The sequence below is a fragment of the Maylandia zebra genome, linkage group LG22 (assembly GCF_041146795.1).
Source record: "Maylandia zebra isolate NMK-2024a linkage group LG22, Mzebra_GT3a, whole genome shotgun sequence".
Taxonomy (NCBI): Eukaryota; Metazoa; Chordata; class Actinopteri; order Cichliformes; family Cichlidae; genus Maylandia; species Maylandia zebra.
This window is the reverse complement of record NC_135187.1, coordinates 4992536-5263699: the sequence shown is the minus strand read 5'-3', so window position 1 is coordinate 5263699 and position 271164 is coordinate 4992536. Positions and strand designations below refer to the sequence as shown.

The following is a 271164-nucleotide window of genomic DNA, read 5'->3' as shown; positions in this document are numbered from 1 at the left end:
TCCTAAACAACCAAATGTCATGTTGCCATATAATTTTTTGATTGGTTGACATGGTGCATTCCTCCACCAACACAAACGGGCTGTTTTTTGTTTGGTCATAAGCAGAGAGTCTTTGCTAGCGTTGTCCTTAGACGGTAAACGTGACGAAACTATTCAGAAAAAAACACAGGAATATATTGTTTATCATGACTCTGGTTTCACGTGGCCTATCAACACAATTTAAAAACTGGTATATATCACCTTGTTGCTTTGTCATCTTAAAGTAGTCATGTGATTGGATTACCACTTTATTCTTCCTCAGTGAAACAACAGCACTCATGTGATTGTTTTGCCACCTAGCTCCAGGTGTTGTGCCAAAAAGTGATGTCTACCAGAGGGTAATTGCCGCCCACGGGAGCATGCACAGCTGCTTAAAGCTGTAGCGCCCAGGTTACTTACAGCTACTTCTGTGCAACTGATATAAGATGCGGCAAGCTGAAGACAGCTTCAACCGTCTGTTTGTTGAAAAATAGTAATGCCACCGCACTGCGTTTTCTTGTTAGTAACGGTAACGGCGTTGTAACGATAGGAATTGTAATTAGTTAGATTACTCGTTACTGAAAAAAGTAACGCTGTTATTCTCATCACTGCTGGCTACTGGCTGTAGCTCAGGCGGTAGAGCAGGTCATCTACTGATCGGAAGGTTGGTGGTTCGATTCCTAGCTTCCCCCAGTCTGCATGCCAAATATCCTTGGGCAAGATATTAACCCCAAATTGCTCTCCGATGCATCCATCGGAGTGTGAATGTTACTTAGAAAGCACCTAGAACAATGTGCTTGTGCGAATGGGTGTGAATGGGTGAATGCACAAGTTGTGTAAAGCGCTTTGAGTGCTCAGAAGAGTAGAAAAGCGCTATATAAGAACCAGTCCATTTATCATTTACCATTTCTAGGAATATGGACAAATTTATTAAACCCCCCAAAATATGACTATCCAGAGTTGGGACCAGGAAGCACAGTTGCAGTCTTACACACCTCTCTGCAGCTTCTCTCCTACTGGAAGCAGATCAAGGATTATTGGTTAATGATTAACCAATAATCCTTGATCTGCTTTCTCTATTAGTTTTTTTTTTTTTTTTTTTTTTTTTGTGCCTGTCGCGTTTGGATCTTTAGCCGTCAGAATTGTTGTCTGAAGGCCAAGAAAGATGCCAAGCGGATTTACTTTACCAAGTGGATCATCATGGCCTTGCCATATTGGTCCATTTGATTGACCTTTATTATAATTATGTATTTATTTTATTTTATTTTCGGTTGTTACAGATGGGACAGATATGACTGGGGGATAGGACAGGGAGAAAGAATGAAAGAAAGAGAGGGAGAGAAAGAAAAATAGAGGGGAGATGAGAAAAAAAGAAAACACACAAAACACCTGGATCAACTGTATGGAGATAAAAAAAAAAAAAACAGAAGAGAAAACAAACAGGAAAGAGCAACATAACAAATACAACACCATCACAATAAACTAGCTAACAGTAGATGCTAAATATTACATGTTATTGTGCAGCACACAAGATCGGCAGCGCCCAATGTGCTTTGAGATAGCAGCCAAGAAATGTGTAGTTTGTGTCTGTGAACACCGGTGTGTACACCTGTGTGTACACCTGTGTGGATCAGCATGCTTGTATTCAAAAGGTTTCTCCATGTAACAATCTGCTAGGGAGTGTGGGGAGCCATAGCCCCGTCCCCCAGGGCATAAAGCAGGTATGGAGGAGATCCAGGCCCCAGACATTCAGAGGCCCCAGAGTACGAGGAGCCAAGGAGGACCACCACAGGGGCAACCATGCCACCCTCCTGGGAAGAGCTGAGGAAAGCCCCAAACGAGAGGTCACCCAGCAGCCACGGAGCAGAGGCCAGAGGGGGTTGCAGTGACGTGCCCTCGGGCTCTGCCGGCCTGAGGCCTGAGGGCACCCCACCCCCCAGAAGGGGCCCGGTCGGGCCACAGGTGCCAGGCCCTGCTAATCGGCCACCAGGAGTGAGCTGGTGAGCGCCCAGCCCCAGACACCAAGAACCACCAACATACCAACGTCTGAGGGCATCAGCCACCGGCAGGGAGTGTGGTGAGGGGAGATAGGCCTCCATACCTCGGAGAGCCTGAAATGTTCCCAGAGAACTATTAGGTTTAAACCACGAATAATTCTTAACTCTAGGATTCATACTTCTCCAAATGTCTGTAAAATTATTATCACTAGCAAAGTTCTCAATAATATTATTTTGGTTGCCTCCTTCCTAAGCGAGGAGGCCATCTGTCCATCCATTCATCTGCTGTCATGTTCCAACCTCCCCCTATGTAATCTATGGGGTACATAACTTTAAACTCTAAAATAACATTTGTTAAATTTTCCAATAGACTTTTATTTTGAAGCTCATTATTATGTCTATAAAGATTTGTGACAATTAGAAATATACCTTCACTCTTCAAAACTACAGTTTACCAGTGGGCCCCTCTGTCAGCTTTGTAAGTTATAATCTCCCCTGGGAATTTATTAAAACAAATCACCACACCTCCAGATCTGTTAGAACCATGGCTGAATCTGGTCTCCCCACTGATTAGCCCAAAAGGTCAGCATCCACCGTGTGAGTTTCTTGTAGAAACAGACAGTGACATTTTTTCCCCTTGCAAAATAAAAAAAAAGTGCCTTTCTCTTAACAATTTCCTTCAAACCCCAAACGTTTAATGAACCAAATTAAATTTTTGAGTGAACCATAACAAGTAAGAGAGCATACTATAAGAATAAATAAATAAATAATAATAAAAAGTATGAGTTTAAATCATAACACTTGTCACCCACTCAATGAGTAATAACCTGTAACTTTCAGTAGAGCTCTGTTGCCCCATTAATAATATTACACTGTATATAGTCTTACATGAAGTCTTTCATTCCATCCTTCGTCTATCCATGAGGACCCTGGAAAAAGGCCCGTTTTCCAGCCCATCTTGCTTGTTCAATTTGGGGCCACAGCCGCCTCCTCTTCTCACTGCTCCCGTGGCAGTACCTCAGCGAAGTGGAAACCGCCGTCCTTACAGACCGCCAAACCTTTGCTTTGACGCTCTTCCTTTACGTCTCAGAGCAAGCAATGATGACATTTCTGACCTTGTTCTCAATCTTCTTCTCAACTCTATGCACCATATCTACAGATTCCTCAACCTTTGATATCATATCAGGTGCGATCTTGCCAAGGATTCCAATAACCAATAATAATAATAATAATAATGTGACATCTTCATCTTTTAACTTTCTTTTTTGCAGGCTTCTTTTAGGTGTAGGAACCAAGTCGTTGCCATGTTCCCTTTTGTTCACCACTGCTACGTCCATTGCTGCGTAGTCATGTTCCATTCCCTGTTTGCCATCTTTCTTTTCACCACATGGCGATGTTGGTTTCTTGTTTTTTGAGGTCGACTTTGAGTTTAGCAGGTTTAACTATACTTGGGGCATTCTTTTCACTATTCTCGAGTGGAAACAATTAAGAACACAATCTAAATTCTGGGATAAATTTATCAAGCTCCTAATTCGTGCGACTGCTCAACTTGCCATCGTGCACCACCCCCAAAAGTCTCAATAAATGCACACGTTTTGGTGGGTATAGCGGCTTCCACGAGTGTGATGCTTATTTTGAGCAACAAAAGATAATAAAATATAATTTTATTTCTATATTTCAAGATCACAATAATCTTCCAATTTAGAACTACAAGTTAAAGAAAAAAAAACTAACACAAATAAAAATAAACTTCAGTTAAATACTTATAATTTTTCCCAAGCCACGCGGAGCTGTTATGAATTGTGTGTTAAAATTGAAATGGTTAAGATCCTTAAGAACAAACATTCCTTTTGATATGTTAATCTCAATGTGATGATTGATAAAATGGGTGGAAGAGAATTTTAAGTTGTGACTTTGATTGCAGTTCATTACCTGTTAAAAATCAGTGTACATGGATGACTGAAGATCCAGAGGGATTTGGGCTGTAGCTGATTTTATGGATGAGAAAGGGGTCTTATTAAAACAGACGTTCTGTGAGATGCACTGCTAAGAGTTATAAAACACTAACAAAAGCCATCCCAGTCCCTTTGAGATCAATGATTAAATTTCTCCTAGATTGGGACAGCTCTGCATAGCTGGAGACCTTGACTTGTGACAGCAGGTTTACAAACAAAGCGATCAGAAATATTTTGATAAACGAAATCTGTCCCAACCCAGTTAAAAGAAATTATACTCTAAAAGAATTTGAGGCCATTGAGGTTAAGATTTAGCCAACTAATGAATTCCTAAGACTTGTTTTTTCTTTCATTCTTTTGTTATTCCTCTTGCTTTTTTAAATCTCTCTTTTTCTGTTGTTGTAATGCTCAGCCGTATACATTTATATGCATGGATAACTAATATGGTCTCATATTTTTATATTATTGTTGACAAATAAAGTTAATTTAAAAAGAAAAAATGTGCTAACAAGGAGGAGGCAGAGTTTATGACCTATACTGCAGCCAGACACCAGGGGGCGTCAGAGACGTTTTGGCTTCATTTTTGGGGAGCTGTCAGGTCGTCCATGTTTTCTGCAGTCGTTGGTTGTAACAGGACGTGATACTATACTGCAGAGAGAGCCAACACCAAGTGAGAGCACCCAAGAGCACCTGGCTGCAGCCACCCAAAGGAGGAACTGATGCAAATATCCACAAGGTATATACAAACTCACCATCTTTGTTTGTTTATTCATTCAGTACATATTTGATATCCAGTAATTAAGTTGTAGGCAAAGACATTTTCATAATTATTTGATGCAAACAACTACAGCAGTTTCCTGATGAAAATTATTATAAAGGGTTCATTTCTATATGAAAATTGTCTCTAGATGACACCATGGAAAATAATGTATCTATGTTCACAGTATGTTGTTATTTATTGGATCGTCGTCAACCACATCTAGTGGTTGGCAGAATTAGATCTCAGATTTTATCGTCCTACTGATATAAATATAATGCTATAGAAAGAAAAAAAAAAACCCTCCTCAACAGAGTAAAACCTGCTATTTCCTGTCAGGCTGCTGATCATTAGCTTGTTTGCTTTTAATAAAACATATTTACAGCCTCGTATTTAAAAAAACGTTGTGTTTACTTAAGCCATTTTTAATGATCATAATAACTGCAAAAAAAGTGGATTTGTTTCCCCTGTAACTCACTCATCTAAACTACACTGACACTTACATTTAGGGGTGTGCCAAATGACAGGCAGATGCTGACATGTTGTGACCACTGAGTCATTTTTCTCAGTTATCTGGATTTCTAAACCATGTTTATGATTTTGTTACTTTTTGACATTAACCTGTCCAGTTAGATTTGATATGTCAGTCCATGGGTAGTTTGGCCAAGAGTATCATGACATACGCTTTTCAAAACATTTAAAGGAACACTTTCAAAACATCTCAACGGTATCAACTCTTATATTCTTCGGGAACTCCCTGCATACTCTCGCACGATGAGGGGCCTTGTTCACTGGGAGGAATCCAGGACCTACTGCATCTGTGTAGGGTCTGCCAGGGTCCATGGATTTCAGCCCGATACCTAATGACAGTCAGGGTGTTGCTGCCTACCCTGTGGAGTGCTGTGCATTCCTCTATGGATATGCCTCCCCAAACCATCATTGACCCACCACCAAACCAATCATACTGAATGTTCTCCATAGCTTCTCCAACCCTTTCATGTCTGTTGTATCTGCTCAGGGTAAACCTGCTTTCATCCATGAAAAGGACAGGGAGCCAGTTGGTGAACCCATCAATTCTGGTATCAACCCCAGGTCTACCATTAGTGACACAGACACTAGCTAAGTGAAAACTAGTAAAAAACTGTCAGAAAAAGATTAAGAAGTGAAAAGTGTCAGTGGCCCCCACCTGCAAAATCATTCCAGTTTTGGAAGTTGTCTAATTGATGCCACTGTAGTGCACCTGCTGTTAATTTTATTATCACTAAAGCAGCTGGAACTGATTAACAATCACTTCTGCTACTTAACTGAACAGATCAATATCCCTAAACTGACCCGATGCTAGCTATGATTAAAGTTTTCCTTTAATTTTTGAGTAGTGAAGACTGCATATACTATGTACTATATATAATATATCATGATGAAATACATCTTGATTTACTGTAGGGATGTCAGAATTTATTAATGTCACCCTTGGCTAACTAAAAGCACAGATGAGGAAGGTTAGGTGGAACCTCACATGCCTGTTTTGTTGAGCTTGAATAAATACTATCAAATACTAGCGTCACGATCACTGGCAGAAACCACACCCACTCTCTCTTTTTTGCCCCCACAACATTAATGTGTTCCAACTTACAACTTAAATCCTAAGAGTGATCAGTGGACTGAGTAGTCTGGCCTTCCATTTCATCTGCCAAAGCTCTTCTATAAACTCTTGTCACACTCTGTTTAAATCCCTCATTCATTTTTAGACCCATGCAAAAATACAACAGTGGGTTCATACAGCTGTTAAAGTAGGCAACACCCTTTGCTACAGGGTACCAGATTTTCACCACTGCTTTTTCATTGTCCACCATCTTCACCAGTAAGAGGCAGTGGTATGGCGCCCAGCACAGGAAAAAGGCAATGACCAAACATGCTATGATACGCAAGGGGCGGGACTTCCCTGACAGGCGGGTGCGTCGGATGCCTACTCCAGCCAGGATGTAACAGACGAGAATCACTATGAAGGGTAATATGAAGCCGCACAGGAAGTGGATGGAGTAGAGAGCTACTTTGGTGCTATTGTACCCCTCTGGATTCTCTATTGGGTCCACAGAACACCAACTCAAGTTTTTTTTGTCCATGTACATTTGACAATTAATGACATAGGGAATGCTGAAAAGAATCGCCACGATCCAGACGCAGACTGCCACTACCCTCGCTGCCCACATGGTGCGTCGCCGCTTTGTGAAGACGGGCTGCCAGATGCAGAGCACTCGATCCAGACTGATCACAGCCAGCAGGAAGACAGAGCAGAACTTGTTGGTGTATTTGAAGAAGCCATAGAACTTGCAGACGAAGAGGCCAAAAGGCCAGTGGTCAAAGAAGAGCATCTGAGCGAGGGAGAAAACCCATGTGCAGCAGAAGATCAGGTCTGCTATCGCCAGGTTCACCAGCCACACGTTGGTGACTGTCAGCTAAGCAGGACGAAAATAAAACAAGATGGATAAAAAAGAGGAAGAAAGTGAAAGACATTAATTAGGTGGTAAATTTCATTGTAAGCAAACCTGTTATATTGTCAAATATATACAAAATACGAATTGTGATTGAGCGTTATTGAAATGCTACTCTAAAGAGAAAATTAAGTTCAGTTATGGCCGTTGAATAAAAAAAATAAAAAAATAATAAGGATTTGAAGGTCTTTAAAGTCCTATAATGACTTCCAGGTGACGATACAGAGAACAGATGATGAATGTGATGGGTAATCTTGCTGCAGGCCCTGCTGTTAAGTAATCCAATGATTTCTTTTTTTTTTTTTTTTTGCAGCTTTTTTGTTTTTCTCTTTGAAGGCTGTTTTGTCTGCTGTTGTATAGTTTCCATATCAAGATCTTATCCAGTATAATCGAATGTTTGCTACTGAGGAGTGCTTAAAAGTCTTAGTTTTGGAAAAGGGCAGACTTTTCTTAGTGATCTGAGAAAGTAAAGTCTCAGTTGAATCTTTTTTTACTAGTGCCACTCAGTTAACAGTCTATTTAAGATCATCACTGACACATTTCGGAACCTAAAGCTATAAACTCCCATCACTTCCTCTCCTGCTACTTTTAGTGTCTGGGGCTTCCTCTGATGATGTCTGAAATCTATGATAAGCTTTTTGTCTTCTTGATATTTAGTGTTAGATGAAGTCAGTTGTGCACTTTATCCCTATAGGCAGTCTTGTTATCTGCTGATTTAACTATACTTGTGAGGTAATCAGAAGTACATGAATAAGTCTGGAGGTAGTATAATATTGTATATTTAACACAGACTTTAAGCAATCATGGCCATTCAATTGGCTGATAACATTCTATCAGTTTCCATTCATCAATCTTGTAACTAATTAATTTACTTTCCCAAAGCTATTATCAAATCTATCTATACCATCCAAGAAGTCTGTCAAGAGTTGGATTTCCTTGTCTGCTGAAAAGTTTAGAATTTTTTTTTTTTATTTTAAGCTCAGTGACATTTGATAAACATTCAAGCCTTACAAGTTATGTACCCATTGATTTTAGATTTTTTAACCGATTGCGGCTTTCCTGGGTAGATGTTGTGAAAGTATAGTTCCTGTTCAAAGAAGCTGCCTTTTAGGGTGTTATAAAATATTGTACAGAAACATTTCAAACTCAGAAGGTATTTGAAACTGATTATGCAATATATCTACCTTAAGTTTGAATCCAGCCACCCAGATCACCACAGAGTTCCCCGTGATGCCGAGTACAACGGTCAGTGTGTACAGGATGCTGCTGAATTTTTTCATCATGGCATCAATATCCACCACAGTTGCCTGGGCCTCCTCAGAAGGCTTGAGTCCCAGGGTGAGCAGAGAGGCATTGGGAAACATTTTTTGTCTGGGAAAGAGAGAACAGAAGAATTTTACGCTATCATGTAACTCCTAACCTAACAGACGGTGATTAAGAAAATGTAAGATTATATCACATGTTGCTCTACGTTATCATACTCCCTAACACTATTTTAAAATGAAATTGTCTAAAACCTAAAAGAAGGGGAAAACTGCAGGTAAACAAAGCAGAAGATTCTTTTTACAGAGATCATTTTAGGGAATCCCAAATACAATTTGTGCAATCAGAAGTTGTTATGAATTTATGTTGTTAAAGTCAGAATAGGATTTTTGCCTCACATCAGCTGCCTTCATGTTGTGCATTTGGGTCCTCCTCACAAAGTTCAGCATAAAACATGGATAAGTGTGAAATGTTTCTTCTTCACCCATTTTTTGTTCAGTCAGTGTGTTTATGCACCACTTTGCATTTAATTATTTATTATTTTTCATCTCTGTCTCTCTCATAGTGTTTTTTTTTTGTCCTACAATCCTTCCCTCAATCCCAGTTTGTCAGAACTGACTCCCGTCCATGAGCTTGGTGGTGCTGAGGTTTCTCCCTGTTAAAAGGGAGTTTTTTTCTTTCCATTTTTTTTCTCTGTATTATTGTAGGTTCATCACCTTACATATTAGGTCCCTTGTTGACAGTTGTTGTCATTTGGCAGTAATCAACTTAGGACTTAGCAGCTCACTGTGCACCTGGATATTGGACTTCCCGAGCAACAGACCCAGAACGTCAGGATGGGAGAGCACACTTCTTCCACCTTCTTTCTGAACATCCCACAGGGGTGTGTCCTCAGCCCTTTTTCATGCTCACTTTTCACCCATGACTGTTGTGTAATCCGCACTAGTAACACTATTATAATGTTTGCTGACAACACCACCATCATAGGGCTGATCGACAACATGAATGATTCAGCCTACAGAGAGGAGATTCAGCATCTGAAGCAATGGTGTGAAGACAACAACCTGCAACTGAACACAGCCAAGACCAAGGAGATGGTAAATGACATCAGGAGAACAAAGCAATGGGAGCACTCCACTCTCTACATCGATGGAGAGGAAGTAGAAAGCGTAGAAAGCTTTAGTTCCTTGGCCTTCACATCTCGACCAGCCTTACCTGGTCCACAAACATTTCTCACAAGGTAGGAAAAGCACAATAAAGGATGTACTCCCTCAGGAAGCTGCATCAAGCCCAATTACCCCAGAAACTGCTAATTAACTTCTACGGCTCCATCATTGAGAGCCTTCTAGCCTACTGGTGCAATTGGCATTTCACCAACACCCCTCAGAGACATCTATACTGGCAGACTTCAGCAGGAAGCCAGTATTATCATCAAAGACCCCTCAATTAGCTTTTTTACAACTATTTTTTCAAGAATTCTTTTAGATAAAAGGAAGGTTGGAGATTGGTTTATAAAGACAGATGGGCCAACTAATGGCTTTTTACATATCGGTTTAATTACTGATACATTGAATGCCTTTGGTGCATAGCTCATTAATAGAGATAGATTTCTCATATCTATGATCAAAACATTAATGGTAGGACTTTCTTGAACAGTCTTTTAGAAATGGGGTCTTATAGACACATTGATGGCTTGGAGGAAATAAATATTGAACTTAACTAAACTCTGATTTTTCAGAGTGAGCATGTAAATAGTATTGAAAATAGCTGTACAAAATGATATGTCTGTGAGATGGTTAAACTATATATAATTTTTTCTCCAGTGAGTGTTTTGTGATGGGAATCATGAAGTTATTAATAGTTACAGTTGAGCTCTGATGGCTCAGCAGAGCTTTGACTCTGTGTCAGCCTGGCTAGAGTGTTGAAAAGAAACCTAAGGTTGTTCTTATTTCCTTTAATTGATGATGAGTAATACAGTATATCCTGTTAGAGAGGGCTTTTTAAATAGTCTTTTTCCAGGTTAAATTACATTCTTCTAAATTAGTGACACATCATTTCCTTTCCAGCTTATCTGTTTATCTGAGACTGTCCTTTTTTAGAGGAGACACACTATCCAGGATAGTGATGACACGAGTCAACATTATTAATAAGATAATAGACCTTTGTGGGTAAGCTTAGGTACCTGTGCTATATTATAGGGGAATATGTCATTGAAGAGTTTTTATTTTATTGTTAAATGTTCAGTTTCTATGCCATACATTAGAACAAGATCCCAAGTGTGATTATAGGGGTGCGGACTTATTTATATTTACATATTTATTTTCTTGTCTGGAAATGTCAAACAAATCATATAAATATGCACTTATATGCTAATAACCCATTGCATTTGCTCATTATCAATGTGGGTGTAAGTTCTTTCAAAGAAGGCTCGCTGAAATTCTCCCTTCTTTCCTTCTAGCACAGAAAGCTACAACTAAGAAATCCCTTCTAATAATCTTTTAGATACTGACCTCTCTCTGCACCAGTGCAGTGTGGATTCAAATGACTACGCTGCTAAGCATTAGTAGTGTGCGGACTGATAGTAAAATATCGACTTCTCCAATGCCAGATGTTTTATGAATCAATTCACATTTCAAATATATCTATATTTTAGTAATTTGGGTCCAAAAAGGTTGATTCTGTTCATCTGGACGCAGAGTTTTCAGTGGGAGAAACTTTTCGTCACTCATCGAAGTGACTTCTTCAGTCTCAGATGACTGCAGGTTTCCTCAACCTTATAAACAGTACATTTGCACAATAATTGAAACCAGCCCACTATATGAACAATGGGCTGTGAGATCAGTTCCTTGATCATTAATCCTTGGGGTGGACCAATTTTTGGCAGAGCGTGTTTTGGGGTTTAAAAGCCACACAGACACAGTTTTAGGAAAAAATTGGTCCACCCCACAAATCGGGTCCCCCGACACTAACAGAATCATATAGTGTACGCTGTTAAGTGCCCGGAGGATGGCCATGGTTTATATATCGACAAAACCAAACAACCTGTGGCAAAGCGTATGGCACAACACAGAAGAGCTAATTCATCAGGCCAGGACTCCGCAGTCTACTTACACCTACTACACCTTGTTATGTTATAGTTTTAACAAGCGCACGAGAATTCGAGCAAACAGTTTTTACTTAGTCATTAGATGGTATTGTGTGTAAAATTTTGAGGTGCATTTTTTTTTAATTCAATCTATTTTGGAATAAGGCTGAAAAATGACAAAATGTGGAACAAATGAAGTGCCATCAATACTTACCGGATGCATGGTACTAGTCTACATTTCTACAGAGTAATCAAATTGCTGCTATGCAGATGATATTCATTATACATGTCTAACACTTGAAAAGTGATAATAATGTCAAGCCGTTGACCAGAAATGTTATAGCTCTGATCCTAATCCATTTGTTCCTGTTGATGTAGAAATCAATTCAGGATTATTTTTCAAACACTTACTTACATAAAAATTTAATTAACCATTCATGGCGAGGTATTGAGATTAGTTTTTTGGTTTTATTACTATTATTAATTTTAAGATGTACACACCTTGTCTCAATATGAAAATGATAACATTCTTCGTGTTACTCCCCATATAATATAACATATAACATGATATGATTTTAAGCACCACACACACATACTTGGAAGTGATTTCGAGATAAAAAAGCTCTGGCTGTGATATTTTAAAGGAGTAAATAATTGTTTAACGATTTTTTTGCTAATTACGAAAAAAGAGTCTATAATGAAAATTAAAAGGTCATTACTTGATGATCACATCAAAATGAACTGTGGTGGTAGAAACCTTCACAAAGCTAAAGAAGTTAGAAGTTAGTTAGTGTTCAGGGCGGTATTATGTCATAAATTGAAAACTGAAGTCTTACCAGTAGAAAGAAATACAGTAGCACTTCAAAAGAAAAGATCCCCAATGACTGAGAAAAAAGGTTTTTTCTGCTGTTGAGAGACGTAAGGCTACTGGAGTCAAATTGCAAATAAACGTGGGAGTGCAGGGACAGTACAGTTTCTTTAGCCACACACAGTAAAAAGAAGAAAACCCCACCAGCTTGTGGTTGCATGTCCAACCACTCAAAATAAAGTTTACATCTATGTCCATACAGACATCACTAATATATATTTAAATATTTACTTTGAAGGAAAAAGGCCCCCAAAAAAGTCTTCCTCTCCGAAGCTGTTAATACAGTTTCTTCCTCCATCTCCATCACCGTGTGACTCATGGATGCATGTTTGTCAGAGATATCTGAGGAAATGGCAAACAACATTAAATTTGTAACCTCCATCCCATGGTGAGCATGTATGAAATGTCCCGAGTGCCAAAATGAGTTAATTAAATAATTAATTAAATGTGTCGTTAATTAAATAAAATTGTAATTAATTAATAATCAAATATATCTATCATTATTTAAATGTCAATTCATTTCATTTAAAACATTTTAGAAGTTATTTCTATTTCCAGTTTTAATTAGTTGACACATTTAACTAATTACTTAATTAAATCTGTGTTTTGTTTTTATTTTAAAATTTACTGCTACTGTCACAAACACACTCACACACACAGGCATACAAACTACCATTTAGGGTTTTTTTTAGTAGTCAGTGTGTCTGATGATTTTTGGACTAGATATGACAGATCAAAGCTCAAGTATGTTTGGTAAGTATAGATATGGTAGTGATGGCCTTGAAGCTTTCCATCCAACTGGTTAAAAACAGGTTCATTTCCAAAAGCTTCATGTGTACACAGACCCCCCCTGCTGGTCAAAATCTTTCAACTACTTCTTACAGCTTCTTGGTTTTCTTACAACAGTGTCATCATGGGAATAATCATGATGATGTTTGTGTTTGTGGGAGTATTGCAATTTCAATTTCCTGTGTATGACTAGTCTTTGACAACAAAGCTGGTGTTGACTTTGACCAAAACTACAGTAACATGTTTCATTATTTACAGGAATATTACGTATAATAGCTCAAAGTGTTGCCACACAGGAGGAAATGCTTCTCCTTTCAGCAGGCTCCATGAAAACAACCTCCTCATGTCACTGGGAAAACTCCAACATGAACACTAACATGCAGTTTTGGGGGGTAATCCATGGTGCTTATGAATATTCGTGAATCACATCAACACTCAAACCACATTCTGAAACAGCGAGGCTTCACACATCACGACCGATGTCACTCATCCTTAAAGAACCTAGCTATGATATGTACTTGATAAAGGATTTCCTGGATTAAATCCTGGCACAGTGCATCACATCACTAGTGAATAGTCTTTTTCTTTAGAATTTACTATTGTTCTTTTTGCAACAATTTTAGAATGTTCTCATGTCTGATTTGAAAGTTTGCATTTACATTGGCTGTTCTTGTTTGTCCTCCTTCACCCCGTGCAAAGTATAAATGGTTCATTTTCCTTCTACCAACTTTTTCCTTGTTACTGGCTATTTTATAAAAATCAATCAATCAATCAATTAATCAATCATTCAAAGACAATACCAAAGTGCTGTACATAGTACTTTCGAAAATACTTCGTCTTGTCTCCTGAAATGTTGAGTCCTGATCTTCAGTGTTCCAAGAATCGGCCTGTCTGTGTAACGTTTTACACATTTGAATACTACTTATGTACTCTTTAAAATAAATAGATAAATAAATAGACCAATCAGGTTTAACATTATGTATGATACTGCATGATGCTGTGTTGGTGCCAGTTCTGATGTTCATTCCCATTGTTGGTGCTTTCAGTTGCATGGGCATCTTGACAGGTCTGTGGCTATGCACTGCCCCATTCACAACAAACTGCGGAGTCTTTGCTCCCCATGTACATGACCCTTGGCCACCCATGACCCTATCATCACTGTCCCTTCTGTTTCTTCCACGTTTGATAGATACTGAACATTGCAGACCAGAACATCCCACAAGAGCTGTGCTTTTGAAGATGTTCTGACCTCGCTGTCTGTCCATCACATTTTGGCCCTTGTTATACACGGGTGCCATGATGAAGAGATAATCATGGTGTGGTGATATTAACCAGAGCCTGCTATGTGCTGTGGCCTGAAGACAGAGCTGTCTTTCTGATGTTCGGTGGGTCCAGCCTTACAGAGTGTCCAGGAGGATAATTGCCAAAACAGATCTCAATGGAAGTTATCTGCTTACTATAAGGGGTAGATAATGTGTGTCACTGCTCGGCCTGGCGTCAGACTGTGTGTTCTGTCTGCTTTGAAAGACTGTGAAGGTTTAAAAAATAATAATATTCAAATAGATGGAGCACCAGAAAAACAAAAGTAATGGAAATTAATTTAAAATCATTTATTTAAAAATACATTTGTATTATAGTTGTAATACAAATAATCTAGTTTAAATTGAATTGATTGCACTGCTATAAGCTGCATTTCATTATGTACAGAACAGTAATCCAGCGGCCCCAAACTCCCGGGCCACGGACGGGTATCGGTCCATGAGTCGTTTGGTACCAGGCCGTGAGAGTTGAGGCTCGGCTGTGAAATTTATGGTTTTCAGAGTTTTTATTGGTTTTTGACATTATTTTTTCTTTTAAACGGTTTTAGCGTTAACTCTGTGTCCCTGGGTCTTATCCCATGTGTTATAAATAAATCTACTTTTTTTGGTACTGGTTTTATTTTGTTGTATTTATCTGCGACACCTCAAATGCCGGTCCGTAAAAATATTGTTGGACATAATGACAGACATGTCTGTGGTGCAAAAAAGGGTTGGGGACCGCTGATATAATCTATATTTAATGTACCCAAATGAAATATCACCCATTAAAAGTCCAAAATTTTTGTAAGTAGTTAATGAGTTTACACATTCAGTTCTAATGTGATGTGTATCTTTGCAAAAAAACAACAAAAAACTTGTATATTTAAGAGACATTCACCATTAAAATGATATTTCCACATATAAAATAACTAGATTTAGCTTTTCTCTTTTTTTCAAATCATTGAGAAAATCATTATTTCAGTTACAGTACATTATAGTGTATATAAAATCAAGTACAAACTGGTGATTTAATCTATTTCACATAAAATAATTGTATTTAATAGGTATAAGTGTTAAATGTTGTTATTTACTAAACCATTAACATTACTTTAAAAACAATATCACTCCTTTAATGCAATACTACTGTATTACATTTGAATTAAAAATATTTGCCTATAAAAACACTTTGAATTTTAAAATTTTACTAAATACACACACACACACACACACGCACACACACACACACACACACACACACACACACACAGACAGACAGACAGACAGACAGACAGACAGACAGATAGATAGAAGTAAGTTATAGAATGATGAGATTTAGCTTGGCACTGTTCAGTGAAAGTGCTCTGATGCTAAATGGCTTTTAAAGAGTCACAGAAACAAAATAAAATGACAATTAAAAGCCTCTAGCTTTTAAAACAAGAGAAACCTGGAGCAATCCCCCTGGAGCTGCAGACACTCTAGAAGAAGGGTCACAAAACAGTGTTTCACTCCAGTGTGCCAAATATATATTTTCTTCACTGAGCACAGAATGAAGGAAAACACCTTTTCACAGTCATACCTACTAATTCTTGCTTCACATAAACTGCAATGAAAAGCTACAGATTACAAATTACATTAAAATAACGACTTTGCTATTGCCATTTCACTGCTATACTAATGGTTTATATAAAGATATGCATTTTTCTTAGCTTTAGGATCATTGGGGGAAAACTTAAACTTTAGCTACACCCACTTATTCCTGCCACTAAAACAGTGTCGTGTTTCAAACCAGAGCTTTAATCCAAAGAGCGATCAGTGGACTGAGTCATCTGACCATCCATTTCATCTGTCAGAGCTCTTTTATAAACTCTCATTACACTCTGCCTGAAACCCTCTCTCGCTTTTAGACCTAAGCAGAAGTACAATAGCGGGTTCACACAGCTGTTAAAGTAAGCAACACCTTTTGCTACAGGGTACCAGATTTTCACTACTGCATTTTCATTGTCCACCATCTTCACCAGTAAGAGGCAGTGGTAAGGTGCCCAGCACAGGAAAAAGGCAATCACCAAACAGGCTAGTATACGCAGAGGGCGGGACTTTCCTGAGAGGCGGGTGCGTCGGATTCCCACCCCAGCCAAGGTGTAGCAGATCAGAATGATTGTGAAGGGAAACATGAAGCCACACAGGAAGCGGATGGAGTAGAGAGCTACTTTGGTGCTGTTGTAGCCCTCTGCCTTCTCTTTCGGGTCCACAGAACATTTAGTCAGGTTGTTGTTGTCCATGTACATTTGGCGATGAATGAAGTAGGGAATGCTGAAGAGGATCGCTGGGATCCAGATGCAGACTGCCACCACCCTCGCTGCCCACAGGGTGCGACGACGCTTTGTGAGGACGGGCTGCCAGATGCAGAGCACTCGATCCAGACTAATCACAGCCAGCAGGAAGACAGAGCAGAACATGTTGGTGTATTTGAAGAAGCCGTTGAACTTGCAGAGAAAGAGGCCAAAAGGCCAGTGGTCGAAGAAGAGCATCTGAATGAGGGAGGAGACTCGTGTGAAGCAGAAGATCAGGTCTGCTATCGCCAGATTCACCAGCCACACGTTGGTGACACTCAGCTTTAAGGAGGAGAAAATAAAACGAGATGGAAAAGAGAAGAATGGAAGAAAAAAAATGTATTTATATGAAGCAAGTCACCAGATTGTGATATTATCAGCGATATTAGCAATTTTAAAATATTGGCCTTCATCTTAATCTTGTATCAAACTCAGTAGGTTGTTATTATCAGTAGCATCAATAAACATCTAGTGTTTATGTGAAAAAATACATTAGAAGAAATTGTATCACAAGGCAATTGCTAAGTGAATTAGCAATTCACTTAGCAATTCAGCTAAGTGAAATAAACCTCTGCCCAGCCTCCAAGTGGGGATTTGTGTTCCTATTTTAACTTGCAAACACACCATCCATTACTACCTCTGAGAGGGTGACCAGCTCTCAGTAGGAGGAAGAGGTGAGACAGATATTGACTGATAATGATCACTCATTGGGCTGATAAGGCCAAAGGCTGATGAGGATGTACTTATTAAATTTAGCCACACTGTGCACATTGAGACCCAACACACTGTGTTTCAACTTGCACAGTCATAATCAGTGCTTTAACTTATTAAGTCTTAATTGGTCAAAAATAAGTTTAATCACACCAAATCAATGGATATAAGAAGTTTATTAACAGCTGGATTTCCTTATATGCTGATATGACTAGAAACGATGACAGAAGGGGTTCATTAACAAAAGAGAAGAAAAAAGAGGGTTATTTGGAGTTATTTAAGCCCAGGGTTAGTGGGTTTATTTATCAAGAAATCACTCAAGGACATTCACAGAGTGGTATCGAAGCCACTCCTTAGTTATCTTGGCTGTATGTTTAGGGTCTTGTTCTCTTGGAAGATGACCTTTCACTCGTGTCTGAGGTCCAGTCGCTGTTGAGCAGGTTATTAGCAAGCATGTCTCTGTACATCATGATGAGCAGTGCCCGGTTTATTACAAACATGAGGCTTGGCATTCAGCCCAGTGAGTTCAATCTTTCTTTTCAGAGAACCTGATCATTTTGTGTTTCATGGTCTGAGACTCCTTCAGATACTTTGGGGGAAACTTCAGGTCGGGTATAATTCCCTGGACTTCCTGTCTTGGTTTGTGCTCTGACATGCACTGTCAGTCTGGGGCTTAAATCTGACAGCTGATCAGTGGAAACAGGATGCACCTGACCTCAAAGGCTGTAAATATTTATGCACATGTTATATGTTTGCTTCTTATCTTTAATAAAGTATTAAGATTTTCAGACAAACTCAAATATCTGTACTTCTACTTAAGTGATGAATGTATGTTCTTTTGCCACCTCTGCATTTTGGCACGCACTAAGAGGTGAATGATAAATCTGCCATTGAGTATTTTGTAATCAGTATACTGGTTGCATTCATGCACTGATATGTAACATTTAAAAAAAACCAAAAAACACATTTACTGAAGCTGTCTCAAAAACTCTTGCCTATAAAATATTGTACAAACTAAATATGAGAATTTCACAGAGATACTTAAAACCTCAGAAGGTATTTGAAATACATGTTTCACTTTATATCTACCTTAAGTTTGAATCCAGCCACCCAGATCACTATAGAGTTCCCTGTGATGCCGAGCACAACGGTCAGTGCATATAAGATAATGGTGACATATTCCGTTATGGCATTGATGCCCATCATAGTTGTCTGGTTCTCCTTTGAAAACTTGAGCATCTGATTGGGCAGAGAGACATTGGAAAACATTGTGTGGCTGTAAAAGAGAGAACAGAAAAAGAACAAAATATTACTCATCATGTAACTCCTGATCTTCCAGACAGTGAATAGGAAGTCATAAGATTACCTCACACGCCGCTGTATATTATCATACTCACTGACTCCCTAGATGATTTTTCTTTGGCCAGCTAAGGCATTTGCTTTGATTCACATTGGCTGCTATCTTCATCTATTTAGGTCTTTGTCACGCTGCTCACAATGAGATATATATTACTTTTACAGCCATTGTAAAGAAAATTATGTTGCTTTATATATCAAGTTACAATAGAAATAACCAGTGGGTCTTCAAATGGGTGAACAGCTCAAATGAACAAAAAAAATGACATCATTATTTATCTAACAAAAACCAAGATGCAGAAGCAGTGAGTCAGAGACTGAGTGTTAGTCTTACTGCTTCCATAGGAGGACATACACAGCAGTGATCTCAGAGAAGCAATTGTTGCTGCCGATTAGTCTGTGAAATGGTTACAAGGCAATTTTAAAACAACTTGACTTGTTTTGGCTGTGTATGGTTCTTCCACATGCTACTAAGGCTGCTGTTTCTTAAATGAATAAGCTGTTACATTTCCACTATGTTTTATTTCATTAGACTTCAATAATCCAATCCAACAAACACGACTCAATGACAGAATAAGCTGTTTGGCAAAAAAGATTTGACAAGTTTTTTATGGTCGCAGCCGACACACTCAGCTCTACTGCTCAACCCATAAATGCATTATCCTTACAAATGTGCAAATGTGGCACCACTTATGGGGGTAATAAACAGGTTTTGCAGTGGTAAGAAATATTCATCCAAACATACAAACTATAGTATATATGAGTGTGTATAAATTATATATGCATATATGTATGCATAGGGGTGTAATTCTTGACCAACTGTTGGCTGAAGGTTTTGTTGTATTTTAAAGTGTGTGTGAAATGGTTAAACTTATCGAAACAGGAAGTATGTTATGAAAATGGATCAGGTCTGAAAAAAGATTATGACATTAAGCAAATTTCATCATCTGATAAAGCTCATGTTACAGAGTCAAAAGCTTAAAAACAAGTAACAAGTGGTATTTGTGATGAGATCATTTCCTTAGACCTTAATCTTTGAATACATGTGACTCTGGCAACAATTCACTAAGGTCTAACAGCTTAAATATACTAGTTTATATAACTTAACAATAATCTAATTTCTGCTATGCAGAAGATATTAGATTAAAAGCTGCTAATAACATATTAAACTGTCACCCTGATCTGTAAAGAGGCCTGATCTTGTTCTTGTTCATTAATCAGTGCAGATACATAATAGAATCCTGTCATGATCCTGGGTCGTTTGACCTAATGTTTTGGAGTTTTGGTTTATTCTGATGTTTATGGTATGTTTAACTTATTTAGGTTATCTAAGTTCATTTGCTTATTAGTTTCCCTTTGTGTTTTCAACCCCCGTTAAGTCTCCCTTGCCCTTCATGTGTTTCATGTCTGTGTGTCTTATGTTGTCAAGTTCATGTTCTCATGTCTCCGTCTCATTATTTTTCCTGTTTTATTTTGAAAGGGGTCCTGTGTTCCTATGTTCAGTGTTTTTAGTTTTACTCTCCCCTTGTGACATCGTTATGTTCATGTGTGTCAGCTGTTTTCCCCATGTGTTCCCACTTCCCTCATTAGCCTTCTGTGTGTATTTAGTCCGTGTGTTTTCAGTCATTCCTTCTCAGGTCTGCCTCAGCCAGACTGTGACAAATCTAGCCTGTACTCACACTTGTAACACAAGCTATCCCCTGCTTTTAGGAAAAAAATTGATTTTTCAATTCCTCCACAGGTTAGTGGCAACTACTTTCACTCTGTTGAGGCGTCAGGACATATGGTGACATATGGTTTTCTTTATCACTATATTTTTGCCTGTTGCCAAAAAATGTATCAGGCTATAACTTAATGTGCTGTTTTGGGTATTTTGACCCTGAAGTTTTAACCCATAATGTAGTTGAACATGAAAGATTTGAGCGAGATGAACAAATTTTGAACACTAACTACAAAGAAATTCATTATATATGGAAAACTGTCTGGGTTTTAGTATTTGTTAGTTTGGTAAAAAGTTGTTATTACAGTTGGCCCCATCATGCTTTGATGCACATGTTTATTTACACTTTAGATGCCTACAAGACCACAGGTCAGCTGCTTTAGAAGAAATTCTAGTTTCATTTCTTTATCCATGTTAAGGTTCCTAAAACTTTCCTTTGGAAAGGCAAATTAAATTCTCACAAAGACATCCTGTTTGTTTAGGTTAATAACTTTCATTTCCATCAAATAATGTAGCATTCATTTGAATGAATGTGTTCATTCCTAACACATTACCTAGTCGATATCAGTATAGATATTGAGTTGGATTTTCTCCCATTGTGGGAGATCTGATGTGGTTTCTAAATATTTCTTGATTTCGTTTTTTTAAAAAACTGCATGTAAACAATTTAATTCATCATAAGCTCTTTTCCAATCAACTATACATAACCAAAGCTCTCTATTAAGCAGAAAAACCTAATATTACATTTAAACAGGCAGGAAAAACAAAAATGCAAAAACACGAATTAAAAAAATAAGAATTTAAGTATCATCTGAGAGATCTAACCAAGAAAGAAAAATTGAATTTCTTACCTAAAATATTGAGCTAAAGTGAGCAGCTTCACTCTTAGTAGTCAGAGGCAGAAGTGAGGATGTATTTGTTTGTCTGTCCTGTAGTTACTTCAAGTTTGGCTGTTACATAGTTTGTGTCATGGCTCTCACACATGTGAATACACACTCCCAGACACAGTAACACACCCTCCATTTCCTCTTTTTTCACGTCATGTGTCTGGCTTTATCTTCCATTCTGAATATAGTTGTTTTTTTTTCCCTCACACAACCATACCCACATTTCCCTCCCATTTTTTCTCAGACATAGATTCACACACCAATTGAGCATAAGTCCAGAAGTGTGAATAAGTTATTTAAATCCAATTGCAGAATTGTTTTCTGTTATAAACTGTTCACAGCTGTTTCCAAGAAACAAGGCCTTAACCCTTTAAGACCTACCATAGAACCAAGTCCGCCAGAGCTTATATTATATTTTTACATGCTGTGGAGCCATTTTTGGGAGCATTTCAAGTTGCTATACATCAATACAACCATTATAGCCCAGATTTTAATAATATGTATTCATTAAGTGCATAGTAATTACATAAATTGCAAAAAAGTGCAATAAACTACAAAAAAATTGAAAATCGTTTTTGATTTTTTAACATATATTTGTAGTTAGAGAAATTTAAGAGTCTTATCCCTCAAAACTGTAAATACAAAAAAGTTGCACAAAATAGTTTCCTACCACAGGAAATTTATTTTGAGTGTCTTCATAGTTTTATTTTTGAAATACACCAATTTTTATACACTGCAGGAAAAACGAAAATAAATATTATACTGCAAATTTGCAAAAAAGCAGCATATGCATCAAAATAAACTATTTCCAGCAGTGCAATATGAGTCCTAAGCATCCCAGAAACGACACAGAAAGTCATAAAGTCAAAGATAACTTTTAAAAAGAGCAGTATAGGCCCTGAGGCCCTGATCGCAAAAAAGACTACATTTCCGCGAAAATGACGTCACTTCCGGTTTCGGGCAGGTAATGGCGGAAATGCAAAAGTTCGCGCTGACGTCTATTCCAACGTAGGAAGTGTTTTGAACAGCTGATCAGATCGGTAAAGCGTGTTTCTGGAATATTATGTTTTTGTTCCTGCAAGCGCTTTTTATGCAGTTTTTGCAAAGCTTTATGTGGAAGGAAACCGTGACCTAGGACAAGCTGATGGCATCAGATGTAAGTACAACTCCTCCGGTTTCATATGCAAAAAAAAATTTTGCGCTAGCTTACGTGGTTGCAGTGCTACTGGGATTTAAAAATAGTTACGCATAACAGAGCGTTCCCATCGGCTCTAAAGGGTTAATTGGCATCCAGCAATGGAAAGTTGATTCATCCATCCATCCATCCGCCCATTTTCATCCGCTCTGTTGAAGAGTGAGATTTTTGTAGGTAAAATCTCAGGACTGAGTGGCCTACTTACAGATGGAAAGGATGGAAGGGGTTCTGTTTAGGCAGAAGGCTCAATAGGGAATGTCATCAGTATGTGCATAGAAAATAATCATATTTTAAGCAGAAACTAAAGTCCTGGGAGGTGACTGACTCCAGCAATGCCTTCAGCAACTAGACTATGCTGAAGGCACTAGAAACTTCTGCAAACATCTGCCTTCTTTCTGTTAGCTAAATAAAACTCTAAAACCATTTTTGCATATAGTCTTTCTTATAGTCTTGCTTAATATATCAAAACAAGGAAAACCAAAATGAGAGTAGAAAAATGTTCTTACCCATTTAAACCCATGCCTTAATAGTTGTTAATAACCTCTGGCTCTCTTCCACAGCATGTCTTTTGTCCCATTTTCCACACCTTATCTCTAACTGGTCGTGGCAGATGGCCGCCTCTCCCTGAGTCTGGTTCTGCCAGAAGTTTCTTCCTGTTAAAAGAGAGTTTTATTCCTGCCCACTGTCACAAAATGCTTGCTCATAGTGGGGTTTATCTGATTATTGGGACTTTCTCTGTATCAGTGTAGGGTAACTGCCTAATAATATAAAGCACCTTAAGGCAGCTGGAGTTGGCACTATACTCACCATACACACACAGCAGAACATCCAGTTAAATTGGGGTGAAATGAGTCCAATGTTTTGTTGTTGTTGTTTCTTTCTGTCTGATTGCCATGGTGAATTGTGTGTGTGTGTGTGTGTGTGTGTGTGTGTGTGTGTGTGTGTGTGTGTGTGTGTGAGCTTCACTGATGATGTCATTTTTTCTCTACTCATGCATGTGCTTCACCCAGGGTGAACAGGACGGAACAAACTCTGATCAGTTCTGGAGCTGATAATTCAGAGTTACTTATTTTGGAGTTGAAGTACGTTGATTATGCTTCCTGGAACAGACTCCTGTCCCAGGTGTGCATGCAGAGGATAATAATGGGGAATCCTACAAAAAGGAAGTATAGTTTCCCTATTGTTAATGCCTCAAGCACCAAAATGCATACAATATATCCAGTCTAACCCTGACTTTCACTGTCAGGTAAAGCTGTTAAAATGTATTTTCAGGCACTCAAGGGAGAGTTAAGCATTGATCCAGGAGAGTTGTATCCGTTAACAGTCTAAATATATTTTATTTTATTCTTTACTCTATTTAATTTGTAAAATATGTGTACACACACACACACACACACACACACACACACACGTAGAAAAACATTTAGTATATACATCCAGAAATGCATATCCAGAAATGCATATACTATTATATATTGTACATATATTTATTAGTTTCAGATGTAGCCATTCTTTTATTTTGCTTGTTTACATTATTGTATTTTGCACAACTCTGTTGCTTGTGAAGCTCGCACACAAGAATTTCACTCACATGTACTGTACCAATGTACCTGCACATGTGATGTGACAATAAAAGTGATTTGATTTGATTTAATGGTGTAGACTGTTATTAATTTGTGTTATTAATATTTAGACAAAGAATTTGTATGCACTCATTGCATTTATAAATTGTAGTCCCTACTTCATACACAGGCAGTATGTGCATTCGACAAAAAACAAAGTAACGTCACACACACACACATATATATAAAAATCAGTTTTTTGTTACAGTAACTATATATAAGATCAAGTATATTAATCTTAGTGTAAAGCATTTTCATTTTAATTGCATTACAATGGTTTGCGTTGAGAAATCACAACAGATTGATCAAAACATGGAAATTTATTCTTCTGAGCTTTAGGATAAATCAGAGAAACACAAAGATTAGCTACACCCACTGCTGTCAGACTCTTTTTTTGGCACAGCAACAGTGCTGTGTTTCAACCCAGAGCTTCAGTCCAAAGAATGTTCAGTGCACTGAGTAATTTGGACATCCATATCATCTGACAGAGCCCTTCTATAAATTTTCATTAGACCTTGTCTAAATCCCTCACTCATTTTTAGACCCATGCAAAAGTACAGCAGCGGGTTTACACAGCTGTTAAAGTAGGCAATGCCCATTGCTACAGGGTACAAGATTTTCAACAGTGCAATATTATTGTCCACCATCTTCACCATTAAGAGGCAGTGATAAGGTGCCCAGCACAGGAAGAAGGCAATGACCAAACATGCTATTACACGCAGAGGGCGGGACTTCCCTGACAGACGGGTGCGTCGGATTCCCACCCCAGCCAAGGTATAACAGATTAGAATGACCATAAAAGGAAATATGAAGCCACACAGGAAGCGGATGGAGTAGAGAGCAACTTTGGTGCTGTTGTACCCCTCTGCCTTCTCAATCGAGTCCACAGAACATTTAGTCAGGTTGTTGTTGTCTATGTAAGTTTGTCGATGGATGAAGTAGGGAATGCTGAAAAGGATGGCTGCAATCCAGACGCAGACTGCCACCACCCTCGCTGCCGACAGGGTGCGTCGGCGCCTTGTGAAGACTGGCCACCAGATGCAGACCATTCGATCCAGACTGATCACAGCCAGCAGGAACACAGAGCAGAACATGTTGGTGTATTTGAAGAAGCCGGTGAACTTACAGAGGAAGAGGCCAAAAGGCCAGTGGTCTGACAAGAACAGCCGAGTGAGAGAGAAGATTCGTGTGAAGCAGAAGATCAGGTCTGCTATCGCCAGATTCACCAACCACACATTGGTGACCGTCAGCTGTTGAGGAAGAAGAAAAAAAATACTATGGAAAAGAGACAAGAGGAAGACAAACAGAAGCTCACATTTGCTAGATGCAAGTAACCAGACTGGGATGTTATCTGTGGAGATTTCTTTATGTTAAAAGCCATTGAAAACATTAAAAACACATAAACACACAATCTTTAAGTTCTCCAGAGGCCTGGTAATGAACTAATCATTTGATTCAGGTGTTTTGAAACAGGGTGACATCTAAAAGCTGCAGGACAGTGGCCCTCGAGGCCTGGAGTTTCTCACTGCTTTAAACTCTGGCTCTCTCTCATGCTATCCTATCTCCTTCCTCCCTTCACTTCTCTTTCCCCTCATCCCCAATTATAGTCTTTGTGTCCAGACATCTGATTGTCAGGGTTTTCTCTCTATTATTGTACGGTCTTTACCGTACAATTTATCAGGGGTCGGCAACCTTTCTGATGATGAGTGCCAACTAAAATTTCCTCAGAAGTTAATGTGCCATATGATTGCATTAGCAATAAATGTAATAATGGTCTATATTAACAGTTAAACACTATATAGAACAACTTTAAATAATAATATTTGTTCGCAGATGTTGGCAGCTATAAGCAAATAGTTATCAGCTATTTGGAAACAAAAAAACAAAACTTTTTATCCATAACAAGAACTGTACAACAGAACATGCAAATGCAAATTTAAGGTCTCCTCATACCAATGAAAAATACAGTCAATAAGGCATCCGCAATGTTCTGAAGACAGTTAAACTTGTCAGGTAGTGATGTCCAGCAGGTGAAAATGCAGCTCCATGAACACGCACAGCTATGGATTCCAGCTGCGTTCATAGTTCTGCAAACTTTGACCCTCACAGAGTCAAGCTTTTCAGTTCAATCAGCTGCATTTTGATATCCTCTGTGTGCAGCCAGTTAATGCCAGACAAATCCAGCTGCTCATTAAACCTTTCTGGTTTGATCAGAAAAGAAAACATTGGTCCATAGACCTGAAAGTCCTGAAAGTGCATTGTGAATTCTGTCTCGAGTCTATGGATGTAGGCATGTACTTCCGCGGTGCTGAGCGCACAGTTCCTGAATATATTTTTTATTGCACCCTCTCAGATTAATTCACTGCATGCCGTGCCAAGGGTTGGACTGGGACAGAAAATCGGCCCAGGCATTTTGACTAGAGACCAGCCCACCAGGTATTATAGGAAAAACCAGAAAGCCTTTGAATGAAAATGAACGCTGTTGTGACAGTCACGTACACTGTCTTGTTGGTATATGTATGATTTCTATACATTTTACATCAGATAAAAACGTTGGTCGTAAGATTCAGATAATTATCTATTAAAAACTAGACATTTTAAATGAGAATAAGAAAGAAAAGTATTTCTTTGTGCCCCCCTCTCCCAGTTAATGCCCAACCTGGCCCCCTGGCAAAACTTTGCTAGACCCACCCCTGCACAGTTACCAGCTGTCAGCTACTTAGAAAAGGGTCCTGGGGTTATTTGTCTCTCAGAAACAGTTCATAACTTCCCTTCAACTCATTCATGTGACCTAAAAGGTAAACCTGTTTCTCCATCACCTGTTCAGCTCTGATGATTCAGTAAGGACATCTCCTGGTTTCATCTTCATGTTTCCCTCTCACCAGATATCCAAACCGACATCATGACCAGCAGCTTTACAGCTGTGGCTCCAGCAAACATCAGCTGATACTAGAAATTAATATTAAATAAATTCTAACAACAGTTGATCAAGCTTAAACGTGCTGCTGTTGTTTGGCGCGACATCCGCCGGTTTCCTGTTTCTGACGCAAAGTGGGCGATAAACAAACAAGAGAGAAAAGCCGATCAGCTGATCATTGATCAGTTTCATGATTGAAGTAGAAACAGGAGAGGGAGGGGGAGAGAATGAGAGAAGAAGAGGCAGCTGTGCACCGTAAAGACAGGATGACTCCAGCTTTGTGTCTTTTTTCCATTGTAGCTTAAGTACAAACTGTGTTTCTTTTCTGCTCAATACAAAACGTTTAATATTTTCTCTGAATACGAGACGATTCTGTTTTTTACATGACGGTTGGCAACTCTACTAATGAACCTTATGAATAAAATAAAGTTCACTATCAGTAACATCATAGCGCCCACCCAGCTGTATAGAAACTCCGTCATGCTAGCTTCACAGTACGAGTTATTGTAACTGACTGTAAAAAGTCAGCACAACAAAAATAAACTCCACCTAAACTTGGTTTAAATCTGACCCAGATAGACTGCAGGTCATAACTTCTTACCTGAAGTTCAGTTCACCTGACACTAGGACCGGCGGCCGCCTCGGGTCTCTCCTCCTCCTGCCTCCCCTTTCCCTCATCCACCTGCTGGCCCCTGTGGAAGCTCCGCCGTAGCCACCACCAAACAACTGAGTTATTTTAATACAGTTACAGCCCCCCCAAACAAAACAAACAAACATACAAAACAAAAACCATAGGCCCGTAAAAATTAAAAATCACCATTGGCCCATGCCTGATGGCACTACCAGTCCAGCTATGGTCGTGCCATCGGTTAACCCTTTGTGTGCCAGCTGTGGCACATGTGCCGTGGGTTGCCAACCCCAGCCCTATATTACAAAGCAGTGTTCCCCAACCACTGTGATGTGACACATAGGTGTGCCCTGAGAAATGATCAGGTCTGCCATCTGGTTCCACCTGATTAGTACTCTAAGCATTTGGTGTGAGTAATGGGCAGAACAATTACATTATTTTCCACTAGAGGGCAGTAAAAGTATATACTCTAATTAAACGGGCTGCCAACTGCCAGTAAAACAGAAGATGACAAAGAAGGAATTACATGATGGTCATGCTGTGAAACGACCAGCGCATAGTAGCAATAGATAAATATTTGAAAAGAAAAGCAGTCAATCTATCCTGGCTCCTGGAGAAAATTCCAATCCAGATGAAGGCCCTAGCATGAGTAGTGAACAAGAAAGCAAAAAAGGTATATTGGGGACAAACTGAGCCAATTCTGCTATTCATGGTACACAGGGAAATATTATCAATATGCTTTTCGTGACGTTTTTGTTTGGTGGTGTGCCGTGTGATGTTTCCAATGTGAAATATGTGCGTGGCTCAAAAAGGTTGGGAAATATTGATATAAAGTATCCTGGTTACAGTTTTTCTGCACATGTTTTGCACAGGTAACAAAAATCGTGGCTGTCACCTTTACTTGACTGAAGGTCACAGTTTGCTATTGCAGAGTGGTATATTTACTGTCTTTGCTGAAGCTGCTTTGTGGGGAGTTGTAAAATGGGGTGCAGAATAAATCTGATTTTTTTTCAGTGAGCATTTGTTAAACAGATTACTGACGATCTCAGAAGGTATTTCAAACATATTCTGCACTTTATATCTACCTTAAGCTTGAATCCAGCAACCCAGATCACTATGGAGTTTCCTGTGATGCCAAGCACAACAGTGAGCGTGTACAGGATGATGCTGACATTGACCAAGCCAGAACTCACCACCTTAGTTGCCTGGTCATCCTTAGAAAAGGTGAGTATGTGCGTGGGAAGAGAGGCATTGGGAAACATTGTGTGGCTGAAAACGACAGAACAGAAAAAAAAACAGTTACTCAGCATGTCTCTCATGACTTAACAGGAAGCACCCAGCAGTTTTTGTGACTTTTTGCATTTTAAAGATAGGTTAAGTTCCAATTTTACAGTCAGAAACATAGAACCAACTTAACTGGAGGCAAAGTTTTCTTGTATGCCTAGTTTATGTTTTATTGTGTTAATTTCCCCTTCTTTCTCTATCATCCCTGTGTTTCCTGTGAGAGTCTGTCTTGTCCTTTGTTTATGTGTCCTCAGTCATGTTTGTGCCTTACTTCACATCTCTTGCCCCCTCCCTCTGTATCTCGTTTCCCTTTTCTGTTCCCATCCTTGTGTTTCACACCATGGTAAATTGACTGATTCTCATATAGCACTTTTCTACTCTCCCGGAGTACTCAAAGCGCTGTATACAACATGCCTCATTCACACCCACTCATACGAGCACTTCTAAACTCAAGTGCAAACTAATCTACATTCACACACATTCACACTCTGATGAATGCATCAGAGGGCAACTTGGGGTTAGTATCTTGCCCAAGGATATTTGGCATGCAGACTGGGGAAGCCAAGGATCAAACCACCAACCTTCCAATCAGTAGCTGATCTGCTCTACCATCTGAGCCACAGCCACCCACTACCATGTCTCTCCTGTCTGTCATGTGCATCCATGTGTTTTCTCCCCAGCCCACCTTGTTCTCTCACCCTCTCCATCTTCTCAGTCTGTTTGTCCTCATGTTTGTTCTCCCCCAGGTCCCAGTGTCAAACCTGTGTGTTTTAGTCTTCCTCCCAGTATATTACCTGTTTTATTTTGACAGTCTTTCATCCCGTGTTCAGTGTGTTCTGTGTTACTTTGCGATGTCATTATGTCTACTGTCCCAGCTGCGCTCCCATGTGTTCCCTCGTCACCCTCAAGTTTATATATTGTGCGAGTTTCCCTGTGTTTGTCCGGCACAGTTTTCTATGTGTCTCCATGCCTCCAAGTATTTCAGGTTCCATGCATTTAGTTCTTCCCGGTTTAAGTTTTTATGTTAGTTCTCATCTAGCTGGTTTCCTCATTTCATTTATGTTTCTCATCAGCCACAATAAAGGCTCACTTTTTGCTAAGTTCAGTCCCACCTTCGTTGTCCGCATTCATCCACACCTCACACCAGCCAGCTGGCTGTGACCGGCTTCTACTTTGCTTCATATGAGGGGACTTCTTGCCCTACATATGGGTGCTCCTTACACTGCTCACAATTGCACATCGATTACTTGTAAGCATTGTAAAAAAAAAAGTACAGCCTCTTTCAAGGTTCAACCCTGACTGATGGATTATTTGTAGTTGAAAACATTCTTCTCCAGTCTTCATAGGAGTTGGAAATTAAATATCAGTCCTTTCAGCTAGAGTTTCCAAAGATTTAGGAATTCTTTTTTCATGACACTTTCTACATGTTTGGAGGTTAATGCAAGATTTTTTTTTTTAAAAACTCTTGCTGTGAGAGCTTAAAGGAGTAAATAATGTTCTACAGTAGTCCTAAATGACATAAAATTCCCCCAAAGAGCCAAAAAGATAAGATAAAGATGTTAACAACACTGTTGTTGGTAAAAACAAGATTTGTTCAGAAAGTTAATAAACAGTAGCAGCTCAAAGGAAAAGAGCTGTTAAGTTAAAATGTGGTTTCTGCAATCAAAGAGGGAATCCTTTGTAAGTTCTGTGAAAATATTTTGTTATTCGCATTCCGGTGTAGTGGACAAAACCATGAATGGCACAAAAATCAAATCCCATCACCTGACCACAGTCCAAATATCAAACAACAATCTGATAAGAGAAATCTAACCCAGAATTATTTTCTTACCTGAAATATTAAACTGCTCTCACAGAGCTGTGGTGAGCTGCTTCAGTCTTAGTGATAAGAGGAAGAAGTGAAAAGGCAATCTAACGATGTCTGTCATGGGAACTATAGCTTTATTACCGTTAGTTTCTGTTATGTCACTCACACGCACACAGCTTCCTTTTTTCACTGTTTCTGACTTTGTCCTGGTTTTTGCATAGCGTTGTGTCACTTTAGTTTACACAGAAACACACTTATATCACTTGCCCGTTTGTCACTCACACACATAGATGGCTGTTAGATCCTGCAGGATTAGCTCAAGTCACAAGAATAATATAAAGATGAAAATGTTGAACACAGACAGTGGGGACGTGGCACATTTGAACATAAATCTCTTTACCAGAGATTTTACCAGTGGAGGCAAAAACAGTAGCATTTCAAAAGAAAAGAGCTGTTGAGTAAAAATGTGGTTTCTGAAATCAAACAGGAAATGATGTCCTCAGTCACATAAATCCGTCATTTCTGAGAAAATATATTGGGCATTGGGTACATCATTCACCATCTTACAATGCTGTGATTGTAGCGATTCCCCAACTCTGTGTGAATGGTGCTCATGGCCATTGATCAGTGATGACTATCCAGCACATCCACACTTGTAGCTGCAACAGGTTGCTGCCCCATAGCTGTTGGATTCAACAGAGTTCTGATGGTATCTGCTGAGGCTTAGGCCTTAGCACTTATCTGCATTTTGAAATATGCTAGTTTGTCTTTGGTCACTGTCCTGTTCACCTGAAACGCCTTGGTTTTCAGTAGTGTGTGTGGAAACGTTTCAGTAGTAACGGCCCCAAATAACATAAAAACTGTATGTCAGGCGTCAGATGGTTATGAGACGAACTTTGAAACCACACACACAGAGACACGAATATATACATATACATAATTTATTTGATTTTTAGATATTGTTTGAGTAAATTGTTCCAACAGTCATAGAGATTACAAGTTGCATTGATGGACAATAGATATCAAAGAATAATACTCTTTCATAAATTTGAAGGCATTTAAAAAATGGTCTACTATGTTAAAGAAAAAAATCAAGATCTATAACATATTATATACATATGTACATTTTTTGAGCAACATTTACGATCTTGGTGCCTTCTTCACAATACAATGAAAGTAATAAAAATAATAATAATTTGATTTCCTGTGTAGTAACAGACAGATCAAAGTGTCTGCACTCCAGTTTACATTTGTTAAAAACTAAAAAATGGACACGTAATCTTCCGAGCATCACAATTACTCAAAAAAAACTTTGCACCCACTGCTGTCAAACTCCTTTCTGCTTTTACAAGATTGTTGTAAACACAGAGCTTCAATCCAAAGACTGATCAGTGCACGGAGTAATTTGGCCACCTGTATAATCTGTCAGAGCCCTTGTATAAACTCCCATCAGACTGTTTTTAAACCTATCCCTCAATTTTAGCCCCATGCAAAAGTACAGCAGTGGGTTCACACAGCTGTTAAAATAGGCAATGCTCTGTGCTACAGTAAACCAGATTTTCATCACATCATTATCACCATTGATCATTCTCACAAGTTGGAGGCAGTGATAAGGTGCCCAGCACAGGAAGAAGGCAATGACCAAACATGCTATTACACGCAGAGGGCGGGACTTCCCTGACAGACGGGTGCGTCGGATTCCCACCCCAGCCAAGGTATAACAGATTAGAATGACCATAAAAGGAAATATGAAGCCACACAGGAAGCGGATGGAGTAGAGAGCAACTTTGGTGCTGTTGTACCCCTCTGCCTTCTCTTTCGGGTTCACAGAACATTTAGTCAGGTTGTTGTTGTCCATGTACATTTGGCGATGGATGAAGTAGGGAATGCTGAAGAGGATCGCTGCAATCCAGACGCAGACTGCCACCACCCTCGCTGCCGACAGGGTGCGTCGGCGCTTTGTGAAGACTGGCCACCAGATGCAGACCATTCGATCCAGACTGATCACAGCCAGCAGGAACACAGAGCAGAACATGTTGGTGTATTTGAAGAAGCCGGTGAACTTACAGAGGAAGAGGCCAAAAGGCCAGTGGTCTGACAAGAACAGCTTAGTGAGAGAGAAGATTCGTGTGAAGCAGAAGATCAGGTCTGCTATCGCCAAATTCACCAGCCACACATTGGTGACCGTCAGCTGTTGAGGCAGAAGAAAATAAAAGATGGAAAAGAGATAAGAGGAAGAAAAAAAATAGAAAAAATGGAAGAAGCAAGTAACCTGACTGGGATGTTATCTATGCCAATTTATTTATGTCAAAAGCAGTGTGTTAAAAAAGATATAACCACAAGCAGATAAGATAATTTTACAGGTTTAGGTATTATTACCACATATGAAGTTACATTTGGTGTGTGTCAGTTCAAATATCTGCGCGTTTAGAACTCAACCACAAAGAAGCCATTGCACACCAGAGCGTCACTTTGCGAAGGCTACAGCAGATTCATGCTCTGCGAACACGATTCCACTCAGAGGGATGAGAGGGGTTTTCATCCACCCCACACATGCATCCATGTAGTTCTCCAAAATCCTGACTACATGTCACTGAAAGTGGATGACGTAAGCAAGCACATGAGGACAGTGGGATGGAAAAACTCCCGTTTAACAGGAAGAAATCTCTGACAGAAGTAAGCTAAGGGAGGTGCGGCCATTTGCCAAGACCAGTTGCAGGTGATGTGAGGAAGATAGGACAGCCAGACTAAGCGTGGAGGCTTCCTGTGAAGCAAAGGAGGATCCAGAGTAACCTGATCAAGTTCTGATATAAGCCAATCTCGAAAATAGAGATTATACAAGATTTGATGATTATTCAAGATCTTGTATTCAAGAAGAAGGATTTTATACCAGGTTCTTGATTTAACAAGATATTAACCTCAAGTTGTTGTTGTTGTTGTTTTCACAGAGCTTTTGTTAAAAAGATAAATGGCAAGCTCAGAAGGTATTTGAAACATATTATATACTTTATATCCACCTTAAGTTTGAAGCCAGCCACCCAGATCACCATGGAGTTCCCTGTGATTCCGAGCACAACGGTGAGCATTAAGAGGACGATGGTGATATTGTGCACTATGGAATTGATGCCCACCGTAGTTGCCTGGTCATCCTCAGGTTTGAGAGTGTCGGTGAGCAGCGAGGCATTGGGACACATTGTGTGCCTGAGAAGGAAAAAAACAGAAACAGAACAGAAAAAATTAAAAATGGCACCTTTAAGACAGACACAAAAAAAACTATGCACAAAAGAAACATGCAACTTTGCTGCGTTGCTTGAGTGCCTCTCTCTGCATTGATCATATCTTTAAACCACAGTGAAGAAAACCTCTAACAGCCTTTCCTGTGCCTAACAGGAAGACAGATGTGTGCAGCTCTTTTAGGTTAGCCAATAGGCTGGATCCTATGGGCTAAGAGAGATAGAGAAACATCCTCAAACCCCCATCCCAGGGCTTGAGCCTGGGGTGGGACAGGGTTAACTGCCCAGAACCAGTTAACCCAAGTGACCAGTTAAGCAGAGTAAACTGTTGCAGTGATGTCTCTGATGTCATAGGGTTTGTGTTTTTTAAGTTGTTTTTTTTTTCAGTGACTCTTTGTCTGACCCCTCATCCATGACTAATTTGCCTTGGGAGACCCTATAGCAGGGGTTTCCAAACTACGGCCCATATTTAATAGGCCCACAAGAAATTTTATAAAATAGAATATGGCCCCCACTTCAGCTTTTGCTTGAGTGTATTGCATTTCCTAGTTTTAACACCAGGGGGAGCTACTGTTGATCAAGGCAGTTGCTCCATCAAAAAGGACAATCACAGAAGAAATTTACCTCAAGTTACTAAACATGGCAGAACCAAAGAAGCGAAAGGTAGAAAGTGAGTGCAGAAAATTTCAGACATGGTAGGAGAGTGAATATTTCTTCAAAGAATTCAAGGGGAAGTGTGTCTGTTTGATCTGCACTGAAACTGTGGCGGTTATGAAAAGTGTATAATGTACGACGTCATTATGAAATCAAACATCAGGCCTATGCATCCTACACTGGTGCTGAGCAAGAGCAGAAAGTAAAGCAAATGGTAGCTATCCTGCAGGGTCAGCAACAGTTTTTTTTTTCGTGCTCAAAGGTCCAGGAAAAGGCTACAATAGCCAGCATTGAAGTCGCCCAACTCATCGCAAGACATGGCAAGCCTTTTTGAGATGGAGACCTCATAAAATACTGCCACATTAAAGCTGCCTAAATAATGTGTCCGGAAAAAGTGCAGGATTTTTACTCCATTGCATGTGATGAGAGCACTGATGCCACAGACATCGGACAGCTGCTAATTTTTTTGTGGGGAGTGGATGAGAACTTTGGAGTTTCAGAGGAGCTGCTCGATCTTAAGAGTCTAAAAGGCACAACAACGGGTATGGATATTTTTGAAGCTGTCAGACTCAATTCACAAAGTGGGACTTAAATGATGCCACTCAAAAAAAAAAAATATCAGTCTATTTGGCTCAACATACATATGTGAGCAAAGAACCAAAATGAGCGATCTCCAAGAGGTCCTTCGCATCTCAACCACTAAGTTTACTCCAGACCTACCAGCCATCCTTCGGTCCACAGTGCAGCATCAGTGCTCCAACTGAGTGCAATGCCGTTCCCACTTTAGGTGAGTAAAAAATATATTCCACAGTACCTGTGGGTTAATAAGCATGCATGTGCAGGTACACATGCTTTAAATATCAATCACGCGCATCAATTCTGTCACTACCCTGCTTTTTGTGCACCACTTTCTTATATGCGTTTTTTTGTTAACACACAGACTACACACCGCTGTGCACAGCGCACACACAAAGTCAGTTGATGTCATCTGATGCAGATTTGCTCTTTGATCAAGTGACATTCTTCCTATTTGTGGCACAAACAGGAAGCTCCAACCCAGAGGGCGGTGCACTGTTGGACGGACCAATCGGAGTCTGCGCTGCGGGACTGTTTTGATCACGCGGACTGGGAAATGTTTCACGTGGCCGCCAGAGACATTGATGAATACACAGACTCAGTCTGTGGATTTATCAGGAAATGCGTGGAAGATGTCGTCCCATCTAGAACAGTCAAATCCTTCCCAAATCAAAAACCCTGGATTAACGGAGATGTTCGCGCGGCACGGAACACCGCCTTTGCCTCCGCGAACACATCGGACTACAAACACGCACATTACCAACTCCGGAAGACGATCAAAGCAGCCAAACGTGAGTACAGGGACAGGGTGGAACAACAGTTTGACAACCCTCGGAGTATGTGGCAGGGACTAAACACGATCACAGACTTTAGAGGGAAAACCAGCACACCGCAGACCACGGCCTCTCTGTGTGAGGATCTAAACGTATTCTACGCTAGATTCGACACAGCGAACACCATGAGACCGGACAGTGTGCGCACCGCGGATGACGTCAGTGCGCACACTGTGTCTGAGGAGGATGTGCGGAAGTGCTTCAGGAAGGTGAACGCACGCAAAGCTACTGGTCCGGACGGGATTCCCGGCCGCGTCCTCAGGTCATGCGCGGCTCAGCTGGCTGGAGTGTTCACGCACATCTTCAACCTTTCCCTCTCTCTGTCTGTAGTCCCAGCCTGCTTCAGCCACCATCGTCCCTGTACCCAAATCCTCCACCATCTCCTCATTGAACGACTGGCGACCTGTAGCCCTGACCCCCATCGTAAGCAAATGCTTCGAGAAGCTGGTCAGGGACTTCATCTGCTCTGCACTACCCGACTCACTGGACCCTCTACAGTTTGCATACCGCCACAACAGGTCCACTGATGATGCCATAGCCCTGACACTACACACTGCCCTGTCACACCTGGAGAAGAGAGACACGTATGTGAGGATGCTGTTTGTAGATTACAGCTCAGCATTCAATACCATCGTTCCCTCGAAGCTGGACAGGAAACTGCAGGATCTAGGACTGAGCAGCTCCCTCTGCAGCTGGATCCTTAGCTTCCTGTCTGACAGACGCCAGGTGGTCAGACTGGGCAGCATCACCTCATCCCCCATCACACTGAACACTGGTGCTCCACAGGGGTGTGTACTGAGCCCTCTCCTGTACTCACTCTACACCTACGACTGCACAGACACTAACAGCTCCAACATCATTGTGAAGTTTGCGGACGACACTACAGTGGTGGGTCTTATCACCAACGGTGATGAGACGGCTTACAGGGAGGAGGTCAGCGCCCTGACCCACTGGTGTCAAGACAACCATCTCACCCTCAACGTCGCAAAGACAAAGGAGTTGATAGTGGACTTCCGGAGGTGCAGAGAAGTACACACCCCCATCACCATCAACGGCGCTGCTGTGGAGAGAGTGAGCAGCTTCCGGTTCCTTGGCGTACACCTGGCTGAGGATCTTACGTGGTCAGTACACACAAACAAAACAGTGAAGAAGGCGCAGCAGCGCCTCTTCTTTCTCAGGAGACTGAAAAGATTCGGCATGAGCCCCCGCATCCTCAGGACCTTCTATCGCTGTGCCATTGAGAGCATCCTCACTGGATGCATCACCACCTGGTATGGCAACAGCACCGCCTACAACTGCAAAGCTCTCCAGCGAGTAGTGCGGTGCTCTGAACGGATAATTGGAGGTGAGCTTCCCTCCCTCCAAGACATCTACAGGAAGCGGTGCCTGAGGAAAGCGGGGAGGATCATCAAGGACTCCAGTCACCCCAGCCATAAACTGTTCAGACTGCTTCCATCAGGAAGGAGGTTCTGCAGCATCCGGTCCCGTACCAGCAGACTGAGAGACAGCTTTTTCCACCAGGCCATCAGACTGCTGAACACGTCATAGACACCTCAGCTTCACTACTGGAACTTCAACATTATGCACTCCACACTGTATATAAATGCCACTTGTTTTGCACATATTCAACTCTGTATATTTTATATATTTTATTATTATTATTATTATTATTATTATTATTATTATTTTATTTTTTTACTATTTAATTTGTAAAAATGTGTATACACACACACACACACACACACACACACACACACACACACACACACACACGTAGGAAAATATTTAGTATACACATCCAGAAATGCATACACTATTATATATTGTACATATATTTATTAGTTTCAGGTTGGCCATTCTTGTATTTTGCTCGTTTGTGTTGTTGTGTTTGCACATCTCTGTTGCTTGTGGGGCTCGCACACAAGAATTTCACTCGCATGTGCTGTGCCAGTGTGCCTGCACATGTGATGTGACAATAAAAAGTGATTTGATTTGATTTGAAGTGGCATCGGATCAGCACCGCAGCTGGATGCCCCGATTTACATACCCAGTGCAGATGACACTCACCAGAATAATTTACTAAAATTATATGCACTCCTGTTATTAAGTCCAGTTCAGTCTGTTAATGTTGATAACTGTTTCAAATGAACGTTAATAGGTGTGTTGCTAAGCCTAATAACTTAAATATTGTTGAATATATTTAAAGTTTTGTCTTTAATTATATTCAACAATATAACATATTTGACCACTTTTAATTGATTTTTCTAACTTTAATACACTAAAGTTTAGACTATATACCTAATTTCTAGTAAGTGGCCCAGCCCCTCCTATATTTTTATGTATGTGGCCCTCGGTGAAAAAAGTTTGGACACCCCTGCCCTAAAGGGACCCAACTGGGCCTGAGAACATAGCTCCTGGATCCTTATGATACACAAACCCCTCTACCACACTTTGCCAAAAATATTAGTTCAATCTTATAAAGTCCAGTAACGCGCTTCTCGTGTTCTTTGGCAAACTGATGACATTTTCTCAGTTGTCATTTTCCATGGATTTTGTTACAGTTTTGAGGAAGGAAAGATGTAGTGTCCACAAATATTTTTCAGTGAATAAATTATTTTTGGACATCTATCCTCAATGTAACAACATATTAGTGACTGAGCGAATGTACCGACAAAGTGTTTTTTTTTCTTCCCTCAAAATCTTCTAGCAGAGACTTGTGGTCTCCGTTAAACTACAGTGAAAATTTTCATATCTTTCTATTTTTTCTTTTTAACTTACTGTCAATTAAATGTGTACCGGACTTCAATCAAAGAAACAAAACACAATGCCTTCTTTGGTTAGTTTAGGCTCACGGTGAGCATCATTGTTCTGATATACCATAGAGAGGAAGATTATTTTGAACAGGTGAACAAGGCAGGAAAACTCACTGTTTATAAACCCTACAGTAACGGTAGCAAGTATTTGTCTTAATGGAGGAATAAAAATTGAGAAATCTGAGCAAGACAAAGTTTTGTACCTGAAATGTTGAACTGATGTTAGAGCTGAGGCGTTGGTTAAGTCTTAGTGAACAGAGGCAGAAGTGGAGATGCACACTAATGTTCATCTGTGCTGTGGTTACATCAAGTTTGGCTGTTATCTACTTTCTGTCAAATTTGTGTACTATACACACGAACACCACTTCCTCTTTTTCTTCTCATCATGTGTTTTTCTTTATCGTCCTTTAAAGACATGAACACATAAAAGACCTTTCTTTCTGCATGCATAGCATTTTTGTTTTATTTTATTGTTTCCTGTTTACAACCACATTCATGCCACCTCCCTGATTGTCAGACACACAGCTGCCCAAGCATAGATAATGTCAGAGGTTGCAGAATTAAGACCCAAATGCAGAAAAATAATAATTGAGGGGTATTGAGTAATTGAGGGGTCATTTCCGCGATGCACGTATCGAGGCTTGCTTCTGTAACCCATGTGAAATACAGGGCTGCAAAATCCCTTTTTGTAATCTAAGGCTATAGCCTGTTATTGTCACAAGGGGGCGCTGTGATGCAGTCTTGTGTTCTGACGACCTTGCGTCTAGTGCGCAGGAAGTATTACCTCTCTCTTCCTGTGAGATCTTCCCTCTGATGGCGGTCAAGTACGTGTCGGAGCGCATGGAAAAAGTATCTTGGTATGCAATACTGCAACCCGGTTAATGAGACCAGATTGTTTTACGTATAAATGCTAATAAGGTACTCTTTTATTAGGCCCCGAACTCTGACCACAAAGGGAATAACGTCTGTCAAGTTATTTGTGTCTGAAAATCCCGGTGAGTCACGTGCTTTCGTTAGCTACCTGTTAAGTTAGATAATGTATTTCACTAGCCGATTCAGCTCAGAAACCTTTGAACAAAAACCAATCGGGAGCTATGAGAATCTGGCGTGTTGTTTCACTTCTCCTGTTGTTCTTTACAGTGTGTTATAAGTGTTGAATGCTTTGAGCTAAACGATGCCGATGCTAGATGCGATGCGATGCTAGCTGCTAATAGCTGTTAGCCACCCCACCCCGCTGAAGCCATATTCCGATCGGGGAGGTATTCAAGTAGAAGCAATAGCTCTGTTTATATTAGAATGGTTATGTCTTAATAGATATGAGCATATTTCAAGTTTAATAGTATTTGCACTGAATTAAGTTACATTTTCTTGTAAGCCTTAAGGATGAATGTCACTTTCATTGCTATGACTGTTTACATTACTGTTTAAGCTGCTGATGTTCTTTGTTGTGATATAATTTTGATAAAATTGTTGATACTGGTACAAACAAGTTACTGTAACTCTTGTAACTTGGTAAAGCTAAAGGGAATGCCATTTGTGATTAATACATTTGGAAAAGAAGTTAATGAGCTCATGTTAAGAACACAAAATGGGAAAAGAAATTGATTGTTCTGCACTGTTTGTGTAGATTGGTTTTTTTGAACTACTAGAAGGATTCTGGAGAACCACTGACGGCGAGAACAGCCCAAATGAGATCCTGGATGATCGTGAAATGGTGTGGCCAGCCATGCGATCGGATTGTGGGATTTGCCTGAGAAACTGATTCAAGCAACCCTGGATTACAGATAAGCCCTATGCACTACTTTTCCTACCCGGATAATAGGGTTTGCACACTGACAATTCCCCTACAGTACACCTGTTTGGGTTTTCAACGACTTTAAAGGACAATTCAGACTGGACAATTCAAACTTCACAACAGGAACACTTTAATCTGTTTCATTCATTCCCAAGAGCTCTGATACTGTTCAGTATAAATCTTCCATTTAAATGTCTTTATTTTGTTTTGTTTTACATGTATTCACCTTTAAAATGCACTATTAGTGTGCAATTTGGGTTATTGTGTTGTATATGTATATAAATGGTACTGAGGCAATAAAGGTCCCAGTTATTCACTTCCAAGCCAACTCCTTTTGTGAGTCCCCAAAACAAAACCTCCTCCTGAACCTAGAAAGATGTCTAGGGTCTCTATTTGACGTGAGAGTGTACTGGTCCTGAGTAGAGGCGCTACACAAAACGTGGCGAGCCAGCCAGGAGGTTTAATTCCTTTTATTTTGGAAGTTGAGCAACTGGTGCTTTCATGCCTTTTGGGTCAAATCATTACAATTGTCCATGACATTCTGGGTTGGAGCAATAAGACAACATGGATGTAATCCAAAGTGAAGGTGTCAAAGTACCTAACTCTGTCCTAGTAGGAGGGTTAACAGGCGATGAGGTTGACAATGAGGTTATTGATTACTTAGGGCAGTTTGGTTCTATTGGAAGAGTAATCAAAGTAACTAGCACAGAGGCACAGTTTAAAAACACAGCCATTGTGGAGTTCCAATCAGGTGAACCAGTCCAGTTCCTTAAGGATAGCTTGCCTTGCAAAAGACAAAGCCGTAACCCAAGTGTTGTCCATCATATCCAGCTTCTGTCTGCGCTGTATGCTGCAGACAGGGGTTCATGTTTAACCCATTCTTACCTAACTGAACTGAAAGGGCTTGCTAAACTGAGTGGTGCAGATTTTGAGAAGGTTTTACTAGATGAGCTGGCCAGAATGAAGAAGTCCACTGAGAGTGATCCCGCAGTTGGACCAAATGTAACAGTGCCTAATCAGAATCTGCAGCTCACTAGTGACACAGACCAAGATGAGCCAGCCATCATAGAGCATCAAAGTTCTCTTAAACTGGGCAGTGATTTAACCCACTTGCCTGAGCATGACTCTCACTCATCCTCTCCAAGTGTAGAAGTGACTCCCTCGCACAGAAAAACCACTATCTACTTACCACCTGAACAGCTCACTACACCTGAAGTACAGAGAGTAGTAGTTGAGCATGTTATTAAGAACAATGAAATGCCTTCTCAAGGTCATGCAAAGCTCAGGCCCTTCTCGGGGAAAACCCCTTGCTCTACTTTCGAAGCTGATTATGATACGTGGCGCAACAATGTTGAATTCCACCTCATAGATTGTACCATATCTGACAAACATATGGTAAGGAAAATAGTTGAGAGCCTTCTTCCACCAGCTGCTAACATTGTAAAGCACCTTGGTCATAACGCTTCTCCCCATGACTATCTCAGCCTTCTTGACTCAGCGTATGGTACTGTTGATGATGGGGATGAGCTTTTTGCCAAATTCCTGAGCACAAACCAGAACTCAGGTGAAAAGCCTTCTGCCTATTTACAGCGGTTGCAGATAACCCTGAGTAAAGTCATTAAAAGAGGTGGCATCACTACAAATGATTCAGATCGCCAACTGCTTAAACAGTTTTGTAGAGGTTGCTGGAACAACAGCTTGATCACAACCTTGCAGCTTGAGCAGAAGAAGGACAAGCCACCTTCATTTCCAGAGTTGCTCCTCATGCTACGTACTGAGGAGGACCGGCAAGCGGCAAAGTCCAGCCGAATGAAACAGCACTTAGGCATTTCTAAACCTAAGGCACATTTGAACTCCCTTGAAGTAGGAGAGTATGTCACTGATGATACAGACGTATCAGCTGTTAATGATAGGCTAGTGCCTTTTGATGCACATAAGTTAGAAAGGAAACTTGCAAAGCTACAAGCCCAAGTGGCTTCACTGAAAGCATCAGCTATTGACAGTTCAAGCCAGAACTCTGACAAGCCAAATAAGAAAACCAAACCTAAGTTCAAGATTCTTCCTAAAGAGAAATCTGACCCAAGTGAGACTAAGCCCACTAAGAAGCCACGCCCATGGTACTGCTTCAGGTGCGGCGAGGATGGTCATATTGCTCCCTCTTGCAGCAATGAACCAAACCCTGAACTAGTTGAAATGAAACGTAAGGAGTTCAACCAAAAACTACAAGTCTGGGAGGAACAGAATATGTCAGCTTTAAACTAAAATCAGTTTCTGGGGAGGGACTACCAGGAACTGAAAGTAATCATGAACGTCCCAAACCGGAGCCTCAGAGCAAAGTATCTTCTCTCTCTCGTGCAGCACGACCCCAGATTAGGTTACCCAAGGGACTTGTAGGACAGAAATGTACAGCAAATGTTACCGTGTCGGGAGTCAATTGCAGTTGTCTCCTTGACACTGGGTCTCAAGTGACCACAGTGTCCGCTTCATTTTACAACACCAATCTTTCAGAACATCCCATTCAGCCTATCAGTGGCCTGGATGTTGAGGCTGCTAGTGGCCAAAATGTTCCTTACTTGGGATACATACCCATCAGCCTTAAGTTTCCAAAAAGCTTTATTGAAACTGAGCCTGAGGTTTCTAGCCTTGCTTTAGTAGTACCTGACTTACGCTCTAACTGTGACTTGCCTGTGCTGATTGGGACAAATGCACTTGATGTTCTGTACGACGAATATTGTCAAGGTAAAGATCCCAATGATTTGTCGTCGGTCTATGGCTACAGGCAGATCCTCCGTACACTCAAGGTCAGGAGAGAGATAAACCTAGCCGGAAACGATGGCTTTGTAACTCTTAAGGGCAAGGTGCAACACGTAGTACCAGCTCAAGGGAGGGTCCTCCTTGAAGGCTGTGTCAGATCCAGCAGTGCTGGTGAATGTGCCATTGTTGAACAGCCAACGACATCCACCTTACCAGGGGGAATTTTTGTGGAGTGCTGTCTTGTCACTTTGCCCAAGAAGCATCCTCATAGGTTACCTATATGGGTGAGAAATGAAACTGAGCATGACGTAACACTGCCTTCTAGATGTGTCATTGCAGAGCTCCATAGTCCTGCAAAGATATATGAAGAATCACCCATTTCAACCAAAAATGATGACACTGTGAAATGTTGTAATGTTACTGCACAGCCAGTTGATGAACCTGCTCACCCAGATTTGACATTTGACTTTGGCAATTCTCCCCTCCCGCAGGAGTGGAAAGAGAGGGTTACCCAGCGTCTAAGTGCCTATGCTGATGTTTTTGCCCAGCATGATTTGGATCTTGGACATGTATCTAAAGTCACACATCACATAAACTTAAAGGACGAAGCACCCTTTAAGCAAAAGTCCAGGCCAATCCACCCAAATGATTATGAAGCTGTGAGGAAGCACTTGCAAGCACTCCTTGATGCAGGAGTAATCCGTGAATCAGAGTCCCCTTATGCTTCACCGATTGTGGTGGTTAAAAAGAAGAATGGAGAGGTCCGTCTTTGTATTGATTATCGTAAGCTCAATGCGTTAACAATACGAGATGCGTACGCACTTCCAAACCTTGAAGAGGCTTTCTCAGCCCTTGCTGGATCCAAATGGTTTTCAGTAATGGATCTCAAGTCTGGTTATTACCAGATTGAGATGGAGGAATGTGATAAGCCCAAGACAGCTTTTGTGTGCCCCTTGGGATTTTACGAGTTTAACCGTATGCCCCAGGGGATCACCAACGCTCCCAGCACCTTCCAGCGCTTAATGGAACGGTGTATGGGCAGCCTCAATCTGAAAGAAGTTCTGGTGTTCATAGATGACATCATCGTGTTCTCCAGCACTTTGGAGGAACATGAAACCAGGCTTCTACGTGTCCTTCAGCAACTGAGAGAATATGGGTTGAAACTTTCTCCCAAAAAGTGCTCCTTCTTCCAAAGTTCTGTGCGATACCTAGGACACATCGTGTCTACCAAAGGTGTAGAGACCGATCCTGAGAAGGTCAGAGCTCTCAAAACCTGGCCAAGACCCCAGACGCTCAGTGACCTCAAGTCTTTCCTAGGCTTTGCAGGGTACTATCGACGGTTTGTGAAGGACTATTCAAAAATTGTCAAACCCCTGAATGATCTTACCAAAGGCTACCCACCATACAGGAAGGGCAGAAAGGTGACACCCGGTCCTAGCGGATACTTGAACCCTAAAGAGCCTCTTTCCAGCCGTTGGACACCTGCTTGTCAGGAAGCTTTTGAGGTAATCATAGAGAAACTGACATCAGCTCCAGTGCTTGGATATGCTAACCCAAAATTACCATACGTCCTCCATACTGATGCGAGCACCTCTGGGTTAGGGGCAGCCTTGTATCAAGAACAGGATGGTGAAGTGAGGGTTATTGCCTACGCAAGTAGAGGACTTTCACCCAGTGAAAAGCGGTATCCAGCTCATAAACTGGAATTTCTTGCATTAAAGTGGTCCATTGTAGAGAAGTTCCAAGATTATCTCTACGGGAACACATTCACGGTTTTAACGGACAACAACCCATTGACCTATGTTTTGAAGTCAGCCAAGCTCGATGCTGCCAGCTACCGCTGGTTGGCCGCTCTCTCCACCTTCGACTTTAATATTAAGTATCGTGCTGGTAAGAGCAATCAAGATGCAGATGGCCTCTCTAGGCGGCCACATGATACTGTGGATGATGACTATGCTTCTCTTGAAGAAAAAGAGCGAATGAAACAATTCGCTTCCCATCATCTCTCTTCATCTCCCAACAGACAAGATGTGACAGCTGACACATTCAGTGTCTTGTGCCACCGTCATCTCTTAGGTGAATCTGACAATAGCCTACCTTCTATCACTTTGGTAGAGTCCCTTGCTCTACATACCGATGCGGTGCCAGACGTCTACGCAGATGATGGAACATTAGGTTGTTCTGTCATACCTACCTATAGTGAGGTAGAACTCCAACAGCATCAGAGGTCTGACCCAATTATTGGGTATGTGGTCAACATGTTAGAAAATGGAGGTGAAGCAAATTCCAATCCTAACTCTGCATCCTTAGAGCTTAAACTAATGCTCAAAGAGTGGAAACGTTTGGAACTGAAAAATGGTCTCCTCTACAGAACCCGCAAATCAGGTGAAAATGTCACCTTTCAGCTTGTCGTCCCTGAGTCTTTAAGGTCCACCATTCTCACTTGCCTTCATGACGACATGGGGCATATGGGTTTGGAAAGAACCCTCGACTTGGTTAGGTCAAGATTTTATTGGCCTAAAATGGCAACTGATGTAGAGAGAAAGATTAAGTCTTGCGGACGTTGTGTTAGAAGAAAGACTCTTCCTGAAAGAGCAGCACCTCTTGTGAGTATCCAAACAACCCGTCCCATGGAACTGGTATGCATGGACTATTTATCCTTGGAGCCTGACAGTCACAACACCAAAGACATTCTGGTCATAACTGATCATTTCACCAAATACGCTGTTGCTATGCCAACAAAAGACCAAAAGGCTACAACAGTTGCGAAGTGTCTTTGGGAGCAGTTTCTGGTGCATTATGGTTTTCCTGAGCGCCTGCTTAGTGATCAGGGCAGGGATTTTGAGTCCCAACTCATTAAAGAGCTCTGTGCCCTAGCTGGTATCACGAAGGTGCGCACCAGTCCTTATCATCCACGGGGAAACCCAGTTGAACGGTTCAACCGAACTCTTCTTGGCATGTTAGGAACTCTACAAGACAAAGAGAAAACTCATTGGCGCGATTATGTGAAACCACTAACTCACGCCTATAATTGCACCAAGAACGAGACCACTGGGTTTAGCCCATACGAGTTAATGTTTGGTCGCCAGCCGAGGCTTCCCGTGGATATTGCATTCTGCCTGCCAGTTAAAGATGGCTCTCCTACATCTCACTCTCAGTATGTGAGAGCTCTGAAGGCTCGCCTTCAAGAGAGCTATCAGATCGCTGCCAAAAACTCTCAGAAGGTTGCTGAACGGAATAAACGCCGTTTTGACAAAACTGTCAGGGAGTCAACTTTGGAGAAAGGTGATCAAGTGCTAGTGCGGAACCTGCGACTTCGGAATAAACACAAACTTGCAGATAAGTGGGAGTCAACCATGTACAGAGTGGTGGAAAAGATGGTAGACCTACCTGTGTATGTTGTACAGCCTATGAATGGAGATGGTCCTATTCGAACTCTTCACAGGGATCTCTTACTCCCTTGTGGTGACTTATCTGAAGCTGAGGAAGTTGACCAGGTCAAGCCAAAGAGTTGCAGGCCAAGAACGAGGCGCAGTCAGCCTCTGTTACTGGAGGAGCAATCAGAATCTGAAGACGACTCACCTGTCTATCCTAGGCAGTCTTCTGTCATTCCTGGAAAGTTGGTTCAGGTGTTTGAAATCCCGAAGAGACGACAGCAAACCGGAAAAACAGTACCGGAGGGTAGTTGTATACCAGCTACGCCAGCAGACTGTGTAAACCCTCAGCCTCAGAATGAGCCTTGCAGAGGCAGCTCCCCTTTGCTGCCTGCAGAGCCTGTAGGGGTACCTCCTGAAGTAGCTGAAGGAGAGGAGCCAGATGTTGTGGCTGAGCAACACCCTACTGAAGACGATGTAACTTTACCAACTATGACTAATCAAAAATCAGCTGTGGCCGAAGACAGCATTGATGTACCGTCCATTGATGTAGAGGCTCCTATAGCTACGGAAACCATTGATCTGAACCCACAAACCCCTGAGGTAGCTCTGGAGCATAAGGAAACTGTTGACAGTGGAGAAAAAAATGACCATGTTCGTAAGTCAGAAAGGACACGTCGACCACCAAGGCGCTTCCATTATCCTGAGTTGGGAAATCCCTTAATTTCCTTTGCGCAGAGCCTCATAGAGAGCTTTAACCAAGCACTTTATACAATAGGTGACTATGAGAGTTCATCTGTAGACCACAGCGTGACGCATGAAGGGGCTCATGCTGGGTCAAAGGGGGAGGGTGTAACCCATGTGAAATACAGGGCTGCAAAATCCCTTTTTGTAATCTAAGGCTATAGCCTGTTATTGTCACAAGGGGGCGCTGTGATGCAGTCTTGTGTTCTGACGACCTTGCGTCTAGTGCGCAGGAAGTATTACCTCTCTCTTCCTGTGAGATCTTCCCTCTGATGGCGGTCAAGTACGTGTCGGAGCGCATGGAAAAAGTATCTTGGTATGCAATACTGCAACCCGGTTAATGAGACCAGATTGTTTTACGTATAAATGCTAATAAGGTACTCTTTTATTAGGCCCCGAACTCTGACCACAAAGGGAATAACGTCTGTCAAGTTATTTGTGTCTGAAAATCCCGGTGAGTCACGTGCTTTCGTTAGCTACCTGTTAAGTTAGATAATGTATTTCACTAGCCGATTCAGCTCAGAAACCTTTGAACAAAAACCAATCGGGAGCTATGAGAATCTGGCGTGTTGTTTCACTTCTCCTGTTGTTCTTTACAGTGTGTTATAAGTGTTGAATGCTTTGAGCTAAACGATGCCGATGCTAGATGCGATGCGATGCTAGCTGCTAATAGCTGTTAGCCACCCCACCCCGCTGAAGCCATATTCCGATCGGGGAGGTATTCAAGTAGAAGCAATAGCTCTGTTTATATTAGAATGGTTATGTCTTAATAGATATGAGCATATTTCAAGTTTAATAGTATTTGCACTGAATTAAGTTACATTTTCTTGTAAGCCTTAAGGATGAATGTCACTTTCATTGCTATGACTGTTTACATTACTGTTTAAGCTGCTGATGTTCTTTGTTGTGATATAATTTTGATAAAATTGTTGATACTGGTACAAACAAGTTACTGTAACTCTTGTAACTTGGTAAAGCTAAAGGGAATGCCATTTGTGATTAATACATTTGGAAAAGAAGTTAATGAGCTCATGTTAAGAACACAAAATGGGAAAAGAAATTGATTGTTCTGCACTGTTTGTGTAGATTGGTTTTTTTGAACTACTAGAAGGATTCTGGAGAACCACTGACGGCGAGAACAGCCCAAATGAGATCCTGGATGATCGTGAAATGGTGTGGCCAGCCATGCGATCGGATTGTGGGATTTGCCTGAGAAACTGATTCAAGCAACCCTGGATTACAGATAAGCCCTATGCACTACTTTTCCTACCCGGATAATAGGGTTTGCACACTGACAATTCCCCTACAGTACACCTGTTTGGGTTTTCAACGACTTTAAAGGACAATTCAGACTGGACAATTCAAACTTCACAACAGGAACACTTTAATCTGTTTCATTCATTCCCAAGAGCTCTGATACTGTTCAGTATAAATCTTCCATTTAAATGTCTTTATTTTGTTTTGTTTTACATGTATTCACCTTTAAAATGCACTATTAGTGTGCAATTTGGGTTATTGTGTTGTATATGTATATAAATGGTACTGAGGCAATAAAGGTCCCAGTTATTCACTTCCAAGCCAACTCCTTTTGTGAGTCCCCAAAACAAAACCTCCTCCTGAACCTAGAAAGATGTCTAGGGTCTCTATTTGACGTGAGAGTGTACTGGTCCTGAGTAGAGGCGCTACACTTCATTTATGGGAGGAGCTGAAAATGACGTCCGAAGCCTCGTTGCCCGGCTGTACCACGTGACTGGTTCAGGAAGTGGTTCGAACTTTGCCGAACCTTTGACAGCAATATAAACCCCTCAGACTTCATTCAAAATGTGGGTGTTTGATGGAGAGTTGCAGTTAGTGAGTTTGGAGACAGTTTGGAGGTTTATGAGAGTGAGGAGAGAAAGTCAGGAGAGAATGGAGCCAGCTAAGAAGAGGAGGATGTCCTCCCCTGTGTGGGAACATTTTGATCTTATATCTCCCAACAAGGTATGTAAATTTCTACAGAAGATGTATTTTCATAATACTGATGGTGCAATACAATTTATGTTAAGCGCCTTTACTTTTGTACAAGGTGAAGTGTTTGCTATGTGCCAGGGAGCTGGGATATAACAACAACACCTCATCCATGCTTAGGCACTACAGAGCTTTGCATGAGAATAAGGGGAACACCGATTGTGGAGCAAGACCAGGTGAGCCATCAAATGATAATATAGCATGCAGTAATGTAACTAAATGATATAACAATATTATACAACTGTAATAAGTTACGTGTGTGATATTTATATTAGCGCTTTGTTTTTGTTGTCTTTCCTCAGGAGAACAATCTCAAATAGATGAAGACCTGGTCAGCATGGTGATTGAGGACTCCCAGCCATTTAGCATTGTGGAGGACAAAGGATTTAAAAGATTTGATAAATCATTAAATCCTAGCTATGTTCTCCCCACTAAAAAGGTCATAAAAGCAGTGAAAATTTAGTTTTTACAGAATAAAATGTGAACAGGCAGGACTGAGGCTCAAAGCCTCAGTGTGTAGCTGTCCATACCTCAACGTTACAAAAGCACAACCACTGTCCACACCACAACCACACCTCACAGTAAATGATCATTTCCATTTTAAGCATTTCCAAATGATCATTTTCCATACTGCCACTATAAATATACACAGTATACTGCCATCACTACGATATACATGTTTTACACACTCCTTTTGTTGTTGACATTTACAGGCTGTGTGCGAAAGGCCACACCCGTCAAATTCATGCCAACTAATATTTTTACGTCCTGTAGATGTCCTACTAGAGCAAATGAAGCTTCAAGACGCTTTGCGCTGGGGTGAACCAATTGGATGAAAAGCTTCAGTGCTTCAGGAAGCTTCATCTGCCCATCACTAGTTGCCGGAGCAAGCCGTGTGGATTTAACAAAGGACCCAAGATGCAGATATGCAGTGAAGTGAGAGGGCTTTATTGACACAGAACCCGAGTGATAACAAACAAAAGGCGAAAAACCAAAGTTAAAAATACACTACACTGGGAAAACTAAAACCTAAACAACAAACCTGAACACGAGAGAAAGCAACTTGCAGGGAGAATTCACAGGATGCCAGCGGGAGATTCACAGACAAGAAAACACCAAATAACACAGACGAACCAGCAACTAACAGAGGCAGACACGAGGTTTAAATACACAGAAGGATAACGAGGGAATGAGACACAAAAGGAGGGCACAGCTGGGAGTAATCAGACCTGACGAACCAGGGGAAAGTAAACTGAACACACTGAGATCAGACACGGACCTTCAATGTAAAACAGGAAACACACACACACACACGGACACAGACTCAGAGACGCAGACTAACACAGAGACCTTACAACACAAAAGGGGATACACAGGCAAGGATGACACCAAACAGGGAACACAACTAAACCCAGGGAAACCAAAACACCCCATATGGAAAAGATATATATAAATCTTATAAAGTTTGTATCTGTCTTGTGTGAAACTTGTATGAAAAGCATACAAGAGTGAAAACATATATAAGATCCCTTGAAAAATTATATAATGAAACTTGTATGTTTTGGATACTTACTAAAACAATATATGAAAGTAATAAGAAAGTGGCCACTTTCATGAGTAATCACATATAAGTTTTTACTATTTCTTTTCCATATGGGACCACAGTCACAATACATAAAACTATCAAAAGTAAAAGTACCAGGACCATGACAAAAACAAAATGAAACTAATAAAAGTATCAAGAAACAAAAACTATGGCTCATGTTGAAATCTATAAACCAAGATCTCTAAATATTAAAACTCAGGTTATAGTCTAAGGATGGTCTTACATCCCACCCCAAGTGAACGCAGGTACCACCTCTGAAAACTGAGGAAGTTCAGGGTCTCTCCAGGGATGCTCAGGACTTTCTATACAGGTGCTGTGGAAAGCATCTTCACGCAGAACATCATGTCCTGGTATGGAAACAGCTGTTTCCCAGATCACTTGTAAGGCATTTTAAAAAAGTACAGCCTCTTTCAAGGTTCAACCCTGATTCATGGATTATTTGTAGCTGAAAACATTCTTCTCCAGTCTTCATAGGGGTTGGAAATTAAATATCAGTCCTTTCAGCTACTACAGTTTCCAAAGATTTAGGAATTCTTTTTTCTTTTTTTAATGCAAGATTTAAAAAAAAGAAAAACTCTTGCTGTGAGAGCTTAATGGAGTAAATAATGTTCTACAGTAGTCCTAAATTACATAACTTTCCCCAAAAGAGCCACAAAGATAAGATAAAGATGTTAACAATGCTGTTGTTGGTAAAACAAGATATGTTCAGAAAGTTAACATGTTATAAAGTAAAAGAGATTTTACCAGGGAAGCAAAAACAGTAGCACTTTAAAGGAAAAGAGCTGTTAAGTAAAAATCTGGTTTCTGCAATCATAGAGAAAAACCTTCATAAGTCCTTTGCCTAACTAGAGGGAACATGACCAAACAGAAAAAGAGGAAACATTTTACTGTGCAAATGAAGGATTAGGACTTCGTGCATGGTTAAACAAAAACTTTTTATAACGTACAGAACTGATAAGATCAGGTGCTGCGCAGTGGAGGGTAAACACTGTAATCTGTATGAGGAAATAAGTGAGTACGCTGTTAGAGTGATTTCATGAAATGTTGTTATTGTTGTGCTTTAGGTTGTAAGCCTTGTCTTAAAGAGTATGTTCAGATATTCTTTTGTTCTCCTCCCCAGCCTTTAAATTGTGGGGAGGCCGTAATGTTTAACTACAGGCACATTACATGCGAGATCCTGGTTTCCTTATCTTCCGAGGAATGGTCACTCCCGGCCACTTAGTGGCTCGCCTATGCTTGTATATGGTGAACCGTTAAAGTTGAGCCATATACTGGAGGAGCATAGATGACCCTTTTGTAATCAGCAGGAAGTCACACAGAAATACACACACACACACACACACACACAGACTGATGTTGTTTAGATATGCCTGCTTAGGCATGTCACATGTATTTGTAAAATGCATATTCATGAGGCTAACCAATGAAAGCAGCTTGCAGAGGGAAGGTAGTTGAAGTAGTTCGGAGGCAGCTACTTCCTTTTCAGCAAATGCAATAAAGAGTGCTGTGCTATCTCGTTCTTGAGTGAGTGTCTGCTTATCCAGCAGTTTCAGGTATATATCCCTGATAGGGATGGGTGCCATGATGGCACCGGTTCGGACATAAACGGCAGTAACCAGACCGAAAAGCAGCGCACATTTCGGTGCTTTTTTTTCCTGAGATGTCATACACTTTGAATTATCACCAATCATTTTACGTTTACGAGGATAGTGGGCGGGTCCAGGTACGTACATTCTTTTAGAGCAGAGCTACAGATTAAAAATGCCCAAGGTGAAGCAGTCAAAGTCTTGTTGTACTTCACAGCAAAAGATGCAAACTCAGCAGCCTGCAACAAGTGCTTTAAGCTGATACTGTGATACTATGCAAAGGAGGTCACACCTCAAATCCAATGAAACACCTGGCAACGCATAGCGGTTTTTTTAAAAGCCGAAAAATGCGTCGTATTTGATAGCTTGCTGCGAGACCTCACACCGAGCGCATCTACTGCGGGTGTGGTGCCTGTTATCGGACCCGGAGTTAGCAACATCCCCCAGAAACCCGAAGAGGAGAGTCCTGGCCCCTAGCCCTGCCAGTGTAGCAGAAATGATGAGGATGATGATGCAGCAGCAGCCGTTCTTCTCTGCGTAGCTTAATGTTGTTCGTGTGTAATTTACGTTGAGTAGGCTAACCACGTTATTACATTAATGCATGTAAGGTGAACTAGCAAACATCATCATAGCTACATGCGGCTGCCTTATTGTTTGATGGCAGATACTCCCTTCACCCTGGCCAAAAAGGCTAAAATGACCAAAGACAAAGTGGAAAACAGCTAAACATGAGAGGTTTTTGGACAAAGTTTGTGTTTTTTCCATTGTTTAAGCACTGCTTCCAGCCAAGAGTGATACCATATATGCCCTATAGCTGCAGAAAAGGCTAACATTGTTATCTTTTTACAAAAAAAAAACAGCTGAACATGAGAAGTTTTTGGACCAATTTTGGGTTCTCCATTCTTTAAGCAGCGGTTCAAGCACCGTTTAAGCACCGGCACCGTTTCAAAAGTACCGGTTTGGCACCGGTATCGGATAAAACCTAAACGATACCCATCCCTAATCCCTGATATTTAATTGGTCCTTCGAGGCGGATGTGGGATCTTAGTTCGCCGAGGAGGGGAACGACGGGCCGAAGCCTGACATCAGCCAGGACCTTAGGTGGCCTGTAGAGAAGTTCCAGGACGTAAGGTTTGTTGCTGGGCCAGTTGTATAGTGTCTGTCTCCCCCTCGACGGGCACGGATCCACACTTCCAAAGCAGATCTCATCTGGGAACAACTTTGTATGACTATACTTTCAGTTTCGTATATACGGAGTGTAGTTGGGAACTACTTAAGTCTCTCGGGGAGAGCCATGATCGGGGATCGTGAGGCCCAGTATCGGGCACACATAGAGAAGGGGCCCATCACCGAGGGTGACATAAAAGCCTTTACCAACGTGCAGGGTAAAGCTACATTCAAGGACTGTGTGGAGCCTCGTGTCAGGACACGCGAAGGGAGGCTCGTTATTGACGTCAGAATGGGCCTGTGTGTGTGCACGGGTGTGAGTGAGTCTGATTGTTGTTTTGCATGCAGTCACTTCTAAGCTGATGAGCAAGCTACACATTTTCAGAGCAGGAGCTGCTTGAGAACGCATCAGAGGGAGGGAAACAGAGCTATGATTACTCGAGCATGCAGCTATCTGTGAGTTCAATTTCTTCCTCACACGTTCGATATAAAAAAATTAATCGTTTCATTTTACGCTATCGTTTGTTTAGTGGTGTCACAAAATAAACGTTTGCAGAAATACTTTTTCACTGTTTTGATGGTCACTGTAGTGGCTATATTAATTTCTTACAGTTCTCTCTTTCTCTTATATTTAATATAACCACACTTTTTATTTTTGTTACTTTCACAGTGCACTGAAATTTTAGTTTGATAATCTCGCCATCATTTAAGCAGATCTGAACAATTTGGACTGAAAGAGTCCCTGGAAGTAGGGCTGTTCGATATAAGGATATATATCGGATGACGATATAAAAACGTCTATCGTTTCATTTTACGCTATCGTTTGTTTCATGGTGTCGCAAAATAAACTTTTTACAGCAATATTTTTTCATCGTTTTGATGGTCACTGTAGTGGCTATATTAATTTCTTGAAGTTCTCTCTTTCTCTTATATTTAATATAACCACACTACGGACGTTGTCGTTAGCAACAACGACGGTAACACCATCACGTGTCCGCTTGTTTATGTTCCACATAAACCTTTCACAATAAAGCTCAAGATCCTGTTGAGACTTTTCAAAATAAACTGAATCACGTGAAAGAGCAGATTATTTACGGATGAGAAGTAAAAAAGAGCCGACAGGTGATAAAAAATAAACCTTAGACTGAAACGTTAGAACAGGCTTTTCCCCGCAGCACGCCGTGTAATAAATACTCACAAAGAAAACGGTGGCCATTCCAACTTATGTCTAAAAATGTATAGTTTCATGCATCGGTTGCATTTGTTTACCTTTTAGCTAAACCACTTGTTCAGCTAACTGTTCAGTCAGGGGTCTCTGCACCTTCTGACCCTGCATCTGTTCCTACTGGAGCCTCAGGAGAGGCCATCCAGTACGCTCCCACGCCGCCATCTGTCTCCGTTGGCAGTTCAGGAGAACTGTTCCAGCTATCTGTCTCATCTTCGCCAGAGGTCCGTACACATGCTGGTCCTTTGTCTGTTCCCGCTGGGGGTTCTGGAGAACTGCGCCAGCTGTCTGTTTCCCCTGGGGGTTCGAGGGGCCCAGACATGCGTCTCCGTTGGAGCGTCTGAGGAGCCGCTCCAGCCATCTTCCGTCTCCGTTGGAGGCTCCGGGGAGTCCATGCAGCCAGCCCTGGGTCAGCTTCCTGAACTGCCTGTGTGGATTCGGTTTTGGTTCTGCTCCAAAAAACATTTGGCAGAGGTGGAGAAAGCTCTTGGTGTTACTCATCTCTGAAGCATTTTACCATCCAGCATTGCAGGGCATTGTAAAAAATGCTAATCGAACTTTCAAGAGTAAAATAGCCAAAACAATATTTGTATATAAGAAAAGACATGGCCGATTTGTCACATCCAAAATGGATTTATGTAATAGCAAGAACTCGTCCACGGGACTGTTTTTTTTTTTCCTTGAAGGTAGTCAATCAGTAAAAAGTAGAATACAACTAGTAAGGGCATATGTTATTGATGTCTCAAAAAAGAAAGACAAAATTTAACTCATTGAGTTTAACCCTGATAGATCCAATTATAATGTACCATTATACCCAGAAGATCGAGAGGAATTTAAATGTATACTAGCTTTGCATAGTCAACACATGACTGATAACTGTTCTGTCCTGAGCTTTTGTTTCCTATAGCACCCGACTTGACCACACCATCAGTTTTCACACCAAACGAGGGTAATTATACATGTCTGACACGGAGGAATCTTACCAAAGTGGGAGAGATAAGCCCTGACTGGGGTAACAACACAATGAATGTGACTTTATGGTCAAATTCCTCAAGATTTTGATATCATGGGTAGATTTGTTTTGATATTGTGGAGGGAAAAGGCTGTTAAATTTCCTCCCTAGTATCTGGTTAGGTACCAGTTGGGACTGCCAGTAACAGTTATAGGACATAGGCAAAAGGTACAGCAGTCCAGAAATCTAAGTAGACAGTCTATATTAGACAATTTTGATCTTACACAAAATTCTCCAACATGTATGGATGCAATGGGAATACCGAGAGGAGTTCCAGATGAATATAAACTGGCAAACCCAATAGTTAACAAGTTTGAATCCACAGTACTTTGGTTAACACCCAATAAGATTTCTTGATGCATGCGCAATCATCCAGCTAAGTAGATTCCAAAAGGTTGATCCTGTACATCTGTTTTCAGTGGGAGAAACGTTTCAGCACTTATCCAAGTGATTTCTTCAGTCTCAGCTGACTGCAGGTTTCCCCAACCTCATAAACAGTACATTTGCACAATAACTGAAACAAGCCCACTGAAAGAACAATGGACTGTGAGGTCAATTCCTTGACCAAGGAAATTTTGCTTCTGGTGTCCAGGTGCCGAGGCATTGCTGAGCTTGATAAAACAGTGCACATTTCCTCTTCAGTGACTGATGCTACTGATATGGGCAAGCTGCTATGCGGATGTGAGGAAAAGATAGATTCTAAGTGACTATCCAGCGCATCCACACTTTTACTTGCAACAGGATTTTGTCCACAATTGTTGCATTTAACAGAATTTAGGTAAAAAAAAGTGTTCAAAGACAAACTTTGAAAGAGATCCACAAACACAAATATGTACATATACAGAATTTATTTGATGTTTATATATTATTTGAGTAAAATGTTGCAATAGTGATACAGATTACATGTGTGATATATATTGCCTGTCAATTTAAAAATTATACCATTCCATAAATTTGAGGGCATTTAAAAAAAATGTAAATAGTCTATGGTAAACATATCTAGATCTAAACATGATGTGCATATGTGTATGGTTTTTTTTTTTTTTACTTTACAGCAAAGAAATAGTTTACTTTAAAAATATACACTTACCTAAACTTGATTCAGCCTTAAACTTACAGATGTAGCCAGGTGACAGGTCATTTATGATCTTGTCAAAAATCCACACTGTAATTGCATTAAAATGAAAAAAAAAAAAGATTTGCAGTTCAGTAACAGACAGATGTCTGCACTCCAGTTACACTGGTAGAAAAAAAAAAAAAAAACGAAAACATGGGCATATAATATTCTGAGAGTCCGGATTACTGAGAGAACCTTCAGCTTTATTTACACCCACTGCTGCCCGACTCATTTCTGCTGCTAAAAGAGTGCTGTAAACACAGAGCTTTAATCCAAAGACTGATCAGTGCACTGAGTAATTTGGCCACCTGTATCATCTGCCAGAGCCCTCGTATAAACTCCCATCAGACCTTGTTTAAGCCCATGCTTCATTTTTAGCCCCATGCAAAAGTAAAGCAGTGGGTTCACACAGCTGTTAAAGAAGGCAATGCTCTGTGCTACAGTAAACCAGATTTTCAGCACAGCATTATCACCATTGATCATTCTCACAAGTTGGAGGCAGTGATAAGGTGCCCAGCACAGGAAGAAAGCAATGACCAAACATGCTAGTATACGCAGAGACCGGGACTTTGCCACCAAACGGGTACGTCTGATGCCCACACCAGCCAGGATGTAACAGATGAGAATGACCATGAAGGGAAATATGAAGCCACACAAGAAACGGATGGAATAGAGAGCAGCTTTGGTGCTGTTGTGAGCCTCTTCCATCTTTTTTGGGTTCATAGAACATTTAGTCAGGTTGTTGTCGTCTATGTAAGTTTGTCGATGGATGAAGTAGGGAATGCTGAAGAGGATCGCTGCAATCCAGACGCAGACTGCTATCACCCTCGCTGTCCACAGGGTGCGTCGACGCTTTGTGAGGACAGGCTGCCAGATGCAGAGCACTCGATCCAGACTGATCACAGCCAGCAGGAACACAGAGCAGAACATGTTGGTGTATTTGAAGAAGCCATAGAACTTGCAGAGGAAGAGGCCAAAAGGCCAGTGGTCTGACAGGAACAGCCGAGTGAGGGCGAAGATTCGTGTGAAGCAGAAGATCAGGTCTGCTATCGCCAAATTCACCAGCCACACATTGGTGATCGTCAGCTGTTGACGTAGAAGAAAATAAAAGATGGAAAAAAGAAGAGAGTAAAAAACTAGAAAATAGTAAGTAACCTGACTGGGATCATGTTATCTATGGAGATTTCTTTATGTCAAAAGCTGTGCATTAAAAAAACATATAACCACAAGCAGATAACATCACTTCAAAGGTTTAGGTATTATTACCACATATGAAGTTAAATTTCTTGTGTGTCAGTTCAAAAACCTGCATGTATAGAACTCAACCACAAGGAAGCCATTGCACACCGGAGTGTCTGCTTTGCGAAAGCTACAGATTAATGCTCTCAGGTAATGCTAGTTTTATAAGATAGGACAGCCAGACTAAGCCTGGAGGCTTCCTGTGAAGCAAATGAGGATTCAGAGTCACCTGATCAAACGCTAACTGTATGCTTATATAAGCAATCTTGAAAATCGAGATTTTTCAAGGTCTTATTCAAGATCTTGTATTCAAGAAGAAGGATTTTAAAGTAGGTTCTGGATTTAACAGCGAGCCAATGAAGAGGAGTCTGTATGGGACAAATGTGCTCTCTCTTTCTAGTCCCTGTTGGTATGTGTTTGCATCACCTCTGAAAAGCTGCTTCTTCAATAAGCTTCTCGTATGATACAGGAAACATCTTCAACTTAGTTAAAAATGATCTGTGGTTGCAAATGTCATCCTAAGTTAGTCAACCTGTTACTTTTTACTGTAAAAGGATGTATTTTGGTCCATTCTTAACCCCAAACAAGTATTTTTTATACCTAAACCTGAAAGATAAGGTTAGCCGCAGATCAGGAGGTGGTTTGATCCCTGGCTGCTCCAGTCTGCATGCCAAATCTCTTTAGCCAAGATATTAACCCCAAGTTGTTGTTTTCACTGAGCTTTTGTTAAAAAGACAAATGGCAAGCTCAGAAGGCATTTGAAACATATTATACTTTTGTTTTTTTTATATCCACCTTAAGTTTGAAGCCAGCCACCCAGATCACCATGGAGTTCCCTGTGATGCCGAGCACAATGGTGAGCATTAAGAGGACGATGGTGACATTGTGCACTATGGAATTGATGCCCACAGTAGTTGCCTGGTCATCCTCAGGTTTGAGAGTGTCGGTGAGCAGCGAGGCATTAGGAAACATTGTGTGCTGAGAAAGAAAGAACAGAAAAAGTGCAAAATGTTACTCAGCATGAATCTCCTGAGTAAACAGTGTAGAAAATCATTTAATGGCCTCACTACCTCAATCAAAAATACTGAAATTCCTTACCGTGTTCCCAAACTGTTTCGTTAAAGAGAAGGGGAATACAATTTGAGCTGGTAGTTAACATTAAAACATCCATGTACAACATTAAAAAGGTTTTGCTTTTCTGGATGTGGAGTGAAGCTGTGGAACAGACTGGGGGAAGAAATATTCAAGCATATTTCAGTTTTAAAAAGTGGTTCAAAAATAATGATTTGCAAAGTACAAGGAAAAGGGCTTTGACTGGATGTTCTCATCAACTACACACCAAGTTTGTGTACACGTGTACGCATGTGCATATGTATACATATGTAAATATTAAATATGTGTAGAGCTCATGGTGGGTTACTGCGGTTATAAAACCAAATACATGTAACACAAGAAGAAAAAGTGCTGATTAGCAGTCAGTAAATAGGGGAAAGGGGGTGGGAGCTTATGCTAAAGCCTATGATTCTTCCCACTTCTTTGTGTGTCACAGTCCTGGGTCTTTGACCTGCTGATTTTGTATCCGGACTCTTTGGATTGTGGTTTATTCAGAGATTTAGTTTGCATTCCTGGTTTTAGGTCTTATTTTTGTGTTTCTGTTTTGTGTACCCCCAATCGCAGTGTCAAGCCCGTGTTTCTTAGTCTTTGTCTCCATGGTTATTGTACTTTGTCTGTTGTTTTGACAGCCTTTCATCCTGTGTTCAGCGTGTTTAGTTTTGCTTTGCCTGCTCTTAGTCCGTATTTGTTCCAGCTGCGTTCCCTCCTGTTTCCCATCCTTTTGTTATCCTGTGTGTATTTAAGTCCTCTGCTCATCCTGTCATCCCTTATTTGTTGTGTGTGGGGTTTTTTTGTACACCTTGTTTCCTCAACACAGCCGTGCATGACATTTTGAATATTTTACGGCATTTATTATCATTTTGTTTTTGCTATATTATTTTAACATGTTTAAATAAAGAAACATAATTATGTACATAATATAAGGTTTTGTCTGTGAAGGTTCTCAGTCATCCAGGTCATCGCAGTCTAAGGAGCTTGGAAAAAAAGCGTCTAGACTTCTTTAAGTTTCTTGAAGACGTTTCACCTCTCATCCGAGAAGCTTCTTCAGTTCTAGGGTCAAATGGTGGAGAGTCCCAGATTTAAGCTCTGTGGGAGTAACCCACCTAGAGGGACAAAGGACCCCCTAATCATCCTCTACCTATATCACATGAGCCAAGGTGTGAAAAAGGGTGGTGGGAGTCAAAGAGGAGGTACTGGTCCGTATGTGTGGGCTTACGGTAAACTTCAATGGTGAAGCTTCCATTGTCTTCAATGCGCACGCCGCAATCCAGGAAAAGCAAACAGTTATCCTTTGTGTCTTCTCTGGTGAACTTGATGGTTTTTATCCACAGCGTTGATGTGAGCAGTGAAGGATTCCACTTCTTGTCTTTTGATTTTGACCCAAGTGTCGTCTACATATCTGTACCAGTGGCTGGGTACTCTCCCTTTAAGGAGCCAAGAGCTTTTCTTTCCACTTCCTCCATGTAAAGGTTGGCTACAATAGGTGACACCAAGTGAAGAGAGAGACTACATCAAAGGTTTCATCTGAATCCAGGGTAAGTTTCTGGACCTTGTCGGTGAAGTCGGTGGAGTTCTTGATGTGATGTGGGGTGTTCCTCACAAGAGGTGCAAGGATGGTAGCAAGGTGTTTCGAAATGTTGTAAGTGGCTGAGTTTATGCTGCTAACAATGGGTATGACTGTCCTCAGGTTTGTGTTCTTCTCTCTACAACACCAACTGTCTGCCATCTATAATCCAGTTTTGAGATCCCTTCCCAGACGCCGTAACGCCCACTCACATCCTGGGCCATCTGACCTCAGGAAATCACATATGGGGTGGGGGCTAGGTTTCACAATGAGCTCACCCAAAACCTTGGCTGATTGTGAACTACACCCATTTTCACACCTTGACTCATGTGATATAGGTAGAGCATCATTAGGGGTCCTTTGTCCCTCTCGGTGGGTTACTCCCACAGAGCTTAAATCTGGGACTCTCCACATTTGACCCTTAGAACTGAAGAAGCTTCTCGGATGACAGGTGAAACATGTTCAAGCAACTTAAAGAAGTCCAGATGCTTTTCTTTTCCAAGCTCCTTACACAATATAAGGTTTTATGTATCAAGATTTCATCAGAATAATCCAGCCATCAGTGGGTCCTAAAAGTAGCTCAATACAACCGGAGATGAACTACAAAACATATTGCATGTATGATGCAGCTGAATGAGTGTGTGGAGGGGGGAAAAATAGAAAGAGGGTAAGTAGCACTTCATAGGAAAAGAGCTGTTAAGTGTGTTTTCTATTGGGAAACAAAGCTGCTGCAGTTAAAGGCAAAACAAACAACGAACGATTTGACCATACAGTTTACAAGATGAGAAAACATGTGGTTTTCTGTCCCTACCAACCACTCAAATTAAAGTTTACATCCATATCTGATCAGGTGTCACTATTATAGATTAAACTGAAGACTCTAAAGAAATGGGACAAAAATTTGTTTCACCATATCAGTGTCTGTGAATGTATTATATGTTTTTTAATAAACCTGTTATGTTCAGTAACTTTAGCAAGCAGAATTATGGTTTTAATGCAAATTAGCAAAAAAGATGTGATAATAAAGAAAGAAGAGAAAAGATTTTGGCTGGAATAACACATTCCAAAAAATCTTTTGGCAACTTAAAGACAGAAAAAAAAAACCCCACAAAAGAAACACACAACTTTGAGAGTGCCTCTCTGTTCACATAGAAGTCTGACTGCTGACTAAACTAGAGTGCATCAAACCTCTAACGGCCTCTCCTGTGGCTTATATTAGTGACTGAGCTAATGTTTCTTCCCAGAAAATCTTCTGAGTCCTAATGCATGATCAGACATATGTTATTTTTCCAGTTTTTTTTAAAAGTGTGTTCTGTTAATCTATAGTTTAAATTTTCACATCTTTTTCTTTTTTAATTGTAAAATTCTCTTCTGTTGTGTGTACGCTGTCTAGACTCCATTGAAGACATTTCTGAATACATTTCTCTAGAAACAAGCTCTAAATTATTTTTTTCTGTTGTTTTATATTATTTTATTGATATTTCTGATTTTATTGTGAAGCACTTTGTGATTTTTATATATAAAAAAGTGATATATAAATAAATTGTACTTACTTATGTGTTGTTAATAAAATGTGTGCCAGACTTCAGTCAAAGAGTAAAAACACAATGTCTCCCCTGGTCAGGTTAGGCTCCTGGTTGAGCACCATTTGATGACATAACATAGAGTGAAAAAATATTTTAAGCAGGAGAAATAGGCAGAAAAAAACATACTGTTAATAAACACTACAGTAACTGTAACAAATGTTTGTCTTAATGGAGGAATATAAATTGAGAAATTTGACCAAGATAAAGTTTTTTTTACCTGAAATGCTGAACTGATGTTAGAGCCGAGGGGAGTTGCTTCAGTCTCAGTGGTCAAAGGCAGAATTGAAGATGCATCCGCTCATGTTCATCTGTGCCGTGGTTACGTCAAGTTCGGCTATTATCTACTGTCTGTCACATTCGAGTACTCTATACACATGCACATCACTTCCTCTATTTCTTCCAATCATGTGTTTGGCTTTATCTTCCTTTTAAGAAATGAGCTAAGAAACCTTCCTTTCTGCATGCATACTGGTTTTGTTTTCTTTTATTTTTTCCTGAACACAACTACATTCACATAACCTCCTTGGTTATCAAACACACAGCTGTTCAAGCATAGATACTGCCAGAGGTTGCAGAATTAAGATCCAAATGCATAAATAAATTATTAAAACATAAGCCCCTTTTTCACAGCTGGCACAGAAGCCACAGAATACAAATGCACACAAACAAAAGAAAACAGAATCCAGAACATAGAAAAGCACACTAGAAGGGGAAAACAGGATGCAGGACAACAGCAAAAACAGGGCGTAAATCCTCACACTGATGCGAAGTGGTGATGAGTGTGTCTCATCACCCTCTGATGAGACACATTACCTTATTATTACTGTATTTATTTATTTTTCTTCCAGTGATGTGTTTGCAACATTATTGAGTTTTGATTTTCCTTTTAACCTCATGATTTTCCAAGAACTGAATTTCACATTTCTCTGTTTCAGTTCCTATTTATTTGTATGGTGTATTTGTATGGTGACTTTCAGTTTTTTTGGCTTAGCTGCCTCGGTTGTACTACTGTTGGGGTGGTTATAGCTCTGGAGTAAATAGGTCATCGACCAATCAAGTGCTAGTAAGCCTAGTTAGTATTCTTATTTGTTTTGCTGTTGTCCTTCCATGTTGCCCTCTCAATTGGTGTTTTCTTTTTCTTTTTACTTTTTTTTTTTTTAAAGATGTAATAACTGACACCATTTGTGGTTTTAGAATTTGGGAAATGATTTTTGGTATCAAAAACTGCTGCGCACATCTGATCAGTTGTTTGTCATTTACATGTCTTTATCATTGCTGTTTCAGAGAAATGGCTCTTTTTTTTTTTATCAAGGAACCATCTTTTCAATGCTCTGCAGTTAAGGGGGAAAACAGAAAGTAGGCTGCTCATCTCAAAAACCGTCTGCAGAAATTCTTCAGAAAAGCAAATAGCTTTTAATGCAACACCACCAGTTAAAACATTTTTCAGATTGTATTTTTAAGTGTGTGGAACTGGAGCCAGATTCTTATTTTGTTAACTAGTAAATATGTGCCAAAGCATTTCATCCATTTTGAGAAAAAAGTAAATTAACCGTACAGAATCCAAAATTTAATTTCCTCACATATAAAGTTTTACATAACCAGGCCCCATCTTATCTTATAGATCTCAAAGCATCATAGTATCTAACATTTCATTTCTTTCGGACAGCAGGCTTACTAGTGTTTGTTCGAGATAAGTGATCCATTAAATATGCTGCAACAAGCATTGGCTTCTGGGGGACATCCCATGACGCAGTGAGTATTTCTTCAGTAATAATTCATTATTAAGTGTGCCTCCTCTTGTCTGTCCTTTGTCCTATATCCTTCTGCTTGCTATTTCCTTATTCCTAACGGTTAATGGCAGACTGCCCATCCATGACCCTGCTTCTGCAGGAGGTTTATCCCTGTTAAAAACAAGTTTTTATTTTTTGCCTTCCCTCCATCACCAAGGGCTTGTTGAAAGGAGGTAGTGTAAGGTAAAGTCAAGTGCTTTGATGCAGCTGGTGTTGTGAATTGCCACTGTGTAATTAAATTGAAATAAATCGATTTAAACAAGTGGGACACATCTGGGTGTTTTAGCAGCAAGTGTAATAATATGCCACAGGATGTGTTAGCACACCACCGCGGCTCTTTGAATGGTAGTTCACCACAAACGGTTTCAGATCTGTCCTGCTCAGAAAGCCACAAATTGCTGTCAGAGCTACATTATTCCGACCCCTCATGTGTCACAGCATTGTTTTGAAATTTGCAAAACCTAAAAAAGTTGTTTGAATGCCAGTCAAGTTTCCAGTATAGTTTCCAGCCACCTCCCTTCGTAAACCCTGCAACCTTGTGTCACCACTGGCACCAGTCTGAGATATTCAGATCAATGTTTGTTTGCTGTTTCCTGATCTAAGGTTTTGAAAATAAAATGGTTAAACGTTTTATTACTATTATTTTTTAACAGAAGTTGTAGGATATGCCTGTTGATTCTCAGAGATGAAAATTACATAATTATTTTTATAATAATTAACTGTTTCCAGGAGTAACATGAAAGCCTTGGTTGAAGACATGTTAATGGAGGAGTTATGTCATAAATTAGAAAGTGATCTTACCACTGGAAGCAAATACTGGAAAAGGTCCCAGCGATTGAGCACAAAGACTGTCTCACTGCTGTTTAGAGAAGCAAAGCTTTTGCGGTCAAGAAATGAACATGGCTCTGTAATGAATGCACAGCCCACATCAGCCTGAGCCGAAACCACATTATTGTGGCTCCAACCAAATGACCTGCAGCTTTCACTCATGTAGTCATGTATCATAGGTGCTGAACACTTTGAAGGAAGTGAGTAGAGCGCCATAGATTAGTGCCACCAATTCAGTATGCAAGTGTGAAATAAGATCAAAAGGCTATTTTGCTAAAATCTAGAGTTAAATTGATGCCCAGAAAGTGTTCTTCCAGAATGATTTTAGTTTTCAAGTTTAGTTTGACCTTTTGTTTACAAGATGCCATCAGTCTAACATTTTATTCTTTTTCTTTCTTTTAGTCTTTTTTTGTTTTGTTTTCTTTTTTTTCTATACTTAACATATATTAACATAATTTTTGGAGCATGCCAGTCAAGTTCACAGTATAAACCAGATATAATTACATGTAAATACAGTTTGGTCCATAAATATCTGGACAGAGACTTTTTAATAATTTTGGTTCTGTACGTTACTACAATGAATTGTAAATGTTTCAGGGGCTCTAAAGTATTTGGACTAATTAAATAACTGAAACTATGTACAATACTTGGTTAAAAACCCTTTTCCAGCAATGAAAGGCTAAAGTCTTAAACTCATGGACATCACCAGACGCTGGGTTTCCTCCTTTTTAATGCCCTGCTAGGCCTTCATATCAGCAGGTTTCAGTTGCTGTTTGTTTGTGGGCCTTGCTGTCTGAAGTTTAGTCTTCAACAAGTGAAATCTATGATCAGTTGGGTTAAGATCAGGTGACTGACTTGGCCATTCAAGAGTATTCCACTTCTTTGTTTTAATAAACTCCTGGGTTGCTTTGATTGGATATTTTGGGTCATTGTCCATCTGTATTATGAAATGCAGCCCAATCGATTTGACTGCATTTAGCATTAGCTGCATTAGCTCAATTAGAACAGACAATATGTCTCTGAACATCGCAGAATTCATTTGGGTGCTTCTGTCCTGTGTCACAATAAACACTAGTGTCCCAGTGCCAATGGCAGCCATGCACAGCCAACCCTTCACACTGCCTCCATCGTGTTTTACAGATGATGTGGTATGCTTTGGATCATGAGCTCTTCCACTCCTCATCCATTTGAAAGGCACCCTCTTTCAGGTGCAGTGGATAAATGCCAATGGCATTGTTAAAACACAGCTAGATCTAGCAGTGATGTGTGACACCACTGATTTTCATTCCAGTCTAATATCAAGTAAAATTCAGGCTGATATCGACGATACTGATCTGAAACAAATACTTTCTACAAAACCTTAGTGTGTTTGCAAAATCCAAAGCAAAAGTAGGTTACTTCAAATGATACATTCATAATGAATACTAGACATCAGACTACTTGTTCTTATTGTTTCATTATGAAGAATTATCATACAAGAATGCAGTCAGTCAAAACAAATGTGACTGATAATAATAATAAAGCTGGGAAACATTTTCTATTTACATATTATTATCTATCTATTTTATATATAAAATATTCTTAAGTTGTATTTTTATTTTTGAAAGCCTAACCTTCACTGCAGATATACTGTATAATTTAATGAAAGCTATTCTATATAATCCACTTTAAATGCTCTACAACATTACCTGACTAAATATTGACCAACTGAATTGATGTGAGGCGGTAGTGCCTGCAGCACCAAAGGACTCTACGAGTGACACTTCTTTCCTCAGCAGCACCTATCCCTCTCAGTTTATCCCTCTCTTCAGTTTGCCTCGTTATCTCATCATCATGTTCTGTGTTATGATTTACTTTTGTTTGTGTTTGACAAGGTTTGTGGTCTTGCCACATGTGTCATAAACTGTGTCTTGGCCGTCTGTGATCAGCCATTATTGTCAGTGAGTGAGTGAGTGAGCACACATGAACCGTGATGACTCTTCACTGTCATATTTTGCATATTACTATGACAGGTGGAAGAAGAAGTGGTTTCCACCACTCATTTAAATGATCCCAATTATATACTTTCCACTGTGTTCCTGTTAATAATAAACTACAAATGTAATCATGGTGTACCATGATTGTGCAAATGGTGCCACAACGTGTCAGTATTATAGAAAGAAATCCTTTTGAACAAATGAAAATTAAGCTCTGAAAATCATTTTTTAACGCAATAAAATAAATTGGTTCAATTCCCTTCAATTCAGTTTATTTCTGTTGTGCCGAATCACATCTGTCGCCTTGCTACTGTGCATGGCATTTGGAGTGAGTATGACTGTCACGGTATTTTGAGTCATGGATTGCATCATGGATTGTTTTCTTGTTCTCTTGTTGTGGTTGTGATGATTATTATTTGAGTTTCATGTTTCTGTTAACCATGTTTAGGAATTGTGGTTTCATATATAGTTCAGTTCCATGTGTCATTTTCTGTCGTTCTGTGTTGAGTCCGTGTCTCTGAGTTGTGATTCATGTTTCCTGTTTTATTGTGAAAGTCTTTTTCTTATGTTAGTGTGTGCAGCTTTGTTCCCCATGTCTCGTTAGCCCTGATCTCCCCCAGCTGTGTCTCCCTCCTGTTGCAGATTCCCCCGTTACTACCCTGTGTATATAAGCCCTGTGTTTTCCCATGCTTGGTGTTGCGTCGTACCATCAGATCATGCATGTGTGTTTTTGTGGCAGTTTTCCATGTTCAGTACCATTGCTCAGTTTCTTCTTTTGTTTTATGCCAGCAATAAAGCTGAGGTTTGATTTACAGTTCAGTGTCTGAGTCCTGCGCTTGGATCCTAGTGATGGGCAGATGAAGCTTCATGAAGCATTGAAGCTTTTCATCCAATTGGTTCACCCCAGCGCAAAGCGTCTTGAAGCTTCATTTGCTCTAGTAGGACATCTACAGGACGTAAAAATATTAGTTGGCAAGAATTTGAAGTATGGCCTCTTGCACACTGCCTGTAAATGTCAACAACAAAAGGAGTGTGTAAAACATGTATATTGTAGTGATGGCAGTATACTTTGTATATTTATACTGGCAGTATGGAAAATGATTATTTGGAAATGCTTAAAATGGAAATGATCATTTACTGTGAGGTGGGGTGTGGACAGTGGTTGTGCTTTTGTAACGTTGAGGTATGGACAGCTACACACTGAGGCTTTGAGCCTCAGTCCTGCCTGTTCACATTTTATTCTGTAAAAACTAAATTTCCACTGCTTTTATGACCTTTTTAGTGGGGAGAACATAGCTAGGATTTAATGATTTAACAAATCTTTTAAATCCTTTGTCCTCCACAATGCTAAATGGCTGGGAGTCCTCAATCACCATGCTAACCAGGTCTTCATCTATTTGAGATTGTTCTCCTGAGGAAAGACAATAAAGACAAAGCACAAATATAAATATCACACACGTAACCTATTACAGCTGTATAATATTGTTATATCATTTAGTAACATTACTGCATGCTATATTATCATGGCATTTGATGGCTCACCTGGTCTTGCTCCACAATCTGTGTTCCCCTTATTCTCATGCAAAGCTCTGTAGTGCCTAAGCATGGATGAGGTGTTGTTGTTATATCCCAGCTCCCTGGCACATAGCAAACACTTCACCTTGTACAAAAGTAAAGCCACTTAACATAAATTGTATTGCACCATCAGTATTATGAAAATACATCTTCTGTAGAAATTTACATACCTTGTTGGGAGGAATAAGATCAAAACACAGGGGAGGACATCCTCCTCTTCTTAGCTGGCTCCATTCTCTCCTGACTTTCTCTCCTCACTCTCATAAACCTCAAAACTGTCTCCAAACTCTCACTAACCGCAACTCTCCATCAAACACCCACATTTTGAATGAAGTCTGAGGGGTTTATATCGCTGTCATATCTCGCGGCAAAGTTCGAACCACTTCATGAACCAGTCACGTGGTACAGCCGGGCAGCGAGGCTTCGGACGTCATCATTTTCAGCTCCTCCCATAAATGAAGCAAGCCTCGATACGCGCATGGCGGAAACGCCCCCTCAATTACTCGACACAAGCTTCGAAGCCTCGATACAGAACGTCAAATCACTATTGGATCCTCCTCCCTCGCCGCCTGCTCGCACACAGAGCCCTGACAATGACACTGATTTGATTTTTAACTTACTTTAAATGTTATTTTTAGCTTTAAAATTGGATCTGGATATTTCCTGTATTTATAACACTTCATGACTCGAACATAATAGAAAAATAATATTAGTTAAAGGTGCTGATGTTCACCCAACTCCAGGTACTTTCAAAACAACACCCAACGAGCAAACAACATTAACTCATTCACAAAAAATGTAAAATATGTTAAAGGATTTGTTACGAGTCGAAGTAGAGCATTTTCCTCCTCCCTCCTTCACATTTGAACCAATTTATGTGGCAGCCTTCACGCCAAATAATAGTATTGGCATCAATATGAAAATTTTGGTTTGGCTATTGTTACCAAGTCAGAGGTACTCCAAACACATTTAACATTTTACTTTTAGTTACACATAAAATCTTTGACTGTTTTTATGTGTAAACTACAGAAACTGTAATCCACTACTTCATATATAGGTGGTAGTATGTGCACATGCATTATATCTAAGAAGGGGACACCAGCCACTGTGACATATGGCTTCAAAGTCTTTAAAGTCTGATTCAGTGAAAGTAGCAGACAAGAAATATCCAAAATGAGGACAGTGTCTGTAATAATGTTCTTCTAAATAAAAGCTTCCTCTTCTCCTGAAAGCTTCTTCTGAACAGTGGTTTCGCAGAAATAATCAGATCACATCCTCTTTGCTTTTTTCCCCCATTTCATTTCACATATTATAGCTTTCTGTTTGAAGGCAAGATACTTGTCAATACGTAGTTTCGTTTTGATTTAGCCAGCTTGTTTAGGGCTGAGCCACACCACAATGAGGCCAGTGGGAATCTAGAGCTTAGCTCCATTTCAATTTTTCAAGACAGAAAGTCAAGTTGCTCATTTAGAGATTTATTTGAAGCAAAATAAAAAGTGCCACTTTTGTTCAGTTTGAGTAGTTATTTGTTCTTTAAGAAATGTAACTGACAAAGGGCCAAATAAAAGTTTTTACATTGTACTGCCCTCCAGAATTCATAAATGGCAGTTCAACACAGTAGAAGAGTCTGATAACCCCCAGCTTCTCTTCATGATGCCAAAAGCCAAAGAACCAGGTCATGTGATGAAGTATGTCTTAATCTTACATCATTGTAATTTATGTCTTAACCTACATATCCCCAGACAAGAACACTGATGTTGTTCATCTCCACAAAGGTATAAAATATAGTTTATAAGCTGAATGTTAGTGTTATTGTCTGTGCATGTTAGCTTCAGTATGGTTAAGGTTATGGTTGTGGAAATTCAGTGGCAAATCTGTAAAAGGAAGCAAACTCTGGTGCACTATGTCAAAGAGAAATATCTCCGTCCATATAATACAACTTGAACACGTTTACTTCCTGTGTGATTTACACTGAATGTCAGAAGGATTTCAATTAGTAGTTGAGCTTTTTATTGTAAACATAAAACACAAAAGCAATTTTATTTTTTCAGTTTTTAATGAACACTGTTTCTTAAAGCACAGACATATTGCAGACCTTCGCACAATGACACTTCAAAATTAAACTTTATCAATATAATCCCATAGACAGTGCTATTTACAAAGTCATATGTTATATTTCAGTTATTTACAAAAACCCACGTGCACATCATTGCAGCTACTCCGTTTAGCTTTAATCATATTTTTATGGCAGAAATGTTATTAAACAAAAGGAACAGCAGGTTTCAGATAAACGGTTTTATTGTAAACAGAGTTAGTGATGTGTAAGCAGCTGAGTAAATACTCTGGTGCTGTGTTTTATAAGCTGGTTGCTATGGATTGATATTAACTAGATTCCATGTTCATAATATTTGACTGCCATAAAAGTCTCAGCCCACTCTCCCTCTTAAGTAGCAGTAAGATACACACAGGATGGATGAAATACTTTTGACGCATTTCTCATGGTAACAAAAAAAGACGAAAAACAAAAACCACACGATGCAGCTTGGTACACTGCACAGTTTCCATTCATCTAACTTTCAGAATGACCTCTATACACAAGACAGAGTCATGACTAAAGCTATTACTGGCTTTTCTTTTAGTAGTCTCACTTCCCTCTGCTTCATCACAGTTCCACTTTTCTTCTGTGACTTCAATTACATGTTCAAAAACACAACTCAGAAATGTGACATCCAGGGCTCTACTAACACACTCACATCTATGGGCAATATAGAGTCACCAGTTAACCTAACACCACTATCTGCATGTCTGTGGACTGTGGGAGGAATGCAGAGTACCCAGAGAGAACCCACACAAACACAGGAAAAACAAGCAAACTCCACACTGGCCTGTGAGTGAGGCCACAGTGCTAACCACTATATCACGTGCTGCCCACTTTGAACAACATAAAATGTAAAACAGCTTTGCAATATATCTACAACACAATAGCTTTTTCTTAAAAATAAATATTTTCAAAAATGACTTGCTCACATTTTGGAATTTTTCAAATGCACCACCAGGAAATAAAATCTGGTTTGAGAAGGAAAATGTGAAAGAAGGAGTGTCCCAGTACTTGCATTACAACATTAGTTGTTTAAATATTTTTTGCCCACTATGCCGAAATCAAGTACAAAGTGACCATCTTTATTTTTTTAAGTACACTTTTCATCTGGAGTCAGACTATTTTCTCTTTGTTGAACAAACAAAACAAACATGAAAAATAAAACTGTGCAGTAACTGTACAAGCAGGCTGTCCGAGACGTCTGTATATCATTGAGCATTGTCTGACAGGCTTCTGTGTTAGTGTGTGACCCTAGCTATTCAAGCTTGTTAGCATTAGCTGATTATTAGTATGCTGCCCTCTTGTCTAATCTAAACATATTTTTTCTTTGTTTTCTTGAATTATTTTATCCACATAAACTTACCTGTTTAAATCTGGTTCTTTAGTCCCTAGGTTGGTGTGGATAATAATAATGCCACAATCGTGTAGTACTTTGATATCATGGAGGGGTGTCAGTTTGATAATTTATCCAATATACTCATTTTGTCCTTATCCTCTCTTGTGATACATCAACCCAGCTAATCCAGGTTAAGGTGGACACAAACACTTCTCACAGCTCCTTTTTTTTTTTTTTTTTTTTTTTGAGCCACTGTGGATCAATCCAATCATAGGTGAAGACTTTCTATTTATTTCATTACCAGTGTACGTATCATATAATGATGATATTGTGATAGGTTTGAAACATGTCCTGCAAGGTGGCTGTAGCTCAGGTGGCAGAGCAGGTGGCAGAGCAGGTCAGCCACTAATCAGAAGGTCGGTGGTTCGATCCCAGGCTCCCTCCTGGCTGCATGTCAAATATCCTTGGGCAAGATACTAACCCCATGTTTGCCACCTACTGGTGGTGGTCAGAGGGCCCGGTGGCGCCTGTGTCCGGCAGCCTCGCCTCTGTCAGTGCGCCCCAGGGCAGCTGTGGCTACAATGTAGCTTGCCATCGCCAGTGTGTGAATGTGTGTGTGAATGGGTGAATGACTGAATGTAGTGTAAAGCGCTTTGGGGTCCTATGGACTAGAAAAGCGCTATACAAATGCAGGCCATTTACCATGCAGGCCATTTACCAAGCTTCAGGATCAATAGAGGGAAAACTTAAACTTTAGCCACACCCATTGCTGTCAGACCTGATCCCTCCGCTATGAGAGTGCTGTGCTTTGACACCGAGGTTTCATCCAAAGAGCGATCGTTGGAGTGAGATGTCTGTCCATCAACATCGTCTGCCAGAGCTCTTTTGTAAACACCCATCAGACTCTGCCTGAATCGCCCCCTCACATCTAGCCCCATGCAGAAGTACAACAATGGGTTCACACAGCTGTTAAAGTAGGCAACACCCTTTGCTACAGGGTACCAGATTTTCACCACTGCATTTTTATTGTCCACCATCTTCACCAGTAAGAGGCAATGGTAAGGTGCCCAACACAGGAAGAAGGCAATGACCAAACTTGCGAGTATACGCAGGGGGCGGGATTTCCCTGAGAGGCGGGTGCGTCTGATTCCTACAGCGGCCAAGATATAACAGACCAGAATCACCATGAAGGGAAATATGAAGCCACACAGGAAGCGGATGGAGTAGAGAGCAGCTTTGGTGCTGTTGTACCCCTCTGCCTTCTCCTTCGGATCCACAGAGCACTTACTTAGGTTCTTCTTGCCCAGGTAGACTTGGCGATGGATGAAGTAGGGAATGCTGAAGAGGATCGCTGCGATCCAGACGCAGACCGCCACCATCCTCGCTACCCACATGGTGCGTCGACGCTTTGTGAAGATGGGCTGCCAGATGCAGAGCACTCGATCCAGACTGATCACAGCCAGCAGGAAGACAGAGCAGAACATGTTGGCATATTTGAAGAAGCCATTGAACTTGCAGACGAAGAGACCAAAAGGCCAGTGCTCAAAGAAGAGCTTCTTAGTGAGAGAGAAAACTCGTGTAAAGCAGAAGATCAGGTCTGCTATCGCCAGATTCACCAACCACACGTTGGTGACCTTTGGCTGTGGATGAAGAAGAAAATAAAACAACAATGATAACAGGAACATAAAGAAAATCAAAGATTTTGATGGCACTGAATTGCCATTATCATTTGTGCATCACTAGTACGCGCCCTCATCTGCTGTTTTTACCTGGAAACAGTTTGACCTTAAACCTGGTAACCACCCATTACTAGTGCTGTCCTGCAGGGTAAAGTAAGTACCTTGAGAAAAGTGTTAACCATGTCCTATTGGGTCAGGTAGAGGGGATCGATATGTTTGCAACAATAACAACTGACTACTCAGTGGACTGACCACATTCAAAACTGTTAGTTAAACATATATTTATATATAAATTTAGCCACACTATCCACTTTTACAAGCAACAAATCCCCAGTCAGGCATAATGTGTTGTGAGTAATTCCTCATTTCTTCTTCTTACAGATTCACGGATTCCTTTAGGATTCGCCTCCTTGGTGGGTTTCCTCTTTTCCTCATCTTTTCCCCCTTTGCCTCCAAACTGCTCAGCCCCAGCTGTTTCTCTGATGTACTAATTTTTAATCTTGTTCATTCTGATCACTCCCAATAAAAATCCTGGCATCTTCAGCTCTTCACTCAGCCTCCTGTCTTTTCGTTAATGTCACTGTATTCAAACCATTAATCATAGCATGTCTCACTAAACCTTCTCTTGTAAATCTCCTCTTTCACTCTTGCTACTTTCTTCTTCTCTGTTTTTTCTTGTCAGTTTGGATAGTTGAACACAGGTAGTGAAGGCAGATGAGTTCAAATATCTCGACTCCCTGCATGTCCATCAGTTTCACACACATGTATTTGGTCTTGATTTTACTGACTTTCATTCCACATCTGTCCAGAGCATACCTCCACCTCTCCAGGCTCACTTGCTCTCACTATGATCACAATGTTATTTGCAAACATCACAGTCCACAGAGACTCTTGCCTGGTTTCATCTTTCAGCCTGTCCAGCACTACTTCAAACAAAAAGGGCCCAGATTCCTGATGCCTTCAACCCATCTGTAACTCTTATCACACATCCTACCACCATCTCACTGTCCTCATGTCGTCATGTCCTGCACCACCCTCACATACTTCTCTACCATTCCTGACTTCCTCATACAGTATCACAGTTCCTCTCATGGAACCTATCATATGCTTTGTCTAAATCCACAAAGACACAGAACAACTACTTCTGACTGTCTCTGTACTTCTCCATCGACACTCTCAAGACAAGACAAGACATTATTATTCCTCTTTCTCTTCACAGAGCCAAGTTTCTGCTCACTGATCATTACTTCTCTTGTTAACCCTTTGCCAAACTCTTATTTCTTTAGCTATGACACACTTGGACATAAGCTTTTTAGGACTTAAGTTGATTTCCTTATACGCGAGTTTTGCCTATTTTGAAGGTTAAATTAAAAAAGGATTGCGTGAGATAAAATGTTGACTAGAATTGCATTTTTAATTTGTATCACTTTTCATGAATAATCCCACATTTTAAATCATCTTACAAAGTTTTAGCATTAGCAAAAACAGCTAGTGTTTATATGAGTGTGAATCTTATGTTATGTAACAAAGAAAAGAGCCCCTATACTCAAGTGAATTATCCCGGTTACAGCTCCCTGCAAAAGTTACAAGCAGGGGACAAATTGTTGTTGTTGTTTTCTTTTATTTTAAGTTGCTTTGGGTTTCCTGTGTTGGTGCTGTGACACTGACAAAGTCACATATCTGTGCTGTCTTCTATCCCAATATGTTATTACCCAAATGTTACTGACGCTTATCAATCAATCAATAAATCCCGCCTTTATTTGTCACATGCAATGTTACACATACATGTTACCTGCAGTGAAAACCTGCAGTCTTATAGGGAGTTGTAAAATATTAAACTGTAAATATTAAGTTATTTCAAATATATGACACACTCCATATCTACCTTAAGTTTGAATCCAGCCACCCAGATCACCACAGAGTTCCCTGTGATGCCGAGTACAACAGTCAGTGTGTACAGGATGATGCTGACATTGTCCATGATGGCATCAATGTCCACCGCCTGGTCATCCTTAGAAGACTTGAGTGTGTGGGTGGGCAGAGAAGTATTTGGAAACATTGTGTGGCTGGAAAAGAGAAAACAGAAAAGGGCCAAAATGTCAGGCATGTTACTTATTGTGTAATTCAACCGAGAGACGGGAAGAAAACACAAGAGTCTATATTAAAAAACAAATATAGATTCACAGACTCCACCTATAAGCCAACTTTTTTCTGATTGATGGAGCCTATCTGTATACAGTTAGGCATGAGATCAGCATATGACCTCGCTGACATCCTAAAGACTAAAGAGCAGGAAAAATGTTTAGAGCAGGTCCATGGTTTCACATGGCTCTGCAGATCCCCGAGTTTTAGTTTGTTTTTTAGTTTTGGAGCCCTGTTTTATACATCATATTCATACCTATAGGAAATATAGAATAACCAATTAACCTAACCCCAAGCTGGAGTACCTGTGAGTACCCACACAGACACAAAGAGAACATGCAATGATGCAGATGGTGGATTTAAACCCAGGACATTTTTGCTGTGAGGCAACAGTGCTAATCATGAGCTCACCGTGCTGCTTATGTGTGTATATGTATATCTATATATATTTTTTCCTTCCACTCTTTTTCAGCTCTGTCTTTATACGTTATAATCCTGTTCTCCTATAGATGGTTTTAAATGTTTAATATTCCTTTTTCTGTTTTACTGTCTTCTTTTTTTTAGTATTGCCTGTTTGCTTGTCTGTTCACTTCCTGTTTTACTTTGGTTGTTGGTTTTGTTTTTTCTCTTGTTTTCAGTTTATTTCTGTGACTGTCTGTCTCGTTTTCACTCCTGTCTTTTTTAGTCCGTATTCCAGGAAGCAGACTGAACAATCTGAGTTTAATCAGCAACTCTGAGTTTTCAGTTCCACTGCAAGGAAACTGTCCGATAGTCTGAAGATTTAACTCTGAGCTGAGAATAAATCTGTGATGTAATCATTGTTCCCACACTTACTATTTTTATTAACCATGAAGTTGTCAGTGGAACAAACCCACATTTTACTGGGATATCAGGATCAATTTCTGCAGAATAATTCACCTCGCTCTGAACTTTGACAGCGGCAGGAGCAGCAGGAAGGAAGGAATCAGAGATAAACTCAAAGAGAAACTATCCAGTTAAGTTCACAGAGTCTGTAACGCCGTAACTGACTCAGCGTTGAAGTAAACTCTCTTTCTGGAACACACTAAGGCTCTGCTCTGGTTGGCTCCTGAGTTTTTCCAAAGTATTAGTTTAGCTCCTGTGTGTTTTATGGATGCCTGTGTTTCCCTTTAACTAAATAAAGGTTTTTGGCTTTTTGGCTGTGTGCTTGTCTCGCTTTACAGTCCTCTCAACACTGCTTATCGAGACACAGGTTACTTGTGTATATACAGAGACAACTGTATTTGAAGTCATATTAAAGTTGAGCTTGCATGATTATAACGGTATAAGACAGAAAATAATGAAAAGCAGAATAAGAACCACTTTAAGTAGATAAATGTATGCATTCATTAGTCCCAGGTCACAGGTGTGGGTATTTTAAACACTGGAAAACAGCCAGTCAGTTTCTTTCGTCCCATAACATACGGGCGGATTATCTGCACAGTCGTGTTTACACTTCTCCATTATTCACATGTAGGTGAACTGTTTCAGAAGCATGTCTTATTTCCTTCCTGAAAGTTCTAGGTCAACTAATATTTTAGAGACTTCTCTATATGTGCACTAATGCAGTGCAGTGTTGCTAGCTATGTTGCTTACATGCTAAAAATATTTCAGGCACTTCAAACACTTTCCACAGACCTCCCGTGCAAGTGGAAAAAAATCCCCTGACCTGCTCAGAAAACTGCCGAAATGGTACCAAGTGGCTTTTGGGGTGTGTGAAGAGTCTTTATATACAGTGGGGCATAAAAGTATTTAGTCAGCCACCGATTGTGCAAGTTCCCCCACCTAAAATGATGACAGAGGTCAGTAATTTGCACCAGAGGTACACTTCAACTGTGAGAGACAGAATGTGAAAAAAAAATCCATGAATCCACATGGTAGGATTTGTAAAGAATTTATTCATAAATTAGGGTGGAAAATAAGTATTTGGTAACCTCAAACATGGAAAATCTCTGGCTCTCACAGACCTGTAACGTCTTCTGTAAGACGCTTTTCTGTCCCCCACTCGTTACCTGTATGAATGGCACCTGTTTGAACTCATCATCTGTATAAAAGACACCTGTCCACAGCCTCAAACAGTCAGACTCCAAACTCCGCCATGGCCAAGACCAAAGAGCTTTCGAAGGACACCAGGAAAAGTATTGTAGACCTGCACCAGACTGGGAAGAGTGAATCTACAATAGGCAAGCAGCTTGGTGTGAAAAAATCAACTGTGGGAGCAATCATCAGAAAATGGAAGACATACAAGACCACTGATAATCTCCCTCGATCTGGGGCTCCACGCAAGATCTCATCCCGTGGGGTCAAAATGATCATGAGAACGGTGAGCAAAGATCCCAGAACCACACGGGGGGACCTGGTGAATGACCTGCAGAGAGCTGGGACCAAAGTAACAAAGGTCACCATCAGTAACACACTACAACGGCAGGGAATCAAATCCCGCAGTGCCAGACGTGTTCCGCTGCTGAAGCCAGTGCATGTCCAGGCCCGTCTGAAGTTTGCCAGAGAGCACATGGATGATACAGCAGAGGATTGGGAGAATGTCATGTGGTCAGATGAAACCAAAGTAGAACTTTTTGGTATAAACTCAACTCGTCGTGTTTGGAGGAAGAAGAATACTGAGTTGCATCCCAAGAACACCATACCTACTGAAGCATGGGGGTGGAAACATCATGCTATGGGGCTGTTTTTCTGCCAAGGGGACAGGACGACTGATCCGTGTTAAGGACAGAATGAATGGGGCCATGTATCGGGAGATTTTGAGTCAAAACCTCCTTCCATCAGTGAGAACTTTGAAGATGAAACGAGGCTGGGTCTTCCAACATGACAATGATCCAAAACACACCGCCCGGGCAACAAAGGAGTGGCTCCGTAAGAAGCATTTGAAAGTCCTGGAGTGGCCTAGCCAGTCTCCAGACCTCAACCCCATAGAAAATCTGTGGCGGGAGTTGAAAGTCCGTGTTGCTCGGCGACAGCCCCAAAACATCACTGCTCTCGAGAAGATCTGCATGGAGGAATGGGCCAAAATACCAGCTACTGTGTGTGCAAACCTGGTAAAGACCTATAGTAAACGTTTGACCTCTGTTATTGCCAACAAAGGTTATGTTACAAAGTATTGAGTTGTATTTTTGTTATTGACCAAATACTTATTTTCCACCCTGATTTACGAATAAATTCTTTACAAATCCTACCATGTGGATTCATGGATTTTTTTTCACATTCTGTCTCTCACAGTTGAAGTGTACCTCTGGTGCAAATTACTGACCTCTGTCATCATTTTAGGTGGGGGAACTTGCACAATCGGTGGCTGACTAAATACTTTTATGCCCCACTGTACTTTGAGATCTCCAGACACCTTACTGCATACAGTTTTGTCATTTAAATGTTAGAAATGTGTCATTAATAATATTATCTTTAACAGTGGTTATAGGATGTTGCTTCTGGCACAATTTTCAGAAGAGTTGCAGATTTACATTTTTAAATACACTTAATGCACATGTTTAACTGTCACTCTAGGACAAAGGTCTGATCATGAGAGTTTAAAGGGTGAAGTCTAAAATCAAAATTATTATGATTCTAATGAGGAGACCGAGTTTCTTTCAGAATAAATGCATGGAACCCTCAAAGACCCAAGTCAGTTTAGATAAATTTGATTTAGCTCAGCTATAGTGAAAGTGCCGACAAACAATCAACAACTGTGGTGGCCTCAGCACAAAGCTATGAAGTGCAGCACAAGATTAACAAAACCTTACTTGATAAAATGTGTTTCCAGAGGTCATAAATGAAAAAGTGATCTTACCACTGCAAGCAAATACTGTTGAGCTTTAAAGAAAAAGAGCCCAGCTGTCGAGCACAAACATGGTTTCTGCTGTTTAGAGAAGCAAAGCTGCTGCAAGGGGAAATGAACATGGCACTGCAGTGAGTGCACAGCCTACTTCAACCACAGATAAAAAAAACAAAACCGTAAAAACCCTGCATTGTGTTTGAATGTCTCTGTAAACCAGATAAACGGCATTTTGCATCCATGCCTAGACTTATTTATCATTCAGCCGGTAATGAAATCTTCGTAGGAAGAAGTTAAGGTTTCAAAAAATAATTACACTAATTCAGTTTCTGACAAAGTGTGAAAAAAAGCTCAGATTTGCTCCTTCTGTTTTTAAGTTGCAGGACTAAATGATAACCAGAAGTGTTCTTCCATAACCATTGTCTTTGTCTACAAATCACTTCAACATTTTATCCTTTTGGACATTTTCATGAAAAATTTAAAGTAATTAAATGGCTCTAGTTTCAGAATCTTGTTTTGTGGGCTCAGAGTGGCTCTGAGGCTGTTTACCCTGAAATTCAACTGTACATTTGTGGTAGATTTGAAGAAATTCCCCTAATGCAGCAATATCAAAAGTGTGGGCTGTGGCCTGACAGGGCCATGATGATAAGAGTGAGTGGACTGCAAGTGATGAAGTCCTCTCAGTGAACCCGTCTCACTGACGACGCTACGTCCAGATGAACAAAATCAACTTTCTGAGACTAAACTAAAAAACTTAAAAAAGAAAAAAAGAATTAATGAAGCTAAATTATTAGATTAAAATGTGACAGGACTGTGTAAGACTTGTTTTTGAATTGGCTGGGCTGTCTGAAATATGGGTTACTGTGGGTTAAAAAAAAAGTTGGTCTGCAGGACAAACCAAAAAGTGCAATGGCTCAGTTGTTCACATAGCAGCCAAGATGGCCGAGATCAGAGGAGGCGTCATCTGACCTTTTTAAACCCAAGAGATAATGTGACTGAGGAAGTGTGTCATCAGTCTGTGAAGGACAGCAGATACAAATGCTTAACAAACCACAGATTTCTACCAGTGCTTTAAAGAATTCACACTCATATTTAATATATAGTGTAACCGTGTGCCAGCAAGTACGGTCAGAAAGAAAATAGCCTAAAAACAGTCAATAGCTTATAGCTGCGTTTTCCAAAAACTGCTGTGAGATTATGTTGCTACATGAGATACTGTTATAGTAATTAGTGTTTAGATTTTTTGTGTTTGTCAAACTTGTTGATTATTATGTTATTTTAACAGTGAGTTATATTTCTTTTCATGTCATTAATTCCAGTTTTAACTTTGTGGTTTTCTTGGGAATGACTGCGATTCTCTGGTTTGGTTCCCGTTTAACACGATCTGTTTATACAGGGACTTTAACTTCTGCATGTTTTTGTTTTCTGTCTTTACTCTGTCACTTATCTGTTGTCCTGTTATGCCTCCCCCCGTGTTAGTTCATTCTTGTTTACTATTTCAGTTTCATATTTTATATCTTCTTCCCTTTGCCCTTTGTCAAGACATTTGTGAATTACTATGTGTGTGTTTGGATTCATTTTTTGGTTTGTGGCCTTTTTCCTTTATGTTTTTTCTCATTCCTAGAAACAGCTTGAAACTGCCTGTTTCTCACATTAGGTCCTCTCTTCTCCATACCCTGACAGATAGACAGCTTATCTTAGTTTAAATAATGAGCAAAATCAAGTCAAGCAAAACATAGTTTTAGAATTCATCTGAGAATCTGAAAACAATCTGAGAAGTGTTTTTGTTACCATCCATCCAAAACATCTCCTGCACAGATGTTTTCTTTCAATTTACCTGTTTTACTGGTATTTTTCAGAGAATTGCCTTTTTGATCAGAAAACCATTTTGTTTATACATTTTCATTAGTAAAAGTGTTAAATTGAAAGTTGGCTACTAATCTGATAACATACTTGCAGCTGTTCAGCAGAAAAGTGCACGTGATCTTAATACAACACGATTGGTTACTTTTATGGCTGTAGAGCATGTAAACAGGCTTCTTATATTTCTTTTAAAATTAACATTCTTGCTAAAACCTTTTAAAGTTGAATGGCTGCAATGACCAGATTATAAAGAAAATTTAAAAAAAAAACGTCGGACTCTTTTTTTTACGCACATAGGTGACACACAGTTGATGTGGTTTGCCAGCAGGAAAGTCAGCAGCCAACCACAGACTTCACAAAACACGAAAGAGATGAAAAGAAGCTCTGAATGTCATTTCCTTTACGTGTGAGGTGTTTTGCATCTGAGGCACGCAGACAAAGAGGCAGGCTGTAGAGTAAATAAACTGTAGAAAACATTTAAATAGAATTTAAATCATCAAATCTTTGTGTTTCTACAACTGCAAAAAGTAAGATCAAACACTGACAGGAAGTGTGAAAATCCTGTTTTGCCTTGTAGATTCGCTTTGCTGTAACAAAGTGTTTCCTTACGTTTGCTTTGCGTGACCATCCGACTGAGAGCTTGAGTTGGGGGGGTGTGGGGGGTGGTGAAGCATGGACACTGCTGCTTTTATGTAAAGTGAGGTGATAAAATGACATATTTAGAGTAAATCCTGCCTGTATGTACCAACACGTTTTTATTGATTTATAGCAGTTAAACTGATTTTATTTTCATTGTGCCAAAGATTAGAACATTAAATCCATTTTACCTGTTTCTCTCACCCAACGTGTTGTGGATGTGATTATGTTCAGTTTAGTTGAATTCAGATTTTATTTATGAAGCACTAAAATCACAATAACAGTCCCAAATCCAAACTGGGAGTTGGATCCACTGAAGAAGAGCCTGAAACCTGAAGGACCGACTTCCGATTCTAATGTTAAATATCCTCAGAACGATAAATAAACCAGCAGTCTTAAAGCAGCGTGCTCTGTCAGATGAACTGAAGGTTTTATGGAGTTTTTTAGGATATCCCGATAATAATAAATTATTGCATTCTAGAAATAATAGATGCATGAACTAGTCTATTAGCATCACTCTGAGACAGGATGTTTCTGATATGGGAGATGATAAGATAATGTGCAAATGCAGCAAAGAAGATACAAGACTTATCAGGACATCTCTGAAAGTGGTTAAAAATGTAGATAATGCTGCACATTCGGTTTACAGATGGTTATAAAATGATTGATGGGAGTTTTCAATTTCAGGCCTCTGATACTGTTCGTCTTCACTCAGAGAGTCACAGCTCATGTTAATGCTGATGTTTGTTTTTAAACTAATTTACACAAAAATCTCCCCGAGTTTGCAAATTTAACATATGAAAAACGTAATCACTTTTCTAACATTTAATGGATACAGACTGTTTGTGTGTAATGTCATGCTCATTGTTCTTGTTTTGATTCACTGTACATGGCACAATGTCTTTTGAACTAGAAGCTGATCTCCAGCTTGCATGTGAGTGCATGTGTAATACATTTAGGCTTTTAGGAGCTAATGAGCCTTCTATTTGCCTTTAGAGATGGCGAAGCCCTCATTTTGTTAGCACAGTCCCACAGCTGTGTGACAAAGTACCTATTAAAGCTTTTAAGTTTGATCTACGGACAGAAACATTACTCTTTGTTTGGTCAGTTAGTCCACTCCTGCTGTACAGCATGGATTGCAGTGAAACTAAACACAGTCAGACTTTGTCCTCATGACAAAACTACAGAATTTGGTACCTTTTCTCTACTGCCAACAGCTTTAAATACAATAAGAAGAAGGAACGGGGAGCTTTAATGCAAATGCATCACTACCAAAAAGTAAAAATATAATTTTTTCTGTAATACTGAAAATCACACAAGTATCACAATAATGTAGTAAAAATAATTACAGTAATCACATTACAGCCACAAGTCAAACTTTTTTTTTTTTTGCCTGCAATGAGTTCTTTAATTATCCTCAAGACAGAATCGCTGTTACAATCAGCTGCTTTCCATTTGCATGCAGTGAGGCAGAAAATGAGAGAGCAGCCTTCAGTTTATGAGGAGTGGAAATGTGAACATTACTTTTATTTTATTTTATTTAAAACTGCTGCTTTGAACAAGACAGTAGCTGTTGGCAATCCCCTGCAAAGAAAGCAGAAGGCTAACAGGTAAGAACCAGAGTTATGCTAAAGGTGAGTATGCTGACCACATGCATTCATCGGGTAACTAAAGCAGCGATTAACTGTCAGGCTTTGAGCTTGTGCTCATACTTATTTCAGCAGAGGACTCACTGAATGAAGCTCCCCTAGTGCTGGCTTTCAGCTTCGCTGTTGGCCTTGTGTTCTTTTGTGGTCATACTTACACACACACACACACACACACACACACACACACACACACACACACACACACACACACACACACACACACACACAAATATGCTTGTGCATTCATTATGACAGGGATTTGTTCCAGTTTGTGGGACTGTAGCCTTGAGGTATCTTGTTACCTGATAATTATTCACTTTCACGGGTGCTACAGAAGTAACTGATAGATCAAATGTGTAGAATCAATTTATTTCAAATATATGTTAATTACAAGGAAGTGAAATTGTATGCCATCTTTTATTTGATGATCACACAACAATGTGATCATCAATGTGATGATCATGTATGTAAATGCATACAATAATGCATTTACAGTACTGAATTATTTTGACATTATCACAGAAACAGACAACAGATTGAGCAGCTTATATCTTTAACAAAAAGAGGGGAACTTTCTGCCCTGTGTCTCTGTGTTTAAATTTAACATATAGGGAACCTGAATGTGTGGTTTGTAGAGGTCACAATTACACATATGTAATATGTGGACATAATCTTAGATGTCTTTTGTGGTAGCCTTTTCTAATAGTATCCTGTATGTAAAAAAACAGTCATGGTGAAATTTCATAAAAGGTACTGTCCATGCACAAAAACATTGTGTAATAACTAGAAATCAAGCTGCTGTTTCTGCATGTTATGTTTGAAACACCAGTATTTACCATAATTCTTGCACGGCTTATAAAATTGGCATATTATCTAAAGCAAGCCTCCACAACAGCCCCAATTTGTCATTTGACCTCTTGGGGAAACTAATTGCTCACACCTGATTTACAGCCTCCTCTAATCTGGGTCACTAACTGTGTTTGTGGTGTTGGTAGTTCTGAAGTATTTGTAATGCGTGTTCTTTTTTTCCAGGTGCTCTATCACCCTCCCACAGTCTAAAGACATATACATTAGATCAACTGATAATTAGAAATTGATTGTCAGTGTGAATGTTTATGTATTTGTGTTGTCCCTGTGATAGACTGCTGAGTACCCAACCTTTCCCTCATTGTCAGCTGAGGTAGGTTACCTCCCCAACCCTGCACTGAATTAGTGGTTAATAAAATGAATGGATGTGTTGATAAATGTTCAAAAGTGTTCTGCCTACTGAACCTGTAGCATCTAATGCATCAAATCTTTAATCATTTTCTTTATGAGTGTAGTCTTTAGATTATCATAACATATTTCCCCTTTTTAGTCTAGTATCAATCACAACCACCACCCGATTGTAAGTTCAATCAAATATATACAGCTCAAACTCTTAAGGAATTATATAAGGAAACCCTACCTGGTTTTTTCTTTTTAAAAATTTGGATGATGTAAGAAAACAAAGTGTGTAAAAACTCCACAATACATGTAAAACTTTTGGTCATAAGTGGGAAATATCAAGTAACAATGTCATCTGACAAGTCCAGACAAAGTTCAGAGTCCTTACCTGCAGTTACTGGACTGATCTCTCAGAGCTGAGGTGAGCTTCAGTCGTTGTGGTCAGAGGCAGAAGTGAAGATGTGTGCTCTGTTATCTGTGTCGCAGTTACTTCAAGTGGTTCTCTTTGTATCATGTCTATCACACGCAGACTTCCTCTCTGTGTTACTGTCATGTGTCTAGCTTTGTCTTCCTTTCCTCATATAGCTGCTTCTCTTTTTCCACACAAACCCACCCTCACATCGCCTCTCTGTTTGTCAAACACACACACAGATCCAAAAGCACAGACACTGAATGACCAACAAATTAATCAGACTTTAGAGCGATTGCTTTCTTCTTCAGCATCGCATTTATTCAAATGGAGTCGCTGACTGCGTAGTTACAGCAGAGGGATTCTCGCATTGTCATGCATGTTGGAGCCGTCTCACCTTTTTTAATTTTTTATTTTTTTTGCTGATTTCCATTAAACGTATGCCCAGATTTTAGAGTAGCAATTTATTAAACTGAACCGCAGCCTCCATGTCGTCATGAGGTTACAGCTGTTTCCAGGAAACAGGGGGCTATTTGGCCTTGAATAGTCATCCCGTAATAGAACGTCACGACAGAAACTGAGGAGACCACAGATGTGGCTGATGCAACTCACTCCTTTGAAGAAATAATAAAAACACACACAAAAAAAGAAAGTAAAAGAATTTGTATCAAAATGAAAATGTAACCAAGCTTAAGTAACATGACTGATAAACATAAAAAGCTGTGGAACACTGAGTATGGGGAAAGTGCCACATATTACAATAGACAGTGAACTTAAACCTCAACCTTTATTGACAAGAAGTATAAAGAGAAAAATGCATGATCCTGCAGTTGTCCAGCAGACAGAGAATGCCAGAATGGATCCTCTGATTGTGTGCAAACAATGTTGATTTAGCACAGGCGAAATTAATGAAACAGGTCAGCAGTAAAACAAAGAACTTCAGTGACTTACAGGTTATTAAAAGATAGTGGACAATGAGGCAAGTAAACATTAAAACCCGAAAGCCACACGAGGGACTACGCTTTGAAAAAAAGGAAGGAGAAAACAGAAAACACTCAGCAGAGTGTATATAGTCTATATAGTCTCTGAAACACAATAACATTTAGGAGAATGATTTCATTCATATGCCTGATCACAATAACAGTTTAAGTACACATTTAAGGTTTATATTGTATTTCACTACATCTTACAGGACTGTATTCATCTCAGAGCTGTGTCTATTTTTTTATGCCAATTTTGGACAATTTCACATATAAAAAACAACAACAACAACAACAAAAGAAGAATGATCCATTAATTTAGACTATTATTTAGATTACTATTAATAATACGCTCACCGGCCACTTCATTAGGTACACCTGTTCGACCGTTTGTTGACCAATAAGTGCATTTAGGTGCGTGTACATGATAAAGCCATCCTGGAGAAAAAAGGTGATTTAAGTGATTTTGATTGTTTCATGGCTGATTTTCCCACACATCCATCTCTACAGTTTCCAAAGGATGTTCTGAAGAAAATCACTCAAATAACAGTTTGGAGGTAACATGTCAAACCTAGTGTACAGCTGGATTAGAGCAGAAGACATCATGTGCCGCTGCAGTCAGCTAACAGTAGGAAACTGATGCATTTTACACAGACTCACATAACTGGATGTCGGAACAGTGAAAAAACAACACCTGCTCTCAATTTCTGCTGTGACGTTTGAATGGTAAGGCCACAATGTGGCATAAAAACATGATAGCATGGCTCCATTGTTGCCTCCATGGTGATGGTAGTGGTGACGTTAGAAATATTGTCTTGGCACACTTGGGCCCCTTAGTCCTAACTGAGAATTATTTAAATTGCACAGCCTACCTGAGTGCTGTCAGTCCCTTTATGACAACAGTGTAACCATCTTCTGACTGCTTCCAGCAGGATAATGTGCCACAGCGCTCAGATCATCTCAGACCAGTTTCGTGAACATGACACTAGATCTCAATCCAACAGAGTACCTTTGGGATGAGATTTCCATCATGGAAACATCCACCAGCTCAACTATAATAAAATGCCCCATGTATTGCACAACATTCATTTTTTTCAGGGCAGAGAGTGGTACTCATTTATCCACATTTTTTTAAACTATTCATCTTTTTTGATCAGTTAAATTTGTTAAATTTGCTAAATTTGTCAAATTTACATTTGTTTTGGTGGTTACATATTTTTGTGTGTGAACTCTTTCTTGCCGCTTCACACAAACTTTAAAAAAAAGATAAAAAACAAAATTTTTGCAACTTCTTTTGAACTTTCTTTAAAAGCCCATAAAAGGAAACAGTCAAAGGACAGGTGTTGAGTAAAAACTTCTGGCTTGAAGGTTCCTAAAATACCAGTGAAGCAGTGCATTAAGAGAGCAAGTGTGACTTTCTGTGTGAATAAAACATAAGTACAAGTTTTCACAAAGTTGAGGCAGGGATAGTGCTCAGCCTTGTGTGCACAGCGAGAGCAAAGTTGGTGAAGACCTAAAGAGATGCTAAAGAAACAAAGCTAAATATACTTTTGTTGTAAGAAACAAGGAGAAATGTTTTGTCAATAGTCCACAAGCAGTAAAGCTTAAGGTACACAAAACACTCGTAATCTCTAAAATAAGAAGGAAATGTAATTCATTTCTCTGAAAAATCCACTTTTTAATTAGAGACAGTAAACACTGCACTGTGATATTTTCAGTGTGACTTATTAATTTAATTTTTGTTTGGATTTAGAATTAAGCTTTTTGAAACAGCAAACTGTAACATTTATTCAGGTTTGGGTATTTCTCCTTCCCCCCATTCCACTGCTTTTGAGAAATATCTGTATATGCAATCACTTCCTGTTTTTTCCCCCTTGTCCTATGAGCCAATCAGGTCACGCTAGAGTTCATGACACCATCAAGTTGCAAAATGTCAGACAGGAATATGATCTTGTGAACAGAGGTTTTGAAGTAACATTTCGGATTTCCTTTAATTTCACAGTCAATTAGAAACCACTGTAGACTTTATGATTCAGCAGTTTGTGGAACTCGCTTTATAAGTAAAAACTATTATTAGTTTCTCAAACCACTGTGGACTTATTTAGGCGCAGGTTTGTGAGTATTTTTTACAGCTGTGTTTTCTCTGAGCACTGAAGGATCTGTCCTCAGGATTAATCTTCAGAGAAGTGAAGATGTGCAAACACACACCTGAATGCTCCACACCAGCAAACTGAAAAAAGCCTCATGCATTTATGGGGGTGCTCATACTTGCTGATGTTTAGGGACTCAAACGCCTTTGATTAGCAGCTCCTGACCTACCTAACTCCAATGAAAACAGTAAGGCTGTGTTCGGTTTTTACCCTGACTGTCCTGTAATCACATCACTGCATTTGTATGACCTATGAATTATACAGACATTAGAAATAGTAAAGTATATTTTAACTAAAACTGACCTGAAAAACATTAAATGACAGGGTATAAAGGTTATTTCTGAAAAACTTGAAATGCTCTGGAAAAACTTTTAAAAAGCAGAATATAATAACAAAATATTTAAAAACACAACTAAAATATGATTTTGGAAGAGAGTTGTACAAATGATTTATATCACATGCTAAACATTTATGAATTTATTTCTTTTTGAGCAACATACCAAAAACATTCAGAGCAGGGTTAAGTATTAAGAGTGAAGCTACTGTTGCAATTCTGATATGACAGCTCAGAGTGTCATATGCTGCTGCTAAGGGCTAAAGCCTTTTTAGAATTTGCTGGAGTGTTTGAGTTAGTGTGAATGATAAAATATGCATCTATTAAATTGCCTGGCAGCTTACATTAAAACAACACTTTGAACTATTTTCCCACCTGGTCACCTTTGTGTCTGTGAACACCTGTGTGGATCAACACTTGTATTCAAAAGGTTTCTCCATGTAATGGTCTGCTAGAGGGTGTGGGGAGCCATAGCCCCGTCCCCCAGGGCATGAAGCAGGCATAGAGGAGATCCAGCCCTCAGACATCCAGAGGCCCCAGAGTGCGAGAGCCCAAGGAGGACCATCGGAGGGGCATCCGTGCCGCCCTCCTGGGAAGAGCTGAGGAGAGCCCCAAACGAGCGGTCACCTAGCAGCCACGGAGCAGAAGCCAGAGGGGCTGCAGTGACGTGCCCGCGGGCTCTGCTAGCAGCCAGCCACGCCAGAGTGGACCGAGCCGCAGAGGCCTGACGGCCCAGAGGCCTGACGGCCCAGAGGCCCCACCCTCCGGAAAGGGCCCAACCGAGCCACAGGTGCCAGGCCCCGCCAAGTAGCCACCGGGAGTGAGCCGGTACATGCCTGAGCGCCCAGCCCCGGACACCAAGAACCACCAACGTCTGAGGGCATCAGCCACCGGCAGGGAGTGTGGGGAGATAGGCCTCCATACCCTGAGATGTTCCCTGAAGGGTAGAGTCTAAGACCTGACCTGACATATAGACAGAGACGAACAGGTACACACAGACACAAATGTGCATTCTGACCCCATATACACATATACAAATATTCGGTGAAAAAAAAAAAGGAAGCTCTTTTTACAACATGTCTTTATTTTTGCTTGTTTTTTGGTTTTCAGCCTTACACAACTTCTCTGTCTCAAGTTTTTGAAATATTTTGATGATTTTTGTGACATCCAATTCAAAATGAGGTGACATTAAAAAATAATAAATGGAATTTTTCAGTCCATACACATATAATATCTGTATATACTTAGCTTATAACTGTAGAACACTCAGAACACACTAGGATTAGGTTTAATAATCAATTTGTGTTGTGTGTAAAGGTTTCCGTTTGTGTGTGTGTTTCTGAATTGTTGTTGTGCATGTGTCTGCCAGTGTGGTGTGGAAGTATTCTTCATGCAGCTTATCCTTGCATTCAGGCATGACTCCACGGTTTGTGCTGCCCTCTAGTGGTACATAGTGTTGTAGTTTTTGTGGGTCGTCATTTTTCACACGGCAGTTATTCAAACGCAGTTACTCACACGGATCTGATCAAAACGACCTGCTGAAGTTCAAACTGAGCATCAGAATGAGGAGTAAATGTGATTTGAGTGGCTTTGAATGTGACATAGTTGGTTGAAACTGCTGATCTACTGTGATTTTTCCACATCCATCTCTACAATTTACACAGGACGGTCTGAGAAAAACAAAAGTGAGCCTTCAGTGAGCAGCGTTCTCTTAGTGAAAATGCCTTACTGATGTCAGAGGTCAGAGGAGAAAGTCTGGGTCACCAAACTGACTCTAAGTGACAGGATGGCAACATCAAAGTCATTCAAATAACCACTCATTACAGCCAAGGTATGTAGAAGAGCATCTCTGAACACCCAACATGTCAAACTTAGTGTACAGATGGACTACAGCAGAAGATTACACCACATGCCAGCTAAGTGTAGGAAACTCAGGCTGAATGACAGATGTTTGGAAAAACAACACCTCCTTTCGATTTCTGCAGTGACATTTAGAAGGTAAAGTCACAATGTGGTGACTTAGTCCCAATTGAGAATTTCACAGCCTACCCCTAGGGTGCGATTCCTGTAATGGATGTTCAACTAAACTGCAGCAACTGTGTGATGTTGTCATGTCAATATATACCAGAAACTCTGAATAATGTTTCTAGCAGTTTTAGGATACCCATCCTACAACTAGTGTTGGGAATAAATATTTTTTCAGTGCCTCAATAATGCTATGCTTTTTTATTAATAAGTGTTATAACGTTATATAGCGTAGTATTAAGCTGACTCAGCCCTGAAAAATAAAGGCATGAGACCATGTGTCCTTGGGGAGTGGAAAGCTACAGACTCTCACACTCACTTGCCTGGGAAAAGTGTAGATAAGAGGGGACTATCTCAAGTGGAAAGTTCCTGAGACACTGTTGTTTAGACTAGAATGAGACAGCTTCTGTAATAAAAATGTCAGGGACACATCACCATTTTGAGATTCGCGGCAGTGTGTCATGCAGGACGCATCTCCCTTCTAGAAGTAATGTGAAAGAGAAATAGTTAAATGGTCTACTGAGCAGTGTTTTGTCTTCCATCGGATGCCTCTGAGGAATCAAAAGAACTCGGTGAAGTGTTGATATTAACACTAGCAAGGTGCAACTAATGAAGTGGCCAGTGAGTCTGATTGGTCATTTATTTGCTATGTAATTCCAAATCTTAACAATCAAAAGAATTATGGCATTACAAACTATAAACTCCATATTTTATTTCTGTAGCAAACTCGAAATCCTTTCAATAATTTAGGAGCTATATGGATGTTCTCCTCCCTGCTGACACAAGGGGGCAGCATCGAGCCATCTGCAGCATCCCAGAGACCGACTGTCCTGTATGAGACTGTTTTCAGCTTTAACGTGAACCATGCGCAGGTAAGAGGAGTTTACCTGTCCCGAAGAAAGAAAGGTGCTGACATCAGCATTTAAATAACTAATGATAATAAACAGCACATTTAAAAATACACTGTTCAAAGAAAAAATTAACTAAAGGGAACACAAAAATAAGACATTCCAGATCTGAATGAATTAAATATTCTTATTCTTTACAAAGTTGAATGTGCTGTCAACAAAAAAAATACAAAAATTATCAATAAAAATAAAATTTAGCAACCTGGGGAGGTCTGGATTTGGAGTCACACTCAAAATGAAAGTGAAAAAAAAAACCCCACTCCAGCTTTGATGTAATGTCCTTACTGTAAAACAAGTCAAAATGAGGCACAGTTGTGGGTGTGGCCTCCACGTGCCTCTATGACCTCCCTACACCACCTCGGCATGCTTCTGATGAGGTGGCGGATGATCTCCTGAGGGATCTCCCCCCAGACCTGGACTAAAGCATCCGCCAATTCCTGGACATTCTGTGGTGCAACATGTTGGATGGAGTGAGACATGATGTCCCAGATGTGCTCAGGATTCAGGTCTGGGGAACACTGAGCCAGTCCACAGCAGGAACTGCTGACTCACTCCAGCCACATGAGGTCTTGCATAAGGGCCAACCGCACCAGCATATGGTCTCACAAGGGGTCTGAGGATCTCATCTCGGTACCTAATAGCAGTTAGGCTACCTCTGGCGAGCACATGGAGGGCTGTGCGCCCCCCCCCCCCGAAAGAAACCCACCCCACACCACTGACCCACCACCAAACTGGTTATGCTAGAGGGTGTTGCAGGCAGCAGAGCGTTCTCCACGGCGTCTCCAGACTCTGTTACGTCTGTCACATGTGCTCAGTGTGAACCTGTTTTCATCTGTGAGGAGCACAGGGCACCAGTGGAAAAGTTGCCAATCTTGGTGTTCTCTGGCAAATGCCAAACTTCCTGCACGATGTTGGGCTGTAAGCACAAACCCCACCTGTGGACGTCAGGCCCTCATGGTACCTACATGGAGTCTGTTTCTGACTGTTTAAGCAGACACATGCACATTTGTGGCCTGCTGGAGGTCATTTTGCAGGGCTCTGACAGTGCTCCTCCTGTTCCTCCTTGCACAAAGGCAGAGGTAGTGGTCCTGCGGCTGGTTTGTTGCCCCTCCTACGGCCTCCTCCACGTCTCCTGATGCACTGGCCTGTCTCCTGATAGCGCCTCCATGCTCTGGACACTACACTGACAGACACAGCAAACCTTGCCACGGCTCGCATTGATGTGACACCCTGGATGAACAGCACTACCTCAGCCACTTGTGTGGGTTATAGACTGCGTCTCGTGCTACCACTAAAGTGAAATCACCGCCAGCACTCAAAAGTGACCAAAACATTAGCTAGAAATCATAGGTACTGAGAAGTGGTCCGTGGTCAGCACCTGCAGAATCACTCCTTTATTGGGGATGTCTTGCTAATTCCCTATAATTTCCACCTGTTGTCTATTCCATTTGCACAACAGCATGTGAAATTGATTGTACAACAGTGTTGCTTCCTAAGTGGGCAGTCTGATTTCACAGAAGTGTGACTGACTTGGAGCTACATTGTGTTGTTTAAGCATTCCCTTTATTGTTTTGAGCAGTGTGGATTAAAAAAACCTGTCTTCTGCTGACAAATCTGTTTATGCTGCACCTACCCAGATGATGCTTATTAGGAATTAACAGTGTAAACAAAAACATTATATACAATACATTGCTTTGTATGTAAGAACCCAACAGAGTCATATAAATCTGTGGTACAGTGGCTAAGAATCTATCCAAGCCTGTAATGCTACTTTTAAGTTTTTCCTGTATTTATTCACCTTCTACATTTGTTTATTTGGCAGCGAGCTATGACTAACTTTTAAGATTTAAGTACTACTGCCATGAACTATATATGACAGATCTCTATATCTACAAGATCTGTCAACAAAAACAGTCTTCATAACCTTTACTCCGTAACTGGGAATTCATCACTGTCGACAATTTAGCCATTAAAGTAACCCTTTTGTTCATTCATAAATGTGCTGACACAGTTTCTTCCTTTTCATCTTTTTCTTCCTTTTTCTTACCACTTGAATAATGAGCACATACACAGATTTATTGTCCATAACACTGGGGAACGTGTTAGACACAATAAAATACAGTTTGGGAAAACAAGCGACTTGTTTCAACACGGGACTTTTTGGCCGCGTCGGAAGCATTTCTTTAATTAGTCAGCATCTCAGTGCTGTGATGAAACCACAGTGGGCATGGCTGCGGGCAAGCACAGGGTGCCATTGTTATTGTGGTGCAAGCAGGTGTGTGTGTGTGTGATTTCCAGCGTCAGCAGTTACAGACATGAAGGAAAACTTCTCATTACGTTTTGATCTGCAACTTTACAATAAAATGGTAAATGGCCTGTATTTGTATAGCACTTTACTTAGTCCCTAAGGACCACAAAGTGCTTTACGCTACATTCAGATTTTACTGCACTGCTACACTTATGCAATTATGTCCATCCATCCTCTTCCCCTTATCTTTTTCAGGGTTGCAATGGGGGAGCTGGAGCCTAGCCCAGCTACAGTGAGGCAAAAAAGTATTTAGTCAGCCACCGATTGTGCAAGTTCCCCCACCTAAAATGATGACAGAGGTCAGTAATTTGCACCAGAGGTACACTTCAACTGTGAGAGACAGAATGTGAAAAAAAAATCCATGAATCCACATGGTAGGATTTGTAAAGAATTTATTCGTAAATCAGGGTGGAAAATAAGTATTTGGTCAATAACAAAAATACAACTCAATACTTTGTAACATAACCTTTGTTGGCAATAACAGAGGTCAAACGTTTACTATAGGTCTTTACCAGGTTTGCACACACAGTAGCTGGTATTTTGGCCCATTACTCCATGCAGATCTTCTCGAGAGCAGTGATGTTTTGGGGCTGTCGCCGAGCAACACGGACTTTCAACTCCCGCCACAGATTTTCTATGGGGTTGAGGTCTGGAGACTGGCTAGGCCACTCCAGGACTTTCAAATGCTTCTTACGGAGCCACTCCTTTGTTGCCCGGGCGGTGTGTTTTGGATCATTGTCATGTTGGAAGACCCAGCCTCGTTTCATCTTCAAAGTTCTCACTGATGGAAGGAGGTTTTGGCTCAAAATCTCACGATACATGGCCCCATTCATTCTGTCCTTAACACGGATCAGTCGTCCTGTCCCCTTGGCAGAAAAACAGCCCCATAGCATGATGTTTCCACCCCCATGCTTCACAGTAGGTATGGTGTTCTTGGGATGCAACTCAGTATTCTTCTTCCTCCAAACACGACGAGTTGAGTTTATACCAAAAAGTTCTACTTTGGTTTCATCTGACCACATGACATTCTCCCAATCCTCTGCTGTATCATCCATGTGCTCTCTGGCAAACTTCAGACGGGCCTGGACATGCGCTGGCTTCAGCAGCGGAACACGTCTGGCACTGCGGGATTTGATTCCCTGCCGTTGTAGTGTGTTACTGATGGTGACCTTTGTTACTTTGGTCCCAGCTCTCTGCAGGTCATTCACCAGGTCCCCCCGTGTGGTTCTGGGATCTTTGCTCACCGTTCTCATGATCATTTTGACCCCACGGGATGAGATCTTGCGTGGAGCCCCAGATCGAGGGAGATTATCAGTGGTCTTGTATGTCTTCCATTTTCTGATGATTGCTCCCACAGTTGATTTCTTCACACCAAGCTGCTTGCCTATTGTAGATTCACTCTTCCCAGTCTGGTGCAGGTCTACAATACTTTTCCTGGTGTCCTTCGAAAGCTCTTTTGTCTTGGCCATGGCGGAGTTTGGAGTCTGACTGTTTGAGGCTGTGGACAGGTGTCTTTTATACAGATGATGAGTTCAAACAGGTGCCATTCATACAGGTAACGAGTGGGGGACAGAAAAGCTTCTTACAGAAGACGTTACAGGTCTGTGGGAGCCAGAGATTTTCCTAGTTTGAGGTGACCAAATACTTATTTTCCACCCTAATTTACGAATAAATTCTTTACAAATCCTACCATGTGGATTCATGGATTTTTTTTTTTCACATTCTGTCTCTCACAGTTGAAGTGTACCTCTGGTGCAAATTACTGACCTCTGTCATCATTTTAAGTGGGGGAACTTGCACAATCGGTGGCTGACTAAATACTTTTTTGCCCCACTGTACCACTGGGCGAGAGGCAGGATAAACCCTGGACAGATCATTAGTCTGTCACAGGGCTAACACATGGAGACAAACATTTTGCAGTGATAGAGTGATTTCTGCTTTAGTTACATCTGAAAGTAACTCAAATCTGTCTCCCAGAAGACAAAGTTTGGGAGATTTTGGAAAGTATTTTAAAGACTTTAACCCAAGCATGTCTCTGGACTGTGGGAAGAACTTCCAGCAGCCACTTTCCAAAAAGGAAAAAATATAGAACATTCCCACAATGAGTATTTTTTTTGTGTAAATGTTTTTAAAGACTCTGGCGGTACAACTTGTTTTACAATTATGAAGCCCTCCAGGGATTTTTTTTTTACACTTTTATCTTTTTTACAAGTTTTGGGAGATTCAGAGGAAATTGTTTAAAGCCAGAGAGAGCTGTGTGAAAGAATGTCACCCAGATTCAAGACGACACATTTGAAAAAACAACATCTGGGGTTATAGAGCTGAGGATAGAGACCTCATAGTGCATGCACTGCTATACATATGTGAAGAGGACAGTGCTTAAAAAGTGCTTAAACTGCTTCATTTCTCTACAGCATGGAGATACTGGCATTTTATTGCTGTTCTCCTCCAGATGTTCTAGTTCTAGTTCTCTTTCTGCAGGCCTCAATCTGAAATGCTGCTTTTATGATAATAACCCCTTAAGACCTGCACCTGGTACAGAGACAACAGAGAAAGATGTGTTTCACATCCATCCATCTTCTGCTTTATCCATCTCAGCGGGTGCTGAAGCCTCCCCCAGCTGCTATGGACCGAGACAGGTCACCAGTCTCTCTCAGGGTAACACAACCATCCCTGCTCACTTTTACAACGACAGCCAAGAATCACTAATTAACTTGTCATTTTTTCTGCCCACCTGTGATTCTCTCTGTTCTCTACATTCTTCTTACGTGTCAGCTCGAAACAAGCCTGTATCACCTTTGGGAAAACATATCCGGAAACCTACCTGCCATCAGCTTTGTCTTCCCCAGCCAGAGACCACCTCACATTGAACCCTAAAGAAAAGAAAATCCCTGAACTTGGTCTTTCTTAAAGCATCAATTCTAGTTCAGATCATACAATTAATAAGTTCTCATATTTCTTAACCAAAACCCTAAAGAGTGAAGGAAAAAAAAATGCTGCCGACCAACTGTGCTTCCCCTCAGCCTGTACCTATACCTGCTGTATAAATTTCAAAATCTTACGTCGCCGTGTTCTGAAAGTTATGGCATGCACAAGATTTTCAGAAAACTTAACCTCTTCATGTAAAGGTCACTGAAATTCGACATTTCTGGTAGAAGCACCAGCTGTATCAATTTAAAGCTCCGGTGTTGCCTCACTCTCAAGGGACCCAGCAGGGTGAAGACATTACCCCGTCAGCCTTTTATGACTGAGGGGTTAAAAAAATTGGTATACAATTCAAGAAGAATGTTGGCTTATATCTGTGTGAAGCTCAAAGCCTGAGAGGATTAATGAAGTTCACCGTGTGTCTCTAGGTTTGCACTTTTGTGAGCTCCATCATGGTAGTGCTCGGGCTACAGTCATCTCTGCTTTGAAATTGCACAATTGGATTTCGTGGCTGATGAGTCACAGACAGTCACTGAATCAGTGAACTTCATGAACACTAATAATTGACAAAAACATGACTGATGATTCACCAGTTAGTGATGTCGGGAGTCTCCTGTATCTGAGACAGACAGACAAAAAACCTACAGTAAATTACACAAACCAGCAGTAAGACCTGTGTTTTAAGACTCTTTGATTTTTGACAATGAAACGAGTTGATGAGTTGAGGTGAAATACACCCCAATATCACCTCACTGCACCCAAATATAATTTCAGGGTTCAGTTGTAACAAGTCCCTGCATCTGTGTAATTTAGACTGATAGCGGCAGGAAAAGTAGGCACATGTGTGATGGACACGTTCAAAGCAGCACAGTTTGACCCAAAATCAAAGCTGAGATTTGCATTTTGCAGTGCGTGTCAGTACCTGCAGAGCGTCTCTGCATAGCAGCGATTGCGTGCCGTTGCTACATGTCTATATCGAGCAGGATACGAGTCTGTGGATTTTTGAAACAAGAAGCTAGATTCATGTATGATAACGTGACCAGACTGTTGGTGGAGTCAACATCTTGCCAAAAAGAAATGTAGATGCTACAGTTTCAGGAAAACTCATTCATGTGCTACATACTGAGCTTAGTAATATTAGACAAGAATACAAAATTAGAAAAAGCAAAAGATTTTTTTACAGTCCATCTGAGTTTTAATTTATTCTTGTTTTACTGCCCTACTGTTGGTGGGGTGGACATATTGGACAAAGGATGTAGACTATGGAGCTGCCAGGTAGGTGGAGGTTCATGGACGTAGTGAAGGAGGACATGCAGAGGGTTGATGTTACAGAAGAGATTCTTGGGAGAGGATGAGATGGAGGACGATGATGTGGCCTAATGGGAGCAGCTGAAAGAAAACGTTGGTCAAGGTTTTGAGTTCCTGCTTTAGGTTTATGGTTGTTCTAGTGATATGTTTCAGTTTATTACTAATCTCCACAGTTTGAGTTCCCTCTGTCTTATCTAAGTGTCAGTGACTTCCATCACTTCTGTGATGCTGCTTAGTGTTACCCTTCGAGTCATGAGTTCTGCTGTCTTGTCTTTAGGTTATTTCCTGTCTTACTTTGAAGGTTATCTGTCTTTCATTTCTCATTTTACTTTCTGTTTTTCGCTTCTTTATGATTCTCACTGTTACAGCCCCATCGTCTTCATGTTCCTGGTTTTCTGTATATTGCATCGTGTTGTTTAAAGTGTCTCTTTAATGTCTCATAATTATCCCATGTAAAGTATCTCGGACTACACTCTAGTATTTAACTTATTTATGTGATATGAGTATGTTTTATTGTAAAATATTAAGAACTTCTCTGCAGGTTTCACACTTTTCAAAACCACCCACTGAGCCCTCTGGTGGAAAGGTTGAAAGTAACATCATTTAAGTAGTTCTGGTTGTAGAAGCTCATCCGGTTCCCAATCCATCACAGTTCACTGGTCGCTCTGATCTGTGAAAGACAGAAAGAAAGTGATATGTTCTTGTCTTTGGATGGCTTTATTTCACAAACTAATCAAGTCACAGAAGCTCGTAAACAGTCATAACCAGAATGATTGAATCTCGTTCACCATCAAATGAAAGTTTGGTTTAGTTTTACTAGGAACTACGACCATTGGAGTTGAATAAACTTGGCTGTCTGCTCCTTGCTATCTAAAATATAACAGGACACTGGAGTAAATTTTTTAACCACCTCACACTTCTGTTTAATCAGTTTTCTGTTCAACGTTTATTCAGCTGTGTGAAAATCCCGGAGGAACCCTGTAACATGGTAGACTAATGTGCCTGTATTAATTCAACTCCATATTATTGTGTGAAGTTGCACTGAGTTGTGAGTGGTTGTGTGTGCCACATTTTTGGTGAGCTAATGGCTGTAATGGGGTTGGACTAATTAGAGGCAGGTGTAACTGATTGCACTGATACACTGGTCTACTTATAGCCCACACAACAAACACTGCTGTGTGATTTTGTCTCTCTGTGCAGGTTTGTAATGTGATGAAGCCTGATATGTTTGGGATGGATGGGTTGTGCGCTGTGAATTATATAGTGAAGGTGTAATTTTGTCTCTCTGTGCAGGCCAGGGCCTATTATATGCCACAGCCTAAAGGCAGCGGAGTTGCAGAGGCTGGAGTGACCACTGGCTATCTATTTTAAGGGTGGTTAGTCTCAAAGGACAACTGCTAACCCTGTTGAAGTCGATGTGTGGAGTGCAACTGGCGTTGTGGCATAGCTGGTTCTGGCCTTGGGACTGTGTGCTTTTACTTGATCTGCAAATGGGACACTGGACTGTTTTATCTTTTGAGTACTGTATCAATAAATTATCTTTTAGAATTTTTATGACTGTCATTTTTTTGCCCACAGCTGAGACGGTTGGTCAGACCTAGAATCTTTTTGGGTGTGTTACAACCCAGGAATTAATAAAGTTTTATTTAATCTAATCTCAAAACTTTGATCTCAGCCAAACCAATTTACTCAGGAACAAATAAAACACTGAAAAAAGCCAAACAATAACATTTTTAAGTTATCCGAGCGACTTATATATCATGTTTAACCTGAGTAGTGAAAGACCGCGGGGGCCTGAAAACAATGAAGCCGGGAGTCTGCTGTTCTCGCAGACTCAAATGACCATTGAACCCCCCGGCTTGCTATCGAGCAGGTGGGTAACAGACATCTCCGACAACGTCGGAGCACTTTTGCAAATATGTGATGTCTTGATAAACCAAGCAGATATTTGAAGTTCACACAGCTACATTCTTGCCTGAAAATATCTTAAAAGTTTATTTTGTGACCCAGAAAGTGTAATAAGAGTAATTTTAAAACTTAGTAGCGGCCGCCATTGTTGGAAACTGGAATTGGCTGGGCCACGCTATGAATTCTGGGATTTGGTGGGCCACGAAGGATACACCTGACCCCTGCTTCAAATCTGAGGAAAAGGAGGACGCATTTGTCGGCCGGATTTGGGGGAGTCTACGAATTGGGACAGCCTTCAGCGCATCGCTGTGACGTAATCTGTCTACAAGTGTGGCCTCAGGAGGAGGCAGCCTATGTTTTGGGACACAGCTTCTATAGATTTGACTGCATGCTGAGGCAGCAATTCAGCCATTTGATTCATGTTACAGCAGCTCATGAGTGAATGAACATGGTGCAATAGAAGTACATTTTTCCAAGCACTTAGATTTACTTAAACCTACTTGTCTTTCTAATGACCTACAAATGGTATTTAGGTGTGCTGAAGCAGGGACACATGGAAAAGTCCTCGAGGACTGGAGTTTGGTAATCACTAATGTCTAACCAATCCTCTAGGTGGAGCAGTGAGTGTGTCTTGCTAATTGGTTCTTCAACCAGATGAGATAAAACGTGATGATGTAAATAAAACTGAATTTATGTCAAAGTGAGCAGTTAAGAAAATTGAAGTCTAGTAAGTTAAGATAAGGAAAAGTACAAAAGAAATTGAAGGACAGCTACCTGTGGTGTCGTGGTCCTGGGTCATTTGACCCAGTTTTCTGTGTTCTTGCATTTTCATGTCATATAGTTTATTGTTAAATTCCTTTAGTTAGTCTTGAGTTTATTCCTATAATGCCTAGGCTGTTCTGTTTTTATGCCTTTCCTCCACTTCTGTGTCATGTACCTCGTTTCCTGTTTTATTGTGAAGGTCTCGTGTTTCCACGTTCAGGATGTCTAGTTGTGCTTCACCTGTGGTGTCATGTTAATTCATGTCAGCTGTGTTCCCCATGTGTTCTCACTTTCCTCGTTATCCTTCTGTGTAATTATGTCAGCGTCTCCCTCGGTCCTGTGTCGTGATCTCCCTCCTGGCTGTGTAATTCTCCCTGTGTTTCCCTACATGTTCAGATTCATAGATTTCCTTATATAGTTTTGCATCGCTTTTTTGTTCAGCAAATGAAGCTGTGTTCTTGGAGTTTAAGTCATGCCTGTGACAATACATTTGGGTCCTATCCTGCCAGCGCTACACAGCCGTTTATGACATATGGTTGTAAATTAAAATTAAGTAAAGCCACAAAGTGAGGTGAGCTGAAGTAAAAGGAGGTGAGATTAGATGTGGTAATGCTACAAAGTAAAAAACAGAACAATATTTTGACTAAAATACATTAGACGGAATGAAAACTATCATTTTAATTATCAGTATTCAGAAAAAGAAATGAAACTTCTTAAACTGGTGAAGGTTTTAAAAAGTGGCTGAAGAGCAGAAGAAATTTACTCTCTTGCTTAAATTGATAAAATTTCATGTGAAAAATTTATGAGTAAATGAAATAAAGGAAATCGTTGACTTAAGTAAGAATTGATAGGAAAGTGGATACACAAAAAGTACTTGATTGCAAAAGAAGTTTGGCAGATGCTTCAGACAAAAAAAACTTTAACGTCACAAATTGGAGAAAAATAACAAACTGTGATGTTTATCTCTTTTATTTACAGACTTATAAAACCCCTGACGTCTGTTCTTCTGTCATGCTTTAATTCTCTCATCCAGCCAGGAGCCACTTCCTATTGTGGTTCTTGATTAAAAATCATACCGTACTTTATGAAGATTAACTTTAATTGCTGTACATGCTGACTTTTTGAAAACCTGCCTGCTGCTTTTTTCCAAACAACTCATCTGCCCTGCTTTGCTGACTAATCTTTCCTCATATTTTTTCGATAACATTCTTTCACTGTTTGTTTTACTCCTTCCAAATCTTTCCATGAGGTTTAAGGATTTTTTTTTAAATGTTCCCCTTGGCATGCAACTAAAGAAAAGACAGTCTGAAAAATACCCCTCTGTGTAATCTGAAGAGAAGTTTTGACATCTTTGACACGTCAAAGTCTGGTTTTGCTGTGGTTCTTTATGTCTCTGAGTGAAGCAGGAAGTCGGGATGAGTAATGTGTAAATGGATGAGACGTAAATGAAATTATTAAGAACTCACTATCTTGTGTGCATAATGTTTGGAAAGGCAAATACACTCAGAATGTGTTCGGTGCAAGATAAATTATATATTTCCTAAGAAAGAAGGCTTTTTTGGTAAATATTGCATGCAGGAAACATGATAAGAAAAAATGGCATGGAAAGAGATAAAGTTGGAGGTGGTGAGTGGTTGAATGTGAAAGAACTTAAGTGTTGCTCACTAAAGAATCATAGAATATTAGAAGGTAACAGAATGATCTGCCACATTCATTGCTGTAAGAACTGTCATCACTGCAGTAGTACATCCTCCACATATTTCAACACAGCGAGCATTTACTTCCCATTTACTTCCTTATTTTGAGCTACCACAAGGTAGTGAAATTAAGTTGTCATATCTAATACTAGTCTCACATCCTGAAATATTTCAACTCTACTAAAGCAGCCGTAATATCTAAACCTCGTGTTTTAGAGTTCACCTAAGGACCTTTTTGTCGGGAAAATGAATTTGATGCATGTCAGCAGCCACTTATGTTTTAAATGCATGAAACGAGGAAGGATGTCAGTGACATTTTGTGGCCAGTCAGTCTTGAATTTATAGGCCTTGTTTACTATGCAGACTGAGCTGGGGTGGGGAGGCGGGGGCTTCTAGCCTAATCTGGGGACCTGCAGTGTGGCCTCTGACTGTGACCAGCTCCAGGTGTGGTGTTCCTGTTCAGACATGCTGGAACATGTTCAAACATATCTGAGCAGTTTGGACATCTGAGGCGGGAGTTGTTTGTTCTTCATTTCTGAACTTCTGGCATCTGACAGGAAATAAATACTCTGACCGGCCAGCAGCGGTTGGAATCTGTCAAAAAGTAGTAGAAGTAAGCAAAGTTATAAAATCCAGAAAGAGATGTGAGAACTATACTTAATCACTCTGGTGTCATAGTAGCTACTGTTGAAATTCTTAAACTTGTTTATTTTTATTCACTTTTCTTACAAAAGTATTTACTGCCAAAGGTAGTAAATAATAAAGTAAAAATACTTTGTAGCAGTTCTTAGTAGTACCATTAACACTTTAAAACCTGAACCATGAAATAACTACCAGAAATCTTTCATTTTTCGATAATGGAGTGTTTTCATTTGTATCACGTTTGCTGAATAAGCCATATATTTGCAATTTAGTCACTAAAAATTTGTCATGCAATTTATATCATTTTTGAGTTTTAAAAAAGAAAGTCACGCTCATAATGTAAAGTCTCAAACTCACAAAAATACATGTATCAAATACGATACACTTGGCTTTAAAGGCTTAAATGAATTATGAAGAATGGAATATGGAAACTTAATTGGTTTGTCTGTTAGCATACCTTCATGTTGAGTCCGTGCAAGCGAGTAAAAGTGACGTAAGGAGCAAACACACATGCACTGCAACCTTGAAATTGTCTAGACATCACCCCACAAAGGTGCACATTAGAACATAAATCAGTGATGGAGACAGCTCAGACATTAAGTGGTCATTAGCCTGCCAGCTCCTTAACACAGGGGCCTCCAGTAATCCTCCAAAAAGGATTAACTATATGCGCTATATACACTAAAGTCCAAGCGAGGCCTGAAAAATAAAATAAATGAATAAATAAATAAAGTCCAAATAGCTATAACTGCACTGCCATCATCACACCATATCTTTGAAAGCAGTGCAGTCATTTCACACTACTAAGTATAACCATACTTTACCTGCAGCACCCTTTGAAAGGGAAATGCTGCAAACAAAAAACAATTAGAAAAATACAAGAAGTTATCCTGCACACACACACACACACACACACACACACACACACACACACACACACGTTTTCATCTTATAGCCGTACAGGGTTGAGTGGACGAATTAAAACAAAGGACAGCAGGATTCAATCAGATCCTTGCAAAACACAAACACAACTCTCAAATTAGAAACTAAACATTTACAACAGGAACTCACAAAAAGGATCAGATGCAGTAAACATAACTGAAAACAGTTGTTAATCTAAAACTGCAGCACTGATAAGTTTCCCACACATAGTAGATCTTGGTCTCAGCAACTCCCACCCTCATAAAACAAGTGTTCACACTGAAATGTTCAGAGACAATTATTAAAATAAAATAAAAACAGTTTACTTCTGAAACAGAAGACAGTTCAAGGGGACTTTAAAGCACTCAACAGTGATTCTACTTAAGGGCAGCAGCCTGGCTGCTTACATGTTAACATTCGGGGTCTGGCTGCTGGGCTGGGGTCAGCATTCACTCGGCTTTAAAATCACTCTGGTTCTTGGGTAGCCTTGTGTCAACATGTCTGTGCAGATGTTTTACAAAGATCCAAACTTGTGTTAGCAGCATAACGTAGGTGTGTCTGTGACCTCGATGCAGTTCGTGCTTTACGGTTGCACTCGTGTCTTTTCATGCAATAACAATGTAATGTAATCCCCATATGTCCACTCCTCAAAATCTGTCAATAGCTCCATCATTTTGCTCTTCTTTATCTTTAATTCTATATTCTATTCTTGTTTAGTTCAGTAATATATTGTATTAATGCATTACTGACAAATACTTGACTCAATGTGTGGATATAGCATAAATTGTATTGTAACGTTCTCAAGAACCAGACGGTTGGGTCTCAGTTTGTCCGTTTATTCGGCACAAGCAAGCGGGTTGCTAACTCAGGGGAGAGCGCCCTCGTGCTACACCTCTCTTCAGCCTGGCACCCACACAACACAGAACCCAGGTCCCCCCTCCCCTTCCTCCACACCACCCTCCCTACTTCCTGCAGCACAACCAAACATGAATCTTAAAAGAACAACAACAGTGTGCAAAGATAACCAACATGTACAATAACACTTAACCATCGTTACACTGCCCCCCCAGCAATAAGTTCCTCGTCCCCGAGGGAACGACACAGTCTCTGAGGCGGGGTGGTAGCCTACGTTCCCTCCTTGACCTCCTGAGCCCCTGAGGTGGACGCGGAGCTTCGGGGCTTTGGGGTGGAGAGTCCGAGGGAGGGGAACGCAGCCCCGGTCGGGGGTCCCTCTGAGCAGGGTCATGGACGCTCTGTACACGTCCCTCTGGAAAGGAGGGGAGGGACTGCCCTCTGTAGGGGGCCATCCGGTCTCTGTGCAGCGCTACTATCCTCCCCCTAGGAGGCAACTGCACCCTGTAAACAACCTCCCCCACTCGCTCTAGGACGCTGCAAGGCCCCACCCAGCTGCTATCCAGTTTAGGACACCGTCCCTTCTTTCTCTTTGGGCTGTAGACCCACACCAGCTCCCCAGCACGGAAGTGCCTCCCCTTAGTGGTGATGTCATAATTCCTCTTTTGGCGCAGGCCTGCCTTCGCCAGCTGCTCCCGGGCGTAGGAATGTGCAGAATCCAGCCGGTCCTGCAGCTTCCTTGCGTAGTCCCGGCCTGGTGGTGCTTCTGGCGCGTCCGGGGGCTTCCCAAAAGCCAACTCTGCAGGAGTTCTCAGCTCTCTCCCTAACATGAGCAGGGCAGGCGTACATTGGGTGGAGTCCTGTACTGCCGACCTGTAGGCCATGAGGGTAAGGGGAAGATGGTAATCCCAGTCCCGTTGGTGTTCTGAGGTAAGGATGGCTAGCTGCTGGGCCAGCGTCCTGTTAAACCTTTCCACCAGCCCATCGCTTTGGGGGTGAAGTGGGGTGGTGCGGGTTTTCTTAGTCCCAAGGCGTTCACACATGGCAGCAAATACCTTGGACTCAAAGTTACGCCCCTGGTCACTGTGGAGGGTCTCTGCTGTTCCAAAGCGGCTGAACATCCCCTCCACTAATACATCAGCGACCGTCTCAGCCTCCTGATCTGGGATGGCGTATGCTTCCGGCCACTTGGTAAAATAGTCCATGGCCACAAGAACATAGCGGTTTCCTCTGTCTGTGCGAGGAAATGGGCCCATGACGTCCACAGCTACTCGCTCCATTGGGGCTCCTGCTGGTTGCTGCTGAAGCTGAGCCCGGGACTGGTCCTGTGGCCCTTTGTGTGAGGAACATGCATCACAGCTGCGGCAAAAGTCCTCCACGTCCCTCCGCTGTTGACCCCAGTAATAGCCCTGGCGGAGGCGGCGGAGAGTCTTGGAGACCCCAAAGTGGCCGGAGCCAGTGCTCCCATGGCAGGCTTCCAGCACAGCTGACCTCAGCGACCTTGGCACCACAACCTGCCACCTCTCCTCCCCCGTGGCAGGATCCTTCCAGGCACGCTCCAACACCCCCTCCTTCTCATTGGGGCCAGATCACCGGTCACAGTCTTAAGTTGCACATTAGTCGGTTGCACAGCAGCTCCGGGTGGGACAACATCGGGTCGGACCAGCGTTGCATTGGACCCCGTGTCCAGCAGGGCCGTACAGGACACCCCCGCAATCGTCACTGGAACATGGCAAAAGCCGCCAACCTGGGTCCAGCCCACAGCGATGGCCGCACCAGGTGGGGGTGGCGGTGGAGTGGGGATGTCGTTCTCCCAGGCCCGTGTACTCCCGCCTACACGGGCCCATGGGCGTTTCCCTGAACCGCTGCAAGCTTGGGGCACTGCCTGATGAGGTGTCCGACTTGTCCACATCCCCAGCAGCTCTGCGGTCGGCGGTGTGGGCCAGCCCGAGGGGAAGGCGACTGCAGCGAAGCCGCCTGCACCAAACTGCACAGGCCCGCTGGCGTCTCCGTCTGTTCCACAGGTGCTGACACAGCCCTCACCACGTGTGCGTCATCAGCGCCCCCAGAGGATCCCGCAAGCATCTCCCTCTCCAACGCTAGCTCTAGGGCTGCACTGAGTGTGGCCGGACGAGCAAGCTGAGTTTGCATACGGAGCTCTTTAGGGCTCAGGGCCTGCAGGAACTGGTCCCGAGCTAACTCCGCCTGCACTGATGGTGGCATGCTGTCATACGCCCTCCGGCAAAGGCACTCGACTTCATGGGCCAAAATGCGGAGGGGCTCACCTGGCAATCTGCGTCTGTTGTGGAACTCCGACCTCAGCAGCACTGGTTGGTTATACTGCCCGAAGCGCCTCTGAAGTGCTCCGACCAGAGCATTATAATCTCCCCTCTGCTCCCCGGTTAGCAGCAGCAGGCATGCAGCTGCATCCTCACACAGGCACAAAGCCAACTGGAGAGCTTTATGTTCCTCAGACCAGCCAGCTGCAACAGCTAACAGCTCGAACTGCGCGATAAACACTTCCCATGGCGTCTTGCCGCTGAACTTAGGCGTTTTTATATTCGCTGCAGCTTGCTGGGCGCCGCCATGTTTGTTTACATCACGTGACGGCGCGCCAAGCAAGGTCGACTCCCTCCCGCCGGAATCGCGGCCGCTGTGCGAACAGTTCCCAAGCCTAGTCAAACCTGGAGAAAATCCAGCCTCGGCAGACAGCCGCAGCGCCGTTTCCCTCACTCCATGGGCGGGCGAGCGCGGACGAACCTCCCTCTCCTCCGTCTCCTTCTTAATCTTGCCCGGCAACATCCTCGTCTCGTAACGGCAAGCGTCGCCAGCAACAGGGTGTCGGGCGTTCTGGGGTTCTTTTTTCTTCCTTCACTTCTGACACCAATGTAACGTTCTCAAGAACCAGACGGTTGGGTCTCAGTTTGTCCGTTTATTCGGCACAAGCAAGCGGGTTGCTAACTCAGGGGAGAGCGCCCTCGTGCTACACCTCTCTTCAGCCTGGCACCCACACAACACAGAACCCAGGTCCCCCCTCCCCTTCCTCCACACCACCCTCCCTACTTCCTGCAGCACAACCAAACATGAATCTTAAAAGAACAACAACAGTGTGCAAAGATAACCAACATGTACAATAACACTTAACCATCGTTACAGTATATAAAGATGGATAGAGCCACTATGACATCACCTCTTGTTTTCTGGAGTTATTACCTCTTGTATGGTGTTCAGGTTTGATTTATCATTAAGTAACTTTACCCCCCAACACACACACAAACATTTACATTACACATGTAGTGTTCAAGTCCAAGGGGAATAGAAGAAGAGAGAAGATTTCAAGGATTGTTACGAAACGGAGGCTTTTTGGACACTGGATATACAGTGGGGCAAAAAAGTATTTAGTCAGCCACCGATTGTGCAAGTTCCCCCACTTAAAATGATGACAGAGGTCAGTAATTTGCACCAGAGGTACACTTCAACTGTGAGAGACAGAATGTGAAAAAAAAATCCATGAATCCACATGGTAGGATTTGTAAAGAATTTATTCGTAAATTAGGGTGGAAAATAAGTATTTGGTCACCTCAAACTAGGAAAATCTCTGGCTCTCACAGACCTGTAACGTCTTCTGTAAGAAGCTTTTCTGTCCCCCACTCGTTACCTGTATGAATGGCACCTGTTTGAACTCATCATCTGTATAAAAGACACCTGTCCACAGCCTCAAACAGTCAGACTCCAAACTCCGCCATGGCCAAGACCAAAGAGCTTTCGAAGGACACCAGGAAAAGTATTGTAGACCTGCACCAGACTGGGAAGAGTGAATCTACAATAGGCAAGCAGCTTTGTGTGAAAAAATCAACTGTGGGAGCAATCATCAGAAAATGGAAGACATACAAGACCACTGATAATCTCCCTCGATCTGGGGCTCCACGCAAGATCTCATCCCGTGGGGTCAAAATGATCATGAGAACGGTGAGCAAAGATCCCAGAACCACACGGGGGGACCTGGTGAATGACCTGCAGAGAGCTGGGACCAAAGTAACAAAGGTCACCATCAGTAACACACTACAACGGCAGAGAATCAAATCCCGCAGTGCCAGACGTGTTCCGCTGCTGAAGCCAGTGCATGTCCAGGCCCGTCTGAAGTTTGCCAGAGAGCACATGGATGATACAGCAGAGGATTGGGAGAATGTCATGTGGTCAGATGAAACCAAAGTAGAACTTTTTGGTATAAACTCAACTCGTCGTGTTTGGAGGAAGAAGAATACTGAGTTGCATCCCAAGAACACCATACCTACTGTGAAGCATGGGGGTGGAAACATCATGCTATGGGGCTGTTTTTCTGCCAAGGGGACAGGACGACTGATCCGTGTTAAAGACAGAATGAATGGGGCCATGTATCGTGAGATTTTGAGCCAAAACTTCCTTCCATCAGTGAGAACTTTGAAGATGAAACGAGGCTGGGTCTTCCAACATGACAATGATCCAAAACACACCGCCCGGGCAACAAAGGAGTGGCTCCGTAAGAAGCATTTGAAAGTCCTGGAGTGGCCTAGCCAGTCTCCAGACCTCAACCCCATAGAAAATCTGTGGCGGGAGTTGAAAGTCCGTGTTGCTCGGCGACAGCCCCAAAACATCACTGCTCTCGAGAAGATCTGCATGGAGGAATGGGCCAAAATACCAGCTACTGTGTGTGCAAACCTGGTAAAGACCTATAGTAAACGTTTGACCTCTGTTATTGCCAACAAAGGTTATGTTACAAAGTATTGAGTTGTATTTTTGTTATTGACCAAATACTTATTTTCCACCCTGATTTACGAATAAATTCTTTACAAATCCTACCATGTGGATTCATGGAATTTTTTTTCACATTCTGTCTCTCACAGTTGAAGTGTACCTCTGGTGCAAATTACTGACCTGTGTCATCATTTTAGGTGGGGGAACTTGCACAATCGGTGGCTGACTAAATACTTTTTTTGGCCCACTGTAGCTGGGCTAGGCTCCAGCTCCCCCATTGCAACCCTGAAAAAGATAAGGGGAAGAGGATGGATGGACATAATTGCATAAGTGTAGCAGTGCAGTAAAATCTGAATGTAGCGTAAAGCACTTTGTGGTCCTTAGGGACTAAGTAAAGTGCTATACAAATACTTTTTTTCCCCACTGTAGTAACGGGAAGGCAAGGAGACAGTGAGGGAGAATGACACACAGGCAAGGGTCTGCAAAACCAGACCCTGTGGGGAGGTCTCTAACCTGCAGTTTATGGGCCACCCGCTCAGCCAGGTGAGCTATTGCATCACCCTTAATGTAGAGTCTGTCAGTGAGGCAAAGGTGAGTCAGCTCCTAAACAAGCACATCAGCGCTCAGAAGAAGACATGGATGTGAAGATATGATGTTCCACACAAGAATATCCACCCATTGTGCTGGGCCTGGCTTCACCATGTTGAATGCCATGCAGGTGCCTCATTCCTTACAATAACACAATGTCAGGGCGTTTTGTTTAATAACAATTAGACAGGCTAGAGGTTGAATTACGAGATATTAAATAAGAAGCGTAAGTTTATAGTTTTGATTGCTTTTCTATTATGGGACTGTCGTAGAGTTTTAAAATATAATCTGGTTTCATTTTATATCTGTTTTTTTTTTTCTTGTTTTTTCAAGATTGACCACAGCACCTAAAGAAGCTGTTACATCTAAAACATTACAGAGAGCTACGCTAAGTGTAGTGTTCGAACAAGGTCAGTTGACTGAAATGTAACAGAGGCACCATTCAAGCACTTTAACAGATTCATTGTAATATTAGAAAAATGTAGGATAACGAAAAATTCAAGACAAGAAAATAAAAGTACATAAACAATAAAAACAAAGTGAATTGAAAATAGTTGTTACATGCTTATTTAAACATGTTAGTGTGTTTTACACATTTCTTCCTTTTTTTGAGATGTAGCCACCACTCATTTTTGTTTTGTCCACAGCAACATCTGTAAATACACAAGTCAAACACCACCAAATAAAAAAATAAGGGAAAACAAATACTGAAACATTAATGTGAATTTTAGAAATATCTAAAGAGTCACTCTTGAGTTTTCTAGTTCTAGCAAGACTGATCTGCAGGCAGGAAAAGGACCTAAAGGCGTGGAGACCAAAACGTGTACTCAGAATACACTGCTTTATTGCAGGCGTGGAGGTGGTACAAATAGAAATAAACTAAACTGGGATAACATAAGAATCTAAACTCACAGGGAAACACAGGGAGAGTCACACAGCTATGAGGGAGGATGCGACAAAGGACAGAGGGAGACGCTGACCTAAATACACAGAAGATAACAAGGAAGTGAGAACACAAAGAACACAGCTGACATGAATAACCACAACGGGACACGGGAAACAAGGGAGAGGGAGCAAGGGAACACGAGGGAGGGAGAGGAGACATGCTGGGCTGGGCCCATCCGTTATGTTTCATAATGGAATAAAACACAAGGAGGGGAAATGAGGCACAAGAACTCACACAACTGTACAAACACAGACACACAAAGGGAGAAGACACTGGGAAATCTAAATAGTTAGAGAATCTCAATAAGGTAACTAAAGACTATTAATAAACCAGGACATAACCCATTATACAAAAATACCACAAAAATACAAGAAAACATAAAATGCTGGGCGAAAAGGGTCCAAAACCATGACAAGGGGTCTTTAAACCTTAAACCTTTTCTGATGTTCTGCTAAAAAAAAAAAGTAATATTAAAATTCTTCTCTCATATCCTGAAGATGTCTATTCCCATTATTATTATTCCTATCATTATTACAATGAAAAGCTTCAGATGTATCATCTGAGTCCAAGCCTCTTCTTCTCATCATGCTCAGTGAATATAATAACTGTATCTTTGAGCACAAACTTATTCAGTGACATGGCCCACTGATAAATGCACCCAGGTCTTTCTTCAAATGACTGACTTAACATTAGCAACTGTTAGCTCAACGGGGACATGTCAGTCACATTCTGTACTGACAGAAGATGGAGCTAAACATGTTTTAAAACTTCAGCACCTATTTCTTTAATCCAGCCTCACAGACACTGCTACATCTTGGGCTGTGCGATATAACCAAAATCTCATATCCTGATTTAAGACATTTCTCATCCTGATAACCATAAATATCCCAAAATAGTGCTTTTTCTGTAAATTCTGTGAATCTCTGGCATTATCTTATTTTTCACTTTTAATCCTACACTCAGAAAAATTATGGTTCTTAAATGGTTCTTCAGATGGCTTCATGGTTCTTTAAAGAACCATCATACGTCAAAGAACCTTTTTATTTTGTGGATGGTTCTTCAGCTATTACAAATGGTTCTTTAAAGAACAAAAGGTTCTTCATCCTTAGCAATCTAAGTTTGATGGTGTAAATGGCATAAATATTTATTCACTATAATGAGGCTGTGAATTATACTGTGTGTTTTCTTTGTGTGCATGTGTGTGCGAAGGGAGAGGGCGGGTTACCTGGCAATTACCCTTTAAGAGAAGATGGTAGGAAACTGAATATTCAAATAAAAGTTAGAAATATTTGCTTAAAAATATACTGGTGGCAGGGGTGGGGGCCAAAGCCTAAAGACCCTAACCCCCCCCCCCCCCCCCCCCCCCACACACACACACACACCCCTAACCCCACAAACACATTATGAATATGGTGAGTTAACAAACAGTAGACACAATACACACATTCAAGTACTGTACTTTAGTTTTAAATTTTAATAAAGCATTACTATTTTCTACTCCAAGGCATTACTTTTGAGATTATTATATATTTTTGAAAATACAGCATAATGATAATACTAGTTATTGTAAACTTTACAAACCACCCAGCAGTATGTAAAGTCAAATTATAAGATACAAGTAAATAACAATTGCAGAACAGAATGTCAGTGTAATGAACACACACTTCGTTTTGACAAAGCACAGCTTAGGTAAATGATCTGAGTAGTTGTTCATCACTGAGCAATTTGTTAATATGTGTTTCGAGCCAAATAAATGACAGGGAGAGAGAGTGACGTCAGAACACGTCATACTATAACCTCCCGGGAGCGAACGGAGGGGGTCAGTCGTTGGGATGCGCATGCGCAGACAGAGTGTGCGAGCGGCGGGCCTTGACCTTTCGGGGAAAAAAACTCACGGACGGTGACAGCGAAACGGATAACAGTCTTCAGTACCTGCTGGACTTTGAAGCTGTGGATTCTGGGACTGTTAGAAAAGGTAAAACATTTCCATTAAAACCTTATTACTGTTTTGTTTTTGTTACTCGTCATTGTAGCTTGCTGTTAATGTTGTGCTAACAGTAGCGATTAGCTAGATACGTTAGCCGTTGAGGTCAGCGCAATTTAGTATCCGGTATACAGAAACTGTTTTCCTAACAAAACCACTGTTATAATTAAGTGAAGCTGCTCCCAGCTAATTTGAACCTTTGGCTTCTAAAATATGTGGTTCAATTGCGTGCTGCGTACATAACCTAATGTCAGCTAGACCGAAATTAAAATTTAATATATTGTTAAAGTCACTAAAATGGCGCCTGAAGCCTGTTGTGAGCTCTGTGTCTGCTCTAGAAACTCTGAAATTCTGTAGATCTGAGCCGTACATTAAATACTCACATGAACCTGTACTTTGAATTCTGTATGAGCTGTATAAAATACAGCTATGCATAAGAGTTTTGAATGAATAATTAGATTAGATAACTCTTCATTGTCTAATCGAATTATATAGAAATGAATAGAAAGTGGTTCTTTAGACTGATGCCATAGAAGAACCTGTTTTGGTGCCACAAAGAACCTTTCAAACAATGGTTTCAAACATGAGAAGGTGTGTCTTTGACTGTTCCTGCATAACTTAGTTTCGGACTAGTTGACAAGTTATGCTCCGGTCATTTGATGTTTCCAAGATAGATGTTCTTTTGTAATATAGTTAAATTTTTTTGTATATTTAATTTATCCACCATCATACATCATACATACAAGCTAAGAAGAGGTCGTTATACTAACAAGAGGTATCAACGCTGGGCCAAAGTTCATCACATGGTTAAAGTTTGTAATCCAGCCAGGGTGTAAATATCACTCAGCAGCCAGAGCTGAAGCAGGTAGCATCAACACATAAATCTACTCTACCCGGCTTAAATCACAAGAGCACCTCTGACCAAAAAGCTGTAGATTTTTCTTGTTTGCACAAATTAATCCAGATTCACATTAACTGTGTTCACAGCTCCAACAAAATGAGGAAGAGGAGGGGCAGAAACACAATTAGATTGAATTACAATTGGATGGAAGTTGAGGACAAGGAGAAGGAAGCTTTGGATGAGGAGGAAGAGAAGCAGCAGGAGCATCTTTAGGGATCCCTATGATGTCATTGAGGTTTGTTTCATTAATATGGTCCTCTCACAAAGAACGATGACATGTTTTAGTTCACGTACTTCCTGTATTAAATAGTGATATGCAAAATGTTGTGAAAAACCATGGAGCAGGTACGTATAGTGCATCTGCAGGTAAATGAACATCAAATCTCTAAGACAGACTGAAATCTGTATATTTATCACCCTTATGATAAAACCCATGTCAGCCATTGGTTTATGGACTTTGTATTTTGAAGCCTCAACATTTGCATTATTGCTGTTGCTATGTTGGGACCATATTAGGATGAGGGATCAGAATCTGGAGTCATGCACACTATTATTTCATTTAGTGTGTATCCATAAGATTCGTACAGCAGATCCAAGTTGTGCCTTGAAAACAGGAAAGTCGTCTGCATAGAGGAGAACTGTAATAGCAGGCTTGTACAAAGTGAGGCTTTGTGCTCACATTTGCTGCAAACACTCATTTTACCCTGTTTTGATGCAGCTTTCACTTGAAATCAGGCAAGAACTGGACTTATTTTTTACAATGTGTTCTTGTGAATTGATTGTGTATCGCATATGTTTGGTTTGACTTTCTGCAAGACAACAGTCGTCCACTGGCCAAAACAATTTTCCAAATACCTCCACGTGATCTAGCCTGGATTTAGAAAAGAATAGCAAAAAAAATCTGCACCTCCTGCTTCAGATGCAATTTGTGTTTGTGCGTTCAGAGGCAGCGGCGAGAGGGGAGACCTCGGGTCATCCAGCTGGAGAGCCTGACCAGGAGGAGTCGAACATTAACTCAGCTCTTCCAGGGCACCCTGCAGACTCGGCTGTTGGCATCGACGAGGGATGACGTGAACGCCAAACTGGAGTCCATCACAGGTCAACTGCAGGTATGCGAGTCAGACCTTCTGAGGAGGGTTTCACTTTTCTCTCTTCTTTATAATTGACTCTTTTCTCTCTCTTTCAGCTCCTTGTCTCAGAGTGGGAGGGATTTGAAGCACAAAGGGAGGAACTTGTCATTTGGTTGGCTGATATGGATGTCCGCCTGAGTGAGGTTGACCAGCTGACAGGAAACACCAGTGAAAAACTGAAACAACTGCAGGTGTGGGCTTGTTTTGATATGACATATATTTGATATGAAACATACGTCAGAGACATTGTCCTAAACTGGACTAACAAAGGACCATGAGTACAACATGAAAAGTACATTACATAGCGTAAGGCTGAAGTTCATTGATCATTTTAATCATAAACTTGTTGTTGAAATGTTTTTACTGAACATGCAAATATCTGCTGATGAAAATGTGTTGATTTATTGGTCTGTTATGAAGCTATTGCTATTTCTAATGTGTTTTATCACTTTCTGATGTTTTATTAATTAAACAATACATGTATTATTTGTTGTGTTATCTGTAGATATAGTATTTATATATATATTTATTTATAGTATAGCCAATATATTTAATTATTACTTTTTAAAACACTAATATGTGACATGTATTAGTAGTGATGTTGTGCTGAGGGTTAAAATGCCTTTTTGTCTTTTGGTAACTACAAAATGACAATAAACCATTAATATATGTCTATGCTGTGCTCGTATTTATTTTACCCTACTCAAATTCAATTTATGATGCATTTTATTTTGAAAGATTTAAAATGGTTTTTTTAAAGAACCACTCAAAAAAGGTTCTTTAAAATGGTTCTTTTAAAGAACCATTTTTAAAAAGGTTCTTTGAAAAACCATTAAAGGTGCCCCAAAGAACCATTTCTTGATGGTTCTTTGGGGCACCTTTAAAGGTTCTTCAATGAACCACTGAAAGAAATGGTTCTTCAAAGAACCATTGTTTGAAAGGTTCTTTGTGGCACCAAAAAAGGTTCTTCTATGGCATCAGTCTAAAGAACCACTTTTGGTTCCAGTTGGCACCTTTATTTATCTGAGTGTAGGTGCCATCAAAGACTGGCAACTCAGGATAAGGACCCAAAAGCACAAGTTGAGTCGTGTTTTTGGCTAAGTTTATAGTCGTTACTGAGGTAGGAAGTTTGGTACACAGGAAATAAGGCAGGAAGTCCAAAAGCAATCAGATCAGACGGAGTAGGCTGAGGCAAACTAGGAAACTGTATGAGTTTTAGACTCAGCACTATATATATATATATATATATATCTCTATCTCTATCTCTGTATGGCTTAGAATAAAGTAAACTTCTGTAAGTAATTTTTTCCTGAATATCTATGGCTGAATTCATTTAAAAGCCCAAAAAATGTAGCAGGTCTACACACCCACAAACACTGGCTAAGTTACAAAAACATGAACACCACACAAGGGTTAATTAGTTCTTTCTTTGGGAAGTGACCATATTTGGATGTGCTAGTTCACTGCTCAGCTATTGGGCGCCGACAGGCTGGATGAAAAGCTGCGTCAGAAACTGGATGGACGCTTTTCAAAGAGAGATACCTCAAATAGTGCAACACAATGGTAAAATACTAGAATTTGACTCGGCACAAATTTGCATGGTCTGTACCATACAGCAGGCTGTATTATTAATCAGACAATACTATTAAAATACTTCAAAAAGTAACAACAGTGCAATCTAAGTATCTGTCTGTCAAAGTTGCAACATCCCTAAATTTAAGCTTTTGCCAAATCTGCACAGGGGAGATACAAACAGTTAAAAATATGAAAGAAAATACAGCAACATCTGCACATTTGGGAAGCATGGGGTTAAATCAACAGATGCAATGATCTGAATGCTGAAACCCTAAAGGTGAAAAGGTCAAGAATAAGCTCGCGTTAACATAACAGTCATGTTTACACACCACATACAAGATTTAGCTACTGAATTGCTTCAAAGGGCTTTCTGTGACACACCAAATAGTGACGTCATAGTGGCCTCATTAGTTTCCTCTGAAATGAAGAGAAAAAGCTGAGACCCACAGACCTTTTGATCTGCACAGTGACACAAGTTGGGGGAATTTACTAGTGTGCAGAATGCTTAATTAGTTGTGAGTGATGTCAGCCAGTCAGCATAAATATTTCAAATTGTCCACTGAGACACCTGCCGGATGCACTGATTCATTTTTACTGTTCCTGTCCTATTTGAAACAATGATGCTGAAATATGCAAAAATGCACCGTAAACTATTTCTAGCTTGCAAACTTCCACTTCTGGTTGGCCTGGATATTGTAGAGAATCTAAGAGAGGAAAAAAGCAAACATTTGAAGGCCTGTACTACAGCTTTTTGAGCTAAATTTAAGTCTTCATAGTGGTTCAACTCATGCAGTTAAGTGAAAGTGAAAAAGACAAAGGCTGAGAGAAAAAGAGGAGAGACATATGCACACTTGGAAAGACATTTAAGTAAAATTTTAAAAAGTTAAGTGCAAGTTCTCCCACTTAAAAAGATGAGAGACGCGAGAGATGAGAGAAATAAAAGAATTTATTTGCAAATTATGGTGGAAAATAAGTATTGTGACACAAGCAAGATTTCTGGCTCTCACAGACGTGTAACTTCTTCTGTAAGAGGCTCCTCTGTCCTCCACTCGTTATCAGTATAAAAGACACCTGTCCACAACCTTAAACAGTCACACTCCAAACGCCACTATGGCCAAGAGTCAAGACCAAAGAGCTGTCAAAGGACACCAGAAACACAATTATAGACCTGCACCAGGCTGGGAAGACTGCGTCTGCAGTAAGTAAGCAGCTTGCTGTGAAGAAATCAACTGTGGGAGCAATTATTAGAAAATGGAAGACATTCAAGAGCACTGATAATTTCCCTCGATCTGGGGCTCCACGGAAGATGATCACAAGAACGGTGAGCAAAAATCCCAGAACCTCACGGGGGGACCTAGTGAATGACCTGCAGAGCTGGGACCAAAGTAACAAAGGCTACCATCAGTAACACACTACGCCACCAGGGACTGATATACTTCAGCGAGAGACGTACCCCCCCTTCAAGCTTGGACATGTCCAGGCCTGTCTGAAGTTTGCTAGAGAACATTTCAAGGTCCTGGAGTGGCCTAGCCAGGAGTGAAAGTCCGTGTTGCACAGCGACAGCTTCAAAACACACTAGAGGAGATCTGGATGGAGGAATGGACCAAAATACCAGCAGCAGTGTGTGTAAAACCTTGCAAAGACTTACAGAAAACATTTAGATTAGATAAGATAAAACTTTATTAATCCCTCGGGTGGGTTCCTCTGGGAAATTCGATTTCCAAAAAAGCACAGCACCGACAGAAGTTACAGAGTTACAGAATATTATATATATATATATACACACACACACACACACACACACACATATATATATATATATATATATATATATATATATATATATAACACCCAGCACGCCCCTGCGGGCGGTTTATCCTTCAAGCTCGGGTCCTCTACCAGAGGCCTGGGAGCTTGAGGGTCCTGCGCAGTATCTTAGCTGTTCCCAGGACTGCGCTCTTCTGGACAGAGATCTCCGATGTTGTTCCCGGGATCTGCTGGAGCCACTCGCCTATCTTGGGAGTCACCGCACCTAGTGCTCCGATTACCACGGGGACCACCGTTACCTTCACCCTCCACATCCTCTCGAGCTCTTCTCTGAGCCCTTGGTATTTCTCCAGCTTCTCGTGTTCCTTCTTCCTGATATTGCTGTCATTTGGAACCGCTACATCGATCACTACGGCCGTCTTCTTCTGTTTGTCTACCACCACTATGTCCGGTTGGTTAGCCACCACCATTTTGTCCGTCTGTATCTGGAAGTCCCACAGGATCTTAGCTCGGTCATTCTCCACCACCCTTGGGGGCATCTCCCATTTTGACCTCGGGACTTCCAGGTTATACTCGGCACAGATGTTCCTGTACACTATGCCGGCCACTTGGTTATGGCGTTCCATGTATGCCTTGCCTGCTAGCATCTTGCACCCTGCTGTTATGTGCTGGATTGTCTCTGGGGCATCTTTACACAGCCTGCACCTGGGGTCTTGCCTGGTGTGATAGACCCCAGCCTCTATGGATCTTGTGCTCAGAGCTTGTTCTTGTGCTGCCATGATTAGTGCCTCTGTGCTGTCTTTCAGTCCAGCTTTGTCCAGCCACTGGTAGGATTTCTGGATATCAGCCACCTCCTCTATCTGCCGGTGGTACATACCGTGCAGGGGCCTGTCCTTCCATGCTGGTTCCTCGTCTCCCTCCTCTTTCTTGGGTTTCTGCTGCCTGAGGTATTCACTGAGCACTCGGTCAGTTGGGGCCATCTTCCCAATGTATTCTTGGATGTTCGTTGTCTCATCCTGGACTGTGGTGCTGACACTCACCAGTCCCCGGCCCCCTTCCTTCCGCTTAGCGTACAGCCTCAGGGTGCTGGACTTGGGGTGAAACCCTCCATGCATGGTAAGGAGCTTTCTTGTCTTTATGTCAGTGGCTTCTATCTCCTCCTTTGGCCAGCCTATTACCCCAGCAGGGTACCTGATCACGGGCAGGGCGTACGTGTTGATGGCCCGGATCTTGTTCTTACCGTTCAGCTGACTCCTCAGGACTTGCCTGACCCTCTGCAGGTACTTGGTGGTTGCAGCTTTTCTAGCGGCCTCTTCATGGTTCCCATTCGCCTGCGGGATCCCCAAGTACTTGTAACTGTCCTCTATGTCTGCAATGTTGCCTTCTGGTAGTTCAATCCCCTCAGTTCTGACTACCTTCCCTCTCTTTGTTACCATCCGACTACACTTCTCCAGTCCGAACGACATTCCAATGTCATTGCTGTATAGCCTGGTAGTGTGGATCAGTGAATCGATGTCTCGTTCACTCTTGGCATACAGCTTGATGTCATCCATGTACAGGAGGTGGCTGACAACTGCTCCGTTCCGTAGTCGGTATCCGTAGCCAGTCTTGTTAATGATCTCACTGAGGGGGTTCAGGCCTATGCAGAACAGCAGTGGGGACAAAGCATCTCCTTGGTAGATCCCGCACTTGATGGTGACTTGTGCTATGGGCTTGGAGTTGGCCTCTAGTGTTGTACGCCACATCCCCATTGAGTTCCTGATGAAGGCTCTTAGGGTCCCATTGATCTTGTACAATTCTAGGCATTCCAGTATCCAGCTGTGGGGCATTGAGTCATAGGCCTTCTTGTAATCAATCCAGGCAGTGCACAGGTTGGTCAGTCTGGTCTTGCAGTCTCGGCTGATTGTTCTGTCTACCAGTAGCTGGTGTTTTGCGCCTCTGGTATTCTTGCCAATTCCTTTCTGTGTCCCGCTCATGTATTGACCCATGTGCCTGTTCATCTTAGCCGATATGATGCCTGACAGGAGCTTCCATGTAGTACTGAGGCAGGTTATTGGTCGGTAGTTGGAGGGGACCGGTCCCTTCTTGGGGTCCTTGGGGATCAGGACCGTCCGGCCTTCAGTTAGCCATTCCGGGTGTCTCTCGTTAACTAGCAGCTGGTTCATTTGTGCTGCCAGACGCTCGTGGAGTGCAGTTAGCTTCTTCAGCCAGTAGGCGTGAACCATGTCGGGCCCTGGTGCTGTCCAACTCTTCATACTGGAGACCCTTTCTTGGATATCTGCCACTGTGATGGTTACTAGACCCTGTTCAGGGAGGTGGCTGTGGTCTGCCCTCAGATCCTCTAGCCACTGAGCATTGCTGTTATGGGTTGCATCCTTCTCCCATATGCTCTTCCAGTATTGCTCCGTCTCCAGCCTTGGTGGTGCTGTTCTCTTATTGTTCCCTTGCCACTGAGAGTACACCTTTGCTGGTTCTGTGGAGAACAGCTGGTTTATTCTCCTGCCTTCTATCTCTCTGGTGTACCTCCTCAAGCGGCTGGCCAAGGCCTCAGGTATGGACAGCTTGCTGTATTTCTTAGGCACCTTATTCGTCGCACCTTTCTGCAACTCCGTTAGTTGGCTAACCTCCCTCCGTGCTACTTTGATCTTGCCCTCTAGCCTCCTTCTCCATGGAGGGTACTGCCCCTTGTGGCTGTTCAACTTGTAGCCAAGCATCTCACTGATGCCGTATTGTAGATCAGCTTGTTAGTGTCGGTAATCGTGGTTGTAGGTATTGCCCGTAGTGCTGCATTAACATCATCTAGCAGACCTTCTGAGGGTACTTCACGTAATCTTGGTAACCGGCTACGGGGGATACAGGTTTCAAGCTTGGCCATGATCCTATTTTTCAGGTCAGTTCCTCTCGCACTCAACGATCCTTCTCCTATCGCACTTGGGGCTATGTACCCAATCTCGGGTGGGGGTGATGATATCTCCCCCCTGACCTGGCGTCCTGACTCCTCCTTGCCATAGCATTTGTGTTGTACCTCGTCAATCTCTAGCTGTGAGAGCAGTCCCTTCTTTCGAATGTTGGAACACTGAGCTACTAGTTGTTTCGCCGTCATTGTGGATGTTGGGTATCGAAGAATCCATAGGTCCCTCATCCTATTCATGTAGCCCCTTCCGCCGGGGTTACTTGTGTAGTAGCATTCCAACAACGCCCTGTTTTCGTCCCTTGCCCACCGATGCCTTCTTGTTCCAGTAGCCCACTTTTCGTCAGGGTGCCCTGGTTCCTCAACACCTGACGCGGACCTTGTTGATCCGGGCGACGTCCGAGCCGGCATGCCTTCATATTTATCTGTCTCGCTCATGTCTGCGGTAGGCTTGCTTAGCATAGGGGGTCTAGCCTTAGGACCCTTACTGGATACAGACGCCCCAGGCAGGAATCGAACTTGCGATCCTCTGTTCCAAAGGCGTGTAGTTTAACCACTACGCTATCCAGCTGCTTTTATATATATATATATATATATATATATATATATATATATATATATATATATATATATATATATATATATATATATATATATATATATATATATATATATATATATATATACAGAGACAATATAAATAAAATATACGAAGGGGATAAATAGAATAAATAGGAATAAAAAATAAAAAATACAAGTGAATTGCACATTTCAAGTATTGAGGTCTATTGCACTGTTGACTATTTACAAAAGTATTGCACAGTGAGGTGAAGAGGCACTACGGCTTAGTTGTTCCCCCCTCCTTTGTCCTGCTGTCTCCCCTCCCTCTCCCCTCCAGAGAGGAGTTAAACAGTCTGATGGCGTGTGGGACAAAGGAGTTATTAAGTCTGTTAGTTCTTGTCTTTGGGAGAAGCAACCTGTCACTGAACAGACTCTTCTGGTTGTTAATGGCAGTGTGCAGAGGATGCCCAGCATTGTTCATAATGTCCATCAGTTTCTTTAATGTCCTTTTCTCTGCCACTGTCACCAGAGTGTCCAGCTTCATGCCGACCACAGAGCTAGCCCTCCTGATCAGTTTCTCCAGCCTGGATGAGTCCCTCTTTGCTGTGCTGCTCCCCCAGCACACCACAGCATAGAAAAGTACTCCAGCAACCACCTACTGGTAAAACATCCTCAGGAGCTTCCTGCAGATGTTGAAAGACCTCAGCCTCCTGAGGAAGTACAGTCGGCTTTGGGCTTTTTTATACAGGTGCTCTGTGTTGCATGACCAGTCCAGTTTATTGTCCACCCACAGCCCGAGGTACTTGTACTTGTTGACCACCTCCACCTCCTCCCCCTCTATCTGAACCGGCAGTGGACCTTCTCTGGACCTCCCGAAGTCCACAACCAGTTCCTTAGTCTTTGAGGTATTGAGTTGCAGGTGGTTTGTGTGACTCCATGCGACAAAGTTCCTCACCAGACTTCTGTACTCCTCTTCCTGATCATCCCAGATACACCCCATGATGGCCGTGTCATCTGCAAACTTCTGAATATGGCATAATTCAGAGTTGTAGCAGAAGTCAGAGGTGTACAGGGTGAAGAGAAGAGGGGACAGCACAGTTCCCTGTGGTGCTCCTGTGCTGCTGACCACTGTGTCAGACGTGATGTCCTTCAGCCTGACGTACTGTGGTCTGTCGGTGAGGTAGTCGGAGATCCAAGCGACCAGGCAGGGGTCCACCTCCATCCTGTTCAGTTTTTCCTGAAGCATACAGGGCCGGATGGTATTAAAGGCACTGGAAAAGTCAAGAAACAGGATCCTGACCGTGCCTTTTCCCCCATCCAGGTGTGAGTGGGCTCTGTGTAGGAGGTACAGGATGGCATCCTCCACTCCGACACCCGCCTTGTATGCAAATTGTGGTGGGTCCTGGGCATGTTGTACCTGTGGTCGGAGGAGGTTGAGGAAGAGCCGCTATAGAGTCTTCATAAGATGTGACGTCAGTGCCACCGGTCGGAAGTCATTCAGCTCATTGGGCCGGTTCTTTTTGGGGACCGGGACGATGCAGGATGTCTTCCATAGGGCGGGCACTCTCCCCAGTCGCAGACCTCCGTCATTGCCAACAAAGGGCATAAAATAAAGTACTGAGATGAATTTTTGTTATTGACCAAATACTTATTTTCCACCATAATTTGGAAATTATTTAAAAATAAGAGAATGTGATTTTCTGGATATTATTTATTTTTATTTTTTTTCCCCATTTTGTCTCGCATAGTTTAGTTTGTATCATAGTACCTATGATGAAAATTACAGGCCTCTCTCTCATTGTGGGAGAACTTGCACAATTGGTGGCTGACTAAATACTTTTTTGCCCTACTGTATGTTCAGAATTGTAAAAAAGTATAAGAACAGCGTTGACTACTTATAAACGGAAAAGTATTTTTACTTTAAGTAATCATAAAGTCTTTCCGATTCCCTACCTTAAAGGAAGAAATTTACTTTTTACTCGACTGCTTCATTGGTTTAACTGCTGACTGATCTTCAACAAGTGATATTTTTGCTCATTTTAAGAAAGCAATTGCTTCAGTCTCTTTCCACATGCATAATACGCACATAAGGCAGTTATCTTTCACAATCTGCTTCTCTGTCCCTGATATGAAAAACAGACACACATATAGCTTTCAAGAGTGCTTCCAAAATTTAAGGTAGCATGAGAAAGAATGAAACTAACCTGTGTAAACAGGAAAGTTGTGAAAACTTTATAAAACAGAAACCTAATCATAGCGTAGTTGTGTAGTCGAACATGTACATATTTGGGTAAAAAATACTGGTGGCAGCCAGTGGTACCCCTCAGCTTCCCAGTAGTGACTTGTTTTCACGTCACCTGCCCCCTGAGAAGTGTAACGACAATACAGCCTTTTACAGGGAGGTGTAAAACTGATCTGTGATCTGTTTAGTACCACTTATGGTAACATTTCTATAAAATAATGAACAAAGAAACCCTTTGTATTCAAAATGTTTAGAAATGTTGCCTCTAATGGCCAAAAGCAACATTTAGAGCTATATGTTATTTTTCTACCCATCCATTCGCTTCTGCTTATCCTTTTCAGGGTCACGGGGGGCGCTGGAGTCTATTCCAGCTGTCATAGGGCGAGAGGCAGGGTACACCCTGGACAGGTCGCCAGTCTGTCGCAGGGCTAACACAAAGAAACAGACAGCCAGTCACACTCACTTTCACCACCTTACTCAGCACCTTACTTAGCAACAGTGCTAACTATGCCACCGTGCTGTCCTCATTTTTCTATTGTATGTTAAAAAAAAAACAACTTAAAAATATCAATTAAATCTTACTAAGCTTAAAATGCCATCACATACCATATTATCACCAAAAATATAGTACCTGCATCAAGAATGTACACAGCTGTTGGTAAACCCCACTGCTGTCTGGCCACTGTAAACTAAGCGAACAATCTTAGCTTAATCCTAGTGTTGCATAATTGGGAACAAATCAGTGTGGAAGTGTTGCTTTGATAATCCTCTCATGTTTTAAAGCATATTTAGGGCTGAATGTTACAGCTGAAAGTATTTAAATCATCAGTTATCAAACCCAGAGTTTGATGGGCCTTTTAACTGGTGGAAAATCCTTGATGCATACTAGCCCACACAGGCCCCACAGGAGTTTTACCCCTTGAGGCCCCCATTATAGTTTTCTGTGAGCAACTCATGTGCTTATCCATAGAAAACCCAAATAGGGGCCTCAAAGAGCACAACTTCTGTGGGCCCTGTGGTGGGCCCTCTGGTTTGCCCTGTCCTGCCCACACAGCCCCACAGTTCATCCACATCTACCCACTGTGGGCCCGCATTATTATGGTTTACTACAGCTCCCTCCAGCTGGTGCTTGTGTGTGGGTCTTTGTGTGCTCAGTTTTGCCATAAGTGTTTGAAAAGAACTCTCTGTTGAGTTGAAGTCAGGTGACTGATTTGGCCCTGTGGGGCAAAACTTAACACATGAGTGTCATTGTCAAAACTCCCTTAAATATTTAACTGTATCATTAGCAGATGCAGATGCTTTTGTGTCTGGAGGATTGAGAGTCTAACACAGTCCATTCACAGCTCTTCATTGCTCTCTGTGTGATTACCATGCAGGTCTATCAAGCCACACAAGTCTGCAATTGTCTCAGCAATTCATCAAAGTGGCAGTTGTGCTGGTAACAAGGCTTTATGATTAAAAAATACCTGATTGTCTGAATGAATAATATTTAAAGGAATTCCCCAGTAAATTAAAGAAAAATCCAAAAATGCATGTTAAGTTGATCAGTCATGGATTTAAATAAAACAAGCCCACCTAAAAGTTGAGAACCACACAAAATTTACCAAATGTTATGTCCCTATTTATATGCAACAGAACAAATGTGGATGGGGGCAGAGACATTATGGCACTTAAACAGATAACAAAAAAATTAATCAAATTCAATATAAAGACCTGTCACCTTAAAAAAAAGCATCAATTCCATTGTTTAGCAGGTAGGTTGTTCCCACAGTTCTTTTTTTTTTTCTCTTAATTATGTTGAGATAGGGACCCTGTGGGGCCATAACATCTGTGCTGGCACTGGACTCATTATTCTGTTTATTTTGGAAGTAAAAATACTTCTTTGTCATTCTGGAAATTTATTTAAGACCAGTCAGACTAAGACTTCTGGCTATTTTTGGCATCAGTTACTAAATATGTGTGTTGAGACCATAAAAGTATTTCAGCTTTACTGAAATTAATGGCAGATGAGCTACATTCTTTCACTTTTATGCTATGAAACACCATGGTGAAAACATAACATACTTCTCTTTTAGCTAGAAAAACTTATAACTACATAACATATGAATGGGGTATGTAAACCCCCCTCCCCAACCCCACCTTTTCCGCACAGACCCCAGAATGAGATCAGAGTTAGGCTGGGGTCTCAGACAGAACACCGAACCCAGACAGGCTCAACAAATTCCACAGGAAGCACTGACACACTTGTTACCTCAATCTCAGCTTTGATGTCACGCTTCATTTGTTGTCTATAGGGATATCTGGCTGTCATCTGTCTGCCAAGCTGAATTCCTGCCTAATGTGATGGTTTAAATTGGTCCTGGTTGAGTCTGAGGGTTCAAAACCAGACCGCAGAGCGTTTGATTCCTAAAAATAGTGAATGCGTGTCAAAGTGTGAATAGGCAAAATGCCAAAATCTGTGCAATATCTGAAAGTTGTTTTGCGGGTGGTGGCTTGCATTGTTTCACGCTTGGATTGTGTTTTTCTTACTGAGCCGAGCATGTTGTTGCAAGTAATAAATTTAATAGCATGCCTTCAGCATATTTTTTAAGCTTTGTGTGTGTTTGTATTAGTGTCAGCAAACAAAAGAAAAACCTGGATCTTTGAGTGATGTGCATTCCTGCCTCCCCCAGTCGCCCATTCACTGCTGCATTCTTCACATGCCTTCATTCAGCAGAGGTCACAGAACACGAGAAGAGCGTGAACTAGAGTAAATGATATCCGGAGCGTGGGTGGTTGGGGAAATGATGAAACAAGTAGACCCGACTGTGCAAATCAGTATTGAGGATGAGACCACCTCATCCAATCCACATGCTCGCTTACTGAAACATGCAGTCTCTCCATTACCCCATACGGCTTTGATGATAAAAGAGAGAATTAGCGAGTCATCCTGCAACCTTTATGACGTGCTTTCTTCTGTTCTTGCACATCACTTTCTCTAGCACAAAGTTCATTAGTTCAGCATTTCATGAAAAACACTATCCAATTACTACAGTAATATGTATATTGGAAATGAGGGGGAAGGATATAGTTCTCATGCACATATATCAACTTTGTATCCTGGTGGGTGGAGTTTTTAACTATCAAACACATTTCATAAGAAGCAGGAAACTACTGGCTTCTTGGAAACTCTGTAACGTCACTCCTTAGACACGGTGCCCCCTGCCAAAGCAGCGGTGACACAAGCCAAACCACTGGTAATGGATAAAATAGGGTAAAACTGTTACTTAAAATGTATAGATTTTTGGCTAACACACCTCAGGTTCATAGTGACTCAACCTGAGTAAGCTGTGAGTTACTGAACGTAACATTCACCTTCCTCCCACCCTGCCATGCTTTGAAAATTCCACTTGTTACAAGTGTTACCTCAGTGCAAAGTCTTATGTCTCAATGTCTATGTAGGTTTCAAATCATTCAAGTCATAGTAATCTTGAGGGCTTGAAAAAGAAGACAAGGGCTGCATTAGGTTTGTGAAGACATGTCGCCTCTCTCATCCAAGAAGCTCCTTCAGTTCTAAAAGAGCTTGTGTAGAGTTCCAGGCAATAAAACCCTAGTGGGGTTGTCTCCTTTGGAGGTGGTCATGAGGGTCGTTAACTCACCAAAGGCATGGGTTATTATCGTCACTGGGGTTAATGGGGGAAATCTCGCTGAGATATTGCCCTACCCCACCATCACTGAACCATCAAGATGTGATGCCTGATGGTTGGTGTCATAAGCCACCACCTCCATTCAGTGATTGTCATACAGTCTCTTGTGTGCAGAAAGGCCTTTCTGAAGTTTGTTCTCCTTCTGTCTGTGTGGGTTCCCTCTGAAAACCTGCTAGTTTAGTTAATTGGTGATACACCTAAGTGGCAGCAGGTGTGGATGTTAGTCAACATGCGTTAATCCTGTGATGGACTGGCGATCAAAGTACACCCTACATTTTATGGCAGCTGGGATAGGCAACCCTTTATTGGATAAATGGTTTAGAAAATGAATGGATGGATATTTAGTTAAAGCAACTGTAGTGACACTTGGCATAGTCAAGTGGGAAAAGGGCAAACATTGTTCTCCTCAATGCAAATTGCGTCAACAAAAACAGATAAGAAACAGCAGCAAGATCAGTTTACAGGTGAGTTACTAGATACAACAGTTAACAGGCAACTTGAGATAGGATCAGTGAGCATGGGCACAGAGGGACACCATTCATAAGTTCAAAACTTTCTGTTACACAGACTGACGTCATGCTCTACCCACAATGCCAAATTATCCACCATTGTGTGTGGGGGTGTCAGGCCTGAGATTGAGACTGAAAGATCAATTCTGTTTCACTGTGTAACACTCTTGGGCCAAAAAAAAATCGTCATCCGATGAAAATGTAAATTCCCAAGTCACGATAAAGAGCCTGAGAAGAGAACACTTGGAGCTTTTTGTAGAAGAGAGTCACGCCCTCTACTTTACTTTACCACAGTTATGCACTGGCACTGAAATGGCAATATTTCACAGTGCAGTTCTGTTGATCTTATGTGCTGCACAATAATGTTTAACATTTAGTATTTACTGTCATATTCCCATATATCATTGTGATGTTGTTTATTCTATTACTCTTGTTCTCTTCTGCTTGCTTTCTTTTTTCTTTCTCAGCAGGTGATCCAGGTGATTGATATATGCATTTTTTTTTCTCTGCCCGTTCTGTTGGTTTTTGTCTTTTGCCCTTCTCCCCCGTCCCTCTTCTCAGCTGTTTCTCTTTCCCTCTTTCTTTCTCCCCTTCTTTCCCCCAGTCAAGTCTGTCCCGTATTCAGTAAGTGAAAATAAAATAAACAATAAAAGGTGAATCAAATGGACCATTATGGCAAGGCTGGGATGGTCAGTTTGGTAAAGTAAATCCGTTGGGCATCTTTCTTTGCCTTTAGACAACAATTCTGATGGCAAAAGAGCCAAACGGGACAGGCCCAAAAAAAAAAAAAAAAAAAATTTCACAGTGCAACACAATTGATCTTGCAATCTCAGTATATTTTGCTTGCACCTCCAAAAGCAAATAACTCCCTCCAACCACAGCCCATCTCAAATGCCAGAATATGTGTCTGAGAAAGAATAGGACAGCCGAGATTAAATTTGCCAATGATCATCAACACAAATACTACAGATTTTGGAGACTAACTACTGCAGTAAGGCAGAAAGGTGTGAATAAGTTTACCTGACACTGTCCAGTCCAGTTAGTTTTGCAACTCTAGGAAATGGATCAGAAAAATTTTGAAGCATGACTTGTCTGTTTGTGGAAGAAGTAGTATAGAGATCTATAAAGACTAGGTAGGGCTGAGGTCCTGGTAAGTGAAAACACTCAGGCTGTGAGGAAAAACTGTACGCTTCAAATGAAGAGGAATGTGCACACATCATCAATTTGTAAGAAAAGAATTTATCTTTTACATAGACATCTTATCAGATGCACACATGTCCTAATATAAAAACCGATATTGCCCCATTACTGCTGAATATGTCAATAAGCAAATGTTAATATCAGTATTTATGACTAAAAAGGCACCCAGAGTCTTCTGCCAAGACAATGTGAAAAAAAATACTACTGATGGTCAAACAACAAACCAATGCACAGCCATATGGTCCATTTCATCTGTTTCAGGGGAGCTAACATTTGAAGAAAAACATTTTTATAGTATAAACTTTATATAACAACCAATGTAGCCACTGTGATGTGCTCCTCTGGTTAAGTAAATCAGGTTTTGAACTTTTGAGCTGAACATTTGATGGTTCTTTATAATAGCCTAAAAGCAATGTGAACAATATTGAAGGAAATTACAGAAAATAGAGAAAAAAATCAATTGTCTGCAAATATTTTGACACCGGTCAAGTCTTGGATAAAAAATAGTTCTAAAATTGAAATTGTGCAGATGTTGAACACCTCAAGTCACCTTCTGCTCAGCACTCTTTTAAGGACCTCATTATAAAACTGGTGAATGAACAGGGCTGACATCAAGTTGACGTCACAGCCGTTGTTACATACTTTCATTTTTGTTTGAAAAGGTTACACTTGAATACAATGTGTGATGTCACCAGTGGCAATGGAAGTGACCAATGTGCCAGGTATGCAGGAGTACTTGAGGATTGCTGAGATATTGTTTTTAGACTTTGTAGAACAATATTTCTACTGTTGTAGAATATGAAATATTAGAGTAACTGAGAGAATCTGCTACTAAACACTGGTTTAGGATTATTAGTTATTTGTATGTTTTTAATGGGTTATATGTATACCACACTTATGTGGGGATAGAGATCCCACCTCTAGTTCAGCTGACAGCTATTTGAACACTAGAAGTAGTTGACTGGTGTGAGTTTGAGACCCGTCTCTATAAAGAGGCAAGACAGGAGGAAAGGAGGGTGGGGATACCAGAAGCCAGGTAGAACACAGGAGCAGCTGGTTGTAATTGGATCTTAGTTGGAGAACGGCACATCTTTAAAGGTGGGTGTAGGGTCTTGACCTTATTGCATCTTGAGGCAGTTGTGAGTTGGAGCTATACAAATGAAATTTAATTGATTTTAATTGAATTAAAGGCAAATAGTTTTATTGGAAGGAGGATCCGTTTTTAATCAGGGCATATGTGGAATTTTTAACATAAGACTGGACCAGAAACTGTCGAAGGATTAAAACCTTATTGTGCAATTAGAGGGTTGCCACCTTATGAAAGCACCTAAGACCTGAAGAAGATGACACTGAAGGCTGCATTTCCAATCTGGTGAGAAAACTCACTGCCTACTAAAACAAAGCCTATTAAGTTTGATGAAAACTCAGGAAAAGTTAAGAAGATGCAAGATGTGATTGATTGCTAGTTCGTCAGAATGAACACCATTTCCTGTTTGTAACCAGGATGATAACTGTGAGTGTGGTGTCCTTGTGCCCTGGACTCAATGCCAGAATTACACTCCCAACTCACTACTTCTATTGTGAGTGTGGTGGTTTCCTGCTGGTCACAACTAGAATGTACTTCCTTATTGTCCTGAGGCTTTTTTTTTGCCCACGCCCTAACACTTCCTTAATCAGGGATCACCTGACTGGTCCAAATAGAGATAAAGTCCACATTGGTCTCTGTCCCGTTTTTCTCACCCATCTGCCGCAAGTTCTGACCAAGGAGAGCCCCTTCCTGTTTCAACCATGGGTTATAACTGTTCATTGGAAGACAATCCTGCAGAAATGCTTTAGATTAAAGATATCTTCAATATAGTAGTGAATCTAAAGCGCAGCTTCTCATGAACACGTTGGGCTAGTTTTTGAATGCAACAAGATCTACATATATTATTATCCTCTTTAATGTTCATACGGCAGCTTTATTTGCAAACAGTTATTTACGTCATGTTCCATTTGAATGTGTGAGTCAGGCCAAGATAAATTCTCTTTTACTTCTGTTTTGGTCTCCACCACCTCACAAGAAAAAGCTGCTAATGATGAATATTTTACATTTTGTGTTATAATCATTTTCCAAATCAAATCATATTTACAAATATTGAGTAGGTGCTTTAATCGGCTTACAAACAAAATGATTAAACCTGAACGTTTCCATCACTACACTACAGAGATGACTTTCAGCAGGGGGAACTGACGTGATCCCTTTGATACGCAAACTCGCAACTCTGAAGAAATTCATTAGTACAGCCTCAGCTCTTAGAAAAAAAGAATCAATTTTTTTTAAACCCAGGCAGGAGATTATTAACAGAATGACAATAAAAGATCATCTTTTTCCAAACTTTTGAAATTCCAGAAAATCAAATACAAAGAAAAGTGTCAGAAACAGAAGTGAGATTTCCTCCTTTATGAGTATTAGTTTCTATTATCTGGGAATAGTATTCAGAATCAGAATCAGAATACTTTATTGATCCCTGGGGGAAATTATTGACTTAACTCCTGGCACGAAGCTACACTCGGTCTTCATCTCCGCATGTTTTTCACCTTCTGTACATTTATTATTAATGGTCAATGCTGCTGGGATGTGGTCACACTGTTTGCGCTACTTACTCCTGCAAGTATCACCATATCCTCTTTTATTTAATATGTTGTTGTACAAATTATATTTTGCTTTACAGCCACTTTCATTCCTACAGAGTTTACATTTACTTTCTTAAATCTGTTTCAGTGTTTTGCAAACTGAGTTTTATTTTCTAAACTTAATGTAGTTAAAATAAGAAAGTGAGGTGATAACATAAGAGTGGAGAGAAAGAGAGAGAGGAGGAAAGGAAAATTGCTCAATCTGGTATTTTCTGCTTTTTTTTTTTAATTCATCATTTCCTCCATTTAGAATCACCTCAACAAACAAAGAAATTTGAAGCTTTTTCAGATAAAGGGGGGGGTTAGAGGAGGGGTGGTTGGCCAGCGTGGGTGTGATGCCTAAATGGCGACGATGGCTGATGACTCAGGTGATGTGTCATACTCTATGCTATAAAAGGGAACTTTTACATTTGTCCACACAAACACAATCACTCACACGTACTGTACTCACACTGGACTCAGAGGAAGGTTTGTTTACTACGGCAGGAGCAGAAACATGAAATGTAAGTTGGTCTAAGTTACTTTTTAAAGAAAGAGGGGGAGGTGTGAGTGACTGTGAGTGTGAGAGTGAATGTTTGTGTGAAGAAGGGGGGCTTTGCAGCACGTGGTCTCCTACTTTTACTTTTAGCCTAAAGGAAGTGGAGAGGGAGAGGCAATGAATGGATGGATGAATGATTAAATCCCAAGCAGTCTGTGGCTGAAACTAAACTCAAAGTGATATTTGAAGTGCTTAAATGTTTAATTTGAACTCTAGAAATCAGCCACTGTTTAGTTTCAGGTTGGGCTGTGATTGGCTGGTGCTGTGTGTGTGTCAGTGTGCATGTCTTTGTGTCTTAGGGGTTTCCCGGGTTGTTCGAGCTGGTTAAAAAGTAGATCCTTAGATAAAAAACAGGTACTCACAGATAAATGTGAAAAGTAAAGTTGCTTAAGTACACAAGGACTTTAAGCTGAATGGGCTTAGGGTATTAAAAGTGTTGTAGAAAGTAGCATTTGTTTGGCCAACCTACTCTTTAATGCTGACACATGAATTTCCAGGCAGCATTTCACTGTAACTGCTCTGTAATGTAACTGCTCAAGGTGGAAGAGAAACACTCTAAGTAATAACTATATCGCTCAGATAATGAAGTAGTCGCATAAGCTTGTATAAAATGTAACTACTCAGGTAAAGTAGAGGTATTTAAAATAGTACTGCATGAATGTGTTTAGTTAGTTTTTACTATTGAAATGCTCAGTTATAAAACTGTGCTGTGTAGGATCAAAGTGAAGTAAAATAACTTCACATTATGGTGCTGTTTTAATGTTTTACAGAGGCAATCATCATGTCAACACAGTGTATGAAAGTCATAAATTGTTGTTGTTGCTTAGCTGAGAGATTTGGCAACACTACACGTGGACTTCCTAGTTTCTGACAGCAACAGAAATGAATGGCTGTGTAACTGGCGCACATATTTATGAATGAAAAGGAAGCTGTGGTCACTGGGCAGTGAAGGTGGGCTCTGTGGTTTTCCTTTGTAGTCAGCAGAAAAAACAAAAAACGTTTTGACAGTTTTACTGACATGAAAACACCAGTTTTCCTTTGCTTTCACGCAGTCGTCTGGAGGTAATCAGTCACAGTGACAGGAGGAAAAATAACAGAATAAATCAAGTTGCTACTTTAGTTGTGTGGTCATCTCAGGTTTTATAACATTTAATAGCTGGAGTAGTTTTAAAGAACTGAGCCTGTGTTAACTGTATTCTCTTTATCTGTGCTTTGGGAATGATATTTCCTTGATGCTCATCCAATCAGTTTGGTATTGTATGACACTCTTACTAAGTCAAAAACTACTGGATCATCAACGAACTGTGAAAACATGATGACTAGTAACAAAAACAGGAGCCATGAGGCACCCAGAGTCTGTTTATCCAAAAGTTGTGAAAGCTACGAGTCAGGTCATCAGACAGTGATGTCATCATTGCACATCACCAGCATTTACTGTAATGTAATTTGCAGACTCACTATAAGGGGCCTGAACCCTGATTCTGCTGTGGAGTGAGTCAGCTCATATACCAGCTTGCCCAAGTGGACAAAAATGGTACTGCAACTCATCCACTCCAATTTTTTTTAAACCTCAATATAAACAACCTCAATATTCAGATTATGCGAATCATTATTACTGCAGTGGTTTTATCCATTATGGTCCAAAGCTTCTTGGGAGATTTCAAGCTTGGCTATGATTTTTTTTTTTATGATGTTGTAGTGAGTATGAGTCATTTTAAGGAATAGGTTTCCCCTTGTTATGCTACATAAATGGATTAGCTGTATGGGGCAGAGCAACGATTAATTCCAGTGAAGTCTGTATATAGCTACATACTGGAGTGATGTCACCCTGTCTCCAGTGAACCTAAGAAAACAGGATGCTGCAGGAATTGAAACTGCACACAGTCATGCTCTGCAATTTGAAAAACAAAGTAAAATAAATGTTTGGCTAATTTAATATTATTAAGAATTGTTAATTAAATCAATGCCACTTATATTTAAGAATCTTTTTCTTCCCCCATTTAGCTGATTTTTATAGCATGAAAATCAGCAATATTTTGACATTTACATGCTTTTGTTCATGTCAGGTTTGGATAGATTCAACAATTTAGTGCTGCAAGAACCTCACAAGTTATATATATGGGACCAATCAGCCACAATGACATGGCACATCTGTTAGGCCAGCAGAGTGGCATTTTCAGCACACTTCCTGTTGCATTTCTCTGTAACAGTAATTTGAAACTGGGCTTGCGTAAATTTCTATAGAACTATTGTACTTTCCAGGATGCTAGCGCGTAATCCCACCAGCAGGACTCATGCCCTCCTTCTCTTGTTTTTTTTTCTGTTCTTTGGCTTTTCTTGAGTCAAACAATTTCTTTCTTCTAGTTTCAACTCTGTATTTGTAGCTCTGTAAAATTGTACCTATAAAAAGAAGTTTAGGCAAACAGACGCTGAAGTTCAAATCCCGAATGATCCAGAGTGACTGAACTTACACCTCACTTTGTAAGTGCAACTTTCACACTCTTGTAACTCTACTCCAGGTCTCCACCTCCACTCCCTAAAGGGAAGTATGTGGCTTTTAAATAGTAAACACTTTTGGATTGTTATAGTGTAAAGCTTTTTAGAGGAGTTAAACAGCACAGTCAGGTTATAATTTTATAGGGTTTGTCACCTTAGGGTGCCACCTTTTAGACTACATAATCATTTGATTCACTGTTAATATAAAATTATATATTTATGTTTATCTGAAGTATCCAAAGTGTTTTTTATTTTAGTTTTGGTAGAAAAACATATAAACACGTTCTTAGTGCTGTCACTCTGCTCCTGAAACAACCTGTTTGAAAGCCAAACCTCACACTTCAGTTATTACAAAGTTACCATTTTCTTGTTTATTTGATGTTTTTGGAGAAAGATGACAGAGCTCCTCCCCCCACTCAGGCTTTACACTTTATTCACTGGACGGTCTTCAAAGTAAAAGAAGAGCAAATAAGAAGAAATAAGGCACTCACTGTGTCAGAGAGAAAACACAGGAAACTCCAGTGTTTGTTTGTCTGACTCAGCAAGAAAGAGCACACGAACCCGATCGGAAACGGTGGAAGCTTGTGATTATGTGAGAGCTTGCATGTGCGTGTGTTGATGTTTCGTGCGTGGGTAAACGAGTGCTGATGAAATGACCTGTTAAACACATTAAAGGTGGCCCATTCACTCTGCTTCTTAAGCAACTTTGTTCTGTGCCGTTATGCTGTCACAGCTGTTTACTCTGCCAAATACATGACTGTACGCAGCACTGCTGGAGGATGTTTTTCTTAGTGTGACAGTTGGGTTTTGCTGATGGCTTTTTCAGTAATTTTCCAATAACTAAATGAAGCATTTTGAGCCCTTCACTAACTGAAAATCATTTTAACATGAAGCCTGCTGTTGCATGTGCAAAAGCCACAGTTGCACTCATTCAGTGCTTGTACTTTTGTTATTAACTATTTCGTGTTTGAATCTTGTTCAACACTGAATCCAAAAACTACACTGTTCTTACAATCAAGCCACGAGGTTTTGTGCTATCGGGAAAATTGAGGATAAGTGAAGAGCAGACAGCAATATATTTGTCTGGTGGTCGATGTCTGACTCATATCAGAGTATTAAATTGTTCTCTGATGCAGTATTTTAGCTCTGTAATAAGATCCAGACATGAATGCTGATGGCGGAAAAATATTGTTTCCCAGCTCTTCTTGACCCCCTGTGCATTTAATACTAAACACTCATAACAAGAACAAACAGATGAAGAGTGAAAGAGCAAAACTCTTTATATTGAGATTTTTAAGAAGAAAAGAAAGTTATTGACTTGTTGGATGAAGAAGGTGTGTCGTGGTGGTGGTGGGGGGGACATTTTTTTAAAGCCTAAATTCATCAATTTCAGTTACATTAATTAACAAACAGCTCTATTGTTTGTTAATTAATAGTCACATTGTGAATGTAAAAGTACATTTCACCAGATGCGTTGATTTAACAGCCATCTTTTGTTTCAGCATTATGACACTGGTGCCCTCAGTGACTCAGCTTCCATCCATCCATTAGTAAACACTTATTTGGATCATGGGAGGTCTGCGTATTATCTAAGCTTTCTTTAGCTAAAACACTGAGTACACCCTGAACATGTTCCCAGTCCAACAAAGGGCCATATGGATGCCATCTTGGTGAATTTAATTTGGACTAAGACCAAGTGCTATCTAAACAAATAGGGAGAGGCATGATTTTGCTTTCACTGGTCAGTAAGACATAAAAGTATACTACAAGTTCATTATGAAATTTTTAGTTTTTTAGCAAATGAACACTGTTTTGTTCCACAGGCTAAACTCACAAGACAATCATAACTCCATTAACCTACTTCGAGTTGTAGCTCAGGAGGCAGAGCAGGTCATCTATTAATCAGAAGGTTGTTAGTGGTTTGATCCCTAGCTGCTCCAGTCTGCATGCGAAATTATCCTTGGGCAAGATGCTGAAGTTGCTCTCCAATGCATTTATTGGAGGGTGAATGTTAAATAGAGTGCATTCAGACCTAGAAAAAAGCCCCAAATTATCATATAGCATTGGTGGGTTTAGTAACTAAAAAGTGGAGGATAAAATTCACATTGTAATGACATTACCGTAACATTTATAAAGTCACAGCTTTATACGTCTGTCTGGCTGCTGACCTTCTGCTTTCCTGCTGTTTCCTGATCAGCCAAAGTCACGAGATGAAATCTGACTTCCAAAGAATAATGTCTGACCAAAGGTCACCAGCAAATTAGATCAAGGTTGAAAGTTATCTTCCAGCGACAGCAGCTAGAATAAAGCTAATATATAGAAATATAGAAAGAAAAACTATAGAAGCAAAAATGGAAGAAATAAAACCTAAAATATAGGGAAGACAATAAGTAGAAACATTTAATAAATTTTCACCTTTACTGAACTGTGTAAAATAATTTAAATATTCAAGTCGTTTTCATTTTAAATGGATAAAACATCACGAAAACTTCACTTTGTTTTCTTAGGTAAACAATTTCACCCTTTTTACCTCATTGTTGACCTCTTTAGCCCATAAAGTATACTGCCCCGAGTGCCTGAGTGGCAGTAAAAGTGCTTAAAGTGCTCCGACACTCATAACAAAGTGGATGTTTTCCCTCTAAAAAGCGCAGCCCGGGGCATCTGCCCGGTGATGTCACCGCCAAGAGATTAATCTGAGTCAGACTTCTGCGCCAGCTCCCTTCTCCTTTTCCAACAAGAGGCCCAGAGCAGGCTGGGAAAAAAAAGCCCACAGCATACCTCTCATTCCTTATCCCTGATCTAACACTAACGGACAGTTCATTTCTTTGTTACTCTGCATAATGGGATTTCTGAAGTTACAAAGACCTGCAGACATGAACTAATCTTGATTTTGGTGTTACTCCTTTCAGTTATGATGAAAAGAAGTTTATGAAATAGAGACAAAACAAACTACAGAAGACTCATTGCAATTATTCATTCTCAAACAGATAACATCAGGGTGGTTCTTCTTTCCAGGGATTAACTAAGCACAGTAGGAGGTATTCAGTCACGGAGGTCCAGTCCATCAGACTTAATTTTTTTTTTATTGTTCATACGTAAACATTAAATGGGATGGCCATAAAATATAAACACTGTGCTGCTTCTAGTAACATATCTAAAGTGCCCCTCAGCTTTATAGTTTAGTTTGGTGTTCTTGATTAATTGCCTGTTGTTTTACAGCCCTCAACCCTTGCTTCATTAACCTAAATGCGGCAGCAGGAGGTAGCTGTGACTCATGAAAGGTGTTTGAATAGAGTTTACATAGTTAAGCATTTAGCAGCCAAAGAGACAGATAATTTCCCCAGAAACCAGTGGAGACCAAAACCAGAGCTACAACAAGGTACTGATGGAAAATGGCAAATCTGGCATTAATGTGTCATTAGGCAACTGCCAAATTCAGCAAAACAACTTTGTATGATAGTAAAAAGGCAAACTCATAGTTTCTGTTTCCAAAGTGGTCAGTGTAGCAACTATTCTGAAGCCATGCAGCCTAAAATAAGAGACTGTGGTACTAGATACAAAGTATTATTCGCTGTGAGTTAAGTAGAATGTTTTTTAACAGTCTTATAGACAAAGCAGCTTTAGTCGTCTTGCTTTTTGTATTGGGTTTATGTCCGTATGGGCTAATCAGTGGTTGCTGCTATAACTTTGTTGAGGTTCGCTACATTTGCATTCTCTACATTTAACCTGAAAGCATAATATCAGCAAGTATGAGCTAAAAATGTCGTTTTAAGGTACTCATCCATTCATTTTTGACTGCTTCAAAAAGAATTGCAGGGAAAAGACAGCGACCATTTGAAGCCATTTGAGGCTCCAGTTTGTGCTGATGTTGTTCCCTGGTGACACTTCTGAGATGTGATTTACCTGAAACAGCGTCTGAAATTAAAAAAAAATGAAAAGACTTTATGCAGGTCAAATAAAAACAGTGTTATGAAAAATGTCAGCTAACCTGTTAACATGCTGCTTGTGTTTCTGGGAAACACCGGCTATCACTTTGCAGAAAATTTTCTCCTTCCTTCTGTCACACACCCACACTCCTTCAGTACTAAATGCTAACAGTGACCTGCTTTAGTGTCTAAACCACCATCCATGCTTGTTTTATCTCGTATCTGATCTCCTGCTCTTATCTGATTTCTTTGAATTACTGTTTATGTCTGGATCTGATATCTGAGGGTGTGAGGTTTTTGTTTTGGTTTTTTTTGTTTGTTCGTTCGTTAGATCCGATCTCCAACAAACGCTTTGGTGTTAATGCTAGCATGTACCTACAGTCGCATCAGATTGATGGCGTAATAGTTCCTAACTGCCGTGACAAATACAGCTGCCTCAGGATTAATCTTGTGGGTCATGTGGTCCAGATTTAGGCTGGAAATGAAAACAAGTTTCCATGTAGCTCTGTGGTTTTTCTATCTGATTCAGAAGCAGCACGTCTGGGTCGCACAGAGGGGAAGAGGTTGAGTTGTGATACTTTCTGCTGCAACGTGAATGCAGCCCAGTAGCCACCTGTTATGAGAGTGTGTGTGTGTGTGTGTGTGTGTGTGTGTGTGTGTGTGTGTGTGTGTGTGTGTAGCTGGGAGCAGCATCAGCTGAATGTTACTCAGCTCGATCCTTTGCTTTGAATAAATGTGGAGCTGGTGTTTTTATGTGGCTGATTGTGTTTTGATGAGGCGAAAGACCACAGAACCTAATGAAATACACAAGATTGTAACTTATTATTTTGATCCTTTTTTCTTGTCTTTGCAGTTTTCCATGACACCACCTCTTTTCTTCTCTACCTGGTAATACTGGCTGAGCTATTTGTCCATTCGTCGTCCCGTCCCACCCCTTGTCCGTACAGCGTGTTTGAACCAATGATTCATCAGTTGGACAAGATCATCACCTCCTCCAAAAAACTCCATGGTTTGGTAAGGTTTAACTTTACACTTCCTGTTCCAGATCCATGTTGGCTTTTCTGTCATAGAACCATTTTTTTTGTTTCAAAACTTGTTGTTATTAGGTCAAAATAAATCAGATCTTTCCTCACTGACCGAAAACTGGACTCCAACTAAGAAATAGAAAAATTTGAGGCGTAATTAAAAATAAGCACGATACACTCGAGCACAAACTTTGTAGGAGTGTTACTGCAAAAGGCTTGTAAAATGTCTCGGTAAATGAGAGAATTGGTTGTGCGCTTTTTAATAAAGCAAGTGAAAAATGAGTCATTTAAAGAACATAGTAAATCACCAAAAGTGAAAGTGCATAACTGTGAACTGAAAGCTTGAAAAATGTCTTATCTGATTCAAGTGAGCATTCTAGTTTATGTTTAACAATTAAAAATCCTATATAATAAGTATTATAAGAAAATGTGGTTATGTTTTAAACCTCCGTTTTCGCTATATTTTAACAGCCAGAAGCCGAGCTTGTGACCTTCATGGACATAGAACACAAACTGGACAGTCTTCCTGTAATAAAACACACTGCTGCCCATCTCAACTCGTTGAAGGTAATCATCCAGTTTCTCCTATCAGTGATTTAAACGGTCGAAATGCACTCTAAATGCTATCAAAGTTTAAAAGATATTCACTTAATTTGTCGCCTTAACATCTCTGCAGGTTAACGAGTCTCTCTCTCAGCTCTACGTGTACGTCGAGTCCTTCAGGCTGCACACCAAGTGGTTGAAAACTGCACAAGTAAATGTCAGTGTGCCCTTTCAGGCAGCTGAGGGCGCCAGCAACCACCTCGAGCAATTGTCCAATCTCACTAAAAAATTTCTAGAAAAGGTGAGAGCAACAGTATGGCTTGAATTTACTGAGTCTGCTTGTTTTTAGAAAGAAAATCCACTGAAAATGACACACAAGAGATTTCTTACACTTTAATTTAATATTAACTTTAACTGAAAACTGATACTGTTGATATTAGAGCAAAAAGTAAATTAAAGAATATGGCTACAAAATGTAAAAGATAGTGTTTGACATAACAATGTAAAACTTTAACTTTGACTCACATTCATCTTTTGATTTTTTTGTTTTTTTGTGTTGTTTTTGACCACGTAGTCATTACATAATTTAATCACCACCTGGGTTAAAAAAATAAAGGAATAAAGACTAAATTCTTAAACTCTTTTTTCCTGTCTCTCAAAGAAAGCAATGACCAAAATATAGATTAACAAAAGGAAACAAACAAATTAAGAACAGACCTGACATTTAATCATTCAACTCCACAGCTAAATGTATTGATTCCCATTAAAACTCATCCAGAGAGTGAAGAGAAAACAATCAGTTTTTGTGCTTTCTCTGATTCAACCAATGACTTTGGTTTCTTTTTCTTTCCATCTTCAGATCGGTGAACAAGTTCCTCAGACGGCGTCTCCCTCCCTCCCGGTCGTCTCCACAGCCTTCGAGGCTCTCAGGTTCTCTGTAGAGATCTCAGACCGGCTACAAGTCTTCTGTCACTGGTCAAAAAGAATCTTACGGCAACTCCAGAGACGATCCCCCTGTCCAAAACATTAAACTCAAGCCTCCAAGACAAAACTAGTGATGTCTTCCTACATAACCACTGTCACGTTTTATGATTTTCCCTTCAGCATTTGAGCTGGACTAAAAAATATTGAATATTTGATGTCATATCATGTCATGACAGGATATGATATTTAATTTTCCATTACTCTGAAATTTCTCATATTTGATTGAGGTCCATGATACAGAACTTTGAGTTAAACGTCTCAACAGTGATAGGGTAATAGATGTTGATGTCTCCCTTAAGATGAACGGTCTGACGTCTTGTCTGTATTTTGTTTATTTGTTTAAAATTCAGTTACTTCACTTTAGTTTATTTTTAACAAATGCCTTTAAAACTGCAACTCCCAGCTGGACTAAACTTTGTGTTTTGTGCTAATAAGTCAGTTTTAGCCTGCTAACATGCTAATCTGAGACAGTGAACATTGAATATCTGCTAGCACCAGAATGTACTGTCATTGTTATTGTGAGCATTCTTAAATAGCTACTGTAGTCCAAGTACAGCCTTACGAAGCTACTAGCATGTCAGAAGTGGTGAGTAGAGAGTAGAGCTACAGAAAAGTTCAAAAAATGCAAGATCAAGGTTTCAGCATTTTTAAAATGAGAGAAATCTTACTGGATTATTGGGATTTTCTTTATGCTGCCTGTCATTAAGACCTATTTTGAGAAAAGGAAACGGAATGTACTGTACGTTAATGTAATTTGCTATTTATAAGACGTGTATGTCACAGTTTACGTGTCGCCTTTGAAAATGTATTGTATTAATGCACTGTGCTAAGGTACTGTCACCCGTGACCTTTACTCCCTCTCAGACTGTTTACACTCACAGTGCCTGCAGTTCGTGTTTTTTATTGTTATTTTCGGTACATAATTAGGTTACTATTTATAAGCTTTTATATTATGTATTTGTATATCAGTTTAGCTGCAGATGCAGGCATCTCCAGCTAAACATTTTTCTATGTCAAAGTATTTTGTAATATTTAATAATAATATCTATTATCATTCTATAAACCATCATATTGCTATTTATATATTTGTATGTCTTGTTTTACAGTCATTAATAAAACTGCCTTAGAAACTGATGTAAGTGCTCAGTGTGATACTTTTGGGGTTTAGGGACACAAGAATAAGTGTGTGTGTGTGTGTGTGTGTGTGTGTGTGTGTGTGTGTGTGTGTGTGTGTGTGTGTGTGTGTGTGTGTGTGTGTTTGTTTTTTGAATATAATTACATTAAAGAGATTTTTGATTATTTACTTTAACATTTGCTCCTCACTTGTTAGAAAAACCTCAGCACTGGTGTTTTTTATAGTTTTGATCATCACAATCTCCTGTGTTGAGTTCAGTATATTTTTGAGTGCATGATGCAGGAAACAGAAGTACAAACATAATGGGAGAGTTGGTTACTGATTGTGCAAACCAAACACAAAATCCAAAATTGTTGAGTCCATGAAGGCATGATGAACAAACCACCAGGGAACCCAAAGATCCAAAAAGGAACGTGAAACCGGAAACACAGAGATGACATTTTTATATTTTGGCTGCTTTGACACAGTAATTTCCCAACCTTTGAGTAAGATAAAGCATATTTCTATTTTAACTGAGACCATAAACTCATTAGGAAATCTTCACTGAGTTGTAAGTCAAAAGTAATTTCCAAACCCTTGAAGTTGCTTTTGATGTCATGGGAGTCGCCCCCTGCTGGCTATTAGAAAAAATGCAGGGCACTTCAGCATTGACTTCCCTTTTTAGATCCAGAAGTTTTACGTCCGTCTTTTATATACAGTTTATATATATATATATATATATATATATATATATATATATATATATATATATATATATATATATATATATATATATATATATCTGCTGAATCCCAAAAAGGAACATGGTTTTATACAACTTTTCCCCTTAAAGCTGAATAAATACTCCTAGCTTCTTGAGTAGAAAACACAAACATGCCACACATGTCAGTGGAATGCTAAAACTTTTAAATAGCAGGGGTAAAAGAGCCCACACAAGTCCAGGTGACACATGAGGGGAATGTACCGACTGCCACTGTTCAGCTGCGACCTGTAACCCTGAACTGAAGTGACACCGTGTTGCTTGCATAATGAGGATTGCATATGAGCGTGTTGACATTTAGGCACAGACAGATGATCTCACTCACAGACAGACTTTCACTGTAACTAATATGAGGCCTCCAGAGGAACACTGCAGTTGTCCAGTATGTGTGGACTGTGGTGGCTGGTAGCAGCTGAGAGCAGGATCAGTGAAATCACAAGGGGTCCGGGTGTTACAGGAGAATCCTTTCACTGGATATAGAGCTAGAGAGGGTTGAAGAAAGGCGTGACTATATGTGTATGATGTGTGCTAATGGGTTGACTTAGTGACCAACGGAGCAACAAGGGACCAGCAGAGGAGGGAATAACCAAAACAACAATATGCTGACTAAAAATAGTTTTTGTTTTATTGGTACCATTAAAAAATATGACACCAATGTTCAGTTTGGTTCAGTTCCTCATAGATTACTATGAGCTGATAAAATGCTCTTCATCTCGGTGCCAGAGGACACTTCACTGGTGTTTACAAGTCAATGTTCAGAGCAGCTGTTGAATATTTAAAATGACAGAGAAAAAAGAAAAAGAGGAAAGGAACATAAAAGACATGTTGATCATGCTACAGATTAGAAACAGGCTGAATAAAGATTCTTCAGCTTTTTTTGAATGACACTTGTTGATTTAAAATCACAAAGCCAAATATTTGGGTCATTACAGGAATGTAGTCTCATATGTTCCATGTCCTCTGCTTCACCACATCTGCACAAGAAGAGTAGGCCACAGTTACGTGTGGGAGCTGAAAACAACTCAATACATTACTGTAAGTGCAATAAATGCTTCCCAGTGAGTGCTGAACCTAACATGACTGCATGAGGAAAAGAATCCAACTGTCGGCTACATTTTCCTTTGAGAGCAACAGATTTTTGTGGGGGTTTGTACTTTCTCCTTCCATGCTCTTCCAAGCTAGTGTTCCTTTTTGAAAGTATGCAGGTCTACCATTGTTAGGTGGCACTGAGGTGTGGTGTAGAAAGCATTGAAAAACACACCACTCAAGCTTTGGCATTCAAAATAAATATCAGATCTCAGATATTTGCATTCCAATCACAGCAGTAATACATTTTATCAAACTGGGTGCCATATTAAGTGAGATTTATTCTTTGACTTGATCACCTATCCATTTTCTTAACCATTTATCCAGCTATCCAGGACTATATCATGGATCCAGACTAATTCCATTGTCCTTTGCTGCAGCTGTCTATTGTCAAACCACCAACATTTATTCTTTAGCAGACAACAAAAGCCATTTAAGATGTGTCATACTTTCTACAAATTTCTGGGGGTTTTTTTACTTTATTTTTATGACAATGTGCACTAAAGATTATTTCATAGAGAGTCATGTTTTTAGCAGTCGTCAGTGCCACTTGTGGAATTTTAAGTCAATTTTGAAATTACAGTCACAATTGTAAAATGTGTGAAATGTTCAACAGAGATAACTGGTGCAAAACACAGGTCAACTGAACTCAAAACCCAAATAATGACAGGTTGGAGGTAACATACGGTCTTCTACACACACAAACATGTGTGGATCCGCCTTTCACTGCAATAAGAGAGGACACGAGGAGGAGGGGAGGTGAGGACAGAACACTTTGGGATAAAGGTTGTAGCAGCAGCAGCAGCCACGAAAGCCTCTCGCAATCCAGTCGAAGGGTTTTCCTGACTGAGTGCAGACTACAACCAAACTCTGCCGGCTGCGACAATTCTGCATTTTGGTGCGGTGGGTGGAAAGAAGACTCGGTGTGGAGGCTCTACCAGCTGGTGCACCTGCTAAATGAAGAGGAGAACGTAGCTTTGGATCACCGACTTTGAACTGAACAACTGCAGCAACATGACGGTAAGTCAGAGGTGGAGAAGTATCCTGTGTAACAAGGACAGTTATTCTCGAAGGAGATATTTTAATTATTGATTTGTCCTAACCTGGACCAATCAAACCCAAATTACCTCTGGAAAACTTAATTTAAAAAATACACTGGCTCATCCAATCATTTAAAAATAATTTAAATAGAGTAACTGGATACAATGCACACTGCACTCACAGTGTATGTGCATTAATATGTCGACCCATCAAACTTGGCCCAATTACAGTTGAGAATTTTAAAGAAAATATATTTAATTACTAAGAATTTGGAACCATTAGAAATTCATTAGGACCATGTAAACTATAAAAAGTGATGGTATGGTAATGGCCACATCATGTATTTAGTATGGCTCATTTCAGCATCAGCTGTTTACAGTGATTGTTTTACACATGTTTTCTATTATTTGTAAATGTTGCTCTACATGTGAATCATAAACCCAAATGGCTTAATTACTAAATTAGTGCAAAATATGATTTTGGGCAGAGGGATGAGTACAACAACCACACCCATCATTTGCAGCAATGCCTTTTATGGCAAACATGGTCAAAAACTGGCCAGTTCTTAACAGTTAAATCGTCTGGTGGTCAGTAAAAATATAACGTGCATTTGGACAAACAGTACTTTGTAATTGATGTAAATATTTTGTATTACCACACAAATGCTACAAATCTTGGTACCCTAAGTAGCTTATAGGCTTAGTTTCTTCAAGATTGAAGCAGTAATCTACGAGTTTGGGAACAGACATAGAGATATACATATACTACACTCATTAAAGTATTTCAGACTCTATGCATCCTTTGTATGTTATTAATCTTCATGGTGTAAGATCTAACACGTGTCAGTCTCTGGTTTTGCTAAGGTGAAGAAACACACAGACACATTAAAAGGCACAGAAAGAACATCTTATCATCATAGGTGCTTTGTGGTCCCCAGAGATCCATTTTCATATAGAGGACATCACCAGGTCATTTATCTCTGAGACACACACATCAGTTACCACTGGTCCAGCTTTGTGTTTGTCTCAGCCCGGCATCCCACTGAGGGCTGCTGGAGTTGTTCTGGTCAGGCTGAAACTGATCCTGACTTCATCTTACATCTTTCTGACCTCCGAGGCCGTCGGCTATGCTGCTCTTTAAACACCGTCTTAACTGCCTCTTTGCATTTAGTCTCACTAATGGAAAACTTTGGATTTTTCCCTGTTATCTGAGCAGGAATCTTCTACATGATCCCTGCTCTTCAGTTAAACCATGCACCTTCATATTTAGAGATAAAAGAAGCATATTAAAATGTATACTGTGTGTTTTAACACTTATTATTAGACCCACAATAACGAAGATGTTATATTTTTAAAAAGTCACAAACAATTTACTCCCTCATTTACTGATCCTGTTTCTGTTGCCAAAGTGCTTCCTCACAGGGTGTCTTGTCTGATTATTGGGGTTTTCTCTGTGTTTTTGTCTTTACCTTACAATATAAAGCACCTTGAGGTAACTGTTGTTGTAATTTGGACTATATAAATCAAATTTAATTAAATTGTTTATCTAACAAATTACATATAAACTGCTGCAAAGGATCAAATGGTCCTGCCATTTATCTCTGATAGTTTAGTAATCTGGGCATTACACAGATGCTCAGAGGGTTAGAGTTCAGTTTCCACCCAAACCACCCAGTGGAGGAGGATTAGAGAGCATAAAATGACACCCACTGATGTTGCAACAGTTTTTATTATTATTATTATTATTATTATTGATAGCTATCAAAAAGCATGGGATAAATATTTGTTGCATTTATTTTAGGAAGGCACATTTTGCCAAAGTTATAATCTTCATTTCTTTAAAATGGAAACTTAATGCAAAAACTTAATTTGGTGCAAATGATTAAAAATAAGGTGCATTTATTCCCAGCTAACTGCTAATGTAATGTAACTCTTTCTCGGGGCCCTTTTATGAAATTAAAGACAAATAAGAGTAAAATTCCCAAATTTTATGGGTAGAAAAATTTTAGGTAGATCCGAGTCATTCTCTTAGTGTGAACAAAGCCTCAGTGAAGGGTTCACAGCACATTGACGGCTCTGAGCTGTTCACTGATGAGCTGTAATGAGAGGCTCCCTGTCTGGATGCGTACGGTGACAGTTAATCCAAACTAACCCAGGCCCGAGGGTGCCAGCTGTAGTGGAAACATCACCAGACAAAACAAAACACTGCTGCGTGTGTGACTATGTGGGGGGATTTAACGAGGCTATTAACAGACATGTTTATACCCGGGAACGAGTATTGCAAGCATCACCATGACGACGATCATCCCTGCAATGGTGGTGTTACATTCCAAAGAGCTGCGAGGGATTCAGTTCAGAAGAGAGATATTTTAGGAAGTCAGTAGTATGATATCAATAAATAGTGTGGAGTCTTGTCACCATCATCTGCGTACATGAAATATAAGAAACCTGCTTATTCAGCCTGCTTTTACACAGGGACACTACTTACCTAGAAATCTTATTATGCAGATTTCTCACATTCCCACCCATTAAGCTTTGTATCAACAAAGCCAAAGACATTATACAAGTAGGAGACATGACACTCATGAATAGAGATCTATAAGAGGAAACAATCCCTGCTCCCTAAGGACCCACAACCTGTTAAACAGGAACCATATTAGCCAATCGTGTTGTTACACTGACACCTGTACACAGTGGAGGTTCATAGTCAGAGTATAGGAGTACAAACACAAAAAGATATTTTTAGCTTTCTTTAGTCAACAAACTTGAAGCTTTTTTTTTCATTGGATTTGACCAGTCAGTCTGTACTGGTTTAATGTTTTGTTATCTCACCCCCCCTATTCAATTAGATGTGGGCTTTAAATTAACCACCAACACTCAATTGCAAGACTAATATAAAATGTTATCACTATGCGGGTTTCTAAGCAACCACATAATCAGGTACTCCTGAAACCTACTGAGCACTTACCCAACCTACTTTGTTGCGGTAAAGATCTTTTAATAGATTTAAGAGATTACCTGTTGATTTCTTATTGACTGATACAAATTAATAAAGGTCATGTTGTTTTCGGCTTGTCACATAGGTTTTAGACAATTTTTAGACACTTTTATACAGACTTTTGAGTGGAAGTTTTAAAAGAAAACTGCCATCCTGTCGTGAGTGATTATGGTGAGTCAGATCTAAGAAAGCTGCTTGGGATAGCCAAAGGTCTTACTGAATATATGCCCCCCCCCCCCCCAAAAAAAAAACAAAAAAAAACAAAAAACAAAGAAACCACTGGAAGAGCATTGGTGTAATTACAGTACTTTGTGTTTATTTGTCCAGGCTGCCGCAAAACTTTTGGATGAGATGTGTCATCTGACGGCTCAGTCTCTGAACTCAATGGACACATCAGAGCACTTCAAGGTCCTGAAGCTGCTGGGTGAAGGCTCATATGGAAAGGTTATGCTGGCTGTACACAGAAAGAGAGGTGAGGAGCTAAACAAACACATTATGGCTTCAAGATCCCCTAAAAACACACCTACATCAGTACAGTATCTTTGGATCTTTCAGGTACTCCGATGGCTCTGAAGTTCTTCCCTCGTGACTCTACTTCTCTGTTCTCTTTCCTGAGGGAGTATAACCTCTCCCTGTCATTCTGTACACACCCATCCCTGACCAGAGCTCTGGGAATAGCCTATTCCACACCATCACACTACATCTTTGCTCAGCAAGCCAGCCTCTTCGGTGATCTGTACGAAGTCATCATACCTGAGGTATAAAGATTTTAACAAAGGACTTATGATTCCTGAACAATTTAACTCACACTGTATTTATGTTTTGGAAGATAATTTGTTTTGTTAGACGTTGAAATAATTATTTTATATTTCTATCTTCTTCTTCTCCATTTGTTCTGTAGCTTGGTATGGAGGAGGACTGCTGTCAGCGGGTGGTGTCTCAACTGTGTGGTGCGCTTTCCCACCTGCACTCTCTTGGTTTTGTCCACAGAGATCTCAAACCAGAAAACGTCTTCCTTTGTGACTCTGCCTGCCGCTGGGTCAAACTGGGAGACTTTGGCATGGTCAGTATGAAGGACAAAACTAACATAAATAACAATAGCATCTAGCTGGCAGGTCTATTAACAAGCTGTTCACTAAGATATGATGCAGAAGAAAACCAAGTAAAAGCAGCCGCCTATGGCTCAGATGTGTTCTGCACAAGACTTATGGCATATTTCATCTAATTTATCCATATTTGCATCCACTATCAGTCTAAATGTGGCAAATCAATATTTACCCAGGTAAAGTCCAGGGGAACCAGGATCCCAGAAGTCTGGTACAGTTCTCCTTACTGCACCCCCGAGGCTGAGGTTGCTCGAGGAAACAATGACAGCAGCAATATAACTGATGGAAATGATGGCATCAAGGATGGTGAAGAGAAGAAGAAAAAGAGAGTTTGGGTTTCCGTGGAGCCAAGTACAGACAGCTGGGCACTGGGCATCCTGACATATGCCATGCTTACCGGCAGCCACCCCTGGGCTGAAACAGCCAGTGACTGCCACTCATACCTGAAATATCAAGAGTGGTTTGAAAGAAGTAAAAGCCCCAACGATGAACTGGACGTATGGGCTGAGCCACAAACAGAGAGCCCGCAGGATCTGGATGAGGCTGGACTGGAAAAGAAGAAGCACATTCCCAAAGCTCCCCAGTTTGCATGTTTCACCCATTTGGCCTGTTCCTTTTTCCAGTCACTCCTCAACCCACGGCCACAGCTACGTAGGCAACCTGATGAGGCTTTGAGTTACCTGGGAGGAGACTGGATGATGGAGAAAGAGAGGGTGAGGCTGGAGAAGGCGCGTAAGAAGAGTAGAGGGAAAGGAGGGATCAGAAACATGAAAGAGATGGAGGGGAGAGGAGAGCGTTAAGTTAACAAAGTCTACCAAAACTAAGCTGAAAGAGACAAATGTCTTTCTATGCTCTTTTCTGTCTTCACTTTAACCTTACAAAAGCCTCACACTCCTGGAGTTCTCTTCCTGTTAAAAGGAGTTCTTCCTCCCTACTCTCACCAAGTGCTGACTGATAGGGGATCATTGGGGTTCTCCCTCTGATACCGTGGAGGCTTCACCGTAATCACAAAGCACCTTGAGACAACTTTTGTTGTGACTGCCCACATTAAAAAGTGAATTGAATAGAAATTACATTTGAAAGTTGAGCACATACGATTTATGTTATTCACAAGTTAATTTTGTAACTTTACATCACTGCTTTTTAAATTCTTTCTGTTTTTCTGTTGCATAGATTAACACAAAAAAAATACTACACTATGGCCAATGCTGAGGTAAGCTTCTATTACATTTAACTGCGAGCCATCAGGTTGTGTAAGGGAAAGGAAGCAGGTGGTCGATGTGTTAGAAGAAAAAAAAAAATCACCTCCCACATGTTTAACCTCTAAACATTAAGAAAACAACTTTGGAAAAATTCCCCTTGTTAAAACAAAACTCCATGGTTTATGGGGAATTTGCTTTCTGGGAAACTGTCGGTTAGTGAGGAAGTCTAACAGCTGCTTGATTCACATCAAATAAATGAAAAATATTTACTTTAACCAACATTTTAAATGACCAGTGTAGAAACAGCTGTAGGCATCAAGATTATTTGCATTAACTGGTGTGTAACTAGTCTGTTTAGTGTGTAATGATCACATAACTTCTGCAAAGCACTGCATCTATATTTGACTCTAGATTTCAGAGAGTATAATACGTCATAGCAGGCTATGAACTGTAAATAGACCGCAGCAGAGCCAAGTCATAAACACCTCTGAGGTCCACTTTAGACCACGGAGGGGGTTTTGACTGTTTGGTTTTTGGCTTTAAAAAACAGTTTTCTGAAAGTAATAATATATATTAACACTTTAATAGCACTTTTATACCCTAAAATGCTTACAAAGTTTAGCTAATGTAACTCATTATTATTGTTATTATCTATCACTAAGCTCTTGGCAGCTCATGTGTAGCATTTTATGCGCAACCAAAAGACTAATTTTGTTTTATTTTGTATTGTAAAACATTATAAAATATAAAAATTATTATACATAATAATGATAACAGTGCAATATCTTACTGAGACTGTGTAAATACTTCTGTAGCTGTATAATGATATATTGTTTATAAAGTATACTTTTAATGTAATAAAATTATTTTTATATATATGACCATTTTATTTGAATGTAAGTTGTTTTACAATTATATGCATTTTTGAGGATTTTAAACATGATTTTTAACATGTATGCACTGATTGGATCATATCTCAGTAATGTTCTAGTAAGATTATATACCACACATGCACGCACTCACAGACAAGGATCCGCTGGAAAGCTTCCCAATGTGTTTGCAAAAATAGGGCCCTGGTTGTAAATGTGTCGTTACAACCTTTCAGCACTGAGTATGTGCCGCGGCCCACAGTTCTGACCCCTCAGCACCACATTGCAGCCGGATCGCACACGGTCATACTTTCTCCTGCAATTGCAATCAGCTGGACTTTTAACACAGAGGTCAGTTTCACCACAGACACAGTGAACTTCACCAAACATGGACTGACAACTGAGACAGACAAATAATGACTGAAACACACACAACTCTTACTCAAACACACACATAGGGCACAAAGGAGACCCAGTGAAAATAAAACATGACAAAAATATATAGCTGGTCATTTGTGAGTACCAAAGGTCTATGAACCTCAAGAATTGGCAGCTGAAGTCTTTCAGGTGTTTTCAGTCCATGAAAGGTGTGAACTGATGCTCCTATTTTATCTGAAGAGCAGTGGGATCCATCAGAGTCTGACTCCATTACTGAGGACCACCGAAAGAGAGTTATTGTTGCTCATCACACTACACTACACAGTCTGACAGATTATTTACAAACACAAGAAAACACTTTTAACCATCAAATGAGCGATTAAACAACAAATATCCCTCTGAGAGTAAGGCGTGTATTAGGAAATCATAAAAGTCAAAAAGGTAGTAAAGGGGGCAACTTTAGGGAAAGGGAAAATCCTCTCATGTCTGCTAATGTTCATGTTAATGAGGAATAATGTACAGCTGGTCTAAATCTGTAGTTTGCTAAATATAACCTGGACCTGCCAAACATCTGTTTGAACAATGTTTCAGATGAGACTAAAATAGAACTTTTGGCATTGAATGTAAATTGTTTGGAGATGAGAAACCATTGCATTCCTGCATAATGGTGTCTTTTTTTGGGTCTGTTTAGCTACACTGGGGTCAGGACGACTCACCGTCTTTGATGGAGCAATGCATTCTTGAATAATACTTCAAAGGAAAATGTTAGGATATCTTTCTGTGAACCGAACAACGAGAGACAGCAAGAAATTTAGCTTAAGCACACAGCTTCTGCTACTGAAGAATGGATGGTGATATTTTTGAATGACCAGGTTTAAGTGTTGACCTTAATCCACCAAAAATGTTGTGGAAGGATTTGATTGGAGCAGCTTATGTGAGGAAATCCACCAACACCGCAGAGCTGAAGCTCCTGAGCAGCTAAAATTCCTCATTTATTGGAATAATGAAGGTTCTGCTGCACAGGCACTGAAAGCATCATACCTGTATATTTGTTTTCCACTTCACAGATATGTTTTACCAGCTAAGTATAATATCACTGTGGTTTTGGTACATCTTTGGAACATTTGGCTAATGTTTTGGTTTATATTTACAATTAAATTCACCTGCATGATGCTGTTTCAGATACAGGAGGAGATGATATGTAACACAAAAATACAATACCATTACCAAAACTGTTTTATCTGCAAAGTTGCACATAATAAAAATAAACTGGATACATTATTTCGGTTTCACCATCTGCACACTTTGAGAGTCCAACTTAAAATCACAATTTCTCCACTAACAGATACTTTTCTATCATTTTCATAGTTGGAACTGAATGCTACAGGCTTATATATGCTCGCTGAAACTTCTAGTGTCAATTTCTCTGGCTCAGAAGGTGACAAAGCCAGCTACTGTATCTTTGACACATCTGTGGAAAAGTGAAAGTCAGCAGCTTTCAGAGTGTGAGAGGAGAGGGAGAGTGGGAGGTGTGGCTGACCGCAGAATGCCGAACTGCTGCCAGGCGTAATAAAAACCTGCAGTCGTAAATGACAAGCAGAGGTGAAATCAAAAACAAGACAAGGTTCTTTTTGTACCTTTCACTCTCTTTGAGAATATAAGATGCACTCGCATGAAAGTAAGTTTGCTTTTGGCCCACAGCTTTGCTATGGAAGCCCAGAGTTTCCATGGAAAAGCTTGAGTAGGCAGCTGTGCTATTAAATGGAAAATACAGTTTTAACCAGACATAGGTTTACCAAACTTTCTGGTTATCTGTCATCTTTATGATGTTATGTTTAACAACACAAAATTCAATAAAGAAGAATTTTTGTGCGGCTTTTTTAAATTTTACTTGGCGTCTTGTGCACCACACTGTGATGAGCTCATCGCTGTCATCTGTGGCTGGAAGCCAGAGACCCCACTGGTGATTGGTTAGAATGCAGTTTTAGAGGAAACAGATGCACAGATGACATTGATGCTTTATCTGAAGTGTTTCCAAACTGCACTCTTTAACCACCTACACCACCAACCACAACTCTGCCCTTTTAGGACTGGAAACAACTTCAAGGCTAATTGGTTCTCATCTATAGTTAAAAGAGCAGCTGCTTCCACAATGGAGTTTATTGTAGAAATAATATATAGTTCTTCGAGTGCCCCCTACAGAGCCCTCAGTAGCAAATCTACACAGCACACACAGCCATGATCGTGTTTCACCTGATGATACCTTGTAAATGTATTTTTAGTCGTGATCATATCTTTAATTCAGTTGAGAGTTTGCTCGTCAAATCTTTTCCCCATCAGTTGGATAAACTAAAGCGCACATGGCCATGAGGCTAAAACTACAGCTGGATGGTTTCTCTCATTCCTGAAAAGCTGAGATTCTAAAGTCGTGAACTGTGTGAACAAACTTACAGGTGCAAATATTTCTTCATTTATACAAAGACATCACTAGCATGAAAATCATCCAGCTAAGTTGCTGGTTCAGGTTTCTCTGAAAATGTCAAATCAAAAAGGTCACTAATCTTTTAACCTTTGACCTTTAAGCTCTGACCCCAGCAATACCTGAATCACCCTAACATCCAGTTTCATGTAGATTAAATCAAGAAGCATAGTTAAATGAAGAGATCATCTGCAAGGAGCAGCAGTTTGTAAGTTATCTCATAAACCTCGCCGTGCCAGAAGTCGTGAATTAGTGAGCTCGTTAAAGAGAGACAGTTTGATGATCGTATCATTCTCTCGAAGGCCAAAGGCCCCAGGGCGGGGGGCAGACGTGGCCGGTGGCCTGAGACCTGCTCCCATCCAAACTTCTGACATTTCACTTGATATGTTGCATTAACGCTATGTGAAGTATGCCAAGATTGTGTGACAGTATGTATGACTGTGTATTTATCTAACAAGCCGACAAGATTAAATGTATCCTATAAATGTAAGGAAGTAATTAAAAACTGAGAAACTGAATTTTAAAAAACTTGCTGTGTTTTGAAAGAAAAAAACAGAAAATATACAGCAGCGTACTGTAGCCCTGTGCAGTACCTGGTATTTCAATTGAAATATGAAAAACTGCAGGCCAAATACATCAAACAGACTCTGGGCTCAAAAACTACACATGTACCAAATAAACAACTCACAAAAAATATGAGCCCCAACCAGAGAACAGCTCACTCCTTAGTCTGGATCTTTAGACGTAACACAAATTCATCATATTCATCTATTTGTTTCACTTTGGCTCTCATTGATATTATCCAGTTTAATTAAGTTTCATTTTCACTCTGCTTGTTAATTTAACTGAAAAGTTACAGATGAAATTTTTCCTGGAAACAAGCAGCAAAAATCATCCTTCAGCTGTTATTCCTGTGAGCGCAGCTTTACTCCAGTTCTGCAACCAGTAGGACCTGTAGTAAGAATAGGACAAATATCAGGGGAATTGTTCAAATTTGGACAAATATTGTTTTACATTTTTACATTTACAGAAACCTTGCTACTAAAAGTGAGCATTTTAAAGATTAAATATAAATATAAACACTTTTTATGTGACTGCAATAGTTACTTGATCATGTGACTGTCTCGATGTTTTCACTGAGATGCCTAAATGAGAACAGCTGAGGCCAGTTAATGATTTTGAAAAGTTTTTTGTTCTTCTGATTCTGAATGAAGCCACTTCACTGTTCCAGACTTTACTTCATACCATGCTGATGTAGAATTGGCATTTGTTTGGTGGAGCAGAGCGTGTACCAAAAAACAAACAAACAAAAGTTTAAAAAAAGACACTGCAGTATTGTTTTGTGGCTGACTTTAAATGAAACTCACATGTGCTGAGACAAGAGATTCAGAGCAGAATTTAAATGTACACTTGAACCTCATTTGGATCTGAAGGAGGAAAATCGATCTCCTCTAATGGGTACATGTTGACTCCAGGAACAGGCTTTGGATTCTTTAAATCGTATCCCTGAGCCAAGAAATAAAGTACTTATGTATTTTTTATGGAGTGCTGATGAGTGTGCTCTTGAAGGTGATGCTAGGCTATGATTAGACTCAAGTCCAGCTGGCTGTTTAGTTAGTCTGTCTGAGTGAGCTGCACCAGACTGGTTTCACAGACTCTGTTGTAAATGCATCATTAAAGCTGTCATTTTTTTTGCAGTCATTGAAAAGATGGTGGATTTTGTGGATTATTTACATAACAGGTTAGGTATAAGGGTTGTGCAGGGACGTAGAGACAGTCTGTAACTATAACTGTACAAAAAGAACAAATATTGCTGGGATATTGTGCGCAAGCATAATATCAGTATTAACTGACTGTTCATGGCCAAATCACGCCCAGGCCAGAGAAAAGAGAAACGTGTCCCAGTGCTCCAGATGGGCAGTTTACCTGCCAGTGACTTTACTCTTGCAACAATGGCATCTCTTGGTCAGATGGCAAAATTTTAATTTGTCCCAAAGGACGACTAACATTGCTGTTGAGTGTTTAAAGTACGTGAGAACCTGCAGGGTTTACAGGCGTCAGAAAGGAACAAAAACAAGTTTTTATCAGAAGTTTCAGTGTTGAGAGTAATGCACATTACACATCAGAGTCAGGAATGACCTGTTAAATTTGATAATCACACTTGTGATAGAGATGAGGAGATTCTCTGGAAAGTGAAACTAAATCTTTAGTGAGAATGCAGGGATAACTAGTATAATGAAAGCCCAGAATTTCTGTGTAGTGTGATAGAGAGATGTTACAGAGCATGAGGTGACCCAGATCAGAAAAAGGATCTGGATTTACTCACATATACATATGTTGATCTTCTAACTGTCTTTAATAACCTAAACCTAAAATTAATTTTAACCTTTAACCTCAAACAGTCCTTTAAAATCATCTTTAAGTCAACAGCCTCTCACCATTCTTCACTATGTGCACACAAACACACTTAGTCCACCCCCAGGTCTCATTTAACACATTCAAAACAAGTTTGCACAGGAACACACATGCACGTAAACATGCATCCTGACATACAAACTTCAAGCCTTCACACCTGTGCTTGCACGTGTTCGGTGCTGGTGCAGCTTTAGTGAAAAAAGACACCATAAATGACCTCAGAGGCCAAAATGGGGTGACAACAAAATCAGAGGAAGATGAATCGTGTTCCTAATGAAGCTCGGAGGAGACCAGCAGTCTGTCTGTCCAGCTGTCTGTTGCTCTCTTTTTCTGTCTGTCAGCAGAGCTAAAAGCTCCTACCCAATGAGGTCACCTTACGCAATATTTCTCACTTCTGCTACAACTGTCTCCCTAACTAGCTTCATGCTGAGTTCATAATATGAGAGCGATTGAGAAAATATTAAAATGCTCGATATAAATTCAGCACTATGTTTTTGTAAAGAAAATGTATGTAGCCTATGTGCAGTAGTATGATCAGTGATTGAAGGTCAAGTTTGATCTCAGGTCACACAAAAAATGTATTTGAGCATTTTGTAAATGTGCAAGTGAGAGCACGTAGTTCCTGAACAACATACCATTTTTAATGCATTTTGAGTAAAAAGGAGTTCTCCGTGCAGATGAAACAAGACATTTGTGAGCTGCAAAAACAGAATAAAATCCATCCAAGAAATTGCTACAATATTAGGAGTAAAAAAAACTACAGTTTGGTACATGCTGAGAAAGACAGAAAACATTGGTGAACTCAGCGACCCAAAAAGACCTCGACATCCACGGAGGACAACAGTGGTGGATGATCACAGAATCATTTCCATGGTGAAGAGAAACTCCTTCACAACAACCAACCAAGTGAACAACACTCTCCAGGAGCTAGGTGTATCGATATCGAAGACTGTATGAACATAGATACAGAGGATTCACTGCAAGGTACAAGCCAATCATAAGCCTCAGGAATAGAAAGGCTAGATTGGACTTTGCTTCCCCGCACCCTCACAAACCCACTGAATTAAAGCTGAAAGTCTGCACTTCAACTGTGTCTCAGTTGTTTCACTGAAATTCATTGTGATAATGTACTGAACCAAAATGAGAAAAGCTGTCTCTGTGCAAATATTTATGGTCCTAACTTTACATTCAGTACACGTTACAGTTGAAATAATCACATCTACCCACCTGCCTTCACTCGTTTTTTGTTGGTTTTTTTGTACATTTCTAAAAAATCATAAACTTAAATCTGTCATTTAGACTCTTTATTTTTAAAGTTCCTATCGGGTCCAACATGTTTTGCTCTAGTTATCATTAAGCTGTGGCAAAGTGAATCATTTGGACACATGGTTGTTTAGAAAGACACACACCTACGTGTATAAGGTCACACAGCTCACACTGCAAGTCAGCATTGCTTCTAATATTAATTCAAGATGAGCTGATCATTTCTTCAGAGCCAGCAATGAGAAGTTTTTCCTGTAACTCAGTCTTCTGAAGGAGGAGATGACTTGTGGGGCGATCGTGGCTCAAGAGTTGGGAGTTCGCCTTGTAATCGGAAGGTTGCCAGTTCGAGCCCCGGCTTGGACAGTCTCGGTCGTTGTGTCCTTGGGCAAGACACTTCACCCGTTGCCTACTGGTGGTGGTCAGAGGGCCCGGTGGCGCCAGTGTCCGGCAGCCTCGCCTCTGTCAGTGCGCCCCAGGGTGGCTGTGGCTACAATGTAGCTGCCATCACCAGTGTGTGAATGTGTGCGTGAATGGGTGGATGACTGGATATGTGAAGCGCTTTGGGGTCCTTAGGGACTAGTAAAGCGCTATATAAATACAGGCCATTTACCATTTGTATGATTTTAGGCCAGAACTCTGGGTGACTTTGTCTTTACGGTTGTCAGGTGCTAAAGAGGACACACACAGATCTCCAAGTTCATGACTTGAACTTTGAAAGAGTCAAAAATATGATGCAACAGTATGACTTACTTTCCTCGGGCTGCCGCTCTGTGACCACTGACTTCCTGCTTTGTGTCGAAGGCCAACATATCACCTACTAACCCCCATGTGACACATCTCTGGTGGCTGCTGCCTCCCAGTGACCCAAATACATCCCACTGGTGGTTATGACTTATGAATCTATGCTACACAGCCAGATAATAAGGACTAAACACCTACTGCTGTGGTGAATTAGACAACTGCAAGTGTGAAAAGCCTTTGTTTTACACGCACTTGCAACTTTACAGGAAAGGAAATGCAGTACGTGGGTTCTTTCCGGGTACTCCGGATTCCTCCCACAGTCCAAAGACATGCAGTTAGTGGGGTTAGGTTAAATGGTAATTCTCAGTAGTCCATAGGTGTGAATGTGAGTGTGAATGGTTGTCTGTCTATATGTGTTAGCCCTGCAACAAACTGCCGACCTGTCCAGGGTGTACCCTGCCTCCTCCTCTAGCTTGAATAGGGAGGAAAATGTGAGAGGAAAAATAACAGAGAGAGGGGGGAGAGAAAAAGGAGAGAGGATCAGAGCAAATGTGACAGAGATTGAATGAAAGAAAAAGTGCAAAAGAAACAAGAGTGTTTATTTTTCTTTCATGTCTGCGGTTCTGCTTTATGCTGCTGAAGATGTGGCGTCACATTTGTGTCCCAGTGGTTCACCACACGGTCTTCTTGCTCCACCATCAGGATTGTTCTACATACTTATTCAAATTTATCACAAAGGATTAGAAATAATTAATCTTATACTCAAATGAATTCGATGCGGTTTCTCCTGGGGGCTTTAAATATTCAAAAATAATAATGACGAGACTCGGAGGGTCCTTTTAAAGGATTTATTGCCTCTTTCTCATTAAGTTGGTCATAACTCAAAAGGGTTAGTTCAGTGATTTTACAGCCAAAGTGGAATGAATGAGAAGTGGGAGACATTTTTAAATCTTAGCCAGCGATGCGAGCAATGTAAACAACAGACACGTCAACATATATCAGTCAGCCCTGTGTCTTAATGCCAATTAAACACAGCTCATGTGATTTGATCACAGCGATACTATGCAGACATATTCACAGTCAAGGCATGTTTTATGTCAGACATGTTCACAATCACCCAAAGCCTTCTTAGCACAAAGATTAACATTTCATTTGCTGCCATTAAACATTCATCAGATGATTTAACACAATCATTTTGTTTTTCCCCGCCATAAATCCTGAGACTGATGTGTTCGAATCTCTTACAGCAAACAGATCACTTCAATGAAAGGAGCATTTCATTTTAAATAGGCCACAAAAGGATTGCCACTTTATTTAAGAAAACTCAATAATATTTAACACAATATAGTGTGTTCATCAGTCTCCTTTAGAGGTATTAGAGGTGGACTCTGTCACAGCCAGGTGTCTCAGATTTCTTTCATCGTTAAGCTAAGCTAACCACCTGCTTCAAATTCATGAGAATCAACCTTCTCATCTAACTCTCAGCAAAGAAGTCAAATGGTAGATTTCCCAAATTATCAAACTGTTTCTCTAATTTCCAGACATTATCCACAGACCATCAAACCTCGTACAGTCACCACTGTTTGGGACTCATGTGGAGATTCTTCAAATCTGCCAGATTTATTCTCATTTCCATAATGATGAGTTCACCACACGGCCGTCTTTGCAGGTAAACTGCAGCACATGTGGAAAACTCTTCATGGTTGTTTCATTAACAGAAACCAGCAGGCTGTGAAAACTGCAAGTGAAAATCTGGAGCACTCAGACTTCTTCCACTGCACAAAGAAACTGTCAGTTTGTTTTCTCATTTCCAATAATATTGTGTCTGTGCACCAAACATTTTCCTCTAAACCTTTAAATCCAGTTGATATAAATGATTACTGCATGTTTCATATAGAAAGTGAAGCTAAGCTTTGGGCTGACCTCTCTCACAGCAGTTTCCCCTCTAAAATAAATACAAAAAAGCAACAAAAAAAAAAAAAAAATAGAAATGTCTGATAATAAGTCCTACATTTCTGCTCTGATTCATTTTAACCAGACTTGATTATGTGTCGGTTAATTCAAGGTCAAGAAAATTACTTGGGGTGAAAAAAATAGCCCACTTCGTATTTGAGCAATTTTAATTTTTCTGCCTCCAGTTTGATAGAAACTGAGTAGGACATGCAAATATTTCATCCTTCTTAGCTTATGTAGTTCTTTAAACATGTAGCAAAATATGTAAAAATAGTGATAGTCTGGATTTGGCAGCTGATTTTCTGATTTGCAAATATATTAGCTAATCAGAAGCACCCAGAAGTAAACAAACATGATTTCATAATGTAAACATACATTTTTACATTTAATACACCAGAAAGAAAACTGTTAATGTATTCATCACTCACATATTGTAACATCAGCATCTCATCCAACTATTTCAGATTGAGCAATTTTGCAAACATGTGAATAATTTAGAAGATTATTGATTCCTGTAAAGATTTATTCAGGAAATTTGGATAATAGCAATTAAACTTGTGCCTCACGTCTGGAGATTCATGTACAAATTCACCTGTATTATCAATTTCTAATCAAACCCAATATGAGCTGAAGTTGTTAAATGTGAATGCTGACATACACGTGAGAATTTTGAGCCATGTAACTGCATCCACCCTGATGACAACGCTGTAATGCTCCACATTTCACAATGTGAAAAGGAGAGAGTAACTTAAACTCCACTTCAGAGTAAATTTATCATCTTATATAAACTCCTTCTGACCTTGATCATCATGATGCTTCATCAACTGTTCCTTTGTTTTTAGGATCAACATTACAACTACTCAGATCACTGCTGGAAAAGTGAATAATTTACAGAATTAAGATTTATGTTCCAGTACAGAAATCATCGTATTTTCTTTTTTTAATTTGTCTCCTGCAGCCTTCACTTAATCTTTGCTGTGTTGCTCTTTACATGTGATTCACAGCAGGATGCAGAAAGCAAAGGTGTGTTGATGTAGTGCTCTGCAGTGCCTGCAGGGGGACAAAAACATTCCAGATCAAAAATGAAGCTCTGCTCGCAGTAGGAGCCACCTACTGGGGAGGAGATGCAGACACATGAAAGAGGAACACCTGCTACTCGGGACATCACGCATAGCCCTTAAATATCATTGAGATGGCGCATATAGAGTGATGGCTTTAACGCATTAATGCTTCACTCTCTCTGAGTGAAGTGATTCTACAGCTCTGTGGGTGTGTCATGTCTCTGCTTTGGGTTCAGTGTGTGGGAGTTACACTCAGTGTGATGCACAGGAAGCTACGGACACAGATGCAGGTGAGATGCAGGTCACGGTCGACGATCGACGACTCAAAACTGGATCCAGTTTGTGGCGTTTTGTGGTTGAGACGGAGGTGGAGCAGAGCTGAAAACAAAAACTCGCAGTCAATTTCCAGTTATTCAGATGACATTTTGAAATTTAGGACAGGAAGTTTGTTTTGCTGCTGCCACAAATACTTAATTACTGTAATCGTTTATCAACAAATCAATTCTATTTAGTGTAACAAAAAGATTAATTAATATCTAAACTAATTGTTTAGATATTTTGTATAGTTCTTAGTTTCCCTGCAACAAAAGAATGAATAACTAATGACAAAGTAATTAAAAAAAATAAATCAGCATCAAACATCAGCCAAATACTTACTGTAAACAATTTTAAGTGTCAGCTGCTTTTACACACACACACAGTAAACCTATTTACATGGCAAGTTTAGTTGCATTAGAGTATCTGGAAATATTTTTGCAACTTTTAGAATAAACACAGGCAAAAAAAATGGACCAAATGCCAGAACTGACTAATTAACCATCTTAATATGGCCCTGGACAATCTAGCAGTAAAACCAAAAAAGAAAACCCTCAAAAATTAAAAACAGGCAGTTTTGTGCTGAGGAACCTCACAGGGAATGACTTCAGGTAGCCTTTACTGCTATTTAACTTTACTAGAGTACAACATTTTTAATCACTCTTTAGTATAGACACGAAAAATTGTGACAAGTTTTTAGGCCATTTAAATGCTTATATAGCATTAAGTGACTTTTCTTTAATGTTAGTAATATTTTCCACTGTAACAGTGTTTTCTCTTTCTTTCTTTTTAAAGGAAAGGACATGCTAATATTAATGGGAATGGACCTCAGTATGCAAAACTGTAAGATGCAAATGGCAGATTTGTGCAAAACTGCTAGTTTACATTGTAGTTTTGATTCAGTTACCAAGTGTATGACCCTTCACTTGCATAAGCTAAGTTGGTACGGCTGTCTGTGAAAAATATGTTCCCTCCTGCCCTACAGTATGGCAAGGTCAGTCCATCCCTGTGAAGCACCATGTAAAATCCATTTCAAGTGCTATCACATCAAAGGTATGTTTGAATGTCCTTCATCATTACTATGACTGCTATTCTCATTCTCTGTGTTTTTTTGCAGGTGCTGAATATTTTAAATGATTTATTAAAGAACTCTCTTCATGTGTGGAGGGCCTTGACTGGTCTACAAAAAACACAGAACTCAACTTCAACTGCTTTCAGCACCTTTCAAACCGGGAGCCAGTGCTAATCAGTGATATTCCTCCACAAAGTCACTTGTGGACAAAAGCTTAGAAAATACCCAATCCTTCAGTGTGCTCATACATTTAACACAAGAAATAATTTTCTTACCTTGCAGGAGCAGAAAATTCTCCCCAAAGAAGATCTGAACTAGTGTTTGACTGAACCACTGTGTTGGAGTTACTACTGTCCAGCTCCAGCAGGCAGCCTGACAGACGGAGACAGAAGCAGAGCTCATTAGCCTACGAGCTGGCACAGATTTTACTCATTTTCTGCAGCCTGAAGCTTGAAGACGAATGAGTCATCTAACAGCCACTAATTAACACAGTGCCTGTGGAAACGGGTCACTCGTGTACTCATGTTAAAGCTGCACAAAGGGGAACATCCCACCTGACATCTTGTGTGCACTTTCATTTGCTGATGAAGATGTTTATGTAAAGTCAGTTTGCATACCTGTCGCTGTGCTTCCCATCTGTGGGACGATGTTGTGATTCGATAACCCTGATGAAGGAGGAGGGGCTATCTTGCCTCCAGGTGGTGGTGGGAGAAGTCCAAATCCACCCGATCCTTGTGGGCGGGGCTTATCCCTCTTTTTCCCTTGCTGCAGATGGAGAAGAATGAAGTTAGGCTCATGCGATGACAAAAACAATGTATTTCTTCATACTTCATTGATAGTTAAAGAATTGGATCACAAACTGTAACCTTCAAATTTAATCAGGATTTTCATTTTTATGGGGTATTTCTGTTTTGTTTTGTTTTTTTAAATGAGACCTAAATGTAAGTTTAATAAGAAATATCTGTATTCATTTGTCTGCCTGCACTCCTGGGTGCTCAGGCTGTTCTTCTGTCCTTTGCATCACTGTCAAACTCAATTCTGTTGTCATCACTAGTCCAATCATTTTCATGACTCATTGTGTCATTCTGCCTTTCAGACTCATTTGTGTGATCTGCCTCCACCCCATCCTTCAACAGCACAGCCCTGCATGTGCCTCTTTTATAGACAGATTTTTATCTGCATGTATTGTATATGCACATAAGCTGGTTCTCACCCCTATGTTGAGTGTGATGGTCTGCCCTTCCTTAAAGCCCAAGTCCAGCTTTGGTCCTGAATCCCCAAGCTGGGCATTTTTACTGAGTTCGGTCTCTTGTTTCACCCATCTGCAGAGAAGCAAGACACACAAACACACACTCTCAGCACTGATACAGAAATAAACAATGCACCTCAGCAGTTTTAACAACAACCACAGCAGCTTTCTACAAGCGCATCTCAAAAACAACACTTCACTTTGATGTGGAGTGCTTGTGTTGCAGACAGTTACAGTGAAAGAGAAAAATCAATACTCTGAATACCATTAAAGACAGGATGTACATCTGATGCGTATTAGATTCCTCAAACACTCAGAATTTACTCATTTTAAACAAAACTTTATTTAAATGCAACAGTCTAGCACACAGGTTTGATGAGTCCCTAAAACACTTGGTTTAAATGGTCAGACTTTCTCCCTCCTTTCTTAAATATTTCATATTGTATGGTTGAACCAAAACCTAAACAAACTTTTTTTTTTCAGCTTACTGCTTCCCAACAACCACCAGCTAGGAGGCAGGAGGAGTTCAGAGGCTCAGGGTAGAGCCACTAGATGTGGCTCAGATGCCTCCTGGTGCAGGCTGCAAATACTTCAGTATCCCAGGTAGAGCTGAAGGAGGTGGGCATGTAGGAAGAGGGTGGTCAAGGCATCCCTGCTTAGACTGGTGCCCTTGCGACCCAGATCCAGATAAGTGGCAGAAGCATGGATGGATGCACCCAGCTCTGCTGCTTGTTATATTCATTTCTGAACAACTTCAGCTGGCTGAAGGCCTGTAAGGGGAATGAGGGCAGTACTACTACTTTTACTCAATATCATTCTGCATAGGAACATACAAATATCAGCATGTTTTTGGTCGGTTGCTTATTTGTGGTGTCTTGATCTGAAACTTCAGGAAATTCTGGCGTGGTCAGAATGGCTACTGGATGATTTGGCATAACCAGTGTTTCACAGACATTACATGTTTCAATCCCCTGCTATCAGATTGTCAACAAAAAACAGAAAGTAATCCACTAAAACCACCAAACCACCAAATCCTGCTTACTTGAAATGATCCTGCAAAGCCACGTTGAAGTCAAAAGCATCCCCTCGGTCACCAAAACCAACTCCTATGAAAGCACTGCGACCTGCCAGTAAGAGATGATAACTCACATTAAGACCAGAAGAGAAAGGATTTAAGTCTTTGAGCAAGGTTAAGAAATATTCTGGAGTTGCCGGGGTACTTAAATCCTCACCGTTGTCATCCTGTATCCGCAGGACAAAGTAGCGGCTGGAGTCGCTGACGGTTTCCACTGCTATACCAGGATACTCCTTCACTGGTGCCTGGGCAAACAGCTCCCCTGCAACAGCAGAGGAATGTTAAACCAATACAATGCAGAGAGGAAAAGTCGTGCTTCAGCACAGATGGGTCATAATTCTGAGTGCAAACATCACCACTAGCGTGACTTTCACGTTACAGCAAGTCGGTGTCAATTTTACTATAAAAATATAGTTTTAATGTAGTTTTTAAGTGCTAAACCCAGTGATGTCATACCTGAGATTTTGTCCTCCAGTTTAACGTAGGCTGCTTTGCCCTTGGCTGTGATCCTCATTCGACCTGACCAGTCTGGAGCATCGAGCTTCCAATCAGCTGCCCTGCAGAAATTATTTGACATAGTTTAGCATTTTCAGAGCTGCAACTATCAGTTAGTCTGGTTACATTTCAATTAAATGTTAGTTATTCTCTCTGTTAATTGCTTTGTCTCTAAAGGAAAAAAAAAACAAAAAAAAAAACATTGTAAATGGCTTCCAAACAAGACAAAGAAATCAGGAAAATGCTCCAACTCAGGCTACTAATACAGTACATTTCTGCTTAAAGAATAACCCAAACCTGGCTTTTGAGGTGTGATTGGCATAGTGGATTACAGGGCTTGAGGCATACTAGAGTGCATAGACATTTACCTATTTGCATATCACCAAATAAAGCTACAAAACAGACAATGGAAAGAGAAGTGATGCTTCTTGTAATGTATTTTTAATTCTTAGAGAATTTAATAACCTTTAGATTAAATGATTAGAATCCAGGGCTGCTTAAACAGTTATTTATTTTCAGGTCATAATGTGGCCTCATGAGTGCTGACAAAAGTCCAATGAGGTTTCACTTGTTTCACTGACACTAATATGTAGTCCAAAGTGACTTCTTTTTATTGCTTATTTTGAACAATAAAATCCTGAGAGATTCAGTGATATTTGGTTGAAAATTTATATTTCTAACATCTAACAAATGTTTGAAGGTGGTATTAAAAGGATTTGTGTATTTTAAATGAGGAGAATCTTTATTTTCTCTCTCTGATATTTCTTGATTTAGGTGTTCATTTACTTTCATTATTGCAGTTTTAATATGTGCTGCCTCAGGAGCCACAAACCATTAGTGGAGGCTGCACATATTAAAGTGGGATTATTTATTTAATTGTAAAAGCAAAAATCCAAGGTTATTGCTTTAATGTGGTTATGTCATGAAAAGTAATTTTACTTTTTAGCAGTTTAATTTAAAATACTATTGAAAGTGTAAGAGCATTTTACAGAGAAATGGGTAAAAATGGGCCCATTTTTCCTCCATTCGTACCCCTTTAAAAGAAATCTTGAGCCTCCTGGTTTATCTCCAGAGCCCTTTTAGACGTTCCAGAATCACAAAGCAAATTACTTTGATTACACTGAAAATATGCATTTATTTTACACATTGGAGCTCTGGCTCACAAACAAAAAGGATGGTAAAAGCTGACACTTACACGTCACCTTTTTTTAAACAGAGATTTTGTTTTGGGTTATATTTTTGTGTTGCGTGATCAATTCAAATTATTTTTAATTAGTGTAATTTATTACTAAATTTATGGTCGGATATTCTTCTACACCTGCAGTAGAGGGGTGCACTAACAAGGTCCTCTTAGAGTCATGTTATTCCACATTACTCGGCTTGGCCTTCAGTAACACTTCAGGAATTTTGTAGTCATTTTTGACCAAGATATCTCCATCAGCATGCATGACAGACAAATATGTAGGACTGCTTTCTTGCATTTGGCAATATCGCTAAAATTAGAAATACCCTGTCTCAGAGTGATGCTGAAAAACTAGTTCATGCATTTATCACTTGACTACTGTAATTCATTATTATCAGGATGTCCTAAATACTCCCTAAAAAGCCTTCAGTTGATCCAAAACACTGTACCCAGAGTACTAACAGGGACTTGAAAGAGAGAGTATATTTCTCCCATTCTGGCTTCACTTCACTGGCTCCCTGTTAAATCCAGAATCAAATTAAAAATCCTTCTCTTCACATACGAGGTCTTGAATAATCACCATCTGATCTTAATGACCACTGTTTACTGCACCCCAACAGAGCACTTTACTCTCAGATGGCTCCCTTATTTTCAATTTTAGGTTAGGTAAGGTTTTTTACCTTACAGTATTAAGCGCCTTACGGCAACTCTTGTTTAGACATTACACTATAAAAATTAGACTTATTTAAAAAGATTTTTTATTAATGGCATGTTTCTTAGAAGTATGAACTAATTAACTGTTAGATAAGTAATGATAATAGTAAATACTAATTTGTAGAGATACAATTTGGGGATTATTCTAGCTTAAAAGAGCTATATGCAATTATTAGGGAAAAAAAAGTGTTTGAACTCTTTGATTTAATTGCTTCTGTGACTGGGACAGAGAACTCCATAACATGGTTGTACGTGAAGGTATCATGGCTGCAGCCAACAATTTTCTTCATTCCTAAATAAAAAACCATTAACTTAGATTGAAAAAAACAAAAGCTGTTAAGGTGACTAACATAGAAAACTATGGAATTAGCAAATGTTCACATATTTTAAAAAAAAAGCAGGATCCCATGAATATCAGCTAATAATTTCATCTGGTGGGTTTCAGGGAACAGGTGCAGGGAGAAAGGAGTGCTTCAGCACATCTTTTCCCGGCTCCAGGAAGTTAATACAGCCGTGCAGCAGAGCGGGATGGATTTGAAGATTTTATCTGAAAGGATCAATTAAAAGCAAACAGAAGATTTCAGACTGAAGAGCCTGAACAGTTTGTGGAGAAGACATCCCAGCTGTCACAGAGGAGAGTGGGACTATCCTGGCAAGCCGCCCGTATCGAGCCAGCATGATGACAAATACCCCCGGTCACATCTCTGACAGCTCAGCGAATCCCCGCACACCAAACAACCAACATTTCAGCCTCTCTTCATCTTCACAACACCTGGAGATGGACTTTCATCTCATCAGCTGCTTCCGACATCAGAGCATAAAGCCAGCACTGTCCCTCCGTGATTTGTAAAGCATGCGCTGACTATCGAGCAGTTAAAGTACAACACCCAAACCCGCCCAACAAACGCATTTAAACTGCATTTCACAGCAACATCAGCGAGACACTGGTGTGTCTTTACCTGTACGCTCGGTTTGAAGCTCGCGGCGGGATACGGTAAACGTTGACATCGGGTTTAACGCACAGGATCGACTCGTACTCTCCCTCGGCCGCCATCTTGGTCCAACTGTTATTGATGTGGGAGTTGTGGTAGTGACTCATTTATTCAGCTCTTTTCAAACGGGGGCATGTGTGTGTATGTGTGTATGCGTGTGTGTGTGTGTGTGTGTGTGTATGCATGTGTGTATGTGTGTATGGTTCAGGGGGACCTAACTGACACACGACGTCATTTAAAGCTTAGACCGTAACCGTAGGCAACAGAAAAAAAATTATACTTTACTACCATAAAACTGAATGATATTTTAAATTTTAAACAAAAAGAAAATTATTTTTTGGCACAAAAGAGAACTAGATTGTTTATATTGGGAATTTAAATCAATCAATGAATAAATAAATATATAAAGACATAAATAACACTAATTTTGAGAGGGGGCGTGGCCTGGCAGGTGCTGAAAACTGCGGAAGCGGAAACCGTCCGGTCGTGTCGTCTCCTCGAAGATTCCTGAATATCTGCTCATGGTTAGTGCTTTATTTTTACTGTAAATATGCATGTTTGATATGCAAAACGTCAGTTGTAGTTTTGAACTAAAAGCAGGGGACGTTTCGTGGAATATATCCCACCATTTGAACACTAAAATCGGATATTTATGATGGAGCTCGCTGCCTTGACAACACCGCTTGGCTGTTAGCCATATTGACGCCTGCTGACCGTCTTCAGTCGCTCTCCGAGGTCCTGAAAACACCTACCCTGACTCTTGTTACAAACACCACGACTGCGTATCCTAAGACTAAGTATCCAGTTGCGCTAAACATGCAATTTTATCTTTTCTTTTCTTAAAATTTATCTAACATGCCCTGGTAGCTAACTAGCTTGTAGCTCAGCTAGATTCTGAGCTAACGTAGGTGGGGATATATGTTTGTCGCAGTGACAAAGCTGTCACCTACATTAGGTTAGTTTACGCTTTGCAGTCAGTTATGTGTACCTCCCACTGGTCAGCTCTTTTATATGTTGACTGGTTTCTCATTGCAGCGTTAGGATCTGGTTTCTGACATCCTCAGACAAACCAATGCAGGCAGGAGGAAGAGGGGATCAGCAGGATGAATGCTAACTGAGCCAGGAGCTGCACAAATACAACCGAAAGTTAGACTTTTACAACAGAGGACGATTTTACTGAAGGTATGTCACTGTGTTGTTCATGCGCGAGAACATATAGTTGCATTGCATATGATTTGTGTATTGATTACTGTTATATGTGGCATTGCCATCGTCAAAATCAATTGAGTTGTAGATTAAAAAGCAGGCCAGTAGGTCAGAGTTGTATTGGTCCAGAGTGAAGTACAAAAAAAAACATAACTTTATATGCAGCTGCAGACTGAAGGGTTTTGGGGGGGGTTTTCGGGCTCAAAGGGAAACCAGTATTCATAGCTGAATGAAAGAGCAGTTCTTTGACTGTGTCTTTCACAGTGTTTTTCTCCATTTGTGGCATCTACACCATGCATGACATTTAGATTTTTATGTAAGAGTTTTGCCTCTGCACTAGCAACTATAATGATTCCTATCATCTGACAAAAGCGTTAACAGACTGCTTTTTAGTTGTTGTTTTTTTTTAGTTTGGGGGCTTTTTTGAATTCATTTAATAGCACAGTGAAGATTACATGGACACACAGCAAATAACCTCAGGTTGGAGTCAACCATGGGCTGCTGCATCTAGCCTTGCAGCATATCTTGACTTGCTTAGCCTACGAGCTAATTGAGCATCCACTTTAACAGAATTTTCTAAATAATTAATTAAAAAAGTTTGTGCAGATGCATGTTGTAGAAATAACAACAAATAAAAAATGATTGTCACTGAATGACAAGGCAAAACTTGGCATTAACATGCCTCAGCGAAGCATTAGGGAAACAGTGGCTAATTCCCGTCTCGGCCCTGCAGGTGGTCTATTATTCAAGCTCGAGTCCTCTACCACAGGCCTAGGATTTTGAGGGTCCTGCGCAGTATCTTTGCTGTTCCTAGGACTGCGCTCCTCTGGACAGAGGTCTGTTGGAGCCACTCGCCTAGCTTGGGGGTCACTACACTAAGTGCTCAGATCACCGCTGGGACCACTGTTACCTTTACCCTTGACAACTTCTCGAGCTCTTCTCTGAGCCCTTGGTACTTCTCCAGCTTCTTGTGTTCCTTCTTCTTGATTTTGCTGTCATTCACTATTGTTACGGCCTCTTCCTCTGCTTCTCCACCACTACTATGTCTGGTTGGTTAGTTATCTCTAGTTTGTCTTTCTGTATCTGGAAGTCCCACAGGATCTTAGCTCAGTCATTCTCGACCATCCTAGGGGGCGTCTCCCATTTTGACCTTGGAACTTTCAGGCCATACTCGGCACAGATGTTCCTGTATACTTTGCCAGCTACTTGGTTATGGCGTTCCATGTGTCCCCTGCCTGCTAGCATCTTGCACCCTGCTGTTTGTTTGCATTTGTTTCACATTTCACGTTCAACATACGTTGCCCATATGTAACTTAGAGGTCACTCAAATTTATATCCATGATGGAATTTTGTTCAAGTCGGAGTGAAGTTTTCAAAAAGCAGTGTAGGCCTGGCCTGGATTTATAATAATAATAATAATAATAATAATAATAATAATAATAATAATAATATATAAAATGGCATCATTTATTAGTATATTGTCTGTTTTTATGAATGATATAAAACAGGAAAGTATAAAATAACTTGAGCTTTAGAAAATAAATGTCATAGAGCTATTGTGACTTCCCTTTTGACTCACCCTGTAATGCTGCAGGTATCTCTGCTATAAAGACAGAAGCAGGACGGTCAAATTTAAAACTGACAAACTCACTCAGTTTATTTGTATAGATTATACAGCTGTCGGTGTATAAAACAAACAGGTGTTTGATGGGAGGATCTCCTTTTCATGTTAAGGGCTACTGAAGAAATAGCTTGATAAACAACTCATGGGCTTTTTAATTGTAAAGGTTTGATTGTGATTACAGAAACAAAGTGTTGCTGTTTGAAACTATAGAAAAAAAACTCCACCTGAGTCTCCGTCCAAGTGCTCACTCTCTGCGGCTCATAAAGTGAGCCCATCAGAGACGCTGCACTTCAAATTACACCAAATCTTGTGAGTGTTTTTATCACACACATGCTCCTAGACATGTGGATCTACAAGATTTTCAGTCATTATTATAAGTCAAAGTCTTGTGCTGCTTCACTGATTGTGCAACAAGCTGAAAGATGGGGTTTATCTTCTTCCAATTTGCTGTCTGATGAAAAACTGATCTGAATAGGCCAACAGCTGGGTAGTTCCTGGTCCAACATAACATTTTACTGGGTCTTAGCAATCAGAACACCAGTTATGTTGAACCAAGCAATCTGACTAAAATAAAGATAGCATTTTCACAAAACAATAAACCTCTGCTTCATCTCCATTATCGACCAACCGTCAACTACAAAAATGATGCACAATTAGCAAAAAAATGTATATGTGGATGTAGCTTCAGATAAAAGTTAGGGTAAATTTCCTTGGTAATCGATGTAGAAATCCCCAAAAATTTCAAAAATGTTACATTTTTAGAACTCTTTGTGTTTTCTTTTGCTTTGTTCTCATGTTTTCTCTAAATCAGATCGCGGTGGTTTGATTTCCCACCTCTCCTCCGGACATCATGACGTCTTCTATGCTCCGTCGACAGCTGAAGAACCTGGTCCAGAACTACTCTGAGGCCGAGGTCAAGGTAGGAGAAGCTAGATTTAAATTGTGTATGACCTCAAAACCATAATGTTTTCAGCCTTTCAATTCAATATTACCTCATCCAGTAATGCAAATAATATTTTAAAAATTATGTAGGTTAAATTTAGGAGGACAATAAAGGTAAATATTTATTATGTAGTCTGTGCATCATTGTATGCACAACAAATAATACATTTCTGGCATGTGTTTGAACACTAGTAGCTTTAAATTCAAGTCGTCTGGTGTGGTAACAATTGCTTATACTTTAAGAGGTTAGAGTGACTAAAGGGTTACTCAAGTAAAAACCCTACTAATTAAAACAAAGCAGAAACCATCAATTTTAAGCCCTGAACCTGAATTTCTTAGAGTCAAAGAAAATATAGAGATGAACTCCTTTTTTGGATGCTGATCTCAAACATGATCAATAATGTCCTTGAGAACTGATTACTAAACATCTTTGGTAGCATGGCTCATGTAATGAGATGCCCTGCTGCTGCCAGTCCTCCAAAACCCTGATGTTAACATTTTATAAGTTAGCATCTCAAACTTTCAACTTTCCTGAAGCTGTTTTGGCATCTTTCTACTCTCTTTACTTCTGTTGCAGGTGAGAGAGGCGACATCCAATGACCCATGGGGCCCATCCAGCTCTCAGATGGCCGACATTTCCGACCTAACGTACAACGTTGTGGCCTGTAATGAGATCATGACAATGCTCTGGAAACGGCTGAAAGACGACAAGAACTGGAGACATATCCACAAGGTGAGCGACGGTGAAGGAGTAACACTGGAACAAAGAAGGGTTTGCTTTAGAGGATAGATGCTGGTTTCAGACATATATTGGATTCTTCGGGGATGAGATGTTAAGTGTGGAATTGTCCATTTATTCACAAAAAAGATGGGAAACATTCATCTTCAGATATAGTCAGTTTCTGTCTTCTGTTACTCATCTCTACAATGCGGTGCCCATCTGAAGTGAGGGTTATTTTTTTATTTTTTTTTGCAGCTACAGTTTCCAGATGTCCCTTTAATGCACCACATGCAAAATCATGTTATGTTGATACAGCTACACGATACAGTCACTGAATATGTCTGTGTGATTGTGCCTGTTCAAAACATGGCTGTACAGATTGTGTGTTGCAGTTTGCTCCAAACTACATGAATGACTGACTGAAGTCATCTGTCACAGGAAACAATAAATCAATAAAATTAACACAAAAGAACTAGTTTGAGTTTTAATCCATCGCAGTGTTGATTGTTTGAATAAGAGTGAGGGCAGCATGTAAAACCTCATATACCACAGCTTTTGTTTTATTTTTGTGATTAACAATAAAAGGATTGTTGCATTGGTTAAACTCCTCAACTATTCCCCAAGCCTCTTACCCTTAAGTTTCATAACACTGTTTCTACTTGTTTCCTGTGCAGCCATTATCAAATGAAAAGCAAAAATAATCTAATAAAACAGACTGTGTAAGTTGAATTCAGTAGAACAGCATAACAGTAAGCTAGCACATAGGGAACCCTCTATCAGCTTGGTGTGAGGGTTGGTGTGACACAAGAGGATGCGGAGAATAGGGTGAGATGGAGGCAGTTGATCTGCTGTCACGACCCCCTGATGGGACCAACAGAGAAGATAGAAGGCATTCTTCATCTAAGTAGCATGTACAGTATCTATATAGGAATATGCAAGGTTTTAAAAATAAACATTTAACTTTGTAAAGTTTTTTAATATTTAGTGTTTAAAAAAAAAACAAAAAACCTTACAGCAAAAATATATTTAGTTTCTCTTTAAAAGCACAGTTTAGTCTATTAAGTGGCAGTTATTACTTTCTGAACATCAGCCGTATCACTGCTTCCATTTCAGCTTTGCCAGTCAGCCACATGACTCAGTGTTGGCTCATCAGTTCCAGAGAAATTATGTCTTTTCAGTTGTTTTTCTTATCTTTCATCCATTGCACCAATATTTTTTGTTCCTTTTTACTTGTCCTATTTATTCCCTAATGCAGATAAAACAAGAAGCATTGTAGTGATAGGAAACTGCATTTTTATTGTATATAAATGAGTTTGTGTTGTCATGTGTTTTTTATCCTAGTCCCTGACACTCCTGGAGTACCTGCTGAAGACCGGTGATGATCGCGTGCTTCTGAAGATGAAAGACAACATCTACATTGTCAAAGCTCTCACAGAGTACCGCTTTGTAGAAAAGGATGGCAAAGATCAGGTGATACACACTTCCTGATTATGTCAAATGGATGTAGTCTTTTAGGTTCCATTAAAGGATTTCATGCTATGCATTAAGACAGTTACTGGTACTATAATATTTATGTCATTAACCTTCAGACCAGGTTTACAGCAAGAATGAAAGTGTAGTCTAGGTTTGCTGCCTCAATCACCTTAAGATACTCCTAACTGAAAACCTTTTCAGAGTAACAAACACATTTAATTTCTCTACAGCATGAATAAACTTGTTTGTTTTTTTTGTTTTTTTTAATCATGTGCTATAGTTTGTTTTAAATTAGATCTTGAATAGTTCTGATCTTGTTTAGCAAAAAGCATTGGGGTTTTCTTCAAGCACAAGTATTTCAGGCTTAAATAATTTTTCTGAAATGGTCAGAGCCAAGTGAACGCTTATTGTAGCCATATTTGTGCTAGGGTGTAAATGTGAGAGACAAGGCCAAGGTTGTTCTTGTTCTTATGGAGGACGATGAGAAACTAAAGGAAGAGAGAGAGTTTGCTGTCAAAACCAGAGAAAAGACATCAAAAAGTGCAGCTGGTAAGCCTTTTTTTTTATATCACTGCTATATACTGTTGTTCCAACAGGTTTTCTTCACTGATCATTTATATTCTTTTGCTTACTTTCTAACCAGCATCATCTACGGACAACGTCAAGGATCCAAACTATAAGCCCTGTTATGTACCTGGGGCCTCAGGGCTTCCATCCTTGGACAACATACCCTCTGTAGCTGACTTGACAGCTTCCTTCGCCGCCCGCAAAGAAGAGCGGCTTAAACAGGAAGCTGAGAAGAAAGAAACAGAGAGACGGGTAAGTACAGTGCACAGGTGTAGAAAGATCGAACATTACGCCAATATGATGCTGCCAAGAGGCTCTATTTCAGATAAAAAGCCATTGCCGATAAATGGTAGGCTAACGAGGAAACACTCCAAACATTTAGCCAATGTGTTTACATTTGAAGGCCTTCTGTTTTATTAAAGTAAACAAAAAAATCTCAATAGGCAGAAGTTATATATTGAGAAGCCCATTGCAGATTCCTATGATGTGTTGCAGTTTGATCTCCATTGGTTTTTAGGGCTGCCTCAGTCCAAGAACCTGCAGTCTATCCAGCAACTATAGTAGTAGTAGTAGTAGTAGTAGTAGTAGTAGTAGTAGTAGTAGTAGTAGTAGTAGTAGTAGTAGTAGTAGTAGTAGTAGTAGTAGTAGTAAGAGTCTAACCTAGCTATATATTTTTAATTACTGTATGTGCTGATTAAGAACAACTATCGTCTGTATTGTGCCATTAAATGGAGGTTAGCCACAGCATATAGCATTTTGGTATATGAAATTATTATGGCATATGAATTATTTGTATTAACCATTTTGCAACGATATGCTAGGCCAAGATGAGTGAAGAGGAGCTAAAATGGGAGGATGCTAATAAAGGTTCTGATGTTAAAACTGATGCTTGGGGAGGAGAGAAAGAAGAGGAAGTAAAAACGGACCCATGGGGAGCCCCCAAAGAACCTAAAGAGGCCGTAGATCCATGGGGCACCCCCTCAAGACCTGACACAACTGAAACAGCAGCTAGCAGTGGTCCCTGGGGGGCTCCAACAAGTCCTGATAAAGATCCATTTGCAGCAGATCAAACTAATGATGATCCTTTTGTGGCATCAAAAAATGGGGAAGATCCCTTTGCGGCTCCGAAAAATGGGGAAGATCCTTTTGCGGCACCGAAAAATGGGGAAGATCCCTTTAGTGCATCAACACCTTTCAACACCCCAAAGGACAGTTCAGACCCTTTCAGTGCCCCCAAAGACACGGAGGATCCATTTGCTGCTCAGAAAGATGAACCAGACCCTTTCAGCTCTTCTAACAATGATCCGTTTAATGTTCCAAAGGATGATCCTTTCAAAGCTCCAAAAGATGACCCATTTATCGCCCCAAAAGATGATCCTTTTAGTGCCCCTAAAGAAGATCCTTTCATTACCCCAAAAGACGATCCATTCAATGCACCTAAAGACGATCCATTCAATGCACCTAAAGACGATCCATTCAATGCACCTAAAGACGATCCATTCAATGCACCTAAAGACGATCCATTTAATGCACCTAAAGACGATCCATTTAATGCACCTAAAGATGATCCATTTAATGCACCTAAAGACGATCCATTTAGCTCTCCAAAAGATGATCCCTTCAGTGCAAAAGCATTAACACCCCCTAAAGAGGACCCATTTGCAGAACCGTCATCAGGGAAAGAGGACCCTTTCACTGCTCCCACAACACCACCTAAAGAAGATCCTTTCTCAGTGCCAACCAAACCTGTTCAAGATCCCTTTGCTGCACCAACAACACCACCCAAAGAGGATCCGTTCTCTACACCATCTTTACATGCAAAAGATGACTCCTTCGCTGCCCCAACATCTCCACCTCAAGAGGATCCCTTCTCCACAACATCTAAACCGACCAAGGAAGATCCCTTTGCTGCACCAACAACACCACCTAAAGAAGACCCATTCACAGCACCATCCAGTCCACCAAAGATAGATGCCACAGATCCCTTCGATGCCCCTCTAGTGAGCTCGCCTCAGAGTAGCACAGCTGCATGGGGAGCCCCAGCCACTTCTCCACCAGCCACCGGGTCAGATCCCTGGGGGACCACGGCAGGTGCTTCTTCACCTACCAGTAATTCTGATCCATTTGGAGATGCATCCAAAGCAGACAATGACCCATGGGGGCCTTCAGGTAAGAAACAAACAAATAAATACTTGTATATGGATGGTACTTCTCAGAACGTAAAGCTGAAGAATTTTGCTAACTTCTAACCGGTTTGAATTAGTCGTAGTTCAAAATGACTGTTATACTTATCTGAAAAAAGATGCCAACTTTTTTTCATTGGCTGACCCTTATCAACAGAAGGTGGGTGGGGCTGCTGTGCTCACCACTCCTTGCACTGAGAATGCATTGTAAGTAGGTGTATATGCCTTTCATTTCCACTGTGGAGTTTTACATGGCACTTTAAAGTGCACACATTCACAAAAAGGCATATCAAATTCAAATTCAAATTTTATTTGTCACACACACACAACCATACACAGTATGACATGGGGGTGAAATGCTTGTAGCTGTACAATGCCCGACCATTAAATGACAGAAGAAAAGTTTTACAATATTTACAATTTACACTTTACTACAAAAATTTACAAATTAACTTAGGAATTTACAGTAAAGAATGTGCAAATAGCAGAAGAGATTATAAAGATAAGGATTATAAATTATAGGAATTATAGGATTATAGGAAATGTGTGGTGACGTGTGTGAGAGTCCAGTCTTATAGTGACGTGTTTGGGAGAGTCCAGTCCTACACCTGGTTCAGGCCCTGAATAGCCTGGGGGAAGAAGCTCCTCCTCATTCTCTCTGTTTTGGCCTTAAGGGAGCGGAAGCACTTCCCAGACCTCAACAGTGAGAAGAGTCCATTGTTGGGATGGGAGAGATCCATCATAATCTTCCTAGCTTTGGACTTGCACCGCTTGGTGTAGATGGACAGCAGGTCAGGGAGCTCTGATTGAATGATGCGTTCTGCCGAGCGCACCACCCTTTGCAGATCTCGTCTGTCCTGCTTGGTGCTGTTCCCAAACCAGGTGCAGATGTTTGCCGTCAGGACGCTCTCGATGGTGCAGGAGTAGAAGTTCTTGAGCACCTTCAGTGGCAGATGGAAGTCTCTAAGTCTTCTGAGGAAGAAGAGACGCTGACGGGCTTTCTTAACCAGGGTGTTGATGTGACAGGACCATGACAGGTCCTGAGTGATGTGGACATCCAGGTATCGGAAACTGTCCACTCTCTCCACTGGCGTGGTGCCACTGATGATGAGGGGTTTGTAATTCCTCGCCTGCTTTGTAGTGAAGTCCACGATCAGCTCCTTAGTCTTGCTGATGTTTAGGAGGAGGTTATTCTCCTGGCACCAGGTCTCCAGGTTCCTAATCTCCTCCAGGTAGGCCTTCTCGATGTTGTCGGAGATCAGGCCCACAACAGCAGTGTCGTCAGCAAACTTGACAATGGAGGTGGTGTCTGATGTGGCTACACAGTCATGAATGAAAACTGATTTTGGAAACTGATTTTTATTAGTTGTAGAAAGACCTGTGACTGAATTTCTGTACTTACATCACATGTGGCACCTTTATGTCTTTGTTGAAGAAGGCTGAGTAGCATGGTCCAAAACTCTGGAATAACCAGAGGAGTTAATTCTGTCATTTATTTCTCCATCACCTGAACCTGTCTGTTTAATTTACTCATCTAGCTTTGGCTCCTGCCAGTACAGACGATGCATGGGGTGCACCTGCTCCACCTTTAGACTCCTCCCCATCTAGTGACCCCTTTGGAGATGGAGCATCTAAATCCAATGACCCCTGGGGTGCATCAAGCAACACAAGTGGCAATGGCACAGGTACATCACATTCTACACACTGTCTGAATACATGTTTGTGTCATTTATCCATTATTCCCATGAGCAAACACTGATTGTCTGTGTATAATCACCTATAACACACTCTGCTCTGATTTAATTGACTAAATGTTTGGCTTGTCTTTAATTAATATCCTGAAAGTGGGGACTCGTTAAACCTTCATTATTGTGTCCATACATGGTGATTTGCACTTGTCACCATTTTCCTTGTTTTCATCCTCATTTCCCCGTCAGTCAGCAGTCACCTAACAGTCTTAATCTATTAACCTTCTCTTCCACTTTGCTCTCTCTTCTTCCCTGACCTGTCCCCAAAAGAAAACACCTTTTAGAGTAGAACTGGACCTTTATTTTATTGCAGGAAAGCACTCGAAGCAGGAAGACGCGATGTATCGAAAGACTGCTTCCTTCTTGGGCTCAGCAGAGGCATCACTGGTTGACTTGGACGATCTGTTTTCATCTGACCCTAAACCCAGACAGCGCCCTCTCATTGACGCCCAAACACAAGCCATCGGTAAGGACAGAAAAAATGACGCGTCAGTCTGGGTGAAAAGTAACTTTTCTGACAAATTCATCATGTGGAAATATTTGTGGTGCGCTTGACTCAAACGGATGCATGAACACCCTCGAAGACCTGACAAATGAAAGTCACTCCCTGCTGATTTTAAAAATGCATTCCACTTGTGTTCGTCTGAAGTCATTCAAAGATAAGATGAGAGGGGTGATGGCTAATATTTATCAGTAGGTTTGTATGGAGAAACTTATTGTGGTCGTGTGTTTTACCTCCCCTTCCTGCCCCTGTGGCCTTGCTGTAGTGTGTAGATGTTGTTCTGTACATTAGTGTGTGTGAGAGAGCATTAGTGAAGTTACTCTGTATAAAGACTAGTGTACATTAACCAGCAGATGTATAACCCTTCTCACCCCTCTCTCTGCTCTGCCTTGGCACATTTTCTCTTTACTGGAATTCTTCAAACTGTGTTTAACTCCCTCCCTCCGTCCTTCCCCCTCAACCCTCCATCTTCCTGCCACTCTCCTTGATTTCCCAGGCACTTTCAAAACAGCGGGCATGACATCCAGCCCTTTGCTAAAACCAGGAGCTTTTGCTGAAACATCACCCTCATACTCCAACCCTTTCATTTCGACCATAGCTTCCCCCCATGGTGCACCAACTCCCACTTTTGGAGCTAACAATCCTTCAGCATCATTGAATACTCTGGAAATGTCTAATTCTTCCATCAGTATGATTCAGGCATCTCAGATAGGTCCAGAAACACAAATGATACATCCCATTTATATCAATGAGAGTCCACAATTAGGACACAACATTAACTCCCCCATTGGAGGAGTGGGAATGGTGCAGTTTGGATATCCAGGCTCCATCTTAATGGGAACTGGAATGATTCACTCAGGTGTCTTTCAAGGAAATCACCCATCAGGTGACGGTCAATTTAGAGGCTCCGTCCCACAGGCTGGCGCTGAAGTCGTCTCAGGCAGCGGGTCAGATGAGATGGTGAACAAAAATAATCCATTCCTGTTCTGACAACTTGACATGTAATTTGGATCTCTGGAATCACCAAAAAGGTAGTTTTGCATGTTTAGTGCTACAGTTTAGTGTATGCATTCTCATTAGGATCAATTTTAGAGCAAAATATCTGAACCTTACTTTGAAGTGTCTCTTTCCCCCAAACCAATGCAAAGTTGTTCTGAGTAATCACCTTAGCCTGTAATGGAAATTTCTATCTTTATGGTTGTCGAGCCTTGGAGGAAGACATTGTTCTCCATAGATAAGAAGGGGTCACAAAAAGGTAAAACTGATGTGAATCATGTGATGTGGCCTTTGCAGTGACCTGCTGTGGCAAATCTAGATCAGCATGTTTGAGGGTGTTCTCCACCGCCATTATCAAAACACCAAATGAGGCAATATCTTTAAAAGACAGGAGTTCATCCCTCCAGTAGAGTTCCAGAGACGTGAGTCATTTTTATACAGAACTAGGCTGAGAATTAGCACAGAGCACAAGAGCCCACGTATGACACATTCTCACTGAATCATATGCTTTTGTTTGGTTTGGACAAGCAAGCTGCCTGAGAAGAGCAGGAGACAGGACGCACATCTACACTCCCTAGTGATGAACACACAGGATGATTATCTGTTCAGAGCTCACCACGTGGAAGCTGGCATTCACAATTCAAATATATAGTATACGTGGCAGTTTTTATGTTTCTAAGCGTGGTTGTCAAAGTGCTGTTGAATTTAGCCAGAAGGAAATGACAGTACTTAACATGTACGAAGCAATCTAAATATTTGACATGGTAAACTTACATCTGTGTCTTTCTAGAAAGAAGGAAACAATCGACAAAAGTGGTGTATTGATAATGGGAAGTGGTGAGTATATATTTATACATATTTAGAAGCATAAACATGCAAAACCACCTAATGATGCTTTAATAAAAAACCCTTTCATTCCTGAGCTTACACTAACCTCCCCTGAACTCAAGATGCTGCCCATGAATCAAATATATACAAACACAATGTGTACAGCGTAATATATATAAACAAATACACAGATTATTAAAAAAAGAGCAATGTAATTCTTATTTAAAAATGAATTTATTAGATTTTTTCCTTTCCCTGCACAAGTGTGACAAACGGAGAGCACCTCAGTGTGTCTGTGTGGAAATCCTAAAGAGTTTTCGGTGTGTTTGAGTGTTGTGACAGGACCTGTAAATCTTTGACTGGGACATGCGTCACTGTAGGATTGTGTGTGTGTGTGTGTGTGTGTGTGTGTGTGTGCAGTATTTTGCTGATGTAAATAGTGGAAGTATTTACAAGTAAACCTGGAAATATACTGTACTGTATATCAGAGTGTTGCAATCACAAGTAACTATTTATTGATCTATTTATTAATTATTAATTTATTGCTTGGTTAATTATTGACACAGCAATGAAATCCAACAAGATCCAAGGTCAGGTGTAACTTTCATTTCAGGCAGGCTGGCCTGGTGGTATTGATCGTGTGATGTTAACTGACTTTAATCTGATTGGTTGTTTAAATATTTCTTTGTGAATCAGCTCGGTAACCAACGGTGGCTTCATCTTCCCGTTTAGCTCTGTAGACATTTTTGAGTCATTGTGTAATTGTCTTCTTGGTTTCCCGGCTCTTTCTGAGGAGAAACTGAAATACCGTTTTGGCGAAATTAAAAACAGAGTTCAAGAATATCAACTTGTTTAATGTGTATGCTGTTTGAGCGGACGTGTATGTGTACTTGCTCCTCATTTACTTCAACACAAACATCTGAAAGGAGACTAAATGGTTGTATTTTCTCTTCTTGTTACATTTTACTTTGAAAACTTAAATGGTAGCAGGATTCATCATCATCATCATTTATTAGTTTTGAAAACTGTAAATTAAAGCCACAGTGAAGCAGGCAAACCTGATGAAGGGATCACATGGCTTTGTGCTTCATGGGCTGTACGAGTCCTTACTGTGTTACTGACTCGTTAATATGTGAACGTTGGTGGAAAAACAGACTGGAATACAGTCTAGCTTCACATGACTATTATTTCTCAGATTTAATTTTGTATGAAATGAATTTATTTTGCTGTGTATTAAAATGTATAGTTGTGTTGTAAACTGTGACAGTACATTTGAGAAATAAAGCGATTCATGATACAGTCACTCCGCCTCTTTTGGGTCTGGCTGTCCACAGTGGATCCCTCAACTTCTCAAATCTCACTTTTCTTAACCTGAATTATTTCTCACTCATGATTTCTGTCTTTGAGGACTTTCTCACTGTCACCACTAGAGGGCCATGATTACCAACATTTACACAAAACATTTTCCAGCACCCGTGCAGAAGAAACGTTTAAAGCTATAAATATTTGCACATTGATAAATTCCGCATCGTTAGCAAATATGGGATTTTTTTTTTTTTTTTTTTTTTTTTTTTTAGTTATTATTACTATCATTATGATGTTTAAACCAGTTGTCTTAGATTTTTATGGAATAAATATGCAGACATACAGCCACAAATTGTCAAAGTTAAATAACTGTCTTCAAACAGTATCTTTAGCCTATATTTATTTGGCCACAGCATTAGGCCTGCTTTAATTATTCATTCACTCATCATTCATTAATCTCCTGATTAATTTAGAAGTGCAAGGGTGAGTGGAGGGCAGATGAAGCCACTACAGATATTGGGCACGAGCAGAAAATATAGGATTGACAGATGAGCTGAGTCCCTCCATTCATGAATAGAGGGCTTTAGTGTCTTAAAAACAGACCAGGGCAGATTGGGAATTTGACAGTCAGCTTCAGTCATTTTAGGACACGATGGTCAGTTGAGACCTTGTGTCGCCTTTTGTTTTTTTGTACAGTAAGTAGAGTTATATAATCCTAGCCATCGCCTTCATACAGCGGGATAGATTCAGAATAATGACCATGAACAATTTTTTCTGCTCATTACGAATCCTTGAACTAATTAAACCTCTGTAAGCTGATTCTGAATAAAAAGTGTCACCATATTAAGTGCAGGTTTTCCTTTAACACCTGCCCAATTAATTAAATAAATAAATCACAACCTGACAAAATTTTCATAATTATAATTATTAAAGTTTGTTGTACTTGAGTCCCTCTTTAAACCAGTTTGGATGGATAATAATCATAAAATCCTCGCTCGCAGGCTGAGGAGAAACATGTTTAAAATAGCCCAACAACACATCATTTGCTATCTCAGTGTGTTTGGTAACATTTAGACGTGTGATTGCTGAACATATTGCTTTCAAAGTCAGTGATGCCCACTCACTACCCCAGGGGGTAGATGTGAAGAGCAGTTCAAGTTACTTGAAACCAATGCTTTCATTTTAAAGGACTGGTTAAAAAACAAGGTTAAATATTAATGCTGTGTCAGGGCAGCTGGTGAAAATGTCACTTAAAGCAATAAATCTGGAATCAGGGAAAAAGAGTACGTTGGTTAAAAAAAACAGTTAGTTAAAGGGGTGTAAATGTACCTGTTTGGTTACTGTGTGCCTTGAAATGAGAACAAGCCCACAGAGTGGAGCTGCTATAGATGAAAACGAATCCAATAAAGTAACAGGAGAACAAACAGTTTTCTTTAAAAGGTCAAACTGCATCAGAGTAGTTAAGATAATGTCATAGAGAGTAAAGTCACTTGCTTCTTCTTTCTATCGTTCCCATTTCTGTTGTCACAGCAACTTGCCTATCCCTTACATCCTCTTATGTGACACCAGTACTCTTCATGTCTTCTTTCCATGAGTCTTCTTTGTGGTCTTTATCTTTTCCTCCTGCCTGGTAGGGCCATTTTCAGCATCCTTTATCCAATTTATCCGCCATCCCTCTTCTGCACATGTCCAATCGATCTCGCCCTTTCCTCTGTACCTCTGCCTCCAAACGGCACAATCTGAGCTGACCCTCTGATATACTGTCACAAACCAGGCTCCACAGCCATGACAAAAAGGGAGATGCCAAATGAATCCCAATTAAAACACTGTTTATTTTGAATGTAAGAAACAAAGGAAAAAACTAAACTAACCTAGGCTTTCAATGCATGATGAGGAATGTGTTGTTTAGTGCAAGAAACAAAACCAAGAAGCAACCACAGAAGACATCTGGAGGCACGCCGCTCAGCCTTAATGTGCTTCTTATTTAGCCACTCCTTTGTTCCCTTGGTGTTCTGAGTCACTGTCATGCTGGAAGAGTCATCGATGACCCATCTTAAGATTAACAGAAGTGGGCCCCATCCATCTGCATCATGATGTCATCCTGCACCCTTAGCATGAAAACAGCTCCAAAGCAAATGTTTCATACTCAGCATTTCACTTCCTCCAACCACAGTGCGTTGAGTTGATACCAAAGAGGTCAACTTGTTTTTCATCTGATGGCAGCATTTTCTCCCAAGACTTCTCTGAACCATCTCTGATGTTCACTGGCAAACTTAAGATGGCCTGTATACATTCCTTCCTGAGGAGGGGGATACATCCATCAGTGTTAACAACAGTATTCTTGGTGACTGTGCTCCCAACTGGCTTCAGATACTTAATATAATATAATAAGCTCCTCCCATGTAGTTTTGTACTGATCCACCATCTTCTCATGATCACCCTCACCCCATGATTCAAGAGCTTACATGGAGCTGCAGACCAAGGATGACTGATGGCCGTTTAGAGTTCTCCCTCTTCCGGACAATTGCACCTACACCTGTCACCTTCTCACCAAGCTTCTTGCTGATGGTCTTGTAGTCCATCCCAGCCTTGTGCAGGTCTACAGTCGTGTTCCTGATGTCCTCTGGGAGCTCTCTGGACTTGACCACAATGGTGGATTGATTGATTGGGAGAATTCTGGCTGGGTTCCAGGGGATTCCAGCCAGAATTTCACTTAAATTTCTCAGTGAAATTTAAGTCAATAACTTTTATGTGATGCAATTTCTTCTGGACTTTTGTTGGATTTCTGTCTCTTTCAATTAAAATGAAACTACCATACAAATGAATTTCAATACAGCAGGGGATCAAATATTAATGTCCCTGTGTACAACACAAATTCATAACATTAGCAATTTAAAGCACTTTCACAATAGTATGCAATGTTGATGACTAACCAGATAAGAAAACCAAAGCTGGGCCTCACATGATTTCTGACTGGTGACTGATAATTAGAGAGTGTTGGTAAGGTTTTGGCATCATCTTAGGATACAGATGGAGAAGTTCTTAAAAACGTTTTTTAAGGTGTAGCAACAAAACAGATGTTTCATTTCAACAGACCACAAAGGCAACTGAAGCAAGAAAACATCCAGCAAACTCAAAATCATTTTCTAATCACGGCCCAGTGATTTGTGCAGTCATCACTCAGTATAAACAGTAGCTGCACCTCACTTGTGTTAAGACGGGTCAGAGTTAAAGGAGCAGAATTACAATCACAACACCAGCTCTCGTCTCAATCTAAGCCTTTCTATACCATGTATACAAATTAATCTATAGAAGGACAGGTCAGCAAGGCCATGACTGAGAGAGGAGGCGTGATGAGGAAGGCAGGCGAGGCGAGAGTGAGAGTGGAGGAAAAGACACTGCAGGGAGCAAAGGGGAGGGAAAGTAACAGATGGACTTGGGAGGATTAGAGGGAAATCTGGGTGGGTTTCTGATGGAAACTCACCCAAAGAAGCACGAGGGAGTAATAAGGGAGCATGAAAAAGAAAGGTGAAGGAAACTGGAACCCTGCTTGAAGACAGGTGAAGGAAACACAAAAAGAGCCTCTCCTGAGATCCAAGGAAAGGTAAGTAGATTTTTTTTTCATTATGTTCTGCAAGTGTAAGCCGATCAATCGGCAGCAGCTGGATTTCAGCGTTTACTGATGAGATGAAACAAAGAGCTCTCTCAAACAGGGAAACTATATTTTTTTACTTGTATTTATGGAAATCTGTGATGCTTCAACGAGCTGTGTTAATTCAGTTTTTCTATCGCTGACATCTTCAGTAAAACCAGCATTTCTAATCTAAGACTGAGATCAGAGTCAGTAAAAATGAATGTCTTGAGGAAGGTGTCACCATATCGGATCGTCACCATTGTTGTGTTAAACCTGACAATGATTTTATCGTGATGTCTGTGGAAAATCTAAAAAATAAATAAATAAATAGCGGTAGCACTCTCAGCTCAGCCCCTCTCCTTCTAGGGATCTTTGAATTTCAGGTTTTGTGCAGTTTGTCTTCATCATTTAGACTTTTATACTGATGACGTGGTCAGGTGCGTGGTACCAAATAATCCAGCAGAACAGTACATGCATTTGTGGAGTGTGTGGATTATAGGTTTGCCTCACGCTGATTTGATAAGATGAAATTAAACCTCAGTGCCTCGTCAATCAATCTGTGTTTATAGCGTACACAGAGAAACTCCTGCTGTGATGCCCATCAAACTTGATCTAAAATAGGAAATTGGAAATACCTAATTTTTTATAGTTATCAACACTTTAATTCACATTTAGTGGATAATAAATTTTGAAAAGAAAACTGTCAAATACTGGGAAATATGATTTCAAATATGAAAACAGACACACTTTTTTTTATTTAAAAAATGGTGCTTTTCATGTTCTAGACGTCTTTAATGATCTGTATGTTTCTGACACACTGATCGTAATTTGTAATTAATTGCTTTTACTACAAAATCTGCACACATTCAGACTTCAGTGGAATCTTTTTAAGTAATTGCTTGTGTACAAGCAGAGAGAACACAAGAACTGGTGATCAAGAGGTCAGGCCCAATACGTTTGTGCTTATAATGTATGATGTGTTGCAATAGGACATGATACAATACAATATGGTCTGATGGAATCATATTATATTATATTATATTATATTATATTATATTATCACAGGGGGGTGGACCCTATCCCAGAATTATATTGCTACATCAGATTGTAGTTTAATGATTTGAGTCTAATACGTTGTATTAAATATAACCAATTTACAAATGTGGCACCTGGCAGGATTAAGTGCAGCTCAAATTACTTGGACATAGACGTGACTCTGTCTTCATGACTCCTAATCCCAGATCTTTGCCTCCATCATCTGTTTTTCCCTCTCTTAGGTGGTCGTTCAGACAATGACAGCATGAGTGTCAGTAAGCATTAAACTCATCCACCTAACCCCGCAAGATTACCACAGATTACCAGGCCACGAGGTAGGCCTGAGACGCTGGACTAATCACTTCTTCATGAGTTCAATCCCTCTCACTGAGGTGGAGGAACAGGTTGAAGAACGGGATGTGCCCTGAGAGTGGAACCGATTAGTCTCAAAATCCACAGGATAAGATTTAGATGTTTGTCTTTATCTGAGAGGGGAGAAGATATTAATATGAGACCCGAGCGGTGACTGCAGTAGAAACATGGGCTAAATTTGTGACCAAAGTCTCCAAACGGAAACAAAGGTCCCAAATTTAAACCTGGCCTGCTTCTCTTCATCATGCTTATTTCCTTTAAGTGACACTGCAGCAGGAGGAGAGTTAGAGCTCCCCCTGCATCCTCTGGCCCGCACATCTGTCTCTTGTTGCTGGAAAAGATTAAATCCCATAGCTTCATCTTTCTTTATTCCACTGTTATTTGACCTTTGCTCAGCGCTAGCTCTCCTTCTCCAGCGCTGCCCTACTTCTATCTCTCCAACAGACTACTTTTTATCTTCCCCTCCGTCCTTCGTTCCACTTCTCAAATACCACTAATCCCCTCTCCTCACTTCTGTCTCTTTCCTACCACTTTATTTTCAATCTCTATTGTATTATTGCAGAAAGCTCCCCAATCTTCTGCTCCAGACAGGTCACCAGAACCTGTCTGGCTCTTGCAGCTATTTTTGACACACACTTGCCAAAACCATTTCATTTCTCATTTGGCTGCTTTTGAGTTGAGACACAGTCATGCTGGAGAAAATGTCCAGACGTAACCGCTCCCTGCTGTCACTGTTCCTCACCTCTCTGGCCCTCACGCTGTCCGTCTGGGCTTTCTGCACCTCTTATTGGTGCGAAGGGACACACAAGGTGGTGAAGCCGGTCTGCCTGTCGCCAGTCAAGATGAAAAACTGCGGGCAGAACAACAGCCAGCCATACACCACAGGTAAGACACACGGGCCACACAGTGCTTATTCTGGACATTTCAAAGATTTCAAGGATCCTGGTTAATTTGGCAACAGCTGAAGTCACTGATGGTAACAGCAGATGCAGTTTAATCATCTCAAAATGGAAGTAATGACACAACTATCTGCACAGTTTTCTTAAAAAAAATGAATTTTAGGGTAGCTGAGGGACTTTGTTCTTATTTCATGCATCATTTTGAGATTTTTTGCTTTTTTTGCACTGTTGGTAGTTTTACTTTTTTGTAGTTCTCCGTACTTTGGGATTAGCTGTGATCAAATAGCCCACAAATTAACCAAAATAAAATATTTCTGTAATTTTGATCTTGATGGAAATCCTCAGGCTCTGACTGCACATACACTAAAATTATTTATCATGTGATGGATGTTGCTGACATTAGTCTGAAGAGGTGAAACTATATGCTGCTGTATATACTTCGTGCTTTGTTCTTTTACTGCCGGTCATATAAAACCAAACAATCAATAAAAAGCTGTCATCCACTGATATTTTATTTTTCAGTTGGACAGATGATTCAGTGTAACTCTGGCCTTTACTATTAGGGATTTCTATATTTGTGACCAAATTAAAATGATTTATGATAACCCTAAAAACAGAACAGCAACAAACTGAGAAGACAACTGATACAAACTCATAAATTCACACACGACGTTCGTTACAGAAGGCAACGACTTGCTAAGATGCAGATATTTATCATAGCAACCTAATGTTTATAGTTTTGCATAAACAAGGTTAAACTCACTTTTAACATTTACATAATCTGTGTCATCTGTTTTGCTCATTGTTTGATGTAGTGTCACTATGAATTATGGGACAGCATTGTCTCCTTTGGTTTCTTGGAGGATGAGCCAGAGCTAAGGGAGATAATAAAGGATTCGAGCTCCTTTCCATAGAGAATTTAAAGAGCTCTTATTATGTGCCTGCCACACTGCTGTTTCCAGGTCACTTCACTCAGAAGAAAACAACTATTTGAGTATTTGACGGTGTCTGCTGTGCTCCCATTAGAAATGGGTGCTCCCCTTTCCAGTATTCCCAGCTTCCTTACTGTGCCGTGTGCCAATCCTGACACTGGCTCCACCACCTTATGTGGGTAGAAATTTAGGTTGTCATGACCAGACCTTCTCCATAACCTATGCAAACTCTATCTCATGAGTTCTGGGCCACATGTGGGCCAAAGCGCAGAGTCCTCAAAACGTCTGTTTTCTTGCTCATCTTAACTGGCTTTGATGGATGTTTAAAGACAACTCAGAAGAGCATGTAACAAATCTAAGCTGTATTCACTACTTACTCACAGCTAGCAGACAGTTGGAGCATTTGAAGTATTTTTAGACTTTATTGCCAGAGATTCACATAATCCCGGCTTTGTTGCTTATCTCAGCACTTTATGGCAGCAGCTGCATGTTGTCTGGATTTGCTAACCCACTTTACCATCATTCAGCTTTAAACCAATTTTATCTCTGTGTAGTATTTAATTTTTATTACATAAAACAAGGGCTGATAACACGGAGAACAAGGTTTCAGGGCTGGATTGTGTTACACACTGTGACCCAAAGGAGACCTACTTCAGGATTTACAGCACTGTTTGCTGGCATACTTTTCTCATATTTCCGCAGCTCTAGTCTTATTAGAGCAAAAGCTCCTTGGAAAAAAACAAGAACACAAATGATTCTGTTAATTACTTAAGTTTGCTCATTTCAAGCAAAAAGGTATGTTTTTATACCGTTTCTGTCCCCCTAAAACTCCTGTCCTCTTCATCCAGAGGTGCCCACCCCAGACCCCAGGAACCCAGCCTCCAATGTCACGCTGTCTCCTCAGCAGAAGGAGGAGCTGGAAAGGATAAGGAAAAAGCAGCTGGCCAACGCTGTCCACTACATCTGGGAGACAGGAGAGGACAAGTACATGCTGAGATACTTCCACACTGGCTTCTGGCTGTCCTGCGAGAAGCACAATGAAGGTTGGTGAGTGGAACAGACTTTGATCAGGGATCGAATAACTGGGGGATTTTTGTGCCTGAATAACCTCCATAAAAAACTCTCTGTGCAACATTCAACTGATTTCTTTCATAATCTCAAGATGACACTCTCATGTCAAAGGGGCTATGTAAAAGTAAATGAGGTGGAAATAAATTACCTTTTAAAACAAGTTTAATTACAACATTTTAATTACCATAATGACCCAAAAACTAAAGGCAGGTTGAGATAGAGGAATAAGTTAATGCATACATTAAAATGCATCAAACATCACTTAAAAATGGGCAACAGCAGATTTTCAAATATTATTTTAACCCTGTTCATGTGCATTAATTAAAATAGCCTCTTCAGACTGCAGTAAACATAACTGTGAATAAACAGAGCCTGCATGAAGCCCTGTGACTAAAGTTTACAGCATTTTTTACTTGCAAGTGAAATTGAAACTAGAAAGTGGCTGGAACGCATTTTCATATTAAAATTATCCAAAATAAATAAGAAACTAAGAGGAAAGATAAGTAAAATAAATCCAAAAAGCATAAAATCTGAGTGTCTCGGGTGAAAGTTTGGTGTGATCTGCAAATACTTCCTTGACAAGTCATTTGTCTGTCCTCTTTCAAGGACAAGCCACAGTCAAAGGAGCATTAAAAGCTAGTAAACAGTCAGTAGAGCTAATAATGCAGTTATTATGCCATTAGATTATTCCTGCCTTCACTGTAAGAACAATTAATGTTGCAGAGTATTTTTATGCACAAATACCTGGCAAATAATATTATTGAACCATTTATTATCACATGCACAGCTGTAACCTTATTGGTCATGAGGCCATCTTGCAGCACTGACGGTGGGAAATGGCAGTGCTCAGGTATGTAACTTAAAGCCTGGCAGATTCTTAAACTCTTAAATCTTGTGAAACTTGCATCAGTCCAGATGTCCCACAGAATGAACCTCACCTCTTCCTCTGTCTGTGTTTTAACTGCTTCACAGATTTGTGCAAATTAGAATTTTTTTGCAAGAACCTATATTATTTGTTTTAACAGTCACTGGCAATCTGGTTGATGAGGACAAGTTGGAGATGTGCTTTCTATAAGGACACATCTCAACATGAGGGGACAAGTCTAAAGATTTTATACGCACAAATACATTCATATGTTTTAATCTTCATGTGAGGTTTTATCCAAGCTTTACAAATCAAGTGGAGATGCCAGCCTCTTTAAGTATAAATTATTATTCCCTCTTTTTTAATGTCCTTTCACTGGAGCTCAACAGGGACATACTGTCCAACGAATAAAACACAAACAGCAAACTTGGAAAATACCCATGTGATTTCGCTGACTCAGCCCAATGAAATCCCGTATTTGCTTCAGAGGAAGATTTGAATACATTTTGTTCACTGCATCAGGATTGTGGATTTTCAGAGTCCAAATCTATCATTTAATATAGTGCACCTCATTTAAGCCGCTTTCTAAGCCTGGATTATTGTTGCTACGCAAAAAACTGATGGAAAAACTGTTGGTAGTATTGAGTTAACACATGTGAGTCACACAATAAAGTGCAACCATCCTCTCTTAATGGCAAAAGAAGCTTGAGAGGGTTTCTTCTTTTCACGAACTAAATGATAATAGAGACCAAAGAAAACATTGTTATTGTTGTTAAGTGCCATATGGGCTACATAGTTATGAACACACACATATAAAAGCATATACAGAGTGATGTTGGGTATCCTGTAAACAGAAAGCAATCACTGTCTTATACCCTTCGATGGAGTGATTGCAACTATGACTGATTGTGGTTCAAAGCTGATTGTAGCTTTAAATTTGACCTTTAAGTATGTGTGTGCCTCTCAGTGCTTACAAAGGATTATTCTCCCCAAACCTAGTTTGTATAAAACAGGTAGACCCCTGTAAACATTATAGATTTAAAGACAATATAACAAGCTTCTTAACCCTTGTTTTTAGGTGCAGATCAGGAAGAAAAGTGTCGAAGTTTCATTGAGCTGACACCAGGAGAGACACAAGGTTGGTCCAATACCAAATTTTCATCTCACAACAGAGAAAATCTTCAATATTTAACCTGAAGAAATTGTCTCTATATCCTTAAATGCTTCCAGGTGTGCTCTGGCTGTCTGTCATCAGTGAGTTCATGTACATCGGTCTCCTGGCTATGGGCTTCTTACTGATGTGTGTGGAAGCACTGTGCCTCTGCGCCAAGAGGGAAATGAACGCCCTCAAGATCAATGCCTTTGCAGCCATGTGCACTGTCCTCTCAGGTGAGAACAAAGAACATTTTCTGAGTCCTAAAAGGCTGTGGGCACTTGCTTGCTTGCTTGATCTAAAAACCTCAAGAGGAAAAGGGTTGGATACAAATGGTGGAAATTACTTTCCTTCAGATGGTGTGTGGGTGAGGACCTCAGTAATTCAGGAGGGGCTCAGAGTAGAGCTAGGATGCATGGATGGATGGATGGATGGATGGATGGATGGATGGATGGATGGATGGATGGATGGATGGATGGATGGATGGATGGATGGATGGATGGATGGCAGGACTGCCATGTTTCAGTCATTCCTACAATAATAACCTCCAAAATTTGAATTATTTTATCTTACTTTTTTATTTTTTAACCATATTTTTTCAGGTTGCAGCAAAGGTAACCGTATCTCCATGTTTCTGTCCTCTCCCAGGCATGATGGGGATGGTAGCTCACATGATGTACACAACAGTGTTTCAGATGACTGTGAGCATCGGACCTAAAGACTGGAGGCCACAGAGCTGGGACTACGGCTGGTCTTTTGCGTAAGTTTCAATTAAACCAAAGTAATTATTCTGTATTAAAGTAAAATATTCCCCAACAATCGTCAGATTAGATGAAATATCCCACAGAGTTTGATTATCACCCAATATTGTCAAAATATTTTATATCTGCAAGGTGTGTAAACATTATCTGGTTAGCAAGCTATACAGAAAGCTGTTTTGAGAGTGGCTGTGACAAACACTAACATGGTCTCAATTACCTACAGCTGTGGTCAGGAGTTCACATGAATGATTGACATGGTGGCTTTTAATTATTTTTCTATATTTCTTTTTCTAGGGTCAAATGATTGCACAGAACACATCTTTAATGACTTTAAAAACAATAATTGAGAGCACGAGTTTTTAATTTATCTGGAATTTTCTGTGATCCACACGGGGTCAGAAGCAAAAAAGATACATATACCGCCACAAATATCTGGTTAAATGTCCCTTACCAGACACTTTTGGTAGTCATCAACAAGCGTCTGGCATAATTCTAGCTATTCTAGATATTTGACCAATCTCATTGGCTGATTTGTTGGATTTTCAACATGGTTGAGGTCAGGGCTTTAGGTAGGCCATTCTAGGTGCATAATGCTAGTTGCTTTGTCCATTTCAAAACCAGTGTTGATGTGTGTTTTTGATCATTGTTCTGTTGAAATGCCCATTTGCATCTAAGGTGCAAACATCTAGCTGTTGGTTTGAGGTAAAGTTGAATAATTTGAACATATTCCTCCATTTTTATTATCCACTTTGTGAAATGTATCAGTACCACTGACAGGAAACGGCATGATGCTTCTACCACTATGCTTAACAGTTTGTATAGTTGTCTGAGGTTTGAAAGCCTCACCTTTACTCCTCCAAACAATTCCTACTATCATTGTAGCTCAGTCTTTGTCTCATCTGACCATGAATCTTTCTCCAGGAGGAATTTGGCTTTTCCATGTGGGCAGTTGAAAATTTCAGTTTAGCTTGAAGGTGTCGGTTTGGGACCTGGGACATCTTTCTTGGTCTGTACTCTCAGTCCATGGCAATGTAAAACTGGTTTCCAGTTCATGGGAGGCTTGAGCCTTTGTGGTTCCCAGGCTGTTCTTGAACTTAATAGGCCTTATTTGAAGTGAGTGTACGTATATGTTTGAGCCTTCATTGATACTCCTGACCATGTGTGGATTAGAGAAAATTTCAAATACATTCAAACTTGTGTATCCAGTTCTTGTTTTTTTAAATCATTAAAATGTATGGTTTATTGTCATTCCACTTTGGGAAAAGAACCCTTCAAAGAAATAATTAAAAGCCCCAAATTTCCATGACATTCTTGCTCGTGGTGAGTGGATGTAAACTAACTGACCACAGTTATAGATGCTGTCTCTCCAAGCTTCAGTAGTCATATGGCACTTTAAAGAGCTTCACTGTACCACTTTCTGATCTGATCGAATCTTTACACAACCTTTTGTATTGGCTGGTCATCATACTAGAAAGATTCAATCTTTCCCCCTCTCCAGCATGGCATGGCTTTCATTCAGCTGCTGCATGGCAGCTGCTGTGGCCACATTGAACTCCTACACCAAGACCATCATTGAGATGAAGCACCGGGCTCGGGTAAGGCTGGAGGAGGCCCGAAATACCACCAGTGCCCCCTCCTATGAGGAGGTTGTTCGAGCTGGGCCGGGAGGGATTTACTCCGTCAGTCAGCTGATGCAGCTTGGACAACAGGGGGCTCTAATGGACCCAATGTGGCCCAGAGGAGTGGGACCAGCTGTTGGACCTCTGGCATGTGGCGCTGGGGGAGCACTGCTCGTTGGTGGAGGAGGAATTGGAGTTGGAGGCATGGGTAATCTTGGCGTTGGGATGGGACTGGGAGGAATGCCATCTATGGCAGGTGCTGGGGGAAATGGTGTTGGAATGGGAGGGATGGGAGGTGGAGCAGGGGGAGGAATGGGAGCAGGTGGAGTAGGAGGGGGGAAGCTGGCAGACCCTCATGGTGTGGTTGTGGTGGAAGGCTGCGGCACCGAAGGATGTGAAGATTGTGAACGTGAGATGGACGAGATAAATTATGCCCTCCAGGAGGAGCGAGAGGACTCACTCTGCTAAGACTTCTCGGGGCAGAAGACCTCGACAAACATCTCTCCACGGCAGATTTTACTTATCTCACTAAAACTACAATAAAATATATTTTTTAAAAATTCACAGGACTTGCACAGACACACACACCTTTAACCTTTAACTGCAGTTTTGTACATGTGGGGTTGTACAAATGAAGTTTCAAATCAATTCTGGACTATTTTCAGTACTACATCTATTACAGTATGAGAATTTCAATTTCTGGACCAGTAGCGAGCAAAAGAGCCCGAACTATTAGTGTTGTGGTTTATTACTGTAAGAGTTACCACAGTAACATTTTCATCCTATCTCAGTAATGTTTCTGTCCACATGGCAAACTCTGCAGACGTATGTGCAGTAGAAGAACCAAAATAACTGGCTTAAAGACAATGCAAGCTTCACAGAGCTGCAAAGTTGGGATTATTATATTGGCAAGCGAATATTTGAATAGGGTTTAATACTTGAATCAGAATATTATGATGTAACATTTATTAGATTTGCCCTTCTACATGTCTTACACATGGAGTTAGCTTACAGTTGTTCCTGGCTGGAAGTACATATAACTTTAGGCAACTGAAATTTAAACACACGCACACACACACACACACGCGCACACACACTCACAGTTTGATTTTATAAAACTGCACAAATCATTTTGTTTTTCAAGCCTTACATTTCTTCAGGGATTTGATGTAATTCAGTGACTCGTTGGATGTTAGAGATGATGTGAATGTATTCAAGGGGCAACAATACATAACAAATAATATAACACAAGTTTGCAATCACATTTGCTGTATGTATATTTTTATTTTTAATCTGTTTTTGCATGATTGTATAAAATTCTCTCCACATTAAGGTGATGAATAAACATGAAGCACATTCATTGCATGACTGGACTCGTCACTTGTAATAGACTTTAATGGAGTCAATGATACTAAAGTTCTTCAAGACAAGAATTTATTTTCTTTTTCAAGTTCATTCAAGTTAAGGGTTTAGGCTTTCAAACCTAACTTAACTGTACCATTCGGTGCTATGTGCACCCACATAGATTTGCATTCAAACAAATAGACTTTCTAAACTTTCTGAACATGATGTACCAGTGCGTTATTTCTACTTTAGAAATTTATAGAGTCAACCTCTGTAAAAACCTTTTCAGGAAGAGACTTGTCAGGAAGAGGCCAGACTCTATAGATGCCCTTCTGCATCCAGCAGTATGCGCGGGTCCACTGGGACACCCGAACCGCAGGTTTTTGGTATTTCCACATTGGCTTCATTCATGCTAGAGCTACAGCTCCAAGGTAATGTATATTTGCATCGATGAAATCAAGAAGAACCAGAATTTCGAGTGTTTGTCATCTAAACCTGCAGATATTTCTCAAAACTGTCAGAAAAATGTAGTTTATTTACATTTCTGAAGAATAAACTGGAAATAATCAACCCACTATTTTGTCTGAAATATTTGGGTATGACGTGGCTCGTCTTTAGCCTGTGGCAATAACGGGGTATACTGTGATCAATGCTGTCTTGTAAACTTAGTGTTGACATCAGAGTTTTTTATCAGTTTTTATCATTTATGAAGATGCTGCAAGCGTATTTATCTTTTTGCAATGTAACTACATCACTACAATAAATTAAAGAACCAACACTCGCTGACCTCTTTAAGTTAAAATACACAGAAAATAAATAAAGGCAAAAAATACATCTGCTTTTACATTTAAACAAGAAGTTACGATTTTTAATTTTTTGGTCTTTAGCTTGGCTTTGACATGTTACATATATTGACCTTGACCTTGAAATAATTTCGGATGATTTCTACTCACTTTGGAATTATTGTGACTTTTTTTCTTCTTGCTATTATGAGATCTACCTTCATATATTGTATTAAATATTTAAATAAACAACTGGCAACATTTATAAAACATTAATTACTTTGGTGATCACTTTACCTTCCACTCAGAACCATCTAAAAATCCAAGTTTTAACTCGCTGAATAGAATCAAATATCTGCAGAACCAATACCTGTTAATGGTTCATTTGGGTCCCTCAGACACAGATACAGTAGATCGAGGAAAGAAAGAAAAAAGAAGGATCAACAATTACATTCACAGAGAGATTTGGATGTTCAGACAGATGCTTTCAAATGCTGGACAGAAGATTATGTCAGTAATCTCTGCAATCAGGGGAATGAGAACGAGAGAGAGAGAGAGAGAGAGAGAGAGAGAGAGCTTGACATCATGCGGGGACAGAAACAGATAAAAGTCAACTGTAAGGTCTCTGAGCAGTATGTGGAGAGTAATTAAAATGTATATAAACAGTTGAATTATGCAACAGTTCCACAACCAACAACATATACAAATTAGAGGCTTTTTAAAATTTGTATAAATTTGCATAAACAGACCTGTGTCACGTTTCATTTTGAACATTTTGGGAACACCTGAAGGTTCCCAGACACCAAACATGTTTTTGAAGGAAGCATCTGAAGTAAATTTATTCTTCTGTGACTTGAAGTGAATAAAAAAAGTAAGGCAGATGTCTCTAAGAAACTAGAACAAGAAAGTAGGTCTTTTTTCTTATGAAACAACATTAATCTTTTATGCAGACACTTCTGTGTCTTGTGTAATTTAAGAAAGTGTCCACTGTTAAACAGGGCATCTGGAGATGCATGCATGAAGGATTTGGCTCTTATTTGTAGATAAAATATGATCATGGTGATTTTCCGATCAGTTTGGTTTGGTGACAAATTTCTGCTACTGCAGCAACATAAAAGCGGAGACTTTGATGCCGAGGTATTTAAAAATCCACACAGTAATACTTGTTTCTTTGGATTATCTACAGACCATAGTGAGAACACCAAGGATTCGTTAAATCTGAATTATTCACAGCGGGATACAAGGATTGTACTATAAATAGTTTTGTTTTTTTTCGTTTGCTTTTTAGGGTTTTTTATTTTTCAAATGTAGTTCTTTTTTTGATAGCACAGTTACAGATAATGCATTATTAAGTTTTAAGTCATCAAATAATATATATGGGAGAAGATAAATGGGAAAGGATGTAATAATAAAGAGACACAGTCATTAACAAGAAATTTAGTTGTCACTTACTTCAGCACATTTGCTGTTTGTGACACAAAAACTGTGCAGCTGTGTAAATAGCAGTGGAATACTTCAGCAACTACAGATTGACATTTTTTCTTCACTTCTTCATTTCGAGCACGCTCTAATAAAGAAAAAATGGCAATATTGTCATGGTTGCTTTATTAACTTTGTCTTGACATTTTGTGCAAGTACTGCATACTTAGCTGTGGATCATCAACAGTGGAGTTACATCACTATGACTTGAACTATACCGGAAAGCCAAATCCTTTTCAGAGAGTAAATTTGTTATGATGTGGCAAAAAGGAACAAAATGCAGACTTGAACAAAAAAATATAAACTTCAATTAGGTGGCATGCATCAGTCAATCAAAATCTGCATGTTTGTGTACTAAATTTTTTATTTTTTTTTTAAATGTTACAGAAGCCATTTTCCAGTTAACAATGTTTTTGTTATTTTGTTAATTTCTTAATTTTAAGAGGAAATAACAGTTTTTAAATTAGATTTACATCGACATAAAGACTTTTGATAATAACATTTTATTACAATTCCAACATGTTTTATTCAGTGTATTGTACAGGATCAAGACTTGATTTCACATGTTGTCTCACAATAACAAGTCTATTCTCCATATTCAACACTTAACTAGGACATTGAACATTTAAGACTGTGACATATGGATACAATAAAGAATGTAAAAGACATGAAATTAGACCAGGATAATGGAAACCTCCTGCATTTACTGTAGTTACACCGTGGGCTATATGTTGGTTTGGGTTAGAAAAGGAGGTAGAACATAACTTGTGATAGTAATAATTTTGGCTACTCTGAATGACACTTTGTAGCTTTCATCTTCTTAAGAAATTCAAATTAAATACTTACTTTCTAAATGTGGAAGAAGTGATCAGAAGATGGACATTTTATTTACATGCTGTAAAACTTTGTTCACAGGTTTAAGAGGGGATGTTGTCTGTATGGTAGACACATACCGGTGATACTTTGAAATTTGAAATGCTTACAGTTTGTCCCATTTTTTTCCTCAACATTTATGTGCTGTAAATAACTTAGACAGCACATATGGGTATACAATAAATGTTATAAAACCATTGAAGAGGTTCTGTGTCATTGTTTAAATTAGACCATCTGGTCATTATCATCACACCTACAATGTGTTCATGTTTTGTGAAATTGCTGTCAGGTGAAGTGGACAAAAAAAGACAGTGACAGAACTAGAGAAATATACAGTGAAAATGTCTGAACAGCTACTTTAAAGGTGAGTATTGAATCAAGCGAAGAGCATCGTCATTGTCCAAAATTCCCTGGATGAACTCTCCTTCTGCAATTCGGTCTGCAAAGAGAAAAAAAAAGTTTCTTATAGTTTATTAGTTTTGTTTATTTGGAGTAATATCAAAAACTGAAAGGAAGTCTTCAAAGATGGACATTAAACATAGATACACTTAAAAGGCATTGCAAATACAAACTGTGTAATTGAGGAATGTCATTTACTTTGATAGTATTACAATCCAGTAGCCTAACCTATGACTACCAGATTTGTCACATTCCTCAGGGATTTACTTCTAAACCAGTGTTTTCACTATTGCAAGTGTGATCTACTTATCTGTCCATATTCAATGTCCATATACGTCTTCACTATTTCTTACCGTTGTCACCCTTGTCAAAATAATTCCAGAGTTTATCTGCCCTCTTCTGAGCTGTGTTTTCATCTTCAGGCAACTTTTCAATCTCTTCTTTGGGAATCAGCTTAAAAATTGCCTGTCAAGGGAAAAATAACAAAATTTGGTGAAAAGTGAGAAAAGATTTCACTTGTGTGAGCTACAGCTGTATACAGTAAAATCTATTTTTGTGGCTGCAGAGGGAAATGGAGCCATTGCCCCCAAATCCTCCTTTAATCTGAACCGCTTTGTCACATCTATGAGCTGATGAGCTGCCTCGCAAACAAAAACAGCAACAAACTGCTGTGATTCTACAGATTAACCAACCAGCTCTTTTGGTCTCTCTGGCTTTATTTAGTGAATATATGAATACTAATCTTTAAGAATGAAATGTGGCTGTTCTAATAAGGTTTCCAAGCAATATAAAGATACATTAACACTACACAGCACAGTAATACTCTTCAGCTGCCTGTCTTAAGAATATATGAAAAAAATTTATTTTTCCAAATGTAAACCGAATAATTTTGTTACATATCAGGGAGGATGCACTACTGTGGGCACAAAAAACTAAAGTGAGAAGGCACTGGCTTTATATAATTCTAAGTGCCTTTTTATATTTGTCTGCATACTGTCAACAAATAATGATGGTGCTTATTGATGAAGGTTTGCAGTTTTCTCTCTAAAAATTAATTCGAGTGGCCGGTAGATAAAACTGATTAATTTTCAATTCCATTCAAATTATTTCGGTTAAATTTTACTTTGTATTATTATATTATTTGTACATTTATAGCTCCAGATCATATCAAATATTGCCTCAATGTGCTTTATTTTTGCAAGGTTTTATGACATCAAACAAGCTCAAACACTGTCTTAAATAATCCTGTGTGCCCATCACACATTTGTTTCCGTTATACTTCATTTGCTATTCAAAGTTTAATAGCTAACATACTGTCATGCTTCTTTGAAATGTATTAAAATTAGAACATTTCACTTACTAAGAGTAAAAAAACGAATATGTGGAAAACCGAGGCTACGTTGTGACATATTAGAATAGAATAATCCTTTAATTGTCCCACAAAGTTAAATTTGGGTGTAACAGCAGCAAGAAAGACACATATACAAACAAACAGTACACAAGACACAGGACAGAAACATACACAATTTTTACATATTTACATCAAGGACATTACCTGTTACCAAGGACATGACCAAGGATTTTACCTATAGACATTTCAACATTTGTGTAAAACTTTGCAAGATTATGTCTATTTCTTTAGGATTAAGTTAAATGCAATCTATTTATCAGCATTAATAAATTATTTTTTATTTATGATCATATATAAGAAAATGAAAATGTAAACCCATATTTAGGCTCAGAATTCAAGCATATTTGGAGTCTTAATTTCAACTATAGTGGCCTGTTTTGCTATTTTACAGGTTGCACATGTAGTTCAAGACAGTCTAACATGATCTTCTATGCAGATAATACGTTTGTCTAACTTTGTTCTTGTGAATCCACCTGTTTCTGTAAACAGTGTGCAAACATCTAGAAGCCAAAGCTAAAGGAAAAGCAGTGATTTAGCACTTCATCACCACCCTTTCACTCACCGTGCAGATTTCCGAGACCTCTGACTTGGTGATGTATCCATTCTTGTCCACATCAAACAGCGAGAAGGCCCATTCGAGTTTCCTGGTGGTCTTTCCTGTTGATGTCATGTGGAGGGCAATGATGTACTCCTTGAAGTCCAGAGTGCCATCGTCATTTGTGTCAAAGGAGCGGAAGACGTGTTGAGCATATGTATTGGCATCACTTTCTGGAAAGAACTTGGTGTAGATTGTCTGAAACTCCTCTTTTGTGATGCGGCCATTTGGACACTGCTTCTTGAAGTTTTCATACCACTGGACAATTTCAGTCTCTGAGAACTTGGTGTTGAGCTTCAGATCCTCCAGGATCTCTTTGGACACAGCTCCGCTCTTGCTATTTCCCATTGCTGGTGTTTTAGTGATGTTTTAGAGCTTTATTTGAGAGTGAATATGTGGCCCCTGGCTCTTCTAGGGCAATTATAACCCAACTTTAACCTAAGAAGTTACCTCCTCTGCTTTGTTAAAGGGGTAACAGCCCTCTTGATCCTGTCTTCGCCTGCTATTCAGCCCACCAACGCAAAAGCTGTGAAAAGAACAGTCGTATGGTAAGCTCTTTAAGCCACTCAACCATCTGTACTTCCAGCAATAGGTGACAAGGTTCATTTCAGGTCAAAAGTAAAGTCCTTGCTTATCGACATCGAAGTGTGCAAGTCTCTACCCTGTTGATCTCTTAAAATAAGCACCAAGCCAGGTTGCAACTGAGGACTCAAATAGACATGATCTTGGCCCCTGAGGGCACCTTGTACTCAGAGTTATTTAGTCCCGGTAAGTTTCTATAATGAGCTTCATCCATACTTAGGAGTCTTATCTATCTATTACTTCATGGGGAAAAATGCTGTGCTTTCCAAAGTTTACATTTTCATTACCAATGTTGAACAAAAACTGAAATGGCCGAACCATAAATGTATCTTCACATGAGTGATTGCATCTATAAGTGACAGTCAATCAATAGCTTTAAATTTACACACTGGTAAGGGTCTTCAAAAGTCAGCCTGCAGCTAAGCTTGTAGTGAACATTTGTACAACTGGAAGACCCTTGTTTGATATAATATCTAGATCCAACATCATTACATGAAAACAAAAATGTTGTTTCCTTGCAAATTATAAAATACCCAAAAAATTGTGCAAGTGATTATTTTAATAAAATGAATGAATTCGTCTGTGAGAAACATAAGTGAATAGGACCAAATTTCTCTTAATTATATTTTCAAAAATTCAGTTTTGGATAAATGTTTCTTGTGAGCTGTAAAACAGAGAAACTAAAACAAAGAAAAGTTTCAGTTTCAAGTCAAAAAACTTGAATTTAACCATTAAGAAATAAAAATTCATTGCTCATTAAATTGAGTTGAACAACACCTGATTAAGATGCCATAAAGTAATAAGTCTAACAGTATCCTTAGTGTTTCCACACTCCTTATAATCAGAATTTATCTTGCAAGTGTTGCTCAGCTCTTTCTGTCTCCTACCTGTGTGATCAGCTGGGGAGTCCAGGGCAAACAGTGATGCTCTGTCTGTGAGTAGCTGAGGAAATCAACCTCCACCTGATGGGTAGAGTCAATTAATCTGGATCACCCTGAGGCGGAGCCACATCAGCACCCGTGTGAGCCCCTGAGCTGCTGCTTCCTTTTTATGTATATGTACATAGTCAAGAGGTGGCATCACTCATAAGAACTTTTTATGATGTTTCTCACAAATAACTTTCACTACTACTTATACTCAGGAAGAGTATTTTTGTTCATTATCAAGACTGAACAAAAGGCTCAAACCACTATTGATATATTCTCATTTCTTTGGTTTGACACACATATAGTTATACTATGATCAGGTTGTCATTTTGTGCCATTTTTCTGAATATTTTGCACTTTGTCGGAGATCTGGTCAGTCTGTCATTGTCATTGTGACATGAAAACAGAGCCTGTAAGGACATTTACAATGAGAAGCCACATTAAAATAGCTCCACCTGACGCTTGCAACAGGACAGTCTGGCAGTCTGACTATGGCAGTAAATACTCTGTTTTTTTGTTTTTTGGGGGGGGTTTTGTGTCCTGTCTGGCACTGTAGCAATCAGAATTATTGTCTGAAGGCCAAGAAAATTTGCCCAACAGATTTACTTTCCCAAGTGGGCCTTTTGCTATACTGGTCCACTTGATTGTGATAGTTTATTTGATCTTTATTAGTTATTTTTATTCTAAGTTATTGTAATCAGGCCAGACTGGACTTGGGGACGGGAAAGAAAAACAAGAAGAAAAGTTCAGAAGAAAGTTAACAGAAGGAGAGGGAAAGAAAAAGGAGAAAAGAGAGAGAGAAGACAATGAAAATCTGCTTCATCACCTTTGTCTCCCCCCCCCCCCCCCTCTTTTTCTTTTCCTGGATCACCTGTTGAGAAAAAAAGAAAACAAGCAGAAGAAAACGAGAGCAATAGAATAAACAACATCACGATGATATATGGGAATATGACAGTAAATACTAAATGTTAAACATTATTGTGCAGCACGTAAGATCGACAGCGCACAGTGTGCTTTAAGGTAGGAGCCAAAAAGGGTGTAGTTTGTGGGTGTGATCACCCGTGTGTACACCTGTGAGCATGGACGCGCTGGTTTTTTGGTTTTTAAAAGGTTCCTACATGTAATGATCTGCTAGAGGGTGTGGGGGGGGCCACAGCCCCGTCCTCCAGGGCATGAAGCAGGTATGGAGGAGATCAAAACTCCAGACATCCAGAGGCCCCCAGAACACAAGAGACCAAGGAAGACCAACAGAGGGGCAGCCGCGCCACTGTCCCAGAAAGAGCTGAGGAGAGTCCCAGATGAGGGCTCACTCAGCAGCCGCGGAGCAGAAGCCAGGGGGGGTTGCAGTGACGCGCCCGGGAGCTCCGCCGGCAGCCAGCTGTGCCTGAGTGACCGAGCCCCAGGCCGAGAGGCCGAGGGCACCCCACCCCCAAAGTGGCCAGAGAGAGCCCCAGGCTCCAGGCCCCGATAAGCGGCCGCCAAGGAGTGAGCCGGTGTGTACCTGGACGCCCATCCCCGGACACAAAGAACCACCAACGCACCGATGTCTGAGGGCGTCTGCCACTGGCAGGGGAAGTGGTGGGGGGAGATAGGCCCCCATACCTTGGAGGGCCTGAGATGTCCCCAGAGAGGTGGCGCCTGACACCCAACCTGACATATAGACACAGACATACAGGCACACACAGATACAAACATCCATTCCCACCCTCATGCTCTCATATGCACTTACTCCACACTCAACCAACGTGGAGACAGACATAAAGAGACGCTGTACACACGATCACACTCCCCAAGCCTACTCTAAGCCCCGGGTCTAGGTACCCTTGCCCCTGGAGGGGGGAACTGCACCCAGACCCAGGTGGTGTTACCCTTTTCCCTGCGGTGGGGGGAGGCAGACCGCCCCGACTCCGCAGCAGCAGGGAGGCCCCACACTCCAGACCACAGTCGGACGGCCAACTCCTCCTCCTAGCCCCCCCCCGCTTCAGCAGAGAATGGGGGTGAGAGAAGACTCCAAACCTCCCTCCACCCGCTCATATGTAGTAAATGGGTAAATGTTTTGGGTTTGCCATTTTGTTTGAGACACTCCTGAGCAGGTTTTTCCAACTGGCAGTGAGCACTCATGGTCTATTTAGTGGGAGCTATCAAAGTAACATCCACAAGAATGCACAGGGTTTCCAGATGTTGCAGATCGTCCGCATTGTAACATCAATGCTATCCAACATTCCTGTGTACGATGACCAATCAGTTTATGTCATCTGTTATTTTCAGAAAGATTTTCTTTAAAATCCTGTTCTAGATTATATCATTAGAGTTTCTTTAGTTTGGGTATTCAGAGAGAGAGACAAATAAAACCAAGGTAATTATAATTTAGCTTCACTAATTTTGGCTGTGGTTACTTTGATCATGTAGCAGCTCATATATGAAGTCAGCTTCACTTGAGGCTGGCTGCACAAGTGAAAAATGAACAACCAGGTACAAAAATGGATTTGGTCAGTAGAGATAATTTCCTTATTATCACAACTGTACAGAGAGGACAGTTTTTATGCCTTACCTATGTGGGGATTTTTAACTGACAGGAGTAATAATAATAATGATAATAATGGATTGCATTTATATAGCGCTTTTCGGGGCCCTCAAAGCTGGCACAAGCAGTTTTTTAGGCTCACCAAATTATAGTTACAGAACTGAGTTTCTCGCCCTGGTGTATGATGTTTAGGCCTTCAGTGAAAGAAGTTCAGTGACTTGAATTAGCCAACGTAAAGTCCAGTAGATTCGTACTGCCTTCCGTCCGTTTAAATCTGACAAATACTTTTGTGGCTCCCAAAAGAATCCAAACTCTTAAACTGAGGCTACAAAATGCGCAGTTCAGGTAGTAGGAGGTATCGCAGTGGTTATACCCCTTCTTTATATACAGTCTTTGTATAGAAAGAGTCAAAACAATTTGTGAACTAATAGAATAATAACACAGCCTCTGAAACTTAGCATCATCTCACAAAGCAATGGCAAAAATGAACATATATGTTTTAAGTATGCAAAAAAAAACAAAGCCTCTGTTATTCTGGTGTGAGATTTTTATCCTTTATTATTAATCAAGCTGCTGAAGTAATTCAATTTATGTTTTAGTAATCCTATTTAATTTAATTTTGAATTATCATTGTCTATATAAAAGCTTAATTATTACCACTGCTGTAAAATATTATTCCTTAAAAGTAACAGGAAAGGCTTGTTTCTATCTTCAGCCTACAGAGCAAATCAAGTCAGCTGACTGATCTAGGCACTGAAGCATTGCAAGCGCACTGCAGGGTTTGTCTGCTGTAAAAATAAACCCGATCAAGTGAAGTGACAAAGTTAAAGGAAGCTGTTTCCAAATCTACCTTGGACCTTTAGGCGGGCCAAGGTTTAGCAGTTTAAATCCAGTTGGCAGGCAGCAGGTGGAGGATATATCTGCTGCATTCAGCGGGGGATTTAAATACACTTAAAGTGAGTGTTGACTGATCCACCATCTGCTCCACTGTCAACCAGTCTACACAGAAACCCATCAACAGAGTGCACTGAACCAACCAAAGTTTCTATCAATACAGAAAAGCATGATGGGAAAGCAACTGTCTGAACCCCACTGGAAGGTCACAACCTGTGTGACACTCCACACTTTTAATTTCGTGCGTCTAGATTTTTCTTTTATCTTGTCTAATATTTGTACTGCCCACACAGTCGTGCATAAGTGATAAGAATTACAAAAGTCACATCATTTACAGTTACATCATTTTATAAACTCAATCTCTGAAACAAACTAGGAGGGCACAGGGAATGCATTCTGTCTTTCAGTGCATTCAAACACTCCATCTCACTTCCTACCTTGGCTCATAATGATGAATGGTGACAGTGCTAACGTCCAAGCTACCATGCTAATGCTAGACCCCAGTTACAGAGGCCTAAAGACTGTCAACAACCATCTGCAAGCAGTTACTAGTAAGGAAAAATGTGTATTCTTCAATTTGTTGGAACGGTTGCTGGAGATGCATGGCAGTTGGTGGGTGGAACTGGTTGCAAAGCAGTATATTGTGCTGTACTACACCAAAACCTTGTTTTGCGTTTGCTTTAATTGCTCATGAATCACCTAGGCTGCCCATACTTTGTATGGAAGATTCCAACTTCTCTGCAAAAAACCAGACAAACTGAGGTAGTGAAACCTGAAAGGTGGAAATGTTCACCTTCAAAGTAAAAGGTGCACTTTTGAAACATGTTGAATGTGAATATTCTCATATTCTCATTTTCAGTTTTTGTCACACTTTTTCAACTTTGACTACCACTCGGTGAGTATTTGGCAAGTGTTTGCAGACAAGCTGGTGTCTTTGAGGCAATATACAAGTATATTAAGGAATCACATAGAGCTATTCGGTAGAGCACGCTCTTTGCAACCAGTTTCACCTAGCGACAGCCAGCAATCACTACCCAACCACTGGAACCCCGATGGGTCTCTGAGTGTGTGAGACTAAGACTTCATAAAGAATTGTGTTCACTGTATCATAGGTCGCACTGGTATAGAAAGGGCCCTTTACGCTATTCAGTGTTTCTGCATTGCATTCTTATCTCAGAAATTCAATTACTGGTTAGTGTTAGCACCACATCTACTTCGTTAGGTTTACAAAGACATTAACCCTGCAACCCTGAAAATATGGATACCAAGTGTACAACGTACTAACTGTACAGCATCCTTGTTGGCTTTTAATGCCCACTGGTCTGCTTAAATGGTATTCATGAAGCAGCATGAGGTGAATTTCTGCCATGGTTATGGAGAAGTTTTAGAAATGAGCTGCTTTCATACTTTTTATATACAAATTATTAATTACTTTAATATTTTTACTCATTTATTTAGCCAAAAAGCTCTGACTGTTTTAGGTCCTACAATGACTTATTTTAAGTGAGTACAAGCTGATTCATAGTCTAAACTCAAAAAGTGAACTCTGTTATATAATCATCATCAACAACAACAGCAACTGTGATGTTGACTTGTTGATGGCGATGGGTCTGTTCTACCTGATTAAGATGACATAAGTAGCTACCTGCAGAAATCCTCTCCACCCACTGCTTTTCTGTCAGGCGGAGCTGTGCTGATTCTCTAATGCAGGACAAATTTAGAGCCACATACCGTAAGCTCTCCCTTGGCAAACAGCTGATGTCTCTTCTATAGAAGTAAAACATCTTAAATCCTGTGCTGACGTGCTGAGGCCTAACTTCATCATCCCGCCCTCCTCTTGGCATCATTAACCACAGCTCCACGGATCATTTGGATTTTACCACTGGACACATGGCAGAGCCAGAGAGGATGAAGAAGACATGCAATGTCAGCTTTCAAGAATAAATAACTTCCTGCAGCAACAACAACAAAAAAAACCAACCTCTGAACTTGTTCAGATTTAGTCTGACTCGAATAGTGCTGGAATAAAAAAACAGCTAATGCAGGCTAATGTTAGCTAGCTATAGTTAGCAAGCTAAAATCACTACGAGTTCTATAAAATGTATTACTGTTTCAGTATATTTTAGCATGCCACAGATAAGTATTTCACAGTTTTTTAGAAAGTGAAAACAAGAAATGACACCTTGGTGATATTATCCCTTATATTCAACCGATTTGAAAGTTTGACTGACCTAAGATTCCATGAGTTTGTTTACAAATAGGATTTCAGCACACAAATTAAATTGTATTAGTCTGCATACAGTGTATTTTATTCAACATTTGTACCCTCTTTGTGTTTCCAGTCCAAAATGACCAGTCATTAGAAACGAATGGGGGAGACAACTTATACATACATACGGACACACAGAAGAATGCATGCATGTGCACACACACACACACACCAACCACTATCGGAACCTTTGCCCAGTCAATCCTCTCCTCCATAGGAACAGCTCGTGCGTTGGCAGTTCTCACAAACAGCTGCAACATTGTTTCAATTGCACTGAGTGTTTCTTGTAGCTTTGGTGTATAATGCTTTTTTGATGCCTTGCTCACAAGTCACTGTGTGGCATGACCAAGGCAGGTCAATATACTCTAAGTGTTACTCTTTATGACATATTTGATCACTACACTTGTGAGGAGGACAGAGAATCTGACTTTTTCAGGCCTCAATGTCACTTCAGATTTGATATGTTGTTACTGGTGATTCGCTTTGACAACATGATACAAAACCAGGCCGTCATCAACAAGACAAGCTGACATGATGAGCGAGGTTTAGGACAAGCGTGTGGAGCGCCGGCCACTCATCACTGTCTTAAGTCCAAACATCAGAGTGGCTTTTGGGAGATGCTGGCCTTTTATTTGTTTCTTGCTAATGGGCACAACCAATTTTCAGACTAGCATAGCTTTCATTGATTTTGTCTCTCTTTTAAAAATGGAATATTATCAGTAAGCACATTAGCATTTAAACCCCAAAGATACTTGTAAATGAGGAGAATATAATTTTCTTTACCCTAAAAACATTCATGGCCAAGATAACTAATGCACAGCTGTCTTTTTGAAGCCCACCATGACTTTGGTCAAGACGTTCAAGTATTCAGCACATTCTCCCTTTAAACATACTGATGCTTTATCAGCTTTCTTTTTTTCCACTTTAACCACTCATTTATCGTCATCTTCCAATATGCCTGCTGCTATATGATTTTACAAGAATACCAACTAACAAAGCTCCACAAAGGTGGCAGGCAGGGTAATGAGTTCCATAAAGAGACAAACACTTTCCAACCACAGAACAAGAATTTAAGTCTGGGACAGCTAAATTTTACACTTTTATACTAGTTTTTGATTTTGGGGGGAATTTGCTCTGTTGGTATCCTGATAATGCACGAACCACTGATTTAAAGGAGGAAAACATTTTTGATTTGGATCTTGTTTTGTTTTGGATTAATTTCTATTTTATTAGAGAAATTACAGCAGCTGTTTAGTTCCCTTTTGCAATTCTTCTCTCACAGAAGGTAACGATTACCTGTGAGTACTATATTTTTCATTCTTCTGGGTTTCTGGCCTTCCAACACATATTTTAGACCCCCCTTTTTAATTCTTGCTTTATTGACCTCATTCTCAATCAGCTTGCCTTTTTTAAGAACAAGGATATTCCCGTCGGGATTTATTGGATTAGCTGTTTTTGTCCCTTGGTTCTTGGGACAAGCCTTTCCCTGTCACTGTCTCACCTTTAACCTACAAGATTGGGTTCTAAGAAAGGGAATCCTTTGATTGTAAGGAGGAGGGGATTAAGATGGACCAACAGAAGGAGAGCCTGAGAGGAGCGGTGCATGTGGTGATGTTAGGCAGCGTAAGGAGGATTTGGCAGCAATGCAAAGCTGTCTGCTCTCTGTCTGAGAGTTAATAAAGGGAATGGAAAATCTAGGGTTACCTGAACATAGCTGAGAGGTTTTATCAAAGCTCTTTGGCTTGACCTTGGGGAATCTGTTCTTAGAAAAAGAATATTTAATCTAGACATCCTAATTGATATCATGGCGTCAGTGTGGATACTAGTCGAAGGAGGTAAGGGAGGTCAGATGAACAGTCGGCCAAATGACTGAGGATATGGACCGAGTGAGGAGGCGGGACTAATGCAGGACTTTGTGCAGTTACTTTAGACTGGGTGAAGCAAATGTAATGTTGACTGTTAGCATACAGCTATCACATAAATTGAGCAGCATTATAAAAAAAAATAAATACGAGTTTTTTGGTTTATTTATAATTGTAAAAGCATCTATTCCCTTTAGTTCAGCCAAACCTCTTGTTTTATTGTCTTTCTAAAATTGATCCATGTCATTGGATTGTTTGGTCTGTTGGTCAGCTACTTGTTGATCCAAAATAGAGCTGTATAAAAAGATACATTCAAAAAAGCTCTGTTATTCCCACTAGCATGTAAAAAGTGCTGTGTGCCACTCTAACCATGTTCATTAAAAGGATAAAGTATTGATTTGGTCTTAGCACATAGGACCAAATAGAGTTCCAAGTCACTTGGAAATGAAACTGCAATTTAATCTGTTGTTAATATAGAAAAATATTATGGCAAAAAAAAATCCAAAAAACTAAACTAAACCTACAATGCAATCACACTACTTAAATGTGTCCAGTGCCATAATAAACTACCTACACCCTTACTGTTTCCATAGGGGGTAAGTGGCAGCCAGATAATTAGGTCCATTTGATTCACTGATCATAAGCAATTGTAACAATTTCTATTTTTTATTTTTATTTTTTAAAGGTTTGGTGGTTTGCAGGTCTGAAGCATTTGTGTGTATTCACGTAAAGCCAAGGAGAAAATACAAAAGTACCGATCTCAAGTATGCAATTGTTGCTGCCCATCAATATAGGAAGGGATATTTCACCATTTCCAAACAAGCTGAAGTCCAAAACATTCAAAGCAGTTCCCAAGGAGTGGCTGTCCCAGCAAGGCAGGCAGGGCATGCTCAGAGAAACAGCAAAATAAATATGAGTTCTACGTGTCAGACTGTGCAGGCCTCAGTTAACATGGTTTATGTTAGATGTTTGGCCATAATGCACAGAACTATATTTATTTTCCAGCAGTTGCTGGATCAGTCCACCAGGAACCGATCCACAGCTACCGAGACTAGTGACTGGGACGTGGAACGTCATCTCTCTGGTGGGAAGCAGCTAGTGCGTGAGGTTGAGAGATACATCAACACATGGCTTGGGCTCAGAAACCTCCTGGAGTTCTCCTGAGCTAGACTCTGTCTCAGTCTGGAGTTGCTCCTGGTGATAGGCAGCAGGCTTTGGTGGGTATGTTAGTATCCCTCGGCTTGCTGCCTCTGTGTTGGAGTTTTTTCTGGAGCAGATGGAGGCCAGGGAGAGGGAGGTCTGGGCTTCTCTACTTAGGCTGCTGCCCCTGCAACCCAGCTCCAGATAAGAGACAGAAAATGGATGGATGGATGGATGGATGGATGGATGGATGGATGGATGGATGGATGGATGGATGGATGGATGGATGGATGGATGGATGGATGGATGGATGGATGTTCAGCAGCTACAGCTTACCAGGTTATGACTCAGGGCAATCATCATAAGTGCAGCAGCCAATCTGCAACACAATGGCTGATGCAAACTCAAAGTGCTCCGTGCACACACACACACACTAATACACGTATTACTGTAGATTGTTGCCGTTTTAATGACTGTCAGACAACAAAATATCCCACAACATCCTCCATAAAGTCTTGTCTGACTCTAAAAAATCATGCTTCATGGTTACTTGCTACTGCTACAGCACTGACAGAGAAAAGGTAGTGAGAACAAGACCAGTGAAAACATCCTCGCTGCGTCATGATCCAATTATTAGCTATATAATTACTGTCTGCAGGGAATGCTGTCCTCACACAGAGAAACCAGTAAGGTTATTCAGGATAGGAGATTGAGAGTGGAGTGAGTTTACTGACCATGCTGAGCTGTAGAGGAACACTGAGGTCGAGCTGCGAACTTTCGATGTTCATAATTGCTATTGTAGCAGATGACCTGAAGGCCAGCTCTGATTTCAAACCATAAGTGTGTCAGGTTAAAGTGGAGTCAAACAGTTTTCAAGCTGTAGTCCAAATTTAATTCACTTGATTTACCACCTAGGAGGGGCTTAGCATGCAGCCTAAGGTCAACCCAGGCCAAGCTGGCAAATTTCCTAAGAAAACATGTCAGACTCAATCTAAAACAGATCATTTATTAGATAGTCTTAACAGAACCCGGCTGGAGCTGGATCCTAATAACCTTAATAAAGAGAAGAATCAGATTTCTTTATTTTAGAATGGATTTCTTGGATACAACTGAGGTAGATTTTGTGAAAACTAGGTTTTATAATTAAATATAATTCTAAATAATAAAGTCTCACCTTCCTTTTAAAATGTATTTATTTTAATTTTGGGAATGAGTTATTTTTTGTACAAACAAAATGTGAATTTAACTGGCGTCAGTAACCAACTCTTTAGCGCTGTCTGGGTTTCCAACATCCATCCATCCATTTTCTTCCGCTTATCCGGGACCGGGTCACGGGCGCAGCAACCCAAGCAGAGAAACCCAGACCTCCCTCTCCCCAGCCACCTCCTCCAGCTTATCCGGGGGAACACCAAAGCGTTCCCAGGCCAGCCGACAGATATCCAGCGTGTCCTGGGTCTGCCCCGGGGCCTCCTTCCGGTGGGACAAGTCCGGAAAACCTCACCCAGGAGGCATCCTTGTCAGATACCCGAACCACCTCAACTGGCTCCTTTCGATGTGGAGGAGCAGCGGCTCTACTCTGAGCCCCTCCCGAACGGGCGAACTTCCAGCCACCCTTCGGAGGAAGCCCATTTCCGCCGCTTGTATTCGCGATCTCGTTCTTTCGGTCACTACCCACAGCTCGTGACCATAGGTGAGGGTAGGGGCGTAGATCGACCGGTAAATTGAGAGCTTCGCTTCTACACTCAGCTCTCTCTTCACCACAACAGACCGGTACAGCGTCCACATCACTGCAGCTGCTGCACCAATTCGTCTGTCAATCTCCGGCTCCTTTCTCCTATCACTCGTGAACAAGACCCCAAGATACTTAAACACCTCCTTTCCAACACTGAAGTGCAAATATCTGCACATTCCTCCAATGTCCACTTGAGGCTGGCACACAAAACGAGTCGACCCCTGTAGACTGCTGTGTTAAAATGCCCAACTTTACAGAATCAAAACGCATGGATACCTTCTATGGATAGTTTGTCCATTTATAAAAACTGTATGGATGGAGACATCCACCTGCATCTGGAGTTCGAGCTGTGTTGTAGGTGGGCCAGCACAAACAGCTGTAGCCAGTAGGTGTCACTTCTACTATCTGGAGTCACTGAACTGGACTTTTCCATCATGTTTCTGTTGTTTGGATCATGGATAGGATTATCTGACAAATAGCAACCCTGCAAGCAAGTTAGTTGGGGCAGCAGCATCATCTACTAGTCTCTTACATCTATTTAATGTTTTAAACTTAAAGATTAAAGTAATGTTACCTGTAGAGTCAATTTGATCAAGCTTGCTAGCATTAGCTGATAATTTAGCACTCCACCCCCAAAAAAATAAAAAATAAAAATAGGATTGACACCACATGGAGCTATTTAAAATCCTGTGGGACCAAATTATCTTATGCAAACACAAGAAAGAGATTAAAAAAATACTTTCTTCAGCTTGGCATGTAGGAAACAAGCTTTCACGTTTGTAAATTTTTGAGTTTCTTTTTATTATTATCTACAATTTGAACTATTTCTGTGATTGCTCTGGTTTTAAATATCTAAATGTGACATCCACCTTCTAAGAAAGTACTGACTAGTAATTGGTCAGTCACTGGCCTGTCTGTCTGCTACTCCACAGGCTCCGTAATTGATCTAATCACTAACTACTGGGACTGCAGCCAGTGAGTAATCTATTATTTGCGCAGACACGTCTGCCATTTTCTGCAGCAAGGTTAGAGGTGAGCCAGATAAGGAATCAAGCTTCAGAATCAGTTCCTGTCTTTAGTTTCTCCTTTGCTTTTTATGGGGGCTGCTGTAATTGTGAGCTTAGGTGGAGTTCATTCCTCAGCTTGGGCCAAGCTGCACGGCAGGTAAAGAAGATTTTGGTCTCCGGATTGAAAGCTGATTTTAGGGTTGTACTCAAGGTCCTGGTTATAATGTATATTTTGTGACAGGTTTGGGGGCTGGGTGATGGTACATACCACAGTAATATTACTCACATATTGAATTGTGAAACATTGCCAAACGCTGCACTAGAATTGGATTCATTATTTGGCATATTCACTCAGTAGCTTTAGTGCGGCTGTGTTCTTTACTGAATGTTTGCTGATGTTGGAATTCCCACTTTTCACCAGCAGAGGCCAGTAAAGGTAAAGTAATTCTCTCCCATGCACTCTTATACATACTCATAGTAACTGATTCCTGAAGATGGAAATCTAGATGTAATGAAAAAAGAACAGTAGCTGTACTGTATTTTTTAATAAAGCAGTGGAAATTATATAGTTTATGTTGATGAGATATCATGCAATATTGATCATTGAACATTTAGATCAAACCCATTCTAGCTACTATCTTAATGATCTGTTAATGTTTCGATGGAGGATGTTAAGGTTAACTAAAACACTGAAACTGAAAAGGCCAGAAATCACTCCTGTAAAGGTCACAGTTCACTGTGCAGTCCTGAGGAGCAGGTTAAAGCTCTAGCATGGATAAAAAGCTCCTGTTTTTTTGTTTTTTTTGACCAAAGCTAAACTGATGAAAAGTAGAAAACTTTTTGGTAGTAAGATGCTCAGTTCAAGAGCCTGCAAGTCTGATGGCATGAAGGTTCATTAATGCCTATACAATCGGCAGCTTGCAGCACCATGAATGCTGAAAGGTATATTCAAGTTTTAGAGCAGCATGTGGCTGAAAGTTAAACTGGCCTGCCTGGAGTTCAGACCTTTCATCAACTAAAAAATAAACATCTGGATCATCATGAAAAGTACAACAAAGAAAACCTATGATTGCTGAGCAGCTCCATCAGATAACAGTGGGATAACATTCCTCTTCCAAACACCGAGAAAGAAGACAGGAAGCTCCACGGCAGTAAACATGACCATGTCCCATTAAATTCAAGATTACTTTATTTTGTTCTTATAATTCTCAGTTTAACCATTTCATTTGTTTATATGTGTTTTACTGTGTATAAATATATATTGGTTACATGATCTGGAAATGACTGCAAAAATAAAACTTTAGAAACTCTTGGTTTGATTTTTTTTCTAATTCTAAATTAAAAATTCTGAATGATTTAACTTACAAGTTACTCCCATAAGCTTCTTATACTATAAAGGCTGTAGATGGAAATTGTTGTTTCTAAGTCCCACAGCTCACCAGTAGAGGGCAGTAGAGAGCCTTTATTGTATGTATGATTATGACACAGGGGAGGTCAAAACCTCACTGAAACACCACTGAGTAAAATGCTTAATAGATATTATAATATTTTATATATATTACAATGTGGTATGATTTTCGATATTTCTGTGCATTGTCAGAATGCTCTGTTGTTCTTTGTTTTACTACTTTCCTGTCTGTAACCTCATTACAACTTTATTTCCTCTTCATTATGTTGTCCAACTGAAAAATTATTTTAATTACAAACAGTTCTAACATATGCAGAGGTTTATATGCATATTAGTCTTGTATTGTTCGCTATATATGTAAATCCATGAATAAATACAATAGTGAATTCTAACAGCTGTTATATTGTAACATAAATAAAATGGCATTAATAGGCCATTTAATGACATAATGCACGCAGTACCTGTCCTGCTATTGCCTACTGTTGTGTCTCTATTGACAGATTGCTGTATTAATATTAATATGACATTTATTTTTGTTGCATTTTTAGTTTCAAACTAAATATTTAAGTCACTTTTAAATAAACCTGATAATCAAATAAAACAAAAAACATATTTTCATAATTATATAAAGAGCTTTTTTTTTATTGAAATCCAATGAGACAACACTGCTCTGTTAAACAACAGTCAGATGATATATATAAAAAAGAAGAATACTGGTCATAATAAGGCAAACGCTTCAGCTTTGTAACACTCTGAAATCTTTTGGAGAGGTCTGTAACACTTTCACACACAAACAGTTTGATTCAGCATCTGTTTCTCATTAACACTGAACACCATCAAAAGGCTTTTAAAATGAAAGGGTCAGCTGCGGTATCTGTGCGAGCGTATCTTGCGGCTGAGGGTTCGGGCGATGCGGTCGACGGCGTAGCTGATGTGTCCCTGCTTCTTGTCATCTGCAAGTGACAGGCCCTCGATGTTTCCGCTGTACCACAACACCCATCCGGCCAGAGACACGAGTAAAAACAGGGCTCCTGAGCAGAGGACACAGATTCATCATTTTTTTATTACTAGGTCATAGAAATTCATCTAAACAGAACAATTACAACCCCAGCCCATTTAATGATCTAGTCTTGAGAAAGAAGCAAAGATTATCTCCTTAATAAAAATAATAAAAAAAGATGTAGAGCACGTGTTGTTTTAAGCCTTTTTCTGTAATAGTTAATTTCCACCCACAAGTTTTCTCATGTTTTTGTGTAACATTTTATCTCCTCATCTATTTTGTTGCAGTTCTATCATAAAGGTCACTCTACTCCTTTCTTGTGCTCTGTACTTCTACTGCACAGTAAAAGTTCAAATGCTGTTTCATATTTGTAGAGTCTGGCATTTGTTTGACTTTGTTGCAGTTTAGCCTTTGATATTGTCTGATATTCCACATAACTGATATTTACATAGTTTGCATGGTTAAGACCACCTGGACAAAATCACAAATCACCAGGAAATGGTAATTACATCATTGGTGTCATATATGCAGTTGGCTGGCACATTTTGGCGGATGCATGAATGGATGAGTGGATATTGCAGCCCAGCTTCCAGCCAGGAAAGAATCTGCAAATAAACTTTGCAGTTATTCTGAAAACAGCTGACTCGACTATTTTCACTGCCGTGAGAAATCTGCTTTTGAAGCTCCATCACTTTGAGATTTGGCTCAGAGAATCACATTTTGTCTGTTCCCTGAAGGTAAATGGAGACATGGCAGTCTCTCTCCCACCTATCTTGAAATTGTCTGCCTCCAGCATCAGCTCCCTGTTTGGCACCATTGTCAGAGTACTAGCTTTTTAGCTAGCGGGTGCAGAGGAGGTGTGTGTGTGTGTGTGTGTGTGTGTGTGTGTGTGTGTGTGTGTGTGTGTGTGTGTGTGTGTGTGTGTGTGTGTGTGTGTGTGTGTGTGTGTTGGTGTACAGCTACAAATATGCAGACAGCTATTCACTGAGTACCTGAAGTTATAATAACTTTTGCAGAGAGCTAATTTTGATGCTTTAAAGTTCACAGAGATGTGCAAAATTCCTTCCTCTGCTTGTGAATTAATGTATATGCTGCTATGACTGTGAGTTTATATTAATTCTAATAATTAAGACCCATTTCTGTAATATACTTACATATCTATATTATTGCTAATATATATTGTAATATATCTATATCACTAAAGCACTTCTGGATGGATGCAAACTGCATTTCGTTGCCCTGTACCTGTGCATGTGCAATGACAATAAAGTTGAATTCTATTCTATTCTATTCTAATTCACGCTCCAGTTGACTCGTCACTTCTGTTTAATGTCAACCCACTTCTGTTTTTGATTAAGCCACACAAGCATACCAGAGTAGACCAACACGTCTCCAAGGTCCCTGTCTTGGATCTTCAGATTGGCGAAGACCCCCACCAGCAGAACGGCTCCACCCACTACATCCATAAACACGGCAAACGCCAGAGCCAGTTTACAGTGGGACAACCCAGTATATTCGCCCATTATTGAGCTGGGAGGGAGGAGGAGAGGAAAGACTGTTACAATCTGACAGAACCACAGGTGAACTAAACCCGCTACAGGATCACTGATGCTTCCACATGTACTAGTGGAAGAATGATTCACGTTAACACTGACAAAATTAAACATATTAAATGTTTAAATTAAATGTTGTAAATACACAGAATTCAGACATTTACATTCTGATCAGAGTTTAGATTAAAGCTAAATACATGGGACAGAGGCCTAGAATCTGAAATGTCAAAAGAAGGAGGGACTGCTTTCCTGATTTGGTCTCTGAAAGAAATTTATGATCCTGGTCTATGAGAAGCTGTAAATACAATATCAGTCTCCTACCTGCAAAACTGGCCTCCAAAACCTGCTGACAAAGATGACACATTCAAATATTTTAGGGATTTTGAGCATCAGTGATTCTGTGTTAAACTGAACACCACTCCTGAGCGTTCTTAATCATAGAGTACCAGATAATGGTACCAGATAATATGAAGGCTCTAGCTCAAGTGGTTAACTAGATAATTATATTTTAAGACAGCCGTCCAAAGATGATTTCCTAAAAGACAAAACAAAACTGTTTTCCTTCATTAGAAAGCTAGGGACAGTAGGGACCTGAAACTTTCTACTAGAACAGTGTCTTTCAGGCAGAAAGATGACACTAGCTGCAATATAATAATGTACCACAGAACCAGAAGCAGTAGGTTATACATGATTCGTGACTGAGTCTGCTTTAAAAACTGTCTCAGTTTAGTTTCAAGATGATCCCTGTTAGGGGCAGTTTAAGTTCTGGAGGTAAGAAGATCCACGTCTCTGATGACAACCTGCAGCTTCCATAGATGCTCCATGTTACTGAACCAAAAGCCTTAAGAGGAACCACGAGGTTACTGTGTTAGTCACTGATTGTGTGAGCATCTGCAAAGTAATCTAAGATCGGCAAATGTAATAAAATACAAAACTTTACATGTTTAATTTCTTAAGACTATGGAAACAGTGTAATGTTATCAGCTTCTTATCCCAAATTTGAATTGCCTGCTCATCATAAGAGGGTTGATTTATGTGAAAGCTGCCTGTGTGAGACCCTTATAAGACTATACCAAACATATCAAATCAAACCAAAATTTATTGATATAGCAAATATTAAAAACAATAAAGTTAACCATAGTGCTTCACAGTTAGTAACGCAGACACACAGCTGCATTTTGAACTAACTGAAGCCGGTAAAGAGTACACTGTACACAAAGGAGTACGGCGTCACTGTGTTTGACAGGAGGATTCAATCTTTTTGCAAGCGGTCAACTAGACCCAGAGCTGTTTCTGCCTGGTTTGTAACAGGAGAACATAACAATGTTCTCTTGGATTATGAACTAAAGTTAATTTAAAGACTTTCTTTCACACATAAACTTTGACTCACGTGCTGCTGTTGTCCGTTAAGTTATAAAAAACAACGCCTCCGTAGACGGGTTTGTTCTCTCCACCGTGTTCTTCACTTCCGGCTTGATCTGCGCTCTTACTCACCTGCAGCCACCACGCCCTTCTGGTGACACGTTTCCGGTCCGGATTTCACCCTCTTCTTCTTTTTCTTTTCCTTTGCTTCTTGGCATTTTACAGCTTCATAAACGCAAAGAAATTTATTTTTAAAACGCACTTTTTATTGTTATAGTTTCACTGTATTTATTTAATGTGAGTGTTTTATTGATTAATAAAGAATAATAAGGTCCCTTTTAACACTTTTTAGATATTTCTTTTAATTTGAATGGAAATCTTTTAGGGGGTAAAAAAAAAAAAAAAAAACACCGCCCCTCTGCGCATGTGTGAAACAACTAAATCTGCGCGCGGTACACCTGTTCCCGCCAGTATAATCAGGTAATTGCCACCGGGAGTGTGCGAGGCGGGCTGTAGGGCCGCAGGTGTGGCTGGTTTCAGGTCATATTACTGAAGTATAACTGCGCACAGAACTACTGGAGACAAATAATAACAGGTTTATCCAAACACGCGGTTTATTACCGCTCTGTAGCTGCTGCCCGGCAGACCTCTCAGCCATGAATCCTTCCACCAGCAGAGAGGATGCAAGCCCACCAGGTAACAACATGCGGCCCATCCACTTGCCCACAGCAGGCGTACGAGCGCCAGGAGTCAGACATTTAAACTTTTACACCTTCTCCAAACGCACTCTTTCTTTTTCTTCCCTGCACATGTTAAAAGAATGAAAAGTGGACTCGCCTTTAGCTTTAACGCAGCTAAAACCTGATCACAAACATTCCTGAGAAGCAGTGCTGGCTGCCCTTTTGTGTCCTGACATCACTTTTACTTTTAAATACACGGTTCTTGTTTGTTTGCTAGTTTTCTGTAATGACTGTTTTATTGATGCTCTGCTTCCTTCTTTTCGTTTCACTCTTTGGGCTTTCACGCCGTTTTTCTAAAGCGTAAGCGGGCTACCAGGCTATGCGAGTAACCTCGGTGAGTTGTTGGTTTATTAACCTTAACAAGCGACTGATAAGCAGTAATTAATCTGCATTCGTCAACCATAGGAGCCTCTTTTTAAAACGTAAACTTTCGCTTCGTTATTTTGTTTCATATTATTATATATATATATTTTATAAATATTATGTCTTTGAATTTGGGTAGGACGTTAAGCTAGTAAAGCTAAAGGGAAAAGGTATGAGTTTATCAATTATAGCAAAATTCTGTCACTGCTACTTATTTTTGTATTATGCTTTGACTCGGGATTTTGAAAAACTGAATTTATTAATCTCTATAAAAATGACTTTTTAATTGAGAGCATTTCCTAAATAAGGCACAACCTTTGGGGATGAGCAAGAGAAAATAAAGTTGTGGCTGAACGTTGAAACCACAGAATTATTACTAATGTGGCCCAATAATAACAATAATTGTGTGTGTGTGTATATATGTATATGTGTGTGTATGTGTATATATATATATATATATATATATATATATATATATATATATATATATATATATATATATATATATATATATATATATATGCCTGTACGTTCAGCACTAAGGCCTCAGTGTGAACTTAGTGTTTGTGTATGAAACAATAGATGGTAGACAGAGAGACACACTCTTGTTGTGTGGAATATCACCTAACATATTAAAATGTTCATACTGATAATATTTATTAAAGGCAAGATGGAAACATTTTTCACAGACTTCAGGTTTATTAGTTACTATTTTTGAGTTTTTTCCTCTTTTCTTTTTTTATGTCAGAGCACTACATGCCCCAGTCATCATTAGCAGCTGCAGCATCATCTTCATCAGCAGCAGGAGGAGGAGGAGGAGGAGGAGGTTTATATCTAAATGCCTACGAGGTCTCCTTTCCCCTGGAGGAGAATATAGAACGACCTCCTCCCTATCACCTGAACCAAGGCCAGCAGATGATGGATGGTATGTCACTGAAAATGTTTGTAATTCCCAAACAGTTGATGCTTTTGTTAAATTCTTTGACCAAAAACTAGAAAGAACAGCTTCAATCACATCCCGATTGTTTGATTTTAAACACATGGTGCTGGTTTATAGAAGCAAAACTACAAACATGTCACTGTCCAAAAACATTTCGACAAAACATGTATTTTTTGGCTTCCTGGTATAATACGTATTCATAAACTGTTAACTTGAGATATGTATGTATGTATTCATTCTTTCCCGTCTTTTCCCTCGTCTTCCTCCTCCTGCAGAGCCAGTGGTGCAGGAGCCTCCTCACTCTCAGTACAGCACCTTCATCCTGATCTCTAACCTGCGCGCTCACCTCTACGTCACTCTGGAGAAGAACGCCTGGCTGCAGAAGCGCATCGAGGAGCTCGAGGAGGAACGCAACTTCCTGCGCTGCCAGCTGGACCGCTTCATCGTCAGCATGAGGAGTCCTGAGGGTCAGGCTCGTTGACTCTCACCCCATTTAAAGTTTTCAGAAATAAAAAAGCATTTGATTTTGTGTTTTCCCAATTATAGAGTGGAGCGGGGATGCCCAGCGTGGTGTGAAGATCCAGCCTGCCAGCTCTCCTTCCCCTCCGTCCCCCATGACCACCAGGTCCGGGATGACCCTCAAACGCATCCAGGGATCAGGATCTCGGAGCCGCCGCAACGCTGGTGAGGAAGATGCTGACACACGTATGTAAATGAATATGTTCTAAATGCTTAACTTTAAAGTAGAGAAGTCTTTTTGTCATGTTTTTGTTTTGTTGGGGTTTTTGTAGCTGTAACCAAGCAGGAGTTTCACGTGGAAGAAGACAAATACTACACCGAGGACGAGTATGTGGAGGAAGAAGAAGAAGAGGAGGAAGAGGAGGAAGATGTGGACTCTTCAGTAGAGAAGGGGATTAGGAAGAAGGGCAGAGGGCGGGTCAGTGGAGAGCCAAGGATGAAGATGAGGAGGGTCTTCAGGATCACACACGGGAGGGAACGACAGAGAGGTGAGAGTCATGTGACAGAAGACATGATGTAATATAACTATAATTCACATAAATCTTGTTTTGGTTCTGATGTGAAAAGTTTAAAAAACAAAAGTCGTGTTAAAATCCAGAACTCTGTTTTTAATCCCAAAAACATTTTTATCCAAACTCCCCCATGTTGTCAAATATACATAATATGGGCTCGACTTGCATTTCTAACCCCAGCTAAGAAGTCGTTATTAGAAACTCATCATTCTGAATCAGCAGGAAACAAAAACGCTACAACAACACTGTGCTGGAGCCTCAGCCTCCTGTCTATGACACACTTACTTCACTCAGCATTTTATGTTCCTTCCATCAGTTAAAGACCCAGACGGGGTTTTGATCCGTTACAAGAAGATCCTGTCCACCTACCAGCGGGTGAGGAGCATGTCCAGAGCCTTCCAGATCCACGGAGTCGACCGAAACACCATGGCCTCCACCTCCCCCATCGCCGAGCTGCTGCTGGTGGCTCCAGAGAAGGTGAGGACTCCTCTGATTTCCTGTTTTATTGAGCTGTTCTTTCAACTAAGTAATTTGAAGAAAAATAATAATAATTTGCCATCTGTATTGTATCTGTGAATTTCCACTATTTCTTTTTTAAAGTCTACATTTTAAGGAACTCCAATGATTCACTCTAAGTTTATCACACTTTCCAAGTAAAGCGCTTAGACTCAAGGAGACGTTTCTATTAAAGTTTCTAGTGTTGAAATAATTCTTTGCATGTAGGATTCTCTAAAAATAAGAAAACTTGATAGGAATAACTGCATAGAGCTTCTGTTTGCATATTATAAAACTGAAATTATTTTAGAATCCGTGAACAGTCCAACATTTCCTGCAGGTGTCAGAAGTCGGAGAGTTTGAGGCGTCGAAGGAGAAGCTGTTGGATTACGCCCGGAGGTGCTACAAGACGATGGATGACGAGACGCACGCCAAAGTCCAGACCATGAAGAAGACTCACAAGCTGCTGCCCATCTCCTACAGGTTCAGAAACTGAGAGCGGAGCGAGGCGGGCAGCAGGACCAGCTGGTGGGAGCTTTCTGCACTTTGTTCTCATTTTTCTTAAAGTCAGAATATATAATAGGATGTGAGAAGATTAAATGCCAAATTACAGGGCATATTCTGATTTATTCATTTATTTATTTATTTATTTTCATTGAACTGCTTTATTTATGTTTTTGTTTGTTTTTCCTTGTGCAGCTATTACAGTTGAGAGTAGTTTTTTACTCCTCTGAGCTATGACAGTGTTTCACACTGAAGACTGAAGTACTTGTTTTTTGGGGGGTTTTTTTGTTTTTGTTTTTTTTGCTTTACCCTAAAAATTAACTGAAGAATTAAAAAGAGAGAGCGCATATGTTGTTAATTATAATAACTCATCTCTGAGGTATTATAATTTTCTTGAGGGAACCGTCTGATTCATCAGTACCTGCAGATATTTTATAGAGCAGGTATAAGAGACAGAAGTTCGAGTAAATGTGCCTCAAAGTTTTGTTATATAAGAGAGAAATATTTATTATCTTTATTTTTGGCTTAGTGTTTGATTTTTCCTTTTGCACTGAAATGATGTACATGGATTTTTGATGTTTCATTAAAAAAACTTTATTCATTGATGTGTTTCATACAAAAGTTGTTTAAGTTAAATGTGAAAGTATTAACGGTGATGTGAATTTTTTTTCTTTTTTCAATTCTGATAACATAACATGTAAAATGCAATACTGTACAATAGATTAAATAACCTTAAATGTATTAATGTATTGTTTTCCTGACTCTGACTCATTTGATGTAATGAGGCTGACAAAGTGACAACGTGCTGAGCTCAGTGTTTACAAACAAAGTCATTAAGAGCTAAAGAAATCAAATTAGACTTAAATGTTTTGCTAAAAAGATGTTATCTAAAAAAAGAAAAATTAGACTTGCAGACTCTAGCGCCCTCCAGTGGAAGAATTTGGGGAATTAGTTCATTAATAAAGAGAAATTGTTATTAGGGATCAATGGGATCCAAAACATTTAATATTGATCCGGGCTCAAAACATAAAAATCTTTTCCCAGTTTTTTTTCATGTACATCTAAATGTATATATTACATATGGGTTTATTATAGGTCTATTTTATGCTCCACATCATTTGGGATTTGCTTGTAATTTTATTTATTTTATTTTTTCACTAATCTAATGATGAAACTGACCTCACAGCCCGTTGTTCACCAGTGGGCTAGTTTCAGTCATTATGCAAACTGAAGAAGGCTTGCTTTTTTTTTTTTTTTTCAAAATGACGCCTCTGACTGTAACTGCGTGTGTATAAGCGTGTAAAACCTGAAGATAGTCAGATTAACAGTATTTTTGTTTCTATCTGCCATTCTGCAATTCATCTCATCTAAACAATAACGTGGAGCACAGCGTGACGTGAAAAAAGGCACATACCTTTGACGTTACGTGACGAACTCTGTATTCCTCGTCCACACGTAAACGCAAAAAAGGAGTTTTTAAAAAAATCTGTTTTCGTTGATTCCAAACGCCGTTTACGTGTGGACGAAACAGCTGTGTTTTCAAAAATACCCGTGTAGGTGCGGACGTAGCGTAAAAGATTTAGTAGTTTATTTCATTACTACCTGTAATTTATTGCAGATTAGGCTACTTGTATTTGCTTAATTGTTTGCAAAATGTTTGAGGTGTGAAATAAACCGCAATGGAGCAAAATATGGGTGCGTGTGGTTGGAGGATGTGTTCGTGCGTGCGTGTGTGTGTTTAACATTTTTCTTGTAAAACAAAGGGGGCCTGGCAAAAAAAGTTTGGGAACCACTGCACTGATCTATGAGCCATTCAAGCATAAAAAGGCACCAAACTCAAGAAATAGTTCAGTTTTGTCTACACGCAAAGATCCCATTTTAAATTGTGTCTTAGACACTTTGTAACTTGCACCCTGTTGCAAAAACACACAATTTGTTCCCATTTCTTTACTTGAATCCTTCCAAAATGACAGCAAACATCCAGCAAAGACCTGAGAGATGCATCTGACTTTTCAGTTATGTCTACTGTTCACTAAAGAAATGGTCTCAGTGGAAAATGGCTGTCAGGAAGCCATTCTTAGCAAAGGAGGGGGAAAAAGGCTGAGGTATGCCAAATTACACAATAACTCGAATGCACATTAAAGGCAACTGGTCTAAAGTAGTGCTGAATCCAATTTTGAAGGTTTGGCTACAATTTGTTATCAATATTTGCAGGAGTACATGGGAGGTCACAGGAGAGTTGTGGCTATGGGCATCTGTACAACCTGGTGGAAGCTCTGTGATGGTTTGGAGCTTCATTTCAGCTGGTTTGTTGGAGATCCTATGAAAACAGGTGATATTGTAATAACTGTGAAAGCAGCTGGGAACAGCTTCATTTTCAGCATGACAGCATGGCTCAAGACTTTTGCACAGTACTGTATGTAATAATGCCATTCATTAAATTGTTATTTGCAATATGCAAAGAGGTCTCAGTTTTTTGACTAAGCATTGACTAAGCGTTGAATTATGCAAAATATTCAAACTTGTACCCACTAAAATAAACAGCTTGTATACGTTTATATTTATGTATTTATCTATTATAAACTACTCTTTTAGTTTTTAGCAGAAAAACAACATTATAATAAACGTTTACTGTCATGGCGTTCAAAATAGAAAAATATAAAATAAATGACAACTGCACAAACTTCATTTCCCACAATACATTGCGGCACACAGGGGGTGCGTTTAGTGTCTGAGGGGGCGGGGGGAGGTCGTAAACTCAGTTTACCCTTTAACCTTTCTGAGCGGGCCAATCAGAGCGGGAGCTACGCTGGAAGTAGTAAAACCAGCCTGTTTGGACTGACAACCGGTTTCACCGAATAGAAGCGCGGGAGCCGCCTTCGGTGCCCAATCACAGTCGAGCTAGGCGGAACTCTTGTCCAACAGGGCATCGGAGGAGGAGGTGTTCCTGGTAGCCATCTTGGATGTGCGGAGTGATTGTTTAGCGAGAAGAATTGACATTTTTTTTAAAGGAAATAACCCTTCGTGGTGAATCGCTGAAGATTTAGCGGAGTGTGGCGACTGAGGAAAGCACTCGCACCTCGGAAAAATCCAGGTAAAGTGACGGTCGAGCCAGAAGTGATGAATTTGTGTGCCTTCCCCCTATTTTCTCTCTCCCCCCTCTCCAAATTGTGTCTCCCACATCAAATAGCGCAGCCAGTGGGAAGCTGCAGCTCTCGGTACTGCCAACAACTTCAAGTGTGCGCGTTTGCATTAGAGTCGGAACTTCCTCTGCCGAGCCGCGGTGTGTAACGCGAAGTTGAGTTTGTTTTGAAGTGTATGTGCTGGGCTGGAGCTGCTCTCAGAGTAATGATGCCCGCATTGTTTGTAAACATCCCGGGCTAACAAATACTACTCCCCGGTGCACAAACGCCACCTGGGTGTCTGCTCAAAGCCTCTCAAAGAGCAGCCCGGCTGTCAGACACGGTCATAAAAGGCTAGGCGTCCTCTGTTGGTCCAAACTTAGTTCAGTGTGGACAGGAAGGGGCTGTCTCCAGATGTGTGCAGATGTGTGTAAAACTAATGCTGGAGCTTATTTGACAGTGTTTCTTTATTGTAGTTCTGTTATTCAGACTAGGACTCAGTTACTAAACAGTGAGGCTATTTTAAGTCGGAGTCCAGGTTTCCCGCAAAAGTTTTGATCCCAGAAACCGAGTAGAGGACAAAGAGTTAGCAAATAAGTACACACAGCTGGGAGTTTAGTTAGCTAAGGTGGTTTAATGTGAGATTACCTTTAGCAAGCATACAAAGTTCAACAGCACCACAAAGGCTTCAATCACCTATTAATCCCAAACCCTGAAAGTTGAACTTCCTACATAACTTGTCATCACAGAAATAGAATACAATTTTATTTATGCTGCACCTTTAAAAAAAAACACAGTTTACAGAATGCTTTGGCAGACATACAGAAGTGGAATGATCAAAGTGTAGATTAAACTAAAAATACGCAGCATACATAATAAACAAAACAAGGAAAAGCTGATAACCAGAAGACAAAGTCATAAATCACACAAGTGTTTTTTAACTTGTTTTTTTGGCCATTTCATAGGCAATAATGTACTTTACGCAGGGGGGGGGGTCTCTTTTTGAGGGGGTAGCAAAATTTGTCTTATGCAGGAAAACCCTGGCTTTACATGCCGGAGTCACCTGGAGTCCTTTTTTAAAATTTTTGTTTATACAGTGACAAGCGTTTGGCAGTTTCTCAAAGAGGTTTCATCCACCTCCAATGGAAATTCCCTTCTTCCAGTGCTGCAACAAAATGATTTTATTTTTTAACCGCTTGGTTCATTTGTTTTGCAGCTGGTAAAGCATATCACACATTTTTTTGTTTTTAAATCAGTGGTTCAAATAAGGTACTGTGTGTACCAGTCATGATTAAAGCTAAAGGCCTTCTTCACATAAAATGGCCTTTGGGTCCACACATGGATAATAAACCCTCTGGAGAAATACTTTTTTTCCACTCTGGAAGTTTATCGGGATGTAAAAGGTGATGACAGTGCCGTTTGTTTTTTTTCTTGGCATTTACCTCTATGTGCCTTGTATCACTCGGCATCTAAACTCAAAAACTAAAGGTGTGCAAATCTCTGACAGTCTCACTTTAGCCACAGGACAGGAACATAAAATAAAATTGTATAGGACATGTGCTCCATGCCTTGAATGAGTGAACAATGATGAAACAAAGTGTGGCCTTTGTGAATCCATAGATTTCTCCCTTGTAACTGGGGATCAGTACATCTGTAGTAAACCTATGCTGCAGAGACCTCTATAACCTATATGTGCACCTACTTAGAAACATAATTACATATCATGTTGACACAGCCCACAGCTACTGTAATTGGCCTGTTCAGTACCTTGGACTCCTCCTTTGCATTTCAGCTACTTTTGTGTTGCAGTTTTTAAATAAATCGGCGAGATTATAATAATCATAGCCTCAATGTAAGGACTCTCAGATGTCAGCAGTTTCAGGAGGGAGGGATGTGAGGGAATGTACAAAGAAGTTGAAAAAGTTGAGGGTCAAATATGTTTGCCTGTAGAAAAAAAACCCATCACAAAAGTCCCAGCATTTTTTTCTATCAAGGCTGGCACTGCATCTAAAATACCAGGACACAACCACAAGGTAATTAACGTGTAATGCACCACATACAAGCATGAATGCCTGCAGGCGCGTCAGCATAGGTTATGTTATAGGCTGTCATTGCAGAAGGTTAAAACAGCTGTAAGAAGTCTTCTGTCATCATGTGGTAACCATAGACAGCCATCTTTAAAAACATTTTACAAGCGCTATACAAATACAGGCCATTTACCATTACCATTTTTTTTTACATTTTCCAGATATCCAAATATTGACTGCAAAGTTTTTATGTTTTGTACTGCAAATGTAATAATGTACCAAATACTGGTGGTCAGTCTTGGTTGTTAATTATCTGTATCGTCCATGAAAAAGTCATGTCAGTTGATTACTAATGTGTCCTTTGAGACAATAAATAGTGATATTGGCTGCCTCTTCAATGAGTTCCTCATCCCGTGGATGGACTTGGACTGCAGCTGGTAGCGTTTGATCGTGTTCTGCTCTATAGCCTCTGTGAGCTCAGAGTAGGAGCACCAGTTGTTCACTTGCTTCGGGTTCTGATTAGCGATGCTTCAGCTTGCGGTGGATCTCCAGATTAGTAGAACGATCACCAGTTGGTGGGGTTGGAGTTAGGGATGGGCCGACTGGGTATTGATTTGATCCTGACTATAACAGCTGGATCTGATGTCAGTGATGGCTGATGCATTCACTTCAGTTCTGTGTGGTTCTGTATTTACTTCAGTGCATGACAGTAGCTGCTAGTGACAGAGCTTACGTAGCATGGAGGAGGCTAACAAAGCAGCAGCAGCAGTTCGGTGGTGTTTCATGGCTGGTACACCGCAGCTTTTCTTTGTATGTTTGCAAAACCTTTTTTATTTAACTGCAGACTGTGGTTAAAGTAAGCTGATGTGACTGAAAAGTTCAGCTGAGTTGATGCATTGGCTTCAATCTTTCACTCTTATGTTTGGTCATTATATCATGTTGAAACTAGAGTGATGTTGGTTTGGTTTCACAATGGTTAGAAAGCTTTTATTACACGTAGGGTAACATAAAGCGGCTCAACTCAATTAGAATTTTTTCACTTCAGCTGTTGTCTTGAACAAAAAGAATGACTTGCAGTCTCTTCCTCTGAGATGGAGCTTATTAATATAACTCTGCTACTGGATCAGTACCCTGTATCAGCAGATAGCCACAGGCAAGGTGTTTGAAGCCTACTGAAAATGGAAAAAGGTAGGCTGCATGCATTTTTACCATGCAATGCTACTGCCAGGGAACATTTGCTAATCATCATTAACCAAAGAGTTAGAAGAATGCATGCTACCTACCTGACAGAACAGTAAAAGGTGTCAGATGGTACTCCACAAACAGAAACATGCAAAGAGAAAAAAATCTTGTGTGGTGCACCTTTAAAAAGTAAATTGAAACAAGATCCAATGCAAAGGAGCCATTTTTGTTTTTGATTGTGATTAAATGTTCATCTCCTCCTAATTTGCATTTTAAGAACAGGGGTCAAACCTGCTGCATCACTTCTTGTCTCGGACACACTTCCTGCAACACAAATAAAAATGTAAATGTTTTTTCTATAGCTCTTAGTTTCACTCAGCTTATGTGTCAAAAGAGCATCACAAGCAGTAGCGGTGCCGGCGTCGTCACATATGCCTTTCTTTAATGGCCCGTGTCTGAACCTGACAAGTGGCGTGCTGCTAGTTTGCGCCTTAAAGCTGACACAGCATCTTCTCAGCCTCACCTCAGGCTGCTCATTAATAACATGTCTGCACCGCCTGTCCTTACTTGACTTTGTTAAGTGTACTTTGGTCGCTTTCTGAGGCATGAGGATCATCTTCTCAATTTGATGGGTGTCCAATCAACGAAGCAGCTCTTATGTCTTTGAAGTTAGAATTGAAATATTTCAGGATCTATATTCATCTGTGTGTGGCTTTTTTCGATTATGCTGCTTATCATAAGGTTTTGGCTTCTTAACCTGCTAGAAAATAGAAAAGAAATTTATTTGTTTTCTGTTTCACTCCAAGTCTAAACATTTATTATCATAATTATAACATTTTTGGCTCTTGGAGTTTGACTCACTGTGTTACCTTAGTGCTTAAATGGTTCCAATATCTCAGACTTACAGTTGTCTATCGATTGGCTTATAATAATTAATTAATAAATCCAGAAAATTTACTATCAGCATTGAAGACATTATTGTTCTCGCTGGCTGCTTTTAAAATCGAGGGAAAACTTGAGCAGCCCGGTTTTACATAAAGTAAGTTAAACTTCAGTGATGTCAGTCCGTCCAATTAGGAAGCATAAACCACCAGGAATCCATTTCAGCTGCTTTAGTACAAATCTAAGTGACAACAGGTGCACTGGGGCATCAACATCAAGACGACCCCCAAAAAGGGAATGGTTTAAGCAGGTGTTGATGGCAGACCATTGCTCTCTGCTTAGCCCTCCCAACTTTTAAGGGTTTTTGTTCCTGCTGGTAGCATGAGGCAGTAACTGCAACCATTCAGGTGTGTGCAGGTTGTCCAGCTCCTCCAGCGAGACACGGCATCACAGGAAGCTTTGCTGTGTCTGATGTTCCCGTGTTGGTGCTATATAACATGGACTATATTTGTCCAGGTTTAACATTGCAAATGATCAATCATATTGGTATAATGTCATAGTTTTGAGATGTGGAAAAATAATCTGCTAGTGTCCACAAAAGTCAGAGAAAGCAGGCATTTAGGTTTAAATTGTGTTTGTAGTTACAGTTATGGAGTTGCGGTTTGGTATGTGGTGTGATGGTGCAAAACTATGACATCCCAACAATGAGCTCGGTCACTGGCAGTGTTGAACCTGGGACATTAGTTTTGGCGATCTGGGAACAGTACCAGCACGGGGATATCCGACCGTGTGGAGATGCCAGGAGAAGTTACATGAGGAGAGCTCATGGACAGGACCGTTGGTTGTTTTGCAGGGACAAAAATAAATCTGCATAATGATAAATCATTGAACACAGAGCCATCTAATGAAACTGTTATGTAAACACTGGCCACTGGTGCTGGTGAATCCCTAACAAAAAACAGCATTGTTTCGGTAGTGACCATGAGGCTGACCTGTTGTGCGATCAGTAATGATGAATAATAGCACATAATGCTCGTCCTTCATCGACAGATTGGGTATCAAATCTGAACTTCTGCAGCTGATTAAGTGCTCCTCTGGCTTGTGCCAATTTGCAGTCAAATTAGTTCTCGCTGATTGCATTTTCCCCCTGCCGATATTAACAAACAATGATGGTGATGATTGCTTTAATGAGCTTAAAGAAACTCGCTCACTGTTCACTCACTTGTGAATGTATATAAATGCCTTTAATTACTGACAGTTGACTTAATGACTTTGTCATATATAAACCCTTAAAGCAAACTTAATTGTTAGTGTATGTAACCAGAGAGAGGCACTGAGATGATGTTCTTAATCAGACCTCTGTTCCTGCATTATGCTTTGAGTTGCTTTTAGTGTTTTAGTGCAGCTGTAGTCAAAACAGGTTCTCACACAATATTATGTTATCAAGGGGCAGAAGTAGAGTTAAATTACGATTCCACAGCATGAATAAAACATCAGTACTGGGCTGATTAAGATTGTATTTATCTGACAGAAAGAAAAATAAATTCATAAAAACAAATGTGCAGTAATTACATTGTATTGGCATTTCAAGTAAGTGCGATCCACCTGGAGGCATTGAGATCATTTATCTGCAGTCAGTTGTATCTCGAATCACCTGGAACCCTAAATGACCTTCCATAGTACTATGACAGTATGAAATTACAAAATACCTTAATGCCAGGTTTATATTTACAGTAAACTGTCTCTGAAGGCCTGCAGCTGGTATTATATTTATTCTTGTGCTGACTGATGAGCTCTACTTTCCAAACATTTTTATCTACACAGGCCACCTGCAACTGTAACTGCAAGTACTTTAGGGCTGCTCGGTTATGGCAAAAGTCCACATCTTATGGTTTAGTTTTTCCAGTAATTGTAATCTGTATTATTTATTTAGTTAGTTAATTTAATTTATTTCAGAGGTGGAGGCGGTGGGGACTGGATGATCCGCTGTTTACAGCATTGCTGTGAAGGCAATGGGTGCCTTTGGTTCATAATATAAGATAAAACGAGAGCTTTGTAGCAACCGTTCATTATAAAACTAATTGTTTTATCAAACTGTGATTGAAATTAGGCTCTTATTATTGGAAATATTAGATTTTTGTTTTAATCGCTGTATGTTTTAATGAAGTCGTCATCAGTTGAGTTTAAGAAGAAGAAATGTGAGGAATGACTTTGGTGTCTCTCTGCTATGAAAACCTTGGAGGCCACGTGCTCAAAGCAAGCTTTTGATGAAGCCACTTATATTCATAAACGGCTTTTCTGCCATACCTGTCGTACCTGCTCACCTCTATCTGATCTGCTCAGCGCAGCAGTGTTAGGTATCACTGCTGAGTCAGATTGAATCAAAAGGTCTGCCCTGGAATGGCGGCTGTCAACTTTGTTGTTGCTTTTTTTGATTTTCAGCTGCAGAAAAGTGGCGGGAATTCAGTGTGCTGCCAACAAAAACACAGTTTTTCAGCAGGGCAACAAAAGAAGAAAGAGAACCACAATTTACAGTAAAGTCACAAACTATTACAAACATACAAAGAGAAGCTGTTGGCATCACAGGTGTGAAATACCTCGAGACTGCCGACACTTTGCTTGCAGCTTCCTCCGTGCTCCTTTTGCTCTCGTGCTAACAACTGGTGCACTGCTGCTGACACATGGTGAGGCAAACGCAGAGCAACATAGAACTGAATTGAATAGATTAGCACATTTTTACTGATACTCAATCCAGCTTTTTGAGTCAGGATTGGAGTGATGCTTCCCAGCTGGAGACCTGTACAGTAGTCATAATTACAACAGCATAGAGCCAGAGCCATATGTAAGTAAACACCTCAGTCACTGGGTGAGACACCCTCAGAAATCACAAACAAAGGCACTGGGAACTTTTAATGATCCTTCCACCCACAGAAACATTTCGACTTTTGCTTCCTTTAAAGAAGCTTCCTCACCAAAGGTTCTCACTGGAGAACCAAACTGAGTTTTAGAAGCTAATGAGGACAGTTGTGTCCACATTTCTCCCTCTGTCCTCAATCCATCCATCTTTCCACAAGTCATCATCGCTCTGCATCCTGCTTCCTTTCATTTTTATATTCTTAGTCTTTCTCTGTGACACCTATCCTGGGATTTATTAATGCAGACTCCTGTTTTTTTTCCCTGCAGTGAAAGAAGGCATGAAGACATCATCCTAGTCATCAGTCATGGCCGATAAAAGGAAACTCCAAGGTGAGATTTCTGCCTGAGTGTGTGTGTGCATGCATGTGCATGTGTAAAAGGGCATTAGTGAGATGATCAGGTGCCAGGTGGATTAGGTTAACCACAAATTACAATAAAGATCTCATTTGATCTCAATGAAGAGTTTGTGTTATGTGTGTTGCTGTTGGAAAGTCCCCTGATGTTTTGTCTGTGATAAACTCCGCCCATGTGTCACTCTGACCGGAAAAAGATAAATAGTGCACGAGCACACCTATACCTGCTTCGTTGGCAAGCAGTTTGTTTTGCGACCAAAAGTGGAAAATTTTCTTTGGTTTATTTCCTTAATTACGTCACAGTGCTTGTTTAAAAGAGAGCCAGGGCTTGTAAACAAAAGTCACATGTGTTCACAAGCAGCTTGTTTGTGGAGTTACGTAAGTGTTCATCCTGCCAGGTTAGAAATGTTTGGCTTCACATGCAAGCTAAAACAAATCTGGTTTTGGTTTTCTAACTTTAACTAAAGCATGGGAGATTTACCTGCTTTGTTCTGTGTCAAATAAAAGCACAGAAGAAAATACGGGAGCATCAGATGATTGGTTTAATGTGCACAGGGCTCGCAAAATTTCAAAATCCCTGGTAGCCCATCGGGCAGACACTCTTCAGTTTTTGATAGCCCAAAATAAATTTAAGTAGCCTGAAAAAAAACAGAGGACAATTTTTTGATGGATGTTTTGTTTTGTAATAAAACATCCTTTAAAAAAATAGTTAAAACACAAATTACAACAACTGTATAAAAATTATAATCATCAACTCAAATATTTGGTTCTAATTGAACAGAAATTTCTATGAACTTGTAAGAACTGTGTAGAACATGAATTAGTCTGTGCCTGAATCTGAAATTTCCACTGAAGTCACGGGTAAGAGGTAAGTGGAACCAAGATCTAGGCCATTTGCTTTGTGTGCAAAGACTGCTACATTTTGCCAAAGTTTGTCATTTTAGCTTCTTTCTGTTTCTTTAGTCTGGAGTCAGACTGGATTCTTTCCTGCCCTCCAGTAAAATTACCTACATAGCTCATTCTCCTCTCAGGTGCTTTTTATGTGTTTGCCTGCTTAAATCAGATGGCCTGACAGTTTCAGATTGCCCTCCACTGTACATCAGAACTAACCACTTTACAAAGTCGGGTCTCTTTGAAGTGTGAATGCACATTTTCTGTTGAGTTTGTGCAATCCGAACATGGATTCCAAACATAACTTGATGATAAGGACAGAAAACCTTCAAGCACATTGATATCGATCTTCTTAAATAGGGTTTCACTCTGCTTTACTTTATTTTCTCTTATATATGTACCACTACGTTGATAGGTACCGTATTTCCCGGACTACAGAGCGCACCTGTATATTAGCCGCACAAGCTAAAATCAGGGGAAAATCCTGTTTTGTACATATATTAGCCGCACCTGACTAAAAGCCGCAGGTGTTTCAATGTTGACTTATCATATGTAAGAGAATATGCACAAAGGGAATTGTCAGGAAAGAGATGGCTGTTTGGAGACACACGCCTTTTATTAATTATTTTGAAAAACAAGTTTTGGGTACATATTTGCATAACTTTTTAGGTATATGTACAAGTAGCGGTAATTACAAGTACGAAACATGTACTGTGCTTCATAAATGAGTAACAAATGTAGTACATAACAATAACCTACAGCACACCAGAAAAATAGATTCGGACTACCTTTTCGGCTCAGGTGCAGCGACACGGCTTTAACAAGAAGAAAAGTCAGTCATTCACCACCATCTTCCCCAGTGTCGGATATGAACAGGCTCAGGATGGCTTCGTCATCCACTCTCAGCTCCTTTCCTTCGTTGTCACTTTCAAAACCAAAGAAATCCTCGTTGTCAGTGTCAGAGTCGAACACCCTCTGAAGGGCCGTGGCGGTGTCCTCCTCTCCATCATGCAGCAGTCCAGCCCTTTGAAATCCGTTGGTGATCATGGATGTTTTCACACTTTTCCACGCTGTCAGAATCCACCGGTGGAGTTGGGCATAACTTGCTTTTCGCAAGTTTATGGCCGCTTGTCATCCACGCCTCCCGCTGAACGTGTAGCGCTACTTTGAAGTTTGTTTTTCGCGCTACTTGTACGGCACTATGTTGCCTGGCGGATGGACATGTGACCAACATACTACTCTTGAACCCCGATGTGTGTCCGATCACATGCCCTTCCGCCAGGCAACGTAGTGCCGTACAATAGCGGAACAAATAAAACAAATCGTCTTACGATATGACAAAAATCATGGACAATCCATAGAAAAGCCGCACCTGACTAAAAGCCACAGGGTTCAAAGCTTGTGCAAAAAGTAGCGGCTTATAGCCCGACAATTACGGTAATTATATTTGACATGTATTCCTGGGAGCAAAAATCTGCACATAAGATAAAAAGGTAATATTTTGATCTGTGAGTTATCCAGATCTACTCAAGAGGAGTTCGTGGGTAAGAAACAGAGTCACTGGGTAAAAATTCAAATGATTTTTGATGTGAGTTACCAACACTTCTTTTTAAATAAAATCAAACTAGATGGTGCTTAGCTTTTTGGTGTTAGTTCAGTGTGCCAAAAAATTAATATGAGAAACTCACGACCCAGTTACTCAGAAAACAAAACCTGTTGTGAGCAGTTTCATGTAGGAACTGTTCTCTACCTGCTGTCTCTGTCTATTAGATGTAACAGAATGGGCAGGATAGGATAAAAAGATCCTTAGTGGATCATTTTATAAAGCTGCTGAGGTTTCTCACAGTTAATTCGGCCTGTACAAGTTTGTCTTGGGCAGAGCTAAAATTTAAAAAGACAGTTCAAAATTACATTTATGCACATTATTACTTTGCAGGAGGAAGTATGTATCCATCAGCGATGAGATTTTGCCAAGGTCTAAACACTGATAGCATGAACTGCCATGTAAGCTTGTTGTCAGGCAGCTTTTTATTTTGGCGACTGCAGGTAGAAGAAGGTTCCTACATGAAACTTGTGGAGTTTTCTGAATAACCAGGTCATGATGATTTATTTTCACCTCAAAGGTTTTGTTTTGTTTTTTTTAAAGCTAAGTGCCATCCATTTTGATTCTATTCAAAGGAAGGCAGGCATTTCTACAGCTGATATATTCAAAGCTTGGTAACTCGCATCCAAGTAATTTGAATGGATAAATTACAATACAAGCCAGAGGGAAGATATGTAAATTTGATTTTGGGGTGAACGGTGTTGTTTTAAAAGTTCCACATCCTTCCTGACTGCATATGTTATCTATTTTTACCTCCACCAGGAAGGTTGTGTGGAAGGTTTGTTATTTGAATAAATAAAAATAACAAATTTTGTGAATTTTTATGTATTTAAGATTTGGATCTGGAGTCAGAAATCCATTTTGCATCAAATCTTCGTAAATAACCATAGAAACTGAAATAAGGCATCATTGGCTGACTGACTGACATCACTGACTTTGGTGTGCAAGGAAATTTTCAGGCTTGATGTTGACATGCAGGGTCAAAGTGCTGTCGTTAAATTTTTGAGTGAACTGTGTATACACACAGTATAATCATTTTTATTTCCCTCATAAATTTTTCTGTCTCTTTGCATTTCCTGTTTTGGTTTAGTGAAAATGTTTCTACCTGTTTTTGTGCACAGGGTGACATTGCATCCGTGCACGCCGGCAGACATCTGTGCAAAAGTCTGCTCACTGCTGACACACTTTCACAGAAACTAGAGCATGTGTCAAGCTCTTTGTTCTATACTTTTATTTTGAAAATTTAAACAAGTACTACCACACTCACAGCTCTTGGATGATAATGCTGGGATAAAATTCTGACACTCACCACAACAAGTCTTGTAACCTGAACCCAGACCTTTGTGTGAATACCAAAAAACCTCGAGGCTTTTTTCTCCCTCCCGTCGATGTCTTTAACTTTGATGGGTTTCTCCAGCCGACGCTTGTCGCCGCAGGCTAAAAAACACTTTTTTGACAGGATTCAGCATCACTCATCCTATCACATGATATTCCCGTGAGTTCTCCGGTTGAACAGCTGTCACATTAAAAACAAAAACCCATATACCTATCCCCCTAAAATGTTGTCATGAGTAAAAAAAGATCAAGCTCCAGCACGGCCCCGGCTCTGTCAAATTGTAATGTATTATTACAGAGGAGGTAGACTTTCATCTAAAAATAACACAGCCACGGCAGTATCTTAACATCAAGGCTGTTTAAGGCCAGGCTCAAGCTGGAGTTTGTTCACACAACTTGGCTACAGCAGCGGGTTTCTCTCGACCTCACTGGTTGCTGCTTATTTCCTCATCACTCCTGTTATCTTCATTAGCAAACACACAGTGGATCAAATAAAAGTCTGATGTATTTAAGAGATTAGAAATACAAGGGTATGAAATCAAAATGTTACTTTCGTACTATGAAAATATGTCAAAATTATGGAATTTTTAAATATTTAAACATCACTCTTATACAATCATTTTGACTCATTTCTCAGGCAGTTACGGCTACAATGTCAGTCTGGTATAAAAATGTAGGAGAAAGGAGACCTGTCATAGCTTTCTCTTGTGACTTATCAGAAAACAGATCAAACATCCAGGGTACCAGTGCTTATTTCTGTTACTCTGCATCATAGACATTAAATTAGTGCAGTTGTTGTTTATTTAGTTCAGGGTGGTGGGTGTGCCTGAGCCTTTTCCAGCTGTCGTAGGGCGAGAGGTGGGGTGGACCCAGCACAGAGCTCCATTCATATCCTGGGTATACATGCAGCCGTGCTAATGGAAATCTGCTATTTTCCATAATATTGATATGTCCCAAGCTGGTTATAGTAAAAGATCCTGCTAAACAAAAATGTGATTGTAGCATTTGGAGTTAGTGTAAACATATTTTTAGCTTGCAAAATTTCACGCTGATATGCCCTGTATTTATGGGCTTATGAAGGATCAAAAACACGAGGGAGAATAGGAGGAAGGTACTTTCGGTGGCTCCCTGGATGTTTGATTTGGCGGTGCTGGGTGCTTTCTCTCAAGCGACCACTCATGTGTATCTGGGCTTGGGACTGGACAAATTTCACCTCCATTCTTATGTATTTTGGGTCTATAACTCTGAAAATACCATGAAGGTAAAAAGTTAAAGTTGCAAGCTGGCTCCTAGAGACTCCAAGTCATCACCCTTGCTTGTGAAATCTCATTTTCTTTCTTAAAGCTGAGCATTTTCCATCTCTGCCCTGGGTTTTAGAAATCAGATGTCACAGTTGACGGGCAGAAAAAATGAGGATGCTACACACTCATGCAGTAGTAACCTATCAAGGTTACATGCCCAGTGCATAACCTGCTTTATCATCTGCCTTATGTGGGATTTACAGTCGCCCTGTTTTGCAGATCTATGCAAAGAATTTAACCGACACAGAGAGTACCGAGATCAAACACTGTCCATAAAACATGGTTGTCACTGTCATGTCATCCGCTGGTTTCTGTACTCTGCATTTTGAGGCTGTGTACAAACTACCGCTTTACCAAATGAGCATCATGGTGTGTTCATGGTGCTGCTGGAAATACATGTGAAACATGACAAGTTGGGAATATCTGTTTAGGAGGTGTGGTGGTTTTTGGCAGACCTTTTTCCCTCACTTCACATGTGCATGCATTTTAGTACAGTCTGTGAACTAGTCACACCCTTTATCTGCTGATTTTAGTTTCTGGAAACAAATTTTCCCATCCTTATTTTTGTTTTCCTGAACACAGCTGTTTGTCTGGCTGGTGTCATGTGTACACTAAATGAATATTTTCCACTTTTAAATGGGAAAAAGTGAATATTGGGGCTGGAGGCTGAAGGGGTTGGTGGTGGTGTGAAGAATCTCACCACTCATACCAGCGACCACAGTTTGAGTCTCTCACGGGACCAGATTCTACACTTGGCCTGTGATATTTTATGTTGTTGTTGAAACTTTAAAAACATAAATGGTTAGGTTCAGAAAATATGTAATAGTATTTAAAATTCTACTATGAGACTGGGCTGTACATTTATGATGATCTTGATTTTCCCTGACCAAGTAAACCATGACATAAAGCTGTAATTGGATGAGATACGGGTGAGCATATCATGATTTTCCACTCCAGGACTTACATTGACATTCCTCTGCGGTATGTAAAAAGCAGAATGACTAGGCTGATGTGGTCCAGGTCAGAAATGTTAAAATTAGACTGCAAGCATTTTCCTGTTTACATTTGATAGCCACGAGCTAATCCATGCGACCACAGAAGGGAGACGTAAATCTGTTGAGCCTAAATCTAGACGTGTTTGTCTCTTTCTGTCACTCCCTAATCGCTTCTGACTCTTTAAACATCCACCACACGCTATTCATGGAGCTGCATTTCTAAGATATTGGGAATTAGCTGCTGTATATGTGCCACCACTTGCTCAGGAGCATAATGTGCCTTTTACAATATGCATATTTCATGAGATGCCAGCCACAGTTTTAAGTGCCTTGTTGTTATATGGTGCATTTATCGCTTCTCTTTGTGCCCGACACAAAAACAGCCCTCCAGTGGCCTGTTTTTAAGCTGGAGCCACTTTGCTGAGCAGAACGCCTCAAACCTGGAAGCAGGAATATATTGATGGTAGAAAAAACTCTGGTTTTAATCAAATAACCAGTACAGCTAGAGCTATGATCGGCAGCGTCAGTGCTCATATACTAAATAATTTCCCAAACATGACATTTCTTTTTATTATTCTGTGCTAATGACTACATCTCATACATGTTTAAACACAAGTCAGTTTAACTAAAAAAAGAGGTCAGTGATGCTCTGACGTGATGAATCCGTTATTATTTATACTCTGTTCTTCCCACCTCTTATGAAATGACTTTGATGAGGAAGTCATGTGTTCTGGGTTTGACCTGCTTATACAGCTTCTTTGAATTAGAACGGAGACACATGTCTAATATGCTTTATATGAACTTTTTGCTCATTTTTGGTTTCCTCCAGGTGAAATAGATCGATGTCTGAAAAAAGTAGCGGAGGGAGTGGAGCAGTTTGAGGATATTTGGCAAAAGGTAAGAAACAATCATATTATTGGGACTGCAACTTTCTGTTTTTTCATTTTGACTCAAAGATATCCTGCAATGGAGTCATGGTAGGGATGAGAGGGATAATTGCATTTTAATGCTGCAGTCAGTTGGTGTTGTGGCACAGTGATTGTCTGGGTTTATGCTTTACTTTCATATGAAGAGGAGCTAAAGTGAAAATCTAACAGTAAGACGCATTAAACAACTTAGCTGCTATAACTTTGTCTGTAAATCGAGTTGCTACTTAAAAGAGAAGGCTGATATTATTGCATGTCATAGACTGTATCTAATGAATATAGAGGTGACAGCTGTGACATCACCTACTAGTTTTGTACTCTGCATTTGGAAGCTTTCGTTATAGCATGTTGGATGCTGCCATGCTGGTTCTTGAAGCATGTGCGACCATATTTGAGTGAGAGGGTGGTGTGCTAAGTTATCAGCAGGTTAGCAACATGCATTTCTAAGTTACACAGCTTCAGATGTGTCCACTAGAATCTGAGAACCTGGAGTTTTGTCTCAAACACAGTTTCACAGGCAGTTAAGAGAGACGCAGACAGATCTGCCAATATTTTAATCGTGGCTCAAGAGTTGGGAGTTCGCCTTGTAATCGGAAGGTTGCCGGTTCGAGCCCCGGCTTGGACAGTCTCGCTCGTTGTGTCCTTGGGTAAGACACTTCACCCGTTGCCTACTGGTGGTGGTCAGAGGGCCCGGTGGCGCCAGTGTCCAGCAGCCTCGCCTCTGTCAGTGCGCCCCAGGGCGGCTGTGGCTACAATGTAGCTTGCCTATGGGTGGATGACTTGTTGTGTAAAGCGCTTTGGGGTCCTTAGGGGCTAGAAAAGCGCTATACAAATACAGGCCATTTACCATTTTACCATTTACCAAAACGCATTAAACAGAAAATAATATGTTCATACTTTTTTAAAATAAATAGATTTTATAAACCCTTTTGCTTAACCCACGTGACCAACATATGCCACAGTTAAAGCTGATATGGCTGGACACACTGTGTGATGACACTTTCTAAATTACCCCAAAAAGTTCGAAATTATATTCTGTTACCTATCAGTGCCTATCTGAAAGCATGCATGCATCATATTAATATATATCTGGGGTAAGGCAATGTCAAGTTCTATCCCATATTTACTGAATGTCTTTATTTTGTATAGTCTACAAAGGTATAAAAAAACAAGAAATGTCTAATATTAGAAAATGTTCAGAAAAAGTGCAAATGCTCCACATGAGGTCCGTGATGTTCTCTGTGATCAGTGTTCAGTCCTGACAATATTCTGTTTGCAGTTTTAAAGAAGAATTCAAGAAGCATGTTTGTAAAAAGGTCTTAAAAATATATTAATCGTTAAGTTATTGTTCACAGATTCTCTGCCAACCAAGTGATCAATTATTATTGACTGCTCGTTCCATCTGTTATCATTCAGGCTCTGCGGGGACACTTTCTCCCTCTCAGGCTATTTGTTGCTAATGTTTCTGTGCAGCATTAGTTTCATCAGACTCCTGCATTTATTAACCTTAGTAGTTAATAAAGGTTGCCATTACCACAACAGGATGTCCAATACTCATGAGACTTATAATAAACAAAGTGAATACAGCTGTTATTAAAACAATGCTTTGCCCAGAGCGCACAGCAGCGCCCACAGTGAACATCGGCTTTGCTAATAAAGAGGCACAAAGTCATTAGCGCATTAACAAAGATCCCAGTTGCCTTTTTTCCCTTCATTACATCCACTTTTTATTGTGCTGTTGGCAGTTACTGCGTTTCCTTATGACCTTACAGAAGCTTGTGTTCTTCATAAATACTCATGTTTGTTTGGATGACCTTTGTTAGTTTTATGTCTCACTTTATTACCCATTTAGTTCTTAGGTTTATGTTTTTGTCCTACTTAATCATGTTGTTTTTGCTACGTAATCAGTTAGTAGCACTAATCTAATTAAACAGGATAATTGTGATTTTAAGAGTATGATCACATGCTTTACTTGCAGGCTGTAAAGCTTTCAACAGATTGGATGATTTTTAGTATGGTACATTTTGAAAATGAAGGCGTGCACTGCTGCACTTCAGCTTTGACCCTTTGTCTCTGTCTGTCTCTCTCTTTTTTTGCAGCTTCACAATGCAGCCAACACAAACCAGAAGGAGAAATATGAAGCAGACCTCAAGAAAGAGATTAAAAAGCTACAGGTAAGGAACAAAGGAAACCAGAAAATAAAAGTTTTTCCACTGACAGGTTGTTTGAGGTGTTCTGGGCTCCCACAAAGCTGATTAAATCAGTATAACTTCAGGGTAGATGTGTCTGATTTTAAATAATTCCAAAGTTTAAAAAGTCAGAGAAGTCAAAAAGCAATCTCCATTAAAAGACAGACATATCATTGTCATGTTGAACTTAAAAAACGAACAATAAAACCCCTCCAGCGTGCAAGCCGTCATCAGCAAGGGTAAACAGATTTCCTGGAAGCAACCATTGTTTTTTCTAGAGGTTTTTCACCTACAGTTTGACCAAAAGCTGTAAGATCTGTGCAGTCTTCTGGTTTAAAATGTTAATTTGATTATCTGAAAGCCAGTTATAACTTTTGCTTAGTGTCATGGTGCTACATCAAGCTGGAAGATCCAGTGATTGTCACCAAACCACTGCTGGATTATGGGAAGTTGGTGTTTAAGGAGGGTTTTAATCTGGTCATTCCTTCGAGACCTCCTGAGATTTGTTAAATGATGCTTCTCCGTAGTCTATATTATGACACAAATCAATATATATTTTGAATCAACAGGACAGTGTCTCTAAAGTCTGCAGATTTTAACCAGGAAAACAGCCATTCGGTTATTAAAAATGCACTGAAACGCTGGTTTTCCTCTTAAATAAACAAAAGTGACATAGGTGTTTGCCTTCCTGAGTCAGCAAACCTTTAACTTGAGTTGAATTCACAGGTTCAGTGACATTACTGAATGAAGAAGCTGGGAATACACCCCAAACTGTAACAATTCAAAACACATCAGGCGCCAGCAGAAAACACTTGAGCCTGATTAGAGTTGTTTTTTTCATAGCTTTTATTATCATGCATCCTGTAATCAGCACCACGTTTGCAGGAGCAAGAGACTCCTCCACTGAAACTCCTCCACCTCTGCAACCGACTCTGCTTTCTGAACCGCCCACAGGTCACACAAGTTTTGACATCACTGAATCAAAATGAATGCAAATGCGAAAGGGTTGGACCACTGATAAGATTATCCACGCAGACCCTCCCTTTATTGATAACTGATTAACGAGGTGTATTTTAAGCAGACTGGGGTAATGTTAAAGTCCTGTAACAAAAAATGGAATCACAGAAACTTCAAATAACTTCTGGAGGCGTGGAGAAAGCTGCGTAAGCATTTTATGCCCACTGTGAAAATCAAATCTGAAAGTAACAATTCTCTGTTCACACTTAGCGACACATCATAACCTGTTTTGTTTCAATGGAATTTCTGAGTTTATTGTGCCTTAACATGAAAAATATGTTGTTCACTTTCTATTCTCGGCAGTGTAAGTAGGAAAATGCCACTCTGTGAAATGTGCTTCATTTCCAGCCTGAAGACAAGAACACAGGACCAAGAGCATCACAGTCACATATAGCAGTGACTGTTTTACCTTAATAAGTGACCAGAAACGGACAATAACTAATTGGCTGGAACCTCTTTGCTCTTTTGGCCTCTTCAGTCGGGTTTTGTTTAGTTCTCTTGTTTCTTCTCCTCGCTTCATCATGCTTTCAAGTTTTTCACTTACAAGCACACAAACAAAAATTAAGGAAAAAATTCAAAGAGCACGTAGGAATATCCTCCTGTTTTCACTTGTTCTGGGTTATAATTAACTGTTCAGTGTATTTTGTCCTCTTGTTGTCACTCTGTGGGCCATACTTCCTTTGCTCTCTCCACTTTGTTTGTGTAGATTTCTTGAAAGGAGGAGATCATTATTAGATGGCACCAGTGTTCAGGTGGCTATTTCAAATGCAGGGAGCATAAGGACAGCTAATTTCTCCTTTTATTTTCAGTCAGACTCACATTTTCTAAGGATTTTTGTAAAAACTGATTCAGCTTGGACTTGTTACCCTGATATCCTCGTTTCTAAGTTTGCATGACTGATAGGGCTGCAGCTGCCACAATAAAAAAACAAGCAGATAGAAGTAAAGTAGAATTATCTTTTAAAATTAGATAACAGCATGGTGACCTTTCCACAGGTTTTCTGGAGAGACAGGCCTCTGGGAATGATTGAGTTGATTTTCTTTTCTTTTTTTGTGATTTCTGTGAAGTCACTCAGTTTAAGGCGGGGCTATCGTTACTCAGCTCCTGACTCCTTTTAGCACCAGGTGTGAATGGGTTCTAATTTGTGGCCAATCAGCAGTGAGCAGGTGAGACAGAAGCTGCTGATCTTAACCTGACGTCTCTGAAAATGGACTGTGAAGGCTGAGATGTTTGCTGACTTGAATCATTTAACCTGCCACACATAAAGGTGTGTGTTTGTAGCATTAAATATCATCTTGCTCAGCCTGAAATGTTCAGTGTTGTCATGAGGACCAAACTTCACGCCAAGCCTGTTTGCTGCATGCAGACATCATGTTCACCACCCATGACTGCTGGAGAGGAGGCTGCGCTCCTATCACAGACTTCACTGATGTATCTGTGTCTCTCTCTGTCTCTTTCTCCCTCCTCTCCCGCTATGTCCCCCCCTCTTTTGCCTTCTTCTTCTGGTCCCTCAGCGTCTTCGAGACCAGATCAAGACGTGGGTGGCATCAAACGAGATCAAAGACAAAAGGCAGCTAGTAGAAAACCGCAAACTCATAGAAACGGTAAGTAGAAACTGAGGATGAAGGTCATTATGACACGTCCTCCAGGGCCTGTTTACACTCTGGAGGACTATTTGTTTTGAAATCTGGAAAAAAAAGTCAGATAAACAAGTTTTATGAGATTTTTTTTCTTTCTTTTTTTTCTCAAATAATTGAAAGTTGTGCTAGGTTAGTGGTCTTTATGGAGCCATTTACCTGCAGTTATCCACTAATATTTGGCCCCAGTAATATTACCACTAAGAGCTAATGAAAAACAGTGCATGTTTTTAATTAATGTTGAGCTTTATTTTTACCTGTTTATATTTTTTGGGGTGGATTAAAGAAAACGGTTCATTGTTTTCAGTTATTTTTGCTTTTTTATATTTTTCCAGCTCTGTCAGTAAATTTTTATCCTTCTAAAAGATGGATGGAGCAGAACTGACCAATTACTATAACCTAATCACAGATATCAGTCTTTACTGGGTCTTTGCTGAATAATGCTGCTTAAAGTTCTCATTGAGGACAATGCAGCACAAGCTGCACCAGCTCTTTAGAAACAGATCCTTTGGGTCCAGTAAGTCACAAGATGGTCTCTCTATAGATCAGGCTTGTGGTGTATCCCAAGGATATTCAGTCAGATTGGGATCAGTGAGTTTGTAATTGACTTTGATCTGTTTTTGCGTCGTCCTGCTGGAGGAGGCGGCTGTTGTTACGGAGTGCTTAAAACTTATGTCTTAAAAAAAGAGAGACAATGTCCAGAAACAGGATTCCCCAAGGCTCAGTCCTAACAGAGTGTCCCTTTATTGTTTGCTGTACAGTGGCTGTAACTGAGGAAGATAAGGAAAGTTTTCCCGGATAGGAGATTGCCTGTTAGTTTGTGGAAATGGAAAGTTGCAAATTTTTTGAGTTTAGTGATTGTTTTGTTTTTTGTTTTTTGTTTTTTCATTAGTCATTGCCTTCAAGTGCTTACAATGCCAGCTGAGCTAGAAGTTTATTTTTTTTATCTTACATTTCTGTTTAAAATCATTTTGAAATGTTTTAAATGTTCCTTTTTATTGCTGTAAAAATTCTCACTGCACCTTCAAATGCACACAGACGGTGCTGCCTTTAGAAGCTCAACAACAAACAGAAACGGTGTGAACGTGTTGCCAAAATTATTCCCTAGATTACTGGCTCAGATTAAAGAGCTGCGCCCATTTTCATCTGCTCCGCTATCTAACACCTGTCCTCCAGGCCTTGGAGCCACGTGAGCCTTTGATGAGGGCTTTTGAGATGGACTGAATGTGAGCCACCTGCCTGCACAATGAGGGACCTCTGCAACTCAGCAGAGGTCCCTTTTAGACGTTCTTCGAGTTTTCCTGCAGTTTTGTTGGTTGACCTGAAATTACAGTCCTGCAGGAAGCGGAGGGAGCTTGTTAGAAACATGTTGCCTCAACAGCAAAAGATCATTCACAACCTACTGGGTGTTTACACAGAAATGTGACCAAGATGAACTTGCAGTTTAGAGCCGTGAATGCAGGGTTGGTGTTGAAACCGCTGCAGGCAGAGAAGAGACTTTAACAACATTCAGTCACAGACCATATGTCCCATTTATCAGCCGCTAAGAGGCGTTCAGGAGCTCTTCGAGTTCAAGAACTACATTTATTAAAGCAACGCTTTTGTTGGTGTTCAGATTATTTAAGAAATCAGTGGAATAAATGACATTTTCTGCAGTTCTACACACTCAGTGGTCACTTTATTAGGTACAACTGTAATGCCATTTTTAGATGGTTTTCACTGTTGTGGTGCTTTATAATGACAGGTGTTTGGAAAATTATGAACCCTGCATTTTTATAGAGCGTTACTCTAAACCCTGAAAAAGGGTTCAACAAATTATAAGAACAAACCTTTGGTTTGTATTAGGGGTGTCAATAATAATTCATATTTAAAAATGAAATATTCATGTCTAGTTCCAATGATCATGTATTTAAACTGGTTTAAAGTTCCAGAGCTCCATTTATTTCCATTTGTTCAGGCACTGTGTCCATATGAAGTTGTGAAATGAAACAAGAGAACCACATTACTCCACGTGCATAAATCTATCCACTGGTTGTCTCATCTCTGTAGCGTCTCAAGTGTTTTCCTCTAATAGTCAGCACCTGTCACCACTGCTGCACACCTTTTATCTGCACTCATTTAAGCAGCATATATAAAGAAGCGCCATCCGGTGGCTGGAGGTGTAAACACAAACAAAGATATTTAAAAACGGCCGAGTAGCAGCAGCGTAATGTTAAAGACTCGCTGTGCAGTTTATCTGAGCTCGACAGCTTAGCTACACATTTTATGGATGATTGCAATAAGGTGACAGTGCTGAACTAACAATCCTGTCACAGCAGCAGCTTCTTGCTTCTAGGATAAAGCCTCTAAGTTAGACTCAGTTACTCGCCCAGGTGCTGCATTTAAGCTCCTCAGCGAGCTGTACTGTTTTGCCCTGCATCTGGACTTGCAGGCGTTTCTTTAGCTCATACCTGGTCTGATTGAGTCGCTGCAGTTTTGTGCTCTATATTAGCTGCATGACATTTTGTGTACAGACTGAGTGATGAATGCATCAGTGGCATTTCTTCATATCTGTTTAGTCACCTAATTTTTGTAAATGATTTGCCTGAGTTAACCTTAAAACACAAAAGATAAACAAAATTCGGGCCGACGGTTGACTCGTCTCCACATTTATGTGAAAATATGATGGCATGGCAGATTTTTGTATTGTTTTAAATGTCTTAAATCTGAATTCTTAGGATTTTGTTTTCTGCAATTAAACCTTTTTTATGATAATCAAGTAAAATCGAACTGAAGTTGGAGTAATGTTTAAATAAGGGGGCACAATTAGATGTTTGTGAAGATCAATATATCCCTGAAAACTGAAGTTGATCAGCTTCTTATTTATTTCTTTGTTTACTTGCAGCAAATGGAGCGATTCAAGGTAGTGGAAAGAGAAACCAAGACAAAAGCATACTCTAAAGAAGGGCTCGGTCTGGCACAGAAGGTGGACCCAGCCCAGAGGGAGAAGGAGGAGGTCGGCACGTGGCTAACGGTGAGCTTCATAATCAAATGTTGTCATACGAAAGATGGGAAATGGTTTGTTTGTGACGGGAAGAGTAGTATTTCTTCTAGATTAGTGTCATCTAAATGCTGTCAAGCATCACATTAATTTGTGTAGAGTAGTACTTTCTAATCCTGTAAGTCTAATCACCCATTTAATGTAACCACTGCTGTAAAGCAGAACAGGCGAGTCGAATGACACCGTGGTGAAATCTGTTCTTATTCTCAAACGCAGAAACTACTTTGAGTCAGCGGCTCAGTTCATGTGTCACAGCTCGGGTCTCTCATGAGGAAGTTTTCTGCTTGAATTGTTTTTAATTTTCTTTTGCAACGAAACCTGGAACTGAAAGTGAAATCAGGTGGAACTAAAACCAAAATTAAAACAAAACGCCGTCTCAGCTTTCAACGAAAACAGACTCCCATTAATCGACAGCCATTTCTAAACATGACCGTACTTGTGTTTGGCGCTCTATAAAATGTGTCGTCATTCTGATCATCAGAGTAAAAAGGCTGATTTTGAGCAGAGATGTTAAAACGGCGAATCACATAGTTAATTAATAATTTATCTTATTTGTCAGGTTAAAAATGTCAAAATTTGATGGTTTTGTGTTTATACACTTGTTTATTTCATCTTAGACTTAATGGGGATTTCCCCCAAGTCTCAGAATGGTGGGACTAAACTTGTATGTATATTAGCCCATCTATAATAAAGGCAGTAAATCAATGTTGCCTGTATTTATTTATTTATTTATTTATTTATTTATTTACCCCTCAGTTGTCAAACACTGTTTGGGGTATTGTTGTCACCCTGCCGGGTGGGCAGGCAGTGTGGACACAAGTTTGTAAATGCAGTAACTCAAGAATGAGATGCAGGAGTTTTAAAATTGAGTCTATAGGTATATTTCCTAGGAGGCTGAGGAATAAGGCTGGTGTCCAACAGTGTGTGTTGGTGTTTTGTGTTCCCAGAAATCTCTTTTTACATTTTTTCTGTGCATTTTATGAACAAAAATATCTATTTTGATTGAATAAATGAAATCTAATGTAATAAACCTGCTTAATTAAATTTTAGTCCATGCTTTGGGAATCCTTCAGCGATGGCTGTGGCTCATTTTCAGGTGTGGCTGCCAAAACATTCCTCCGTTATGGAAAAACTTATGCTGCACGACACATTTTAAACACTCAATGACTTCCTCCTTTTGTTTTGCCTTTTGTAATCTTAACAGCAAAATTAGGCTTTTTAGTTTAATACTTGCTGTTTTTTACATGTTAAGCCTGGGTAAAAAAAATTTTTTAAACTTATCCGAACCTACTTAATAAGCGAGCGAAGGAAAGTCCCGTTTTTCCACTATTAAAAAGCCACTTCTGGATCTAAACATGGTTTGTTTCGTCAGCCGATGATTCCAAACGCCAAAGAGTTGATTTTTAATGTCATCCAAGGTTTACAATGGCAGCAAATATTTAAAGATTTTAATGATAAATTTCTTCAAGAGCCGATCTAGTTAAAGGTCTAATAACCAGCTGAGTTTTGTCACACCGCTGCCATGTTAACTTTTAATGTCTTTTCTTGCTCAGAATACGATAGACACTCTGAACATGCAGGTGGACCAGTTTGAGAGCGAAGTGGAGTCTCTCTCAGTCCAGACGAGAAAAAAGAAAGGAGACAAGGAGGTCAGTGTGTGCTCTCATCTCTGATTCATTCATTATTTTCTTCTCTACTCGCCTCTGAGGTTCTTTTTCTCTCAGCCTTCTCCCTCGTCTGTTTACAGCTGACACAGATCACTCGGTCAGCCGGCCTTAGCCTTGCAGCCTTTCTCTCTCCTCTTTTATCTCCCTCTCTGCTACAGAGGTCAGATAGTGTGTGCTCCATTCATCTTCTGTCTCTATCCAGACAAGGGCAACTCTCCTGACTTCCTCCTTTTGGCTTTCGTTTCAAGTCCTCTTCAGGGATCTCATTTATAGAGAAACCTGTGGATGACAGTGCAGATATTGCAAAAAGCATGAAAACTTTCAGATTCCATGTTTGAGTTTATAGCTCATGCTGAAGAAAATACTTTTGTTATGTCACAAAGTGTTTGCAGCCGACTTTGTTAGCCTCGCATTTAGTTGTGAGCACGAATTTTTCGCCGTGGACGTTTCATAAATGAGACCCAGAGGAGTTTATTTTTATCTGTATCTTGTGCGGTTAGTTTAGCTGGCCAAAAGCGTAGGACCGTCTCTCTCAGCAGAGATCTTCAGAGTTACTGTTGCACTGTACTGCTGCTGTAAGATTGTGGTTTTCAGACCAAAAGTTTAAGGCTTAAAATTTCTTTTGGTATAAAAATCTTCACACAGGGTCTCTCTCTCTCTCTGTTGTGCTTTGTACTTTGATTTTTAAATGTTCAAGATGCAAGAAGGATGAATTAAAAAAAAAAAAAAAAAAAAAACAAGCTACAAAGTGTGTGCAGAGATAAAGAGGGGTTCTGGTTAAATCTTACGTTTATAGGCCACTAAGTTGGCTCCTATTAGGACATGTTGCCACTCGCCACTTTAATAGGTCCTTACTAATACTGAGCTGGACCTTCTCTTGCCTTCAGAACTACCCTAATTCTTCATGGCATAGATTCATATATTGATTGCGTCACACAGTTGCTGCAGATTTGTTGGCTGCAGATCCCCGATATAAATCTGCCGTTCTACCGCATCCCAGAAGGGAGCTCCATTAGATTGAGATCTAGTGATTGAAGGCCATCTGAGGACAGGGACATGTTCAGAAAATCAGTTTCAGGCTACTCTGCGCAAAGAGGAAGTACTGGCAGTATAAATATTTCTTATTGTTCTCTTTGGATGAAAGAAGCTCATGACTAAAATTTTTAACATGTTTTTTATTTTATTTTTATTTTATAATTTACAGGATACCTCTGGTGATGTTTTTTCCTCTCACTGTGAGCGTGTTGTGTTCTTCCAGCTCTGTTGTTGTCCAGAAACTATTAAAAACTCGAGTCCTCCGATACACACTGCTGCATTAACATCAGACACACACACTCTTTATTTTGTTCTGCTGCCCCAAATACTTACCAGAGCACCAAATGTGTTTTAATCTACAATTGAAAACGATTTGCTGCAGACTGCTGTAGCCGGACCGAAGAATTCATACAAAACTCACAACTTATTTTTTATTTTTTTTAATTTTTTTTGTTTTTTAGATTAACATTACAATATACATTATATTTTGAGTCTTTTAAGGCTTTATTGGGATCAAAATAGGGAAACAAAAAATAAAAGAAAACAATTTGTTTTATTAATGTTAGAGCCAAATAAACTTGTATACAGGCTTGGACCGTTTCTTAATTACACTTGTGGTCTGCATACTCCTCATGGACATGAACGTCATGGGGTAGTTTTGGATTTTCCCATTCAGAGTATTGCTCAATGCAGTAAGTGCTGTCAAACAAATCCTTCATATCTTTGAGGCTGTGTGGATTAGAGAAAACAAACTTGTGCAGCCGATTGTTTTTAAACTCATTAAAGATGTGTGCTGCACCATGATGCCACCCTGGAAAAAACAGTACAAGGATGATCTCATTAATTTCATGCTTCTAAGTACATATAAACGTCTGACTACAACTGTAGCTGTGGCACAAGAGGCCAAAGAGTTCAGGTGTATGTTGGAGGCTTGTTCATGCTCCTGACTGTTCTGGTGCAGTGTTAAAATGCACTAAGGTGAAACATTAACACGCCACACTTGGCTGCCTGCACCAGCAGCCACACCAGACATTTCCATAAGAGTCCTGACCGCCTGTTTTAACAGCTGCTGTGTTGTTATAATCACATCAGCCCAGCTTGCTCGTGCACTCTTTTCTTTTATTCCTCAGAGGTATCTGGGTGTGTTAGTTTTATCTAAACTTATCTCTGGACAAAGAAACGCAATACATGGCTGAGAGCTCCAGAATATGTATGAAGCTTTAGAAATATTAAATATTGAAGTAAGAGGTGCAGTTATGCGTGAGCTAGCTTATATGATGCATTAAGCCATAAAGTGCACATGTAGCGGCATGTTACGCTCGCACAGCCTTATAGCTGTCAAATGCTCCGGCTGCTGTATGCTGCTTTTTTTTTTTTTTTTTTTTTTTTTTTTTTAGTCCAACAGTAAATAATTAATGTAGAGAATTGGCATGCTCAAACATGTTAAGAGATTTTCATAACACAGATATAATCAATGTTTGGACTTAAGCAAATTAAAAAGTAGATTGTGGGCCTGTGTTGCCTCCTTACATTACTTAAATTGCTGTTTTGTTTTTCTTCTTCTCGCCTATTTTTGGTTGTACAGAAGCAGGACCGGATCGAGGAGCTGAAGAAATTCATTGAGAGGCATCGGTACCACATCCGGATGCTGGAGACGATACTGAGGATGCTGGACAACGACTCTGTGCAGGTGGAAGCCATCAGGAAGATCAAGGTCAGAGGCTAGAGTGATTGGTGTTTTCTGTCCTTTTCTCAGTTTTAAACATAGAATCAGCAACTAAATGTTTGTACAAAGGCACAGTTTGTGTCCACAAGATCTTCTTCGGGTGTTACTTGCAGAAATAACTTATTCTAATTTAATTAGTGTGCCAAACTTTTCCTAAAAATTAGTTTTACGGCCTTTTTCTTTGTTTTTCCATCAACTAAATGAAATATTTATACAAAAAGTGTAAACCTTCATCAGATGAATTTATTTATATACTGCCACACACAAAATTAGTTTAAGAAATGTTGTATACGAAACTTTCTTGTAACTTTCCCTTCTATCTGCACTTTCCGCAGGATGACGTAGAGTATTATATCGACTCGTCGCAGGATCCCGACTTTGAGGAGAACGAATTCCTTTACGACGATCTGGATTTGGAGGACATTCGTAAGTAGAGAAGGAACCGGGGTTTGGTTTCTGAATTCACACTTTTTATTTGTTTACGTGTAATTGTGTGAATGCCGTGAGGCTGAAAACTCCCTCAGTTTTCAGCCGATTTTCACCATTCAGATTTTAAACTGTTCTGCTCTTTCTGCTAATGCCAGCTATATCTTTTGGCGCTCGTAACATTTATACTTTTTGAAATATTAAGCATTTTATGCCCTTTTTTTTTTTTTTTTTTGGCCCCTTGAGATGAATGGGACCACATCACAAGTGTCTATGCTGATTTAGCTCCCCGCGGGTGGGCTGTGTTTTAGCTCAGTGAGATGAGCACCCGTTCTCAGAGCGGGAGGCCCGGGTTCAAATCCCACCTATGGCAACAATTTCTTCAGCTAACAGTACAACTTTTTTTTTTTCTTTAAAGTCTTTTCAACACAAATTTCAGTTTCTTCACCTCTTTTCAGAAAAGAGTTCAACAAGTTCACCTCCTTTAAGCAGAAAGTTCAGCTTTTTCACCTGTTTTCAGCACAAATTTCAGTTTCTTCTGCTCCAGTTTGGTTTAGTGAGATGAGTAGCCGCCTTGAGACCAGATGGTGCAGGTTCGAATCCTACCTATGGCTGCTGCCCCACATCTTTTCCTCTTGCACTCGCTCCACCCTTTCAAATAAAGCAGTTTTCACCAAAGAGATAAGCTTCTACGCCTCTTTTCAGCAGATAGTTCTGCTTTTTTTCAGATTCCACTACACGGCATTCACACTGCATTTTCACAGGAAATGCAACTTTTTCTAGTTGCACGTAATATCCTCCCCGTATCCCCAGCATCCTCCTCTGTCACACCAACCATGTTTTCCGTCACTACATCCATGAATCTTCTCTGTGGTCTTTCTTTTTTCCTTCTGCCTGTCTGCTCCATATTCAGCATTTTCTTCTTCCAGTCAATCCAACGTCTCTATTCTGCACATGTCCAAACTCATCCTTTTATATTCTCCTTTCTAATCCCGGTCACTTCCAATGGAAAATCTTAACATTTTTGACTATATCATATATACATCATATATTATTAAAATGGCCCAAACCACAGTTTTTTGTAAACCGCTTTAAACATTTAAACCTACCAAAGTCTTAAAGGCCTTTTGACTTTCACTGACCTCCCTCTCTGCCTCTGCTTTCTCCAGCTCAGTCGCTGGTCGCCACTTCACCGCCGGGGCACTCGCACTTGGAGGACGAGATCTTCCAGCAGTCCAGCAGCACACCCACCTCCACCACCTCATCTTCACCCATCCCCCCGTCGCCTGCTACTTGCACTACAGTAAGAGAACTTTCCCCAGAGTTAGCTAAAGCTTCTGTTATGTGTGTGCTTTTGTCTGTGCTAGCTGTGCACTAATAAATAAAACACTGAGGGCTTTTTAAAGTCATTTAAAAAGGATTAAGAGTAATTTGGACCCCACTTGTTGCTCACAATCATTCAAGCTTTTCTGCATATTATTTGCATCCTTGATGTTCCCGTCCCCAGTGATATGACAATTAAAATTACTTTAAAAATCCAAATGAATAAATTAACCTGCTGCTTTTCCACCAAAAATAATCATCCAGTTTTATCTCATCACTGACTGCTGAACCTGTCACTAATGGTTCTATTGAAGTAATACTGGTAATCGAGGGAAATTAAGTCGATTGTTACACTCAAGTTGAGTCAATATCTAAAATATAAATGAAAGATAATTGCCTTTGTAGCTTTTGTAGTGCCCTGCCATCTGCTCTCATTGTTCTGTTGCGTTGCCTTTATATCATCTGTTCTTCCTATCCGCCCACACACAGTATGTAGTGAGAGCAGTTATTATAGGGCTCGTTTGTCTGAATAGAAGGCGTGGTATTGTTCCGCGCTGCTGATGAGAAGTTACACCGTGGCATTAAAGGGAATGTAAAGGATGAGGAAGGTCTTCAGTAGGCTGCTCTGACTCGGCTGTGAAGGTTTCTAGAAGTTGTTGAGTTTGTTCGACACAGACATACATGATGATAATGAGACGCAGTATAAGTTTGGATGTTTGCTTTACCTTAGAGTTTGCACTAAAAGTCAAATGTAACAAAACATCTGGGAGTCCCAAACTACAGACGGCTGTTCTACGAAGCAGAATCTGGAAGTTTTAGTGTTCCAGAGGTAGTTAATTTTATTAGCATTCACTTAAGCTACAGAGCTAATCGGTTCCAGAGCAGATCACGTGCAAGATAAAAGATCAACGCATGTATAACCACCCCCTACTGACCAATCAGTGCTCCAGAAAATTGCATCAGCATTCATTGTAGAACTTGTTGAACTTGATGCATGGAGGGTATAAAGTTTTTAAAAACCATCAAACATCAGGTTTTTTAATTTCTGAGTTGATACTGATCTCCAGTAAAAAATGTAGATTCAAATATGAAACTTTATTCCGTTGTTGTTGTTGTTGTTGTTTTGTTTTGTTTTTCCCCCTCAGTGGTTTTATTGATCTGTAAGGCTAAACATATATATATATAAAAAAAAAAATCCTAAAATAGGGCACCTCTTGTACTTGCTGACCTTTTGCACATAGTCTGAGCCTCAGTGTGATTTTTTTTTTTTTTTTTTTTTTTTTTTTTTTTTTTCCCTCTCCTCCTCAAACATTAAATCTGTACTTGCCCTGTTAAACACTGTCATGGCTGCAGCTTATAAAATACAGCTTACATTGTCTTTACCATAAACACGTCTAAGCAATGATAGAGCTGTGATACTGATAAGTCTGTTCACTTAGTCTGCCTCTTATGTTCTGCCAAAGCACTTACAATATATATATATTCATACAGTGTTTTTTCTTCTTCCCATACATACACTCGCTCTACTTTGGCTGTAGCTGCTGTGTTGCTTTCAACCTGTAGTATGTGTTCACTTTGTTTTATTTTTGCATTGTGCTTTGATTGTCTTTATAGGGTTACTCGCTCTGCAGCCAATTTTTAGAAAAATTCCACAGCTTTTTCCGTGACACACCTTTGTGTTAACATGCACACAGGAATGGGAATGTGGCAGGATGCACATTGCAGATAGTGGGTTGATTCTGATGTACCAACATGTACACAGACTAATGTTAATGTAAGTGCACGCTTCTTAAATTGAGGTTTACTTTGCATGTTTCTGCACACAGTGCAAAAATCTGAAATGAAAGATGATCTCAATTTTCCCATACACATAAGCAGCATAAGAATTAAGCAAGACTGAGAAGAAAAAATGTGCTCGTATAAAGTTGTTGATGGTAAATGCAAATTAAATATAAAGTGCATTAATTACTTAACTGCAATGGACAGCTATGGATACTTTAACCAGAAGAATTAAAACATGAGACCCAAAAAGCTCTGCAAAGCTTAAATCTGCTACTGCCTGCTTTCCCCCCCCCCACCCCCCCACCCCCTTTTCTTCTTCTTTTCTTCTTTTTTCACTTCACACACACATTTGCATTGGCGCATATGAGGATGACAACCATGGTGTTTGTCTCTGTGGCCCTAATGCCATGTGTGTTTTTTTTTTTTTTTTTGTTTTTTTTCAGGAGAACTCAGAAGATGATAAGAAGAGGGGACGTTCGACGGACAGTGAAGTTAGTCAGGTTAGTGTGAAGATGCCGAAACCTCTCCCAGTAAAGCAGGAGTGCCGAAAGCTCCAGGAACATCATTACCTTCTGAGATTATCATAAAGTGCTGCAGTTATCAGTTAATTTTCGTTAAGTAAATAGTCAGACGAGTGTGAACGTCATAGACTGCATGTAAAGCCTATGTAAGTGCATGCCTTAAACCAAAGTCCATCTGGACTCTGGTCTAACAACTCTGGAGTCATCTTGGAACCAGTCTGATCCTAAACAAACTAGGAAAGAGCCAGAACCTCAAACCACAGTATCCAGAGCACCAACACTGCTCAACACACCACAAACAAAAAGTGTAAAATTTCTACATCTTTACTAAAACACAAGAGTAGAGAGGTTTGCTACAACATAGCTGAAACTGTCATAAACATCTATGGTCATGCACCGGGGCAACAACATTAATTAGTATGTACTAATATGTTGCCTGTTTTTACTACTTAAATTTTAAGCCAACCACCTTCTTTGCTACTGCAAAGATTTCTATTCAGGATTCTTTGAGTCTCCTCACATGACGTGTCTGCTTAAACCTGCAATCTCTCCAATGTCCTGTAGGGGGCGATCCCTCTGGTTGCAAAAAGACGTCTAGTTCTACATGTTAAAAAAAGCCTTCATGGCAATGGCAAAAACACTTAGGTTGAGACTTGACAACAGGATTCTTCATAATGGCTACACCTTTTAAATACAGCCAATGGTGACAGCTATATATAAATGTTGCACAGTCTCTTTGTTATCTCCTTCATCGATGACTAGCAGGGGAAACAAAGCACTATCCTTTTCCTGTTTTAAGTCCACAAATGAGCCTGAAATTTTCATGGAGATTTTTCCCTGAAATCCCCAAACAGCATACTTATCTCATCTGCCTTAAAATATATTGTTGTGTGGGTCAGTCCCTCATGTTCAATCGAATCTTTGACTTTGGTTTATGATTTGTCCTCAGCGATAAATGAGCAGTGTTCATTGTACTGTAATTAAACAATGATGTGTTATTGGGCAAAAAACAATTGTTGTCCATCAGATAATGGAGCAACAAGAGCAGTGCTTTGAAAAGTCATTGATTAAGACATCAGGTTAATTTTTAATTAATTCATGTATTTTTTTTATATTTTTCAGTCGCCTGTGAAGAATGGAAATCCCTCCTCTTCGTTATCCTCTTCTTCCTCCTCCTCTGCTTCTTCTTCCGTCTCGGGACTGACCTCATCTTCAATGATCTCTATGGCGACCATCGCTGGGGGAGGAAGCAGTAGCTCTGGGGGCAACAGTCATCACAGCAACTCAGCAGGTCATCTCACCAACACTTCCGCTGGCAGCTACAGCAACGCCACCCAGCAGCCGCCGCACCCGTCAGCGCAGCAGCAACAGGCCAAAAACTCCGTTAGCTCCTCTTCCTCCTCCTCAGCTCCTATCTCCAACTCCAGCACCTCCACCAACAGCCACCCTGCCTCACTGGCCGCCTCTCCACCCAATGCCAGCACACAGGAGCTCCGTGCTTCAAATTCGCAGCCGCAGGCTCCATCAGGGTCCACGCCAACCTCCAACAGCCTGGGCCTTAGCCTGGGCCTCTCTTTGGGGAAAGGCATTTCGGGCGCCATCACCACCAGCCCCATGTCCGGAGGCCTCGGCCTGTCGGGGATGCCGGCATCCCTGACGGGCACCATGGCAGGCCTTCTGTCCAGTAACACCCCTGCACCCTACGCTCAGGCGGTCGGCTCCAGCTTACCAGGCTCTTTGGGTGGAGTCAGCACAGCAACGACCAACAGTGCTGTAGGCTCCATCGGCAGCGGGAACATGACAGTCGGCGGGCCGACATCCTCGACAGGTCTGCTGGGTGCAGCGCCGGGCGTGGTTGGCTCTGGGATTCTGGGTTTGGGCTCTAGTCAGTCAGGGGTGCAGGGCTCATCCTTGGTGTCACCGAGCTCGGTGGGAGGTTTAGCCCCAGGTAGCGGAGTAGGAGTCATCGGGAGCAACGGCGGCAGCTCGGGATCAGCAGGGAGTGGAGTAGTAGGAGGAAATTCGCTCCCTGTCCGACCACCGAGCCGACAGAAGCAGAACGGTAGCACTAGTGAGTATCTAATGTCTGCGTTTTTCCAGCACCTGTAGAAATAAAGTTTCAGAGAGAAATTACACCTGAGGATGATTTCTAAGTGCATTTATGTATTTATGTTTTTATTACAGGTTACAGTGCTGTGGTAGCAGACAACACAGCAGACTCCGCCCTCAACAGTGCCAGCCAATCGCAAAGCAGCCAACCCTCATCTTTGACCTCTACAGCCAATCAGCCGTAAGTAGCCAAAGCAGCTGGTTAGAGGACATGATTGTTTTTATAGAAGCATTTTAATGAAATTGACTGTCACCACTACCCTCTCCTTTTTGTTAGACTTTATTTCTTATTTGTCTGATTAAAAATACGCGTACAAAGCATCCTTAGAGCCGTTCAGATTCCATAGCTAAAATGACTGCATTAAAGTCTTCCTATATGCACTTCTAATTAAAAGCCTTTTAACCTTCGGCCTGCACAGGAGTATTTGTCAAAGGGGATTTTATTGCGAAACTTCTGCTGCTTGTGGAAAACAAGACTTTCTGTAACTTCTTTAGATTTGTGCTCCTTTTTGACTGTGACCCCAGCCTAAACAAATCCATGTTTCCTATTTCCAGTAAGGACACTGGTCCCAGTCTACTGGGCTCTATGAGTTTGTCATCCAACTCTCCATCCCCGGCCTCTTACAGCGAGGCCAAAACGGTGAGCGGCAGCAACCTGTTGAATGGGCCAATGTCCTACTCACAGCAGTCCTCCGACAGCATCAAGGTGAGACACATTTGAACATACGAAGGTGAACAGCTATGTTTTTAATCGTTTTGGGGGGATATGGGAGTTTGGGATTTGAGTGTTGTTTGCTAAGAGAGCAACTTAATCTCCCAAATCTCCACAGACTATTAATTTGCATGCAGACACAATAAGAATGGCCTTTGCTTTAATTAATTCGTTCTGCCAACAGTTAAATCCAAAGGGGAGATGATTACAGTCTCATTACTGCTGTTTGTTGATTAACAGAGCTGTTTAAAGCAAATTTCAGCAAACACTGAGAGAACAGTGCCAAAAATCAATAAATGTCGACACGGAGGAACCAAATACCTGCCAAGTTAGGTTGGTACAGTAATGTTTTAAAGAGGTATGAATATACACCGATCACACACATAATGACCCCTGACAGGTGAAGTGAATGACTCTGATTATCCCTTCATCATGGCACCTGTTAGTGAGTGGGGATATCAGGGACCAAGGGAACACTATGTGCTCAGAGTTGATGTATTAAAAGCAGGAAAATTGGGTAAAAGTACAGATTTGAGCATCAGAACTGGACCACAGAGCAACAGGAGGCCTGGTATGATGAAATGGCTTTCTTTTAAATCTTGTGATTGCTGCGTGTTTGTGCCGTGCTTACCTGGGGACCATCTGGCATCAGGATGTACTATTTGAAAGAAGGCAAGCCAGCAGAGGCAGTATGATGCTCTGAGAAATGTTCTGCTGAGAAACTTTGGTTCCTGCCATCCATGTGGATGTTACTTTGACATTTACCACCTAACTAAGCATTTCTGTAGGCCATGCACACCCTTTCATGGAAACTGTATTCCCTGATGGCTATGGCATCTTCAGCAGGGTAATGCATCCACCCACAAAGCAAAAAATGGTTCAGGAATGATTTGAAGAGCAGAACAATAAGTTTGAGGCCTTGATTTGGTCTCCAAATTCCCCAGATCTCAATCCAGTTGCACAAGATGTGCTGGATAAACAAGTCTGATGCATGGATCCCTGACCTAGCAAATCACAGGACTTGGAGGAACTGGTGCTAACATTTTGGTGCAGATACCACAGCACACTCAGGGGTGGGGTTGAGTCTGTGCTTTGACGGATCAGTGCAGCAGAAGGGGGGCAAACAGAATATTAGAGGTGGTCATAATGTTGTGCCAGATCATTGTAAGTTCAAAAGTGATCTCCAATTATACAGTGTTTCCATGGGGATATAAAAAAAGAGTAAGATCATTTGATTCTTGATGAATGAAATGTTAAAGCTGCAAAATCTGAATTACTGAAAACTTGCAAAAACAACAGTTTTTGCTGGAGAATTTGCAGCCCTGTGAATTTCATACAAACTTCCTGTTGTATAAAATTTCAAGGCGGTGTAAATCTGTAACAGAGCTTATAGAGTCTTTACATAAAAGTGAAGTTGAACCATGGCGACAATATTTAATATTTATTAGTATCAGGAGAAAAGTCTGTGGGATCATTTTAGCTGGTAGGTATTCGAGACTCAGTGTGAAGTGAATATTTTACCAAAATTGAAATGTTTAATTTGCCCAGTGTGAATTTCTTCCATTTCGTATCTTTGCATACGCTCAATTGAGCTCGAGTTAGCCTGTGACTAAACGTACTAATTTCTTTGGCTTTAAGTTCAACTTTATTTTTATGGAATATGTTAGACTAACTCAGTGTTTCTCCAACTGATTTTGGATGATCTGAGAAAATATGGAGAGTAAAGTAGGACTTTTGTAGGGGATGTACAGAAACAAGAGGTTTTTTGATACTAGAGTGCTGACCTCCTTCACTAAAACTCATCTTCGATCTTTTTATATTCTTCATGATTTGGCACTCCATAAACAGTCTGAATGGCTGCACTACAGACCAATCTAAAGTATCTTTGAACCCCCTGGATGTGCCTGCAGACACGAGTACACACAACTTTAGGTCCACCACATAAAACCTGACCGCAGTCAACACACCAAACGAGAACAATAATTTCTCTATGGATGTGGTTTTAGTCGATTTTGTTTCTTGTAGTAACAAAAATCTCTGATCTAAGAGTTAAAGTAAATCACATTATTGCAGTATGATATTGAAGGACACTCTCCAAGCTATCCACGTACTTGCGAACATATAGTGCATTATTTTTGTTGTTGTTTCGTCATGTCATCTTGAAATCACTCCTCAAGCTGCCTGACGCTACGTCACATGCATCTTAGGAAGGGAGGGCACAGGAGCAGAGAAACCAAACAGCCCGAAAACCGAAGTCAAAGTGATTTCCATGACAACATTATCAGTGGTGCGGGAACTCGAGTTCCTGTGTTCAAGCAGGTATGATAACTCTGTGCACACGTCCTAGAGAATCTTTTTTCCCAAGTGTCTCCTTGTCTGTCCTCATCAGCCCCAAGAGCCTCTGAGCAGCCTCAAGTCCATGGCCGAGCGAGCAGCAATGAGCTCAGGGATCGAGGGAGATGTGACCTCCCTGCACCTCACCTCAGGTAAGACACACACACACACACCTTGATAAAAAGAGATGGAGGGTTACCATAGAGCAGAAATAGAAAAGCTGTGTTTTAATGGAACAAAATGTCATCTCACCTCCCACTCTCAGCCGCCTCTGAACAAAAACTGCTGATGATATTATCATCCCTGACTCAACTCCACTTTTCTTTCTCTCCATTTCCAAAACCCGAATCCCTCTCATCGTCACTTCCCCTCACTCTTTCCTATTCAGAAATATTCCCCAGCAGCACTACGGCCCCTTCAGGCCCCCCATCAGGACCTCAGCCCTCGCTGTCAGAAGTCAGCATCCCCCCATCGTTGGGGGTGTGTCCGCTGGGCCCGGTTCCCCTGTCCAAAGACCAGGGCTACCAACAGGTCATGCAGGAGCAGGCGTGGACGCATATGCCACACCCATCCGACTCCGAGAGAATCAGGTGCAGTGAAATTTTTACCACCCACCTTTTCTGCAGTCAGAAAAAGCATCGTTATACACAACACACTACAGGCAGCTTCACAAACAAACAACTGTTTAAATTCAGAGGAGGCCAGGGTCAAGTCAGCTGTAAAATAAATAAATAAAAATAAAATAAAGCCCATTTCTTTACCTGAATCTAAGAAGACTCAGTAGTTCACTGCGGTACAACAGTGAGTGTCTACAGTCATCTGTAAAACATGGTGGAGACTCTGTCATGCAGAACTAAGTCGTACATACAGAAAGTCAGATTTGCATCCTCTATGCAATATAACCTGGAAGGTTACTCACTGATAATGTCTTAGTTCTGCAGCATGTCAGTGATCCCAAACACATCCCAGTGCAGTATATTCAGTTCACTGTGTTGAATAAAGGTGGTCATACCAAACATTGACTTTCAGGCTCATTAGTGCTGCACTTTTCTTCCCTCATATACTGTTTTCCACTCATAGCATAGAATGAAATGACATGAAATGTTGTACATGCACAACAAAACTGTGGAAATTCATGTTTGTGCACTTTCCAAACATAAATAAATCACTGTATCTATTCCATATTTACCCATTTACAAGTGACTTAACTTTTGACCAGCACTATACACTACAGTTGTTAAAAGATCTCCTCACAGTGACTCTATCAAAACATCTACGGATCAGATTGGACAAAAGCGCCTCAGCTCTTTGTGTAAACAATAGTAAAAAATATTTAAAAGAGCAAAATTCAGTCAACTGAAGTCAGTGGGAGAAACTGCAGCACAGGGAATAAAAACCCCACTGCTTTATTCGATTTGTGTGTAGTACAGTCTGATACTGGAGTGCTCAGTAATGTAGCCCACCTGTACACACACAGTCATAATTGCAGAAGTGATTATACTGGTACAGTATCTACAATGCAGTCAGCCCACACAGATACAATTGACATTTAAATCAAACACTCAAACCCTCTTGTCCCACAGTACCTGTTGTGCTTTACAGATGAGAGCGCGCGCACACACACACACGCAGAGCGTGGATTTTGTCTTGTTGTGATTAAAACATGACTCTGTAATAAAAGCGTGACAGACGTGTTTGTTCCACCTGTTTCTTAAAGTATAAATAATTTACCTTCAGCTTACACGCACACACTTGTTTCTCCTACACGCACAGAGCTCATTTCCTCCACGTTTGATTTGAAGTGCTCACATTAGTCAAACACTCGCACACTTTCTGTTCTGCTCCGTTTGTGGGACTCTGTTATTTTAGGCGCGCCCTCGGTGCACACAGCTTCATGGAAACAGACAAACTGGGTTTGTCATCATTCTAAAAATACTCGGAAAAGTGCATTTAGGTAGAGAGAGTGACCCACTGCTGAATTTTCCTACTTTCTGTGAATCCATCAGGGAAGGAAAATCTTTATATAGATCATTGTGTACGTACGACCCACATGTTCCACAACACGTGACATCTCGGTCTTCAGATCACATGTTGGTAAAATAAGTCTGCCGTGAGAATAACTCTGATTCTCACAATTAAACACATTATAAATGTTAGGCTTTGATTTTTCTTACATTTCGACCAGTTTGTAGTTTCTGATGTCACGGTGTCAGTGGTTCTGATTGCCCATCTTGACTTGGTGTTTACAAATGGGAATCTCAACCTGTTGCTTTACTTTATTTTTGCACTTGTAGTGTTTGCATTTCTTTATATTTATTTTTTAAAAAGCCTTAAAACAGAGCTTCTTCACTTTTAACTGTGCAGAGACGATGGGTGAAGTCTGTCGATGAGGGTTGTTTAGGTCATGGAAGAAATCCTAATTGGTTATTTTGTTCTGCTTATTTTCAGCCCCATATTTTTATTCTCAAGCTCTACTAGAGTAGCTTAACGTGATTCACGGCTCAACAAAAATCCATCTGAGCTTTCGTAGAGCCCATCAGTTCATCTGCTTTTAAGGCCACCCTCTCTTTAAGCCACCTGTCTTCTGATTGGCTGCCCCTGACAAATGGAAGGTTTTAAAGGGAGGTGCTTCAGTACTTTCACCTTTTTCTGACAGCACAAGTTTTAATTGTGGATTTTCTTAAACATCTAATATAGTTGAGATGAAAAACTGATTTTTAGGTAAAGATGTTTAAAAAAATGAGATCAAGACAAATTTTTTTTCATCTTTTCTGTTTCTCCCCCCTTCTATACTGAAGATAAGACTTTAGGAATGCAGCGTGTTATCTAAAAAGTTATGCTAAATTCTTGCCATTTTCTTCATTTATAAACCATTAACTCCCCTCTCTGTCTGTGTATTACAGGCAGTACCTGATGAGAAACCCCTGCCCCACCCTGCCTTTCCACCACCAGGTGCCACCGCCCCACTCAGACACTGTAGAGTTTTACCAGAGGCTTTCCACAGAGACCCTCTTCTTCATCTTTTACTACCTGGAGGTAAGCGGTGTTGGTCCGTTTCTGCTTAAATGTTGTTTACAGCAAACTCTTTCTGTGAGACTGTTTTAGGTTATAATTGGATCTGCTGAATCGGAATTTGGAGGATGAAGATGATTAGTTTAAATGAAAGAAGGGCCTGTTAGGGAGTCCAGGGTCAAGACTAAATTGATTACACTAAAGTCAGATTTAATTTAGGCTCATGAGGTATTTATGAATCATATTACAAGTAAAATTGAGGATTTCTTTCTCCTCAGAGCCAAAACGTGCTCCTAATTTAGTCTCATTTCTCAGCACTCGTCTTCTCCTCTCTCCCTCTCTGCAGGGCACTAAGGCCCAGTATCTGGCAGCCAAAGCCCTGAAGAAGCAGTCGTGGAGGTTCCACACAAAGTACATGATGTGGTTTCAGAGGCACGAAGAACCCAAGACCATCACTGATGAGTTTGAGCAGGTGAGAATCACATCTGTGTGTTCAGCCGCAGAGTTTAAAAATGTTAACGATATGGATGTTTCTGCAAACATTTAGTCGTGCGTTGACCGCCTTCCTCTTTGTCTTCAAACTTAGTGTTTTCTTTGCTTGTTTTAGGGAACATACATTTACTTTGACTATGAGAAATGGGGCCAGCGGAAGAAGGAGGGCTTCACGTTTGAGTACCGGTACCTCGAAGACCGAGACCTCCAGTGACGTGCAGAGAGAAGCGACAGGACTGACAGCTGAGAAAGTGAGAGATGGACGCATGGAGAAGGTTGATCCACCTGCTGACATTCCTGGATTTGACCTCAGCTCGCTGGGAAAAGGAGACGTGCGGGCCGGAGGGGGGCGGGCGGGTTTCGTCCCTCCTCCTGACCCTCCAAATCCCGCCTTACCATCCTCACACCGGCAGTGATAACCCCTCCCACTCCTATCATCTCCTCCTTTCTTCTTTCTATCTCTTCATCAGCAGGCCTTTTTTTTTTTTTTTTTTTTTTTTTTTTTTTTTTTTTTAAAAATAAAAAATATTTCCTGGCTTAGACAAATCACACAAACACACACAAAATAATCACGCGTATAATGTTCTACTATCCCCTGCCCTCGACTCTGAGTTATCCTGTTAATTTGGCTTTAAAACTGTTGCTTCTGTTAGCCCCGCCCTTTAAAGGCCAAAGATTATTGGTCAGTTATATTCTCAGCGCAGGCTCTGTCTACTTTAAACAGACCAATGAAAACCTGGAGATGTGAACTCCATCAGTGAGGTAACACTTCTCAGACTTGCATCAGCTGAGAGAAATGAATTTTAAAATCAAGTGAGAAGCAAACGAGGACGCATCAAAGAGGATGAGCAGCCAGCTCTTTTCTGCTTCATGAACTTGACAGCTGCTAATGTGACGCTTCGCATAACCTGAGACATAATGATGCTGAGCTTCTGCCTTGTTTTCCACTGGTTTATAATCCAGATTAATTTGGATTTGGAGTAGTGGAATAAAATGATAGCAGGGCTTCATATCCGTGGACACACATCATTTTCGTGCCCGTTAATACGTCAGTCTTTCTGCTTCAGTACAAATTAGGTGGAGAACTTGAACAGCCACATTGAATCTACAGTGAAATGCAGTTGGTGGCCAGATTATTAGGTACAGCTGTGCACTTAAATCGCTCTTCTGTAAAGTCGACCTTCATGATCAGTGTGGTTGTCTCCGTTATTGAGGTGTTAACAGTGAAGTATTGGTTAGAGGTGGTGCTAACCAGGCTCACCTGCACCCTTATATATGTAAAAGTAAAGCTCATCTCCACAACAACAAGAGCTGATTGGGGTCTTGTTGGAGTAACAGGAAGTCATTCACAATGAATGAATCTGTTTAAAAGAGGGAAAAAAAAATAAAAAAAAATACAAAATTTAGTTTAAAGTAAAAGTAAGCAGAACTAATGAAAACCTAATCATGAAATTTAAAATTATTTGCTGTTCTGCATTTTCGGATCTATTTTTCTAACTCGTTATATCATCAGACGCCGAAGGAGCTGAAATAGAGCAGCGGATATCAGATGCTGTAGGTGAGGCTATTAATGAATGAATTCATCCGCCTCAACAAGCGAGTAGAAGCTGATATTTAGGCCTAGCATCTCTTCCCCCAGTGTGGCGGTTATCATTGGAATCACAGGTGTCAAGTTCCTGAGGTGCAAAAGTGTTGGATTTCTGTGTAAAACAGCTGATTAATGAGGTCACCTGCCCTGCTGCTGTGACGATGAGGCGTCCTTTTACAGCTCTGTGAAGCCGGAGCTCAGCAGTTAGCTTCTCTCTTCTGGTCTGTTTGGGAAAACAAGCAACCAGCAGCCGAACGGGTAAACACTGGTCGTAGGTGGCACCGCAGGCCTCGCTCGCACTCCAGAGGTCCCGTTTCTTGTTATTGTTGTTGTCGGTGTTTGTTTACTTGTGAGGTGGTTCATGCTTTTTGTCCGCTGGTCTAAAAATATCCTGCCCTGCCTACTCCCGTCTATCCGCAGAGGAGGAGTGTGACAACGCAGCCGGCGAGGTGTTGGTAGTAACTGTCTTTTACCTGGTGGGCAGCGTTATGTCATAGTTTCACAAAAATGGCTTCAAACTGGGAGAAGCTTGGACAACTCAAGTTGTAATTAAATCTTCTCCTTTCCCAGTTTTCTCGTCATGCACAGTTTAAATTTTTCTGCGTTCACTCAAACGCAGCGGAGGTGCACGGGGATCCTCTCACGACTACAATAATGGCACTTATGAATACCTGCTGAAAGCTCAGTCCACAATGTTCCTCTATAGAGTTTTTGTTGTTTTGTTTGTGCACAGATCAGATTGTGTCCACCTTCGCTGCGCTGGCTTGTCGGCAGAAATTTTCCCATCCGGCTGCCAGACAAATATACGATCAGCTGCTCATGTCAGTGTCTGCACGCAGCAGAAAGATGCTAACCAGGTGCTTCTGATAGCTTTCAACAAGCTAAGCTACAACTTTATTTAGGTTTGAAGCTTTATGCCTGAAAATACGCCAAAATGTTTTCATCCCAAGACGTCAGATACTGGCGTTTTGTCTTCAGCAGTACAGACAGAGGGTCGTTTTTGCATCTCTGACCAGAGCAACAGTGGACACAAAGATCAGAGAGGCCATGAAGCTCCATTTGGGAGCTTTGTGTCCTGCTCTGTCTTGTTTATGACAGATTACTGTTGCTGCACCCAAGGGGAGCTCAAGCACACTTTTAGTAACATGTGAGAACGCTAGAGTCCCCCGCGTTCTGATCAG

General features: G+C 40.4%; 15 protein-coding genes across 25 annotated transcripts; 6 read left to right on the top strand and 9 right to left on the bottom strand.

Annotated features, from left to right (window-relative positions):
- Positions 1–6370: 6370 nt before the first annotated feature.
- LOC101486091 (formyl peptide receptor 2-like) lies at positions 6371–8502 on the bottom strand. Its single transcript, XM_012924275.3, has 2 exons — positions 8404–8502; positions 6371–7183 (listed from the first exon to the last, which is right to left on the bottom strand). The coding sequence occupies exons 1-2, from the start codon at positions 8500–8502 to the stop codon at positions 6371–6373; spliced, it is 912 nt and encodes a 303-aa protein (XP_012779729.2).
- Positions 8503–16022: 7520 nt separating this feature from the next.
- On the bottom strand, positions 16023–23607 carry LOC101481905 (fMet-Leu-Phe receptor). Of its 2 annotated transcripts, none has more exons than XM_076879569.1 (3): positions 23228–23607; positions 18653–18839; positions 16023–17134 (listed from the first exon to the last, which is right to left on the bottom strand). In XM_076879569.1, the coding sequence occupies exons 1-3, from the start codon at positions 23239–23241 to the stop codon at positions 16316–16318; spliced, it is 1020 nt and encodes a 339-aa protein (XP_076735684.1). In that variant the 5' UTR covers positions 23242–23607; the 3' UTR covers positions 16023–16315. The 2 variants fall into 2 exon arrangements, with proteins under 2 accessions (XP_076735684.1, XP_004569845.1); XM_004569788.4 differs by lacking the exon at positions 23228–23607 and adding an exon at positions 21491–21803.
- Positions 23608–24604: 997 nt separating this feature from the next.
- Positions 24605–31076, bottom strand: LOC112430264 (C3a anaphylatoxin chemotactic receptor). The gene is made up of 3 exons (XM_024798503.1): positions 31004–31076; positions 28974–29157; positions 24605–25593 (listed from the first exon to the last, which is right to left on the bottom strand). Exons 2-3 carry the CDS (start codon positions 29148–29150, stop codon positions 24775–24777), a joined length of 996 nt encoding a protein of 331 aa, XP_024654271.1. The 5' UTR covers positions 29151–29157; positions 31004–31076; the 3' UTR covers positions 24605–24774.
- A 908-nt stretch (positions 31077–31984) lies between these two features.
- Positions 31985–50890, bottom strand: LOC101485800 (formyl peptide receptor 2). 2 transcript variants are annotated; one of them, XM_076879424.1, is made up of 3 exons: positions 50805–50890; positions 33997–34180; positions 31985–33170 (listed from the first exon to the last, which is right to left on the bottom strand). In XM_076879424.1, exons 2-3 carry the CDS (start codon positions 34171–34173, stop codon positions 32352–32354), a joined length of 996 nt encoding a protein of 331 aa, XP_076735539.1. In that variant the 5' UTR covers positions 34174–34180; positions 50805–50890; the 3' UTR covers positions 31985–32351. The 2 variants fall into 2 exon arrangements, with proteins under 2 accessions (XP_076735539.1, XP_014266512.1); XM_014411026.2 differs by having other exon boundaries at positions 34111–34180.
- A 6575-nt stretch (positions 50891–57465) lies between these two features.
- On the bottom strand, positions 57466–63279 carry LOC101485521 (C3a anaphylatoxin chemotactic receptor-like). Its single transcript, XM_014411027.3, has 4 exons — positions 63195–63279; positions 62945–63024; positions 59510–59692; positions 57466–58561 (listed from the first exon to the last, which is right to left on the bottom strand). Exons 3-4 carry the CDS (start codon positions 59684–59686, stop codon positions 57743–57745), a joined length of 996 nt encoding a protein of 331 aa, XP_014266513.1. The 5' UTR covers positions 59687–59692; positions 62945–63024; positions 63195–63279; the 3' UTR covers positions 57466–57742.
- A 9342-nt stretch (positions 63280–72621) lies between these two features.
- LOC101481232 (fMet-Leu-Phe receptor) lies at positions 72622–86078 on the bottom strand. 2 transcript variants are annotated; one of them, XM_004569786.4, is made up of 3 exons: positions 85946–86078; positions 76145–76325; positions 72622–74220 (listed from the first exon to the last, which is right to left on the bottom strand). In XM_004569786.4, exons 2-3 carry the CDS (start codon positions 76316–76318, stop codon positions 73327–73329), a joined length of 1068 nt encoding a protein of 355 aa, XP_004569843.1. In that variant the 5' UTR covers positions 76319–76325; positions 85946–86078; the 3' UTR covers positions 72622–73326. The 2 variants fall into 2 exon arrangements, with proteins under 2 accessions (XP_004569843.1, XP_004569844.1); XM_004569787.3 differs by lacking the exon at positions 85946–86078 and adding an exon at positions 80219–80299.
- Positions 86079–133533: 47455 nt separating this feature from the next.
- il11b (interleukin 11b) lies at positions 133534–143742 on the top strand. Its single transcript, XM_004569785.4, has 5 exons — positions 133534–133599; positions 140910–141070; positions 141553–141648; positions 141758–141925; positions 142484–143742. Exons 1-5 carry the CDS (start codon positions 133593–133595, stop codon positions 142652–142654), a joined length of 603 nt encoding a protein of 200 aa, XP_004569842.2. The 5' UTR covers positions 133534–133592; the 3' UTR covers positions 142655–143742.
- Positions 143743–146364: 2622 nt separating this feature from the next.
- Positions 146365–152814, top strand: si:ch211-171h4.3 (serine/threonine-protein kinase SBK2). Its single transcript, XM_004569784.3, has 5 exons — positions 146365–146609; positions 149955–150099; positions 150183–150385; positions 150529–150690; positions 150910–152814. Exons 1-5 carry the CDS (start codon positions 146604–146606, stop codon positions 151531–151533), a joined length of 1140 nt encoding a protein of 379 aa, XP_004569841.1. The 5' UTR covers positions 146365–146603; the 3' UTR covers positions 151534–152814.
- An 8100-nt stretch (positions 152815–160914) lies between these two features.
- necap1 (NECAP endocytosis associated 1) lies at positions 160915–170397 on the bottom strand. Its single transcript, XM_004569782.6, has 8 exons — positions 170157–170397; positions 167262–167362; positions 166963–167067; positions 166773–166854; positions 165695–165803; positions 165099–165246; positions 164757–164853; positions 160915–163472 (listed from the first exon to the last, which is right to left on the bottom strand). The coding sequence occupies exons 1-8, from the start codon at positions 170294–170296 to the stop codon at positions 163418–163420; spliced, it is 837 nt and encodes a 278-aa protein (XP_004569839.1). The 5' UTR covers positions 170297–170397; the 3' UTR covers positions 160915–163417.
- On the top strand, positions 170268–184282 carry LOC101478652 (uncharacterized). Of its 3 annotated transcripts, XM_004569778.3 has the most exons (13): positions 170268–170284; positions 170641–170713; positions 171225–171371; positions 172129–172231; positions 173831–173938; positions 174539–174694; positions 176024–176152; positions 176584–176704; positions 176799–176974; positions 177544–178891; positions 180444–180590; positions 180967–181119; positions 181652–184282. In XM_004569778.3, exons 5-13 carry the CDS (start codon positions 173870–173872, stop codon positions 182143–182145), a joined length of 2793 nt encoding a protein of 930 aa, XP_004569835.3. In that variant the 5' UTR covers positions 170268–170284; positions 170641–170713; positions 171225–171371; positions 172129–172231; positions 173831–173869; the 3' UTR covers positions 182146–184282. The 3 variants fall into 3 exon arrangements, with proteins under 3 accessions (XP_004569835.3, XP_004569832.3, XP_004569833.3); XM_004569775.3 differs by lacking the exon at positions 172129–172231; XM_004569776.4 differs by lacking the exons at positions 170268–170284; positions 170641–170713; positions 172129–172231 and adding an exon at positions 170722–170924.
- Positions 184283–184551: 269 nt separating this feature from the next.
- LOC101479869 (germ cell-specific gene 1-like protein) lies at positions 184552–197187 on the top strand. Its single transcript, XM_004569781.6, has 7 exons — positions 184552–187888; positions 189196–190210; positions 192005–192199; positions 194171–194230; positions 194323–194481; positions 194894–195005; positions 196505–197187. Exons 2-7 carry the CDS (start codon positions 190015–190017, stop codon positions 197091–197093), a joined length of 1311 nt encoding a protein of 436 aa, XP_004569838.1. The 5' UTR covers positions 184552–187888; positions 189196–190014; the 3' UTR covers positions 197094–197187.
- Positions 197188–200714: 3527 nt separating this feature from the next.
- LOC101478379 (recoverin) lies at positions 200715–205101 on the bottom strand. Its single transcript, XM_004569774.4, has 4 exons — positions 204978–205101; positions 203476–204034; positions 201856–201967; positions 200715–201542 (listed from the first exon to the last, which is right to left on the bottom strand). Exons 2-4 carry the CDS (start codon positions 203854–203856, stop codon positions 201457–201459), a joined length of 579 nt encoding a protein of 192 aa, XP_004569831.1. The 5' UTR covers positions 203857–204034; positions 204978–205101; the 3' UTR covers positions 200715–201456.
- Positions 205102–218464: 13363 nt separating this feature from the next.
- On the bottom strand, positions 218465–221941 carry tmem238a (transmembrane protein 238a). 3 transcript variants are annotated; one of them, XM_014411037.4, is made up of 4 exons: positions 221796–221917; positions 220727–220748; positions 220225–220382; positions 218465–218883 (listed from the first exon to the last, which is right to left on the bottom strand). In XM_014411037.4, exons 3-4 carry the CDS (start codon positions 220373–220375, stop codon positions 218714–218716), a joined length of 321 nt encoding a protein of 106 aa, XP_014266523.2. In that variant the 5' UTR covers positions 220376–220382; positions 220727–220748; positions 221796–221917; the 3' UTR covers positions 218465–218713. The 3 variants fall into 3 exon arrangements, with proteins under 3 accessions (XP_014266523.2, XP_023009806.2, XP_014266522.2); XM_023154038.3 differs by having other exon boundaries at positions 220727–220751; positions 221796–221890; XM_014411036.3 differs by lacking the exon at positions 220727–220748 and having other exon boundaries at positions 221796–221941.
- A 295-nt stretch (positions 221942–222236) lies between these two features.
- On the top strand, positions 222237–226601 carry ccdc106b (coiled-coil domain containing 106b). Of its 3 annotated transcripts, XM_024798493.2 has the most exons (8): positions 222237–222463; positions 222807–222841; positions 223619–223795; positions 224086–224277; positions 224357–224515; positions 224602–224817; positions 225158–225318; positions 225677–226601. In XM_024798493.2, the coding sequence occupies exons 3-8, from the start codon at positions 223627–223629 to the stop codon at positions 225830–225832; spliced, it is 1053 nt and encodes a 350-aa protein (XP_024654261.1). In that variant the 5' UTR covers positions 222237–222463; positions 222807–222841; positions 223619–223626; the 3' UTR covers positions 225833–226601. The 3 variants fall into 3 exon arrangements, with proteins under 3 accessions (XP_024654261.1, XP_004569825.2, XP_004569826.2); XM_004569768.4 differs by lacking the exon at positions 222807–222841 and having other exon boundaries at positions 225677–226600; XM_004569769.4 differs by lacking the exon at positions 222807–222841 and having other exon boundaries at positions 224357–224494; positions 225677–226598.
- A 2182-nt stretch (positions 226602–228783) lies between these two features.
- Positions 228784–268883, top strand: cnot3b (CCR4-NOT transcription complex, subunit 3b). Of its 2 annotated transcripts, XM_004569766.5 has the most exons (19): positions 228784–228934; positions 236237–236299; positions 243277–243344; positions 245473–245547; positions 248094–248183; positions 251101–251229; positions 252810–252905; positions 255544–255672; positions 256020–256110; positions 257280–257413; positions 259659–259715; positions 260859–261807; positions 261921–262026; positions 262401–262551; positions 264947–265043; positions 265280–265481; positions 267795–267927; positions 268250–268375; positions 268511–268883. In XM_004569766.5, exons 2-19 carry the CDS (start codon positions 236275–236277, stop codon positions 268607–268609), a joined length of 2757 nt encoding a protein of 918 aa, XP_004569823.1. In that variant the 5' UTR covers positions 228784–228934; positions 236237–236274; the 3' UTR covers positions 268610–268883. The 2 variants fall into 2 exon arrangements, with proteins under 2 accessions (XP_004569823.1, XP_004569824.1); XM_004569767.3 differs by lacking the exons at positions 228784–228934; positions 236237–236299; positions 243277–243344; positions 245473–245547 and adding an exon at positions 247695–247846.
- The last annotated feature ends 2281 nt before the right edge of the window (positions 268884–271164 follow it).

Excerpts from the sequence above, each read along its gene's own strand:
- LOC101486091 (XM_012924275.3), bottom strand. The coding sequence starts at position 8,502 with ATGATGAAAAAATTCAGCAGCATCCTGTACACACTGACCGTTGTACTC. Across the intron at positions 7,184-8,403 it reads TGGCTGGATTCAAACTTAAG|CTGACAGTCACCAACGTGTG; the intron begins GTAGATATATTG and ends CGTCCTGCTTAG.
- LOC101481905 (XM_076879569.1), bottom strand. Across the intron at positions 17,135-18,652 it reads TGGCTGGATTCAAACTTAAG|CTGAGTGTCACCAACGTGTG; the intron begins GTAGATATAAAG and ends TCCTCCTTAAAG.
- LOC112430264 (XM_024798503.1), bottom strand. The coding sequence starts at position 29,150 with ATGTTTCCCAATGCCTCTCTTCCCACGCACATACTCACCTTTTCTAAG. Across the intron at positions 25,594-28,973 it reads TTGCTGGATTCAAGCTTAAG|CTGACGGTCACCAATGTGTG; the intron begins GTAGATATAAAG and ends CTTCCTCAACAG.
- LOC101485800 (XM_076879424.1), bottom strand. The coding sequence starts at position 34,173 with ATGTGTCCCAATGCCTCGCTGCTCACCGACACTCTCAAACCTGAGGAT. Across the intron at positions 33,171-33,996 it reads TGGCTGGCTTCAAACTTAAG|CTGACGGTCACCAATGTGTG; the intron begins GTGGATATAAAG and ends CTGCCTCAACAG.
- LOC101485521 (XM_014411027.3), bottom strand. The coding sequence starts at position 59,686 with ATGTTTCCTAATGCCTCGCTGCTCACCGACACTCTCAAACCTGAGGAT. Across the intron at positions 58,562-59,509 it reads TGGCTGGCTTCAAACTTAAG|CTGACGATCACCAATGTGTG; the intron begins GTGGATATAAAA and ends CTACGTCAACAG.
- LOC101481232 (XM_004569786.4), bottom strand. The coding sequence starts at position 76,318 with ATGTTTCCAAATACTTCTCTGCCCACCCACACACTCAAGTCTTCTAAG. Across the intron at positions 74,221-76,144 it reads TGGCTGGATTCAAACTTAAG|CCAAAGGTCACCAACGTGTG; the intron begins GTAGATATGGAG and ends CTTCATCCACAG.
- il11b (XM_004569785.4), top strand. Across the intron at positions 141,071-141,552 it reads CCAAAAAACTCCATGGTTTG|CCAGAAGCCGAGCTTGTGAC; the intron begins GTAAGGTTTAAC and ends ATATTTTAACAG. Across the intron at positions 141,926-142,483 it reads CTAAAAAATTTCTAGAAAAG|ATCGGTGAACAAGTTCCTCA; the intron begins GTGAGAGCAACA and ends TTCCATCTTCAG.
- si:ch211-171h4.3 (XM_004569784.3), top strand. Across the intron at positions 150,386-150,528 it reads ACGAAGTCATCATACCTGAG|CTTGGTATGGAGGAGGACTG; the intron begins GTATAAAGATTT and ends TTTGTTCTGTAG. Across the intron at positions 150,691-150,909 it reads AACTGGGAGACTTTGGCATG|GTAAAGTCCAGGGGAACCAG; the intron begins GTCAGTATGAAG and ends ATATTTACCCAG.
- necap1 (XM_004569782.6), bottom strand. The coding sequence starts at position 170,296 with ATGAGTCACTACCACAACTCCCACATCAATAACAGTTGGACCAAGATG. Across the intron at positions 167,363-170,156 it reads GCTTCAAACCGAGCGTACAG|GGCAGCTGATTGGAAGCTCG; the intron begins GTAAAGACACAC and ends TAATTTCTGCAG. Across the intron at positions 165,247-165,694 it reads CCATCACACTCAACATAGGG|CAAGGGAAAAAGAGGGATAA; the intron begins GTGAGAACCAGC and ends CTCCATCTGCAG.
- LOC101478652 (XM_004569775.3), top strand. The coding sequence starts at position 173,870 with ATGACGTCTTCTATGCTCCGTCGACAGCTGAAGAACCTGGTCCAGAAC. Across the intron at positions 174,695-176,023 it reads ACTGGAGACATATCCACAAG|TCCCTGACACTCCTGGAGTA; the intron begins GTGAGCGACGGT and ends TTTTTATCCTAG. Across the intron at positions 176,153-176,583 it reads AAAAGGATGGCAAAGATCAG|GGTGTAAATGTGAGAGACAA; the intron begins GTGATACACACT and ends TATTTGTGCTAG.
- LOC101479869 (XM_004569781.6), top strand. The coding sequence starts at position 190,015 with ATGCTGGAGAAAATGTCCAGACGTAACCGCTCCCTGCTGTCACTGTTC. Across the intron at positions 190,211-192,004 it reads CAGCCAGCCATACACCACAG|AGGTGCCCACCCCAGACCCC; the intron begins GTAAGACACACG and ends CTCTTCATCCAG. Across the intron at positions 194,482-194,893 it reads CATGTGCACTGTCCTCTCAG|GCATGATGGGGATGGTAGCT; the intron begins GTGAGAACAAAG and ends GTCCTCTCCCAG.
- LOC101478379 (XM_004569774.4), bottom strand. The coding sequence starts at position 203,856 with ATGGGAAATAGCAAGAGCGGAGCTGTGTCCAAAGAGATCCTGGAGGAT. Across the intron at positions 201,968-203,475 it reads AGGTCTCGGAAATCTGCACG|GCAATTTTTAAGCTGATTCC; the intron begins GTGAGTGAAAGG and ends TTCCCTTGACAG. Across the intron at positions 201,543-201,855 it reads TTTTGACAAGGGTGACAACG|ACCGAATTGCAGAAGGAGAG; the intron begins GTAAGAAATAGT and ends TTCTCTTTGCAG.
- tmem238a (XM_014411036.3), bottom strand. The coding sequence starts at position 220,375 with ATGGGCGAATATACTGGGTTGTCCCACTGTAAACTGGCTCTGGCGTTT. Across the intron at positions 218,884-220,224 it reads AGACGTGTTGGTCTACTCTG|GAGCCCTGTTTTTACTCGTG; the intron begins GTATGCTTGTGT and ends TCCTCTGCTCAG.
- ccdc106b (XM_004569768.4), top strand. The coding sequence starts at position 222,424 with ATGAATCCTTCCACCAGCAGAGAGGATGCAAGCCCACCAG. Across the intron at positions 224,516-224,601 it reads TGAGGAAGATGCTGACACAC|CTGTAACCAAGCAGGAGTTT; the intron begins GTATGTAAATGA and ends GGGTTTTTGTAG. Across the intron at positions 225,319-225,676 it reads TGCTGGTGGCTCCAGAGAAG|GTGTCAGAAGTCGGAGAGTT; the intron begins GTGAGGACTCCT and ends CATTTCCTGCAG.
- cnot3b (XM_004569766.5), top strand. The coding sequence starts at position 236,275 with ATGGCCGATAAAAGGAAACTCCAAG. Across the intron at positions 248,184-251,100 it reads ACCGCAAACTCATAGAAACG|CAAATGGAGCGATTCAAGGT; the intron begins GTAAGTAGAAAC and ends GTTTACTTGCAG. Across the intron at positions 262,027-262,400 it reads ACCTCTACAGCCAATCAGCC|TAAGGACACTGGTCCCAGTC; the intron begins GTAAGTAGCCAA and ends TCCTATTTCCAG.